This window comes from Pleurodeles waltl, chromosome 12 (assembly GCF_031143425.1).
Source record: "Pleurodeles waltl isolate 20211129_DDA chromosome 12, aPleWal1.hap1.20221129, whole genome shotgun sequence".
NCBI lineage: Eukaryota > Metazoa > Chordata > Amphibia > Caudata > Salamandridae > Pleurodeles > Pleurodeles waltl.
This window is the reverse complement of record NC_090451.1, coordinates 294667060-294955417: the sequence shown is the minus strand read 5'-3', so window position 1 is coordinate 294955417 and position 288358 is coordinate 294667060.

Here is a 288358-nt window from a genome sequence, read left to right as displayed (position 1 = left end):
GAATCCTTCCCCACACCCCCCTGCAACACCCCAAAGGTGGCACAACCCCCCTCCCCACCCCGACACCGAAGATGCACATATACACACCCCCAATATGCACATATACACACCCCTACACGCACACATACACCCCAACAACACATACCTGCACACATACAAACAGACATGCACACCATCTGACCTGCAAACATTTCTCATACACACAGCCCCCCGCACGCATACACTCACTCACTCACCCCCTCTACACTCTCACACGCACACCCCCATGCATGCACACAACACACAACACCCCCCACCCCCTTCCCTAACAGACGATCAACTTACCTTGTCCGTTGATCCTCCGGGAGGGGACGGGATCCATGGGGGCAGCTCCGCCACAGCACACCGTCACCAGAACACCGCCACACCGAATCATGGGACGTGATTCAGTGGGCGGTGTTCTGTTGATGTTGCGGTGGAGGTTGAGCAACCTCCACTTTCCCGCCGTACGCCATTATGGCTGCTGGCGGCTTTTCCGTACAAAAAAGGACGGCGGGCTACCAGCGGTCATAATTTGCGGCACAGAAGACCGCCACCACTGGCGGTCTTCAGCACGCCGGTACCTCGGCGGTCTTGCGAAAAGACCGGCGAGGTTGTAATGACCCCCTATATGATAATCCAACCAATGCTGCACTTGGCCTTCACCTGTGCATAGTAGAGGTTGGCTGCAGGGCCCAGTCTGTGGCCAATCCTTGTGGACAAGCCCCTATAACCACCAACCCCGAATCATGCATGCTGAAATTTTCAAAAGCCCAGGAACACTGCCAGCCTTCACCCCGGCACAAGAAGCTCCTGTGGAGTAGCGGACCTTGTCTCTTGCATACTTGCAGGCACCCAAGAAACACTGAAGACAACCCCGGACTGCCAAAACCAAACGCCGGAAAGCACCACTGCACCTGTGTCTCCTAGCCCGAGTTGAAGAGGGACAACATTGCCCATGTGGTTCCTGGCCTCTCCAGAGACAAAGACCATCATGGGTTTCCTTACTGTGACATTCACACTGACACCTGCAGCCTCTTTGTGCAGGCCCCCCAAATGCGACCACCCCTGGTGATGGCAATCCGATGATCCACCGCACCTCTACACCCAGAAGCCCTGGACAGAGGAGAAGAGGACCACTGTTGTCCCTATGCCCCAAAGGCTTGAGAGACCTAAGCCCACTTGTTGGTTCAACTGGACCGGTCCCCAGTCCACGCCTGCTGCCTGTTTCTGTGGGTCTCCCTCCACCACCACCAGTGATGGAAACCAGATGGCCCAATAACCCTCTTCACCTGGATGTCTCAGACTGAGGAGAAGGGGCCACTGGTGTCTCTACATCCCGAGTATCACAAGACCTGATCCCACTTCGTGGTTCACCGTGACGTGCCTCCCAGTCCCCACCTGCAGCATCTTTTTGCCCGGACTGATCCCCATTGACTTAAACAGGGCACCAAATGTTGAACTGCACCACTGCACCCGGCTGCCTCAGTGCCACCCATGGTGACTTGCTGGTATGGCCTAGGTTGCTGCCCGATACTCACCTTAAGTCCAGAAGATTGGCCCTGCAGGTTGCTGTTGGGTAACTGTTTGCTCTATGTGTTTTCTCTCAGATAGGGTAACATTGCTGCTTCAGAAAATTGCATTGTGTTGAATTTCCAAACATGTGATTATTTCTATTGCAAAATGAACTTTTTTGATCGAATTGGTTCTGGTGCCTAAACATACATAAAGATAATTGCTATTTTTGTGAATTGGTGTGGATCTCCTTCTTGAGTTGTGTATCTCATTTATTGACTGTGTGCCTATGGTAAATGTCTAACACTCTGCTCTGATAAGCCTAAGGCTGCTCGACCACATTATCCCCTAACAGAGCACCTTGGGATTGCTGGAGCAAGCCCTGACCACTAGTAAGGCAAACCCAGAACTTATTGCACAGCATACCTCATTTTGATATACAATATAAAGGGCCAGCTTACTACAATTCTCATTTGCAACATTTTGATCGCCTAGCTCTTGTAGGCTTCCCATAATTTCTTATGTTAGCTCCTCCTTAGATCATGGACCAAGTACATGTGCTCTTCCTCATCCCTGTTCTTCCTTGTCGTTTTGCAGTGCACTATGTCTTTAAAATTGTTAAGCATTTCAGTATTTTTCCTGGACGTGCAATGTGCTTTCCCACTTCTAACACAGACATTCATCTTCTTATTTATACTTCTTTCACCCTATTCATTTGTACTGATTCTTTATTTACTTATACCATACCACTGTAATCCATTCCACCCTACGCTACTCTACTGCTCTCCATATGATGCCTGTTGGAAAATGGGTTATTGATAGGGCAGGTAGGTACCTACACCTAGCAACAAGCCACAAACCTCCACAAAAGTACAGTTAGGTCTCAGTAAATTAATCCCAGCTCTACCCTTGGTAGCTTAGCATCGAGCGTCAAGGCTTAACTTAGGAGACAAAGTGTAAAGCATTCAAATATCACAAAACAGTAATTAAATAAAACACAGGAAACAGTTTAAAAATCCAAAACCAATTTATAAAAATAGCTTATATTTTTATCTTTAAAATGACACAAAAACGATTAAAATCGGTTCAGGGGAACCGGAGATATGAATTTTTAAAGTATTATTATTTTCTAGCGCATAGAAACAAAAAGCGCCAATCGGGTCATCTGGTTGCACCAGGACCGGGACAAAGTCAAACTTTCAGGCCGACCGCGATGGAGCCCTGCTCGGATACAGGTCGCGGGAAGCCTCGGTTAAAAAGTTACCTTCTGACTTAGTCTTTATTTTGAAGTTTTTCTTCACCGGGACGAACCTGCCAGTTGGATCCGACCTCCTGGAGCCCTTGTCCGGATACGCGAAGTCGGTTTCCTCGGTGGTGATTTCTACCTTCGGACTTAGTCGTTTTTTCGAGATGAAAATCCTTCGACCGGGGTAAACCTGGATCTTGATCCGACGTCCGTGGAGCCCTTCTCGGATACGATGGCTGGAAGGTCCCGGTCAACTTTTTACGTTCGGACTTAGTCTTTTTTTCGGATGTTTTTCTTGACCGGGACGAACCACGAAGTCAGGCCGGGTCGCGGTTGAGGCAAGCCGGCTAGAATTTCCGCGTCGAGTCGGTCACTTTATGGAGCTTTTTTCTAAAATTTCTCCAATCTTTTCCAAACTTCTGGGGCTTCACCCAGATGTTCTTTTAAGGTTCTTTTGGGGTCCACAGCTCACCCCAAGGGTCCAGAAGTTCTGTGATGGTCCTTGGGAAGTGCGGACTTCAACTCCCAGAGTGCACCTGGCGCAAACTCCTTTTTGGCCACTGGGCAGTGGTCAGCTGGTCACTTTTTCAGGAGTTGGTGCAGGGGACTCTGGTTAGCAATTTTTCACCTGTAGCAAACAGGGAGTCCCTCCTTGAACCAGTGGAAGCCAGGCAAAGTCCTTCTTGTGGTGAAGCCCAAGTGTGCAGCTGGTGCAGTCTTTCTGAGTGCAGGGTCCAGGTGCAGGCCAGGGGTCCAGCAGGGCAGTCCTTCTTCTCCTTGTAGTTCTTTCTTCTTGAAATTTGGTGGGGATCTCAGGCGTGGGTGCAGGTCTGCCAGTTTTATCCTTGCTCCTGGGTGAAAAGCAGGGGGGCCCTGGTCCTCCAATCAGGGACAGGGTCGTCCCCCTGTGATGACCACTTCCTGGGAAGTGTGGCAAAAATCCATCCCAGAAGGCAATAGTCTCTAAAAATCCAAAATGGATGAATCTGATTTTTGGAGGAGAGATCTGGCTGAGCCCACCCACTGGTGTGGCTAAAAATCATAAACACACCCCTCTCCTGCCCTCTCCTAATCTAATCAAGGGGGCACCTAGCTGTCTGGGGTTGCAGGATGTGGGGGTGTTGCTGGGTGCTCCAGATGTCCTTCTCTGCCTTTGAAGACCAGTTTGGCAGCCCTCCCCCTTCCTGCTTCCCCATCTGCTGAGGGGAGATTCTCTCCCCCAAGCACATTCCTTTGTGTAAAGCCAGGCCACTTCACACCTCATTAAAGTGGCCTGGCAGAAGCTGCTGCAGGCTGGCCAATCAGAGCACAGCAGCAAAAACAATGCAGAGCTGAAATTGGCAACTTTTTAGGTAAAGTCTAAACTTTTTACCTGCACTAGTTATATTAAATCCAACAACTGGAAGTTGTGGGATTTATTATAACAATCAATTTGATACCAAATTCTTGGTATGTAACATTTAAGGAGACTTTAAAATTTAAAATAAAGTCTGCCCATTCTAGCCTATGAAGGCCATTTACTTCAATGAGGGAAAAACGAATTTGGCTGTTTTTACCTCACCAGGGCTTATAAATCTATTTTTATAAAGTCCTGCTTATAGTTACATGGCACCCAGCCCTTGGGGCACATAGGGCACACCTTAGGGGTGAATTATATGTAAAAATAAGGTAGTTTAAAACTTTGGAAGTACCTTTAATTCCAAAGTCGAATTTGCATATAACTTTAATTTAAAAGCAGCCAGCAAGGCAGGCTTGCTTTTAAAATGACACTGGGCACCTCAGCAATGCACCTAGGTGTGCACCACCTATGCTGTGGTCCCTAAACCTACATGCCCTACCATATACTAGGGACTTATAGGTAGGTTAACTTAGCCAATTATAATTAGCCTAATTTGCATATCCATTTTACACAGAGCACTGGCCCTGGGACTGGTAAGCAGTACCCAGGGCACAGCCAAGAGTCAGTAACCACCAGTACCTATCCAGAAAGAGTGGGGGTGATCAGGCAAAAAAAAAGGACTTTCCTACACTGCCCCCCCCCAGATGAAAGGTGATGGGTACTAACCTACACCCTGGTAGTCCTCATCAGCTAAGTGGAAAAACCTGGAAAGGCCATCTGCATTGGCATGAGCAGTCCCAGGTCTGTGCTCCACTGTGAAGTCCATCCCCTGTAGGGAAATGGACCACCTTAACAGTTTTGGGTTCTCCCCCCTCATCTGCATCAACCATCTGAGAGGTCTGTGGTCAGTTTGTACACGGAAGTGAGTGCCAAACAAGTAAGGCCTCAACTTCTTCAGGGACCAAACCACAGCAAAGGCCTCCCTCTCAATGGCACTCCATTTTTTCTCTCTGGGGAGTAGTCGCCTGCTGATGAAGGCAACTGGGTGATCATGGCCCTCTTCATTAACTTGTGCTAACACTGCCCCAATCCCTTCCTCTGAAGCATCTGTTTGCACTACAAATTCCTTGCTATAGTCAGGGGCCAGTAACACTGGTGCTGAACACATAGCCTGTTTTAGGGTGTCAAAAGCTTTCTGACACTCTGGGGTCCAAATGACCTTCTTGGGTTGTTTCTTGGAGGTAAGCTCAGTCAGAGGGGCCACTATGGTCCCAAAATTCTGAACAAACCTCCTGTAATACCCAGTCAGGCCAAGAAAGGCCCTGACCTGAGTCTGGGTTTTTGGAGCCTCCCAATCCAGGATAGTCTGGATCTTGGGCTGGAGAGGTTGTACATGGCCTCCACCAACAAGGTGGCCCAGGTACACAACAGAACTTTGCCCTATCTGGCACTTGCTTGCCTTGATAGTCAGGCCTGCTTGAAGCAGGGCCTGAAGCACTTCCTTCAGGTGGACCAGGTGGTCCCTCCAGGTGGAACTAAATACAGCTATATCATCCAGATAAGCTGCACTAAAAGATTCCAACCCAGATAGGACTCTATTCACCAACCGTTGGAAGGTGGCAGGAGCATTTTTCATCCCAAAGGGCATCACCTTGAACTGAAAGTGGCCCTCTGGTGTGGAAAATGCTGACCTCTCCTTAGCTCTTGGACTTAAGGCAATCTGCCAATATCCTGAGGTCAGATCAAATGTGCTCAGGAATTTGGCAGCCCCCAACCTGTCAATGAGCTCATCAGCTCTAGGTATGGGATGAGCATCAGTCCTAGTGACTGCATTTAGACCTCTGTAGTCCACACAGAATCTTAATTCTTTCTTCCCACCTTGGGGATTAGCTTTGGGTACCAGTACCACTGGACTGGACCAAGGACTATCAGAGGGCTCAATTACCTTCAGGTCCAACATCTTAGCCACTTCAGCTTTGATGTTGGCCTTGACCTGGTCAGACAGCCTGTACAGCTTGTTCTTGACAGGCAAGCTGTCACCAGTGTCAACATCATGGACACACCAATTGGTGAGTCCAGGGGTCAGGGAGAACAGACTAGCAAACTGTCCCAAGACTTGCTTACAGTCTTGTTGTTGCTGATCTGTCAGTTTGGGAGAGAGTACCACTCCCTCCACTGACCCATCTTTTTCCTTTGAGGACAGGAGGTCTGGCAGAGGTTCACCCTCCTCCTCCTTCCCTTCATCAGTGACCATCAGCATGGTCATGTCTGCCCTGTCCTGGTGGGGTTTCATCCTATTAACATGCAGGATCCTGTGAGGATTCCTGGGGGTGCCAAGGTCCACCAAGTAGGTGACCTCACCTTTTTTCTCTAGGATTGGATAGGGCCCAGTCCATTTGGCCTGTAGTGCCCTAGGAGCCATGGGCTCCAAAACCCACACCAGCTGTCCTGGGTGATACTCAGGCATGGTAGCCTTTTGATCATGCCAGAGCTTCATGAGCTCCTGACTGGCCTCCAGGTTCCTGCTTGCCTTCTTCATATACTCAGCCATGCGAGACCGCAGGCCTAGTACATAATCCAGCACATTCTCCTTGGCTTCCTTGAGAGGCTTTTCCCAAGACTCTCTCACCAAGCACAATGGGCCTCTTACAGGGTGCCCAAACAGTAACTCAAAGGGGCTGAATCCAACCCCCTTCTGTGGCACCTCCCTGTAGGCAAACAGCAGGCATGGGAGGAGGACATCCCATCTCCTCCTGAGTTTGTCAGACAAACCCATGATCATGCCCTTCAGGGTCTTATTGAATCTTTCCACCAGACCATTGGTCTGTGGATGGTAGGGTGTGCTGAACTTATAAGTAACACCACACTCCTCCCACATGGCTTTCAGATAGGCTGACATAAAGTTTGTGCCCCTATCTGAGACCACCTCCTTTGGGAATCCCACTCTGGTGAACACACCAAGTAGGGCCCTAGCCACTGTGGGTGCAGTGATTGTCCGGAGGGGTATTGCCTCAGGGTACCTGGTGGCATGGTCCACTACCACCACAATGTACCTGTTACCTGAAGCAGTTGGTGGGTCTAGGGGACCAACAATGTCAATCCCCACCCTCTCAAAGGGAGTCCCAACCACTGGCAGTGGAATTAAGGGAGCCTTTGGCTTGCCCCCTGTCTTGCCACTGGCTTGACAGGTGACACAGGAGCTGCAAAACTCCCTGACTTTTTCTGACATTTCAGGCCAAAAAAAATGGTTGACCAGCCTGTTCCAGGTCTTGGTCTGTCCCAAATGACCAGCTAAGGGGATATCATGGCTTAAGGTAAGGAGGAATTCTCTATACTTTTGGGGGACCACTACTCTCCTAGTAGCCCCTTCTTTGAGGGTCCTAGCCTCAGTGTAGAGAACTCCATCCTCCCAGTAAACCTTGCGGGTACCACTGGTATCCCCTTGTTCTTGCCTGGCAGCAGTCTGTCTCAGGCCCTCAAGAGTGGGACACTCTCTTTGTCCCTGGCACAAATCTTCTCTGGTGGGCCCACCTGCCCCTTGCAGTTCTGCCAAGTCAGGCAGAGTTTGCAGGGAAGGTGTCCCTCCCTCAGAGTTCAGATCCTCCCCCTCAGGGTTGGATTCTTCCTGACCCTCTGTACTTGTTGGGGCTGGTAAGCCAGACCCAGTGCCCTTTCTCTTCTTCTTGGAGGCTTGGCCCATTGTTCCAGGGTCCAAGTGTCCAGCATTTCCCTGTTGTGCTGTCTGTGACCTGGTCACAGCACACACCCATTCAGGGAGATCCAGCATCTTTGCATGGACCCTTCTCTCCACTTCTGACCATTCAGATGCTTCAAGATCATTTCCCAGCAGACACTCTACTGGGAGGGCAGGAGCTACAGCTACTTTTTTAGGGCCAGTCACACCTCCCCATTCCAGACTCACCATAGCCATGGGATGGAGTTTGGTTCTGCTATCTGCATAAGTCACCTGGTGGAAGACACCAGGTAAGACCTGCTCTGGAGAAACCAGCTTTTCTGTGACCATTGTCACACTGGCTCCTGTATCTCTCAGAGCTTCCACTTCAGTCCCATTGACTTTAGGCCTCTGCCTATACCTCTGCATGATGGGAGGTAAGGTGGCCATAGTTGCAATGTCCACCCCACCCACGGATACTAAGGTGACTTCAGTGTACCCTGATTCCACCCCTGGGCCAACTTCCACCCCAACCCTACACTAGCAATCCCCTGGGATTGCCCACCAGTGGGGGGCTTCTTGGTGCAGATAGCATCTCCTCTTTTATGTCCTGGCTGATAACAGTCAAAACACTTGCCGGCCTTAGCAAGCTCCTGAAACTTTCCTGCTTTAGCAGGATCAAAATTCTTTCCCTGATACCCTTTCCCTTTAAAAGTGAATTGGCTCGGGGCTCCCCCTCCCTGAGAAGTTTTTGGGGACTCTTGTCAGGACTCTTTGGGTTTTTTGTCATCTTTCCCCTGGTTCTTCCCCTGAGAAGAACCATGTCCTCCCTTTTTCTGATCACCCCCTGGGGGTCTCTGGTTAACTCTAGTTCTTAACCAGTCATCTGCTGCCTCCCCCAGCTCTCTGGGGTTGGTCAACCTAGAGTCTACTAGATACTGGCGGAGCCTCTCTTGGACACAATTAGTTAGAAGGTGCTCCCTCATAATCAAATTGTACAGCCCCTCAAAGGTACTTACCCTGTTGCCCTGTATCCAGCCCTCCAGTGCTTTTACTGAAATGTCCACAAAGTCCACCCAGGACTGGGTGCTTGTCTTTTGGGTGTCCCTAAACTTAAGCCTATACTGCTCTGGGGTTAGACCAAACTTTTTAGTCAAGCAACTCTTCATACTGGGGTATGAGTCTGCATCCTCCCCACTCATGGTTAGGAGCCTATCCCTCCCAGAGTTGGGAACTAACTCCCAAAGGAGTGAACCCCAGTACTGAGGCTTGACTTTCCTCATCTGGAGGGCCCTCTCAAAGGCCCCCAGCCACTTATCGATGTCATCCCCCTCTACATAGGCAGGAACCACCCCTTTGGGTAATCTGGGGGCAAAACCCCCACCCAGGGACACCTCAGTTTCTTTCTCGCTGCTTCCATCTTTTTTTTCTTTGCTTGCCCACTTCTTTTTTTCTAGGGCAAGCTTCTCTGCCTCCAAAGCTATGTAGGCTAGCTGGGCTTCCAGCTCTCTCTCCCTGATGGATGGGTTCTCTCCTCCTGAAAGGACCCTCTTCCTATCACTAGCTTTGGGTCTGCCCCTAGTGACTGTGTCCAGTGAGAACCGTTCCTCCTCTTCCTCACTTGGGGTCTGATGCCTTTCCTCCCCTGAGTGGTTAGAGTTAGCATCATCCTCTTTTGGTTCCTCCTCTGGAGCTTCCTCTGTCTCTACCTCTTGGGCCTCAGCCCATGCTGTCAGGGATTTAATCAGGATTTCCTTCCTGAGATTAGTGGTTGCAGGCAACCCCCTCTCAATACACAACCCCCTAAGCTGGACTACTGTCAGTGTGGGTAGGCTAGCCAGATCAAGCTCCATGGTTCCCTAGTTTTGTGTCAACAAAAACTTTTTGCAAAAATTGGAAACAAGAATTTAGAAAAATTACAAAAATTCAATAATTGAAATTAATCCAAATTAATTTTTTATTAAAAAAAATTAAAATTAAAAATTAAAAACAATTTTTGCACTAGGACAATTTAAAGGATTTTTAATTTGTTTTATCTAAAACTGTAACGTGATATTGAACACAAGTACAGGATCCCGTCGCTGCTTCCAATTATGTTGGAAAATGGGTTATTGATAGGGCAGGTAGGTACCTACACCTAGCAACAAGCCACAAACCTCCACAAAAGTACAGTTAGGTCTCAGTAAATTAATCCCAGCTCTACCCTTGGTAGCTTAGCATCGAGCGTCAAGGCTTAACTTAGGAGACAAAGTGTAAAGCATTCAAATATCAAAAAACAGTAATTAAATAAAACACAGGAAACAGTTTAAAAATCCAAAACCAATTTATAAAAATAGCTTATATTTTTATCTTTAAAATGACACAAAAACGATTAAAATCGGTTCAGGGGAACCGGAGATATGAATTTTTAAAGTATTATTATTTTCTAGCGCATAGAAACAAAAAGCGCCAATCGGGTCATCTGGTTGCACCAGGACCGGGACAAAGTCAAACTTTCAGGCCGACCGCGATGGAGCCCTGCTCGGATACAGGTCGCGGGAAGCCTCGGTTAAAAAGTTACCTTCTGACTTAGTCTTTATTTTGAAGTTTTTCTTCACCGGGACGAACCTGCCAGTTGGATCCGACCTCCTGGAGCCCTTGTCCGGATACGCGAAGTCGGTTTCCTCGGTGGTGATTTCTACCTTCGGACTTAGTCGTTTTTTCGAGATGAAAATCCTTCGACCGGGGTAAACCTGGATCTTGATCCGACGTCCGTGGAGCCCTTCTCAGATACGATGGCTGGAAGGTCCCGGTCAACTTTTTACGTTCGGACTTAGTCTTTTTTTCGGATGTTTTTCTTGACCGGGACGAACCACGAAGTCAGGCCGGGTCGCGGTTGAGGCAAGCCGGCTAGAATTTCCGCGTCGAGTCGGTCACTTTATGGAGCTTTTTTCTAAAATTTCTCCAATCTTTTCCAAACTTCTGGGGCTTCACCCAGATGTTCTTTTAAGGTTCTTTTGGGGTCCACAGCTCACCCCAAGGGTCCAGAAGTTCTGTGATGGTCCTTGGGAAGTGCGGACTTCAACTCCCAGAGTGCACCTGGCGCAAACTCCTTTTTGGCCACTGGGCAGTGGTCAGCTGGTCACTTTTTCAGGAGTTGGTGCAGGGGACTCTGGTTAGCAATTTTTCACCTGTAGCAAACAGGGAGTCCCTCCTTGAACCAGTGGAAGCCAGGCAAAGTCCTTCTTGTGGTGAAGCCCAAGTGTGCAGCTGGTGCAGTCTTTCTGAGTGCAGGGTCCAGGTGCAGGCCAGGGGTCCAGCAGGGCAGTCCTTCTTCTCCTTGTAGTTCTTTCTTCTTGAAATTTGGTGGGGATCTCAGGCATGGGTGCAGGTCTGCCAGTTTTATCCTTGCTCCTCGGTGAAAAGCAGGGGGGCCCTGGTCCTCCAATCAGGGACAGGGTCGTCCCCCTGTGATGACCACTTCCTGGGAAGTGTGGCAAAAATCCATCCCAGAAGGCAATAGTCTCTAAAAATCCAAAATGGATGAATCTGATTTTTGGAGGAGAGATCTGGCTGAGCCCACCCACTGGTGTGGCTAAAAATCATAAACACACCCCTCTCCTGCCCTCTCCTAATCTAATCAAGGGGGCACCTAGCTGTCTGGGGTTGCAGGATGTGGGGGTGTTGCTGGGTGCTCCAGATGTCCTTCTCTGCCTTTGAAGACCAGTTTGGCAGCCCTCCCCCTTCCTGCTTCCCCATCTGCTGAGGGGAGATTCTCTCCCCCAAGCACATTCCTTTGTGTAAAGCCAGGCCACTTCACACCTCATTAAAGTGGCCTGGCAGAAGCTGCTGCAGGCTGGCCAATCAGAGCACAGCAGCAAAAACAATGCAGAGCTGAAATTGGCAACTTTTTAGGTAAAGTCTAAACTTTTTACCTGCACTAGTTATATTAAATCCAACAACTGGAAGTTGTGGGATTTATTATAACAATCAATTTGATACCAAATTCTTGGTATGTAACATTTAAGGAGACTTTAAAATGTAAAATAAAGTCTGCCCATTCTAGCCTATGAAGGCCATTTACTTCAATGAGGGAAAAACGAATTTGGCTGTTTTTACCTCACCAGGGCTTATAAATCTATTTTTATAAAGTCCCTGCTTATAGTTACATGGCACCCAGCCCTAGGGGCACATAGGGCACACCTTAGGGGTGACTTATATGTAAAAATAGGGTAGTTTAAAACTTTGGAAGTACCTTTAATTCCAAAGTCGAATTTGCATATAACTTTAATTTAAAAGCAGCCAGCAAGGCAGGCTTGCTTTTAAAATGACACTGGGCACCTCAGCAATGCACCTAGGTGTGCACCACCTATGCTGTGGTCCCTAAACCTACATGCCCTACCATATACTAGGGACTTATAGGTAGGTTAACTTAGCCAATTATAATTAGCCTAATTTGCATATCCATTTTACACAGAGCACTGGCCCTGGGACTGGTAAGCAGTACCCAGGGCACAGCCAAGAGTCAGTAACCACCAGTACCTATCCAGAAAGAGTGGGGGTGATCAGGCAAAAAAAAAGGACTTTCCTACAATGCCACACTGCGGTATTCTATGGCACACCACTGCACACAGCACCTCGCCACTCTAAGGGCCATATGTACGAACACATTTTCCCATAGACACAGAATGGGTAAAACCCTTTGCTGCATCTGGCCCTAAGTCACTTCATTCTACGCCACTCCACTCCACACAATGCCAAACTTCAGCACTCCTTGCCACTCCATGCCACTCTACTCTACACCACTCCACTCTGGTCTACTCTATACCACTCCACTCAATGCCTTCTAAGCCACTCCAGTCTACGCCACTCAACTCTACTGTATGCTACTTTACATCAGTTCAATCTAAGCTACTATCCTATATGCCACACACTAACATTCACTCAGGCTGACCAGCAGCCAAGCTGCTGTACAACATGGCTGAAAGACATTGGCAAAACCAATTGCTCTCACATAGGCAAGAGTGATTGGCTTTGCTAATTCTTCTAAATTTTGTGCACTACCACTATTATCCCCTCCTCACCCTTACCATGCCCTGAGAAAGCTGTTTGTTCTGGACTTAGCTGCCTAGCCCAATTATCACTCCAACTCCTGGAAAACCGTAGAATACCGTCTTCTCCAGACCTTGAACACAGCAACTGAAATCAATTTCCCCAGCTCTCTTCCATGTGGCCACTGAACCTCTCACTTACAATGATGCTACTGCTCTACAGTAGTCACAGCTAGGTCACAAAATGACAGGCTTGGTGGAATCTCATGTGGTCATGCCCTAGCAGCATTCCTCAAAATGTACAAAAATCATTGGAGAGACCTGCATTGTTGCCCAACTGAGCCTTACGTCTGTGACCTGCTGATGCATCTCTAGTACCATCCTCATTTTGGTCTTTCAATATTAACATATGTACCTTTTGTAAATAAATGGTGTCTTCCTGACGAGGTTTTAATGTTCCAGAATACAAAACAAACAATGGCAAAGCCATCAGTTCTGGCAATCATCACCAGCCTTTTTGCTTCACCAATGTTTTTATTTTGTCATGTATTTTTCAAAACTTTATTATTAGGGAACCTGTCATTCATTAATGAATGGAAAAAAAAAATTGGCTGAAAGTAAAACTATTTTTGGCCTCTAAAGCATGCATTGTCAGTAAAGAAGGCAGGCTGACAGAGGAAGCAAGCTGTTGTAACACCCTAATGAGTGTGACAATGCAACACTACAGACAATAGGAGGGCATTATGACAGAAGAGGCCAGGCATGGGTATTTTGAGTAAATGGTTCATGGAAGAGGATGAGGCTAGAGGATATTGGATTGAAGGACTCATGGCAGAATGTGGTAGTTTGATTGACAGAAGTGGATAGAGAAAGACCAACGCTGTATAGATGTGGAGGGAACTGTTAGTCGAATGCAACTGAGTGGGGTCACAGTAGAAGTAGATTGTAGATGAGGGAAGGAATAAGTTGACATAGCTAGTTGTGAGATTACATCAGTAAATAAGAGAGGGCTACGAATTCATAGCATCAGTGCAAGGGGCAGCCAGTGGATGGGCCACAGGTGGGAGCAGGCATTAGGTCCAAACGGTAGGTTCTAGCTGATGGTTGGTTGTGGGAGGTGAAAGGAGACATGCGACAGATGGGAGGTGTAGTGTACAGGTGACAGGGAAAGACATGAAATACATGATGACAATGGTTGAGAATAGGAGCAGGTGGAAGTAGTACATACAGGCAGGTGGAGGCAGAGGTGGGTGACATAGGAACGGGTGAAAAAAGGGATGGCTTACAGGAGAGGCCAAAGAACTTTGAAAGGGGAGTGTTCTTGGTTCCCAGAGAGGATCACAGAATGATGATGTGAATATGAAGTCATGCCAGGAAGTAGATGATGTTGGATGCCAGGAGAGGTACAGACTAGGGCAGGACTGGAGTGAGTGAGGTGAACTAGGTAGGATTAGTGGCAGCAAAGGGCAGTAAATGATGATGAGATAGCTAAAAGGGTGTGACAATCAGGCAGAAGGGATGGTTGGCAGAAGGATGAAAGGGGTTTGTGACAGGAAAAGATAATGTAATCAGTGAAGTCTTCACAAGTTTTAGATGGTTCTTATGGCCCTATGTAGAAAACAAAATCCAGCTGCTGTCTGTGATGAAAAAAATACCATCCACCTCCCTCACTTTTCCATTCAAAGGTGATGCAGTATTTCAAAATAGAGAGAAACCTTCTATTGCAAAATTTACAGATGGAGAGCTGAGGTGTGTGGTTGAAGAGTCCGATGTCTAGTGGATGTTGGAGAGCGCGAGTTACAAGGGGACTACAGGACATATTCTGTGCCTTGTCACTAACATATTACAGGGTAAGCACCACTTGTTTGGGCCTAGTCTTTGAACTAAAACTCTGGAGTATAACCAAACCTTGTTCTGTAGCCCTAAGATATGCATTTCTGTTGACTTTCTTTATGATAACTTCTGGATGTTTTTTTTCAATTTCACAGCAAGAAGCTCTGCTTCAGATTATTTATTACTTGGGGCCAATCACTGGTGTCTGGTCACAGGGCTCAGAAGAAGGTGGTGATAGACGCCAACTCTGCCCTGGCTGGGCATGCAGATTTTGTATCTGATTGGCTACTGAGAGAGTTGTCAGTCTCAAATAACCTTTATGATTGGGCTATACTAGTATACTATAGTAGTTTATCTGATTACTCTAGAGTCATCTTATTTCAATATTTCATCCTATGCACGTACTCCAGGATGGCCTGGGATGACTTCCCTTATGGGAATAGCCCAGCTGAAGTCAAAGGATGACTTCAAAATGACTCTAGGATGATCTTTTCTGACATAGGAAATTCAGGCACATGGAGAATTTGTAACAGCAGTTTGGTTATTTTTTTATATGAGATACATTCATCCTCTGCTTCTGAAGGAGGCTTTGCAAAAACAGGTTATCCCTTTTCACATCCTCATTGCATGCCTGCTTTGTACATTTTGTGATGCCCCACAAAAAACCTAAGTGTGTATTATGTACACCATTGGACTCAGTGCTAGTTTGATTTGTAAATTTGCCATTAACACATATGAGCAAATTGTGCCTGTCCCAGACCATCTCAGACTTGTGCTAATGCAAACGTTTAGCAACTGATGCGCTACACCACAAATACAATTGATGTATTCAGAACGTTTCTTGAAGCATTCGAGCTTCATAAACTGCACGGAACTCTTCTCATGCTATTTTTCTTTTAAAAAAACACACACGAGCCTAGTACAATATCTGATCGAAAATCCGTACAGTCTTCCCTATCTACACATCTTTTCGTTCTGAATTATAATGTACTCGCAGGATTTGAAGTTGGCCTATTTTCAGCACCGATTATGTTGGAAACACAATGTGCAAACTGACATCTCATCCAAGCTTCTCTCTCATCCTGAATCTCTCAGGGCCCAGCCATTTCACACAGGCTTGCTTTAGGCATTTATTAAAAATGCACCTTCCAGTAGGGTTTTAAAAACAACGACTAATCTCATCAGAGGCCAGAGACCTCCAGATATGTAAATGTACATCTGTTCCTCTTCAAAGGAAAGATTCTCCTGGCTTACTCTGGGAGCAACGCATCCCGCCGGATGTAGCCAATGAACCAGAGAAAGAACTCCCAGGGCAAATGTGGCACCTCCAACTCGCCAAGATCCAACGACAATGAAATTACACTTAATGTAATTCACTGTTAGCTTTAAGAAGCAATTAAGCAAAAGGCAGTACAAGGTTTGCCGTAGGCTGCCGACTCCTACCAGGGCCAGGCTAAAAAGGAACATCTTTTTAAATCTGGGAACATTAGTAATAACATGTGGGTGAACGGTAGGTGGCTGCATGATTTTAGTGAGCGCAGAACCGTTCACGTTGGTGAGGCAAGTATGGGAAAATGGTTGCAAGATATTTATTCAAATCGCCACAAGGAAGATGTTTTTATACACATTTGCTTTCTGTGTTTAAGGTGTTGCTTGACAGCGCAGCTCTCTGCATTACCTATTGTTCCCAGTTCATTAAAATGTATATAGAATGTGTTCTGACTCCAGCAAGAGGAGAATATTTCTTTCACCTCACACTGTTAGCTGTTTGATGTATCATTGCACCTCCTATGGAGTGCTTGCATTGCAATGAGCGAGGAACTATTTTGCATCTCAGAACTACACTGAATATAACACATTACATTATTTATCTCATATATGCTTTGTGCACAGACGCAATCCTATTTTCTTTTTATTTATTTTTTACTGCAGAAGGTTTTAAAAATATTTTAGTTATGACTCTAACTGCAACCCAGACCAGTTGGCTTTGCAATTTCTCCCCTTGTAAATCTGTTTGCAAAACCTCTCAACTGACATTCATGACATTCAATGTTTATGGATGTTGCAGCAATAGTCACCAAAGCCTATAGAATGCAAGGGCAGGATAGGTGTACACAGCCCTGTCCTTTTCGAGGTGTGTGATTCAGGAAAAGGCAGCTTACAGAGGACACCGCGTCAAGTCAAGGTGGAAAGCTATAATGCTCTTAAAGACTTGCCCTATTTTCACCGAGGGGGAAGAAAAATAAAAGTTTACCACAGAGGTCACACCCATGACGTCGAAAACTTTTAAAAAAGCTCTGCGGGGAACTGGCTTAACATATACATTCATAACACAAATTTGCAATCCAAACTGCATAATTTCTATTATTTTTATTTTTTGTGAGGAGCATACCAGGAAGTGCAGTTTGGTGACTGTAAATTACTAATTTCTTTTCATTTTATGAATATTTGCATTTTAATCCCTTTCGCCTGTGCACTGAATCCTGTACCACCCCATTCCCATCAGCGGATTGTTGTTTTTGTCACTCTGCCATAAACTTACCTAGGTTAATATTTTTCTGAACAGGTTACAAGAATCAACAGAAGTAATTCTCAAACCTCAGATTGGCTTAAAGAGAAAATGTGTCCAGGTCCTCTTGGCTTACTTGGTAGTAGCACATCTAAGCCAATAATTTTATAGATTCAACTAATGGGTCAAAGCTATTAGACATCAAAGAGAGCCTTTCCTTTAACTGACACAACTTAACTATAACTACAAACTACCTATCTTGACCATTTTAAATATGTCTGTATTACAACATTAGTAATAATTGCTCTGTAAATCATGTTTATGTTGCAATAGGCGGTTTGATTTAATAATACTCTTGGCACGATTCAACAAATCCACATGAAATGTAACAGTTACATACAGGGCCCAGCATAGTTTTAAAATGCCATCATTCTTGCAAGCAAATTGATCTAATGCAGAGTTACATGAGGCACTTTTCAACTAAGGGCCTCATTACGAGTTCGGTGGACAAGATAACCCGTCCGCAGAACTTCCGACTGGGAGGTTGCTGCCATGCTGGCTACCTCCCCACCAGGCCCATTATGACTTTCCCGCTGGACTGATGGGTGGAAACCAAGGTTTCTGCTTGTCAGCCCAGGGAGAAAGTGGTGGAAGCATTGTTGCTGGCTCGTAATCAAGCCATCTGCAATGCTGCTGCCGCAGGGTGCACCAGCACCCTTGCAATGCTCACTGCCTGCACAGCAGACAGTGAGTATTGTGAGGGTGCTGGGAAGGGGGACCCCTCTAATGCCCATGCCAAGTGCATGGGCAGTGCAGGGGCCCCCCTTTGGCAGTGATACCGCCATGAAAAGGCTGGCAGAGAAACAGGTCGTAATCGGCAGGGTAGTGCTGAACAATGTTGTGGATGCTAAAGATCCATATTTGATGATCCTGTACCAGATAAGAGAGCAAGGTAAGAATCCTTCAAAATGCAGTAAAAATGCAAGTGAATGCAAGAGGAGCAAAAACTGTGCTTACAAAATATGCAAACAATAACTTGAGGTGCAGGAGTAGCATATCCCGAAGGAGGACTGGCAGATACACAGAATTGCAATTTTGTGAGATTCCTGTTTCATGGGTGGTAATAGATCTTGTGCTGCAAACAAATAAATCAGGGTGGATTTGAAGGGGCTGATGATGAACCCACTGAGATCAGTGAAGATGTGGGAGGGTAAAGCAAGAGATGCTTGTGCCACTGATAGAAATTTCACATGAGATTTGTGGCTTCAGATGTGATTATACACATTCCACATTAATGTGCCAGTTCACTGTGAGTCAAAGAATTCTTTGTGATTGAAATTTTTTATTAATGGTGCTCGTGCAAAATCTACAGATTTAAAAAAAATAAGCATTTGCAAAGCCTATAGGTCTAACTTTGCAGACATATTTGGCTTTGCTCATTTTAATTGCCAGTGCTCAGTTGCCTTAGGTGCCAAATAGCAGCAGCGAATGGTGGATTTTGTTTTAAATATAGTGCAATGATGAATACATATGCATGAAAATTCTTGGTGTGACCAGTGGGCCAGTGACATCTGGAACTGGACTGGACCTTGCTGGTGGCCTCTGCTTAAGAGTGTCCTGGCTCCTAACTGCTTTTGCTGAAGTCCTTGCAGCCCTTGAAGTGGCTAAGAAGAACTGACCCAGAAAGCTAGAAATATTTTTGAACTTCCAAGACCTCCAGGCCTTCAGCTAGACCTTAAGGCAAAGGTGTCCAATTTCAGAAGGACTTCATCAATACAGCTTCTGTCTTGCCCAGCTAGAATATTTTGACCTCTAAAAAGTCTGAAGGTGAAGTGCTGACTGGGTGAAAATACAATAAGTATCCACCGATGAGAAAGTTTAATTTTCTCGCTCTGAGCTTTTCCTACCAAAACCAACAACTTCAGCAGGACCTAATCCAGCGACTACCAGGATGAGAAGGGACCTTGGATATAAATTTGCCCTGCTGGAGGACTATAAGCCTGGGTGCAATTTTATTTACGCTGAGTAATTGGAGTAATTTTGGAAATTTTGTATAACAAAAGTTACACTACATTACCAACAATATGCCATTACCCTATAATGTGTAATTTTAGGGAGACCTTTTTTTTACAAGATGTACCATTTGGGTGATTTTTTAAATGCAAATAGTATTTCAGGTATTTGTTTTTTTACTAATCAGAATATGGACAGTAGTGTTTTTATTGTAAGCAGGCAGTTCCTGTAACATGGATGGTCAACACTTTTTTCAGGTAATATGTTTTTTACCTGAGTAGATCATTCTGGTAGGTTTGAGCACAAAGCTATAATTGAGAACTCATGTAAAGAGAAATCAATTAAAAATTAAATTTTCAAGCTGAATGTTTACCTGAACAGACCATCAACATAATTTTCAGAGTGCAAGATGTATTTTGCATAATTAGGCATAATTTCACCAAACAAAATTACATGAGTTATGCCCATTCCTAATTTCCTTAAAAAATCTAAGTCAGGGGCTAAAAACTTTGACCAGCACGATGTGATTGATGACCTTCACTCTATCGCAGTTGACCTTGGCCCCAGCCCAACATGCATAGGTATTTATTGATGGTGCTTTACTTTCCCTTGGAACATTTCACCTGAAAGCTTTGCAAATTCATGTCTCTGGTACCCTATTTGGATTCTAGTCATTTTCCTTTTAAATGTTTTATTTATTTTCATAAATTAGTGGCAGGATTTTTATTGTTTTGTGTCTTTACCTTTCGACTATTTAGTAAGTTAATTCTTGTCTGCTCTGTGCCATAGCTACCAGGAGTTGAGCCCAGGATTAGATTACTAAAGCTAAATGTTAGACCTGAGAAGATATTGGAATCCATTACTAGGAAGGAGTCATTCCTTCTAAACTAAAAACCATTTTTTGACAATGATGGCATGTCAACCTCAAGTAAAGCACAGTACAAGATATATAATCACAAGACTATATAGTCATAGACTAATCATGGTACGTCTTGTACAAGGCATTGTCAAACAATACAAGTTAACCATGCTGCAAGTTTTACATTTCCATTAGTACTAGGATCTAGGGCAAAACAGTTGTTAGGAATTAAGAAACAAGACAGATGTGCTCCCAATAGCAGTTCTGTGTTACCCCACATGCTTGCATATATTTATACAAATAGAAGCTCAATCCGGTGATGGCAATGGAGTGACTTCAGGACCTTCAGCCCTCCCATCCCCAATCTAATGCAAAAAATTCAGGTGGAGTTGAAATGTCTGTGAATTCAAATAGATAGTTGACAATTTAGGTTCTCATGCAAATTCTGTGTAATCATGTAAGATCTAATGGCTGGCAGCTAAAATCTATGCTCCATCAAAGACCAGGGAGAGGGTCAGGCAGGCAAAACAGCTAAAATGAACATCAAGGAAATTATCACTAGTAAAATGTGCTACTAGTTTAGCATAGATGGAGCATCCAGCTGACCTTTGTTGGCCAGAAAATCCTTGACATTACCATAAAATGGAATAGTTTTAAGAGACACCAGCCACTTCACAAGCTAGAGCCCCCTACACCTCTGACACACACAACATGACAGGACCTGACAAGAATTATAGGGATTCAGAAGATGTTCATCTAATTAACTAGGTTTTGTTTGTTTGCAGATTTTGGTGGCATTTCCTGAAGAGGATGCTAATTAAACAAAAGTCAATGGTAAAGCTCAGCATTGTGGTTTGGAGCCTTAATTAACTAAAGGCACATTCATGCATACAGACTAATTAGCTGGAAGAAAGGTAATCGACCCAAAGTAGGCCTCTATTCAATTAAATCCATAATTCACAGGAATATGTAATATGTACAAAACATCTGATTCCCATTGATAACACATGGTAATCGGATCTTCACTGTGAAATAAGAGCTTTAAATTTACTGACATTTTATACAAAAACAACATGCAAATTTATACATATTCTCCATGGTTGGCTGTTTTTATTGCATGAAAAGCAATACTTTAAAGCCCATATTTCACAGAGATTATCACATGCCCCTGGATTATTTATTAAAACATCAAAGAATTACATAATCAATTAGATGCTTGGTTACAACACATATGAAATTGCCAAAATAATAATTTTAATTCAATTCAATTTTACAAAATCCTATGAAGTGCAGGGTAACAAGATCTTATTGTCTTGTGAGGTTCACAAAACAATGAAAACCATTCTGATATGAAAACAGTCATTGTAAAAGGCCTCAGATCCAACTTTTGTTTATACTTTGAGGAAGAACTAAAGCCAGATCCGGAGAGCATTGACAATAAAGCTATAACCTGCAAGCGCTTTTCAATGTATATGAATGACCTTCAGTCAATAATGATATATACTGAAATATTCACAAATCATAAAAGTAATTTGTGCTCAAAGATACAGGTGGCTTTACCAAAACTTGTAGGGAATGGAATAACATTAGAAAGATTTTGGAAATTGCTTGTGCCATTTATATATTTAAAGGTTTTCTTAGATTGTTAAATCCATGATATTAAGCAAAGGATTGAGAATCAACCTGACATATACGTATAATGATACTAAAGATATATATACAGATCTGTGTCTCAAAAATAGCTACAGTGTAAACAACAACATTTGGAGGATCACTGTCCCTTGTAAATTAACATGGCATCACTAGCAATTAATCAACATCAAATTAGATCATAGAGAGAGTAAGATATGCCTACAAATGTGTACAGACGTATCCTATTTATTAATGATGTAATATCCCTATCCTCTAAAATGATTAAAAAAAGATAATTATGCAACATAATAGTTCAGATGGGAACCAGTCAACACTAAGGGGGTCATTACAACCCTGGCGGAAGGCGGAGAACCGGCGGTAAGACCGCCAACATGCTGGCGGTCTTACCCCAGCGTATTATGACCATGGCGGTTACCGCCATGGTCATCCGCCGGTTCTCCGTTCCGCCCCCCAGGGCGGAGACGACCGCCGGGCTGGAGACCTGGGTCTCCAGCCCGGCGTCCGTCACTATACCGCCAGCGGTATTTTGACCTGGCTTACCGCCGCGGTTTTCCAGCGTTCTGAACCGCCATGAAAACCATGGCGGTAAGCACTATCAGTGCCAGGGAATTCCTTCCCTGGCACTGATAGGGGTTTCCCCCACCCCCACCCCGACTTCCTCCCCTACACCCCCCACCACCCCTGCCACCCCCCAAAGGTGGCAGGGCCCCCCTCCCCACCCCGACCCACAACATCACATCACTCACTCACACACAACACGCACGCAGGCACCACCCACATACTTACATGCACACACGCCGACATACATGCCTACATCCACACACACAGTCATACACGCACACCCACATTCAAACATACACGCACACATCCATACAGACATACCCACAGACATACACGCACTCACACACCCCCTCTACATACACACACGCACACCCCCATGCACGCACACAACACACAATGCCCCCCCACACACCTCCCCTCACGGACGATCGACTTACCTGGTCCGACGATCCTCCGGGAGGGGACAGGAGCCATGGGGGCAGCTCCGCCGACACCACACCGCCAACAGAACACCGCCACGGTGAAGCACAGGACGTGATTCGCTGGGCGGTGTTCTGTTGGCGTGGCGATGGAGGTGGAGCAACCTCCACTTCCCCGCCTCCCGCCAGTATGGCTGTTGGCGGCTCTCCATCGGAACAAGGACGGCGAGCTGCCAACGGTCATAATACGCCGAGCGGAAGACCGCCACCGCTGGCGGTCTTCAGCACGGCGGTACCTCGGCGGTCTTGCGAAAAGACCGCCGAGGTCGTAATGACCCCCTAAGTGTTTGGCAATCATAATCACAATAGAAACAGGAAGTCTTTTCAGAATGTCTAAGTCCAGGTTTAAGCCTCAGCTTGATTTAGATGTACTTAATTTGGAGGTAAACTAATGTAGTCAACCTAAACTTATGACTCAAATTGTTTTGAAATTACTTCAATTGTCCAACCTGTTATGCAAGCTGATTATGTTTCATCATTATTTCCCTATCTTATTTGTACAGCTCTTTAAACCACAGACATCTAAGGTTCATTCATATGGACGGAAAATAATATTATAAGGGCTAAAGTATCCTCTGCCATGCACTAGGATATTGCAAGTCACAGAGTGGTCCCAACACCATATTCAGGAACAAGACTGAAGGGTGATTTCCTTTATTAGACAACGAACCTCTGAGGTGACTTCCAATATCCTCATCATGTATGCCAGAGGGTACTTTACCCCATATAATACATGGCCACACCATCACCCTTCACATACACTACTTAAAACCTTGGGGCAAGCTTTTTCATATGAAAGATCAAGCATGTATACAAATAAGAACAATATAAAAAAAACCTCTAGTGCAAAATTAAAAACATTAAAAACCTGTTAGATATTTGATGCAAACAGTTATTAGAAACAGTTCAATCCAAGTCAGTTCTTTAAAAAAAAGCTGAAGTAGCTCAGAACATGTAGAAACATGCAGAAACATTCTAACTTTTCTCTATCTCAGTAGAGCAGAAAGTAGACATATTATCTGTGCTTTTCATTGTAAGCTGTAAAAATAGATAGAAGACAGAAAAACAATGTTTTGTCTGTTGCTTTAAACAACTGCTTTAACTATGCCCTGTGACTTGACCTGCATTTCACTTCGGCTGCTGGCTGTGGCAGCAGGCATTGTGACATCCGAATTTGACTGTAATAACCTTATGACAGTCACATTTTGATGTCTTTTCTTTATCATAGGTGATTTGATGTATTACAGGTCACTGATTATAAGACATTATAGAATCTCATGTATTAGAAAGAAATAGATTAGCTGTTAACATTTTTGAAAAGCTGGAATATTCGTTATCACCCATATGAGCTAACTTCCCAAGTTATTGCATGTGCTGCATGCAGCACATTAATTTGTAATGGGTCATTCAGCCAATGTTTATACAGGGCACCTGTTAACCACCCTTTTATCAATTATATACCATTCATGATATTATCAAGACAACAACCTACAGCTTATTATTTCACTACTCCCAAAAAAGCAAAACACCACTTATAGTGAACTTTTAAACAAAATAAAGCAGAAGACAAACAAATATTCATGTGACAAAATAGTAAACCTGATACTAACCCAACACATCAGCAGCATTCAACATTGTCTCCTATCCCATTCTGATCCAACAACTACATGAAGTAAGCATCTAGGGACACACCCTAGAGTGGATCTTCAGCTTCCTGACTGGAACACCCCAAATAGTAAACATGCCTCACTACTTCTCTGAAGCAAGGGAACTAATCTACAGAGTCATGTGGGCCTTTTCGTTCAACCCAAAGTTTTTCCAAATCTACATGAATCCAGTGGCAGACATCATTTGGACTCACAACATAACCATCTGCTGATGACTAGTGATTAATACTGTACCTCTCAGACAGAACATCAAACACCAGGAACAAGTTTACCACTTGCATGACCAAAGTGGCCACTTGGATGAAATCTAACTGCCTCACACTGAGCTCAGACATGACTGAAGTGATGTCCTTCAGGAAAGATGCTTCATTGTAAACTCCACGTGGTGGCCCATTGACCTTTGGCCCACCTCCATGCCTAGTTCACAAGAAAGAAACCATGGAATCATAATAGACAACAAACTGGACAAACCACCCACATCGATGTCGTTGCCGCATCCAACTTCAACACCGTAAGAATGCTGAAGAAAATCGTCAAGTGGCTACCAGACAACACCAGGAAAACAGTCCAATCACACAAGCCATCATCACCGGCATAATAGTCTATAGGAAATCCCTGTACGCAGGAATAACCAGCCATCTCACAAGAAGACTTCAGACCATCTAGAACACAGCAGCCAGACTAGCCCTCACTCTCCCACCCTGAGCCCACATCACATTACACCTTAGGGAACTCCAGTGACTCTTGATACACAAGCCACAACACTTCAAAGTCCTCACCCACATGGGCAAAGCACTCCAAAACACAGGCCCTGACTACCTAAATAGCCACATTAATTTCTACCAACTTTCCAGAAATATCTGCTCTGCCAGACTCTCACTAGCACACACACCACGCATACACAAAAGCACAGCAGGGGGGCACACCTTTTCATACATGGCTCCTAAAGCCTGGAACAACCTCCTACTACACATCAGAGCCTCCTCCTATCGGCTTGACTTCTGTAAAAAGCTGAAGACTTGTCCCTTTGAATAAGCCCTTCGTGGCTGGCCTCCCACATGACTATCACTACTTGCAGGTAATAAGTGCACTATAAGAACATTGCTAACATAACATACCATAAATTCACAGATTTTTAATTTGCAATGATACAAACAATAGCAAAAGTGTACCAAACACCCACAATGATGGATGCAACTTTCATTGCACCACACACATCTTGCACCATCTAATAAAATCCTATTTGATTACATCATACTTAATCAACAGCAACTTCCCAATCCAAGTTCTAAAGGTTTTTTGCCCTTACCTTCATCCCTCCATTTGAAGTAACTAGGATTCTATTATTTTATCAAGCCACTCAGGATCATGTAAGGTAGCCTTGCATGGCTTGATAAACTTAACTTAGTAGTTGTGTTGCCCGTGAGCTCCCGGGGATGGGGTTCCCAGGCCAAAATCGGCTGCGGGAGGGGGGCCGTGTTGCCCCCCGGCAATGGCCCTTTGAACCAACATGACAGCACTTACTAACTAGCCAGTACAGAGTGCTCCAGTTGAATAGACATTTTGTCCAAAACTGTGGGCTCTTTTTTGATAAATAAGCAGGGGACCTTATCTTCTGTACATGATGCTCATTTCGCAGAAATTAAACCTCAACAGGGCACACTTACAATTATAAATGTAGCAGGTGCCCCAGCTGAAGTTCTAATTCTGTAAAGGACAAAGGATCCTCACTCCTGGGCTTGGTGAAAACAAAGCAAGTGCGTTTACTCTGCAATTCCTTGTTGAAAAATGATTTGAAATGCTTTGTGGAGGTGAATGTATCTTTCAGCTGTTGAAGTGCAATCAAACACTCTCACACTCACATAGACCTTCTCACACCCACTCTCACACCCAGGCAGACACTCTCATACCACTCTCACACCCAGGGACACCTTCTTACACCTATTCTCACACCCAGAAAGACAGGTCCTGTGGCCAACTCCTGCTGTGCATGGCCAAAGACCATGCTCAGCATGGGGTTGGTTGATTATGGAGGTTGGCCACAGGACCTGGCCACTGGCCAGGCCTTGTGGCCAACCCCCACCTAACAAGGCCTTCGGCAGTAGTTGGATTAACATATAGCAATGAAAACTACTTCACGTTAAAAAAAAACCTATAGAAATTCACTGAAAAAAACAAAGGTTGCATGGTCGTTATGGTTAGGAAATAGAATTTAAAAAAACTTAGAAATTCACAAAAAAACAAAAGTTACAGAGGAGTTATAGTTAGGTTTTTGAATAATTAATTAATTAATTGTTCAATTAGCATTCTCTTTGGGAAATACTAAAATATATTAAAATGACTAACTCTAAATAGCAGTATGGAAATGTATGCACTTACTAATGTAAAACTTATAAATCTATCTCCAATTAAAATTAATTAGGAAAATGCATATAGCTTTTGAGGAGTGAGTCATATTTACTATTCTAACTACACTTCAGCTAACATTGGAGAAAGTGCATACATTCAGGTCAGAATTACAATTTTAAATCCAGTCCAGGTACTAAAGGAGAGCATGCAAATAGTGTGAATGGGCATGGCTGATTTACTATTGAAACTCCAAATGAACTTACATTTGAGAAAGTACACATATTTGGAATGTCAAATTTACTAATCTACGCCCAACCCGACTAATACTGGAGAAAGTCCCTGTAATTAGGGTAAGAACATTTACTATTCTAACTACAGCCCAACTGACATTGGAGAAAATGCATTTAGTTGAGATGGCAGAGTAACTATTCCACCTCCAATTGAACTAACATTGCAGTACATGCGAATAGTTGGGTATCTGATCTACATACACATATTTAGGGTGTTTGCACGGGGGGAATGAGGTTAAGCACAGTTGCCGGCTGGACTGGTGGAAGTTGAGGTAGTGTTGTTGTAGGCAGGTCTGACGCTGTGAAGAGCTTTGTAGGCCTGTGTGAGTGGTTTGAAATGGCAATGTTTCTGGACCCTGTTCAGCTCTCTGGTGGCGGCCTTCTGGGTGGTTTGGAGTCTTTGTGAATATTGATTGGTGATAGAAATTTTACCCCGACCTAGTCTTCGGTCCAATCCAAGCAACAATAAAGAAAGAACTCATATTTTTGGGGGGGAGGGGGGGCTAACTTATTATTTTAATTTAAGTAGTGTACTAAATATAGCTCATAATTGCAGTCCAACAAATATTCAACTAAAACATATATTTAAGGATATTATGAATACCAAAATTAAAACTCTAAAAACAAAGCATTAATTTCATTAAATATTCTATAGCTTTATAAATAAAATTCTAAAATTCAACCCTCTTTCCTTGACATTTTTTTAAATAATTAAAAATATATGCAAATGAATTATAATTAAATTAAAAGTAAAGATAGTAAGAAAAATATACATTCAAATGTTTGTTTTATTTTTCTAATTGTCGAATATTACTATATTTGACTAAATGTACATGACTGGTTTAAATATTATAGTTATATAAAATAGCAAACAAATTACTAAAACAGTTTATTAATAATTAAATTTAAATGACCTTTTCAGGAAAAAAGTAAATAAAACATTAAGAAGACATGTTATTTGAAAAAAAATATTTAATTAAACCAAACCATTTTTTGGCTGTTATGTTAAACCACTACTTGCCTTGTTCCCCACTAAAAATTGCCTCCTGGAAAAAAACAATGAAACAAAGAGTTAATTCACACAATAAATAAAATATGATGTAAAATATTATACTTTTAAATAATAACATATTACCACAACATAGCAAAAACATATACATTTTAAAAAAGCCACCCATCCAATACCCCTATAAACATCAAACAGAAAAAAAAACATTTGAAAGATGGCAGTTTAATTAGATATTTAGCATTACTACTAAAAATGTAAATGTAAATTTAAGAAAAAAGACAAGAGTACACAAAAAACAATAGTAGATGGCACAATATTTAACTAATCAATATTTAAAACTGTGGCACTAATGTAAAAAAATATACTTACCCTCGATATTTCCATCTTCAATATTCTGATAATCATGATGTTGTAACATTAATATTAGAAAACATCAATATATTGTATTCAATTTTCGGGATCTGCTCTATTTGAAAACTGTTTACAGATGCTAGGAGGCGAAAGATATTGGGTGGAAACATGTAATTCCCACTGTTATAAACAGCACACTGAATAGATAGATCCCATGTTTTATTTTAGATTCAACATGATTCTTTTGCATCACTGTGAAAAAATACACATGTTTTTACTTGTTTTCTCCTGTTTTTTATTTAGAAGTTTGGAATAATGGGTCCATTTTTCTATAAGAATTGAATGTCTCTGCAATCCTCATATAGATCATTCTATAGTAAACCTTTCTTTGGTCTGTCCATGCAGTAGGTTGACAATGAAATCTGCCACAAGAGTAGTATTTCATTGTAAGCCAGTTGTAAGGGCAGCCTCCTGTTGGATGATCAAGCCTCCAGTTGTAAAGACTATTGTGCAGGATGCATCATCCTCTCACATTCTGCTTTTTCAGTCAGCTTGTATGCTACACTGAAAATATGACATCTTCTGTAAGAGGCCCAATGTCTGTCTGATTTAAATGTTGCCTCACTGTTACTAGAGATTCAGGTTTGGTAAATGGCAAAATGATATGATAAATTTGTCGTGGGTCCATTTTTGTTTGCTTGGGCATAGGAGTTTAGCTTAGCTTCAGCTTGCAGTTCTGTTCCCTTTTACCTAGATGAACATGCTCTGTTTTATTATTATTTTTTTCCATTTTAGCTTTGCTTGCATTTCTTGTATTTTAGAAGAAATGTTTTTATCTCATAATCAGTTGCCATTCTGTGAAAGCATCATTATCAGTAATCTACATAGTGGACTGTCATAATGTCCTTTGCTTCATTTTGTACAAGAACAAAATGTGAACATGTCAGTCATTTTGTTATGATACTGCGGATACAAGTTTGTGCACACAATGCAACATTTAGGTAGATACCCACATCAGGATGTCTGCACGAACAAAAACATGTGACTTCTAAAAACACCTTGTGAGACCAAGGCCGTTAGAGCGGGTTCCACCCAGGATATTGCATCTCTACTGCATGTCACTTTGCAGCAGAACTCAGCTTTTGTGTCTCTGTGAAGCATGATTTAGAGACTGGAGTCAACCTTGTTCTAAGGTAACGGGGATTGGGGGGCTTCTCATGGACAAGGCATTTGCAGATTAGGTTTATCACACCTTGCTCTTTTTAGGCCAGAAAATACACTTTAGGGAGGAATTTGCATATTCATGTTGTTTGCAATGTGTTGTTCATATTTACATCCCTTATTTTCACTATCCTGATTTTGTCACTTATGATTATTCTAAACATTGCAGCCCATGCATTGTATCATATACTGCAGTATTTTCAAAAAATTTATTGAAAACTATCCTGCATCTTCTTTCTTGTCTAGGTCTGTGTAAGAAACTCATTGCTAATGAGAGAAAAGAGTAAGACCTGTTCCACCACTATTTCCCTGAGAGATTTTTAAAGTGCATTCACAAGGCTGATGGCAGCTTCACATTTACTATTTGGGTTTTGGTGAAGTGCTGCTAGAAAGCCGAAAGGATTGGGCTGACAACTGCCAACTGGTATAGGTGTGACTCAGTTGCCTACAAGCAGAGGTGCTGTCGCCCCTAATTCTGCAGTCTTGTAGTGATGCGAGAGTCCTTATGACACATTTGGCCGGATTCTCAGATCTGTATTTCTCTTTGAGCGACCAATTTAGATTAGTGGCTTTAGAGATATGACTAAGGTTGGGCGGAGCTGGCAGAGTTCTAATGCATGGAATTCCATGGAGATATCTAAAAACTCTAAGAAATTCCACTGAGTTCCGCATGCAGTGAAATGAAGCCCGGTCCAACTTTGACACACTTTCCTTCACAAAATTTCTATGGATGGCCAAGCACATCCCTGCCTTGCAAGAGCCTTGCACTTGCATCTACTGCACTTGCACACAGTCTCAGACCGCCCTTTCTTTAGGGCCCAGCACCATAGCAGTAAACCAGCTCTACACCAGCAGGCTGCCATTTTCACAAAGTGCCTAGCCTTGTTTCCCACTGAGCTGGGACTTCCATTAAGCAGCTGATGCCACCCGGTCTCCAGCTCTCCCTGCTGGCCTCAACACCGTACCCCATTGCACCACTTTCTTTCTCAGGAACTCTGGGAAGATAGGTTCTTTTCCGTGGATTTCTGGCTGCAAGTTTCCTTTTTTCCAAGCACACATCCCCCTTATATGCAAATAATGTCCAGGCCCAGTGCCCCTCATGTGCACATAGAAGAGACACCAAGACGAGTGTCTGAATGCCATATGGGGACCAGGGTCCCCATTACCAGCAACATGGCTTTCTGCTTTCCTCTGCCCCCTGCTCCCGGGCTGCTGAGGACAGTGAAAGGAGGGAGGCCTGGAAACAGAGCTGGCAGCTGTGCAGCCTCTCAGCAGCAGCAGCTGCCTGTAGCAGCAACCTGCAGCAGCTCATTGCCTACCTCTAGATATGATGCCCGAATTTAATCACAAATGTACACATTTTAATTCAACTTTTGTTTTCTGCTCTCCTTCTGGTTACAGAGCCTACAGGAAAATGAAGAGCAAGAACAAGATTAGTACGGTCCATAGAAATATGGGGATCAGCTCAATATATCTGCTTGCAACAAAGAATGGGCATCTGCTCTAGCCTTCAATATGCTTTCTTCCACTATCTATCCACAATCCCAGATCTACATTCTTCAAATTCTATGCTATTCACTGTCTAAGAAAGGAGAGAATCTATCATGGCTAGTCTGACCTTCATACTGTGGGTTCCTGCTTCCTGAAGTACCCATTGGTTTAGCAACAAAGATGAAAATGGTTTCTCTAATGTTTAAGGTATATACAGTGTTAGATCTGACAGCCTTGGGGTGGTCTTCCCCCAACATTTTGCCTACCTGCCTCCCTCCATTTTTCTTATCTCATTTTTGTTTGTTTTAGGACTCAGCACACTTTATCACTGCTGACCAATGCTAAAGTGCTTGTGCTCTCTCCCCTAAACATGGTAACATTGGCTCATACCCAATTGGCACTTATTCACTTATAAATCCCTAATAAAGTGCACTACATGTGCCCAGGGTCTGTAAATTAAATGCTACTGGTGGCAGCACTGATTATGTCACCCACATAAGTAGTCCCTTGATCACGTCTCAGGACTGCCATTGCAAGGCTATTGTGACCATTTAAAACTACTTGCTAAGCCTTAAACTCCCCTTTTATTACATATATGTCACCCCTAAGATAGACCCTGGGTGGTCCACCGGACAGCGTGCTCTGTAAGTAAAAGGCAAGCCATGTGCTTGTAGGTTTTGCATGTCCCAGTAGTGAAAAACCCCCAAAGTTGTTTTTCACTTTTGTAAATCCTGATCCTCTCATAGGCCAGCATTGTAAATTCCCTTACATACTTTTAAGTGGTAATTTCTGATCTGAAAGGAGTGGCATTGTCATGTTTGGTATGGTTGGAATGGTAGCGAGAAATCCTGCTTACTGGTGAAGTTGAATTTAACATTACTATTTTAGAAAATCCAGTTTCAGAAAGAAAGCATTTCTCTGCACTTATTGCTCTCTATGCCTTACAGCCTGTCTCTAATCCACGTCTGGTCTGTGCTGGTTGACAGCCCCACTTGTGCATTTGACTCAGACAGCCATGAACACTAGACACTCAGCTGCATCTGCATTTATCTGCATACTGATGGGTCATCCTGAGAAGGAAGGCTGGAGAGGCTCTCATACTTCGAAGGCCAATGGTCTGACCTCACACAAAGGACTAATAACCCCCACAGATCTCCTAGCAGGCACAACTGGGTTGAAAGGGGAACTTGTGCACTCAAGAAGTTTTCCCCACTTCAACAGCACATTGGTAATATATGCTGTGTCTGTGACACCCTCAAATCAGACACTTCTGGACCTACAACTGAACTCTGTCAGAGGGACTGCTGTGCTACCCAAAGGACTCATCTGGACTGCTTTTCTGAAAGAACTGTGGTTGCCCTTCTGTCTGCTGCTCCCTGACTTTGCCTTCTCCCACAAGTGATCTCTAAAGGCCTCAACCGAGGTTGTCTCCTGTTAAGAAGGCAAGGGGCCATCAAAGACGTCACCAGAGAGAGATAATCTACTGCGCCAGTAAACCGACGCAGTGCCTGCAAAAATCAATGCATTGCCTACAGAATTGATGCAGCGCCAGTCTCGCAGCTGAAAGATCACCGCAGTGCCTCCTAAATTGACACATCAACTGTTTCATCATCACAGCACGTTTTGGATATTCCACACATTGTCCCTGTATGTTCAAATATACCCACATCGCAGTAAGGAGCCTAGGCTGCTCACCCTGAAATCGACACATCACCTTGCCCACGAGAAAGGAATTGATGCATCACCTCTGCAGTGCCAGAAAATGTGACAAATTGCTTTACCTTTTGACACATCACCACCTCTGTGCCCCTTTGCGTCAGTATTTTTGATGCATCCCTTTTACTTTGTGATAAAAAAAAATACAACAAATTATTCCTATGGATTAAGACTTACCTAAACCTCTTTAAAGTGATATCTTGACTTTTGCATATTAGATTCTTGTAATTTTGGTCTTGTTTTATTCCAACAAATATTACCTATTTTCCTAAACTGGTGTCTAATATTTTTGTGGTGTTTTCACTCTGTTATACTATGAGTTAATGCACAAATACTTTACACATTGCCTTCTAAGTTGTGTGCCTGCTTGTGCCAAGCTACCAAAGGGTGAGCACAGGATAATTTATGTTGTTTTGTGACTTACCCTGACTAGGATTGTAACCCTACTTAAACAGGGTGCTTATCTCTGCCAACTAGATGCTCCATTTCTAACATACAGTATTTACAACTGGTCCTTCCAAACCTCTGGAATCTTTAATATATTTAAGAATTGAAGACTTTAGGGCAATTTCTCTTTAGATATTCACATGTTTTAAGCTGTTTAGTTCATCTGTTTGGATCCTGGAGTGAGTGTATTCTACTATTTCAAGCAAGATGGCTAATCTACTGAATGTGGCAAATACATTACTTGGCTCTCACAATGGCCAGGATTTTCAATTAAGTGAACTGTTCAGTGTACCTGTTGAGTATTTTTATTTGTGATGTTCTTTTACTGTTTTTGCTGCATGAAGGAAATAACGCACTCGGCTACTGTGTCCAAAAAGTAAGTATTTGAATATAATCCGAAACATTTTTATGAAGCATTTGAAAACATTCTGAATTTCTTTTCTTACATGCATTTAAAACTCATAACTTAAGCCAATATGTTTGTAACACAGTGTTAGAAAACACTAATGGCTAGTCTTTATTTGGAATTACTCACTACACTCACTTCTCTGATACACCTACAGAAATCCGAGAAGGGATAGCACTTTGGAATTTTTTCCATCTTTGGAATGCCTGATTTTCAGAAGGTGTAAGAGTTCTACAAGAGGTGACAACTTTAGGGTGGCAGAGAGAAAGGAGTCCATTTTAGAAGCTGCAATAGATCTTTTCACTCCTGGAACATTTGTGCCTCTCTGCACAGCACTGCACTACCCAATCTCTCCTGAGCTGGCATCCAACCCTAAGAGGTGACCTACATAAACAGCTGTATATTAATGATCACTGCTGGAGTGGGCTTCCATAGTCCAGGGCACTAGGGATGGACTTCAAATTATGGTGGCTTGTAGCATGAGGGGATGTTGACCCACAGGATGGGTCCAGCCATCTGCACTAACTCTCCCATCTCCCTACTGCAAAGAGGTGACTTATCTGCAGGGAGAAAGAGGGAGAAAGAGGAGCATAGGGGTACCAAACATCACAACTAGGAACTGCTGGCAGGTCCAGCTTCCTATCCAATACCTATTACCATTGACTGGAATTGAATTAGAGAAGAATACATAGAATTACTCTGAAAACACTGCAACCTGTTCCCTTTGTGTTTCTGATTTCTTCACAGTTATTAATGATAACCTTACAGCACACAGTCATAAACTCTTCATTTCAGATTGAATAATGGGAAGTACGTACCACCATCTACCTCAGTGGCAGAACATAGAGCAGTCTACAGCAATAAACCTCTGTGTTCTCCAACACTTACATAAGACAAACACCCATTAATGATTCTTTCTCACATTAGGACATCTCAATAAGATTATAAGAACAGCTCAACTATCTAACTACTCTTCTTCAGAATAAGCATAGACACAAGTTATCACACCTCCAACCTGGACACCCTGCCTGTTGTACAATACACTTCCAAGGGGATGGCAAATGGTGTCATTCTTGAGATCCCATGTATTACCAATTACATTAAGACACTTCTATATGAACATTCACAAAAGTAAGACACTGAAATAAGGCATACACATTCAAATCCCTAGTAGTGATACACTTGAAAGTAGTGTGTGTTTCAATGTGGCTGGTTTGTGTTTGGAGAAACCATTTCCTGTAGCCCTTCTACATTTAACTGCGGTTGCTTTCTCCAGCTGGTTGTTACACCAGCTACATGACGTCGGCCCTGATTTAGATTTTGACCGCTGGCTACTCAATCACAAATGTGATGAATATCCTGTTCTCCTTGTTACAAGTGTATTAGGATTTAATGCACTTGTAATAAGGTGACTGGGTTATTCGTCACATTTATGACAAGGTGCTCATCTGGTAAACTCTAAATCAGGTTCCTAGAGATACCACCATATGGGAGTTACCTGACAAATTATCTTCTATCACATTTGAAACTCTTTCATGGAAATAACTTTAAACAAAAGTTAATAAGTATGATCAAATCTTCTTGTTTTTATTATCACCACCAAAATACAGTGAATTGGTGCACTCAAGACACATTTTAATCATTTACAAATACACAATTTAGTTAGTGATAGTGAGAACAGTCACAAGTTTGCAGTCTGACTTATATTCACATACAAATTGAGGGATACATAAAACAACAGGGTAAGAGTGCATGTGGGCCACCTCAGGTGTAAAACACACAAGTGTGGAATGACCAATTGTGAATTGCATATACATCCCACTAATCCAGGATGGGATGACCAGATAACAGGAGTAAACAAATTAAGAGTTCCCTTGGACACTGATGCCAAAATCCAGCATTCTTTTAGTATGTTCTGCGAGGAATCACCTCCATTTTTTTTATAGAATACAAAGTCTTGTATAGTGTATGTCTTAACCAAAATCACCCTAATCACCCGCCTACGCTCCACCGGGATCCAAGGCCAGGCCCTGGACTGGATCGCCTCCTTCCTCGCTAACCGCTCCCAAAGAGTTTACCTCCCTCCGTTTCGCTCAGAACCCACCAAGATCATCTGCGGCGTACCTCAAGGCTCATCGCTCAGCCCGACACTCTTCAATGTCTACATGAGCCCCCTCGCCGACATCGTACGCAAGCACGACATCATCATCACCTCCTACGCCGACGACACCCAACTTGTACTCTCCCTCACCAAGGACCCCGCCAGCGCCAAGACCAACCTACAAGAGGGTATGAAGGACGTCGCAGATTGGATGAGGCTCAGCCGCCTAAAGCTGAACTCTGAAAAAACGGAAGTCCTCATCCTCGGCAACACCCCGTCCGCCTGGGACGACTCCTGGTGGCCCACGGCCCTCGGCACCGCACCGACCCCCGCAGACCACGCCCGCAACCTCGGCTTCATCTTGGACCCTCTTCTCACCATGACCAAGCAAGTCAACGCTGTGTCCTCCGCCTGCTTCCTCACTCTCCGCATGCTCCGCAAGATCTTCCGCTGGATCCCCGCCGACACCAGAAAAACCGTGACCCACGCCCTTGTCACGAGTCGCCTGGACTACGGCAACACCCTCTACGCCGGGACCACCGCCAAACTCCAAAACCGCCTGCAACGCATCCAAAACGCCTCGGCCCGCCTCATCCTCGACGTACCCCGCAACAGCCACATCTCCGCACACCTGAGACACCTGCATTGGCTCCCAGTCAGCAAAAGGATCACCTTCCGTCTTCTCACCCACGCACACAAAGCCCTCCACAGCAAGGGACCGGAATACCTCAACAGACGCCTCAGCTTCTACGTCCCCACCCGCCCCCTCCGCTCCGCTGGCCTCGCACTTGCTGCCGTCCCTCGCACCCGCCGCTCCTAAATGGAAATATGACTCTCCCTCTCAACTCACCAAGTTTTGGCTCTGCTACTTTCTCATAGATACAAAATGTTGCATAGAGGCAGAGACAGCAGAATGGCCAGAGAAGTAAAGCAGCAGCAATGCATTAAGGCTGTATGAAATGCAGCACCCCACAATTTGCATATTTAATTACTTACACTTTAACATGTAGACATCTGAAACTCACCACTCGCCAAAAATCATTTAATAATGAATTGACCAATTAATCCATCAACTCTCTGTTACCCTTAAATAAATTACACCTCTGGCAAATTCAACCTGTGTTGAATGATAAGAAAGCTGCAGAATCTACATGCTCTTCATTCTTGTGAAATAATCACTCATCAGAAATTAGCTTTTCTTCATTTGCTTACGGCAAATTGATAGAAATGGGGTCTCTAGTTGGCAGAAGTATACACCCTTGTCAACATAGGGATTACAATCCTGGTCAGAGTAAGTCACACACAATCCAAACTATTCTGTGCCCACCCTCTGGTAGCTTGGCACTGAGCAGTCAGGCTTAACTTACAAGGCAATCTGTAAAGTATTTGTGCAATATATCATGCAATAACACAGTGAGAACACCACAAAAAGACACCACATGGCTTTAGAAAAATATAGAATATGTATATGATTAAATTAAGGTCAAAATTATCAAGATTTGATCATCACAAGTTGAAATTCCACATTTGTAATGATAGAGTCTTTAGTGATTAAAAGCAACATTGTCTCTTGCAAGCACAAAGTACCTGGTTTGCATCAAAACCACACGCTCGAGGACCGCAGAGGAGGAGATGTGGGGCAAAAGGTAGGTGTGCTTCGGATTTCCAGGTGCACACAGACGATGCGTTGATACTTTTCCATGCAGCAAGGGCTTTGCGTCGAATTCCAGCATGCAGGCTTGAATCCTCTTTGCGATGCAGTGTTGAAGCCCAGGGACGATGCGTGGAAATCCTGGGTGTGCAGGATGAAGTCACAGGTGCTGTGTCGGTCCGGTGGGTGATGCGTTGGAGTTTCTGTCGCACAGCAGGTGCTGCAACGATTCCTCTCACAGGAAGTCGGCTTGCATCACTCCGGCTTGGCGTTGCGTTTATCCAAAGGGCTGTGCGCCAAAGTTCCAGTCTCAACGCTGGTGCTGCGTCGATCTCCACTTAGGGAGCCAGGCTGTGTCCTTCCGGTTCGGCAATGCAGTGATTTTCTAACCACTGGGCAGGCTGTGCATTGCTTCTGGCAGGCTGTGCGTCGATTTTAGCCGCACAAGGAGTTTATTTGCAGATATGAAGTCTTTTTGGCCCTGAGACTTCAGGAAACAGGAGCAAGCTCAATCCAAGCCCATTGTCCAGGAAGGCAACAGTCCTTTACAGCAAAGCAGTCCAGGTGAGTCCTATGGGCAGCCAGGCAGCTTCTCTTGGCAAGTTGCAGGTTCTGGTGCAGAGTGTTTGTCCCAAATTGGTAGGGTCAGGGGCCCAGTTTATATATCCAAAAGTGCTTTTAAAGTGGGGGAGACTTCAAAAAGTGGTTTTGAAGTGCAGAAGGTCCCCTTTCACTACAACCCTGTCTGCCAGGGAACCAGTAGGGGGTTTGGCAGTCCTTTGTGTGAGGGCAGGCCGCTGCCCTTTGAAATGTGTCAGGCCTTCCACCCTTCAAGCCCAGGAAGGACCATTCAGTAGGCAGATGTGTGCAGGTGTGACTGAGCATCCTGTGTTTGTAGTTGTCGGGGTGAAATGCACAAGGGAGCTATCAACCAGCCCAGCCCAGACGTGGATTGGAGACAGGCTGTAAGGCACAGTAGGATTTTCAGTGCAGAGAAATGCTCATTTTCAAAAAGTGGCATTTCTAAAATAGTAATATAAAATTCAACCTCACCAATCAGCAGGTGTATGTATTACCATTCTGGCCATACTAAATATGACCTGTCTCCTCCTTTCTGATCAGAATCTACCACTCAAACAGTATATGAGGGTTGCCCTAATGTTAGCCTATGAAAGTAGCAGGCCTCACAGTAGTGGAAAACAAACTTAGGAGTTTTCCACTACCAGGACATGTAACACTCACTGTATGTATGTCCTGCCTTTTACCTACTCAGCACCCTGCCCTTTGGGTTACCTAGGGCCTACCTTAGGGGTGACGTATATGTAGAAAAGGGGGAGTTTGAGGCTTGGCAAGTACTTTTAAATGCCAAGTGGAAGTGGAAGTGAAACTGCACAAACAGGCCTTGCAATGGCAGGCCTGAAACATGGTTAATGGGGTACTTATGTGGTGGCACAACCAGTGCTGCAGGCCCACTAGTAGCATTCAATATAATGGCCCTGCACCTGTAATGTACTTTACTAGGGACTTACAAGTAGATCAAATATGCCAATTGGGTAAGAACCCATGTTTTAAGGGAGAAAGCATATGCACACTAGCACTGGTTAGCAGTGACAAAGTGTGCAGAGTCCTACAACTAGCAAAAACAGTGTCAAAAAAGTGGAGGGAGGCTGGCAAAAAGTTGGGGGTGACCACCCTAAGTCTGTCAGGTCTAACGCAAACTCTTCAGGAGTAATAATGGGTAACCCACAAAAATTCACTGGCCTACATTACAAAGTTCACTTTGAAGTGTAATCCAAACTCATAGTAAGTTTCAATGGAACTGGAACTCAATGAAAATATCCCTAGATTAATTGAGCTCTGTCATCACCATGCTGACTCCTCTAACACAGGAACACCAGAATGCTTATTCCATGGTTGAACTATGCAACTCATCTTTCCTTAATTTTATGGACAATATAACTCAGGTTTCTGAGGAAAAAAAGAAAATAAGCCAGAATCAAAAATTTAAGAATTATGAGATAGATTGATAAATGTTGATTTGCAACCCACTGATAAAGCATATTTTCCTTAAGATTATGCTTTAAATAAGGTCAATACATATGTTCACCCAGCATGAAGGGTTGGAGAAAGAGTTCAATCAAGATCTTTTCAAAGAACACACTTTAAAATGACAGTATGAGCCAGGTGGACACACAAGGAAAACTCCTGTCTGAATGAAATCTTAGGGGTTTTATTGCAAGCTCTGATTCAAAGTTATGTAGACAATTTTCAAAACAATGTTATAAAGATACAGAATCACAGTTGGAGGACATGAGCAATGGAACAGATTCTAACAGACTAACATCAAAAGGACTAAATATTTGAAGATGAAAATACAAAACAGCAAGAAGATAATCTTATTGGTAGAAAACAAGCACTGCTGAGTTCTTTTAAGCATTAAGGCAAATTAAAAGTCATCTAAGATTAGTTAGCTAGGGCATGCGAAAACTCTACAGATTAGCAAGTCAGAAGTTAACATGTGATGGGCTAAAACGCATGTGGACTGCAACATCAGGAAAGATTCCCATTACCCACAAGTAAAAGGCATCCATCTTAGCTCATCCATGCTAGTTGAAACAAATGTAGACATTTTACTTCCACAGTTCCTGAATGTACTGGGCTCAAGGTTCATTTCTTAGGCTCACTATGTGTAAAACAATTGGACATCAATGGCCAACTAGCATTTCATGGGAACAAAGTCTGAAAAGAATGTCACATTAGCAAGAATGACTAAACGTTTTTCTATACAGACACAAAACAGGGCTTTGCAGGCCTCACTTAGTGAATTAAAATGGTACATTCAATTATACAAAATAAGTCACATATAACATGCAAAATATGAATTCAACACTAATAAGCTTTGTCAGTGTTCATGTTACAGTAGTTTTCAAACAGAATAACTGTAAATACTTTGCTTTAACTATAGTACAGAACTACAATGTTCAATTTTTGCATGCAACATTTAAAACGTTTCTCTTCAGAAATGTATTGTTGTTTTAGTGTAAACTGTTAACACAATAAAGAATCACAAAGATTTCAATTAATTGATTAAACATGACGTTTTTGGACTATAGCACCACACTTTAGTCTTCTCTTCTCCAGCGAATGCACATTATCATTGACTTTCAGTGCACCACTTTACAACAAGTCTATTAGTAATTCAATTAACAAATACATATAAATGATCACTGTGACAATAACATTTCTGCTACATCACTACTAAACCACTTAGAACTCAGAGGAACACAGAAGCAAATTTAAATGCTAAACATTAAGGTCACCTTCTTTAAAGACTGGCAATGAAATGACTCAAAGCTGTTCTATGCAACAAATGGTATCACAATGTAAAATGTCTGGGTATCACACTGGAAAGCAAACTCAACATAGGAAAACACATAAAGAACACGGTGAGAGGTGCTTACCGCAAACTAAAACTACTGACATCGATCCATTTTTATACATGCTGAAGATCTGAAATGTGTAGAATAAGTAGACTTAAGCACCCACACTCACAGTACAGTAAACAATTGAGGAAAGAGAAATTCGTACAGGCCAATGACAGCAAATGGGTCTTGAGGTTATCTTATCAGTTGCTTAGAAAATGGTGGATGCATGCAGGGTGTATGACCAGCAGAAGATAAATGTGATTGTTCTGCTGCTGTAAACCTCACCTGGAGGGCCTTGCATTTGTGGCCAGTTCTTGAGGTCATATTCCCAGGAGGATTAACAGAGGATGAAGAAAGTCCAGTTATACAATACTAAAACAGTCCCTAGTATGATAGCTCTTATACGTCCGTTGCAGAAATCTGTACCTAAACTGAAGATCTCAGGTCCTAAATCCCAGAGCTTTCACTTCTGAGGTCGATAAAGTTAGGACTCTTTATTTGGGTAATAATTAATACTTGCTATTAATGCCTAAAATATAAACAAATGGAGTGCGATATATAAGAATTGTAATTGGTAAAAGTGAAGAACATAAAATACTCAACATCAATACCTAAACATATATAAGAGAGAGAGGCCTAATGTTAACATTTCTTTCCCGAAAAATAGCAGTTCAACTCGCAATTTGTTAACTAAAACTACTTCTAGAATTACAAGGCATGCTTAAGTGACTAGAGTGGATGAATGGTGGTCCCTAAGTAAAGGACAGTTTTTTCATCAAAGCTTTTACTGCAAATATTACATTGATGTTATCAATGATGTTATCAAAGATGTCATGAGTGTCATAATTTGTGGGTAATTAGCAGTGCATGGCGAGGGCATGAGTTATAGCTACTTAACATAACTATAACTATAACTGACAAATTTCTAAGGTTTAGTACATTTAAAATGTGAGCCTAACTATGATGTCCATTTAATGTTTGTTTTTTTGTGAATTTCTATGTTGGCTGTGCACGGCGGGGGTCGGCCACAGGGCCTGGCCAGCAACCAGGCTCTGTGGCCAACCCACTAAAAGCACCCAACCTTACACTGTGCACAGCCTTCACCCATGTGCAGAGGAGGCTGCCTGGAAGACCTGGCCTGCAGCCAGTTCCTGCGGCCAACCTCTCTAACCACCAGCCCCATGCTGTACTTTTCCCTTTGGCCATGCAGTTGTCCGTGGCTTCTCTGGATGTAAGAATAGGTGTGAGAATCTGGGCGTGAGAGTTGCTGTCAGATTGACTGTCTGGGTGTGAGAATGCGTGCATCAATGTTTTAGTGTTTGTGTCAGTGTGTGCCTGGGTCTGTGAGTGGGTGCATGAGGGTGTCAGTGGGTCTGTGAGTGGGTGTGTGACAGTCTGAACGGGTGTGTGAGTGGGTGCGTAACTGTCTGAGTGTGTCTGTGAGTGTGTGTGTGAGGGTCTGACTGGGACTGTGAGTGAGTGCATGCATGAGGGTCTGAGTGGGTCTGTCAATTGGCCTGTTAGTGTCTGAGTGGGTCTTTGAGTGGGCGTGCTAGAGTCTGAGTGGTACTATGAGTGGGTGCATAAGAGTCTGAGTGGGTGTGTGAGTTGGAGAAATTGATTGACAGAGAGACAGAAAGAGAGAAAGATAGTGAGAGGGAGGGAGATATATTTGTTTTAGGTTTTGATGTCTGATATACTTAGAATGAGAAATTTGTGTCAAATTTAAAATAAAAAATTTATTATTTAAAAAAAATATAATCATTTGTTTTACTAAAAACAAAAAGAGGGAAAATAGTCCAGTTGGACTCAAACCCCAAAGCTCTGAGCTATGGGTTTTCTGTTTTTTTAGAAAAAAGTTCAGCCCTTTATGGGTTATCTGTGACCATGAGGGTACACTGAAGGGCTGCCCCGTGGTCACTACTAATTTACTTTTTTACATATTTACTTATTTTTAATAAAAAGCTCTTTATGGGCTATCTGGCACTGAAGGGGAAGCTTTTCCTCACAGTGCCATTGCTTCAGCAAGCAGAGAGCTGCTGCTTTAGCAGCAACTCTCTGCTTGCTAAAGCATTTCATCTCTGTCAAAAAACTCTGTTTTTTGACAGCAGGACCTGCTTTACAGGCCCTCCTGTCAAAAACTAGAGTGTTTGATGTGGCTTGGCTTCAGCTGCAAATCTGCAGCCCCAGAAAACAGTATTGCCCCGGGGCTGGGACACCTAGGACATAGCAGGAGCTGACCCTGGGTGGTGGACATCCCCAGGGCCATGTGTGGCTCCACAAGAGGGGCCAGGTGCCCCTCTCCCCAACATGCACACAGCTCTGGGGAGGTGGTAGTCCCTGGGGCTCCCAAATGGGCCCTCTTTCTTTTTTCAAATATTTGCCCCAGGGGTGGTGGTTCCCCGGGCAGTGGGGGACGCTCATCCCCCCACTCATTAATCTGTGTAGCCCTCAGAGGTGGTGGCTCCAGGGCCTTTCTTTTTTAAATATTTGACCCAGGAGTGCTGGTCCCCGGTGCAGTGGGGGACCATGCAGCCCCCTGCTCATAAATCAGTGTAACCCTGCGGAGGTGGTGTTCCCCGGGGCTGTGGGGGAGGCCATTTTGTCTCCCCCACTTAAAATAATTTTTGTCCTGGGGGTGGCAGTGCCAAAGGTGCGGGGGCCATGCGGCCCGCTCATATTTGAATACTCGCCCCGGGGAACAGCTGGTACCCGGAGCTGTCGGGGAGGCCATAGGGCCTTCCCACCTTAAAAAGCATTTTGCTCTGGGGTGGTGATGGTCCCTGGGGCTTTTGAAAGCCCCCAAGGAGAGGGGGGGCATGCGCCCCGTTCCTATGTTAACCCCAAGTGCCCCTGGGACCTGGCCCACCTGGGGGAAAATAAAAAATAATGAGTGGGAGACCGCTTTTTTAAAAAACAATCTCTAAAGTGGATGGATCCATGGATTCTTCAGATTTATTTTCTTTATATTGCTTTTTAGCCCTGGAGGGGCTCTACCCTGGCTCCTTTTCTTTTTTTTTTTCTTTTTTTGTGAGTCAGGTAAAGCCGAGTCCCAAGATGGCTTCCAACACTTCCTTGTTGAAGTGTTGGCAGCAAATCAAATATCAGCACGGAGACTGTTGGATAAATGGAGGATCTGCGTCTCTATATATATATCTATATGTTTTGCCTTAAATTACTTAAAAACTATTGGCTGGATTCCCACCAAACCACAAAAGGTATAATCCGTGGAACAGAATCTAGCTTTGTGTCAAATTTGGTGTAATTTCTTTCAGTTATTCGGGCTGCAGGCATGTCTAAAGTTCCTATGGAAAAATGAATGGGGAAAATGTGTTTTGGTACCCTCCCTTTATGGATATATATATATTTATATATATATATATTTATATATATATATATATATATTCACTGACAACACCAAAGTTTACAGGGGCGCTAAACTTAGGCTCACATTTTAAACGCACAAAACCATGGAGATTCACGTGTTATAGTTAGAGTTATCTCAAGTAACTATACTTGTGCCCTAATGTAACCATTTCTCACGCCCGCCATAGATTTTGACCTAGTTTCTGGGAAATTCTAAACATTGCTTCAATGTTACTTTTGAAGCAAATTGTCCTAACTGTTAAAAGGTGCTGAACGGAATCCCTTAATAATTAAAAATATGCACCTTCTCCAGTACCGTCCCCCCCTCCATAAAAGTTTTAGACTTCAAGTTATGGGGCCCACATGTAATAACAAAATATTTACTGTGATTTATTTTAAGGTCCATTATGGACATAATTTGAGAATACATCTAGTAGGATTTGCAGACCATTTGCCGTGCAAGCAACTAGCACGGTGTCATCCACATGTAGCAAAATTTGAATCTGGTGGGCTCCCATGCAGGGAAACTCTTTCCTGAGTTTGACCAGGTACCAGGTCATTATAAAACAGAAATTACAAAGGGGTGAGGATACATCCCTGCCTCACATCCCATGTTACCTTTGTAAAAGTGGTCATTTCAACCTGAGGCCAAAACACACTTTCAACAACAGATCCTAATATAGGTGCTTCAATAACGCTAAGAGGTCTGGCACTACTCCCATCCCTTCCAACAAGGCCCAGAGTTTTTGATGATTACCAGGAACAAACGCAGATGATAAGTTGATAAAGGCCATGTGGATTGACCCCTTTTTTTTGCTAAAACATACTTGCCCAATAGTAAGTACAAATTAAGGCACAGGTCAATTGTGCTGACCCCAGATCAAAAGCCAAATTGTACACTTGACAGTATTTTATTGTCTGAAGCCCAGTTTTCCAGGTGCTTCAGTAGCACTCTCCCCAGGATCTTCATGCTTGGGTCAATCAATGAGATAGGTCTATAACATGCTGGGGTGAGACCTATCACCTTGCACCTTTTTTTTATAAATAGGGACGAATATTGCATCTTTCTATGAAGAGGGAATATATCCCTCCATCACATTCCTGAAAACATTAATTAATAATGGGACCCACAGTTCTATATTTGACTTGTAGACATCCACTGGAACCCCATCCCGACCTGAGGGTTTCTCTGACGCACCTTTTTTAATTGCAGTCTCCACTTTCTTAACGTCAAAACGTAATGGTCCTACTTGAATTTCACATCTATTCTCTGTTGTTTCAATGCATGTAAAAGTAGGAATAGGGGAAGTGGCCTCAGGGTGAAAGATGGCTGAAGAATGCACCACTCCTTTCTCAGCAGGAATCAACTCTATTTTCGAGGCACTAGCATCAGAGAAGTAAGGCCTATTTATGGCCTGCGGGACCATCATCAAGGCACGGAAAATAACAGGTGCATGATTGACAACCAACTGTTTTAAAAATGATTCAGGATTTATCATGCCCCATTTGATTTTTTCAGCCCATTTACTTGCGACTATTTTACAACCTTGCTTGTCCATGTAAGTCGATTTTACCTCAAGACAGAGGGATAAAACTAAAGGGTTACATGCAGTGAGTTTGAACCCTGAAGCCCTGGAAGAGATGGACCAAATAGTGAAACATAAAAATAAAATCAATAGTCCTACTGTGGTTACAACCTGTGAATGTAGGAGGTAAGATTCCTTCCCACTCAGAGAATATCAGATCGCTTGCTGGGACTGGAGCAAGTCTTCAAACAAAACTATTTTGAGCATTCCCACACGGTGAATGTGAGAAATGAGTAAGGTTTTGATCTTTGATGTTCACTAGGCCACACACCCATTTAGCATCTAACTTGCACAATTTTAAATAAAAATTCCCAACCTAGAGCAAAGTTGTTTTGCGTTTCAACTTTCCTAAAAAGGACAACATAAAATTACCAAAATGGTCAATAGGCTCCACATCAGTGTCCTTAGAATTATTACTATAAAAGGTAATCACCAAGGTGTAAAAATCATCCCAACCAGACAGTAAAATCACTAAAAAAATAAGGAGATGACCAAACCCTAGATAATTTTGTATCAGGGATCAAAACTGAGACCAGGATTGCCAAGCCCCCCTTTGCTCTATCTGCTATGGAGGGACTGGCTGGCTCCCAGAAAGCATGAACCCCATTTGTATGAACGACATCTTGCATCCATGTTTCCTCCAAACACGTAATGTCTCTATCTTTTATATAATCATGCCACTCAGGATTATTTACATTAAATTAATGTGCAACTGGCTCCAGTTTCAATCTGTGATGTGGCACAATCATGTGTCTTCATGCTATGAGGAAGCGGGCGTTCCTCTGGGTGTGAGTCAATCAATTTGGTCCAAGTTAGCAATGGCATCAAATCTTTTTGAGACTGGCACTGCAAAAGAGGTGGCAGGTACTTGGGGGCCAAATGCTGGGTCATGTTGCTCAGTCTATAAAAACATCCTAAAAGCAAAGCTCCAATCTGTGTCAATAGATGACTGGGATGTTCTCAATTGAGTAAAATCTAACTTGTCGTCTCTATACCTCTAAAGTTGACCGCAACACAATAACGGGCATCTCCTTCTGGAATAGTCCCCACCCAATCCACCCTTCACACACGATTTATGAGATTGCGAGTTACTTTCGGGTTAGCCAAGTTTTTATTCAACCGATGAACCAGCTTATTTGTTAATTGATCATGGTTCACAATTTGTCCAGTATTTATGAGCAGGGTGCCTTTCAATATAACAACTTAAGGGGAGGCCCGAGGAGGTAGCTGCAGGTATTTAGCCTTGGCAGCGTTCTTCGCAAGGGTTCTGGAGGCTCTGATGTCCCTGCCTCTACAGGCCTTGCAGATTTCCTATGGGTCAGCTGATGTACTAAGATGTTCCATGCACCATCCTGGGGATTTGAGGGGTTTATAGCCTTCGTATTTCTCCCCCCGGCAGTTCATCATTTTCTTGTCTGCCAGTATGTCTGCTCCCATACATAGGGGCCAGAACATTTGTTCGCTCTGGGTTCCAGGCCAGATTACTTCCTGTTACTGATGATAGGTGACTACAAACACCAGAAACTGAATACGTCTTGTTTCAGTCTTTTTGCAAGGCAGAAATGTGCTCTTTGATCTTGGTCAGGCGTGATATGATTGGAGCTAAGGCCTCGTTTAAAATGATTGAAAGGGAAGAGCACATTGGCTCTGATCTCAGGATCTCAACAGTGACTTCTGGTTCCTTGTCTGCTACGTTTTGTGGCCTATCTTGACAGGGAGCCAGCAGTTAATTTTGGATTGCTGAGCAAGAACTCTTTCCTCGCAAGCCACCCTCCATCCATTTATTTACCGTATTTTGGTTTGATAGTTTCCGAGCAAACCATTCTAACTGCTGGGACAGATGCTTACTTGGTCTTCAAGCAATGTCTGGAAGGATGCAACGTCAAGCGTATGTATCAATGCTGGGGTTCCTCTACACTCCTTATTAAAACATTGTGGTCCCTCCACACGTGTCACTGTAGCGGCTAAGGGTAAGGACAGAGATAAGCTCTTTTCCATTAGTTCGCTTTTTTTATTTAATACCCTCACTGCCCACTGAAGGAATCCACCCAATGTAGAGCATGGATTGGAGCTAACAGGGCCCACGGGTGGCACTTGTGATGAAAATATTACTTTCCTTTTAACCATGTTTGACCTGAGTACTTTTAATCTCCCACCACAACCACCCAACAAGCTAGAATGAGTACTTGTGGGTAGGTGGAAAGGGGGTGACCCAACCTGGCCTCCTTCGGCCATTGACAGGCATAGACAGGCCCTGCCTTGGCTCAGTCTTAGCTGAGGCACATGCCCTGGCACATCCGCGCTGCAGGCCAAACTGTTTGCTTCTGTAGCACCTGGGTACATCCTTCTTCCTTCATTGCAAGGCCTACTGGGGGATGAAGTACCACTCCAGCAGGCAGAAGACACAATCAGAGTCATGTGCATTCTGCGCTGCGGACCAAACAGAGCACTATTGTATTGCCTGGGTCCTAAGACAACTATAAAGAATGCACTGCACATATACTGCTAATTACAACAGATATTACAGCACTCATGACATCTTTTATAACTTCATTGATAATATCACTGTAACATGTGTTGTAAAATTATTCATGAAAAGTTGTGCATGGCAGGGGTGTGCGTTATAGTTACCTTAGGGCACTAGTTATAGTTACTTGTAATAACTCTCAACAGCTGAATTTCTATGTTTTTGTACATATAAAATGTGAGCCTAACTATAAAGTCCCTGTAACCTTTTGTTTTTTAAGTAAATATATATAAGGAAAATGTAGGCCATTGGTGTACAGTGGTAACAACCATCTTGGTTCTGTATCCCCAGTGGTCAAGTAGTAAAACTAGCGGTTCATTGGCCTTATTGCAAGGAAGGAAAATATGTACCTCCCCCGCTGCTATCTAAATTGCTAAATACATAAATAATTAGGGTTCATTGGGCCCCTTTGCCATTACTCCTCATGTAGCAATGGAAACTACGTCCCTGTGTGTACCAGGAGCAGACGAGAAAAACTGGCATCTTGGATATGCAGCCCTGATGAGACGGAAATTTCCATGTGTTGAACTGCCATATTATGCTCATTGTGCTTCCCCATAAATTACACTGTAGTGTGAACGTGTGGCATTTATAATGGGATCTCGCAGTGCAGAACAGTCTCAAGTTAAGCAGAACTTGCATTGCTTTCATCGTGTGCTAAAGTTCTCATTAGCTATTTTCGAAACCCTCAAGAGCTGTAAAATCACTGAATTGATAAAAGATTGTGAATTATGGATTTTATTGAAGTTAAAAAATCTGATATAATGACCGACAGCCTCACATACAGTGTGCTAATTTTAGAGCAGTACATCACATGATTGTATTTCGGAAAGCACAGACTGTTTGATCTGCAGAACTAATAGTGCCGAGGTGAAGCGCGCATGCCTAATTGGAATCTGTATTGCGTAAGTAAATAGTAAAAAGATCTGAGCCGTTTGATAACGAACTTATCTGCTTGAGCACTCGCCATTGTAAGAGGCTGAAAAAGAAGAAAGAAAGGGCGCAAGGAAAGATCATGGAACAACTGACACAAATGCGGGCCTTAAGCTTTTAATTAACACATTCTGAAAAGCTTACTGTTTTTGCATCACTCCAATAAAAAAGGGGCTTTGCTAATCTTCACGTCTTGTTTGTACACCAGGACACTGGGAAAAGCGTAATCAAGGTTTCGGTAAATCCACTTTCTGCCCACCAGGCGCTAACATCTGATTAATGCGGTCTTAGTTGGTGGGACTGTTTCGCAGCGTTTGAAATGCAGCAAAGAAGCCCGTTTTTTTTTTTTATCCGACCCATCAAATGTAAAAGCTTACCAGGAAGATACCAGGGTCTTGTCTGTAGCTCTGAAGAAATCAGAAGTACCTCCACCTCCTCGTCCTTAGTCCCACCATGCCCGCCTCTTTGATTTTGTGAGCCAGGGAATGCGCGCCTGGCCAGTCCACCCGAAGAATTTAAGACAAGGTTGCTAAACGCCAGTGGTGACACAGTCCTGGTACAAAACCGACTGCTCATGCAGTGTATGTTTTTAAGAGTAATCTAGGCACGCGCTATTATGAGACATTTGCGGTGATATCGGTTTCCAAAATGCTGCCTGCTGGTATAAGTGCTGTGTTCCATAAAGAACATCTAAACGCCCCTTTGAAAACAAAATGCACTTTCGTGGAACACAAGATATTATGTGGAAAAACATGTACTGATCTAATCACCAGATGCTTTCACTTGAATGTTTATCATTCAATATAGTCTCAATATGGAGCAAAATAGTTCACAATGCATAAAAAAGATGCAACAGACAGACCACTGATCATTAAGGCTTGGAGCTTCACATAGAAGAGCAGACTGCTGATGTACAGGGTCGGACAGACCTATAGGGCAGTGTGGCAGAGCTAGAAAGGATCCACAATAACCTAGATTACAGGGGCATAGGATCAAATAGATAACATTTCTTGTTCTGCAATTTGCCATATGTGATAGATATATAGGGTGTCATTATGACCCCTGCGGTCAGCGGTAATATGGAGGAAAATACTGCCAACATGCTGGTGGTACTTTCTTCCAAATTATGACATTGGCGGTTTGGCTGAAGCCAAACCGCCAATGTACCACATCGACCGCCGGGCTGTAGACTTCTATCTCCACCAGCTGTCACTTGCCCGCCTGCAGGATTATGACCCCACCTACCGCCATGGTTTTTGTGGCATCCTTACCTCCACGAAAACAGTGGCGGTAGGGACTATCAGTGACAGGGAATACCTTCCCTGTCACTGATAGGGGTCTTCCCTGCTCTCTCCCCAGGTTCCCCACCACCCTCCCTTCTCCCCCAACCCCAGTCATACACGCCCCTCCCTTCACACATGCACACACTCATTCCAACATTCATCCACGCATGCATACATCCATTTACACACACATCCACACACACTTACATACATAGACGCAGACATGCATTCACACAACTCAACATACACGCATGCATGCACACCCCCAAACATGCACACACATACAACACGAAAAACACCCACATACATGCATGCACAGACATACACCCACACACCCACACACACACACACACAACACCCCTGGCCCCTTTCCCTGTCGGAGCACCCACTTACCTGGATCCAGGGGGGTCCTCCAGCAGGAGACGGGATGAGGCGTTGCTACCAGCAGCAGCGTTCACCAGAAGAACACCACCAGGCCATATTATTCTCATTATACGTCCGGCGGCGCCATATTACCACCTTCTGCCAGCATGGTCACAGCTGGATTTCCGCCATCCTTCTGGTGGAAATCCGGCTGTGGTCATGATACAGTGGATGGCTGGTAGCCGCGGCGACGGTCTTTTGGCTGCAGTCGCCGTGGCGGTAGGCGGTATATACCGCCAAGGTCCTGATGAAGGCCATAGTCTTCTTGGTCCACATGAGAGTATCAGACACAATGGCTCCTGTATGTGCTTGGCAATTCCCACATTTATGGTTCCCTTTAATAGCCTGTAGGCCATTGAAAGATATTTGAACCACTTCCTTTCCAGTGGTCATGGTTGTCTTAACGAACATGTTACGTACATTTTTATTCCTCTTGAAAGGCAAACATAGGTTTGCTTTAAAGGTCAGATTCACTATCGATGTTAAGGATATGTCATTGAGATTTGTCATTCAGATTAGAGAGGTGAATGACACATCCCAATCTCTCTTCTTCATTCCTTTTTTTGTTTTGAAACATCATGGAACGGTCATAGTATTTAGCCCTTTTCAATGAGTCTTTGATTAATCCCTGCGGATAACTTCTCTATATAAGTTTAGTCACCAAAATGTCAGCATGGTGTAAGAAATATTTCAAGTTCGTACATTTACGTGGAAGGTGTAAAAATGGCTAAAAATAATTAATTAATTGGCTTTAACACCTAGGGTGGTAGCTGTCAAAATGTAGTAAAGTATTCCTAGCTTTAGGTTTGGTGTACAATGAGACGTTTATGTGTCCATTTTGATGTTTGATCCAAATATCTAAAAATTCAACTTGTTGGAGATCACTTTTAACTGTAAATTATAAAGTAGGGTCACAATGGTTAAGCCATAAATTGAATTCTTCCAGTTGTTCTATCTCATCTATCCATATTAAAAATATATTGTCAAAATATCGTGACCATATTAGTACATTCTCAAAAAATGGTGCTACTTAGTTGTAGATAAATCTCTTTTCAAATTGACCAACGTAGAGATTTGCCACGCTAGGGGCAGAGGCCACTCCTATGCTGACGCCTTTGATCAGTTGATAAACATTTCCATTAAATTCAAATAAATTGTTGTTAAGAACTATAGGCATTTTGTAAAAAGCTCATATTGTGGATTTGAACCAGCGTCACTTAGAAGTTTGCTAATGGTTTCCAAAGCTTACTTCTGTGGGATGTATGTGTACAGGAGTTCTAAGTCCATAGTTACCAGAATTTCTTGTTCGGGATCAAACTACATTCCTTCTAAGAAGGCCATACAACTGTCACATATGACAAATTGAAGAACTAGAAATATTATCTATTTGATCCTATGCCCATGTAATCTAGGTTATGTAGGAGAAACATCTAGAGAATTCAGGTTGAGATATTATGAACACAGAACTGCCATTAGGATTAACAAACCTAATGCGCCGTTAGTATCACACTGGCTGTCCACAAACCATGGTGAGCATAAGATTAGATGGACCATACTTGAAAGAATTGTTTCAAAAAGTGAAGAAGATCCTGATGCAAACAGGAAAAAGAGGGACTTCTTTTGGATGTTTTATTTAGATACATACAATAATGGCCTCAACAAGGAAATGCCCTGGCAAAATGCTATCTGAATATTATTGTTCATCTGCATTTTATTGTTATATTAAGTGCCATGTTTATATGGAGAAAGGGATTCTAATTACCCTTTTCTGTAAAGGTCTTTCATTTAGACAGCTTGTTTTCATCTATTTCTTATCTACTTTTACATTCATAAGGCTGTGACTATATCTGTTTGTCTGGACCTCTATGCTTTTGTATTTCCAATGTACCCTTGGCCAGTGCTTACCAGACGTTTAAACGTATGTATAGTTTCACTCACAACATAATCTCAGCATTGCAACATTGCAATGTACTCGGATTGCATGTGCTCATATACACGCGTTTCTCTCTTTATGATCGTTTATATCATCACATCTTTAGGTATCTTTATCCAGCTTGTGTTAAGTGTTTAACATATGTAGATTTTTTACACACAATATTAGCCTGTCATTTTTACATTGTTGTGTATTTTAGACAGTACACACTTTTATATACAAGATTTACTATATTAATAATATAAATATTATTACATAGTCCCTCTGAGACTGTCATGAGAGATTGTTTTTGATAACTGATATCTATCGAGGTACACTCCAAGATGGCCGCTACCGAAATGTTCTTTGCAGATTACGGTATTAGTCCTTTTTTCATCTCCCTGTTTGTTTTTGCAATTATTATGTGTGCTAATTGTTTCAAAGGTGGAAGCGAGGGGAGTTTGGCTTTCTCTACGTGGTACTGAGGGAACAAACCAGAATTCTGTACACCATAGTAAGTAGATGCTTGAATATAGAGATGTTTGCACTAGAAACATGTGAGATTGGCTTAAAGCATTTTTCAGTTTGGGTTGATAGAAGGGTCTAATTTTCATCTAGACCGCTCAGGCGAGCAATGTTCTTTTATGCTGTTTCCACCCCATAGCGGTATCATGTGCATCCAGACCTTGAGAACTTTGAAAAAAGTATAGCATTTTGATTTGGTGCACATAGAAATATATTTCCAATATACGCGTAGCGACTGTGTTTTCATTCATACCATGATCAAGTCTTTGAGAGCTCCTCTTGCATATATATCTTTTTGCAAACTCTTGAGAACCTTTTTCGTTTCCACTTCATACCACGAGATGTTTCATTTACCTATCTTTTCTTTAACTTCCTTCAGCTATAGGGAATGTATTTAGCATATATTTCTAGTCAACAACTTTAACACTTCTATCATATGCTTTTAGTTATAAAGCTGGCTCTCTCTGTGACAAGTTTAGTACTACCTATTCAAATATTGTGGCTTTTTATTGCCTTTCAGATATTCTCATCCATGGAGAGGTTTTTCCTTCTATTTCTAGTTTTATATTCCTTTGAACAATCAGGTATGAAGAATCAGATTATATATTAAGATATACATGTGAAATATACGTGGTGGTGGTTTTCAAATATTTTATCTTTACTTTCTTTGGTATTTCACAATTTTTTAGGTGTTTTATTAGCATGCCTTCGATGGAGTTTGTTTGCTTTATACCACTTTTAGGTGTTTTTCATTAGTTGGCATAAAAATATTTTTTCGATCTACTTCAAGGTCTTTCAGCCATTTGGCTGTATTGTATTTATCTGTTGCTCTGGAAGCCATAAATTTGTTTCCATGTTCTTATTTAGGTATTCCTGGAAGTCCACTATTCTATTTCTCATGATTTGCTCTGACGAAGGTGGCTGTAGAATCAAAATTCTGTCCTCCGAAACGCGCCTCGGCATATGTCACCTGATTGTCCATTTGTCGTACAATAGGAGTTCATGGATTTGGCACTAAAAAGGTTTATGGACAGCTATGAACATTAATAGACAAAAAGACTCATAACGGAACAAGTGGATCACAAAAGAATAACATATTTACCTTTGGTTTGATTAAAGACAGAATAAGAGCTGTCCCAGGCCATATTGTTCGAGGCACACGTCACATGATAAGAGTTCATGGATTTGGCACTAAAGTGAATTATGGTTAACTATTAGCATTAATAGACGTAAAGACTCATGACGGATTAAGTGGATCACAAAAGAATAACATATTTACCTTTGGTTTGGTTAAAGACAGAATAACAAGCTGTCCTAGGACATATTGTTCGATTAAATTAACAAATGGTGAAGAAATGTAACCATTTACATATAGATGGCTGCTTTAAAAAAACTACAAGGATGAATTAATTGAAAATTATGAGTAAGGCTTCTTAACTCTATTATTTTTGTGTTAAAATTTGTCATGAATAATTGAGTTAGTGACTGTTATAATTTAATTTATTTTGTGTCTACTTTTTTCATTTTTTGATTGTCTCTATATTTTGTTCTTATGACTTTAGGTATTATTTTTATTGTTTAAAAAATATTTTTTCCACTTTAGAAGTTTTCAGGGAAGGATCTGTAGTTTGGATGTGGCCCTGTATGAGTGATGGAGCGGGTAATGTGCTTTTTTCATCTGCACATTCAGTAGTTTCTGTTAGAACAATATTATTCATTCTATTTTCATCTAACATTTGGTAAAAAGTAGATTTTTTTATATATATAATAAATGTACATGTTTTAACTTACATTTAAATGCCCTATGGTTCATTTATGGTTTCCAGAAGACTTATATAAACTTAGACATGAGGTACATGTACCCATATTAATTAATAATTAATTTAAATTTGGAGAGACTTTTTATTTACACTAGAGGGGCTACCAGTATGTGGGACATTGTTTTGGCTGTTTGTGGGTCTGCTTTTTGGTCTTGTGTCCGATTTTGGTATCATCACAAACATTGCCTGCAGCAAGCACTAACGCATGCAGTTGCCCATATCTTGCAAAACACTTATCAAGCTTGTCTTTACATGTTCAAAACTGCCTTTATTTGGGGCATTTTTCAGCTATCTAATTTGCTAATTGGGGGGTCCTCTTTTATTTTTGTTTGTGGACCTATTTTCTGTCCTTTTCGAGCCTGCTGCTGTTCCATGCATTGATGCGAATTTGATCTAGTTGCATTCCCATGTTTTACGCTGAAAACGTTTTTTACATTTTACCAATGACACTTAATGTGTCATGTGGCACCAATAAGCATGTCACTTGCTAAAAACACTAATAGTTTTATCCCCATTTCAAATATCTAAACAATTATGGGGTGTATTTCTATAGTACTCTATCCCTACTTGACTCATCCCCAAACCTCATTCTATTACTATGATCTCCCACATAACTCTTTCGGACTCTACCTTCCTCTATCCCTCCTTTACTCACCTTAAACCTCATTTTACTACTATGATCTCTAAAATAACACTTACTAGAATCTTCCATTCCGTATCCCTCCTTTGACTCATACCAAACCTCATTTTACTACTACTCTCTAATAACCCTTTCTAGAATCTTCCCTCATTGTGTTCCTCCTTTGACTCATCCTAAACCTAATTTAACTTATATGAACACCTAAAAAACTGCATCTAGACTCTTCCCTCATATATTGGCACTTTATCTTATTTAGTCAAACAGACAGACTCACATGCCCACCGCTCAAATTAACAATTTATATTTTCCTATACTAACCCAGCTCTAATCCTTTGCGTTCTGGAGTAGCGTGCTACTCACCTACAGGTGCTTCAATGCCTCCTCAGGCATAGCAAGCTCAATGTAAATACAATGATAATTACAATTACATTTTTAAGTATTCCTTCATGACTTTATGAATTGGACCCAAAATGTCTAAAATGTTCATAGAATGTCAGGGAATATTCATGTACAATGTAGAGTTTCCTAGTTTATGACGGAAAGTCTTAATTTTATTAAAGACACGGAGGCGAGTATTATGCGTTTCTTTTCTCACTTTAATCTATAGCAGCAGTCAAGAAGAAAACTACAAATCCCATTAGGCTAACAGAGACAGCGAATGCGATTAGAAACGTAGTACAAACATATTCAACAATGGTAATACTCTCATGCCATTGTGATGTCACTTGACTGCAAGCAGCCCTCTTTTCTTGCGAACAAAGTTAATCCTAAGTAAATAACGGGAATAATTAACACAGAATAAAAAATGCCATAAGAAATGCAAACACGTCAGAACAAAAGTTCAAAATTCCACAGAGGATGGTATGCTCCGATAAACCAGGAGGAGAAGATCCCGAACTTGAAGGAATCGGAGAATTCATCCGAAACGAGGTGTTGAAGCAGGATGGACATCCAAGTCGCCGGTTGATTGGAAGAAACTGGCGCTGAAAGAAAGGGAGGGAGAAACAGTATTTATACCAGAGGCGGGATAATACTCGCCTCCGTGTCTTTAATAAAATTAAGACTTTCCGTCATAAACTAGGAAAATCTACATTTTATGACAAGACCGGAGGCTCCCATTATGCAAGTTTAAAGCATATTAATTACATTAAATGAAACACTATCAACAGGTTTACAATAGAAAACTTTAAATATTTTGTCATTAGACCAATCTGCAGATTTCAGAATATCCTCCAGACGGGGGCCGGCCCAAAAGGCTTTGGAAGCCATAGCCGCTCTGGAAGAATGAGCTCTAAATCTGGAAATATCAATACCCGCTAAGGACATGATCCATCTAACCCAACGTGCTAAAGTAGCGTCCGAAACCGGATTATAGGGTTTCCTGAAAGAGATCAGGAGTTGGGAAGCAGAGGATGTTCTTAAATCTGCAGTCCTTTGTTCATAAACCTTTAAGCATTGACCCACACATAATTTCGTATGTTGCGGAAAATAAGGATAAAAAAATGACGATAAGTTAGTCTTAGTCCGTCGTACAACCGAGAACAACACCCCCGAAGGAGTGAATTGACGGTTGGAGACGTCCAAAGCTTTAACGTCCGATAAACGTTTAATGGAAACCAGACATAATAACATTGTTAATTTGGCAGATAACAGTTTTAATGATAAAAGTGAATTGTCTGGCAGAGACATTAAATATTTCAGAACAACATTAACGTCCCACAGTTGGTTGTACTTTGGTAGAGGAGGTTTGGAAAATGTTACTCCCTTCAATAATCGGCATACCAACGGATGTTCGCCTACCAGTTTCCCGTTGACATGGGCATGATTAGAGGAAATGGCTGATCTGTAAAGATTGATAGTGCGGAAAGCTTTACCTTTACTGGCCTCTGCCGCCAAAAAATTTACTACAAAAATTACATCTGCTGAAAAGGGATCAATATGTTTTCCCAAACACCAGCTATACCATAAAGACCAGGCCGATTTGTAGGCCTTCTTGGTGCCAGGGGCCCAGGAATTTGAGATGTATTGAGAAGCCTCTGTCGAAATGAGAGGGAAAGGTTGGGTATTCCTGAAATTTTCCAAGCGGATAGGGTGAGGATATAGTCCACAATGAGGGGGTGAGGACGTTGAAGAGGGTCCAACAGTAGGTCTGGGAAGGGGGTAGTAAGGGAGAATCAACCGAAAGTTCCAAAAGAGTGGGAAACCATACCTGGGACTGCCAAAATGGGACTATGAGAATTAAAGAGGCATGTTGAAGTCTGAGATGTGCTAAGACCCTGTTGATCATGATGAAAGGGGGAAAGGCATAGTTGAGGGAAAGTGACCAATCCTGTAAAAAAGCATCTGATGCCAAGGCTAAGGGATCTGGACGCCAGCTGTAAAACTGAGGAAGCTGAGTATTCAGGCGGGAAGCGAACAGGCCTATAGAAAGAGGACCCCATAATGATTGAATCTTGTGGACGATTGATGGATGTAGTGTCCAATCGCTGGAGTCTCGAAGATGACGAGAATGCCAATCTGCTACCGAATTGAGAATTCTTGGTAGGTATTCTGCATGAACCGAAAGATGGTTTGAAAGGCAAAATTCCCAGAAACTCTTGGCTAAATCCGCGAGAGGTTTGGATTTTGTGCCCCAAGGTGATTTATATATCTGACCGCCGAGATATTGTCCATCCTGAGAAGGATTGCACAATGAACTTCGTGTTTTGCCAGGCTTCTGATTGCAAAGGAGCCTGCAAGCATCTCTAAACAATTGATGTGCAATTTGGACTCCTCGGATGACCAAATACCTCCAGTCGAGATGGGAACACAGCGGGCCCCCCAACCCAGACGACTTGCATCTGATTCTAACACAAGATCTGGGGCTGATGGAAAAATACTTTTCCCGTTCCAAGCATCTTAATGGTCTATCCACCATTGAAGCTCGTTATGTGACTCGAGGTCTAGGGGAACGAGGTCCGAATACGATAGCCCTTTCCTCAAGTGTTGGATCTTCAGCCTTTGAAGAGACCGGTAATGAAGAGGACCGGGAAAGATTGCCTGGATGGAGGGGGAAAGAAGACATACTACTGGAGCTAATGCTCTCAGAGAAATGAGAGAGCTGTGAAGAATGTGTAGAATCTCTGACTTTATGGATTTTATTTTTACCGCAGGTAGAAGAAGAGTTGCTGAAAGAGAATTGATCTGAAATCCCAAGAATTCTATGACTTGAGTGGGAGTTAAGAGAGATTTTTCTTTGTTTATTATAAAGCCTACATTTTCTAAAAGAGAGCAAGAGTTGTGTAAATGGCGAGAAGAGTTTGAGAAGACTGACTTAAGATGAGGATATCGTCCAAGTAAATTAGAAGTCTTATCCCTTGAGCTCTCAAGAATGCAACCACGGGCTTCATGAGCTTGGTGAAGCACCAAGGGGCTGACGATAGACCGAAGGGCAAAGAGGTAAAGTGATAAATTTGATCCAGCCTTTGAAATTGAAGAAATTTTCTGAACTCTGGATGCACAGGAACCACTAAATAAGCATCCTGAAGATCCAGCCGGACCATCCAGTCGTTTTGGAGTAAGATATCTCTGAGGTGAAGAATGGTCTCCATTTTGAAGTGTCAATATACCACAAACTGATTGAAATGTTTTACATTGATAACTGGTCGCATCTTTTTGTTCCTCTTTTGAACTAAGAAAATTGGGCTGGTAAAACCCAACGGATGTGGACGGGTGACTGAGACTGCTTGTTTTTGTACCAGAGAGTCTACCTCGAGAGATATGAGAGGGACCATTTCTGAGGAAAAATGCGGAGGAGGAAGAGCATATACTTGTACAATGGTAGACTAAAGCTCTATTTTGTAACCCTGAACCGTGTCTAGAACCCACGCATCTGAGGTAATTGTTAACCAATTTGAAAGGAAATAGTAAATACGACCCCCTGTCGGAAAGAAACCAACATGAGGGCTTACCTGTTGGATTGGATGCTCTTGACTTCCTGAAGGACCTGGAACGGAAACCTCTGCCGCGTTGGGGATAGAACTGCGGTCTAAATTCTTGATAAGAGGCGTTGTAGTATCCTCTGGAGCCTTGATTAGCAAATCCGCGGCTGGTAAAGCGGCTCCTGCCTCTACCGGCCCTGGCAAAAACACGTTGGTTAAACATTTTTCTCATGGACTGTTGAGCTTTATCCAATGAGGTAAATGTAGCCACGTATTTACTGAGGTCCTTTATGAAAAATTCCCCAAAAAGTTGTCCTTCCGTTTGAACATGAGGTTGTATGGTTGCCAAGGTAATTAATTTGGGATCCAGTTTGATAAGGAGGCCCTTGCGTCGTTCATGAATAAGAGAGGAATTTGCATTCCCCAGTAGACAGAAGCAGCGCTGGACCCACAAAGATAACTCTTCCGGGTCTAAAAAAGTGCCTTCCAACCTGGCTGATTCGACCAGGTCAAAGATCCTATTAAGTGGACCAATAACGTTCAAAAGCTCGTCCTGACAGGACGACCACGCTTTGTCCACTCCTTTACGAGGGTCCTTACCCAGTTTAGTAAAAAAGGTCAACATCTGCTGATCAATAGCAGGAGTAATGGTAGCCTTATTCGGAAGAACAGGACGAGGACATTCAGACTTCAACTTGGCTCTAGTTTGTTTGTCTAAAGGTGAAAATAAGTTTTGAGCCACATAACGACCCACGTGGTCTGCTGGAAACCATTCCGTTGAATTAGGGTGATGAATATGTGTGGGATCAAACATAGGAAAACCTTCTGAATCAAAAAGAGGAGAAACAGCTGAGGAAACTTTTGGCTTCTTTGGAGGAGGTATGGATAATGAATCATTATCATCTTTGTCAGGCATGTCCTCACCCGTATCCGGGATGGAGGCAATAGGAACAGGAAGAATGACATTACGTTCATTAAATTTACGTTTCAAAGAAGGTTTGGAAGCCATATTGTTATACTCCTTGGCAGGAGCCGCGTCCTCTGACATGTGTGAGATAGACTCACTTTCCTTTTGCGCCAAAACAGATGACTTGGTTGATAGGCGCATTCCCCGCAGTTTGGGCCGAAGATTTGGACAACAGATTAGAAAAATCGCTTCTACATTTTTTGACAGTTTTTGTATAGAGGACGACACTGCCTGATGTACAGAACTCCTAATAAAATTACAGAGTTTGTGTCTGATGTCCTCCAAGTCACTAGTAACACCATGTTCCATTGGAAAAATGTCAGGCTCCATGTCCAAAAATGAGCGAACTAAAGAAAACCAAAGAAAACAAAAGAAAACAAAAGAAAAATAAAGCTATATAGCCTTTCTAAGATAACCTGCCAGGCAACCAGGGGTTAACCCTGAAGAAAAAACAAGTGACAGGGTGAAAACTCCTCCCCTGGGCGGGGTTTTTAAAGTTAAACGACTCGCTGGCACCAAAAGAATTATTGCCAGACGAGTCGATGAGGAAATTGCCGGTAGGAGCCAAACGATACCGGAATAATGCAGGTAAACACTGGGAAATGCGCGAGCGCTTCACAAGGAAACTCTTCATGTCAGGAGCAACCCGAATGACGGTTGCTGCCTGAGGCGCAAGAATGCCAAGAACGCCGCAGACGCGAAGTGCGTTAGAATGTAAGAATATTCGGCTCAGGAGCAGCGCGACCGCTGCTGCCTGAGGCGGAACATAAAACCAAATGCGAACGAAATGCTGAATAATGAAATGCGTCAACTTGCCGGCACCATGATAATTTATAAACACCACATTAATATCCAAAATGTCATGAAATACCGCTTAATAGAGAATAAAGAAAGACAAATGACACAAGAGAAATGAGCCAGTAAACGTATCTTGACTGCAGCAGCAAGAAAAGAGGGCTGCTTGCAGTCAAGTGACATCATAATGGCATGAGAGTATTACCATTGGTGGATATGTTTGTACTACGTTTCTAATCCCATTGGCTGTCTCTGTTAGCCTCATGGGATTTGTAGTTTTCTTCTTGACTTCTGCTATAGATTAAAGTGAGAAAAGAAACGCATAATAGGAGCCTCCGGTCTTGTCATAAAATTAAGACAACCAGAAAGAACTATGGACATGATTTTGAGTTTGTCAGGCAGTGGGTAGTCCATAGGGAATGACAGGAGACGTTGCTTCTTCCATCTTGAAGGCCTCAGTCCACAAATATAGAGTTGTCACCAGCCCTGGGGAGAACTCTTAAAATTGACATGAGCCGTTATAACTGTGGTTCCTTACATTGTAAAAGCTTGGCAGACTGTTCGGTCAAACACAATGGCGTCCTGTCAAACTGATCCAAAGTTTTACATTTTTCATAAACACGTTTCAAAGTCAGAGTTTGTTATTGAAAAATATGAAAGTAATGGCCTCCACATCAAGGGAGTTTTCTCCCATGGCATGCAAGTCATTTTTTTTATTTTTTAATGTCCGTCACCACCAGGTGACTGACAGCAACAACAAAAATATAACACTATCTACACTAAATAGGGTAGACGGTGTCATGTGTTAACCTCTGATGTCCCTTACTCTGTGGGGATGTTAACGGGGGAGTAGAAGTAGGCTCTGTCGACATACTTATTGTCCGAACAACAATAAATTGGGCAGGTGGACCCTAAATTTGGAGAAGAGGGTGGTCTGTCACACTTGCAACTGAGAGGCCTCTCCATTGAAGCCTAAATCAACCTTATGTCCTCATTGCACCTTTACTAAAACGATTCACACAATTATAAATTCTTTTGTCAGTAGGTACCTAGCTACTATGAAATTACAATCTTCTCCTTCGCTCTTAATAAAGTATAAGTGCCTTGCCCAATTTTGCCTAATTATGGTGGCAATTGTGCCTGGGCTGCAGTACGCCTTGTAAGCACAGTATGTTACTTGGTTGTATGAGTGTCTTTGTAATCTATGTCATGGTGTTTTTTTCTCTGTGACTGCCTTTGTAGTGCACCTGACTGCTTTTACAAAGCTTATGACTCCATTACCTCCTCTCATGATACCACATGTAACTTTCCAAACAGCTTTTGAAACCTGCAAACATGCTAATATTAAACTTTGTAGCTTTGTAGCTATGTTGCATGCCTTGGCAAACACAAAGACATCTTTGAAATGTGTGAAGCTGATTTGAACTTGATGGACTGCCTTTGCAGCTTTCCTTACAATGAGTGAATGAGGTTTACCCTCATGGTAATTTGACACAAGGGTTTGCTAATACTCCAGACATTGGTAATTCCAGGATGGGGAATTTCAAGTGCTTTAAATGGGTAGGTACCCTCCGGAACTGAGTACCTGCACTTTTTAATTTGAAAGGGAGAGTACTTGCACTTCTCAGCACTACTGCAGTACATTTAATGGAAGAATACCAGCACTGTTCAGGAACACGTTGGTACTCTGAATAGTGAGTACCTGCACTTATATATTTCCATTTAAAGCACTGACCTATACCAACAATAAAAGAGCCTAACGACCAGCACCCTCAATGTTGACGTTAACAGGGGACAATAGGTGATTGCCTGTGCATGATTAATTAATTTGTCATCTTTTATTTATATTGCAGCCGAACATCACCATCATCCCTGTTAGAAATTGGGTATCGAGTTATGAGAGGTATGCACCCTGTCCAAGTAGGGACCACAATCCTAATCAGGGCAAGTCAGTTACAATCCCTAAATTAACCTGTGCTCATCCTCTGGTATCATGGCATGCTTAACTTAAGAGAAGGAAATGTGTAAAGTATCTGTGCAACACTTAATTACAGTAACACACTGAAAGACACTACAAAAATACTCCACACCAGTTTAGAACAATAGAGAATATGTTTCTGAGTCAAACAATACCAAAACAAAAAAATCAATAGGTAGGAGGGGAGATATGAATTTGTAAATATTAAGGGGCATATTTATACTCCGTTTGCGCCGAATGTGCGTCGTTTTTTTCGACGCAAATTCGGCGCAAAACTAACGCCATATTTATACTTTGGCGTTAGACGCGTCTAGCGCCAAAGTATGGGCAAATAGCGTCATTTTTTTGTGTGGACGCCTTCCTTGCGTTAATGAGATGCAAGGAAGGCGTTCCCGTCTAAAAACAGACGCACATAGCGGTGCGTGGTATTTATGCTCCAGGGTAAAAATCACTCCCGCGCGGCAGGCGGCGCAAAAAAATGGCGCAAAGCACAAATAGCGTGAAATTTTAACGCCTGGGTCAGGGCAGGCGTTAAAATGGGGCAAACACACCTGTACTTAATCAGAACACAGAGAACAAACAACAGAGCAGCAGAGCAGCAGAGCAGCAACAGGGAGACATGGAGGTGCTTTTTCTTCAACGTGCACGTAGACGCAGAGCCCTGCAGCAACAACAGCAGCCACAACAACAACAGCAGGGACCCCAAAGACAGCGCAGAAGGCAGGCGAGGATATTCCGCCCACGAACAACCCTGCATGGCCTCAGGGAACGAGACATCATCCAGAGGTACCGGTTGAACTGGCAGGCCATTCAGCAGCTGCTGACAAATATTGAACAGCAATTGGCCCCCACTTTAGTGACTCCACGCACTATCCCAACCGAAACAAAGCTGCTTGCCGTACTTCACCTGCTGGCAAGTGGCTCGTTTCAGACAACTGGTGCCCTGGTTGGTGGAATCTCACAACCATCTTTCTCCGCATTCCTGCCTAAAGTACTGGATGCCATCATTGGACTGACACCCCGCCACATCTGCTTCCCTAACACAGTGCAGAAACAGCAGGAAACAAAACAGGGGTTCTACGCCATCAGTGGCTTTCCGCAAGTCCTTGGTGCAATCGACTGCACACACGTACGCCTTGTGCCACCTGCTGCGAGTGAACACCTCTACCGCAACAGGAAGCACACACATTCCATCAACGTGCAGGCCATAGTCGATCACCAAGGACTGATCAGCAACATTGTGGCTAAATATCCTGGGAGTGTACATGACGCATTCATCTTCCGTCACTGCACCATCAACCAACACTTCCAGGATGGACGGTATGGCAATGGACTACTTGTTGGTAAGGACAAAAATCTACTTATATACTCACTGCACAGAAACCCTCTAGGATAAACAACCCATACACCACAATAGCAACACCTAGACAGGAACACACTGAGGTACTCACATCACTAGCCATGTGTCACAAGTCACCATTGAACCTCTCACACATTTGAATTTACTCCACAGCTTAGTGTGAAGACATTGATGACTGTGGTTGCCGAAATGTCACCTTGCAAATTGGAAGTCTCACAATAACCTGTACACTAATACAATGCATAACTTTTAAGGGATGGGATGGCCTGGCTATGTTCATATGAACGTTTCTAATACCCTTTCATGTTTCAACTCTGCATGGAACTATCATCACACCCCCAGTGAGGACACACGGACACCTGTGTCACAAGTCACAATGCAAGGGAGGGCACACTGTACTTGAGAAACCAATACATCCTGCTGACAAACAGTTAGACAACAAACACTTGCTCAGCCAAGGAAAAAAAACAATGCCAAAGTTTCCACCAACAACCATAGGTTGTCACATTAGTACACAAAATAGTCACAGACAACACAACACAACTACTGCCATCAAAGATACGTACAACAGTGCCTCCTACATCTAATTGATACCATTCTGTGTTTCTCTTTCAGCTGATCAGGGGTATGGCATCCAGCCTTGGCTAATGACACCATATGGGAACCCAAATACTGCTGCTGAGCGGGCATACAATGACGCCCACAAGAGGACCCGCAGCATTGTGGAGAGGACCTTTGGGATCCTAAAGTCAAGGTTCCGCTGCCTTGACATCACTGGCGGAAGCCTACTATACTCCCCAGAGATGGTCTGCAAAATCATACTCACTTGTGCCATATTACACAATATTTGTGTACAAAGGAACATTCCCCTCCTTGAACCGGACCCAGACATTCCTGAGGATGATGATGAGGAGGATGCTGGCCTGCAACAGGAGGGGGAACAACCTAACACCGCAGCAGGAGTGCGTAGGCGCCAACAGCTTGTGAACAATTTTTTTACTTAAGTTATTATAATCACTTGTATTCCACACTTGTAAATAAACACAGATAACAAACACCACATCATGCTTTGGCCTATTCATTTCTGACCACCTTTAGTTTGAAATAGCTGAAGATGAATGTCGTCTCATTGATCAAGAATGCCATTAAAATTCATCACACCAAAAATAAACATCACAACTGTATGCACAGAGGGTAGGATGTGACATGTTACATTAACATACACAGAGCCCAACAAGAGTACAAATGTGACAATTACACATGCCGGATCCAAACAACTGAAACAGTCTCTCATCCAGCCCAAAATTGGAGATCATTTGAAAGTCACATCACACGTGTTCAGAGACAGGGTGGGACCATCCATGTGTACGTGAACATGTCATCAATGGCTTCTCTCAAGTGTATGATGTGAGCAATACACAATTGCAACAACATCAGCTGCCACTAACTCAGGAGGAGACCTTGAAGTTACAGTGACAACATACACACAGACAGGTCATACTGGATCCACATTCCCACACACATGTACACATATGTCATACAACCAACCTAATATTTGAAAGTAGACCATCACAGTTGTGTCCCAGTTTGAACCTAGCAGGAAGATTGTAACATGACACTAAACCAGTTTATGCAGAAAGGGACACAGACAAGCAAAACAATCTTCGCATTATCACATCGTGAACGCTGAGAGTCTTGCAAACTTAGGGGGTCATTCTGACCCTGGCGGTAATTACCGCCATGGCGGAGGTCGGCGGTAGCACCGCCAACAGGCTGGCGGTGCACCGATGGGCATTCTGACCGCGGCGGTTCAGCCGCGGCCAGAAACGGGAAGTCGGCGGTGCACCGCCGACTTCCCGCTGCCCTTGAGAATCCGCCATGGGGATTCTGACACCCCCTACCGCCATCCTGTTCCTGGCGGGTCTCCCGCCAGGAACAGGATGGCGGTAGGGGGTGCCGCGGGGCCCCTGGGGGCCCCTGCAGTGCCCATGCCAATGGCATGGGCACTGCAGGGGCCCCCGTAAGAGGGCCCCACAAAGAATTTCAGTGTCTGCTTTGCAGACACTGAAATTCGCGACAGGTGCAACTGCACCCGTCGCACCTTCCCACTCCGCCGGCTCCATTCTGAGCCGGCGTCCTCGTGGGAAGGGTGTTTCCCGCTGGGCTGGCGGGCGGACTTTTGGCGGTCACCCGCCAGCCCAGTGGGAAAGCCAGAATGACCGCCGCAGTCTTTCGGCGGGAACCGCTTGGCGGGCGGCGACCGCCGACCGCCGCGGTCAGAATGACCCCCTTAGTCATATGAAAATGGTATGCAACTTAGCTCCAAATCATCATTACTGCAAACGTCAAATGGGCTAATGAGATGAATGAATGGTCAACAGTCATTCATACCATATGGCCTTACATTCGCCCGCTGCTGCAGGTTTGCCAGGATATGATAAAAATACTCCATGGATACAGTTGCTATTCTGGATGGTCAAATCCTAGGGTGCTGGGGGCCTAACTCCACCTCTACCACCCCCAAAACATACAAGAATCATGTACTTGTGAACTAAACACATGCAGAAGGCACATGTGTGGCCTCCATGTCACAAGTCCTACACAAATATGAAACACAAAATCATAATGGGACATGGTCAGCCCCATAAAAACTGAAAGTGACTCTCCCACTCCCTGTTAGGACTACAGATAAAAGCATCCCCATCATAAAGGTGGGGACATTTTGGAGACGGAATACATAATGGTATCAAAAACATAATTTCAAAATAGCCATCAGCAATTACACCAAATATGTTGTCAAATATGGTCAATACATTAGTTAACGTATCCCAAACATCACAGTGTGAAGGCCGTCTATACATAAAAGTACGGACATTTGTCATATACAAACACAAATGTGTCTCACATCGCACGGTTTTACCATGACAAATCACCTTTCCAAAGCTAAACACATGAAGACATTTGGATAAATTTGCTCCATATTCTACGCATACAGCATGGCCGTCATAATTTGTTCACGTACATGAGTGCACACAATGCAGAGTCAGATACAAATGTATCCAAAAGTGTCTTGATATTTCACCTTCAAATTATTATTTACATCCATAATATTTTTGACTCTGCATCATGTGCACTACTGTACGTGTAAAAAAAACCACGCCCATGATGTATGCGTCGTGAAATTGACGCTACATGCACAATATGTTGGTCATTTCATGTACAGTATTAATTATTAATATTCATATCATATTTTTTCACTCCGCATCATGTGCACCACTGTACGTGTAAAAAAAATGACGCCCATGATGTATGCGTGGTAAAAATGACGCTACATGGACAATATGTTGGTCATCTCATGTACAATTTGAAATATTAATATTCATATCATTTTTTTTCACTCCGCATCATGTGCACTACTGTACGTGTAAAAAAAATGACGCCCATGATGTATGCGTGGTAAAAATGACGCTACATGGACAATATGTTTGTCATCTCATGTACAATTTGAAATATTAATATTCATATCATTTTTTTTCACTCCGCATCATGTGCACTACTGTACGTGTAAAAAAAATGACGCCCATGATGTATGCGTGGTAAAAATGACGCTACATGGACAATATGTTGGTCATCTCATGTACAATTTGAAATATTAATATTCATATCATATTTTTACACTCCGCATCATGTGCACTGTAATGCGTCAAAAAAATATGACGCACATCTGTCTATGCGTGAAAATATGACGCATTACGCGAAAATAAAAACGGCGGACATTTTACGCAGGAAGTGATGTAATAGGATATCCTGTTTACCAAATCTGTACTGGGAGTTGACTTTCACTTTCACTTTGCAGTCTCAGAGTTATCTAGACTGTGTGGTTGTGTGAAAGGTGTTGTCCTGTGTTTTACTGCTTTAGTGTCCTGTGTGCCTTGTATTTTGTCTTTGTGTCAATCTTTTATTGTTGTCTAACATTGTCTCAGTCTGTTTAGTGTTATTTTGTCTATACCTGTGATAGTTTGTATTGTCTGTGGGAGTCTGTTGTGGGTAGCATAGTTTGGGGGGTTAGTTGGGCTATTTTTCTCCTTCTTCTTTTTCTTTCACACCTCTACCTTTCCGCATTTCCCACTTTTTCTTTCATTTTTCTTTTGTACTTTTTTACACCTCTCATCATGTCAGGTAGGCCTCGCCTGTCCAGGATGGGTGAGGACGAATTGGGGGGCTTCATATGGCTCGTAAGCCATTTCCTCCCACTGATGCTGGAGGCTGGGGGCCGTGTGATACAGGGGTATCACACGGAGGCGAGGAAAATCCGTTGGGAGAAGGTGCGCCATCACCTGGTCCGGGTCTACGGGAGTCTGAGGAATATACATCAACTCAAGCACCGCTGGGCAGATCTGATCAGCAGGGAACAGGACCTGCTGGACCACCTGGGACTCCGGATTGGTGGCTATGTTGGTGAGTACTAATCAATTACATGGGAATAATAGGAATATGTGCGTGAACATGTGATGATTGGTAGCCAATCTGCAAAATAAGTAGCTGACTGCGTTTTATGCTAGGGAAACCTAGGCCCATGGGTATACACATAAATCCCCATTTTTGCTACACATGTACACCCAATAACAGCAGTAAAATGCAACATCTATTTGTATTTTGCTAAGTAGCCCCCTCTCTGCGTCACAAAATGATGCAAATGCTGCGCTACAAAGGTATACATATGTGTCCAAATGTGTATTTGTTGCAGGATGTGTATGAAGACCTATGCTACCAGGCCGATGCCTCATTTTTGCAACACATACCAGATGGCTGTAGCTGCATGGAATGTACTGTTGCATTTGTGTCTGAAAAGCAACACGTGAACTGCTCTATTTGTACTCTACTGGTCAAAATGGCCAGTGAGTACGTCATGTAGAAACAACATACCTACATATGTAGACGCCATAGCTAGACCGAAAATTGCAAACACATGATGATGCTACACATGTGTGTTGCCTTCACGTCACATGAAGTTAGTCATGTTGTCCACACATATGTCACATGTGTGTCTGGTTGCTGTGTGTTGAACCTGTCCACATAGCCTGTTTGATTGTGAGTGGTCATGCAGTCCTCATGGAACCAGTTGTGGAATGTTTCTCTCTGGGATGCACATGCTGAGATGTATGGATCACATGATTGTTGGGGCCTACTAATGGAGGATTAACTTGGACGACACATGACTGTCCTGGCCACTGCATGAGTGTAGTAGGGTGTGTCACTGGAGCAGGAGACTCATCCAATGATAATCTAGAATACAAAGTCAGCCAGGCAGGATGAGCATGTGTGAAAGTGTATCATTACCATGTAATATTCACACACTGTCATTGTAACATAAATTATTTGTCTGTTCACCCAGTCTGAGTATAATCTTCCTTTCATGCTTTACAGGTGGATCAGCCCCGTACACCGTTGGTGAGGTGGCCCATTTTGACGACCCCGATACCTACAGTGAGTGTTGCCTAAGTGCTATTTACATTGTTTGGAAATGAAGCATGATGGATTACTGTGTGTTCAGGATAATTCATGATTTGATGTGCTGGCCGTTCATTGGCTTTGTTGTTTTGGTGTGATATCAAATTGGAATAATGTTTCTGTAAAGCAATACCTAGTCATCTCTCAGATTGAGGGGCAGTAGGTCATTCAATTAGTGCGACAATTGGGAATGGCATGACTCATTTTGAATACACTGGTCAATGTTAGACTTGGTCAGGAACTTGCCATTAACTGAGTCAGCATATCAGACTGACAGTCTCCCAGATAGCTTAGGCACATGGCTTCGATGACAAGTGCTTCTTCCTAGTTGAGGATGGACTGTGTACACTGTAGGTCGGATCTTCCGGGGGCATGTACTTCCACAAGGTGACCTCGAAGTGTGTGTGACTTGAGTGCAACGGCCTAGGTGTTCTGTTGAATCATGTGAATGGGTGTTCTACCTCCTCTGTGTGTGTTGTAAAACATGCCTCACTAATAGTATGTTATGTTGGGCTAAGTCATATCATTTTGACATGTGTGGACCTGGGATGTGACAAGGTTGGGCTGACTCCAACGTGTTGCTAGCCCTTCATAGGTGTTGTGTGTGAAGGCACATGCTTGTTGAACTTTCTGTACACTCCTGGTTGTGCATTGATCATGGGATTGTTGTTTGTTCTTCCCACACCACCCACAAAGACTGGGATGTTACTGTGAAACAGGGTACCTAGGACTGTAGCAACCAGTATGTTACACGTACTTAACACCTTTTGTGACTTGAGTTTGTACCTAGGTCCAGATGTAGCAAAATGTCTCCACATTGCAAATAGCATAATTTGATGTTAGTGAGTTGCAAACGTCTGTTTCCTAATCCGAAATGTTTTTGGTGGTCATGTACATATTAGCAAAATGCTTTTCTAAATGAAAAAAATAAAGGAGTTTACCAGCCCTACTTGCAAATCACAGTGGTAGGCAATCCCATTTGCTAACGAGTACGTGGTTGCGAAGTGAGTAGCTGTTATCATCCACTTGAAGTGGATGCTAACCAACTTGCTGACTGGAAGGGGTCCTCATTGTGAACCTTCACCTTTGTGAGTGGACCAAAATACTCCTGCTCAAAACAGCCAGTGGTCTAGGGGAGCAATAATTATTGTGTAAATTACGAAAAATCAATTGTTGTGAATTTAAACAAATCGCAGCTCATTTTCCTTTCAGATAAAGGGCCTACACTTGGTGAAAAATAACTTGCTTCATTTAAAAGCAGTCACGTCTATGGAGTTCTGCTGTTCCCAGCAGGCCTCCATCCCCGTGAGTGCCCATAGTTGCTAAGGTGGTGCAAGTTGGAACCCACATCATTGATGTTCATGAGGTGGGATTTAGGGACCCCATAGTGACTCGCAGACGGTGTCAGAGACACCGTTCAGCTTTGCAATTTGCTAGTTGATTTCCCATCAATTCCTACATCTGGCCCATAGTGTCGACATATGATTCATGGCCAGGGGTTCAATCTTAGCACACAACTATTTCGAAATGCCATTGAGTGAGGAGTGTGATTCTTATCACATAGAATGACATATGTAGTGAAGTCAGTATGCGGACAAGCTGGTGCCATAATGTATAATGCCTTAGGTATGAATTGTATGAGTAGTTTAGGGTGATGTCATCCATCATGTAGAGACATGGATATGCTATATGTGATATGCCCTTCAGTATGCATGATTCACATGTACTTCCTCTGAGCCTTCCCGTGAACTATGTTGTAACAATTGCTGCAACCAATACATTGCTAGTAATGGACAAATTACCCATTGTGGTATTCAACCCACTGTAAATTCTATGCTCAATATTTGCCTTTTCTCTTCACAGCTGCAAACCTGAGTGCCGCAGCTCGCAACCAGTTTGAGCGCCGGGCAATGAGGTACAGCCACATCCTGCAGGTGCAGTGTGGGTATCGGAGGATGGCCCGCAGATACAATTCGGAACGGGCCTCCGGGGCGTGGTATGCCACACCACAGGCTCCCCCAACGGTGCCCCCAACAACTCCCGCCACTACATCCACCAGGTCTGGCCAAGTGGACCCAGCAACGGACCAGGCATCCTCATCCAGACCTGGACCCAGCCGTGTGGTGGGAGCAGGGCAGTCCCGTGCCCACACCACTCCACCAACACAATCCACCTCCACCGGCACCCAGACCTGCACTGACCCTCCGATCAACCCAGCGGACTTCCACGCATTGTCAAGGAAATTGGACAGGTTGATTGGAAAAGTTGACACCCTGACGGAGGACATGGCTGAGGTGAAGAAGAAGGTGCGCTCCATCCGGCGAACACTACGGAGGCCAAATCAGTAGACATTTTGCCCTCCAGAACTTTTACCCCTCCCCTCTCACCTCTTTCCTATTTCATACTGTTAGTTGGGTTTGGGGGGTTAGTTATAGGATAAGTGTAGGAAATTAGCTTAGTTCGTGTTAGGTAAGAGGGTGGGGGGTCCTTCTTCTTTATATCTTATCTTTTTGTGTGGGTGGGTGGGTGGGGGGCAATGTTGGGATTCCTGTTTAACATATATATGTTTGTTTAGGATAGTGTAGGATAGTGTAGTATGTGTGTAGCTTAGTAAGTGTTGTCCTGCATGTGTCTTGTCTCATAATGGTCGGTGGGGGGTTGATGTTTAGATCGTTTCGTTACATGTGTAGAGTAAGTTTAGCTTAGGTTAGTTAGGGACAGTTGTGGGTTAGTAGTGGGTTAGTAGTAGTCAGGTTAGATTAGTGTAGGTTTATCTTTCCCTTAGTTGCCTCTTTTATTACTTATTGGAAATAAAAAATTTGTTAACCCTTTACCTGATGCGTTAGGTGCTACCTTTTCATGGCCTTGACATCAGTGTAGCAGAAAGTTTTAGTATGACATTTGTGTCCTATGCTCGCTATCCCCAGGCTATTGAGGCTTAAGCTACCCGTGTGCTAACTTGGTAAGTATCCACCATGTGGGAGAGCCACCATTGGTAGTGTGCATAGATCATCAAGATTTTGGGTTGGTATGTATCCTACTTCACAAAGAGTGCTTCCAGAGTTGATTTTGTAGGTAAATAGATAGGTCGGACAGCATTGTGAAGTTCAGGGAGAGCTTTGTAGATGAGTATTTGTTCACACTCTTGTCTTGTTGCTGTCATTGCTGACCTACATCATGTGTGTACTGCTTGAGCATGACTTTCCTTCATGGTAGTATACGCTGTAAGGGTGATTGATGCAGTGTAATTTGGTTATCATTCCTTTCATTTTACAGCATAATTTCTTGTTTTAGTATTGCAAGGTGCCTACATTTCTCAGCCACCATTAGTTGTCTAGAATAGCTATGGATGGGGCCTCATTCTGTCCAACACAGCATGATTGTGTGTGCTTAGTCCCTACATCAGTTATTTTCCTCAGTCTAGTAAAGCTATGATGCAATCCTGGCCACTGCACAGATGTTTCAGTATACATGAAATCAGGACAGTAGTATAGAGAATCGACATGGTTGCCACACAGCCACTTTGGAGTTATGTACTGCACAGTTGAAGTGTGAAATGACACAGAGACACAATAGGTGTGCAAGTGATATTTATTTTTAGGTGGAGTAGTGCAAAAAGTCCATTAACAACGTTAGGTGAGTCCGTTCTGGTGCATTCTTAAATGGTGATCCTATTTACAGGGTGTGGATGATGCTCCTGACATGCTGGGGTGATGTCACAGACGGTGCAGAGGAACAGGAATTGCCAAATGGTAGGAGAGAAACATTTACAGCCAATGTGGACAAGTTAAACAGTGGATTGCCGAACAGTCATTGAGGGTAGTTGGAGTGAGGCTGGCATGTGTCAAAACGTAGGACCTTGGTCAGAGTAGGGCATGGTGCAGGGACTAGGGCTTCCGGGTACTCTTGCGACTGAATGTCATCTGTTCCATGTCTTCTTCTTCTGATGTGTGTGTTGCCTGGTGTGTCCTTGTTGTTGTTGGTTGTGAAGGGGCAACACACACCTCAGTGTCAGAAGACATGGAGGCAGACATCCCGGGGGCTGATCCCTGTCCAGTTATGAAGGGCAGTACTGCAGCAAGGAGGGCGTGCTGGTTTTTCAGAATGGCAGCCACATCCCGATGGTAGGCAGCCAGGTCGGCCCTGAGGGGTTCGATGTTGCATTCCTGCACACGCTGACTGGCTTGCTGTTGGAGTTGTTTGGTCAACTGGATGACAGCTGTGCAGATTGCCTTCTGTGTTACTAAAAGTTCCTCCAACAGCGATGTTCTGGCTTGCATTGCAGCTGCCTGATCAGCAGTTGACAGCATGCACGAACGCACCCCCTCAAGGCTGGCTGCCATAGTTTGCATCCCCACCCGCACCTCCTTGGCCAGCTCCCGCTGAACCCCAACGACTGTTCTTTCGAAGCTGGTGCCAGTGTCGTCAGAGTCCTCAGCTGTGTTGGAGCTGGCAGGTCTTACAATTGGGGTGGCGGGTGGTTCTACTGTGGTGGCTGCTTCTTCTTGGCTCCTTCTTGTTACTGAAGGGGGGGTTTGGAGGCTTTCGAGGACCATGTCAATGGTCTCTTGTGTGAGGTTGATGGTCTCGTCATCCATGTCATCAGGGAACTCATGGACAGGCATATCGGCAGGAGATCCGTGTTCCTCTGCAAAGAAACAGGGTACAATTAGTGTGTCTGTGTTGAGATCATTTTGCACTAAGATACAAGCCTTTGGATGCCTTAACTTTGTACTCTGATTTTGTCTTGGTATCTGCTGTCCGTCATAGGGCATTGTTGTAGGCCTATGGCCCACCTGTGTGTCACATGTATGATATGGAGCTATCAGATATGCCTGCCAGGTCATCTCTAGGTGTTGATTTGTAATTATTTCGGAATATGCATTTTTTTGTCCTACTCCTCCCTCGGTGTTTCACTATTGTTATGGAGGGACATTTGTTTGGGTGGGCTCTCATTATCCTACATGTGATTCTTGGCATTCTAGGCAGCAGGATAGCTAATGGTGTGGGGGACTAAGTTTGACCCCCTTGTAAATAACTCTGTCACCCAGATATTCTATTTAGCTCAGACAGACTAGCAGTGCCTCTGGTCTCCCACAACAGAGGAATGTTTAGAAGTCCAAGCCCATGACATCTTTGGGACTTCTCAGGGAAGTGGTGGTCACTCAGGTCCTACACATTTCTATCTTTTCCGGTATGTTCCCATACACAACTGACACAGACAGTATTTGTTTGATATGAAGTTTCATTGTACAACTGACTTGTAGGAATTTAGGTGTGAGCCCCAATAACCAAAACAATACACACAGTTAGAACTGAAATAGTCCGCAGGAGAGTAATACATTGGTATACAGCTATCATGGTGCCTAACAGTTTCTACTCTCCCTCTGCTTGTTCTATATATAGCACAGCATGTTAAGTTTGGAGCTTGGCTGTCTGAATCACAGGGGAGACATCATCCCTCATATCAGAGGAATGGGCTGGGATCTGGTTGTGCATCAGCAGCAAGGCAGGCAGCATCTAGATGTGATTTTCTGTTTGTAAACTCCCCCATGCGTGTCTTGGGACGAGGAAGTGAATTTAAAAGACATATGTCATTGTGATGACAAAGTTTCCCTACGCAGGAATGGCAAACCTTAACCCCTACCACATCTATCATCAACGAACCAGACGGTATCCTTGACTGGGGCACAGAGTGAATATGTTCTGGCAAACTCCAGTGCAGAAGTAGGCAAAACAGGGTGATTTGACTAATTGCCAACACCTTAGGACTGACTATTTGCTACATTAACTGATAGGAAGGGCAATGAGATTCATGTAGTGCAAAGTGCTCTGAGGCACTTAGATGTGAGCAAATGAGTATAAGTACATTCAGGGTAAGATGCACAAAGGCCTCCAGCCTGAGGCTATTGCGCAAAGTATACGTTTCACTTGCCACGCTACACTTTGACTGACTGTGGGTGTTGTGACTGCCCTGCCAGCACACTTGCCTCACAGGCCCTGCACCATACACTTTTTATTCACATTGCATGATCTGTACATGTTAGGTGGCATGACCTATGTATGTCAATGTTAGGATGTGGTATGGATGTAAACATTGTTGATGTTTGTATCTGATGGGGTCTCATGTGTGTCTTACTGGATTGGCCTGTTTATCGTATGAATGTCCTATTTTTTGGTTAGACTGTGCAGATGTGTTTCATTGACCAGTTGCCTGTGTCCCCTCGTCAATGTTGTTGTCTGAGCAGTATGACATTTGTGATGTAGCATTGTTAGGCAGGCACGTGAGGGACCCTGACGTATGCAGCATGTGTGTGTCGTTAGTGCTGTGTGGCTCCTATTGCTGTTTACTTAGGCTTATGTATGTGTCAGTTATGGACATTCGGCATTTAAGTGTACTGGTACCTTTGTCTTATTTCTAGGAGTAGTTGCAGATGTCATCCTCACCCCCTAATTTAGGTATGTATGTTCCAGGGTGGGGTTCCTGCCATTTGGTACTATAGCTGCCCAGAGATGAGAGGTGTTATTGTCAACTGTGGTGGCAGTTAAGTTGCAGTTGTTGTATTTGCTACTGCATTACAGGTAGGGACCTAGTTGATGGGGAATAGTTTGTGCAAAACAAGTGCCTGGATGTCGATTCAGGGTAGTGTCCTTCCCACCTGTCACTGGTTTCCCTTGGCTCTCTTGTTGTAATTACAGGATGTCCCCGTGGGACTGTAGTGGTGGCAGTATTTTGTCGTGCCCCGGCTATGGTCAGTACTGGGCATTCCCCCCTGCCGTGCCCCTTTCCCCATGCCACTTCATATATGTGCTAAGTTACATGCATTGTGTAGTAGGTATCGCCCCCCTGCTTACAGTCCCCATTATTGCATTGTAATTCCCCATGCGACTTACCCTGCATGTGCGTAGTGTCGTGGTAGTCTGCGCTGTCCAGTCCTTGTATCCCTGTGACGATCTCCTCCGGGATGACGGCTGCGACCATCTCCTCCATGTGGTCCAGGGCCTCCTGTTGTGCTGGACTCCCCCCTCCAGTCTGCATTGCTGCCTTCCTGTTCCTGGCCATTTTCTCTTTGGTCCTACGTTTACAGTCATGCCAGCGTTTCTTACACTCGGTGACTGTCCGGCGTTCTTCAGCCACACTGTTTATCTTGTCCACAATTTCTTTCCAGATGGCCTCTCTCCTACTGAGTGGCAATTTTGAGGATATGAAAAGTTGGTGCTGGTGTTCCGTCACCTCTTTCACCAGGATTTCCTGCTCCTCTACACTGAAGCAACACTTTCTTTTTTTCTTTAACATGTCCTGGTTCCTGTATGCTTCCTCCTGGCTGGTTCCTGGTCTGCTCTCATCCTCCTGGGGTCTGTTGGGGCATCTAGGATCCATTTTGGGTCTCCTCTCCTGTAAGTGCAGTTTTCGCGCAAAAATGTCACGCAATAGCGTGAAAAAAAACGGCGTTTTCACGATTGCGCTGTCGTAAATCGACCCACAGTGATTTGCGTCACTTTTACGTGGGTTTCCCTTACGACAGACCGACGCTGTGTGCGTCACGAAATAATGACTCCCACCTGTTGGTTGCGCCGCCGTACGTCAAAGTATAAATTTGACGCCCGAATGGCGCATCCAAATGGCGTTAGACGGCGCAAATTTTTTTGACGCAAAACTGCGATAGCGCAGTTTTGCGTCAAAAAGTATAAATATGGCCCTAAATGTGAAAACAGAGCTTAGAGGTTGCTAACTGTCAAAAGCTTACTTGAGAGTGCGAAGGACCGGTGCAAATCCAAAATCCAGGCTGACTGGGATGGTGGTAGGTCCAGCTAAAGGACCCAAACAAGTCCTGCTGAAACAGTACTTTCAATGGAGCTTTTCTCAACATCGAGAGTTCACTGCATCACCGTAGTGAATGGAAATGCATCGGGCCACTCCAAACGCTGTTGAGATGAGTAGATCATGAATCAGATGCCCATTGGTGTTATACTGGGCCATGTGTCATGGCGATGTTGTCAAGTGGCCACTGTGTCCACGTTGACGGGTGAGATGCGTCAGTTCTAATTGGCACAAAGTCCCCAGTGCATCAATGTTGGGATGAAATGGACCTCAGGCAAGGGTAGGACTCGCAGATGGCAGAGTCCAGCAGCACCAGGAGAGCTTCAGGGAGTCTCTGATATGCCTGAGACTGCAGGAGAACAGGGGGCAAGTCAACAAGCCCTTAGACAATCTTGGGATCAAGGATGTAGAGAACAAGTCCAGTCCTTATCACTGCAGGCAAGAAGCAGCAGGCAGCAGGCCAACACAGCAAAGCAGGTAGCAAAGTGGCAGGCTCTACTCCAGCACAGCATACAGCAATCAGTAGGCCAACCCAGCAATGCAGTTGAAGAGTGACAGTCCCTCCTGGCAGCTCAGCAGTCCTGACAGAATCTCCTTGATTCCAGTAGAGTTCTGATTTGGTGAAGTTTGGGGTCCAGTACTTATACCCAAATGTACCTTTGAAGTGGGGGAGACTTCAAAGAGCCCTTTGAAGATCACAAGGTCCCTGCCCTTCCTTCCCTGTCTCCAGACACTCTTCAGGGGAATAGGCAGCCCTTTGTGTGAGGAGAGGCACAGCCTTCTTCAGGGATAAGTGTCAGCTCCTCCCACCCATCTAGCCCCGGAAAACCCATAAGCTTGGTTATGGGCCATAAGGATGCAAATGCCACACCTAAGCTCTCTTTGTGTGTGACTTTCTAGAGGGAATGCGCAAAGCCCAGCTGTCATCCACCCAGACATGTATTCAGAGACAGACAGAGGCATAGAATGGTTAAAGTAAGAAAATTCCAACTTTATAAAAGTAGCATTTTCAGGCTTACAATTTAAAATCTGACTTCAGCATAGGTTGTGATTTTAAATTGTGAGTTTAGGGACACCAAGCTCCATATTTTTATCTTTTTCGAATAGGAGGTTACACTTAACGACTGCTTCAAAGATAACCACAATGTTAAACTATGGAAGAGATAGGCTTTGCAGTAGTGAAAAATGAAGTTAGACGTTTTTCACTACCTGGTCATGTTAAACTTAAAAGTACATGTCAATTTTTTTAAATTTACTACACCCTGCCCTTGGGGCTTACCAGGGCCTACCTTAGGTGTTACATATATAAAACAAAAAGGAAGGTTTGGGCCTAGCAAGTGTGTACACTTGCTAGGTTGAAAGGGCAGTTTGAAACCACACACACAGGCTCTGCAGTGGCAGGCCCGAGACATGCCTTTCAAGGCTATTGTCGTGGGTCACACAATCAATGCTGCAGGCCCACTAGTAGCATTTAAATGACAGGCTCTGGGCACATTTATTGCACTTTACTAGGGACTTACAAGTAAATCAAATATGCCAATTGAGGAGAATGTCACCATGTTTAGAGTAGAGAACACCTACACTTTAGCACTGGTCAGCAGTGGTAAAGTGCCCAGAATCCTAAAGCCAGCAAAAATGAAGTCAGAAAAACAGGAGGTCAGAAGCCAAAAAGTGAGGGGAAACCACTCCAAGGATGGCAGTTCTAACAAGCCCATATCAATTGAAGCCAATTATTAATGGACAATGGACTAATTGCTGGTTGGCAATCAACACATATAATTCAAGATCTGTGACTTAACATATATGATGTAAGGCATGTTGCAAACCTGGGAATATTTTGAGAGTATGATAAAAGGTATGTGAGGAGTATGCCTACTTCTCACTGTATATTTAGTCTGTCTGTTTTTCACTGTTTTTTCTGCATTTCAGTGGTGTTTTCTCAATTTCCAAAGCTATGGAAATCAGCGCTTTTTAGTGTTTTTTCAGTTGCCCAACTATCAAAATAGACACAAACTGTGTTTCCCGTGTTTACCAAACATGTTTATTTTACTTATTTATTTATTTGAGGAGTTTTTTATGGTGCGAACATGAACTGTCAAGATATCAGAGTGCTGTACAAATAGCAGACAGTTTAAATATACAGGAAGAAATGCAATAAGGAATAAGCAAGCAGCAATACAGATACAATAAAACAATCGGCCTGGCAGATTCAAGATCCAGAGAAGCCCACAGGAAAAAAGTCAAGCTGAGTGGCTTCAAGGCTACTATTGAAGGAATCTATTAAACAAAAGCATTTTTCCTTCTTATTTGAAGAAGGTAGTTGAGGGGTTTGACTGGATTTTGGAGGCAGTGAGTTCCATAATCCTGAGGTTAGACTGGGGAAGGAATGGTTGTAAGTTTGCTTTTATTGAATGCCTGTGGTTTCAACAGTAGGAAGTTATAATTTCTTAAGGAATGACTGCCACCAGACAGCTTGAGTTTATTGGCCAGGTAGATGAGAGTGTTATGGCGAAGGGCTTTGTGTGTCACGCAAGCTATATTCAGCTGGATCCTTTCTTAAAACAGAAGCCATTTTAAGCATTTACATCTGGTGTAATGTGGTTATATCTTGGGGATTCTGTGATTAACCTGGCAGCTGAGTTCAACTTGTCCCTTAGCGGCGCCAACGTTCCTTTGGGTAAGCCTGCAAGAGTAGCACTCTCGTAATCTAATCTGGAAATTTCAAGGGATTGGACTGCTTATTGAAAGTCATCAGAGGGCAGAAAGGGTTTGAGTTTCCTTAGTGTGTTCAGTTTGTTCCCCTCACAGTTGCACTGCTATGATCTTGCATATTCAGGTATTTGTGCATTATTTTACATACTGTTATAGTTGAGTCAATAACTTGGGGGGAGCAGTTGAGAGCTGTGAATTGTTTGAGCCATTCTTCTATGGGGCAGAGTAATTGTGAGGGGCAATCAAAAAGAATTCCATTATGAATGTCTTGAGCATATGGTGATTACGGGTTAACTATTGATTGATTTTCAGTAGGGTGCAGTTGAGGGTTTTGATATCTTCGAGGAGGGGATTTTCAAGTACAGTTGTGTATCATCCGTGTTCATATGGCAATGAATGTTTGAGTGTTTGAGTGATTCAGAATTGAATTTCAGTAAGAGGTTCCATATACAAGTTGAATAACATGGGTGAGAGTGTGGATCCTTGAGGCACTCCAATCAAGACCAATTTGATTGACTTTGATTCTTTCAGCTCTGTTGTGTAGGAATGAGGCAAACCAGTTTAAAATGGGACCGGATAGCCCCATCCACCTTTCCAGAAGGTCAATCATGCTGTCATGTTTGACTGTATTGAACGCAGAGGAAAGATCAAGAAGTATGAGGAAGCACAGTTCGTTCTGATCAAGCAGTCTGAGGGTGTCATCTGCGATGTGTGTTAGAGTAGTTTCAGTGCTATGTCTCATTCTGAAGCCAGAATGGCAGTGGTCAAGGAGTTGAAACTGGTCAATGTGGTTGCAGAGTGCAGGTGCACGCATTTCTCAAGTAACTTTGCAAAAGTTACTTTGTCTGAAAGGAAAGGCTTGATGGTGTTCAAAATGGGGTATTTTGTGCCATTCCAGTGATTATTAAAGTCCACAGGGAAGAGTTGGTTGATATGTTGGTCTGTGTTAGTGGAGATGGTCTCCATAATTTGTTTGATGAAAGGTAAGTAATTTCCTAGGGGCTGGTAAATCATATGGCGTTTACACACAATCTTGGCATAGTTCCATATTTTGATACCTAAGAATTCACACAAGGTCAGTGTTTGTGCATGTTTCAAGGTAAGTGTGGAGCTGTAAATGCACGCTATGTCACCCCCAACTCTTCCCGATCTATCCAATCTGATGATGTTATAGTTGCGTGGAACTAGAATGTCTAGAATGGGTGAGAAGCTATCATTGAGCCATGTTTCAGTTAAGATTTGGATGTTGAGAGCTTATGTGAGGATGAAATCGGCAATGTCAGCAGTGTGTCTTACCGCTGACCTGCAGTTAAGAAGCATAGGCTTGACATGACATGCCTTATGTATAAAGCCACTTTGCATTTCTTAACGGTCCGAATCGCTATTTCGGGCTGTTAAGAAATGCAAATTGAGCATTTTCTGATGTACAAAGCCCTTTATAGAATCACAAATAGGGATTACCCTATTTTTCTAATCCTATTTAGATACACAAGGCATTTCCTAAATGCGAACTGGGCATAGTGATTTCCAAATAGCGAATAACTAACGGCATGTATAAAGGATTTCCTAATTGCGAATAGTCACAAAATGGCCACTTAGGAAATGGGATTACTATCAATCTGGATCTGGTGGTAACCATGCACCCAAAAAGGCATCAGACCCATTCATAATGGCAGCCTTATATATTTTGGTAAGGTGGATGAGGATTTTGGTTGGCAGGCAGAGAAGGGGGAGGAGACAGGGGAGAATATTTAGGGTGAGGGTCACACTGTTTGAGCAGACAGAGGAAGAGATATTTGAAAGGTACAGACTCAGTAGTGAGATAATCCTGGAACTTATTGCTGAGTTACAATCTCAGCTACAGACCCCACCACTCTGGAGCAATGCAGTCCTACCACATGTGCAGGTATAGTGTTGCCTACACCTCCTAGAATCCGTCAGTTACCAGGGGGTCATAGTAGTGATGGGGGAGTGTCACAAAGTGTTTTTCCAGTTTCTTTCACAGGTTCCTGGAGATCATGGTTAGCAGGTCAAGCAATACATTTATTTTCCAAATGCCACCGATTACCTGCAATCCACCAAAGTAATGTTTTGCCGGGATGCACAGTTTACCAATGTCATTGGCTGTGTCAATGGGACACATATTGCTGAATGTGTCCCCTCAGCAAATGAATACGTACATAGGAACAGGAAAAGCTCCCACTCACTCAATGTGCAGGTGGTGTGTGATGCCACATGTAGCATAACAGAACTTGTGGCCAGATTCTCAGGAAGCACCCATGACTCCTTCATGTTCCGCCATAGTGGTATACAAAACCGACTCTCACAGTGTAAATTTGGTGATGCTTTCTGACTGGTGATGGCTGATAAGAGAATAGTTGGCTCCATGAATACAGGGGGAAGAACTGTGTGTGTAATGTGACCTAGCGGTAGTCCTTCTCATGCCCTTAAGCAGACAGTGCATATGCCTTGCGTCCCTGGATTCTCACACCATACCTGACTCCTGAAACAAGAAGTGAGAGGCAGTACAACAGGGCACACAAGACCATGCACTCCATAATCAAGAAGACATTTGAGATACTAAAGGCCAGGTTTCACAGCCTTCACAAGACTAGTGGAACACTGCTGTACAGACCTGAGACGAACTGTAAGATCATCACCACAAGTGCTAAACTACATACTGTAATATCACCATGAGGAAGAGTATGCACAATATCACCAGTGAGAAGGAATCTGACTTAGATAATGACTCACTACCACTACAGGTGCAGAAGGACGGGACACTTGCAGCAGAGGGTCAATCACGATGCAGAGAGATCACTAACAACTGTTTTTGAGGTAAGTGATTACAGCAGCTAAGAAATAAACATCACACAGGATAGTAATGCTTGGTACATAACTGAAAGATCACCTTTTATTCAGGTTGTTACTATAATGTCACTCTCCTAAAGTAACTGTATCCATTGCAGATGTAACATTGTGTCAACTAGGCAACAAAATATGCCATTAAAAACAAACAAACAAACAGTGGAATCCTGTTTCTGATTGTTCAGGGTAGTCACTTCTTCTGGCCTCTGGGTTTGGGTACCTTGTCAACAATGCTGGACTATGAGAGTGGGGACATGTCGGACCCAGAAGTGTTTTGGTGTGACTGCCTGGTACAGCATACCTCCTGCATAGGTCCTTATGCTAGAGCCATCTTCACTCCCAGTTGACAGCACTATGTTGAGGACAGAAAGGTTTTGGGTCTGTATATTCTCAAGGGCTGTGGTCACTTGAACTAGCCCACAAACAACATCCTGACAGCAGTGCCCCATGTCATTCTGTATGTTGACAGTTCTCCTGGCAAGAGTTGCCGTGGCTACTGCCAATCAATTGATGGAGTAGGTGAAGGCATCAAAGCGTGGCAAGTACTCCCTGTGCCTGAGTCTTTGCACCAGTTGCTCCTTCTCCATAGCAGCAATCCAATGGTCCTGCCCCTTCTGCACTTGCAGCATTGACCTTAAAATATGGAGCCTATTAACAGTCTCAGTTTGTTTGGTTTGCAGGTGCTGTATGGAGATGATGGACTTCTTCAGGCCCCCAAATACAGGAGACCTGTATGCCATGTTGTCTAACACATGCACATTGCAGCTGGCTGGCCCCTACAGTGTCTGTATGTCCTGTCCACAGATGTGTTGGTGTCCCTGTTTTGGATTTGTCCCTCGTCACCATCCGCAGAGACTGGAAGTAGTGGAACAGTTGCTCTCTTAGCAGATTCAGTGGGGCTGATGGGCATAGGGGTTGCTGAAGTGGTGGCCTCATTTTCGATGTGTGTGCCAGTAGCTTCTTCAGCCTCAAATATTTCTGTCACGTCCTGGGTGTGAACTGTAGAAATAGATGTATATAGTTTGTGTAAATAAATGGTTAATGTCTGTTCACAATATTGTTGTAGCAGTGCTTCAGTATGTGACATGATGGTGATGGACAGGTCTGTGTAGTGTAGTCTTCAGCCCACGGTACAGCATGTGACTATGGTATACTACAACTCCCATGATACATTGCCAAGGCAGTGCAAGCATCTCAATGGAGTTTGATTTGCTCTGATGTTTTATTTGAGGAATTACAAACATTATGTTATGTGGAGTAAGTAAAGGTGAGTTGACCTACCTGAAGTACTGGGTTTTTCAGAACCCAGTGGTGCCAGGGAACACACCCTAAAACTTCGAGTCCTTCCTGTTTCAGACTACAGAAACACAGAGTCTTCTTGGTGAAGTCAAAGATCTTGTTTATTGGCTGCAGCCAGTAACAGGTATCCTAGAAGTACAACACGGTGTATATTCTCAGGAGACTGCTCCTCTTGCAAAGCTAACCTTCTCTTTTATACAAAATATTATGCTTTGGGCAAACATTCCTTATTTTACAGTTGATCATTCACATATTTTCACTACAAAGAAATAGCAGGGTTATGATGACAAGCCCATATTTCAGTTTGTCCAGCCCTCAATCAATTACCCGGCAAGGCTCAGTACTTTCATCAGATATCAACGGACCCCCAATATAAACAGGCACCTCCTCCTTGTAAAGCAAGTCATAAAGAAAGAAACAGGGACAGGTGTGTGTAAGATTAGGCATGGTTTGTGTGTGATGAAAGGTTTTATGTTGTGTTGACCCTTGATACTAATCTCATTCGGCCACTGGGAAAGAAACTGGCCGAACAGGTTTGGCTTCAGGCAGTGGAGTCAGCTTGCCCAGGTCACAGAGGAGTCAGCAAAGATGTACGTGTCCTTCAGACTCGTTTTCAGCATTAGACATTGGCCTATGTGAGGGCAATCACAAAATGGCTGTCGTTTAAATGGATCACGAGGGTTCAGGACGGAAACTCTGATATTCGGGTGATTTTGTTACACGAATATGAATGCAATGCTTGTGCATACTATTCTAATCATTCTCGGTCTGCTGATACCAAAATCGTTGTGATACGACGATGTTTATTACACGGGTCCAGAATTTTCAGTACCACAGACCCTCCTTTTGCCCTTACATAGGCAATAACCTATACTCATGCTAATCTGAGTCCAGGTCTATATTCATAAAGTCGTTGAGATGTTGCTGTAGCATCATCCTATTACCTAGCTCGTCCCTTGATACAGGTTTCCTTACACACGATGTAGCACAGAGGCCACATATTGCAGGAGCACACTGTACACACAGACAGGACAGGAAAAAATGGCTAAGATCATCCCAATGACTACCAGAGTCTTCCATCCCAGGCGGATATCAGCTCCCAGAACCACCCCATCAATGACCAATCTCCTTTATCCACGTGAATAGACTCAGAGATCTTATGCAGTTTGGAAATGGCCTGGTAGATTGTCGGAGCGTTATCTGGGATGAAAACACAGCAACTTGATTGGATCACTTTACATACCCCACCTCGGTCTTCAAGTATGACGTCTAATGCGACCCTGTTGTGAAGAGTCATAAGGCGATCCGACTGGAGCTCAGCAGTCAAATTACCAAGGGCACCGGCGGTTTCAACTACCGTGGATTCAACCATCTTTGTCAATTGCCTTATGCTCCTGCTGTTAACCATAGGACCCCAAAACGGCAGAAAACCCTTTACGAAATCTCCAAATTCTTGTCCTGTAGTGTCTTCTTTACTTATGACACCTCTAACTATCCTTGTCTTATGGTAATATGCCGCGGCCGTGTAGGTGGGAGGTAACAGGAACGAAACAAAACATGTGCCTGAGAAGTCAGGGGGCAACCATGTATAGGCTCTATTATGGCAGATGAAATAGGTACCCTTAGCTGCTAAGAACGAAGGAGAAGTCTGAGACACAAAAACATATGTTTCAGTGCAGATACTTTTCCCTAACTGAGCTCTGGGATTCTTGCCATTACCTTGCAGACATAGGTGACCCTGATGGGGTACAATCCAAATCGGGGAGGATCTCTTTGCTCGCTGGTTCCCACTCAGAGTAACTCCATATCCTGTTATGTTCCATCCAATATATGCTAGTGTCTCATCTCTCGGGATAGTCTCATAGGAAATATCTTCCCTAATCATATCTACTATACCCTTAGCTAGAGCACTATTCTTAGGATTATCTTTCACAGAACGTAGGGGGTTGGCTTCATACGCGTATATGAACACCGTTCTATATGCCCACACAGAACCATTATGGCTGAAAGGCAGGACCAGATAAGGGATACCTTTGTCAGTAGTATGAGGCATAAGACCACACACCCAACAGTTAGTTGTGTTCACTACTAATTGGTGTTGGTGTAGAAGCTGAATGAATGAATTGTTGACAAATTCTAATCTTCTGGCAGACTCGTGTTCAGGCAGGGGGTGAAAAGAATGTGAGGAAACAGTAGAAGAAGGTATGGGCTGTGTAATGGGTGCAAATGTCACTTGAAAAGAGAATAAAACATATCCTATTAAAAACGTCATTACACTAAGCAACATGAAAATACATAATATCAAAAATTGTTTCTTTGTCATTATTATACACATTCTGGCTTTAAAGTCCATCTGTCTGGCAGGTCTCTCATTCTTGAAAAACTCCATCCTCTCTAATTGCTGCTCGTGGTGGTAGGGTGTTCTATGCTAGGGAATGCTTCTGTCAGTCCAGGGCAACTCCCTTAGACCGACCAGATCTGTTGACCTAACGTCTTCAGCTGCACTCCAAAGACTTGGGCAACCACGACCCTACAGCTGAACCCGGATGGCGGTTCAAAAAGAAAAAAAAACAAAAATAAGAAAGTTTCTCAGATGAGAGAGCTGCATTTTAAAAAAAAATAGCAAAGGAACGGGAAAAAAATTATTTGTCCTTAGTTCTTGGTCTCAAATTATAACGGCTTTTTCCAGGTACTGTCTGGTTCTGGAACAAGAGTTCAGGCTCTGTAGTGTTCAATCGAATTGACAGTGGCACAGCTTCTTGCAAATTATTGTCACTTTCTCGTTCAGAAATTGTTCCTTTTACACGTGCATCGCTAAATGTCAAAAAACGAGGCACAGTCTCAGACTCAGAGTCAGCGATCCCCTCCTGGACCTATCGGTCGTACGGTAGAGGAAAAGGGACCCTCTTGCAGTGTACGCCGTGGATCCAGTCTTTTTCCCTTCCACTCGAACAGCTGATCTTGTTGAGAGAAGGACGAGGTGGGGGCCGGTCCAACGGGGCTGGTCATTCTTTGTCCGCTGGAAGTTCTTGACCAGCACCCATGATCCAGGATCGATAAGATGTCCGGAGCTTCAGAGACCTGAGGCAGAGTATCGTGAACCTGTTGGTGTAGAACACGCAATTTAGCCGTCAATTCATACAAATAATTAAGCAGTACAGGGTGTTCGATCTCACTGAATTTTGTTGGTATTGGCACTCCCTATATGTTGGCCGGGCGGCCGAACACAATTTCATATGGACTAAGTCCCACTCGCGAATGCACAGTCATTCTTGTTGATAGGAGTGCTAAAGGCAGAGCGTCAGGCCATTTAAGACCAGAGCTCGCTTGTATCTTTGCCAACTTCAGTTTTAGCGTGCCATTATAGCACTCTACTAGTCCAGCTGATTGGGGGTGATTTGCAGCATGGAATTTTTGCTGGATACCTAGCCCCTCACATACTTTTTTCATCACTCGACCCACAAATTCATTCCCATTATCACTCCAGACCATTCTCGGCATTCCAAACCTAGGGAAGAATTCATTGGCAAGGGCTTTAGCTGTGGATAAGGCAGTGTTGTCTTTTAAGGGATATGCTTCTACCCATCTTGAAAAAGCACAAACAACAACGAGTACGTATTTCAGATTGTTGCACCTTTCCATGTGGATGAAATCTAGCTGCAAAACCTCGAACGGATACGTTGGAGGCGCAAAATGACCAGCTGGAGTTGGGGTTCCCCTACCAGGATTGTATTTCAGACACACCATGCAATTCTTGACCATATTCTCTGCACATTTAGTAATTCCAGCATTTTGCCATACTGGAGCCAACAACTTTCAAATCCCTTTCACACTGATATGGGCCATTCCATGAGCCATTGTCACCACTGCAAGCACATACGCATCGGGTAACAACCATCGCTGATGTTCTGACAAGTCAACCCAACAACCATTTTCATCTAATTAACCCGTACTTTCTTTCCACACACTCAACTCTTTCTCTGAAGCTTCAGCTTGAAGAGACTTCACACCCTCTATCGTATCTTCACACATTCCAACGTCACCAACCCATCTTGCGGGGCCTGCAACATACATTCGATTCATCACATCTTTTGCTGTTTCTTTTGCGATTTCGTCAGCAAATGCATTGCCACGACCGACATCATCAGTAACCTTCTTGTGTGCACTGCATTTCACAATCGCAACTTGTAATGGCAAGGTCAGTGACTCAAGAAGCTCATTCACCAACTGACCATGCTGAATTTTAGCTCCATGCAAAGTCAGGAACCCACGTTCTTTCCACAATCGTCCAAAACTCTGGGCCACACCAAACGCATACTGGCTGTCGGTATATATGGTCACTTTCATTCCTTTCGATAACACACATGCTCTCGTAAGTGCAATCAGCTCTGCTGCTTGAGCTGAATTATGTGGTATACGTGCAGCTTCAACAATCGTATGCAAAGTTGTGACAGCATATGCTGCAGTCGTATCACCATTTGGAAGCTTGAAGCATGAACCATCCACCCATAAGGTACCATCACACTTTACAAGAGGAGTATCTTTAAGATCTACTCTCCCTTTCGTTTCTTCTTCTGTCCTAAGAAAACAATCATGTTGTTCAGCATCATCTGTCTCTACTGAAATCGGCAATAACGTGGCTGGATTCAACGTATTGCACCTCTTTATGTGCACATGACTCGCTAACAGTGTCAACTCGTAACCTGACAATCGAGCACTAGTTAAATGCTGTGTCTTGGTCCTGTTTAACAACGTGTCCACTGCATGTGGAACCATCACAATCAACATATTATTCATCACTAACCCAACAGACTGTCGAATAGAAACAGCTGCGGCCGCTGTGGCTCTCAAGCAACTCGGCAATGCTTTAGCTACCGGATCCAAAGTCGACGAAACATATGCGCATGGGCGCTGCTTGTCTCCAAAAGACTGTGTCAGCACTGACAATGCACAACCCTCTTTCTCATGGACATACAGTGTAAAGGGCTTACTGTAGTCGGGGGTACCCAACACAGGAGCCGAACACAATGCATTACGCAATTCGGAAAAACTTTTCTGACAATCTTCAGACCACGGAACGGGGTTCGGTGTATCTTTATAGGTCAATGCTACCAAAGGTTTGGCCAGCAAAGAAAAATTCGTTATCCATTGTCTGCAGTATGATGTTATGCCCAAGAAAGCACGTACTTCTCTCTGTGTCCTTGGCACACTCAATTTTGCAATTGCCTGAATTCTTTCTGAGGTCAGTTTCCTTCCCTCCTTCGATAAGAGATGACCTAAGTAGGTCACTTCTTGTCGACAATATTGCAGTTTTGAAAGGGACACTTTGTGATGTAAATCAGATAAATGACGCAACAACGACAACGTGGCTTCTTTACAAATCTCTTCAGTATCTGTAGCGACTAGCAAATCATCGACGTACTAAATAAGGGTAGCGCCGTCAGGTAAAACGATTGCATCAAGCTGTGTTTTCAAAGCCTGACTATATATTGATGGACTTTCACAGTAGCCTTGAGGAGCGCGTTTGAAACGGAAACTTCGGCCTCCTAAACTGAAGCCAAAAATATCCCTGCTCTCCTTTGCAATCGGGATGCTGAAGAAAGGATTCTTTAAGTCAATCACCGAGAACCAGGTGGCGGAAGCTGGAATCATAGTCAATAGGGCAGTGATATTAGGAACAACTGGAAACTGTGGCACAACTATTTTATTTACCTCTCTAAGATCAATCACGAGCCTGTAAACAGGTGGCTTAGAGGTGTCAGTACGTTTCAAAACAGGCAGAACAGGACTATTACAAATGTTGCCTCTTGTCTCTTCAATTACATCTTTTTCAATTAAATCATAAATGATCGCTAGCAACGCCTTTTCACCTTCACTAGAGATCTTGTATTGTGGAATGCGTGGTAATTTAACATTGGCTTTCAATGTCACAACATAAGGCGGTATTTCCAAAAGACCCACATCATTAGGACCAGTAGCCCAAATGATATCAGGAAGAAACGACAATTCGGTCGGAAGTTTATCCTTCGACAAATACATTGGAGAGACCAATTTCCTACCCAGTGTAAGTTGTACTCCCGAAAGAGAACAATATAATGTCGCATACAATCTTTTCAACAAATCCAATCCTAACAAGTTTTCACCACAACCTGTCGTCAGAATAAGGGGTGCTTCCAATTCACAAGGTCCAACAGAAAGGGACATTGGACTAGAAATCGGGTTCCTAACCGGGGCGCCAGAAAAACCTACTGAAACATTCATCTCGCCAGACAAAGGTGCGCCAGGGAGTTTTGAGTGCATAATAGAACTCTTTGTAGCACCAGTATCCAACAGAAAAGGCTCCGACACACCTGATGTAATCACCTTAACATAAAGTCCATTCTGATCTACTGGAACTAAAAAAACTCCCTCTCTTCGTCTATGGCTGTCCTAGCAATTATTACCTTCCAGATTCTCATCTTCTGCATAGTAGTCGTCAGCATAGTACTGAGCCGTCCTACCAGACGCGTTATGTAGCTGGTCAAAACTATTCATTGAGTTTTGAGATGGAAAGGAACGCGTGTTAGGGGAAAACTTCCACGTCCTCTACCTCTAGGAGCTTGTTGAACACCTCGACCTCTTGCGCCAGAAGCACCATTCATATGCTGTAACAAAATAGGACAACTATACTTGAAATTACCCTCTTCTTTACAATATGAACACTGATTGGGACCTACAGGAACACGTGGTTGAGAAAACTCAAACCTTTGCGAGTTTCTCTGGAACTGTTGAGGTTGCTGATAGTTACTCTGACCACCACGTGGCGGATACGCCTGTTGTAAAAGAACCTTCGTCTTTAATTCTTTAGTTTTCTTGTCTGCTCTATCCTTCTCATCTTTATCCCTATTTTCGTAGTACTGTGCAGTAGCCAATATTTGTGCTGAAGAGGAAACGGCCCAAGAACTCTCTGAATCCTTCAATTTCTTACACAGCTCGGCAAGCAAATTGTGCACAAACTTGTCGACGAACAACCGTTGACCACCTTCTGTACTCATATCTTGACCACTGTGGTCGATAAACGTTTCCTCAAACCTGGTGAAGAAATCAGACACTGTTTCATCTTTCTTCTGCTTACACGCAGACAATTTATCCCAATTCACACGCATCGCAGGCATTAAAGTCTTCATGTAAGTAATGATCCTAGCAGGCAGTTCTGCTACCAAAGGCTCAGGCTTGGCACCACCAACTTGTCTATCATTTGCAGCACTAATATTAGCCCATGAGTCACCTAACTCTTGCGCATGATCTGTATGGCGAATCAATCCCCACAAAGGCTGTGGAACAACATTCCCAAATAACATGTCTATGTCGGCTAAATTCATAATGCATGAGTCTGCAGTCTGTGATAATTCCTTATAATACCCTGCAGGGTTTTTACGGGGATCAGGCAAAGTCTGCTTAACGGCTAAAACTTCAGCTCGCTTCCACGGAACATGCACCCAAACACGCTGAAAATGAGCTGGGACAGCATCAATTTGATTAGCAACATCAGCCGCAACGGCGTCCTTCCATACCGGAGGGACTTCTCTCATTGGGTACTGTTGCACCTTTTTTTTAACAGAGGAGTCATGTTGGAACAATGACTGAGAAGGATCCTTATTCCTAAAGGACAACAACGTCGCAACTGCTTTCTCAACATCGGGACCCACAATCGTGCCTTTTTCAAACTCAAACCGTACACGGCACAAATCAGGCGGATTTGTTTCCAAACCATTATCCTCCAATTCCTCACAAAGGAAAGCACACATTTTCTCAAAAACGTATCTTTGTTTCGGTGCTCCCCATTGATGGAAGACATCCATAACAGACTCTACATCGTATCTTAAAGGGTAAACAACCCATTTACGCGCCATACGGTCAAACATTTCTCTCTCTTGAGAATTAGGCAGTTGACTACGCGACTGTTTACGCTCCGAATCTGGGGTCACACCAGACGACCCAAAGAGAGGAAATATAAGGCTGGCAACAGTATCTGTCATTCTCTGTCGGACAGAAGGAGAAGTTGATGAAAGAACAGGAGGAAAAACAGAAGGAGGCAAGGCAGACGCAGAAGCAGACGCAGAGGCAGTATCAGGAAGAACACCAGAAGAGGCAGTCGATGTAGTACATAAAGTCGCAGGAGGTACAGATGAAGCAGGTAGCGAAGTCGGCGGCCCTTGAAGGGGCTGTGCCATAGTAGTAGGAGCCAACTGACGAGGAGCTGGCGGCTGTGGAAGAACCTGAGGCACAATAACCGGAGGTTGCACAGCTAAAGGTTGCGGAGGTGCTGTAGCATTCTGCGCATAAGGGGGTGGCGAACTCAACAAGTGTGACATTAAAGGATCTTTCTCAAGTTCTTTTGCTGCATCTTGCTGAAGAAGCGGAAAAACTGGATAACATTTATCGGTCACCAATTTACATTGCCTGTGCAACTGCTCATTCATCTGTTCTTCTTCATCATCTTTAAACTGCATGGCAGCTTGCATTATCGAGATACCCTCTTCCCTCTTATTTCTCTTTGCTAATTTAATTTCCTTCTGTTTGGCTTCCTTACGCCATAGGCGGAAAGAGTCAAACATCGCCGGCCGGGCTTTCTTCTTGAAAAGTTTAACCTCCAGATTATTCCGAATCTCTGTGTCAAAACTACCATATTGGGGCCATTTTAAAACACCATCTTTCCCGGTGTATCGGATCCATACTTCATTATATGTGAGGGGGCCTATGCCATGTTTCACATATAGTTCATAGGTTGGAGTTCCAATCGGAGGAACCGGACACGAGTCCTCCAATCGGGAATCCTTATTATAACCAAGACAAAACAAATTTCCATGTCTGCTTAGACCAGGCATCTTCGCTCTCCAGTCTAGCTTCAAACTTCAAAGGATTATCGAATACGATAGCCTCGTGAATACACGAATCCCTCGGCTTTGGTACTTTGCAAGTTCCAAATCAAAGATCCCAAGGGGATACCAAACTAAGAACCAAACTAAGGACTGGGAGACGCTCCACTTATACTTAACTGAGGTATCGATGACATCACCAGAAGACTCGTTTATCGTTTCGCTCTACCAAATCATCAAGGGTCCAAAACAGGGCGATAGTCAGGGCAGCAGTCCTTCGTAGCCGTCGGGAAGCGGGGAACCTCGCAGCAAAGACTTTCGGACCACGTCGACATACAGGGGTCGATGAAGTGGCGGCCTCCCTCCCGAATTTTCACACGAAGCTCCTCACGAACCTCTGGCTTGGACCGGTACCGCTGAAATCGCCCCACGTTGGGCGCCAACTGAAGTACTGGGTTTTTCAGAACCCAGTGGTGCCAGGGAACACACCCTAAGACTTCGAGTCCTTCCTGTTTCAGACTACAGAAACACAGAGTCTTCTTGGTGAAGTCAAAGATCTTGTTTATTGGCTGCAGCCAGTAACAGGTATCCTAGAAGTACAACACAGTGTATATTCTCAGGAGACTCCTCTTGCAAAGCTAACCTTCTCTTTTATACAAAATAGTATGCTTTGGGCAAACATTCCTTATTTTACAGTTGACCATTCACATATTTTCACTACAAAGAAATAGCAGGGTTATGATGACAAGCCCATATTTCAGTTTGTCCAGCCCTCAATCAATTACCCGGCAAGGCTCAGTACTTTCATCAGATATCAACGGACCCCCAATATAAACAGGCACCTCCTCCTTGTAAAGCAAGTCATAAAGAAAGAAACAGGGACAGGTGTGTGTAAGATTAGGCATGGTTTGTGTGTGATGAAAGGTTTTATGATGTGTTGACCCTTGATACTAATCTCATTCGGCCACTGGGAAAGAAACTGGCCGAACAGGTTTGGCTTCAGGCAGTGGAGTCAGCTTGCCCAGGTCACAGAGGAGTCAGCAAAGATGTACATGTCCTTCAGACTCGTTTTCAGCATTAGACATTGGCCTATGTGAGGGCAATCACAAAATGGCTGTCGTTTAAATGGATCACGAGGGTTCAGGACGGAAACTCTGATATTCGGGTGATTTTGTTACACGAATATGAATACAATGCTTGTGCATACTATTCTAATCATTCTCGGTCTGCTGATACCAAAATCGTTGTGATACGATGATGTTTATAACACGGGTCCAGAATTTTCAGCCCTGGCTGGTGCCTGCAGTTCTAGAGGTGTCAATGTCAGACACTCCCACCACATGGTCCGGTTCCAGTATCCCCTTTATGAGTATCTCCATGGGAGTGGGAGGGGTTGTTTTGAGGGTCCCACACCTGTTCCACTACTAGGGGTGGGTAGAGAATTCAGCTCCACTGGCAAAGTTCGCAAAGTTTTCCCCACTGCATGCTCTGCCTTCCAAGCGAAGTTCTGAAAAACTCCACCAAGGGATGTGGAGTGAAGATTTTTCTCTCACATGGCTCCACAACATTAGCTTGGTGAGCAAGAGCAAGAGAAATTGCTAAGTTGGTGAGCATGAGCCATATTTCGGAATTCGAGCTGTCACAGCAGTTTGTTACTGCTCTCATTGAGGAAGCTGCCGCTCGAGTAGAAAATCTACTCAAGTGGGAGAAAGAAGTCAGCACCCTCTGACACTCAGCAAGATGCCTTTCATGCTGATATTACATCCCAGGAGAAACCCCTGGTGCCGAAAATCACTTCACACCGGAATTTTTTCATCACTTCACAGAGTTCTGCATAGTAGAACTCTGTGAACTCCACCCAGGCCTAGCTATGACCCGAACTGACCCAATCTGAGCAAGGTGGAGGGCTACCTTATCCACTATCACTTAACCCCAGATCACAGACCGGTGAGGGAGGAGTGAGAAGAAAGTGGATTGGTATAAGCAGTGGAAGGGCCGTAATGCCACAGGGGCAGCCCGGGACATGAAGGGAGGTTTGCAGTGACACAGGACTGTAGGCACCTTGAGTAAGACAGTGGGCTCCTTCTCCAGAGAGATGGACTGTTGCAGATCTCAGCCGAGCAGCGAGGCAGAACATCAGATGGCAGCTTTGGTCTTGAAAGTAGAGTGGGAGAGTTAATTGAAGCCAAATTCAAGGGCTCATTGGCATGGGGGTAGTCCAGGACAGCAGGCACCTCATCAAGGTAGCAGCCTCATGAGAGAGTTGAAACTGCATGAGACGGTAGCATCGATTTTCAGCAGAGCAGCAGCCGGTAAATTAATTGCTACTGGTGGGCCTGCAGCACTCATTGTGCCACCCACTTAAGTAGCCTTTTAAAACATGGCCCAGGCCTACCACTGCAGCCTGTGGGCAGTTTTAAGCTGATAAATCAACTTGGCAAGATAAACCTTATGCCAAGAATGGACTTTTTTTTTTAATACATGTAAGTCCCCATTAGGGTAGGCCCTAAACAGCTCATAGGACAAGGTGCAGCGTGTTTAAAATGTTGGGCATGTACTTTTAAGTTTTACATGTCTTGGTAGTGAAACATTCTTACATTAATATTTACTACTGTAAGGCTCACCTTTCCCATATGATAGCATTGGATTACCTTATCACATCAAAGGCATTTTAATATTTGATTTGGAACATGTAGAAAAGTCATGTTGGACTCAAAAGAATTGTAATTTTAAATCTTCATGTAGTTGAAAAGTTGCATCCTAAGGCACTATTCTGAGAATTCTACTTAGATGAAGTTGTCATTTTCTTGTCCTAGCCATTAGGTCCCTGCAGCATGTATCAAAAATACCATGACTGTGATTACAGTGGCAGTTGGCTTTTGTGCATTCCTCCCAGCACAGTGAGACAAAGGGGGATTTGGCAGTATGGGCCATCCTGCCAGGATGGGACAGTCTGAGTTGTTCCCTTCCCATACTTACATTTCAAAGAGGCTTCCTCCAATAAATTCACAAAGAACTTATCACTTGTCCTTTGTCTCCCTAGACCTTGTAGCTCCTGAGCTGAGAAAGAAGGACATTTCTAGAACCAGATGTGGTACCCACCAGCATCCTACAGTGCAGGAGTGTGGGACCTCTTGGCGGTAGGCAATCCATGCAGATATCAGCTATCTTCTGTACTATTGGATATTCCTTCATGCTGAACGCAGACGTAGGGCTCGAACAGCACATGCATCACCAGGATTTCAGCTTTAATTGCCAGCCATATGTCCCTGAGCTCCGATATGAATGCTGGGACCCAGAGTGCAGTCAAAGCTTTATTTGAGTTGGTGAGTGACATGGAACAGCTGGAGGGGATCGGTGTGTTAGAGAGCTCTTTTTGGTAGGAATCTTTGACACCCAATCCAGCTAGGTTCTGTCTCTTTTTAAGAGCATAATCACATTTTGACAGGATACTGCTTCTGATTCTCTAAATCCTGACTTCTTTCTTCTCTGCAAGGGTACAGATTCTCAGAATCACCCTATTTGGACAGATTAAAGTCCCTACGCTCGCATTCAGGGCTTTGAAGTCTTGCTGCACTGGAGTGGCCATCTTCATCTGCCTCTAGCTCTGCCACTGACCCTTCAGTTTCTTAACCATTATGATAAATATCAAGTACACAACACAATTGTCTCAAACACCCCTATACCAAACACATTCACTAAACATAGCTGTGTTCAATAGAGGTCGTACTGAGGTTAATTTCACTGGTGATTATAGGCACCTGGCTGGGCCAGCCAAATACTCAATGTTGGCTGTGGAAAAGAGTGGTGGAGTTTCCATGATGACTTTATAAATGAAAACCAAAATTCTACTGTCTGTGCTAAATGCAGTGTGTTCTAATGAAAAAACCTTCACAGAGTATTTTGGTTACAAATTCTGCATTGTTGGGCCTTTTTGCTTATTTACAAAAAATATTACTGTGAAATGTAACCCTGTAAAAATCGAATAGTAGGTAGTTCAACAGGGAGTTTACTAAAGTGTTTTATGATGCTTAAGTTCAACAGATGTGTTGTGATTTGGGACAGGCCATTTAAGTGCTGTTCAGTGGTAGCAGGGGTTTTGCATAAAACCTCATGAAAGTAATATGGAGGTTCACCCCATTTTAAGTTTTTAGTAGGCATCACCCAGCAGTTTATTACTTGTTGGTTTTTTCTCTGCTTTTTGGTAAATGATTTGTGTTGAACGTCCGCTTTGAAATCCTTGGTTGTTCTATGACTGACCATTCAAGGTTATTCCTGACATTTCCAAGTCTAATCATTTTGGGGGTCAATTTCCCTTACATCACACCATTCTTATGTTCCATGATTCAGGATTTTTATATTTCGTGTTCTCAACCCCACATCATTTTTGCCTATTATGGGTTGTAAAACAGTCTTTTTAGTTAGTGAGTTTTGTTTGCTGGCATGATGTTTTTTCACCTAGATCCAAATACTTAGGGGCCAGTTTGCATGAAAGGAAGAAAATATGCATTGGTAGAAGTAGGTATATGTACAGGTGCAAATGTACTACTTTTTGCAAATAAACAGTTTTTAAAGTAGTACTGCTGGAAAGCTGTGTCAATAATGGGAATGTCATGTAACATCTCCTACATGGTCCTATCTCCCCTGTATGGATTTTCCGCCCTTACACATCATGCCCTGCAAACCTGGGGGTGATCCATTCCCTTTTCACCGTGTAAGAATGTCTGACCATATTTAAAATGAAAAATGGTTAGATTGTCATTTAGGAATACCCCAAAACATACATGTTGTAGGGTATTCCCAGACTTCCAACCCAAACCATACATTAGAATGCCTCTTTCCCACCCTTTCATTGGGATTTATGACTGTGGATTTGTTTAGTCATGTAAATCCATTTACACCTCTCAGTAATACTTTTGTGAATTTTTGGTCTGTTTACATTAATGTATTTTCAGCCATAAACATATGTTAACATCTGAAAATATATTGTGAAAAGGGCCCTTAGTGTATGTGGTGTTTCTTCATGCTTCACAGTTATTACAATGAAAGGGCTAAAACACTGGAAAGAATCCCTATTATATTTGGCCCTTTTTAGAAGCAAATAAGGGTGTTTTAAGCATATATTCACTCACATTGATACTTTACATTCTTTTCAAGTTTTGTCTTTTAATTTTAAGAAATAGTAGATCAACAGTAGTCACTAACATTAGCTTATCATTTCTTGGAGATATGTTCTAAAGGCTCTTGTTTATTTCTGTGATAGTTCTAGAAGCCCTCAGTGGTTGTTGTTCTGATCTTTCTTTTTATCCTAATTGATATATCTACGGGTTACTTTCAGGATGAGAGCTTATAATTCACTTTATTACTTAGAATTTCATGCCAACTAGTTAAGTGATTCAACAGCTGCAATAGAATTTACTAAACATTTTTATAACATTGTGTTACATTTATAAAGTTTTGGCTTAGAATGGCATCTATTTAGAAGTTGATATTTAAATCAGAACATACATGTCTATGTAGGATCTTGTAGTTAAGGGTGAGGAATGAAGTTTGCAAATGGACTCAATCTCATAATCTTGACAGTTGGAACAGTTGTTTTCACTTTCAGAGGATATGGCAGAATAAGAAATTTCCCTGTAGTGATCTTGGAAAAATAAATCTTTCAATTGTTGTCTGCATCCTTTCATTACATACCTCCTGATGGTGCAGTGTAGGCTTTTTATTTCATGCCAACTGGAAAGTCCATATGTGAATGTAAATGATTTACCCATTCTAAAGAAACTATAATTTAATCTTCTATGCCTTGTAACACAAACAACATTGTGTGCCCACCCTCTTCCAAATGACAATTTTGTTCCCAAATAAATTCTCAAGTTTAAATATGTACTTATATTTTGAAAAAGGTTAATGTATTAGCCAAAAACAGCCCTGATTACTTTATCTTGGTGGGGAAGATTAGATACAGTTAGTATGAGTTAGCCCCTACTATTAATTATCCTCTGTCTTTACTCTCAATTAGTATCCCAAGAACCATTTTCACCATATTGGACACAAATCTTTATAGATGTTTCTGGAATAATACAAATTAAAGAAATTCTTATGGGTGACCAAAATCCAATATATTTATTGATGGGAGTTAATTCTCCTTATTTCCATACCTATTAGTTTATGTTTTTCTTTCTGACAGGGTTAACATTGGTTGTATATGAGATTCATTTTCTGTTAAAGGCACAGACACAGAATGCTATGCTGTGTTCCATGAATGGCAACAAAAGCAAAGAAACACAAATGCTGGAAGGAATGCGGAACCAATCAAACATTCACCCCCAGTCACAGATCTGGGTTTAATACATCAATTCTTTTGCTCACCATGCCACCCCAGTTTGGACCCAGCCATATGCAAATCAGTCTTGACCCTGTTTCCCAACAGTCCAGCCAGAAACGGCCAGGCCAGGTCCCCCCTGGACCAGAAACAAGCATCCTGGGACCGGTTTCTGGGAATTACCCTTCATCAGCCAGGCTAGCTTGAATCCAGTGACCCAGTGAGCCCAGGACCCACAACTGGGCTGGCCCGGCACCCTTTTGGCAACAAAAGTAAAGAAACACAAATGATGTCCCATTAATAGGGCACCTGTTTGCTATTTCAAATTCAAAGTGATTTGTTCCATGGAAAAGCATTTATTTCATTATTTGAACATCTAAATCAGTTATCAAGTGATTAATGTGTCTAATTAGAGAGCAAATGGGCCTAGAATTGGAATTTCTAGGACGACAACCCTTCTATGGCTTAGTGGCATTAAGGAATGGCTAAGCCGCAAAACACATATGGGTTGATTTCCTGCCTGGGGTGCCAGCTTGCTCTGGGGAGGGAAGAAGGCCATGTGAAACCAAGGAAATGATTCTGGTTTAGAGGAATTCCAGTAATGAGGAATGTTTGCAGTGAACCTTAATTGCGACTGTCAGAAGCCTGACTGCAATATGAACTATGAGCTACTGTCCAGTAATCCTTTCCTGAAAAGATTGGAGCCTTTTGAAGCACATAGAAAGTTACACAACTTTTTGTTAAAATTGAAACGTATACATTTTTCATCTCTTGAAGACAGGGATTATGTGGCAAGTCTCTCTTAAAATGACATGACCTTCCTTGCTACATATGGGCAGCTCTCCCACTTGGAGTCTATAAACACTGTGGCCAATATTTTCAAAGGTGTTGTGGCAGATTTCGATTACTTTTATAATGCAAAAGTGACACAAAATCCTTTTTTGGTATTTATAAAGCAAGGCAAATAGAAATGTGTGTTGCTTTGCAAAAACAAAAAAGTAATACGAATCAGCGCCCTGCACTGTCTTGAACTACTTTACATAAGCGATGTGTCACATGGATAGTGTGTGGGCGCTCCTGTGCATCCACCTATGGATTTTGATGCAAATCTATATCTATGAAGACTTGTAGACATAGATTCAGGCAAATATCTTGCTCCTCCCTGAGGCTGGCATAGCAAGGAGAAATATATTTACTTCTCCTCATGATTTCCTCTTTACATGTGTACTGTATTCTGCAGCACACAAAAAAATAGGAAATAGCCTTAAAGAATAGCTTTTGTGCAGAAACGTACCCCTTCCTCCACAGAAAGTATCCTAACCACAACACAGACACCCTTGCACTATGGCACAAAGGTACCTGCATTGGTGCTAGGCAGCACTAAGCCCACCAGCCCATAAAGATCTGTGCTATATCTTTGCCTTGTCATTACAGTTTGTCAAGGAGGTCTGCAGGATGTTTTGAGCTATCTTTAAGACAAAAAGATATCTTATGTAACTTGCTATAAAGAGTGCTGAACATGACTGTAATTGTGATTGGATATAGGTCACAGTATATCACCATTTAACTAACTCTCTGTACTCATTATGAAATAATAGTTCCTGAAAACTAAGTGAACAAAAATAAAATAAGTATTTCAAATATACATACTTTCATACCCCTTTAGAGTGGCAGGGAGAAGGAAAAGTTAACGGGCCCAATTTCCACACAAAGGAAAATTACAAAATTCACAAACATTTACACAGTCCTCCCCTGAAAGTTCTGGGCTTTAAGGTTTTTTGGTAGTTCCCTTCCCCACCCACTCTTGTGCTAGCAATCATGGTTATTCCCAATTCACTATGAGTAACATCCATGGTATGCCCCACTGTGAGTCTGAGTCTCAAGACTCCACTATGACTTTAACTTAAAGACTATAGTGTTCCAGGGCTATCACGTTAATTTAGCAGCAAGCTCCCCTGGTGCCTAAAGACATGAAACCAGTCTTACCCACACCGGCAGGTGTGAAGCATTTGGAGTTCCTGAGTGAGGCCCATCTGCAGGCACTTGCAGCGGCTGTGGCTGAGTTATGTTGAGTCAGCTACACTCAGCCCAGGAATCTGCAGTCAGTAGAGACAGAGGCTCTCACTCGTGGTCATGCTCCTGAAGTGACCTGAGGCTCTCTACAGTTCGCCTGCAGGGTATGTGTTTGGGTCATCTCTTGGTGCAGTGTGGCTGAAATGCTCCTCTCTTTTGTCCCCCACCTAGATGATGATGTGCAGGGGCTTGCGCATTGTTGTCACTTCTATAGCTGTGGAATGGCAGCACAGGTGGCAGTCCTTGGAGCTCCCATTGACTACCTCTGACATATGACATCACTACAACTCACTGTCCATGGGCTCCTGTTGGATCAGCATGGTGAAATGAATCACAGTGATCCCACTTAGCATACAAGGTTGACAAAATGCTACGGCAATTACAGTATGGCAGTCTTTACCATAGTGGCACTCCTGGCATACATGGTTGTCTTCTACTAACGCACAAGGCTGTGGCTCTACTTCATGACAGTCTTCTTCACAACAGCTTCTCCTACCATATGGGATCACTGCTTCTGCACTTCGGACAGCTTTGGCATGATCGGTGCAGCACGACACATGGCTCAATTCACTGCTGCCATCTCCTGGCATATGGGGATATCCAACTCTGTCCTGCATACAGGCAATGACCCAATTGGTGCAGCAGCTGTTTTCTCACATCTTGCACAAGAAATCCACTCAAAAGGCCCCCCCACTGGGCCTCAGTCCTTCCAATACACTCCTATTCCAAACAGAGCACTCTGGTCTTGTCGAAGCAGGCAGGAACCGGTGCTCCAGGCTCCAAGGCAGGTGGTCTTGAATTCTCTGGGTGATGTTCCCTCACCGAACAGGGAGACAAACAGGCCTTTGACCCCCAATTCTAGTCACAGGCAGAGGTCTTGCAGAATTTCCCCTCCTCTCACGGCCCATCTGACTGCTTTGCAGATGGCAACTTTCTGTGTCTCAAACTCCCCTTCTTGTCGTCCATTTCTAGATACCAAATGTGAATTAGGGTCTGCGTTTTGAAGTTTTGAAATTGTATATTTGGGTTCTGCTTTTTTTAAGTGCCTAATCTTCTGCTTCCTCTTCCTCTTGATAGGCAGTCTGTCATAGCAGGAGTGTGAAAGTCCCTTAAGATAAGTCATGAGCGTGAGCTGAGCTCACACCTGGATGTGAACCATAGTGATATGTGCATCAAAAAGATAGCCCAGGGACCCCAACCCTACTCTTTAGGATTCTTTTATGAGCTTCATCTCTTTCCTGAGATGTGAGATGTGCCTATGCCCCTTTCCTGTGACCGCTCACTGAATCAACAAGCACTCTTTGAAGTTTACTGGGGAAGCTCTCCCCTTCTAAGTGTGTGCCCCACCCAGATTACAGGAACGCAGCAGACCACACATCTGCCTGGAGTATCCCTCTACCCTTCTCCATGTTTCACCACGGAGGTCTGGGTTTCTTAAAATGGAACCCAGGACCCTTCATGTATTGTACCATCCACAGGCACACATACATCCAGCGCACATATGCAGCAAGCACACACTGCACAGTACTGTATCCTCCCTGTGCTCTACCACTCATAGGCACACATACATTCAGCTTATGCATTTAACATGATTGGCTGCCCAGCACTGTATCCTTCGATACTGTACCACTCATAGGCACATATACATCCGGCAAAAAATTGGGTTACTGATTGAGCAGCAGCAACCACAATTCTTCTCAATCTGAAGTCACAAGCAAACCCTAAGCTCACCTGTGCTCAGTCCTCAGGGTGACTGGCACAGAGCAATCCTGCTTAACTCAGAGTCAATGTGTAAAGTATTTGTGCAACACCTTAATCAGTAACATAAGGAAAACACACTACAAAAGGATTACACACAAGTTTAGAAACAAAGAGTAATTTGTATTAAATAAAACAAAACCGAGAAGAAAAAAATCCAATCAGTAGAACTGGAGATATGAAGTTTAAAGATTTCAATGAAAAACCTGCCACAAAGCGAGAATGGTGGACCTCTCATCTTGCCAGAACGGGACAAAGTCACAAGTTCAGGCCAAATGTGATGAAGCACAGGGACCCAGTTAGGGTTGCTGAACAAAGTTCCTTAGATACTGGTTTGCAGAGTGTTATAAGGATATGTGCTGAAGATTCATCGCACATCAGAGAAATGCGTCGTTCCGAGATGCAGTGAGGCTGTGGTGCAAGGTCCTGCATCATCTCTGTGGATCCCCTCGATGTCAGCTTGTGATGTGAATTCCAGTGCTGAGGATGCATCGTGCAGCCGAAGTGATGAGTCAGTTCTGAGGAGATGCGAGGCTGCGATGTGGAATCCGGTGCCATCAATGAAGCTGCCATAGACAAGGGATGCGAGGGCCTGCACCCAGGATGCATCATGCAGTGGCAATTCCTATGGTGCAACAGGCTGTGAAGTTATGTGGGTCTTTGCGCTGGACCGATCCATGAAGAGTGAGGATGTGGCAGTTCTGCTTGGGGTGTGCTGCACAGCAGAGGCGATAAATCAGTTCTGATGGATCCACATAGGCTGACAGAGTACCTTAGGCCCACTTACAAGGGTCCAGGACTAGGGTGGTGCCACTTGCAGGGTAGACTCACAGATGGTAGAGTCCGGGTGCAGGATTCAAGGTTGTTGGAGCCTTCTATGCCTGAGGCTCAAGTCAGGAGGCTAGCAAACTAGCCCTTGGAATCACCATAGGTTCCTGGATTCAACAGATGCAGGTCCAGTTCTTCTCACCCAGGCAAGAGGGCAGCAAGTCATCACAGTGGGCCAGTAATCCTTCAGAGCAGCAGTCCTTTCAGCAGCACAGCAGTCTTTATACCTGGCATAGTATCCACATGTCCAGAAGTGTAATGTAGAGGGGGTGTCTTAGGTCCAATATTTATTCCTAGTGCCCTTACTCTGAAAGGTGGGAGAAGTTTTGTGAGTTCCATTTGAAGTCCCCAGGCAACCTGCCTTCCCCGTTGTGGCTCTACAGGGGGGATGGAGACAACTTGCTTCAATGCAATGCACTGCATCAAATCTAGAGGACTGGAATGCACCATATCTACTAAGGTGCTCTACTCATGGAAAGGCTGTCCAGGGCAAAGTAACACACGGCAGCAACTTGTGCTGCCTTGCGTTACTCCAGATTTGGTATGCCACGTAGAGACATGCAAGGTGGCTCTGCGTGGCATAGTAAATCTCCCTTAAGTGTTTTTGTTGTGATGCCAGGTCAATATTAAATCTGGTACAAATATATGACAAAGCACGGAAAATGTGCCAAGATGAGATTGCCTCTATATGCAAAAGATGCAGAACTGCTGTTTTTGTTGTATGTTTGATGCAAGAGATCTTTGAATTGCAACTGGTCCTTTGAATAAAAGATGGCCAACAGATTGACATTAATAAGGGTCCACTCCACAAATGTAAATGCACCCTCTTGTGGATCAGGTTAAGTCTGTTAAGAGATCTCCCTCTAGATGAGTGAGATCTGTACTGATCACATTGAGGCAAACCTCAAAGTAATCCTTTGTATAGTTGAGCTGTGCTTTTGTTTACATTACTATTGCTATTGGACTGAAGGAGTCCTTGAAGCTTTCTTCATTTTCAATGAGTGCCACTCACATGCACCCTGGCAACAATGAACAATTGAATCCTCATTCATTTGAATTGATGGAACAATTTTGAATTTTTTTTTGAAAGTGGGGAGTTTCATTAATTTTGTAAGTTTATCATTTTTTGTGTGACATATTATTGCTTAAGCTTGACCTGTTTGTTCAGAACAGAATAAAGTGTCCACCAGAAATGTTCCTGATTCAGTTAAAAACTGACACAGGTTTGAAGATGCCCCACTGTTGCTCAAGAGGTAAACTAAATGCTAAACATCTTTGAGGCATTAAAAAGAATAGAAAACTAGTTTAGGTGCACAAGACCATAATTCAGATCTAAATATTTGGTAGTTAAGTGCAAATTCACTAGCTGCCAAACAATGTACATGCAATTTCCACAGTGTATCTGCATGCAAGGCTCTCATAAATAGAAAAGGGAAGCGTGCACCATGTATAAGTGGACTACAGAAGGACACCATGATGTAAAGCCTCTGGGACTACCATTTTAAAGAGCCACAAAACCCTGAAGTGACTGCCCATCAACACCAGAATAATTCTGAGACCTTGTAGAGTTGAAAGTCCTTCTTACATGAGAAGCAGAATTGTGCCATCCTCCCATGTTCAACATTGGCTGGTCTGTTCTGAGTTGTCCCTTCTGAGTGTTTAATAGTCTGCCAGTCTACTGAGGCTGCTGCATGTTATTTTGTGATTTAACCAAAAGCAAACACGACTCTTTTAGCCAATAGTGCACACCAGACTATGAAGAGGATGACATATGGTGGAATCTGAACCAGTAGTAACTTTAAAGGCCGCAACTGCCCAACCACATCACACAACCAATAAAATCTTACATCAGTGTACTTTGGAAGGGCACCATCAACAACAAGGTCGTAATGGTCTTTCTTCTCCTTCAATAGCATGCTGCAGGCTGCCAATGGAGCTCTGAAAATGGATATGACTGGCTAGGCAGATGCACTTTAGGAGACTATTTTAAGTGGATGAACAGCGTTTGGGGGAGGTGCCTGGTGAAACTAAGATAGAGAAAGCACATTTTGAGAGGTTATTTTGTAACGGTTTCCAGAATGAAAATTGATTTTTTGCCAGATTCTTATTGTGTACGTGTTAGAAATTGGGTCTTTGGTTGGCAGTCAGGTTACCCCCTGTCCAAGCAAGGACCCTCATCCTAGTCAGGGTAAGTCACACACAGTCCAAATTATCCTGTGCCCACCCGCTGGTAGCTTGGCACTGAGCAGTCAGGCTTAACTTAGAAGGCAATGTGTAAAGTATTTGTGCATAAATCATGCAATAACACCACAAAAATACACAGGTTTAGAACAATATAGAATATTCATCTGAGTAGATTAAGGTAAAAACAATCAAGATTTTATAACTACAGGTTGAAATATCACTTTGGTAATAAATGAGTCTTTAGTTTTTAAAAAGCAATAAGTGTCTCTTGCAAGCACAAAGTACCTGGTTTGTGTCTAAATTACTTGCACGGAACCACAGAGTAGGAGATGCGTGGAAAACGGGGACGTGTGCTTCGGTTTCTCCGGGCACATACAGATGATGTGTCAGTGCTTTTCCAAGCAGCAAGGGCTTTGTGTTGATTTCCGACACGCAGGCTTGGATCCTCTTCGGCTTTCAGGGTATTTGGACGCCCCGGGGACGATGCAGAGAAATCCTGGGTGTGCAGGACGAAGTCACAGGAGCTGGGTCGATCCGGTAGGCGATGCAGGGAAAATTCTGTTGCACCGCAGGTGCTGCGTCGATTCCTCTCTCACAAAGTTTGGCTGTGCCATTCCGATTCGGCTGGCCGTGCATCGAAGTTTCGGTCATAACACTGGTGCTGCGTCGATCTCCACTTGGGGAGCCGAGCTGCGTCGTTCCAGTGCTGCGATGCGGCGATTTTCTCATCATGGTGCAGGCTGTGTGTCGTTTCCAGGAGGCTCTGCATCAAATTTCACCGCACAAGGAGTTCTTCGCAGAGATAAAGTCTTTTTGGCCCTGAGACTTCAGGAAACAGGAGGCAAGCTCAATCCAAGCCGTTGGAGAGCACTTCTCAGCAGAGCCAGAGAGCAGCAAGGCAGCAGGGCAACAGCAAGGCAGCAGTCCTTTACAGCAAAGCAGTCAGGTGAGCCCTTCGGGCAACCAGGCACCTTCTCTTAGCAGGTTGCAGGCTCTGGTTCAGAGTTTCTTTCCCAGATGGTATCTTGTCAAGAAGTGTCTGAATTGGTGGGGTCAGGGACCCAGTTTAAATTCCCAAATGTGCCTTTGAAGCGGGGAGACTTCAAAGAGTGGCTTAGAAATGCACAAGGTCCCCTTTCAGTTCCATCCTGTGTGCCAGGCTCCCAGTAGGGGGTTTGGCAGTCCATTGTGTGAGGGCAGGCCACTGTCCTTTGACATGTAAGTGTCAGGCCCTCCACCCTCCCAGCCAAGGAAGACCCATTGAAAATGCAGATGTGTGCAGGTGTGGAGGAGCATCCTGTGTTTGTGGTTGTCTGAGTGAAATTCACAAGGGAACTGCCATTTAACCCAGCCAGACATGAATTGCAAGGCACAGAAGGATTTAATTGCAGAGGAATGCTCACTTTCTAAAAGTGGCATTTCTCAAATAGTAATATTAAATCCAACTTCACCTGTCAGCATGATTTTGCATTACCATTCTGGTCATACTAAATATGACCCTGTTACTCCTTTCAGATCTACCACTCAAACAGTATATTAGGGTAGTCCTAATGTTAGCCTATGAAAGTAGCAGGCCTCACAGCAGCGCAAAACAAATTTAAGAGTTTTACAATACCAGGACATATAACTACACAGGTATATGTCCTGCCTTTTACCTACATAGCACCCTGTCCTATGGGTTACCTAGGGCCTACCTTAGGGGTGGCATATGTAGAAAAAGGAGAGTTTAAGGCTTGGCAAGTACTTTTAAATGCCAAGTCGATGAGGCAGTTAAACTGCACACACAGGCCTTGCAGTGGCAGGCCTGAGGCATGGTTAAGGAGCTACTTAGGTGGGTGGCACAATCAGTGCTACAGGCCAACTAGTAGCATTTAATCTACAGGCCCTGGGAAAATGTAGTGCCCTTTACTGGGGACTTATAAGTAGATTAAATGAGCCAATTGGGTATGAGCCAATGTCACCATGTTTTAAGGGAGAGAGCATATGCACTTCAGCACTGGCTAGCAGTGGTAAAGTGCGCAGAGTCCTAAAACCAGAAAAAACAGTGTCCAAAAAGTGGAGGGAGTCGGGCAAAAAGTTAGGGGTGACCACCCTAAGACTGTGAGGTCTAACAATACTAGATCCCAAAGGTCTGCCTCCATTTTTTTCAAAAGGCGTTATCATGGGGCTTGTAGAAGAGTTGTGGAGAGCAATCTTTAGTGTCAAAGTGTTGTGTACTGCTACTATTAGTGGATAAGTGTGCTCTTTCTTTCAGATTGCTCTATGTAAAATCTTTTGCCTGTCACTTATTACTTATGAATGTTTCAGAATATGAGTTTCAGATTTTAGGGTGTTTATTTTTGTAACGTTTCGATCTGTAGTCTGTCTCTAGACATATTTATGTTTTGTTCATCTTATTAGCAAAAACCCATATTTACATAGCATCGGTAAAAAGCGAATGTTTATTTGATAAAGGAAGCAAAATATTCACCAATAAATGTAGAAGAGATTTAGTCAACATCTCATATTAAGATTTAGGGCATCCTATGTCACAAATTGTTAAGAGTAAATATTTGTTTGTCCATAAATGAAGAAGCATAAACTATTCGAAAAGAGAAGGAAAAAGAAGTGGGGGAAATATTTACTCATTAGCCATCGAAATCTCATTGAATCTTCAAAAAGCACCAAAATTAACTGAAGTTATTGAAATGGTTATGGCGTATAGTCATAAATATGTGCCTTGTACCAGATTTAACCTCATTCACCAGACAGGCATTGTAGGTGGATCCTTGGACACCAGTGCAAACAGAAGCTGTCCCACCAAGGTCTCAAAAAAGCCCACCTTCAAAGAGTGTTTCAAAAGATGGCAAGGTGCAGAGTCATGTACCATGAGAAGGAATTGGATATACACTTGGGATTAAGCACTATCCTAAGTCTGGAATGTACCCCCACCAGAAGCCCCTTAAGACAGGGCAGAGCCATGGCATATGAAGGCAGGATCCCTCCAGAGGATGGCACCTTTTACAATTTCAGAACATCTTGCCAAAAACGTATTTAGCCTCATAGGAATATTCTACAGTGTATAAATAGTGAATACATTGTACCCTTGCTAAATTAGAGTTTAATGAGAGAGCATGCATTTCCACATTCACCCTCTACCAATCTTCATCCAAGAGGTGAAATCCAAATTCTCTGCTCAGCTATGCCATTGTTTTGCATTTGATGTTAAGATTAGAGAATTTAATTATGTGTAGATTTGAGACACTTGTCCCTTGCCATTATGCAATCTAAAGGCTACCTTAAATGTTTTTGTTTCTACTGACCTCCGAGCAACAGACACATAACCTCTAAGCTGTAGAAATGTAAAGCACCTTCCTTGCAAGTTAATTCTGAAATCCCATTGTAGAGTGGAAATAGTAATTACCCCCTTCACGATTCAGTATCTGATTGCCTTCTTCTGCTCCTTATTTGTCCTTCTTTTGCCCACTCTTTGTAACTTTTGGCAAGAGAGTCGGATTATTCGAATGTGGTCAGCAACATAGTTCGCCAGTGAAGCAACGTTTTTACACCACCCTCCAGACCTTTAAAACATTGCTGATAAATTCAGAACCAGACTTTATTAAAATATCTAGGATCGCTGAACTTGGAAGCAATCCGAAAAGGCCATACTCCTTTGACATCTGCACCTATATTGCAGAGAGAAATTATTCATTCCAGGTGTCACAATCTGCAATTCAAGAATGGAGCTAGAAAATAATTTTCAAAATCGGGTAAGTGGCACACACCATTATCTAGCTTAGATCAGAACTTAAACCGTTCTACATCTACTTGATAGATGAACAAAGTAACCAGATCGCTTTGTTTATCAAAGATTATTTGGTAAGGACACCGGAAAGTGCCTGAAATATATTGCACTGAGATGATCGTTTAATCAGTTAATCATTTTGGTTAAATATATTTGTCCAAGGAAAGAAAGAGAAGGAAAGCCCAAGATTTGATAATCTAACTGGATTTTTTCCTGCCATAGTTTATATGTTAGAGGTCTTAATTGTATTTCCTGTTACCTTTATCAGTAGGTTCCTTACCAGCCTAGGGTCTGGTGAATTTCTAAAGTTTTGTGCGAGTAAATTCAGAGCCTGCAACCATTGTTTTTTCCAGTGAATGTATATATCTATACACACACTAAAAAAACAAAGGCCCATATTTATACTTTTTTAGCGCTGCTTTTGCGTATTTTTTTTATGCAAAAGTGGCGCAAACTTACAAAATACAATTGTATTTTGTAAGTTTGCGCCGCTTTTGCATCAAAAAGCGGCACAAATGCGGCACTAAAAAAGTATAAATAAGGGCCAAACATTACAGGGACATTATTGTTAGGCTCACATTTTAAACATGAAAAACCATAGAAATCCACCTGCTAAAGTTAGACTTATCTCAAGTGATTATACCTCATGCCCTAAGGTAACTATAATTCGTGCTCTCACCATGCACTGCTAATTACACCACAAATTACGGCATTCATGACATCTTTGATAACATCATTAATAATATCAATGTAATATTTGCAGTATCATTTTTGATGAAAAAACTGTGACTGGGGGGGTGAGGCCAGGCCCTGTGACCAACCCCTATAACCACCAAAACCCGTGCTGCACACAGCCTTTGGCCGTGCACAGTGGGGATTAGCTGCAGAGCCTGGCCTGTAGCAACACACTGTGGCCATCACCCCTAACCACCCAACCCCATGCTGCACATGGTCTTTGGCTGTGTGTAGTGGGAATTGGCAGCAGCCTTTCTTTCTCGGTGTGAGAATAGGTGAGAGTGTCTGTGAAAGTATCTGTCTGGGTGTGAGAGAGGTTGCATCAGTGTTTTAATGGGTCTGTGAGTGTGCGTGTCAGTGTCTGTGTGGGTCTGTGAGTGGGTGTGTGAGGGTTTCATTAGGTCTGTGAGTGGGTGTGTGAGTCTGAGAGGGTCTGTAATTGGGCGTGTGTGAGTCTGAGGGTTTGTGAGTGGGTGCGTGAGGGTCTGAGTGGGTCTGTGAGTGGGCGAGTGAGTGTCTGAGTAATTGAGTGAGTGTGTAAGGGTCTAAGTGGGTGTATGAGTGGCAGAAAGAGATTGAAAGAAAGAGAAAGAGTCTGAGAGAGAGAGAGCTTGTTAGGCTTTGATGATTGATATTGTTAGGATGAGATATTTCTGGACAAATTGAAAAGAAAAATGTATTTGTCAATTACAAAAGTGAGATCACCTTTCACTAGGCACCTTAAACTTTTGAAGTTTATAAGAAATTAAATAAGAAAAATGACCACAGGAACACTTGGAATAGAATACTCAACTTTCAGTATGAGGGTCTGTGACGTTAATCTTTAGGCCATAGGTGACTCCTTACTGGGAGGTTTCCAGACATAACTGTGACTGTCAACCAACACATGTAAGTTGAAAGAAACATGAATGTTCCATCACTAGGAAGGCTTAACAGTCAAAACACCAGTAAATAAACACTCTGCCAAGTGATACTAGTATTTGAACCTTCAGCCTACTTGCTGACAGCACAAGACCTTGACCATTCGGCCAGAAGTGACTATGTTCTGCTCTGCATCTAAACGTAACTATAAGTTATAGTTACGTTTGGATGTAGAACAGAACATTCATACCAAACATTTTGCTAGTTTGACTCTGTGAAGTCATTGCATGGAGAGACCATTGCAATGACAATCTCTCTCTCTTTCATCCAATTATGGGATGGAAGAGAGAGAGACTGACAGGATCACGGGGAGCCTTTACGCCCCCACGGTCCTAGCCAGTTCCCCACGTCCTGTGGGGGCCATCATTGCTCCACCAAGCAGGCAGCTGCTTCAAATAGCAGCTCCCTGCTTGCGGGAGCAGTGTTTTCTTCCGTCTTCTCCTGCACACATATTTGCATGCAGGGAAGACAGATAAAAACTCTGCTTTCTGTTTGACAGCTCCCACCAAGCAAAAGCAAATAGCTATGCCCCAGGGGGTGGCACCCCAGGACATAGCAGGAGCTGGCCCTGGGGGGTGGTGGTCCCCAGTGCCATTACTGGCTCCACAAGCAGGCCCCCCTCCAATATAACAGCACTGGGGAGGTGGTGGTCTCCGGGACTCAGGGGTCCACAACAGATCTTCTTCACTGTTTTATTATAGCCCTGGGGAGGTGGTGGTCCCCTGGGGACGGGGCATAGCCCGGAGGTGGTGGACCCCAGGGCTGCAGGGGGGTCATGTGGCCCCCAGTGCTTATTAGGATGAGAGCCCCAGGGAGGTGGCATCCCTTGGGCTTTGAGGGGGCCGCATGGCTTCCCTGCTCAAATTTAAAGTTAAGCCCCAGGGAGGTGGCAGTCCAGGTGGCTATGAGGGGGGCTGTGTGGCCTTACCCGCACTTCATATGTTAAAAGCCCAAGGGATGTCAAGTCCCCTGGGCTGCAGGGGGGCGCATTAAATTTGCAATTACCCTGGGATTTGGCCTACCCGGGGGCTTCAGAATGAGGGAGTGCAGGAGCCTGCTCTTCATTTTTTTTTTTTTTTTGTGCAGGGAGAAAAAGTGGATTTTAGCCCGGGCGGGGGGGGGGTCCCCCTGGGACCCTAGCACCTCAGATGAGAGTTAAGGATGACTCTACTTTTTCCTTTTTTTGTGGGACTCGGCAGAAGCCAAGTCCCAAGATGGCTGCCAATCCTTCCTGGTTGGAGTGTTGACAGCCAATCAGAACAGTGCATTTCCTTGCACGAGCTCATCATTATTCGCAAATACATCGCGAACGATCCACGTCCCTAAAAGTACAAATGTATTTTCCCTTTAATATCTCAAAATCTGCTCAACAGATTTACACCAATTAAAAGAAAATGTAATCTGTGCACTGAAAGCTAGCTTTCTGCCAAATTTGGTGTGATTCAGTCCAGTGGTTCGGTTTGTAGTAGTTTCAGAGGGTGCTATGGGAATTAATATGGAAAATAGAACTTTTTTGTCCCTCCCCCTTTCTCTGACCCCACTTGAACGGATCACCCTGAATTTATATATATACTTTTTACTTACCTGTAAAACCTCTACATCAAATATGCCTTTACCATTCATTCCTTTATGATGAAATTCATCGTAATGGCATGTGTGGTAGTGTGGTAAAGGCATATTCGTTGAAAAGGCATGCGTGATAATGGCATGCGTGTTAATGTTGCATATGTGGTTAAGCCTGTGTGGTAATGACATGCAGGGTTCAACCTTCATTGTAAAGGCTGTTTTCCACACAGCACTAACCATAATTTCTATGACAAAATTAACCTTCATATTTTATTCCTTTCTAAATTAAATGTTTTAAGTTTTGCAAGTTCGACCCAATCGAGATGGCTTCAGGTGTGTGTAGGAGACTGGCTCTCTAAATAGTGTATGAAAATGACATGCACTGTGCAGAGAGTCCAAGCAACCCCACTTTGGCATCCAGAGGTAAAAATAGATCATGTAAATGCTCTATTTTTGTGGTAGTGTGGGCGAGCAGATAGGGTAATCCAGGAGACGTGGTAAACATTTGTTTTACTCACAGTATCAATAATGAAGACACACACACAGAATAATTTGAGACCAGTTTACAAAAATAATGTAGATTTTTATGAAATTTTTGAAGACCAAGATCTTTGTTATACAGTAAGTACTTTTTTAGTGATTAATTTTTTAAGTTGAGAAAATGCACTATTTTATGTGTAATTACACACCATAGGAATCAATAGAAGAAAATAGAAAAATGTATATAATCAGGCAATGCTCTCACAAGTGTCACATTCTATTTTTAGATCAAGGTCATGGACAGGTCCAGTGGTCCAGCTGGAGATATTCGGGCGGTTCCTGGGGTTTGAGTGGGAGCAGCGGCTGAAATTCCTGGAGCTGGAATGCAAGGGAGAAGGGGCCACTTGGAAACACACTGCACAGGGGAACTTAAAGGTAAGTCCAAAGGGTCTCCTTGGAGGGAGGAGGTCGCAAAGGCATGGGGACCATGGGAGCACAGCTGGTTGGTCAGTGCAGGGGCTAGGGAAGCTGTGCGCAGCGTGGAAAGGACAGCCAGGACTCATGCATTTTGGAATCCCTGTAATCAGGAGCAGGTAGATTTGAGGGTGGATTGAAGGTCAGCTGGGCCACTCAGGGGATATATCTTGGATATCCTTAAGTACCTCAATGGATGTTTTCTTCTGTGCTTTTGGGTGTCCAAAATGGACTCTGCTTCTGGGTGTCCACCAATAGGGGTCTGGTACCAGTACTGGTATGCCACAGCCTTGGAAGGTCCTACTGCCACCAAACTTGGCAGGAGGCAGGTCGGATCCTCTGGAGTTGTTGTACATTTTGTGGCTGGGCTACTGTATCAGAGTTGCAGCGATGATTGTCAAGCACTTGGAGCAGCAGGCAGGGTTTGACGCTTTTTTCTTTGTGGAGCAGGGCTTCAGTTCTTGGGCCTTGCGTATTCTTTGTCCTGGTCTTCTTGTGTCCATTGAATCTGAGGTCTTGGTCAGGGGATGCCACCTAAATATTGTATTTAGGGTCAGTACTTGACAATAGCCAAGGGACCACCTACCTTAGGGTGTCCACATCCACTAAGTGATCACTTCCTGTGGGAAAGGGATACAACCCTGAGCCTAATTGGCTATTTTTCCTACCATTCAAGATGGAGAAAAATCAAATGGAGTGGTCACCTCCCCTGCCACACCTGAAGGGTGGTGCAGGCTGAGGGTGGCCACTCCCCCTATTCTTTCCAGGTTTCTCACCAGTTTTCCAACCTAATGTGGGGGTAGAACTGGTAGGCTGCCTTCTGCTGGTAGCAGGAGAGGCTGGGGGTCAGATTTTGAAGGCAGCAAGGCATTTGAAGCTGACCTCTGGAGCAGGGTGTCTGCCTGGGGGAGGAGGTGTTCAACTCTGCCCAGAAAAGGCTTTGTCTTCTGGCTCCTAAGAGCAAAGGCTTACACCTTAGGAGTCCAGATTCATGCCTGTTAGTGTCAGGCTGGCTAAGACAAGTCAGCATCCAAGCCAGGACTGTTAGGTTTTGCAGGGGGACCTCTAAGTTGCCCCCTGGGTACATTGTATAATACATTCCACACTGTCATCAGTGTGGATATATTATTCTAAGTTATTTTATATCAAACAACCCAGGGTTTGGGGGGCATCATGTAGCTGGGAAATCCCAAAATGACCAGTGTTCAGCACATGCACCTACTATGGCTTCCATGTACACTTACTATGTCTAAAAATAAGCAAATACACTGTAGTGGCATATCTGTTCATGCACCTATGGCCTCCCATGCATTAAAGTGCACCCTGCCTAAGGGCCCTAAGTTGTGCTGGAGGGGTGGCTTATCTATATTCCATGTAGTGTTAATGGACATGGCCCACAGGGTGAGTGCCATGTTGAGTTTGCAATTTAGGGGACACTCTTAGGCAATTTGCAGTGGCAGTTTGCATGAGGCTGGTGTGGGGCCTCTCAGAGTGGCACCATTGCTGCTGCAGTTCTGATGCTGCTCTCTACAGTAAACATGACCTAGATATCAGGGGTACCCTTTACTAGGGACTTACAAGGGTGGCTGAAGTGCCAATCACAGGACAGTTTGGGGGAAAGAGATCTGGCCCTGGGAACCTGCTTAGCAGGGGTCCAAAGCAGTTATAGTTCGAAACCATATCATGTTCTAGGCTAAAAGTGGGAAATTGATCATGTTAAAAAAGTCACTTTTTCACAGTGTGCCACACTTTTGTCATAAATAAGACTGGTAGCGCTCTAGTTGTTCTCTAGTACATTCTGGGAGGTGGCAGTAGAACTCAACTGAATCAACTGGCAGCCTGCTCCTGTTGGAAGTACATGTTTTAGTGAGAATGCCGGACTTCAATCTCATATGACTGAGAAAGATAATGTGAGTTTACAGAAAATATGCTCTCATTTTAGCTTCTGGAGCACATTCCAACACCTCTATGGGAAAATCATGAGAAAACTGTTTTCTCGCAAACATTATTCATGAAATCCCAGCAGGGTGAAATCACCTTAAAACACACCAAAATTCCTACAAGTAGTATTGTACCATTAAAAAATGATTTATATTATAACTCAAATATGTTATTGTCCTTTATACATTCTCTTTTTTTTGTGACTCTCAAAACCTGCAATTCACCACAATGCATTTCAATGGGGTGCTATCATGTATATTGGTCCCAAGATGGCTGCCATCACTTTCTGGTTAAAGTGCTGACAGCCAATCAGACCTCACCATCAGATTTGTGCTTAGGTTCCACCCAGATATCCTTTTTTTTTACCCCCTCCCCCTTTTTCTGACCACCGCTTGCCAAATCACCCCTGAAACTTTCCATGTGCAACAAGAATCACTGGCAAACTTTTGTGGGAAAATGTGGGGAATATTCATCAAACCTGGCAAAGATATAGGCAAGTCCAAAAATGCCTTTCCTATTGAAACATGGTTCTAACTATACCTACCTTCTGGCGACCACCAGTAGGTTATTCCAATATATATTTATATATATATATTTGAATTATAATATATATTTGAATGTATATATATTACCTATTGGCGGTCCCCACTAGGTAGTTATAGTTAGGACCCAGTTTCTATAGAAAAAGGGATTTTTGTTTTGCCTCTAACTTTGGCGCCGCTTGAGGAATCTTTACAACATTTTCAAAACTCATATTTTGCTAAGTTCAGCTTCTGTCTTGAAAGTTTCATGGTGATCTGTCAAGTGTGGGCCAAGAAAAAAGGTGCTCCCAAAACGTGTTTTCCCCATTCATTTTTAATAGGACCTTTAGACATACCTAGAGCCCAAACAGAACTACACCAAATTTGGCATGAAGCTAGATTCTGTTCTGCAAATCACACATTTGTGATTTGGTGTAATCCCGTTCGATATTTTCGGAGTAAATTAAGGCCGAAAAATATAGACATAAAGGGACGTGGATCCTGGTCCGGATTCGCAAACCAGGGGAAAAGCAATGCCCTGATTGTCTGGTCGCAACCTGACAGAAAAGTTACAGACACCATTTTGTTTGTCACATCGGCTCGGGCGGTAAAAAGAGAGTGCAAAAAACCATAAGCAGTCAGGATACAGGTATCCTGATCCCCTAGGACCGATAGAGTGGTGAGCAAAAAATTGCTCAATTATAAAAAAAAATCTGATCCGTGGAACCGCTGTTCCAGAGAAACATTTAAAAAAAATCCCCACACACTGCATCCAACCTCATGCTGCACACGGCCAAAGGCCATGTTTGCCGCTTTGGTTTGGGTGCATGCAGGAGGGTTGTCCAGTGGGCCTGGCTATAGGCAGGGCCCTGCGGCCACCCCCTGCCATGCATGGCATAGCTTATATTTTTGTCTGTGCAGGCTAAAAAAAACAAAGAATTTCACTGAAAAAAACAAAGGTTACAGGGCCATTATAGTGAGGTTCTACATTTCCTCACACAAAATTCAGCAATTACTGTTATTGTTAACTCAAGTAACTATAACTTGTGCCCTAAGGTAACTATAACTTGCGTCTGCACCATACAAAGCTAATTACTCCATGTTACATCATTAATAACAACGTCAATAGCATAATTAATATCATTACTGCAACATTTTCAATAAAATTATTGATGAGAAACCTGTGCATGATGGAGATGCAAGTTATAGTTACAGCACCCACACACCCACTCACACATCCACTGACAGATACAAGACCTGCACTGCTCACGGACAAAGACCATGCATGGCACTGGATTGGCTGGTTATAAGGGCTTGGATGCAAGGCCAGGCCATGTGACCAACCAACGCGGAGTCGGAATAATGTATTGTAATTAAAATTGCTTTACGTTAAAAAAACGTAGGAAGCTGATTACTCCACATATTACGTTATTGATGAGATCTTGTATGGCATCTTTTATGTCACTGCGACGTTTGCAATAACATAAATAATAAAACTGTTCATGGCAAGGGCATGAGTCATAGTTACCTTAGGGCGTGAGTTATAGTTACTTGAAAGAACTCTAAAACTGCTGTATTTCTATGGTTTTGTACTAGTAAATTCAGAACCTAACTAAAACGATTCCTCTAACCTTTGTTTTTTCAGTGAATATATATATATATATATGTATATATATATATATACATATATATATATATACATATATATACACATATATACGTGTGTGTGTTTTTGTGTTCTTTCACTGAAAAAAAAGGTTACAGAGACGTTATAGTTAGGTTCTGAATTTATTCATATGAAACCATAGAAATTCAGCTACTATAGTTGGAGTTCTTTCATCTAACTATAACTCACGCCTAAATAGGAGCTGGGAAGTTATCTCCTTAAATAATTATATTGAGGTGGGCAGGATCCCTCGAGGTCTACGTATTTTGATAACCCCTACGTATGCGAATCCTCATCCAAGATTGCTGGAGGAATGGTCAGTTTTAATGGCATCTACTGGTAAGGGTATGCTGGAATTGCTATCTAAATATGCGGCAATGGAATTAAAGGAGATAAGTGAGGACATTTTGAAATTAAGAGCTAGTTTGGAATCTGTCCCGGAGAAAGAGGACATTAGTGCTTTTATGAAAGAAATGGAAGGGAGATTGACTAAATATGAGGATGAAATCAAAATGAGGAAAAAGCAAAATTTCTGAGGGATAAGATGGATTACGCTATGGGAAGGGTTCTCACTTTTGGAAGGAGATTTGACTTAGCAAGACAGGAATTTTGTCGTGATGAATCGTTACAACAACAGGAACTGATTTCGGGGGGATCAAGTTCGGATAATTTTTCAGATGTGGATGAACGATCAGGCCCTGGTGGCAGCCTAGGAGTACCATTAACAACAGCTGAGGAATATCGTTTTTTACAATTAAACCAACGACCTCGGAGAAAGCCTCCAGGAGGAAGAGGAAGCGAAAACGAAAAAGGAGGAGGAGAGGGAGGTCGTGTGGGAGGAGACTATGGTCAACAGGGAAGGTTTCTGCGACAAACTCGGAAGAAGAAGTAGTAAGTGTGAATAAGCTGACGGTGGTAAACATTTCTTCCCATGTTTTAACTGAGGATGAACTTTCTGTTTTGGAATTGGGTCTTTCATTTTGTCCTATGGGGGAATTTGATTATGTGAGAGCACGAATAGATGTCTTTCAGTTTATAAGGAAGTTAAAATTGTTAAAGTTATTTACGCAACAGAAAGAAAAATCAAAAGGGCGGAGATTTCAGAATGGAAATGGGGAAGAGGCATCAGCATCAGAAGAACTGTGTATAGGGGATCTGGAGGGTTTAGCTGCCCTAAGGGAATTAGAAATTGGAGAGAGAATGTGGGAGACTGAGAAGGATTTATTAGATGAATTAGGATTGGACTGTGACAATTTAAGTGGGAGTGGCTTTAAACCTAAGTCGAGATGTAATCCAACTACCCCACATGATAACATTGATGCCTTCCACGAAGCAGTAGGATTTGATCTACTGCAATTATGGAGAAACAGAGAGAAATGTTGGGCTAACAATCTGACAATGGGCCAGAAACAGGCACTTGAAAATTTGCGAAAGGCGACATTGTTTGTCATCAAACCCGCAGATAAGGGTGGCAATGTGGTACTGTGGGATGTGGGCAGATATGAACAGGAGGCAAGGAGACAGTTGGAACTTTCTGGATGCTATGAGGCATCAACGGTATTGGCATATAGGGCCTCTATTGAGACATATTACTCTATGCTTCTCGATTGGTATGATCGGGGTTTAGTAAACAAAGATGAATATGATTTTTTAATGGTGAAAAAACCAATAGCACCATGTTTCTATATGCTGCCCAAAATTCATAAAGACAGGGAAAACCCACCGGGAAGACCAATAGTATCGGCAAAGGTAAGTCTCCTGGAAAATACTTCTATTTATCTGGATCATTTTTTATGTCCTTATGTCTTGAATCTAGCTTCGTATTGCAGGGACAGTATGGACTTTATTACCAAGATTAAGGATATCCCTTGGAAACAGAGTTACATTATGGTGACTATTGATGTGGTATCTTTGTATAACAGTATTAATCATGATTTAGGTATTAAGGATTGTGAATATTTCTTTAGGGATAAACCCTTAAAATTATATGCACACACAAAGATGTTATCGGTAATGTTAAGATTCTGTCTGGAAAACAACTTCTTTTTGTATAATGACAAATGGTTCAGGCAGATTTCAGGAACTTCGATGGGAAGCGGTTTTGCTCCAAGTTTTGCATGTCTATTTATGGGCTGGTGGGAAACCCAATGTGTGATGACAGAAGAAAATGACAGGTGGACGAAATATTTAATCTTTTGGACAAGGTTCATAGATGATATTTTTATAATATGGGATGGCCCGGAGGATATTCTATTGGAGTTTGTGGAAGGTTTTCAAAGGAATGAGTTCAATTTGAGATTTACATATAAAATTGATAGGAGGATAATGGAGTTTTTGGATGTTTTAATCACAATAGAGGGTGATACAGTGCAGACAAGTCTATATAGAAAGAGTCCAGCTGGCAATAGCATTTTACATGCCAGGAGTGCCCATCCCGCGAGACTGAAATGGAGCATACCCTATGGGGAACTGCTAAGGGCGAGAAGGAATTGTAGTACTGATGTGGGCTTTGAAAAGGAAGAGAGGAACATGATTGCTAGATTTAGAGCCAGAGATTATCCTGAAAGCATAATTAGGGATGCTTGCAATAAAGTAGCAAAGGTTAATCGGGAGAATATTCTTTTTCCAAAAAAACGAGTCAGTGACGTAAGTGTGATAAGATGTATTACGACCTTTAATGCCGGGTCTAAGGCAATGGCGGATATTTTAAAACAATATTGGCACTTAATTAAGACGGATAGAATTATAGGTTCACTAGTCGGTCCCTATCCGAGAGTAACATATAGGAAGAGTAGATCTTTGCGGGATATTCTAGTGCATAGTTACATAAATAAAAACAGGAATGAACAGATGGCATTTATGAAGCAGGCAGGTTTTTACAAATGTATGAAATGTAAGGCTTGTAAGTTCAGTAAGAATTGTAAAACATACATGTTGCCCAGAGGGGAGGAAAGAAAAATCAATAAGTTCATTAATTGTAACTCTGATTTCACTGTATACGTTATTAAGTGTCCGTGTAACCTCTATTATGTGGGTAGTACAATTTTCCCGGTTAAGAAACGGATATTGGAACATTGGAGGGCAATTAAGAACAATGATGTTAATTATCCTATAGCTCGACATTGTAAAATAATTCATGAGGGGAGTATTGATGGCATGTTATTTTTTGGGATTGACAGGATTATATCATCCCCACGAGGAGGAGACAGAGAACGAGATTTGAGAAAAATGGAATCGGAGTACATTATTAGACTTAATAGCAGAGCCCCGTGGGGGCTGAACCAGGATGAAGAACTGTATGTACATGTGGGTTAATGGAATTGTGAGAACTTTTACATTCTCTTTTCGTTAGGCGCTTTTTCGATTTGACTAGCTAATACCTTCACCCCGGTTTATGAAATGAATTAGTAAAATCAATTATTTTGAGTGGATATGGATAGTTATGAAGATTTGGGGTAACATTAATAAATTTGGATAAGGAAAGATCTTTTAGAGGTGATAAGAATATAAAATTCTCGATTGGAGATACCATAATGATGATATATTTATTTAATTAATTGTGTGGTAGAAATATGAAGAATAATTGTTAGATTGATAATTATTTTCTTGTATTATGATATTTTCTTTGAAAAGTGATGTGGAAATGAATTAATGCTAAAGGGTATCCTTAAAGAAATGTGGTTTTATAAATAAGATTTTTTCTAAAATTAGGACTGTTAAACCAAAGTATCCATAGTATTTTTTCTTAGAGTATTTTTTCTTTGTTTATTAGCAAACAGGATATGAAATAGGGAAGGGGGAGGGGAAGTAGTTTGATTATTCACTTTTTGAATGAAGGTGGGCTATGAAGAAGACCGTAGAGGTTGAAACGCGTTGCCCGTTCTTTTGTTTATTACCTCGGTATCGTGTTTTTTGTCTGCAAATAAATTACGAGGGTGCAGCAGTACAGAGTGCCGGTGTTCTCCTTTGACTACGATTTGGGAGGAGTGTCTTTTGATATACACATATATATACACATATATACGTGTGTGTGTTTTTGTGTTCTTTCACTGAAAAAAAAGGTTACAGAGACGTTATAGTTAGGTTCTGAATTTACTCATATGAAACCATAGAAATTCAGCTACTATAGTTGGAGTTCTTTCATCTAACTATAACTCACGCCTTTGCCCTACACAGTTTTCTTCTCAGTTATGTTATTGCAAACATTGCAACATCAAAGCTGATGCGCCAATTTTTCTTAAATATGGGCCTTTTTTCTAGCTGCACAGACCACCAGTGTCGGAGCCAGTACAAGCCACGAGGCAGTAGGGAGTGTGACAGAGGACACCCAGGTGGTTGGAGGAGGAGGAGTCCCTGTTGTGGCAGGGACAAGAGGTAAGTCACATCTCTTGCTTATTGACAAATTAAGCACATTGTATATGTTAAGCGAGGCAGATATTTCACTCATCACCTCCCTCCCCATGACATTTTGTCACCTGTGACCTAAGTGCAGCATGATTCAATTTGACACTGCGATGTTGGCTGTGCAATGTGCATCTGCTACAGTGAATTATGCACTGTGAAGTTTGCAATGCATTACAAACTTAAAACAAGGTATGTTTCCCAGTGTCCACTCAGTCACCTCCTACTAGTACTTCATCCCATCAGACTTCTTCTGTCCAAGCATACCAAAACATAGAAAATTCCGTTCTTGGCATGTGCTACATTTTTCTGCCCAAGTGATTTATATTTCATGGCTTCCATGATGGATTTACACCTGTTCAAAATGTTGCCTTTTGTCATTCATCAACCACAGTGACTCTCATAGCAAAAGTGTAGTGCATGATGATCAGTGACACCACACTATTCTATAGCTAAACCTCTACCTAGCTTAATCCCTCTAACGTACCTTACAGCAGAGTACCTTTCTTTACTGGCAAGTGAAGGTATTTGTTGAAAATAATTTGAGGTGTTGGGTGAGGCCAGTGTGTAAAGTCCTGATTTAGAGTTTGACAAACATGCCAAATAAAATATATCACGTTCCCTTCCCTGTACTGCAGTGCATAATTGTTTCGATTGTATACTTACGGAAGACAGGCTATCCATTATATGTGATGTGTGTGAAGTATAATTGTTAATATTATTATTCATCTGCCTCTTCTAAGTTTAGACTCAATCGGAGTCAGTGTAGAATTGAAAAGGCAATCAAATAAGAGCAGGGCCATTAAAATTTAAGTAAGTTAATAAATTATCCATTATAGCTGCTTACAAAACATCCATGCTGCTGTCAGCAGAGAGGAGCAGAGTGGACCCCGAGCTATCATGCCTCCATTAATGTTGCACATCAAGAATACTACTATTAATTGGGCTGCATATATGCCTTATTCATGAATGAGAGGTAATTTTTACATACAATGTGTCTGTTTAATTTTACTGTAAAATCCTTTAAATGAAAAAAAAACACTTTTATTCTGGTGCTTTTCTGGCTTGATTACTTCCAGTCTGTGCTATTGTTATGTGATGTGATGCATGTTTAGGGAAAGCTTGGCCCTGTGACTAATCACATCAAAATTCCAATGGCTCTGGGGGACCAGCAATGTTCTGCTACCATGCACTAGAAACAAGTGTTTATACTGAACAATACAATTTGTTTTTTTCATTTTTTTCCTTTCTTGATATAGCTACTCCTGCTGCTGGAGCACCACCATCCCGTCAGGAGATAGCTGCATGGCTGCAGCACCACAGGATCAAGGCTATCGAGACAGAATATCACTGGTGGGTGCTTTGCGAAGAGGATGAGGACAAGACATGTGCCTCCAGGACCCACTTCCATCCCAGCCACACCATTGGCACCACCACCAGCAGTTGGAATCTACCACTGCTGTCACCCCTTCCCCATCAACAATAGACCGCCTCCTCCTCTGCATCCTATGTGAGCTGTTTCAGATTCGGATGAGCCAGCAGAGCCTTGCTCTAGAGTTGGCATCCCTTCATGCCTGCATAGATGCCCTTTGAAGCCCTATTAAAATATACTTTTTTTGGTGGGAGGGACGTTTCTTGTGGGTGGAGAGGGTTGGAATTGGAAAGGGCAGCTGTGGAAAGGACTATAGACATAATTTTGGACATTGATGCTTGGGGCATTGGGGTGATATTTATTTGTTTAGGAAGAGGGGTGGGCCTGTTGTGGGTGGAGAGGGTGGGGTTTTCTTTGTAAAGAAATAAATGGGTAGTTTGCTTGTTGCATATCGTCTTTTGTCTTTGCACTGCTTTAGCCCAGCTTTTTTGACAAAGCTGATGTCTGAACAGTCACATACTGTACATAGACGTTTCCCACTAGACTTTCCCTATCTGATTCTGAATTCCTATGCCATATATTTGTTTCCTAGGTTCCTACGTGCTAGGTTACGTACTTTATTATGTGCAAACAATACCCCACTACTAGAGCGGGAACAACACGGACCAGGTCTGTCTTATTGCTTGATGAGTTTAACTTTTGGCACTTTTTCAGCACACAACCACTTATCAAAGTGGTTATCAGTTATATACATCCTTGTCCTACTACCCTCTGTAACTTTATTGACCAACAAGGGAATATGCCTATGCCTATTGCCTACAACACACATACAAGAAATCTTAGGGCCTGTTGAGATCTTGGCAGACGAGTTACTCTGTCACAGTGGTGATGGATATCCCGTCTACCGAAACATAAATCCCATAGGATACCATGGGATTTATATTTCGGCGGATTGGATATCTGTCACCACTGTAACGGAGTAAGTCGTCTGCCAAGGCCTCATTCAGGCCCTCAATCGTTAGTAGAAGTTACTAACTAAAATTGTTCCCTTCACTTCTTTGTTCTCTTATTTGAATAGATGACAAGGTAGCTGCTACCTCTTTCAATCTTCCAAAACCTTATTGCAGGATTTCCCACAGAGCTTTCTTAAAGGTGGTGGTAGCAGTAGCGAGCTTGCGCACTAAGGAAAGACATCAAAAGTAAGGTCTAACTCCCACCTAGATGAACTCCAATTGTAGGATTATTCAGAAGGATTACCCACCACAGGGAACTAGATTGAAAGCAAACACAGAGTTAGTACGTTATTTATTATCACTACATATCAAATATTAAGACCAGGCCACCACCATGACTCAAAAGACCTGATATTATAAAAACTAGCAGTAGTGACTTCTGAGCAATGGGGAGCTAGCATTTTATTTATCAAAACAATTAAAACTAAACCTATGAAATCCTTGAGTCATTAGTGGCCTCAGGAGAAGGTAAATCATTTAAGCAACACAAGGCCAGAGTGATGATGAATAATGTTATATCTATCCCTGGGGTGGGTAAGTGGGGCTGGCATGGGGTATCACTCAGGTAAGAAGATCCCACAGTGAGTTGGTGTCATTTTCACCACTTCTGCCCCACCAAGTGTGTCATCTTTTTATGGCATAAGTTCATAAGTCATACCTCACTGGGGGTAGAGTTTTAGGGGTTTGATGAATGGATGGAAACGGGGAGTTGAGGGAAGGTGTGACAAAGGTGTGACAAAGACGAACACTATACAACAAAAATATTCATCTTGTCAATGAGTAGCACATCTTTATTAAATCTGTTGTCTGGTTGCTTAGTGGACTAATGCATCCACTTTAGGGGCCTCTGTTTGACCTCATGGTCACAGGTTCAAATCCCAGCGGGTCCACTCAGCCTTTCATCCTTCTGAGGTCAATAAAATGAGTACATATGGAGTTGGGTAACAATAAACATCTGTTATTCCGTGCCAAAATAACCATCTGGGTGAATGTGCGCTTTACAAATACACATGAGATGCTATGTTATGTTATGGAAGGAAATGAAGGAATGACACAGTTTAATTAAATGCATTGCAAACAGTCCTTCAACCCCAGAGGAGACTCAAGGTATTATAATACATATCCAAATAGTCTGTCATCTAGGTTTGAAAAATGCAAAATATAGTGGTGTGAAGTGAACCCACACAGATCTAAAAATTTTGATTGGCATAAGAAAAATTATATTGTATAAATGCCAAATTGGGTGGTGCATCTGCATTCTTCTAAGAATGTCTGTCTTCGGGACCTGACTGAACCAGTCTGCTAAGGTAAGCAGGAGTGTTATAGAGCTTTCACCTTTTTTGTGCAGAAGAAGAGAACACCCATGGATTGTAAACTAGTAAATGTTGCTATTATAGACTAAAGGAGAAGGTAAGCTTCATGAGAAATGGATAAAACCAATCCCAGACAAGTAGATGCATGTGCCTGGATGATCAATCTTATAGCTGTCATCAGCTGTCATGTGCCTAAATCATGTGACATATAATATTATAAACACTTCTCATATATTTCTAAAATGATCCTCAAGCACATTAATCCCTTAGCTGCTGGGCATTTTCCCCCCAGGGCGGAGCTCTTTTTTGGCTATTTGGGGAAGTTTGTGCTTAGGCCCTCATAACTTTTGGTCCTCATAAGCTATCCAAGCCAGTTTGTGTCCTTCTTTTCTAACATCCTGGGGATTATAAAGTTACCCTGAGTTTGTGGGTTTCCCTGGAGGAGACCGGGAAATTAGCCAAAATAAAGCTAACATTTGTTTTTGGTGGAAAAATAGGAAAAAGTGCTGCAGAAGAAAGCATCTGTTTTTTTCCCTGCAAAAAGGATCAATGAAAGGTTTGCTGTGCTAAAATCACCATCTTCCCAGCTTTCAGGAACAGGTGGACTTGAGTCAGGAAACCAAATTTTTCAACTTGGTTTTGGCATTTTACCTGGACATACCCCATATTTACTATATAACCAATTGTGGATCCTAGACAGCTAAACATTTCTGAAAAGGAGCCAACTTTGTCAATTCTGCAAGGGGTCATTTGTGTAAATCCTCTAAGGTTTTCTTACAGAAATTAACAGTTAAAATAAAGAAATATTGAAATTGAGTTGAAAAAACAGCCATTTCTGTTTACATTTTCTTCTGTAACATTTTCCAGCTATGGCAATTTTTTAAAAGCAATATACTGTTATGTCCACTAGATCCTTCTGGTTGTGGGAAATACAGGGCTTATAGGTTCATCAAGAATCCAAGGTACCCAGAGCCAATAAATAAGCTGCTCCTTGCTATGGGTTTTCATAGTATCCGTGTATGAAGCAATGCATTTGCTAAAATATAAAAAGTGAAAAACAGGTATCAAGAAAATATTTCTGAAATGGGCACAAGATATGGAATATAGAAGCAATGGTTATTTGCACACCTCTGAATTAAGGGGTACCCATACTAGCATGTGAATTACAGGGCTTTTCTCGAAATGACTTCTTTCTTACACACCACCTTCCAATTGGAAGGTACAAATGTAGAGAAAGACAACTGGCAATGCCACTTGTTCTTCAATTCTGTGTTCCTCCAAGTCTCCCGATAAAAATAGTAACTCACTTGTGTGCTTAGACCTAGTGCCCGTGATGGGAAATGCCCCAAAATGCAACCGAGACACATTACATTTTTCCACTGAAAAATGACTTAATTTTGGCAAAGTGTCTGGCTGTGAATTTTGGCCTCTCGCTCAGCCAGCACCAAGGTAAACCTAGAAAACTAGACAGCTAGCAAAATCCAGAATGGTGTGACTTATGGGGCTCTCACCAGGTTCTGTCACCCAGAAACCTTTGCAAACCTCAAAATGTGTCTAAAAAATCATATTTTCCTAACATTTCAGCGATGCAAAGTTCTGGAATCTGAGGGAAGCCACAAACTTCCTTCCACCCAGCATTCCCCCAAGTCTCTCAATAAAAGTGGTACCTCACTTGTGTGGGTAGGCCTGGTGCCCAAGATAGGAAACGCCCCAAAACACAACGTAGACAGATCAAATTTTTCCAGTGAAAACAGACACGTTTTTTGCAAAGTGCCTAGCTGTAGATTTTAGCCACTATCTCAGCTGGCACCTAGGGGAACCTAGCAAACCTATACATTTTTGAAAACCAGACACCAAGAGGAATTCCAGAATGGGGTGACTTGTGGGTCTCTCACTAGGGTCTGTTACCCAGAATATTTTGCAAACCTAAAGATATGGCTAAAAAACACATTTTCCTCACAGTTCAGCAATGCAAAGTTCTGGAATCTGAGGGGAGCTGCAAACTTCCTTCCACCCAGAATTTCCCCAAGTCTCCAGATAAAAATGTTACCTCACTGTGGGTAGGCCTAGTGCCCATGACAGGAAATGCTCTAAAATGCAATGTGGGCACATTACATTTTTCCACTGAAAATGGACTCGATTTTGGCAAGGTGCCTAGCTGTGAATTTTGGCCTCTTGGTCAGCCGCCACCTAGGGAAATCTAGCAAACCCATTCATTTTTACAAACTAGATACCTAGGGAATCCAGAATGGTGTGACTCGTGGAACTCTCACCAGGTTCTGTCACCCAGAAACCTTTGCACACCTCAAAATGTGTCCAAAAACACATTTCCTCACATTTCAGCAATAATAAGATCCGAAATCTGAGGGAAGCCACAAACGTCTTTCTACGCAACATTCCCAAAAGTCTCCTAATAAAAATTATACTTCATTTGTGTAAGTAGGCCTTGTGTCCGGGACAGGAATGGATCACAAAGTGGTCAATGGTAGTCCTTACATGAGGGCAGCTGTTGACCCTGGGGTGATCCATTCCTGATGCAGGCACTAGGCACAGGGATACAAGTGGGGTAGCATTTTTATCAGTGTAAGTGTAAGTGGGGTAGACATTTTGTGGAGCCCTGCATATTCCTGTAGTTTGTGTGACAAAAATGCAAGGAAAAATATAGTTTTGATTCAACGTTTCACTTTTGTAGGGTATTCTGCGTAAGAATAATTTGGGGAATCCATAGAAGCCACATCTCTGTGGACTCCCTTGTTGACTATTTTTCAGAAATGTCTGGGTGTGGTTAGTTTCCCTATATGGCCGCCGAGCACAGGACCAAAAACACAGGTGCCCACCTTGCAAAACCAGGTTGTTTGTGATAGATAATTTTGATGTCTCCACAATATGATTTGGGCCCTTCCCTGTTGCGGCCCTGTGCAAAGATGGGGTTACCAAACTGTGCGAGTCATCCACTAGGACTGCAAGGTGGGTTTCTTTACTATTCCCATTTTGAGCGGAAAGCTCAAAATATCTTCAATTCCACCAGGGATGTGGGAGTCCACTGGTGTGTCCTAGAACGGGAGCCTAGTGTGCCTCCATGTTCCCTCAGAAATTGTTCTGCACGCAAATTTGTTTGCTGCTCAATTTGCTGAAGGAAGTTAACATCCAAAAAGAGATGTCAACTGGCCGTATCAACTTTACATCCATTGTCACCAGTAAAAGGTTGAATTTGGGGCTCAATTACTTTGGGGAGCTGCCAAGAGAGCACTCTGTCTGTGCTTGCCACCACACAAACCTCCTCTATGGTTTGGGCTAACCCGCTGTAGTCTCGCTGCACCAACTGTGTTTGCGAAGGGACAGCATGATAGTCCTCATCGCCCCCCCTAGAGTCACTGGAAGAGGAGTTGTCGGATGTACTCCTCCAACTGAAAAACCACTCCCAAAGTCTGCCCCATTGTCCTCTCCCTCAGATGCTCTCTCTGTAGCTGCTGTCTCTGGCTCTGATCCTGTGTCAGAGCTGTCCTCCATAACTGAAGTGAGGCTTGAGCAGAGGTCATCCAAAGAGAAGCCATCTCTACTACTGGCTAAACTGTCCCTCTAAAACACTAGCCTACGTAGATGGTGCCAAATTGCTGGTGGGTGTGTGTGTGATGCGTGCAACAGTCAATGTCAGTCACCTTACCTTCGCTTCTTCCCTCAATCAGCAGGTTTTCTGAAGACACTGAAAAAAGCCAAACAGACACAATATTGCTTGACCTTGCCACATACCCATCATCACAGTCATTAGCACCTGTGGCCCCCAGTCCAACAATAATTTTTGGTTGGTGCTCCCACTCCCATGACCTCCTCCTCAGATCCTCTCAATACAACCCAGCAAAAGTGTCCTTAATCTCTCCATAGCCCCCCTTGCACATGCATTTAATTTGTTTTACAGCACGGGTAATGGCTGGCTTTACTCATCCACTCAGATATTCACATAAAATACAGATTTGTTCTTTGCAGAAGGCATATAAACCTTCTGCACTACTTAATGGCATCATACCTGCCACTAGACAAAAGTCAGATCTCTTTTTCTAGCAGGAACAGAATCACAAGAGTTATATTGACATTTTCTTGCTGCCTAAAAGCTAGGGTCAAAACGTGTCGGTTGTAGTATGTGCATTGCTTTGAAAACCTATACATATATATATAGGGATAGAGTGTTTCTCTCTCCTTATGTATATGTAGAGAGATCACTTTTATATGTGTGTGTGGTTTCCCTGGGGGCCTTTCGCAGCCCCCAAGGAAACCACACATGCATTGACAAAAGTGATCTTGATATATATATATATATATATATATATACACATACATATAAACATATTTTCATTACATATATACATATATATATGAGAGAGAGAGAGATTTATCTCACTCTATAGAGTTTATATATATATATATATATAGAGAGAGAGAGAGAGAGGGAGAGTGAGAGAGAGAGAGAGAGATTTTATTAGCTATGTGGTTTCCCTGCACTGAGGGGGTGATCATGGTTCCCAGAGAAAAAAAATTGCCCCCACTGAGGGTCAGCCCTGCTCATGAGCAACCCCCGTCAATTTATTTGTCAATTTTTTTTTTTTTCAATTTGGAACCCATGGTGATAGCACATCCCTGAGGGAGAACCATCCTCTTTCATTTAAAAAAAATGCCCACTTGGGGGGGGGGGGTCGGCCCATTTAGAAAAGGGCTCACTCCCCTCAGTTAATGTATATTTTTACATTAAGAAATATATATATAACCCCTAGGGGGCGATAACGGCCCCCAAGGGGTAAACCAACTTTATTTTGTTAATAAAATGCCCCTGGGGGGACGGCCCATTTTCAAAGGGGATGACTCCCCCCGATGATATCTCTGGTGTCTAGTGGTGTTTCCGGGCTAAGGATTGCATTCCTCAAAGGTGGGGAGGCCCTTTAGGCTCGTTTTACCCACTGGAGCAGAAAGTGGTTTTACCTGCTCCAGTGAGGAAAACAAACTGTGAAGTGACAGAGGGGTGGGAGTGGGGGGAGACACAGAAGCTATTCTGTGTCTCCAGAGAGGTTTTAAATAAAAATAAAAAACTCCCTGGTGTCGGCCTATGGTCGTGGCCCACACCAGGGAGGGTGTGTGTGTGTCGGCCATTGGCCGACACATGCACCAATAGGGTTAAACTGATATCTGTGGAAAAAGTTAAAAAATTAGCAAAATATCACATACTCCTCTTCTATCAAAGTCTATTCTCATGATGTTCACCCACAAGTTAGTCAGCTAACACACTTGAGTCTAACCAATTACCCTCTTCATCCTCCTGTGCTGTTTCAGGAACAGTGTAATGTTGATGCATGAAGTGTTGGTTGATTTAATCATGGTCAATCTCTCCATGTTTTGAGGCGAGAGAGTGGTCCTTCTAACTTTGACAGCTGCAATAGCTGCACTGAACTAACGCTCAGCAGACACACTGGCTACCCGACAAGCCAGATACTTTATTGTCGGCCTGCTGAGCTCCGGCCATTGGCACATTATCCTACACCAATAGACTAATGGATTTTGATCCACACAGACCTCTTATGGATCATCCAGATAGTCTTGGACCATCCTCTGAATGGCCATTGGTGCTGCCATGTGCTCGTCCTCTTTTGCCTGTCTCTGCACTTGACTTAAGCCCTGCCTCTTGAAACCAAACTATTGCAGATGTTATGTCTGTATCTTCTATTGCTGGTGTTGTTGCTGGTCTTGAGATTACAGGTGTTGGCTGCTTTGAGACAACAGCACTGTCTTCTCTGAAGGTTGAAGGCTGCACAGCAAAACTCCTGCATTTTATTTTCCAAATCCATTTCTGAAAAAAGAATGAAAGTGGCCAGTACCATGGATCAAGTATTGTGGTGCAGATCTACTACTACGAATTCACAATCTCTCTTTGTAGCCTTGGATGAACAGCCAAGTGAAGAATTAAGCTCTCAACCAACTCATATATTTCTCTGTTCACATCAGCAAACCTTTGCAACATCTTTTTTTAACTGATCCTATAGCAGATGCCTTAACAGGATAGCTTGGCTCAATGTATAATCCTCCTCATTGACTTCCCATGTGAAAACCTCAAAAGGAAGCAACATTTTTGTCCGGCATTTGACTAGGGTTCATTTGCCCACCCCCATGTCCATGCTTTTCCTAGTTGCAACCTCTCCTCTTTGAAGGAAATAATTGCTGATCCATCTGTATTGCTCAGACACTGGAACATTTAGTATGTCGAGTTCCAACATGTTGGTACCTCCTGTATGAGGGCTTTAACTGGTACTTGAGTTTTAAAAGAATGGCTGAAATGAGTTCAGATTCTTCTGCAGGTGGCCAATATGTTGCTGACTAAGGGGTTTATTCTAACTTTGGAGGAGTGTTAATCCGTCCCAAAAGTGACGGTAAAGTGACGGATATACCACCAGCCGTATTACGAGTTCCATAGGATATAATGGACTCGTAATACGGCTGGTGGTAAATCCGTCACTTTTCCGTCACTTTTGGGACGGATTAACACCTCCTCCAAAGTTAGAATAACCCCCTAAGTCTTATTTTTTGAGAAAATCCTGCACAATCAGGTTGATGCAATGCTCGAAACTCAGAACCCTGAATTACCCATCATCTGCCATGGACTTGACTAATTACTGTCATTGCAGTAAATGCAATTCTGAGACCTGTGGGTGGCATCTATTCGAACACCTTTTTGATAAAGTCTTCCAAGATGTTTGCAGGTGTATGGTATTTCTGTAAGGTAAACATCCCTACTGTTGCATGCCACTGAATGCCCTTAAAAGTTTCTTTAGCACAGAGACCTGCAGATAGCTGTTCCCTAACCCCTACAAAAGAGATCGAGTTTGAGATGCTTGAGAACTAGTCCACATGTCTGTCATCTGTGAACAGCACTCTACTGCATAGCTTGTCCATTCGATTGCCGAAAATCGTGATAGAGTGCTGGAATGGCAACTCTGGTTAGCAAATTTCCATTTCGGGCAAATGGCTGACGTAAATTCCCAAAATCCTAACCCTTACACAAAATAAAATGGGAAGAGGTTCAGCGCTAATATTTTAGCCAGCTTCTTGTTTTGCAAATATGCCGTTAGGTGGTTGCATTTGTAGAGCCCCTCTTGCTGCTTAAACATGCTCGTAATAGTAGCTTGTTTTTTTTTTCTTTTGTGGTGTCACTGATGCAGGTGACTTCCGGAGAGCACCAGGAAGTGGTGAACGCAATGTGCATCTTGGGGTCGTCACTGTATGCAGTGGTGTCTCCATGGGAATACTGTGCCATTTCAAGGTTTTGATGCGGGTGATGCTGGCACACTACTGAGGACAGGGCTGTTTGTGTAAAGCTGGTTCCCCTCTCTCATCACCAGCACCACCTGTAGCAATTTTTAAAGGTGCTCCTCCCACAGGATTTCATGATGTTTTTTCCTATTTTTTGTTTGGCCTCCAGTACCATGGTGTGAAGGAGGCTTACCTCGACAAACACTTGCATGGCAAATGGAGCATATAGCAATGTTGTCCTCCTGCTTGCTAATCGTGAAGAAGTCCAAAACTGGGAGGATGAACTTTTTTTAGTGTACCACTGGTGCCACTGGCAATGCCTGAGGAACAGGAGGTAGGCGGTTGTGTCGACAATTGCCTCTCTGCATTGCCTACTTCGACTGAGGTTGTGGTGGACGCAGGTCTCAGTGGGGGTCTTATAAATATGGAAGCTGGTGGTGATGGTGGTGCTCCATCCCTTTGAACAGGTTAAATAGGAAGGGTAATGTTGGAGTCCTCTGAGCCAGCTTCCATGACAATGACTTGCTCATCCTCCTCTAACACCCCTTCCATAATTCTAAGGCTTTCAAGAACTTTCCTTCTCCTTGTCTCTCATGGTGGGTCTCAGACTCAGCCGGGGTCCAATACATGTTCAGATCTCCATCAGGAAGCACATGGTTTAAGAATAGGCACATCTTGCTTAGCAGCAGCTCAGCCCTGTCATCCACTTTGCTCCATTTCCGGACAAATCCAGTTCAGAGTCACTGCTCATTACTATGATTGCAATGGCTGCCTCAATGAAAGACATGGACTTGGGCTTGGGATTAGGTTGGGGTGGTGCCATCTTTGATGAGGAGTGCTGATCCCAACTTGCTGCCTGGAGGACAGTGCAGCAGGCCCATCACATTTCCTGAAAAAGGTGGAGGGCTGCAGGCCAGAGGTGACAATCTGCTTCTTCTTCTTCTCCTCACTGGCCACTTTCTTGGCAGGAACACCTTTCTTTGGGGTCATCTTCAAGCTCTGTAAGTTGGCACTTAGCTGCACAAGTGTAAGCCGGCAGAGGAAGACTGAGGCGGTATGGTGTACTGTCACCTTGTGCTGGCTTTCTGTCTGGTACTACTGGGGGCGATATCTCTTGTGCTCCTAAAAGCAATGAAACAAGAAAAACATTTAGTGAAACATATCATTTTTTCAGTTTAAATTATTCATGGTACAGACAATATAATTTAGTGATGTTATCCCAAGTAATTAACAACAATATTGTATTGATTCCAATCCACGCCATAACATAATCTTTCAAACAGTATACCAACATACAAATGTAACTGTTTGCTTTATATAAATCTAAAGAGAAATATCTGTGGCAGGCAGGGGGTGCAAGGAAAATTGAATAATCCTTACAAAATTAATGCTGGTGTGCACATATGGCAGGCAGGGGTGCAGAGGAAAATTGAATAATCCTTAAAAAAATTAATGCTGGTGTGATCCTTTGGCAGGCAGGCAGTACAAGGGAATATTACATAATCCTTTCAAAATGAATGCCGCTGGGCGTCTATAGCAGGTTGGGAGGTGCTGGGGAAAATGACGTAATCCTTACAAAATGAATGCTGGTGTGCATCTATGGCCTAAGAGAAAAAGATCTATGGTAGGCAAGGTGATGGAGAAAAAATGTAAAACATAATAATTCCAGTGTATCATGAGGGCCTATGAGAAATCCATTTGGAGGCAATGAGGTGCAGGGAAAAATTGATAAAAATGCATATAATATTATCAATGTTGTTCATACATATGCTAAAATTGATTCTCAAGCACATTAAACTGATATCAGGGAAAAAAGTAAAAAAAAGAACAAAAAATGGCATAGACCAGTGGTTTCCAACCTTTTGACTTCTGTGGACCCCCACTTTATCATTACTGGAACCCGGGGACCCCACTGAATCATTGTTGCAGTCATTATTTAAAGTTGGGAACCTAATAAGTTAAGATTAGTTTAATTTTTTAAGCTTTTGCGGACCCCTTGAGAAGGCTTCGTGGACCCCCAGGGGTCTTCGGACCACAGGTTGGGAATCACTGGCATAAACCTCTTCTATTAATGTCCCCAGAAAATGGCTTTTAAATTGGAAAAAAAGATTACTATACTAGGGCCCTCATTAAGACTTCAGCGGTCTTTTTGCAAGACCGCCGAAGCCGCTGCCGCCAACAGACAGCCAGTGTTAGTGGCTTGAAGACTGCCATATTTGAAGTTGCTTTGGATTTCTGCCAGGCAGAAATCCAACCCCGTCGGCCTGGCTGACAGAGGAAGAGAGGCAATTCTGCCTCCAGGACCGCCACGCTAACAGGACTCTGCCCGCCACATTACAATACGTAATACAGCACGGCAGTGTCCTGTATGGCAGCGCATTGCTGGCTGTGGCAGACGCCAGGACCCATCCCCCCGGGATGACCACCTTGCCGAAACAGGCAAGTGGACCGTCCGAAAGGGGAAGGTGCTGGGTCCATGTGTGTGATATGTGTATGTATGTGTAGCGGAGTGGGTGTTTGGGGGAGTGCGTGTGTTTTTGCATGTGCATGAAATGTGTGTGTGTCTGCGTGTATGAGGAGGGGTGGGGTGTTGGGGTGCGAGTGAGTAGGTGTGTGTATTGGGATGCATGCGAGTGGGGGTGCATGTGTGCAAGTCTGCGAGCGAGTGGGGGTGTCTGTGTTTATGCGTGCAGTTAGGTGGGGGTGTTTGTATGGAAGTGTGCGGATATGGGAGTGTTTGTGTGGAAGTGTGTGGATGTGGGGGTGTTTGTATGGAAGTGTGCGGATGAGGGGGGTGTGAATGATTGCAGGGGTGCGTATGTGTGAGGAAGGGTGTGTGTATGTCAGTGTTGGAGCGGGTTGGGTGTTAGTATGGTAGTGTGAAGTTGGGTGGGGGGTGTTTGGAAGTGTGCGCATGGGTTAGGGGGTGTGTGCATGCGTGTGGACGTGTGAGTGTGCATGTGCAGTGACAGGAAGGGGGATTCCTGTCGCCGAGTGAGTCACCACCATGGTTTTCGTCGTGGGGCGACCGCCGCGAAAAACCTGGCAGTTTGCTGCCTCCAAATACATCCAGTACCCTTTGGCCTGCTGCCAGACTGGAAGAGCTCACTGCCTGCTGCGGCATTCTGACCGGACCGGCAGGACAGTCAGTGTAGTGGAGGTTTGGCTTCGGCCAGACTCCACAACTCGTAATGTGGCTGTCTTTACCACCGGGTCCGCAGCGGTTAGACTGCCGCCGTGAGTTTGAAGGACTCATGACCACCAGACTCATAATGAGGGCCTAGGTGGCTGGCTGAAAATGTTTGCCAGCCACATGATCAAACAACACCAACAAACAAGGAGGCATGGAGAACAAAGAACACCTGCAGGCCTATGGCAAAACCACACCTACTTTGCTCCCCATGCAACTGGAGTCAAGCTAGCCTGGCTGATGAAGGGTGATACCCTGAAGCCGGTCCCAGGATGCTTGTTTCCAGTCCAGGGAGGCCCTGGCTTGGCAGTTTGGGCTGGACTGTTCCCTTTGGGAGCAGGGTCAAGAGTGATTTGCATATGGCTGGGTTACAAATTGGAATGGCGCAGATAGCAAAAAACAATGGATTTAGGCCCAGATCTCTGTACTGGGGGTAATTGTTTGACATTGTTCAGCATTCCGTCCATCACTAGTTATTTTTGCAAAAGCACACTGACTTTAGGCACACATAATGGTCACCAGCGACATGGCCAAACAACAACAGCAAGCAAGGAGGCATGAAGTACAAAAAACACACACTGGCCTATGGTAAAAGCACACTGACTGCCTACACAAAATGGCCACTGGTCACATGATTAAAAAACAACTACAGCAAGCAAGGAGGCATGGGCAACAATGAGCACTTGCAGGTCTATGACAAAAGCTATGCACGCTGACTGACTGTGCAAAATGGCCACTAAGCACATGATCAAACAACAACAAAAAAAACAAGGAGGCATGGACAACAAGAAAATATGCGGCTCTTTGGATGGTCACTGACTACACAAAATGGCCACTGGCTATGTGACATAGAGAACAAAGACAAAATGCTGGCCTAAGGAAAACATGCAAATACACACACTAGCCAGCCAAATGAGGCATGGTAAACAATGAAGAAAACAATACCATTAACTAATCAATGCCAACAATGAAAAGCATGTCAGCTATGAACATTTTTACAACAACACACAGCCTCCCAAGGCATGACATTATCACCATCAAATTACACGTATTGCAGAAAACTATGTGAAATTTAAAAAAAAAGTTTAATCCAGTGCTATTTCTTGCCTAAATTATAGATGTTTAAACAATGTATATCACAGAAACAGTTGTATCTTATACCCAATGATTACAACTAACTGAACGGCCTGTGGGAAGACTAGGACACAGGTAAAATAAAAGAATAATGCAAATTTAACAAACATGGAAAAAATTACTTTACTGTGCAGCTTTTTCCCCTCATAACAGACAAAAAATTAAATGAAAAAAATACTACTCTCCTACTGCAACTCCAGGCCACTCACCACAACTGCAATCAAATTTAAGAATTGAATAAAATCACAATTAAAGTACTGATGCATGCCTTCTATCGAACAAAACACCCTTATCCAAAAGTTTTTGTGATATCACAAAAACAAAGGGGGTCATTGTAAGTCTGGCGGGCGGCGGAGGCCGCCCGCCAGACTTCCCCCTCCGAAATACCGCTCCGCGGTCGAAAGACCGCAGAGGGTATTCTAAGTTTTTCCCTGGGCTGGCGGGCGGTCGCCAAAAGACCGCCCGCCAGCCCAGGGAAAAACTCCCTTCCCACAAGGATGCCGGCTCGTAATCGAGCCGGCGGAGTGGGAAGGTGCGACGGGTGCTGTTGCACCCGTCGCGTATTTCACTGTCTGCCAAGCAGACAGTGAAATACTTGTAGGGGCCCTCTTACGGGGGCCCCTGCAGTGCCCATGCCAGTGGCATGGGCACTGCAGGGGCCCCCAGGGGCCCCGCGACCCCCCCTACCGCCATCTGGTTCCCGGCGGGCGGACCGCCGGGAACTGGATGGCGGTAGGGGGGGTCGGAATCCCCTCGGCGGCGCAGCTAGCTGCGCCGCCTTGGAGGATTCAATAGGGCAGCGGTACACTGGCGGGAGACCGCCAGTGTTGCCGGTCTGACCGCGGCTTTACCGCCGCGGTCAGAATGCCCTGCGGGGCACCGCCGGCCTGTCGGCGGTGCTCCCGCCGACCCTGGCCCCGGCGGTCTAAGACCTCCGGGGTCAGAATCACCCCCAAAGTCTTTAAAATCCAATAGTATATATGCAGCAGCAATTGCAGCAGGAATTATAAATAAAGAGAGTGATCCTTTCACCTTGAAATCCAAATGAAAAGTGACCAGGAGATTGACAAAGCACTCGGGGGTCTCCTGGATGAGAAAAATCTAAAATGAAAAAAAATCTTTTTATACTTAAAAAAACAACCTGAACCATTTGTTTGACTAAAATAACAACTCAAAACATTATTTTCAAGTTGATTTTGCTGCTTCTGAAGTAGAAAATCTACTTGAGAAGCGGCCGTAGCCACTCATGATCGCTGGAGTTCAAAATGGCACTAGAACGCTCTATATTGTCCTAGTCGTCATCAAATCTCGTTCGTGCTCATGAGAATGCATCATGTGACCAGTGGGAATGGGCAGCACACACTGCATGGCAGAATTTAGCTGGAACTCTGCATTAAATGCGTGATGCAGAATTGCCTGAATTCTGCGATCTCCACAAGCGGAATTATATTTCCTCTGGAGCCTACCTTATAAGAGCAATGGATGACATCCAAATGATCTTCAACAGGGGGTGAATCTCAGCCCTCATTCTTCTTTAATATCATCTCCCACTCAATCCTAATCCAAAGACTCCACAAAGTAGCATCTGTGGATTCGCCTTCAAATGCATCTTCTCCTTCCTCATCATAAGACCACAAACCATAGACGTGCCCCCTATGCCTCTGAGGCATAAGTCCCACAGGGCTCCTTGCTCAGTCCAGTGCTCTTCACCATCCACATGACCCTGCTGGATGATGTCATACTACCTCACAACATAAACATCCTCATTTGCCCTGACAACTGTAACTGATATTGTTCCACATGGACAAAACATCCAACACCAGGAATAGTTTTACTGCATACATGAACTGACCATCTGGATGAAATACAGTTGCCTCAAATTGAACTCAGACAAGATTGAGGTGATAGTCTTTGGGAGCAGGGCCTCAACATGGGACTCCACCTGGAAGCTCACTGACCTTAGGCCCACACCATGCTCACAAGGGAGAACCCTCAAGTCAATGCAGTGGTCTCGGCTGTTTCAACACACTAAGAATACTGAAGAAAATCTTCAAGTTGTGACTAGACAATACTAGCGAAAGATCACCCATGCCCTCATCACCAGTAGACTAAATTATGAAAACACCTTGTATGCAGGGATTACCAACCAGCTCACAAAGAAACTGCAGACCATGCAAAACACAGCAGCCAAAATTGTCCTCATCCTCCCATGCCAAGCCAACATTAGACCACACTTTAGGGAACTCCACTGGCTCCAGATACCCAAGTGTGCACCCATTAAACTCATCACTCAGACCTACAAGCTCAGGCCTCGCCTACCTGAACAGCGATATTCACTGCTAAGAACCTTACTAACACCTTCCCTCTGCCAGTGTCTCACAAGCCCTCCCTCCCACACCGAAGCAAAAGCAAAGCAGAGGTCTGCACCTTCCCATACCTGGCCCCTAGAGCCTGATAAGATCTCTCACAACACATCAGAGCCTCCTCCTCGCTACTTGACTTGCACCAGAAGCTGAAGACCTGACTTTTCGAATAAGCCTCCAGGGCTGGCCTAAAAAAACAACTAAAGAGTGCCTAGATAACCTCGTAGGTGATTAGTGTGTGTAAAAACACTGATATCATAACACACCATAACATAATATAACAATAACATATGACAATATAGCTATGAAAAATTTAATTATTAATTTGAAAGAAGGAATGCCCCATCAGTTCACATAAAAATCCTGTTCAACCCCTGATACATATATAATAAGCAGCAGGCTTTTTACATGAGAAAGGTAAGATAGATTCAAGTAGTACCAAAAAACATTGAAGAACAATGTATATTTCCAAACTATTTTGGAAAAAATATGAACAAAAAGACACATTAATTGTAAATATTGGATTAGGTAAAAAGATGTTCTAAAGATTGAAATTCAGAAAGTTCCAATGGGTACAATGGTGGTATACAATGCAATTTTAGAGTAGTTGCATTACCAAAAGCCATAACTTTATACAAAACGTTCTTAGCAAATAGTTCTGACTCATTGAGGCAGCCAGGGGAGGAGCAGCTGCAGTCACTTCTCAGGCTTGTACATGCAAATAGTCTCAGTCTTCCTGGAACTTTTCTGAGGAGATCAAGTCAGAGCTCTAATGTCTAGACAGACATCTGTACCACTATTTCCTGCTACAGCCAACAGTTCCTATTTCTTTAGGTTACTGGAATAGTGTCTCCTGGACTTTCTTAAATCTCCCAGGCTTCTAGGGAAGTTTCCTAAGGTCCAGGTCTGTCTGTAGCTCAGATGACAACAGCGTTCAATCTAGTACATTCAGATCTGGGCAGCTGGTCTGCAATAAGGATAGTCGATGAATTCAGCTCCGCCAGTCCAGTTTGTGTAGTTTTGCCTATTACCCAAACCGTACAGATTGCGGAGATCCTAAAAGAACTCAGGAGAGCAATCCTCTCTTGCAGCTCACCAATGTTAAATTGGCAAGCACAAGAGAGGAAAATCACATGCTAGATCACCTCCCTGTGAGATTTCTCAAAGCGGCTGCTCACGTTGAGAAAAATGCAGCTCCCGTTAAGGAAGCTGCTGCTCAAGTACAAAATCTACTTGAGTGGCAGAAAGAAGCAGTGCCCTCCTGTGCTGTGTGTTCTGCCATTCACACTGATTTTATGGCATGGGACAAACTCCTGGGATTAAAATTTGTGCAAACAGCACGATTTACTGCACTCTGCAGCTCCCAGAACTGCATGGATTGCAGCAGAGTTTTTTCAGCTCTTTGCAAAGTTCTGCGTAGCTGAACTCCACCCAGGCCTAGTCTGCAGCACAGACAGAGACCTTCTACAGCCTTTCATGTCACTGAGACAGTTTGGGGGTCCAGCAAAATTACCCTTCAAGAGCACTTCCAATTCTTAGGTTAAGGTGGAGAACAAGGTGCCCCTCATTCCTCTTTCCAGGTAGGTCCAGACTGAATCTTCGTTCTTCTGAATATTCATCAGGCACAACAAAAAATTGTGATGATCTAGATGGCAAAACCCTGGTTCTTGTGCTTTCTGTCTCATCCCAAGTCCTGTACTATGGAAATCAGGACCCTCCCCCTGTCTGTATTGGAACAGGTTTTCCCACCTAATGGGTGTAAAGACAAATTTCTAAGAAAGCTCCTTCCCAATGGCCCATTTAAAATAACTTTGGCAAAATCGAAGGCTCAGCTTAACCCTTTTGCCTGACCAGATGTTTCTGTCTCCTCCTACATGGATTATTGCTTTCCTAGACAAGTGACTGTTGACTTCCCCTACTTCTTGACTCAGAAGCACTCTTAATGTTTTACTGACAGCATAACTTGTCATGCCTTATCACACCTCGATAACTGTCAGGAGGAATGCCAAGCAGAATTGAATTAATTATTGCTAATGCATCTATGCATCATAAAGTAAAATTTTATTCTGTTACCCTTCTACAACATTAACAAAAATCTACATTCAGCATTCAGCTCGCACTTTCATAAATATTACAAATATAGGGTGACTACTGTATAAAATGAGAACAACCAGAAAAAAATCTACATACACCTACACAGTGAGAACATTATGCAGTCGGTCACTCAGTGGCTACACTGTTCATAATTGTAGTGCTCACTTTTATACATGAAACACCTACCCATGTAGGTTACAAGGCACACTTAGGTATGACTCAACTAATATATAAAAGAAGCTTTTCCAACAAGTCAAATTGTATTTTTTTCCCGAATGTTTTCTGCAGGGTTTAATCTGCAGCCTGTTGGCCCACAATTATGAGCTTGAAGCATGATTTTCCAGTCCATCAAATGGATAGTCTACATGCACGTGTGGCATTTAACCTCTATTCTTCCGGTGCACGGCCTGTTCCAAATTGTTGTGCCCTGCTTAAAAGTTCAATTATGCAGTTGAGCATGTGCAATCTTACCCCATAATATAGGGTGAGTACTCACATTGTAACACTGACAGGCACTGTCACAGTTCCCAGAGTCAAAATGCCAGCAAACCCAATCCACAGGAATGTGAAAAAACATGAGGGAAACCATGTCGGAGAGTGACATTCCAAAAGTAGCTTTTATATTTTCTGACTTTAAAAATGCACTTTTTTTCTGTTGTCTATCATGGATTTAAAATAATGTAGATGATGTAGATGAGAAGAATAAATATTGCTTGTACAGTTCTGGCAAGTGTAGGGTATAGAAACTAATAAACTAATAGGGCATTGTCAAATAACATTGAGATCATCCACATAAGCATATGAAATCTCAAGAACTCCCCACAGAGATAGTCCTGAGAACCAAGTCACAGGATAACACACAAATCACAAGATGGGGTATTACCACATAATAAGTTCGTAATTTTAAACTACCTCATCTACATGTGAAAGAGCTCCTTATTTTGTGGAAAAGTAGCCTTCATCCACATTTTATGGCATGCTTCATCATCAGGCTTTTCCCTCATTCACAACATGTCATGATGTAGTGAGCTCAACCATGTATTGGGAGCTGAAGACATTATAATTAGTAACCAGATATTTTTCAAGATCCACATATACAGGTGACAAAGGCCGAAGTCATACGTCAAACTAATGTGTTCAGTATTGGCTGCCCTAACATTCCCAAGGCATGATGGGCCAGGTACTGAACGAACTCAGAGAAATCAAGGAGCTGCAAAGGGAATTCCATTTTGAGATGTCGGAACAGTGGGAAGCCCACAGTTCCAGCATTGCCTCCCTCACAGGGCTGCTGAGGGACATGAATGGTACCATGAGCAGGGATAAGGAACATCACACCCCTTCCTTTGGTGCATCCACACCAGGCCCTCCGGTGGTGCCAGCCACTGGAAATGAGGCCGTGCCAGGGGAAGTACCTGCTTCAGACACTTTTGGCTCTGTAGGTACTGAGTCCCCAAGCATCCAGGAGGGCTGAGTGGCAAGACACCAACCACTGCCAGCAACTGACCACTTCCTGATGTCACTCCTTTGTGTTCCACAGACTCACTTTGTTGACTGTTCCTTAACCACTTTCTATATTCCATGCTAGACATTGGACTCTGAATCCCAAATGTTGTGGCCTCTACTCTATTGATTGCATACACCATGACTGATCTCTTCACCTTAAATATTGTTTTCTATCCAGTGTCACTATTTGTTTTTGTTGTAATGTAAGTAAACACTCCATCACTAAAACACTGCCTGCAACCTCTCTTTTTTATCTGTCTGGAATGTTGAATGATAATCACATGTAATGTACATTCTTAAGACATCAGAAGACAATGGATGGAGGGAGATATCTCAGGTAGCGTCATGCTAAGGATGACTAGCAACACAATGTCACAAGTGTGTGGTCACATCAAATATTTTATTGTACTGTATTGCACATAAGGCTTTAAGAATGTCGGCACAGTCGTAGCCAAGTCCGTTCCAGCCATATGGAATCAGGCCAGATATCATATTACTAACGTGCACCATACCGCACTGGAAAGGGCTTGTGACACCATGTCCAGTAGATTAGACAATGAGAGCATGGGATTTTGTCTCCAGTTTGACCCTTATCACAGACCAAAACCAGGCCTGCCAACTTAACATACGCCATGGCACAGACAGAGGGCAGTACAACAGAGCCTTAACGCAGGCCCTTCCTATGACAAAGAGCAAGCCCCTGATTGAATGCCACAAATCTGTTTCAGTGTTGTGGCACAGGCACAAAGGCCTGCAATGGGGAAACACATCAACAGCCACGAACAGGTCATACAGGACCAATGTTAACACAATGTGAAGGTAGAAGGAATGTATTTCACAGGATGGCATGTTACAAGGCCACATGATGACACACATGAGACCATTGGACCAACATACTACAGCAAACAGGTATATTGTGTAGCCTGCCCTCCCACTGTCCAGGCAGCCTGGGCATAGGACTCATACACCCCAAATCTGTGACAAACAGTACCTGGATCAATCCATGTCTTCATCACATGTCTGACTAGCAATACCCACATGCCAATGACACAACTCTGAAATGCCCACATGAAGATGGCATGGTGAAAAGACCTGAACGGAATAAGTGACATACAAGGAATTTAGGGCCAGATGTAGGTAGGTATCAGATTGCGAGTTGCAATTTGCGAGTCATAGCTACTCGCAAATTGCAACTCGCAATCCGAGATGCAGAAAGGTGTCTCAGACACCTTCTGCGACTCGCTATGGGGTCGCAAAGACCCACCTCATGAATATTCATGAGGTGGGTGGCAGTTTGCGACCCCATAGCGAGTCTAGGCACTCACGGGGATGGTGGCCTGCTGGAGACAGCAGACCACCATGTCTGTGACTGCTTTTTCAATAAAGGAGTTTTTTTTTCTCTTTGCAGCCCGTTTTCCTTAAAGGAAAACGAGCTGCAAAAAGAATAAATTCCGAAACCATTTGGTTTCGGTTTTTTCAGAGTAGGCAGTGGTCCATAGGACCACTGCCTGCTCTGCAAAAATATTTTTGTGGGCATTCACAAAGGGGAAGGGGTCCCATGGGGACCCCTTCCCTTTTTGCGAATGAGTTACCATCCACTTCAAGTGGATGGTAACTGCGAGTTGGTTTGCGACCGCTTTCGCGGTCACAAAGCAACTCTACATAGCGATGCGGTCGCAAATAGGAAGGGAACACCCCTTCCTATTTGCGAGTCGGAATCACATTTTGCGAGTCGGTACTGACTCGCAAAATGTGATTCTGCATCGCGGAAGGCTTTTTGCGCCTTGCAAACTGCGTTTTTCGCCATTTGCGAGGCGCAAAAGGCTTCCTACATCTGGCCCTTTGTCAGGTAAAGGCTTACATAATACACAAACCTCATTTCAAACTTCAGTTGTTTCACTGACAGTGCAAAGTGACTTCCACAAACAAAGGAGATCCTCAAGAGAGTCACATCTTCAAGCTTGATGTAGCCAGTGAAATAAGGACTGTAGGATCCATGGCATGAGATGCCATGACTCATGGTGACAGAGATACCCTCCTCAACAAATACTGACCCCTACAGTACCCCTTGCAGTCACACTAATCACAGAACATCACATACTTACTGATTGATGGGATCTGCCTGTATGTCTCCACCTTCAACCTCATCACTGTCATCCTCACTTGGCATTTCAGGAGGTTCACCTGGTGGCATTGCTTGCTCCCCCTCATCAGGGATGTATGGGATGTTTCTCCTCAGGGCAAGGTTGTGGAGCATGTAGCAGGCCATAATAATCTTACAAACGTGTTCAGGTGAGTAGAGGAGGGGTCCACCTGTCTTGTCAATGGCCTGGAATCTTACCTTCTGGAGCCCAAAAGCCTGCTCCATGTGCCTCGTTGAAGCAGACATCTCATGGCGTAGTTGGGTTCATCACCAGTGTCAACAACCAGGAACAGTTTGTGTATGCAGAATCCCCTGTAAGAGAATGCAACATGTCTGCAACCGTGAGTCCAAAGCATCGTCTCACTAGCAGCTGACATGGCATACAAACACACATGACATATATTACTTACCAATCAGCCAGACCCTCACTGGGTACATTTGTGTCATCAGCTGTGGAATAGCGCTGTTCCACATAATGAAGGCATCATGGACTGAACCCAGGTACCGGGCACAGACTTGGGAAATGTAGCAGTCCGCCAGACAAACTACTTGGACATTGATGAAATGGTAGTTCTTCCTGTTATGATAGACCTGTTGATTGCCATGCGGTGGATCCAAAGTTGCATCAATGGCTCCCATAACATGTGGGTGTGTGCCAAACCATAAAAGTATGCCTTTTCATGGGCAAAATCCTCACGTTGAGGAAAACGGATTTAGCAGTCCAGGTGTTTCAACATTGCTGAGAGAACATCCTTCAAGAACAGACTGAACATAGGCTGGGACATCTCAGCAGTTAGGACCACTATATTTTGGATGGACCCTATGGCCATGAAGTCCAACACTGACATCACATGTGCAAACTACCTGAGCTGCTGTGTATCACCTCTGGGAGCAATCATGCCTCATCCAACAGGTGATAGGGCCCCTGCCTTCTCACCAGACAAACTGGAGAAGCTTGTGGATGAGGTCCTACCGCTGTATGAACAGCTCTATGGTGCACCAGAGCAGTTAAGAGCCCCATATGCACAATCTTCTCTATATCTCTATTTATCTTAGTTTTAGTCAGCCTAGGCTTAGGCCCAGTTTGTCAGATTATGGTGGTCATTATGAACACAGCGGAAACAACCGCCGTGTTCATTCTGGCAGTCAAAACACTGACCGCCAGCGACCCCAGAGCCCCTGCGGCCAGATAATGAACTTTTCGGTGGGCCGGCAGGTGGAAACATAGGTTCCGCCCGCCGGCTCACAGAAAGGCTGGACCGGGACATTGACAGCGGCTCCACATGGAGCCGCCGTCAATGCCTCTGTGCGGCAGGTGCAGTTGCACCCATCGCGCAGATCACTGCCCGAAAATTGGGTAGTGACCTGCCCGACGGGGCTCTGCACCAGGGCCCCTGCACTGCCCATGCAAATTGCATGGGCAGTGCAGGGGCACCCCCTCCGCCAGCCTTTTCCTGGCAGGATATCCCGCCAGGAAAAGGCTGGTGGGAAATGAAACATTATCCGCAGGGTAGCGCTGCTACACTGGCGGATGGCGTTTCAACTAGCCGCCAGACTGCCTGATGGTTGGAACCTGGCGGTGGGTGAGGGCTGCCGCTGGTGGCCCTCACCTTGTTCATAATATGGAGGTTTGGCCCGCTATGCCGGCTGGCGGCTTCAGCTGCCACTGCCTGGATGGCGGGCCAATCCGCCAAGGTCGTAATGAGGGCCTATGTCCTCAAAGCACTGTAGGGGCTGACAGTGGGCAATAATGGTTGAGTAACTGGGCATGTATCCATGCCAAGTGACAGATTTGGGGTCCTGAGACAATGTGGTGAGCACATTGGGTGTTCCCTGACCCAAATTGTGTTGGATGCACTTGACAAGGTGAGGTGTAAAAACAGACACCCCCAGGCAAATTTGCAATGACATGTTTCTCATGTGTGGTCACATGTGATTGCATGACAGCAGGAGGTGTGAATGTATGTTTTATGTGTTGATTGATCGCTATTTGAGCTCTTTCTGTGTTTGCACAGTCATCTCTAGCCACATCTGGCCTTGTTGGACTGTTCTTCCACAGCCAGCTAATGACTCGCAATTCCCCTCAGCTCTGCACATAGACACCCAATGGCAATTTGCTGCAGGCTACATGATGTACTGTGATGCATATGACTCGTTGGATATGTTGTTTTGTTAAGGTCTGTCTACTCAGCCTGCAGAGACCGGGGCCTGTTTATCTTTACACACAGCAAAAGTTGAAATCTGGTCTGGTATTGATTCCCTTTTGCAAAGCAAATGTGGCACTGTGCCCACACCCTGTACCCCTGCACAGCATGTAATGTTGCCAAATCGTGCCTCACTGCCAATATGCAGCTTCCTGAGCCTCTGTCCACTGATTACTATGGGAATTGCATTGGGGACTGGCTGGTGATCTGTGACTGATGTGCTCTTATCAACTCTAACAATGTGTGTCACATAGCCTTGACAGGTTGCTTGATCCCACAGCCCTGTTGTCTCTTTCATCCAGCTCCTGTGTGTCATGTGCATGCTCCTTGCATTTTGGACATTGCACATCTGCAAACAGTGCGTTGTTAACTGATGTGACATGATATCGGACTCTGTGATTTGGGCCTAAAGTGGGACATGTACAATGCATGGCCTGGTTTCTCTTAAATCCTAAGGTACTCTAGGTTTAGTGAAAACACATGTGTGGAGCTATGTATTGTAATGTTGATGTGACACACAGGCTCCCACCCCCTGAAGTTGCAGGTGCCTGCATCTATATCTGTACATGTCCTCACATGGACAGACTTGACTCTTTGTGTGCTCAACATGTCACTCCCTTTATTGTGGTCCCAGCACAATGGGTCGTTCTGTAGACTGGCTGTGACCTTTGCGGAGTGTATGCAGCAGGTGACATTCATATGTAGTGGATGTTTGTGTATGTTCTTTGCTGGGTGGTTTACATTTCACATGCCACTTTGTGGGATGTGTTCCATTGTGTACCTGCTCATTGTCTAATGGCTAGCTCATGCCCCACAAAAGTCACAGTTGGCCTACCTGTTCACTGCAAATCCTGAGCTGGGGGCTGTGTAAGGCACTCTATTGGTGAGTGTTTGTAGTCATGTTCCTGTGTCCAATGACTGCTAAGTGCCACAGGTGGACACGATAGTCAAGACAGAATGTTATTAGCTTGGTGCACTGACATGTATGTGACTCAGCCATTTTGTCTGGGACTTGTGGACATAACATGCTGTCTTGACATTTTCATCCATGCAGGTCAACGCCCAACAGAAGAAGGGGATCTGGAGAGCCATCGCTAACAAGGTGAGGACCCTGGAGATCCATAGCTGGTGCAGTGCCCACTGTCAGAAGAGGTGGGAGGACCTGAGATGCAGAGCACGGAACACTGCAGAGGCCCAGCTGGGGCTGTCCTCCCAACAAGGATGGGGTGCTAGTCAGATCATGACCCCTTAATGGCCCGTATTTTAGCGGTGGCCAACCCAGAGTTGTATGGGCATTTGAGGGCATCGTAGCAGCCACAAGGGGGGAAGTACAAGGCAAATTCATGCCTGACCCTTTGCTAGGTGATTGAGTGAGGGACAGACTGCTTTCTCTGACAATGTGGGATGTGTCATGTGTCACAGATCAGCTGGGATCAAATTGGTGTAGATAGACCATGTGTTTCCAACTGGTGTGATCATCCTTTTCAAGCTGGAACATAGGACTAAACTGTTGGGAACCCTCAGTCCAATTGCACAACACAAAGCACATATGACTTTGTTTAGTGAATAAATATTCTGCTTTAACTACTCTAGTGGGAGTTAGTTTCCACAAACAGAACTCCTCCCAAATGTCACAGTCCAAAGGTAGGTAGGATGTGGCTTACTGTCCACTACCATGTGTCTGGGGACATGTGTAGGTTGACATCGGCAACCCATGTGCAAGTTTTCTTCATTGCATGTTGGGTGCTTGTGCCTTACAGCAGTCTGTGATGCATGGGTATCCATCATACATGTAACATGAATTCCAAGGCAAATCTTGGCAGTTGTAACATACTACTTTCCCTTAGTAAGTAAGGAATGGGCATTGTCATGGGTGATGTGTCATCAGTGCAGCCAACATTCCAGTTGCCTAGTTATTTGCATGTGCTCCATTCCCACTAGGATACATAACTCTGCCTTAGATGTAGACATGTGTTTGTGATGCAGATGGGATGATGTCTGGAATCTCTAACATATATGTCCATGGGGCCCTGTTGTTGTAAAGGTACATCTGAAATGGTTGTCCATTCACTGTGATGCCCCAGACAGGACTGTGCCACCATCATATGTTGGCAGACAGATATATTCATGCCTCAAAGTATGTCATTAGTCATGTGTAACTGCAGTAGCCACGATGGACATGACAGGTAGGGCCATGGTGTGGATCCACTTCATGATCTCTTGTACCCTTGATGTGGAATGTTGGTTGTAGGTGCACAGCACCTGTGTGTTGATTGGGAATTGTGCCCTGACTTTTGGAATGCATCATGGTTTAACTTGCAGTGATGTTTCCATCACATGTGTTTGGGATCAGGAATTCATCCAGAGACAGAGGTTATACTTGCCATGTCTGATATGGTGGTAGTAATGTAGCTTCTCATTGTACAACAATTTGGTGTCCATTCATTAGTGGTTGCAAGGTCTCTGTCCCTCCTTCCTGCACTGTACAGTTGCATGCATGTTTCCATGTCTCCTAATCCAGGTATGGCATTTTTGTACCAGTGTTGTCTGCATTTCCTTAGCAACATATGTTATTGTTGATACATTACATCATTGGAAGTTGGATGTGGGCATAGGCTTAAGTCTGTGTAATTTGTAGGGTACCTTACAATGGGATCCATTGTTGTCTACTGGTTCACTGGGGTGGGCTGTATATGGCACTGTTTTGGGGTGGAGTGGTCACCTAGTTGTGCTATGGTTAGTGTGGTAGCTAGACTTCATCCATGCTATTTTAGTTGTCTGAGACCAAGATTTTCTCTTGTGTTAGCTTTGTAATTCCAGATGGCATGCATGGCTTTGTAGTGGCACTTGATGGTGCCACTCTGCTGGCACTTCATGCGGGGACCACTTGATATGACTGTATGTTGTGTCTCTCAGAGATCTGATAGAAGTGTTTTCATGTCCAATTATGACCCTACTTCAGTTTCTTTTGGCATCCTCAGCTCTGGCAGGCGAAGAAGACAAAACTGAGTGGAGTGGGGAAGTATCTGGCCATGGGACCTCGGGTCAAGACACCACTGACACAGAGAGACCCAGTGGCATGGAGGATGAGCGGAGTGCCACAAGGGAGAATGGATCTGCATCTACACCCTTAGATTCCTCCTCCAGTGGTTGCTCCCTAGCGGTGGCAGACTTATCGGGGACCACCCCAGTACCATCTTTGTCCTCCACTCCCCATTTTATCACCGTCCTCCCTGTTGCTCCCCACCCAGTTGGCTGTGTTTGCTCACCCAAGAGGGTGGGGTGTCTCCTTAGCCACAAGCACTTCTGCCTCCAGCCCCTGTTACCCCTGCTGCTCTCAGTGAGGAGGCTATGGAGCTCCTGAGGTCGATCTCTGTGGGTCAGTCTGTAACAATGAATGCCATCCAGGGACAGGCAACCCAAGTCCAGAGGAGCAATGCATTCATGGAGGGCATTCACGGTGTAATGGCTGGCATAAAGAGATCTTTTCATGCTCTGGTCTCCATACTAACAGCAGCTAGTCACCCCTTGACTTCCGTCCCCCCTCCACCTTCCTCTTCCAAGTCCAAACCCCCCTTCCTCGACCCACCCAAAGCGCACAAACAGACTTGCATGCATCCTCCTCAACAGATAAGGGTAGTTCACAGAAACACAAGCACCACAAGACACACTGCCATGCACACAGACAACATCCACCCCCAGACACAGCAACAGTCATGAATTGCCCTGACACGCCCCCACCGCCAGCATCACACACACAAAATTTGGCACACCTACAGACTCCACACCAACAGTCACTGATACAGCCACCACACCCATCCTACCCACAGACACCACCCCAGCAGACCCTCAGAAATCCACCCCAGTCACCACACCTGCAGACACCACAACTACAGACACACCTACATGCAGCACATCCACCATACCTGCAGTCACCAACAGACACCCACCCACACACCATGGCATACCCTCACACCACCATCCTCCCATCCCAAACACACAGAAACGCTCTCACTCACCCACCCAACAGACAGCCATCACACACAAGCACACCTCCTACAAACACGCACCCAAGACATCCACCTACATGTCAGACAACCACTCCCTCAACCTCCAAATCCCACACCCCTTCTGATGACCGTCCCCGTGTGTCTAAGAAAGTTTTCATTTGTGAGCTTGACCGTACCCTTGTTCGTCCCCTGTACCACTCTCAAAAGGAACATTTCCCTCCCAAAGGCCAGCCCTTCCACCTTAAAGGCCTCCCCTGGCCCCCTGCAAGCACCCATGCCCCTCCCATGCCAAGACGAAGCCCACCCTTCCACAGAAGTCTCCCCTCTCCCAAAACCAAACCCAAATTTCACCATCCCAAGCCCAAAACCAACCCCTCCTCACCAACCCCTCCCAGATCAACCCTAAGGTGCCTGCCTGCCCCCTTGATGCCCTCCTGTGGAGGTAACATGGCAGTCAGGAGTTAAGTAGGGCCCCAACATTGAGCCTTTTGGCCCAAGATTTTTGCACTAGCCTTTGGCCATGGACTTTGGTTGAGAGACATTTTTTAAAATAAAGTCAACCAGTTGTTAGTTTGTTGGATACAACTTTTTCCTACATTTCCTTCCCTAGCTTTCTGTGTTTCCTGAGTGACATTGGTTGTGTGCCTTTAGGTGTGTGTGTTTGGGCTGCTTGCTGCTCCATGTGGTGTTTTATTCAGTGTGTGAGTTTGTGTGCAGTGCTGTTGTCTCCCAAGAAAATGGTGTGTGTTGTGTGATGGGTATGTGTATGTAGATTGAATGTTTGTGTCATGGCGTTGTGTTGTGTTTACTGTGGTATGTGTTCCTTTTTGTGTTGTGAGATGTGGGCATGTATGGTGTATGGATATTGTCTAATTGTGGTGTGTGTGTTCTTGAGTTTTGTCAGTGCAGACATGGAGTGTGTTGAGATGTGCTAGTTTGCTTTGCATTTGAGTGTGCATGTGTCCTTTTAGATGTGTGTCCCTCGCAGCTAGTTGGTTCATGGGTATGTCCAATGGAGTGTGAGTTGTGTGTGCTTTGTTGCCTTGCCATTCCCCATTGTGTGACTGTGCATGACAATTGGTATTGGTATTGCTTGTCCCTGAGATCCAATTGGGGCCAATTCCTGTGTGCATGTTGTTTGTGGCCCTGCTCAATGTGTTATGTGTCCCAGTACAGCCTCCTTCCAATTATGGCCCTGATTATCCCATCCCAGCTGTACAGGTGTTGTTGTGGTCGTGCGCTTTATGTCTTTTGTCTATTTGTCTCTGTGTATATTGTGCATGCCATTGTGCTTCCATCGTGCTATGTGGGTGTCGATTGCAGGGTTGTTTGATGGTGGTGTTGTGGCACATGGATGTATATGTGTGTTGTATGTGCGGCCAGTACCTTGCCAGTGTTGGGTGTGAGTGTGTGGAATGTATTTGTATATGTGCAGTAGTTGTGTTGTTGCTGTGTGTCTGAATGTTCTGTGGCCTTCTGTATCTCTGAGCCTGTGCTGTGTAAGTGGGTGTAAATGTGTAGTATTGCCGTGCAGTGTGTGTGTGTGCTGGCTGAAGTGTACATGTTGTGAATGTGTGGGTGTCTATGTTGCAGTAGTTGAGTGTGTGTGTTGAAGTGCAGTGGAGCTGCTGCCCGTGGTGCCTCCCCATGATATCAGCATTGGATCCGTTGTCTTTCAGTGAGCAGAAGCAGCAACATGTCATTTAGGAATGGCTCCATGGTGGCTCCAGTTGTGCATGGCTGTCTGTAGGTGAGTGACTCTGTTCATACTGTCCATTTCCGCCTTCTGTGGTGGTTAGATCTCTGCAGTCACATTGGCGGTGTGCAACCTCCTAATAGGTCCAGCACCTGCACATTGGTGCTCAAGGGGACTGCGGGGGTCTATGCTACCTGGTGGTGGTAGAGGACCACTGGCGGTCTTCTATTTGCTCGAACGCCGAACTCATAATATGATGGTCCGTTCCAACAGCCCTTTGGTGGTTGGACCGCTACCGCCAACATGGTGGTACTCGGACTGCCAAACTTGTAATTAGTAACTTAAGTCTCATGCACTTGGTTCTGATTGATTCTCCAATAGTTGTGGAATACAAAAGAGGTGAATATTGGTAATAACCTGTGCCTTGTGATAGTTTAGATAGTTCTTCAATGCCCTTACCAAAGGACATCCTGATTGCTGCTTTTCTATAATTGATTCATCCATCCATCAGCCCCATTATCTTAAATATTCTTTGCCAAATTTGAGATGCCATATATATGAATTTTTGGCTTTTCACATAGCTTGTTTCAGATCAAGATTTTCAAAGGCTCTACCGCTGAGTTTTTCATCTTAAACAGTATTTTGCAAACTGAAGATCAGCCACTGAGGCAAGATTTATTAGTTCGAATTCAAGTCTGAGTTGAGTGGTTGGCATGCTATTTGGAAGCTCAAACACAAGGCAGAGGGCAGCTGAAAGAATGTGTTTAATTTTTATGTGCAAACGTTCCTCCATATGTGAGTGAGCTGTAGGCAATAGCTGTGATAATTTTCCCCTAAATTGATCTAGGACAGAGGATCGCTCTGGGCTGTTTATATTAGAGTATAGCTTCCTTAGTTGAGGTTTCAGAAACCTGAGCCCGTCACAGATAGCTGAAAGTGACCAACTTTGACTGAATTTTCAGTCCTTCCATTTCCCTTGTATTAAATACGAATCTCTTAGTAAAATCCTTTCTCCTCTAATCCACCAAGACTGGGTGCAAGTGGTTTTACCAAAATGCACAATCTTTGCTGCATTCCGGATCAGTTTTAGTACATTTTCAATGTTATATCTGTGGAGAGTTGCAAGTTGCCCCCTGTAGTCTAAAGGGGGTTTGATCAAGTAATACGTAATTATCTGCATTTCTTGAGGGTAGGTATATGTACAGAACTTAATTCTGGAAAGCTCTTGTCTTCATCTAGGTGGATACTATCTCATCTGGCTAAAGGTTAAAGAGAAGTAGAACAAGCACAGTGCCCTTCTTGAGCCTTTGTGCATAGGTATTTTTCTGGCTACAGTGGTACCATTTCCAATTTCATTCTTATCGGAGTATCTGTGTAAAACAAGGGGATGGCTATAATAGGTTTGCTGGGATGCCCCATGCATATAATTTCCCCCAAAGAGGATTTTTATTTTATGTACTCTATCAAAGGTGACGCCGTACGTCAAAGTAGCTGGCTTACATTGAGAATCCGTGTGCCAAGGTTTTTAAACCATTAGGGTGGTAGCCATGATGTTTTCTATCAACTTAGAGCCCTTCATAAAGCTCGTTTGATGCAGCAGTAAGATTTTCTTGGCCACCCAATTTTCCAGTTCATTTTATAACATACAGGCAAAAACATTTGCATCACTGTCCAATATTGCAATAGTTCTGTAATTGTGCAGATTGCTTTGACTACACCTCATGTGTATGGGATGCCAGGGATCATTTCCACAGAGCAATTCACCCCTCTGCGTTTCAGAGTTGGTTTTCAAAACTGAAATGGCTACATAATTAGGAACTGAAGTACTCTTGCCTCTACTGGCGATAAGAGCCCTGATGATCATTTCTTCCATAATATCGAAGGTGGTCGTGGTATACTCCGTAAGAGGTCCCTGTTTTGCCTGTGTGTCATAATATAGCTCCAATAGATATGACCTCTATGTCTCTGCATCGTTTTTTTTATAAACTGGGTCGGTCTATTTTACTCCACGAATTGTTCCCCTTATTTTTGTATCAAGTGATACTGTCCATTTTTGATGTCTTAACAGCATTTTGCTTCAAATGCTACTTTTTATTTCCAGCATTCTGATTTTTGAACTGCTCTCGGAGCATATAGCTCTTGTTCGGAAGAAAGTGTTCTTTTTGGGCATGACACTTTGAAAGTTGGTGGTGCTGTCTTTTTATCGACCTCAGAGCAGGTGTATACCATGTATATTTAGTAACCCTTGTTTAGTGGCTCGGATTACTTTTAGTTTTATTTTTCGTGTTAAATGAAGGTCCACTAGTGATAAAAACACATTTACTCAATGAATTATGGTGCTACTGTCACACTTAAGATTGCATAGTTTCTTTAATGACTTGTGTCTATAAAACTGTCTCTAACATTGATACTTTATTACTACATTTCTTTAAATTGATATTGTCTTCTTCGGCAATGGTCTTCATCTCATCATTACACTTAAGACCCCACCTGACTTCTGGCACTTGAGGCCACTAATCACCGCTTTCCTTGGCACTGTGGAGAACAAAGGCAATTTGCTATAGTAAGGACGAAGTTATTGAAGTAGAATTTTACTTAAGTATAATTTAACAGGTTGGCTGTATTTCACCAAAAATGTAAAGGACTGGCTGATATATCCGGAGATATTCGTCCTTTTCGGTTGATAACCGGAATACTAAACTTCTGTGTCCAAAATTTCAAATCACATTTATCAAGAGTACGTTGTGCTATCACCATATTTGAAATTTTCCAAAGAGGTGGTTGTTTTTAAGGGGTTTAGGATTTTATTCAGTCGGGTTCAGAAGTTCCTTTTGGTCCCCAAACAACATTAGCATCACATGTATTTTTCCCATTTGCTGGCTGAGAGTATGCTCAAAAAGAGTGGTTCGTGTTAGCTGCTTACTCACTGCGTAATACGATACAGAGCGACCACTGGATAGTTGGCAACTCCACTGAATCTTCGCTCAGTGACCATTAGGTAATCAGAATCAACCAGAATTATGTTGGAATATTTCCAGCTCTGAAGTAATCAAGTTTGCCAACCCCAAGAAAAACTGGCTTTGTTTAAGTTTACAGCTAATTTGGTCTAAGTGGTGTAGCGTTGGAGAGCCATATCATCATTTGTCCAGGTTTCCTGTAGACAAATAATATTGTTTGAGCTCCCAAATTGCAGAGGCTATGAGTTAGTTCTTAGTTTTTATTTCCCAGCAAAATTCCAAGACAAGTTTATCAATATGTGTTCTTTAATAGTCATTTTCACTTGCCTACATTTCCAACTTAGCTATTGTATCATGGTGTTTGAGGAAAGTAGCCCTGGGAGGCGGGTCCAATCTTCTATAATGCCCTCTACCACATCTGTTGCTTTATTTTTTTAATTTGCATATTCTCACTCCCATTCAATGATGTATGATGGAGATGTCCCTTATAGCCATCATATGGATTTTTTACGTTGGGTTCTTGGGCGTTTTAAGAATCGTGTGTTTTGAAGTTTCTCTCTGCTTCTTGTTGCCATAGCATTATCATTGTAGGGTGATGGGCAATTGCACTCTATCTTGTGCAAGAGTTCCATATCACAACCTAGGGAAAAGATTTTCTGGGCCATAACTAAAAACACCATAACAGGTGATAAGCAATTAATTCATATCACGTATTTAGGTGCTTTCGCAGCTGATTTCGGGCTGTGAACGAATTTAACTGCTTCTATGTCACTTGATTTAATTCCTGACAAAAAAGATACAGAGCCAAAATGCTGGAGGAGTGTGCTATAGACAAGGATATCATGATGTTTCTCACTATCACTATCAATATGATAGGACAATTTTCATTGATTTATGTTTTAAATCACTTTTCATTTATAAATGTCTGCTTAATGGAAACAGTTTTTAATAATTTTATTATAGCTTATTTTCCAAGTTCCTCTCTTTTGAGCTTAACAGTCATGAGTTTTCATTATTCTGATGGTTGACAGTAAAAAAAGTTACTCTGGCTCTTTGGATCTCGTAACGATAAAGAACTTTGAGCTTTATGCTTTTGGGCTACATTTCCCAAGTTCAATAAGGTATTCAGTTGCATTTCAGGATTTTCATTTTTTGTTCCATCTATTATTTAATGGTCTTGGCTTGTTCGTTGCATTTTGTAAAGATTTAAGTTCAGATTGCTCACTCTCTATGACCCATCCTACTTGGTAATTGTGTTGGTATTCAAAAAGATGCCCACTGATTTGAAAAGTTTTTGAAGGCAACAGGATACTGTAGGAAAGTCTTCCTTTTTGCCCTCGTCACCCCCAAACATTTTGGACAGATACTAGTGGTAACTAAATCTTGGCAAATTATAATTGGCTTTAACAACCTACCTATAAGTCCCTAGTATATGGTACGGCATGTATGTTTAGGGACACCACTGTAGGTAGGGAAGCCATAGGTAAACTGCTGAGGGGCCCATTGTCATTTAAAGACAGGCCTGCCTTGCAAGCTGCTTTTAAAATAAAGTTAAAATTACTTCTAAAGTCATAAACTACCATATCTGTGCATATAAGTAACCCCTAAAGAGTGCCCTAGGTGCCCCCAGGTTTGGTTGCAGTGCAACTATAAGTAGGGACTTTATAAAAGATGTTTTATAAGCCCAGGTGAAGGAAAAATAGTTAAATTTGTTTTCCCTCATTGCAGTGAATGGGCTCTATAGGCTAACATGGGGAGACTTTATTTTTTATTAATACAATCTAAAAAAGAGCTAGTGTGACTGGCCGACGTTACCTCGGTCGGACCCGTCATGCCCCAGGGGCATCAAAATAAGGGAAACACCCGACCTGGAAGTCCTCCGGGCGGAAACCAATCAAGTTTTGCTTCCGGGTGACCGCAGGCAGAAACTGCCGCTCTGCGCTGTCACGAGGATAAAAAGGGAGGAGAAGGACGAATTGACTGAGAGCAACGTGGGAACCAATGGAAAATACCTCAGTGGAATGGAAGAAAGAAAAGGGAGCGAGAGATACGACCGAAGCAGTCCTGACGGCGGCCGTGTGGAGACCAGCAGGGAAGCCCTCGGGATCAGCACCAGTACGTCAGGACATCGCAGAGGCCCAGGAGGCATTATAACCTGAACTCCAGCCACAATCAGGGAAGAGTGTGGCCATTGCAGGTGCGTGTGCAAAACATACCAGAAATAGGGAGGTGGACGGGTCGAAGGAAGAAGAAGGGTGGAAATAAGGACAGTACTATTGGAGGTTCAGCCACTTTTTTTTTTTTTCTGTGTGCTTGCTTTTTCCTTTTTGTTACACTAATGTCCCAGGAGTGGTGTTTTTATGTTCAGTCTGTTGAGTTGTTAATTAGGAATCCTGTGACATAAGACCCCAGAGAAGGTGGATTAGAGGCTGTTCAGGAACGTACACAAAGAGAGTGCGACATTCAGGAAGTCACAAGGGAAGAACAGAGGTTAAGGAATAGACTTGTCCTACGGCCGGTATAGAGGAAGAAAGAGGCAAGATCAAGAGAGAAAGGTCAAGAGAAAGAAGGAGACTCAGAAAGTAGACAGAAGAACAAAAAAAGAAATACCCATACAGAGAAGGCCGCAATGCGTTCATGGATATTGTTTACAAGGACGGCTGTTGTTGCCCGGATGGACTTTTGATTTCAAGATTAAACTGAACCTTTGTCTACCAATCCCGGTCCGACTTATATTTGATGATTTTGAACTAAATATCAAGTTCTGGGAGGAAGAAAAACATACATTGAGGACTGAGTTTTGATTCATGAGTGCCCTGACAACTGTTTGTCAGAGACGGCCACAATACCCACGGAAGAAAGCCGGAAAAGTGAGAGAGTGAGTAGAGAGAGAGAGGAATCAAGAAACTAAAGGGAAAACAGAAGGGGAAAGGAAAGAAAAGAGGAAGACAGGACTCAAACCAAACAGAGGGCATACAGTAGAAAGAGAGAAAGAAAGGAAACAGAGCTAATAATAGTAAGACAAAAGACAAATAAATATTAGACCACTTACTACTGTCTGTCTCCGTTCTCTTCCCACATGCACCTCCTGTGAGCCCACCTGTAAAGAGAAGACGGCGAGAAGAGAATCAGAAGAGCAGCAGCCGAAAACCCTCATAAATCCAGAATCACTGTGAAAACTCTTAACAAAAATAAAAACTACGTATCATCCGACCACGGGCTTCATTGTGCCACCCTATCTCAGCTAGATATTTCAAGTTTGGCATCAAACTTATTGTTATGATAAATACAACAACTTGCCATTGTTGAACTTAATATAACTAACTCAGGGAAAGAGTTTTAGAACTCTACCTAAAAGTTGCCAGCTTCAGCTCTGTAGTGTCTTTCCCTGATTGGCCAGCCTCTGGCAGCCTGTTGCGACTGCCTTGATGAGGTGTGAAGTGGACTGGGCAGATCACAAAGGAAGTGCCTGGGGGAGGAGAACTGCCTCAGCAGATGTTGAAACGTGGTGGGGAAGAGCAGCCAGACTGTACTTCAAAGGAGGGAAAGACATTTGAGCCAGCAAGTGGACCTCCCCGGCTTCCTGCAAAACCAGACAGTCAGGTGTCCCCTGATAATATTTGAAGAGGGCTGGAAAGAGGTGTGTTAAGGGAAACCTAGTCACACCAGCAGGTGGGCTCAGCCAGACCTAACCTCTGAGATTAAATTTCTCTCATTTTGGATTTTTGAGGAATGTTGCTCCCTGTGATAGATTTTTGCCACACTTCCCAGGAAGTGGTCATCAAAGAAGGTGGTGGCCTCCCCGTGATTGGACAGTTACCCCTCCTGCTTTTGACCCAGGAGCATGGATAAATATGGCAGAGCTGCACCCACACTTCAAATCCCTTCAAGGAACAGAAGAAGAAGGACTGCCCTGCTGGACTTCTGACATGCACCTGGACACTGCACTCTGAAGAACTGCATCAGCTGCACACTTGGGCTTCACCACTAAATTACTTTGCCTATCTTTTACTGTGTCAAGAAAGGACTCCCTGTTTGTTACAGATAGAAAACAGCTGACCAGAGTCCCCTGCATTAAACTCTGAAGAAAGTGACCAGCTGATCAGTGCCCATTTTTAGATTTGAGCCAGGTGCATTCTTAAGGATGGAGTCCTAACACTCCAGGAGCAACTCAGAGCTTCTAGAACCTTGAAGTTAGTTGTGGACTCCAAAAGGACCTTTGAAGACCTTCTGGAAGAAGATACAGATGTTTGGAGAAGTTTGGAGCAACTTTGGAAAAAATCTCCATCAGTGGACCGACCCGACATCTCAGTGAGTGTATCAATCCCTCTATGGGTGTGCCACCAGATGTTGAAGTAAATATGCTGATATGTGACTGACTTTTTTAGTGACTCTAAGGGTCTCTAAATGAGTATGTAAGTGGCTGTATGAATTGCTTAGTGGCCATGTTAGTGAGTATTGTGGTATGTAACTATGTGTGCAGTTGTCTCTTATACTACTAGATATATATCTGCTATGTGGGTGTTTGAGTTAATTTATAAGTGCCTCTTTTGCTGTCTCACTGGATGTGGGAGTAGTTATTATGATTTTGTAAACAGGTATGTGAATCACAGTATTGATGAAAGACTGGGTTTATAACTGGGTGTATGGGTCTGTAAGTGCATGTGTAACTGAGTCAAACTTCAAGGTACATGTCTTACATTTTAGACACATAGACCCAGATTTACGCCCCTCAGAATACTCCAACATCACCATGTGTGTGCTGTATTTAAAATACAGCACGCCATAGAGGTAGTCAGGGGGACTAGCGTCATCATTTTTTACTCTAGTCCGCCGCTTTGCAGGACTAACGTCAACATTTTTTGCGCTAATCCTGCAAAGCACCAAGAGGAATATTCAACAAAATGGGAGCCTCTTTTTAATGCCTGCACTTAGCAGGTGTTAAAAAATGCTAATACAAATGGAGAAAAGGAATCTCATAGATTTCTTTGAGCTATTTTTATAGCCCCCTAATGCCAGACCGCCCCCCGTGCATACATTATGCCTAGCGCAGACATAATGTAGTGCAAGGGGTTACAAAGTGGCGCAAAGCAAGCATTGCACCACTTTGTAAATATGTTGCTGCGCTTTTGCCCTTCCAATGGCACATTACTGTAAAAAAAATGACACTATTGTGGCATTGGAATGGTGCTAGGCCACCAAAAATCTGGGCCATAGTATGCTACCCAATGGCCTACTTATGGCCTCCCTTATGTATGACATATGTAGTTGAAGGGGACTGTAAGGCTTAATAAGCAGTTTTAAATCTGAACTCAACCTGGCAGTAAAACTGCACACACAGGCTCTGCAGTAGCAGGTCCAATGCATGTTTAGAGGGCACTTGTCTAGCTGGGTGAGTAGGAGTATTTGTACTTGAGTACATATGTAAATAAGTGTATCAGCCCCTTTTTGGATGTATCACTCCATGTGTGAGTAACTATGATGCTATCTGATTATGTGTATGGAACTGGCTGTGCATAGTACTTACTAGCTCTATTTCTGAGTGTTGAGGTGTATAAGTGTGTGTGCATCTGACTATTACTATTGAATACATGAGTGCTGTATGAACATGTAGCTGAATTTGTAAGTGTCTCTGACTGTCTGCATATTTTTGAAAACACTTATATGACTTGCAGTGTGGGTGGCACACTAGATGTTTAACTTGGCATATGAGTCTACAAGTGTGCATGCAACTCACTAAAACTTAAAGATACATGGGTTACAGTGTTAGCATATACCACTCTGCCCTATCACCTAAGTTCGCACTACCTTAGCAGCGACTTATATTTTGTAGACGGGAAGTGTAAGGCTTGGCAAGCAGTTTTAAATAGCAACTCGAGCTGACAGTAAAACTACACACACAGACTCTGCAGTAGCAGGCCCAACACATGTTTAAAGGATTACTTGCCTGCATAGATAACTAGAAGTGTTAGTATTTGGCTACATATGTAAATATGTGCATCAATACCTTTCTGGGTGTGTCAATGGATGAGTAAACGACTATCTCGCTATACGACATGCCATGTTAGTTTCTGTATAGGTCTTTCTCTCTCTCTCTCTCCTTATATATATATATATATTCACAGACACAAGTTTTAGTACTGCTAGAAGAGAGGAGCTGATTTCACATAGTGCTTGGATTTTTTTTTACTGGTGCCTCAGCATTTTGTGTTGTTTAAGGTTCAACTGGATGCTTTGTCTTAGAGCTGACGGTCGGTGGCCCCCTTACGAAGCCTGCTTGTGTTTGTGAATTAAGTTATGGTGGCATGACCAGCTTGCTTCCTTACTGCATGGCATTTAACCAAGACATTGAAATGTGGAGGTGAGCAAGCGATGGAGGTGATGTATTTTACCTCTCTTCTAGCAGTTCTAAAACTTCTTGGCAGTTGTGAATGATTACAAAAAGGATAACAGCTCTACAAAATAGTGCACTATTATGAATGTTGACTGTAACTGTGGTATCTTTTACTCTATTCCAGCATAATTAAGATTAAGTACTGCAGTGAAAAGGGTGTAACAACTTGGTGTACTATGGGAAATGTAGTTGGATGTTTTTTAAACTGGTGCCTCAGCATTTTGTGCTGTTTAATATATAAATATATATATATATATATATATATATATATATATATATATATATATATATATATCACCTGTATATATTTCTCAGTGGCTCTATCACTGAGTGTTGGGGTATATAAGTGTGTTTGCAACTAGCTCTGTTACTGCTGCATACATAAGTGCTGTATGAACATCTGACTGAATATGTAAGTGCCTCTGTCTGATTGGCTGTTGCATGTCTCTATGATTATGTAAATCTGTATGTTGCTTGCAGAATGGGTGGCAGACTGGCTGTTTTGTTTTCACTAATGACTGAGCTGACAAAAATCTCTGGAATGCACTTCTCATTTCAAAGAAAACATTTATATTTATTTCACCATGAGGATCCTAAAAAGGAGGTTAGAAGCCCACATCTAAAAATAGTCACAGCCATCAAAGGAAAATATATAAAAATGATTCTCAACTGCAATGTACACAGCAAATATATGTAATTACATTATATTATGCAAAGCAAATATGAAGTAAAAATTAATCACCGTAGGGCCTGCCAAGCTCTTCATCTTTCTCATGCCAGCAAGACGATGATTCCTTTCGACTGCAAAAGAGAAAAAGATAACCACCCTCACAGCACAGATATCAGGCATCTGACGTTAAGAATCCTGATTGAGGTCACTCTACTCTCTCACTGTCGCACTGGGTCTTTTATACCTTAAAAATTAGAAGTAGCTTTCTGGAAAAAAAACCTTATTTAGCAATTCAAACATGCTATCTAAATTAGGTCAGAGTTGAAAGAAACAGGTTGGAACTGGCCATTTTCCCAAGTTGTCTCTCCAAAGCCTAAGCCGTTCCCTGCTGTCCTTATCATGCTGACTGACTAACTCTCCCATAATATGACATAGCTCTTCGGTGAGGAAGAGCACGAAAACAAGCACAGTTTACAATGTGGAAAAGTACGAACATGTTTAACATGGCAGTGTCTAATGCTATGATAAAGTCAATAGGCAGCTGAACTGAATACAAAATGTAGTCTGCAATTTGTGAGCACTCGACAGCTAATCCAGGTGCAAAGTGGTGCAACACAAAGTCAGTGGTCAAAAACACCACTACATTCCACTCGTTGATCAATGATTTTCACCACCAGGAACAGGATGGCGGTAACGGGTGTCGTGGGGCCCCTGGCATGGGCACTGCAGGGGCCCCCTAACAGGGCCCCACATAGATTTTCAGTGTCTGCGTGGCAGACACTGAAAATCGCGACGGGTGCAACTGCACCCGTCGCACCCCTTCCACTCCGCCGGCTCCATTCGGAGCCGGCCTCCTTGTGGAAGGGGGTTTCCCGCTGGGCTGGCGGGTGGCCTTCTGGCGGTCGCCCGCCAGCCCAGCGGGAAACTCAGAATGACCGCCGCGGTCATTTGACCGCGGTGCGGTCATTCGGCGGCTCCCGCCGGGTGTGCAGTTACCGCCGCCGGCGGGAGTCAGAATGACCCCCTGTGTTACTTACTGTCTGGCTGTTGCAGTATGGTGATCAACCCCACCTCTTCAAAACTGGAACTTGCAGAATAAATATCTATTTGATTTCCTTAGTCGGTACAAACCATGTACTACTCACATATTTACTGATATATTCCATGTACATGTACTTCCTTAATAAATAAATGTAACAATTTTTGCATATTCGTTTGAAATATTTCTTCTTTCTTTGCTGGTCACTGTACTGTTCCTTACTATTAGTATGTGCTCTCCCCTTCCCCTTCCTTTTCACTCTTCTGCACATACTTTTAACTATATTATACAAACACGTTTTTTCAAATACAATTTTACTTTAAACTACAGCCTAATTCACATACCTGTGAAATATGTTTGTTGTTCTGTATTTTTGTCTCTCAGATTCAGGTAGAACATGCAAAGAATTGAGCAGAAGAATGGCATACCACTCTCATACAAGGCAACCAGTAATGGCAAACATTTCAACTTTGCTTTCAAGGTTACTCAGGCAGGAAACAAATCATAAGCTTCCTTCCATATTCGACCCGTCTCACACTACTTCTGAAGGGGCAATATTGTTAACCCTTTCTAACAGCCCTCTGAAGAATGCCATTTTATAGTGGGTTTTGAAACAATTTGCTAATCTCCCACGGTGCTCAGTGGAGCGCCCTGTGTAAAATCACAGTGGATGCACAAATCCACCTGGAAGCCAGAAACCCATTTTTTTTATAAACTGTTGCTAATCATTCACCATTTGTTGCTCCATTTGCTGTACAAAAGTACATTTCCTCTTAAACACTCCATAATCACAATTACTTATATTAGCATGCTTTTTTCACAAGCTGTCTATTCTTTTTACTTCTCTTCCCTATCCTCCTGTAGCTCTGTTACCATGGTAACCAAAGTTGAAGCATACTCTGCTAACAGCAGGTCATAAGTTCACAACACTTTTTAGGAGCTGCATGCTAACTTCTAAACCAACTGTAGCAGGTGTGTTTGAGTGTTTAAAATTATACATAACAATGGATCCGATGGATTACTGAACATCGAGTCGGTTCTATCACTCCAGAGGGCTGGAAGGCTTTTTTGGGGAGAAGGAGACACAACTAACCCCCCAGAAGGTACACTAAGAAGACACACCACTCCCGAATTCATGCACTATCAGTACACAAGTATCCCTACACCTTAAGGCTGGTCACAATGTTGACCACTTTACAGGATCAGCCACAGTTGTTCCTTCATCACAAGAATAAAAAATTTTCTTGTTTAGTGACCCTCATCTACTCTTGGAGTGGCATGCTTTATTATTGGGTCCAATCTAACTCCTAAAGGCCAGGGTGGGCTCAACCGACTTTTGGGAGCACTTATGAAGATCCTATTGGTGTCAAAAGATACAACTACCTTACTGTTCACCAAGGTATCCCTTTGTTCAAAGTGACAGTAGGTATGATTAAAACTAAGAGCAATAGGGGGTACACTCGTTTTTTTGGTCCTGTGACTCTATTGTTTATGTGTCAACATGTTTCAGCCCCTCCAAAGGCTGTAAACGTCCTGGGCTTTTATCAGAATATATAATATTCTAATCGGCCCAGTTGGAAGTCAGACCATTAGATTTGTGATGACACAGCATGCACAATACATTGAAAGACCACCACCTTCCCAGGGCTTTACTGAACTATGATGTGGGGGACTGCGTGCCCCCCGCAGCCCTGGGGACCACCACCTCCCTGGGGTATTAAAGACAAACAATGTGGGGGCCTCACAGCCTCTTAGCAGCCCTGGGGACCACCACCTCCCTGGGGCTACAATAAAAAAATGAAGGGAGTCTATTTCAGACCCCTAAGCCCTGGGGACCACCACTTCCCCGGGGCTGTGTAACATTGGAGGGAGGCCGCGCGGCTCCATTGAGGAGCCACTGATGACCCTGGGGACCCCCATGCCCCAGGGCTGGCTCCTGCTGTGTCTCAGGGTGCCCACACAGAGCTGTTTGCTTTTGCTTGATGGGAGCTGGCAGCCCCCACCAAGCAAAAACAAAGTCCACTTTCTGACAGTGAAAGCCGTCAAACAGCTCTGACTGTCAGAAAGTGTGATTTTCATCTGTCTTCCCTCACCATGCACTGCTAATTACCCCACAAATGGCGGCACTCATGACATCTATGATAACATCATTGATAATATCAATGTAATATTTGCAGTAAATCTTTTGATGAAAATACTATGCATGGCGGGGGTGTGAGTTATATATACCTTTGGGGCACAAGTTATAGTTACTAGAGATAACTATAACTATAACAGGCGAATTTCTATGGTTTTGTACGTTTAAAATGTAAGCCTAACAAAAACATCCCTGTAACCTTTGTTTTTTCAGTGAAAATGCTTGTGAACAAGGTCAGTGAGACTGAAACGCGTAAAGCATTTTACTACCAGAGCGAGCATTTCTTTAATAAATATATGCCAGCACAGTGACCTTTGAGTGTGCTTCATCTTTTTTTCCACATAGAATGAAGAGAGGAGAAGAATCTTTTGGGGATTTAATTCGGCATTCCCTGCTGAGGAACCAGCACTGTCAACTGTCAAAAATGGAGAAAAGGGATCTGTAAAATGCCGGGATAATAGAAACTTCATTCGATATATATATATATATATATATATATATATATATATATATATATATATATATATATATATATACATATATAAACATATATATGTATATATATATATATATATATATACATACATACATACATATAAATATATAAATATACATATATATAAAAATGTGGTCCAGTGATTCTTGTTGTGCACTGAAAGTTTCGGAGTGATCCGTCAAGTGGGGGCCAAGAAAATGGGGGGGGGCAAAAAATTATGTTTTCCATGTTAATTCTCATAGGACCTTTAGACACGAATATAGCCTGAACCGCTGGACGGAATTACACAAAATCTGACAGATAGCTAGCTTTTGATACATAGATTATGCTTTTTCCAACCAGGAAGTGTTGGCAGCCATCTTGGGACTTGGCTTCAGCAGAGTCCCATTAAAAAAAGGGTAAATAAAGAAAAGGGGACAGGGTAGAGACACCCTGACCCCTTAGCTCTGCTGCTGAGGTCCCAAAGGGACCCATCCAGAGCAGAAAATCATTTTTCTTGAATTTGTGGGAAAGAAAATAAGTGTGGGCTCCTGCACTTTTTTTTAAATGATCCCCTGGGTGGGCCTAGTCCCAGGGGCAATGATTTATTTGGGGGTGCTCCAGCTCTCCCTTACTGCAAGCACAGGTTTTCTATGTTTCCCTTCAATCTCCCCCCCACAGTCCCCAACATTGTGACTTGGTACCCTGGGGGCACCCAGGTCTCTTGGACTGGCCCTAGAGGATGAGGCTGAGATCAGCAGCCGTGGATGGTCCCCCCTCCCCAAAATAAAACAAATAATGATTAGGCTAGAACTTGGGGATGGGGTCCCTAGGGTGGAGATAGGCCTGGGGAGGAGGGCCACAGTCTGGGGTTGGGTGGTTATAGGGGTTGGCCACAGGCCATCTTTGATAACATCATTGATATCAATGTAATGGTTGCAGTAAACGTGTGGATGAAAAACTATGCGTGGCACAGTTTTCTTGTAAGTAATGTTATTGCAAACATTGCAGTGATATCAAAGATGCCATGCAAGATCTCATCAAGGACATAATTTATGGAGTAATTAGCTGTGCATAGCAAAGGAGTGAGTTAAGGTTATCTTAGGGTACGAGTTATAGTTACTTGAAAGATCTCTAACTATAACTACTGAATTTCTATGGTTTTGTATGAGTAAATTCAAAATCTAACTATAACGTTCCTGTAACCTTTGTTTTTTGTAGTGAATTTCTATGTTTTTTTAATGTAAAGTCATTTTAATTACTATACTGTAAGCCATGTCCGGCGGGGGTGGTCACAAGGCCTAGCCTTGCAGCAAGTCCTTGCAGCCAAGCCCTTATCACCACTCAACCCCGCGTCACGTACGGCCTTTGCTGTGCACAGTGCAGGTCGGCTACAGGGCCTGTATGTGTCGGTAGATGTGTGAATGGGTGTGTGAGTAACTGAGAGAGTCTGAAAGTGTGTGTGTGAGTTTATGAGTGGGTCTGAATGGGTGCATGAGTGCCTTAGTGGGTGTGTGAGTAGGTGCCTAAACCTCTGAGTGCTTGTATAAGTGAATGAATTAGTTTATAAATGAGTGTGTGGTTTTTCTTTCAAATTTTTCCATAATCTTTGAAATTTATGAAAATTCACAACCTTTCCCGTATATCATGCACTGTGATGGAATATGAAACCTATAATCTGCCTCTAAAATACACCTATATCACAACCCTGGGGTCAGGGTACCTTTGTCCTGGCCCCTTGTGCCACTTTCAAATTTAATTTTCACCCCCGGGACCACGTCCCTTGAAATAGAATGGCCGTCACACCTTTCTAGTCTGGTTGAGGTCAGCCAATTGTACGAGCATTTGTGAAAATTTGTTAATTTTGCAAATTATTCACAGCCAGAGATATACAAATTTATTTGCCCTTAAATATCTCCTAAACTACTGAATGGATTTACACCAAATAACAAAAAGCACAATCTGCATACCGACAGCTAGCTTTCTGCCAACATTGGTATAACTCCGTCCAGTGGCTCAGACTCTAGACATGTTAACAGGTCCTAGGGACATTAACCTGGGAAACACAATGTATTTGAGCCCCCTTTTTCTTGGCCCCCGCTTGATGGGTCACCCTGAAACCTCCCATGTGCAACAAGAATCACAGGGCCACTTTTTGGGAAAATTTAGTGAAGATTCGTCAAACGGCACCAAAGATATAGGCAAGTCAAAAAACGCTTTTTCTATGGAAACATGGCACAAACTATCACTATCTACTGGCAACTGCCAATATATATATCTATATACGTATATCTATATCTCTATCCTTATCCATATCTATCTATCTATCTATTGATGGTAAAATCTGCAGATGGATATGTGGATTTATCTAAGATTTTGAAAAAAAGGTACAGATTCCCATGCTTCTCCCTTTCTGTGTCCCCAGGTGGGCAACATCCCATGGGCAGTGGAGGGTGAAAAAAGGAGGTGGGCACACGTGGATCCCCACCTAGGGCTTATAGTAGCCCCGGGAATGGCCACCACCCTGGGGCACACCATGGTCAAGATATGGAAGAGATATGTAAGAGAGATCGTGCACCCCCTTGCTGCCCCCTGGAGCCCGCCACCTCCGAGGGGCTGAAATAAAATAATGTAGTGTGTCTGTTGCTGACCCCCGGCCCTGGGACCACCTCCTCCCTGGGGCTTAATTAAACATTTAAGGCAGGGTGCACTGGCCCCCCATTGTGGAGCCCTATATGGCCCTGGGGACCGCCACACCCTAAGGCCAGCTCCTGCTATATCCTAGGGTGCCCACTCACGGGATATAGCTGTTTGCTTTTGCTTGGTGGGAGCTGACAGCTCACACCAATTAAAAGCAAACTCTCCGGTTCCAGCAGGTGAGAGCTGTCAAACTGCTCCCATCCACTGGAAACTGAGGTTTCATCTTTTTCCCTGCCCGCAAAGATGCTGGCAGGGAAAGAGGAGAAACGATTGCTCTTTCATACCGGGAGCTGCATGTTTAGCAGCTCCCTGTGTGCAATAGTAATGCCGGCACTTGCAGGAGGCCAGAAGCCGGCTGGGACTACGGGGGCCTTGAGGCTCCCCCATCAGTCCCATTACACACTGGGTGCCCTGGGGGGCACTCAGCAGACATGGCTGGGCCCTGGGGGCTGGGGTCCCTTGGGCTGGTATCAGCCTGGGGAGGCGGCAGCACAGCACCCTCTTTCCCCAATTAAAATAATATATGTTAAGACCGGGCCCCAGAGAATGGGGCACCGGGGCTGAAATCAGCTTGTGGATGGGGCTACACATCCCCCTCCCCTATTGAATGAAGGTGGACGCCCCAGGAATGGGGTCCCCAGTGCCAAGATCGGCCCAGGGAGGTGTGCCACGCAGCCCCCTCTTCTATTAGGTGTTGACTGTGACAAGTGGGTTCTTTCTTGTTCTCTCCTGGTGAGAGCAGAGTCAATGGTTCTTCCTTTAAATTGCTACAAGTTTGCAAATGTGAAAATAACTTGGAAGCTTGGCCTGCTTGGCCCTGCACCATCCACCTTAGTAGTATGCAAAGGTCTTCCAGCCTTTTGCCAGGATGATGGACAGCTTGTCAACGGGGCCCCCCAGTGTGTTTCCCGCTGATTTGGTGGCATGTACTTATATCAGAGGAATATGAGGACATCCCCACAAAACAAAGAAGTACTTATGTCATATAGATAACAGGAAAACCCCTGGTCTGGTTGAGATTCACGTCTTTGAAGTCTCATTGGCCTCTCTATAGAAGACTTCATGTTATCACAACATTCTAGAGAAATATGCACCAGGAACAATCATGTTGCCAAAACACACACAAGGTCACTGGCAACATTTCCTTGTGCTGCATTATGCAGCTGTAGGGCAGGGCAAAATACATACTGGGAATGTACCCAAAGAGGCAGAAAGATCTCCACTTGATTAAATGTTTTGTGCAAAACTGTGGACTCTTGTTGGATAAAGGGACAGGTGAGGTTCCTTTGTGGCTAAGTCACATACACAGCTACTGACACACCCACACAGACACTCACACATCCACTCACAGACGCACTCCGACACACACTCAGACACTCATGCTCCCACTCAAAACCCACTCAGAGACTCATGAACTCAGTCACAGACCCACTTAGACACTCACACACTCACTCACAGACCCACCTAGACACCCATGCACCCACTCACAGACCCAGTCAGAGATTCAGGCACTCACACACAGACCCTCTCAGACATTCATGCACCCACTAACATACCCACTCAGGCTCACACACCCACTCACAGACCCACTCACAGACATATGTGCTCACTCACAGACCCATTCAGAAACTCATGCACTCACTCACCAATGCACTCGGAGACTCCTGTACCCACTCACACACCCACTCAGACATTCACACACCCACTCATAGAGACCCACTCAGATCCTCACACACTTATTCACAGACCCACTCAGACATGCATGCAACCACTCACAGACTCACTCAGATACTCATGCACGCAATCACAGACTTATTCAGAGAAACACATACCTACTCACAGACCCACTCAGACAGTCATGATTCCACTCTCAGATCTACTCAAAGAGTCATGCATCCACTCCCACATCTACTCAGAGGCTCATATATCCACTCAGACAACCACTCAGAGACCCATGCACCCACTGACAGACCCAGTGAGGTACGCATGCACAGACTCACAGCCCCACTCACCTTAGGGCACAAGTTATAGTTACTTAAGCTAACTATAACTGCTGAAGTTCTATGGTTTTGTGCGAATAAATTGAGATCCTAACTATAACATACCCGCACCTGTAATCTTTAGTTTTATTAAGTGAATTTCTATGTTTTTTATTCTATTTCCTAACTATAACATCCATGTAACCTTTGTTTTTTAGTGAACACACACACACACATATATATATATATATTTAAAAACTTTGTTGCGCTCCCGCCGTCGTGGGACGCGCATTGCTGGTGCCGGGGGCGGAGCCATTTCCTACAGGGCAGGAGCCCTTTAAAAACTTCGTTGCGATCCCGCCGACGCGGGACGTGCATTGCTGTTGCCGGGGGCGGAGCCATTTCCTACAGGGCAGGAGCCCTTTAACAACTTCGTTGCGCTCCCGCCGTCACGGGACGCGCGCGGGCGGCGCCCGGGCAAAGCCCAGGCCAAGGGTGGGCTCGTCCTTCGCCCGTCAGCGCCCGGAGGAGGCTGGGCTGGGCCATACCCTTTAATCTCTCGGTTTTTGTGCTGCGTCGACCAGCGGTGACCTGTGGTGCCGAGTAAGTTTCCTTCCTTTTTCTCTTCCCCATTCTCTATTCAGCATGGAAAAGCGCAAGGTTCGTTCTAGTCCTGACCTGGCTATAGCCAAATCCAAAAGCTCTAAATCCAACAGAGCAATGCAATTCCACTCCAATTGCGTTTCTAGAGAAATCGATAACTTAATTGAGGAAGTGGAATCCATCCTCAAGGAAAAAGAGGGCAATGCCTGTAAGAAACTGAAATCAGGATCTTTACTTCCATTTCTAACGACTAGCTCCACTAAACCTACTGACATTCAGCCTCAGAAAACTTTAGCCCAGGTTGCTGTCACTACCAGCTCGATTGGTCTGGCTAATTCCGTGCTTTCGCCTGGCACTAGTTCTAATTTGGATGTAATCCGTTCTGTTTCCATTGTCAATGGGATTCCATGTACAAATCGGTTTTCTGCCTTGGACCAACCAGAATTAGCAGGTGCCATACAGCCTTCGCTCCCTGTGCCTTTGCCTTTTCAACCCATTTTTGATCCTCCTAGTGATGATGTCTCAGCTCTGGTATCTAGTCTAAAGCGTGAAGTCGGGGAATTGAAAAGTCTTTTATTTGAGGTCCTTAAATTACTCAAAAAACCTGACCTAACTCCTCAGCTCATCCCGAACTCAGCCACTGCACAAGCTTCTCGGCCATTGGCTCCTGTTGCTCTGCCAGTAGATTCCCCACTGCCATGGGAAATGGTCAAGGGTTCTAGTTATAGTCATCATCATGGAAATCACTCGACTTCTGCTCAAGCGAATTCGCCACTCTTTCCTCTTAATCCAGGCCAATCTGTGGCCCATTCTACTCATGTGCCCAACCGAAACTGCATCGACATGTGTAACGTCCCTCGACTTCCATCTCACATGAGGGAAGACACTTCCTCTCTTATTAACAAGGTGTCGTGTTGGATTCGCCACACTAGGGGTTGTGGCTATATCATCCACGCGGATATTGCCTTTGCTTCTCGTGTGCGAGGCCCTGGTGGGTGGGATACTATCAAACTTCATCTTGTCAGCCCCGCTTTAGTTAAAGGGATCTTGCAGATGGAAGCTCGTAATTTATCAAGATCTGACTCTGACATTTTTTTTAGAGAAAGTTTGCCTGCTGTGGGTCACAAGATCACGTCCTTGCGTCCACCCAGAGCCAACCCAATTCCTCGAAATGTCTCTGTTTCAACTGTCCCCCCTGGCTTGTTGCCTTGTCCAGGCGACGGGGACGCTTTGGTTTGCAACAATAAAGGTACCTTCATACAAGACCCCGTCACCTCAGGGGATACATCTGATGTGGATTGACTATCCCATTCTAATTCTTGCAAACATAATGTTCCACATGTCTGGGCAACGACACTTACAAGATCCTCACTTGGTTCGGGTGCCAATACTATAAGGGCTTTACCCTGCACCACTAATGGGACTTCCAATTCTGCTCCCGATGCCGACTCTTGTATGTCAGCTTGTAGCATTACAAAAAGGAAAATATTGTCTTGGAATGTGGCTGGCATCAAGAGCAAATTATCTGATCCGGTCTGGGGGGCTTATGTTGAATCTTTTTCCATATGTATGTTTCAGGAAACTTGGGCTACGGATTGTGCGTATAGGCAAGGCTATTGTTGTTTCACTAAAAAGGCGACTCCGTCCACCAGGGGAAGGGCGATTGGGGGTCTATGCACTTGGGTTAAGTTGACTGAAGTGGGCAGAGTAAAGGAAATCACTGTTGACTCTTGTGATATCCTTGCAATGGCAATATGGCCTATCACAGGCACTCCAGTGCTATGTATTAATATTTATAATAGGCCAGGTCCATCTAACCGCCAGTCTGGTACTATTCATCTGTTGCACACATTTTTATCCGATCTTTATTCTAAATATTGTGTCATTATTGCAGGTGACCTCAATGCCCAAATTGAATTCAATTCAGCTTTTGTTGTGTCTATCCAGGCCGAAGATGAAGTATGGAATCTTCGCCCGCTTTCAATCCAACCAGTGCCATGGACTCCTCCCCTTAGGGTCATGCAGATAATAGACCTTGTAGTAACTTATGGCCTGCGTTTTGGAAATGGCCGTTTTTTAAATGACAACTCTAGACCCACCTTCTACAGAGGCCACTATAGCAGCACCCTGGATTACGTTATTTTTGATCTGCGAGTCTGGCATTTTATAATCAATGTTGAGGTTGGTCCTCTGTACACTAGCGACCATGCCCCCTTACAAATTGAATATAATGCAACTCTTTTTTCAGGGCTCACTCCACCTTATGTTCTGGATGCTCCCAATGATTGGTTGGAATTATCCAGCAATAGGCGTGTGGTGAGATGGTCTTCGTTTTTGAAATCTAACCTGCTTAATGATAAGCTTCATGACCTAGTCTCTTGCCACCAGCTTTTTGATGACTCTTTTGTCTTATCTCCCTCAGAAGTTATGTCCTCTCATGCGACCCTTTTTATGGATCTCAAGGAGCTTTTTACTAAACCCCCCTCAACCCAAAACAATTCCTCCTTGTCCAATTGTAAGTGTTTGATAAGGAGTGTCGGGAGGCTAAGAGCCTTTTGTCCAAAGCTCTAAAGCTAAAGAGCCAGGATGCTATCATACATGCAAGAAGGAACTATGCTTCTACTTGTAAGTCATCTAAACTTAAACACGAAGAAAAATTGTGGGAGCGTCTGCTGGAGGCAGCTAGTGCCTGTGACCTTAAACTTTTTTGGACCCTAGTCTCACGCAGAAACCCCGCCCTTTCATCTACTCCTGAATGTCACAATGATGCAGAATCCTGGCTCTCATTTTCGGGAACTTTATGGGTCTTGCCCCAATCCGAACAACTCTCCTATTGATTCTTCACTGTGCTTTTCCCCTGTGCCACCCTTTACCCTAAAAGAAACTGAGCTGGCAATCCGTGCTCAAAGAACAGGGAAGGCTCCTGGCTTAGACAGTGTCCCATCGGACCCGGTACATTAATAGGCTATCGAATACTGTTCTGATAACTTGTTCTTACCCAGATACGTGGAAGGTGGCTATTATTGTCCCTATACATAAAAAAGGAGATAAGAGCTCCCCTGGGAACTACAGACCGATTAGTCTATTAGATAACCTGCAAAAAATATTCTCTTTCCAGTTGCTATCCAGATTAAAACACTGGATAACAAAAAATCAGGTTTTAAGCCATCTCCAGGCTGGGTTCTGGGACAAGGTCAGTACCATCAATCAGGTCTTCCGATTTACTACCATCAAGTGGAAGACCGTAGACGCAGACAAAGGCCATTTATTTGTGGCCTTTGTTGATTTGAAATCTGCGTTTGACCTTGTCCCGCGTGCTAAGGTCTGGGAGGTCTTGAGCAATATTGGAGTTCCGGGTTCTTTGATCAATGTTATCCAAGATCTTTACTCTGACAATTACGCCAGAGTGCGCTGGGGTTCGGCTGGTGACTTGACCCCAGCTTTTTCTACAACGCGAGGTGTGAGGCAAGGGTGCGTCCTTGCGCCCACCCTATTCCTATTGTTTATTAATGCTTGAATTCCATACCTCTTAGATTGCTATGGTGATGTCCCGAATTTGGGTGGCCAGAAGTTCCCCTGTCTACTGTTCGCAGACGACACCCTGTTACTCTCGCGAACTGCCATGGGCCTTTCCAGATTGCTATCACGATTTTTGGAGTTTTGCAAAGACCATGGGTTGGAAATCAACTCAGCAAAAACAAAGTATATGGTCTTTGGGGACAGTAGGTGGAAAATGAAGAGACCAGTATACCTAGATGGTGCTCCCTTGGAAAGAGTGGGCACTTTTGACTACTTAGGCATCAAACTGGAAGACTCACACCTTTGGCATGCACACCGCCAGAAATCCTTATTGTGCCTGAAGCAAAGGGCGGGTGGCATTGTAAGACTTGCTTCTAGATCTCCCAAGTTTGCAATGTCTCCCGCCCTTGAAATATATAAATTCCAAGCCCGGGGGGGGGCTTATATGGTGCTGAACTTTGGGGCCATTGTAACCTGGCGGATTTGAAAAGGGCGGAAAATCAATTTTTGAAATCATTGTTAAAAGTTCTTTCTAGCACTCCATCTCTGCCCATCCGTATGGATTTAAATCTTTTTTCTATTTCGCAGATTGCTGCTTTAAGGCCCTTGCTATATTGGATCCAGCTCTGGATAACAGATGCCCTTTCTCCATTTCGTTGTGGGCTTCTCAAATTGGTGGGCAGTAACAATATCAGTAAAACAAAATGGTGTACCTATGTCAAAGAATCCTTATTCCATCTAGGTTTTGGGTCCTATTGGTTGGACCCTTCTTCCATTCCTAAAAATGCTGTGCAGCTACTGAAGGATGCTTTTTGGCACAACGCTCAGATTGTGCAATTTACTAAGATTGTTCCGCTGTCAATGTCTGATAATTATCTATTACTCAAACTCCACTATGAATTTGAGCCTTATATGGATATAGCATTATCTCCATTTGCGCGAGCTCTTTTTGTTAAATTCAGAATAGGGTCCCTCCCTTTGTGTTCCCTAACGTACAATTGGCATTGTTCTACTAATAGTTCCAAGCTCTGCCCGATGGGCTGCCAACGTGAAGAGTCTATTTCATATGTTCTCTTTTTTTGTCATGCATATCACAAACAAAGAGTTTGTTGGATTATCCTGCTTTGCAAATCTATAGGCGCCAGGTCTCATTTGTATGCTGAGAGAATTTTTAAATCTGATCCATCTGCCGAGGTAGTTTTACCAGTGGCAAAATTCCTCGAATCAATCTGGCACCTCAGACTAGCAATTTTAAAGACTAAGGGGGTCATTCCGAGTTTCCCGCTGGGCCGGCGGGCGACCGCCAAAAGAGCGCCCGCCGGCCCAGCGGGAAAGGCCCTGCAACATTGAAGCCGGCTCCGAATGGAGCCGGCGGTGTTGCAGGGGTGCGACAGGTGCAGTTGCACCCGTCGCGATTTTCACTGTCTGCAAAGCAGACAGGGAAAATCCTGCTGGGGCTCTGCTGGGGGGCCCCTGCACTGCCCATGCCAGTGGCATGGGCAGTGCAGGGGCCCCCAGGGGCCCCATGACACCCGTTCCCGCCATCCTGTTCCTGGCGGTAAAAACCGCCAGAAACAGGCTGGCGGGAAGGGGGTCGGAATCCCCATGGCGGCGCTACAAGCAGCGCCGCCATGGAGGATTCTCCCAGCTGGGGGAAATCCGGCGGGAAACCGCCGGACCCGGCTGGGCGACGAACAGCAAAGGAAGCACCGCCAGCCTGTTGCCGGTGCTTCCGTGGTCGTCGACCGCCAGGGTCAGAATGACCCCCTAAGACTGGGTAGCTATTTTTTAGATCTATATATGCATTTTAATTGACTTCTTGATGTCTGATTTTAGTATTTAACTTTCAATATTAAGACACTGTTTTATTGTATTATTAAACACCTATGGGCATAGGGAATAGGGTCCTTGTTGTGTGGTACACTCTAAATTTAGGAGATATATATTGTGATCATTCTGTTTGAATTTTAACTCCTTATTATCTCTTTTATATTTTTACTGTGCTTATATTTTTTTAGTGTTCTACCAATTTCAAAAATTAACAATTTATGATGCTTGTATTGTACTTTTATGGTATGTTTTTACTTACCGAAATAAAGTTAAATGATGATGATGATGTGTGTGTATGTATATATAAATATATATACTGTGATGATAGTCACTCTATATCAGAGTTTCTATTAGTGAAGCATTTATTGTTTTGCCCATTGGTATATTTCCATGAAACATTTAAAAAAAAAGTCCATATACCACACCTACTTTCTGGAAGGTTTCAGGGTGATCCACAGCGCATGGTCCAAAAACATATTTCTCCATGCAAATTGCCAGCTTTAGTCCTGAGGAGCTGAGCAATCTGTTTGGATGGCCTCAACATCAACAGAATTGTTGTGGACACTATTACAGGACATGTGGACTTGGTCCCGTGTTGTGCAGTTAAGAGTATCCACTGGCCATAACGGGGTAGCCCCAGAAGAAAAGGGTCAAATAAAAAAAATATTTTTTTTGTGCCATGGGTCCGCTGTAGTCTCTCTGCATCCATCCATCAAGGACCCATGAGGTTCTGCTAGGCTTTTGTGGAACCCATCATGGTTTTGTAATCCCACTAGAGTAATGCAGTACCATGAAATAATGGCACATTTGCAGCCTACAGTGTATTGGACCTTGCAGCCAACCCATGTTTCGCATTGCTGAAGGCCGTGCATGGTGTGGAGATAGGGCATAGGGACATGCCAGGTCCTTTATTCAGCCCTCTACTAAACACAGTCAAAAGGTATGCACTGTGAGGGAGTTGGATGAATATGATCGAAACTCCCACAAATTCACAGAATAAAACGCCGAAGGTTACCGTGACGTTATATTTGTGTATAGTAATAATTTCTAACTTTGGGTTAAGAAACCCTAGAAATTTACTAAACAAAACAAACTTTACAGCAACAGGAATGGAAACAACAGAGGTCAATAGGAGTTGTCACACAAGTGCTCCCATTCACCTATGTGTCTGGTTTCAAATTACAGGTTGGCTAGGTTTCCCTAGGCGCCGGCTGAGCTAGAGTTAGAGTCCAAAATCTAGAGCTGCCCACATCAGAAAAAGAGGTTCAGTTTTCAGGGATAAAATGTGCTGATACATGTAGTGTTTTGGTCCACTTCCAGTGTGGCCACTAGGTCTACCCATACAAGTGGGGTAACATTTTTATCTGGAGACTTATGGGAACCCTGGGTGGAAGAAAGTCTTTGGCTACCCACAGTTTACAGAACTTTCTATCAGAGAACTATGAGGAAAATATGTTTGCAAATTTTGATGTTTGCAAAGGATTCTGGGTTACAGAACCTGATGAGATCCTGTATTTCTCTAGGTGTCTAGTTTTCGAAAATGTACAAGTTTGCTAGTCTTCCCTAGGTGCCAGCTGAGTTAGAGCCCAAAATCCACAGCTAGGCACATTGCATGAAAAGGGTCGGTTTTTGTTGGAAAAATGTCCTGTGTCCACTTTGCGTTTTGGGCTGTTTCCTGTTGGGGCGCTAGGCTTACCTATACAAGTGAGGTATCATTTTTATCATGAGACTTAGGGAAACCTAGAATAGTAGAACAAGTGTTGTTATCAATTGTCTTTTTCTGTATTTGCACCTTCCAAATTTAATACAGTGTGCAAGAAAGAAGTCATTTTGAGAAATGCCCTCTAATTCACATGCTAGTACGGGTATACACAAATTCAGAGATGTGCAAAGAACCACTGCTTCTAAACTCCATATCTTGTGCCCATTTTGGAAATATATAGATTTCCTTGATATCTAATTTTCGCTGCTTAGATTTTATTAAATGAATTTCTGTAAGCACGGTACACAATGAAAAAGAATTGCAAGGTGCCGCTCAGTTATTGGCTCTGTGTACCTAGGGTTATTGGTGAACCTATAAGCCCTATATATCCCCACAACCATAGGGGTCCAGAGGACATAACAATATATTGCTTTTGAAAATATACCTTAGTTAGAAGATGTTACAGATGAAAATGTAGACACAAACGGCTGTTTTTGTAACTCAATTTGAAACATTTTTAAATTCAACTGTTACTTTCTGTAGAAAAACCTTGAAGGATATACACAAATTACCCCTTGCTTAATTCAGATGTTTGTCTACTTTCCAGAAATGTATAGCGCATCAGGATCCACCATTGGTTTCATACCCATTTCTACCACTAACTGGAAGGAGGATGAAAGCACAAAAAATAGGAAAAATGGGCTATGTCCCAGTAAAATCCCAAAACTGTGTTGAACAAATTGGTTTTCTGATTAAAGTCTGTCTGTTCCTGAAAGCTGGGCAGATGGTGATTTTAGCAGTGCAAACCCTTCATTGAAGCTATTTGCAGGGGAAAAACACACACTTTCTTCTGAGGCACTTTTTTCTATTTGTCCTGAAAAAAACAAAATGTAGCTGTATTTTGACTAATTACTCAGTCCCTCTCAGGGTAATCTACAAAGACTGGGTGCTTTTAGAATCCCCAGGTGTTGGAAAGAAAGGACAGAAATTTTGCATTGATAGCTTATGTGGACAAAAAGTTATGGTGGCCTAAGAGAGAACTACCGCAACTAGCCAAAAAAGTGCTCATCTCTGGGTTTTGGGGGGTGGTGTCAGAGCGTCCAATTCCTTGGAAGTCTACGTGTTGCTGAACAAGAGGCCCACCTCCCGGCAACACCAACTCAGAGTGCCTTTATAGTGCTGAGTGTTGGAGGTGCCCGAAGAGGGGAAGGAAAGTAGGAAGGGAAGAGCTAGGAAGGAGATCTGAAAAACAAAAGGTTTTCAACACAATGCAGCACAATGAAAAACTGTAATTACAATTGTCACTTTTTAAGCATGTAACATCTTGTGTTGATATTAAAATAGTAATCTTTGAATATCCAAGGAAAGTCTAAATAAGACTTGGTCCAACCATCAGATGCTAAAAACAACACTAAAAGGAAACCACAAGGCCCAGATGTACCAAAGGATTTTACCTATTCTGTGTCTATGGGAAAAAGCTTTCGTACATATGGCCCTACGTTTTTCTAGAGATTATCATTAAACAAAAATGCAGTGGCCTCTTTTAGAACAAAGATTATTTAAGAAGAACTCTCATCAAAGAATGTCTCACTGCAACCATGGACCGTGATTCTTAAATGTAAACAATGAATATCATTTCTTTTTTTTAAAAACATGAAACACGGTTAATCCAATGTTCTTCAGGCCTCTAGATTTTCACGTAATTCTCTTAAGAGGAACAATGCCAGCGATACTTCCTGAACTCTATTTGAACTCGAAAACAGGGCAACAAAGAATCTAAAGTGCAAGCGTATTTAGGGAACGCTCAAGAAGGAAAAAAAAAAAACGTTAGAAACAAAGTTACCGTTGCGAGTACGGCCTACTCGTCACTCTCTTTTCAACTCTTTACCTTAGAATGAACCCGATGCAGGAATTCCAAACTCTCCGTCTCTCGCTCGATTCCGGGCCCAGAATAGAGAGCGTCTTTGCCAGGGTGTGGCTGGTATTTATAGCCCGACCACACCCCAAGATGGCCGCCAACAATCTATAGTGGGAGTTGTGGTTCTATATTGGTTACAAAAGCACCACTCCTGGGACAGATAATAGAGCAATGGTTGCAGCGCAACCACCAACGCCCGAACCCCGCAGACAGGTGAGCTTTTGCACATGGGAACGATGGACAATGCGATTTGGCACAGGATGGAACAAACAAGGCACTGCAAACACGCGCAGCAATGGGCAAAGCTCTGGATGGAGCAGGACTGAGACAGCGCAGTGCCATATACTTCACAGGTGGGGGAGAAGGCCTAGCAGTGAAAGGGTTAACAAAATAAACGTTATTGTTTTTTAACAAAAAGCACTGAAACTCCCCAATTAGAGTTTCGGAGCTAACTATATTGTGCGCCACCTTCATATATGGCATACGACCTCACATATTACATCATTCAAGTTTGGATGACATAGTTGATGACAATGTGGGAGTAGAACCTTGAACCACAAAATCTTAGATACACAAAACATTACCTTCAGATTTTCTGCTCCAACATCACTGATCTAGAGTTGAAGAACATCCACCTCAATATTAGGCCAAACATTGATTTAGCAGAGTAATAAAATATTAACTGGAACCACTCAAGAATGGAGTTCTAGAACATGTGAAAGGTAAAGGGATTCGTTACAAAATCACATTAAGCCTTACAGAGAAATGTAGAATATGCCATAAAGCCTCAGAATTAGAGTACATAGTTAGAAATCTGAGTTATTCTATGTTCCAATGAACAGTAAAATCATAAGAGGAACAAACAACATCCCCAGAGGAAAATAAAAAATCCCGCTCACACCCAGAATCAAGGATTTTTTATTCACATTTTAGAAATAGGTAATAAGCAAAAACTGCAAATTCAATGTAGCATAACTAGCGATAAGACATTTAGAACAAATCAGAAACAAGGTTGTCACAATATTGCAAATAGTACCAATCTATTTCTAAGTAAGACTCCAGCAGCTTCTGAAATGCTGCTGTTTGGAGATGGAAACACATTATGATTTTTTTTCAAGCAATGACCAATACAATATTGTTTTCTATCTGCTCTCATCAGAACTACTTTGGCAATTTCCTTGGACTTTAGACACTTTTAGAATACAAAGAGAGCTTAATTCACAATACATTAAATCCGTGGAAAATAAATAGTTACATCATAGTGTCCTGTGTTCTGCAAAGACTATGGGGAGAAAAGACCCACTAGGTGACATTAATTGGGAGGCGTAATGAAAAGGAGCAAGATGAACAGAACAGCCCCCATATTAATTAAAATGGTGTAACCATGGGTGTCAATTCACCATAATGTCAGGGGTAGCGGAAGTGACATCATACACCAGAAAGTGATGTCACATGGCCTTAACCTTCATGACACCACAATCATTGCACTCACTCTTACCCTCAATCACTCATTCTCACTCTTTCTCATTCTTAGTCTGAGACACCTATACATTATCACTCACTTTCACACACATGCATTATCCCACATACTAACATACATGGTCACACATACACACACTCTTACCCGAACTCTCTCTTACCCACATGCTCGCATATATAATATAATGAAAAGTATTTTAATTCATATACCTGAGATGCCAAGTGAGATTTCATTCCAGATCCTGCTGTTCCACTTTTTTATCAAATTAATAGTGAATGATAGATTATTAACCCCTATTAATGTAATAACAATGAATAGAAAGGAGACTGAAGCCTGACACCGGTAATGTGAGCTACCCCTGTGTAATGTGAGCTACCCCTTTTGCCACCTCTGAGGCCTGGTGTAGCAAAGGCAGTGTCAGGGGTCACAAAGGCAGTGTCAGGGGTTGTAAAGGGCAAGCCAGGGGTCAGAGCTCTGACCCCTGGCAGCCCCTAAATGCCATTCATGTGCATAACATGGAACAACTAAACTACATTAATAAACACACTTCTAAATGTCTGATCAAACTCTTTTTTCATTTTCAACATTATTAATTCACTGGTTATTACTAAATTCATCATAAAAACCATTAGTGTTCGAAAATATTTTGATCATGCATGTTGGAAAATGGGTTATTGGAAAGGGCAGGTAAGTACCTACACTTAGCAATAGGCCACTAACCTCCACTTAGGTCCAGTCAGGTCTCAGTAAATGAAACCTAGCTCAACCCTTGGTAGCTTGGCAACAATGCAACAAGGTTTAATTTAGGAGACTAAGGTGGTCATTACAACCCTGGCGGTCGGTGTTAAAACGGCAGTAAAACCGCCAACAGGCCGGCGGCTTTTTTTTTTTAATCACGACCGTGGCGGAAACCGCCAACATAGACAGCCACTTTAACACTCCGACCGCCACAGCGGTACAAACAAACACCGCGGCGGTCACCGCCAACAGACAGGCGGAGGACAATCTACCGCCCACGCTATTACAACCCACCAATCCACCACCTTTTCCGGGGCGGATTCACCGCGAACAAAAACACGGCGGAAACAGGACTTCGAAGGGAAAACGCTCACCTCTGCACACCCCACGAGGAATCAGGACGCCATGGAACCCGAGTTTCAGATTCTGTCAGCCTTTATCTTCCTGCTCCTTTACCAGGAGCATGAACGCTGGCGGCGAAGACCACGGTGAGTGCTGCACCTACGACACAGGGGAGGGAAAAAACAGTGACACACACACGCAACATGCAACACCCCCACCCCCACCCTCACCCACTACAACACATACGCTAATACATATTGATACATAACAGTTACACACCCCAACCCCCCCGCCTGGAAGAATGCAAGGACCAAAGGAAATGAGTCGAATCATTGTGATATATTCAATTACATACATCAAAAATATTTACAAATATATACATTTATACCACGTCCAATTATATACACCAAGAACACAAGTCCAAGGGATTCCACCATCATAGTCTGTGGATCACTGGGCCCAAAAGGCATGGGCGAGGCCCACACTCAATACCAGACTCCAAACAGAGAGAACACTGCAGGGGCATCAGTTAGAAATAAAATAGGCACCTCAGGGGGAAGGGAAAGGGGGGCACCTCAGCCGGTTGAGTTCACGACACCAGATCCACGAGGGGGCTCCATGCCCACAGTTCAATCCTGGGGAGTGCAAAGCCACAGTCTCACAAGTCGCTACAATGGGTGGTTTGCCCACTGTTCAATCCTGGGGAGTGCAAAGCCACAGTCCCACAAGTCTCTACAGTGGGTGGTTTGCCCACTGTTCAATCCTGGAGAGTGCAAAGCCACAGGCGGTCATTCCAACCGCGGCGGGCGGCGGAAGCAGCCCGCCATGCGGTTACCGCCGAATGACCGCACCACGGTCAAAAGACCGCGGCGGCCATTCTGGCTTTCCCGCTGGGCCGGCGGGCGACCGCCAAAAGGCCGCCCGCCGGCCCAGCGGGAAAGCCCCAGCAACGATGAAGCCGGCTCCGAATGGAGCCGGCGGAGGTGCTGGTGTGCGACGGGTGCAGTGGCACCCGTCGCGATTTTCAGTGTCTGCTTTGCAGACACTGAAAATCATTATGGGGCCCCCAGGGGCCCCACGACACCCGTTCCCACCATACTGTTCCTGGCGGTATTTACCGCCAGGACCAGGATGGCGGGAAGGGGGTCGGAATCCACATGGCGGATTCCTTGGGCCAGGGGTAAACCGTCGGGAAACCGTTGGTTGCCCTTTTCTGACCGCGGCTTTACCGCAGCGGTCAGAATGGCCCTAGAAGCACCGCCAGCCTGTTGGCGGTGCTTCCGCGGTCCCCGGCCCTGGCGGTCATGGACCGCCAGGGTCGGAATGACCCCCACAGTCTCACAAGTCTCTACAGTGGGTGGTTTGCCCACTGCTTTTTCCTGGGGAGTGCAAAGCCACAGTCTCTCAAGTCTCTCCAGTGGGTGGTTTGCCCACTACTTTATCCTGGGGAGTGCAAAGCCACAGTCTCTCAAGTGGATGCCTTTCTCCACTGGTTCTGGAGGGGGCTTTGTGCCCAGAGTGCTTCATCCTGCCAAGGACATAGGTAGTGGATGTGATACTCCACTGGTTCTGGAGGAGGCTTTGTGCCCAGAGTGCTTCATCCTGCCAAGGACTGAGGTAGTGGATGCCTTTCTCCACTGGTTCTGGAGGGGGCTTTGTGCCCAGAGTGCTTCATCCTGCCTGTGGCGGACTCAGTAGTGTCGGAATCATTGGCGCTCACTGGCCTGCGGTGCTGCTGGCGGCGGTGTCCTGGGTGGCGGTTCAGCTGGCGGCGGTGCCCTGGGCAGCGGTTCAGCTGGCTGCGGTGTCCTGGGCAGCGGTTCAGCTGGTGGCGGTCCTGTCTTGGGCAGCGGTTCAGCTGCTGGCGGTCCTGTCTTTGGCAGCGGGGCTGCTGGTGGTCATCTCCTGGCGGTCCTGTCTTTGGCAGCGGGGCGGCTGGCGGTCATCCCCTGGGCAGCGGGGCTGCTACTGGCGGTCCTGTCTTTGGCAGCTGGGCTGCTGTCGGTCGAATCCTGGTCAGCGGGGCTGCTGCTGGCGGTCCTGTCTTTGGCAGCTGGGCTGCTGGCGGTCGTCTCCTGGGCAGCGGGCAGATCATCCAAGACTTGCCGGTTTTACTGTGCCCCTTCCCCACCTTCGATGTTGTCGCAGCTGTCTCCACACTCCCAACTGTACCCCTGGGAGCGGCTTTGGTGGCTGATTTCTTTCCCCTCTCCCACCGGGCACTGTCCAACTTTTTATGCTTGACAGGTGGGGGACTGTCCGTGCTGTGGCTCCTTGCCACACTGGCTGCCCTTCTGCCTGGTGCACTCCATAATCCGGTGACTACTGGCACCACTGGTCCTGCCGATGTTGTGGCTGAGGTGCTAGGTTGGGGCCTGGAGAGTCGGGCCCTAGGAGACTGAAGGGGTGGGGGAGGTGAGGGAAAGAGGTCAAAGTTGGACAGGAAAAGTTTCTTAGGAACACTGGGACGGGTAGCTGGAGGGGGTTTGGGAGTGGAGGAAGAGGTTGTGGTTGTAGGAGGTGTACGTTTGCTGACTTTGGGTGAAGGTGCATGGGCTGGAGGCTGTCATGAGGTGGATGGCTGTTGGGTGGGTATGTGGCTGCGTTTGTGTACCTTGGGAGGTGACCTCGCAGACATACTGGGAGAGGACACAGGGGATGCGTGAATGGTAGTGGGGGTGGTGACTGCACGTGAGCGGGGTGTGGTGGTGGGTGTGCTGGTGATGGACGTAGTGGCTGAGGATGTAGTGCATGCAGGTGTGAGTGGAGACGAGACTGGGAGGGAGGTGGGAGACGAGGAGGAGGGGGACACAGTGGAGGCTGTGGATGTTGTTGTGTCTGCATGTGTGTGATGCTTGCGTGAGTGCCTGTGGGATGTGTGGTGCTTATGTTTGCCAGTGCTTCCCTTGTGTGTTGAGGTGTGCGCATGCTGGTCTGATGGTGTGCTTGGGATAGGCTGAGGTACAGAGGTGTGGGTCTGGGTGGAGGAAGTTGGAGGGGTGAGGATAGAGACAGGGACAATGGCTGCCATCAGTGCTGGGGCCAGAGTCTGAAAAGCTCGCTGATGGGCTGCCTGACCAGACTGAATGCCCTCCTAGTATGCATTGGTTTGTTGCAACTGCCTCTCTACACCCTGGATGGCATTCAAAATGGTAGACTGCCCAACAGTGAGGGACCTGAGGAGGTCAATGGCCGACTCACTGAGGGCAGCAGGGGTGACTGGGGCAGGGGCTGAGGTGCCTGGGGCGAAGGTGATGCCCACCCTCCTGGGTGAGCGGGCACGGGGCAAACACTGAGGGGCTGCTTGGAGGGCAGTGCTGGTAGGGGGGTGGCGGCTGTACCTGTAGATGCGGGCGGCACAGATGGGGCCGCCACCGCAAGGGAGCTCCCATCAGAGGAGGAGTCCGTATCGCTGGTGTCAGCTCCTGTCACCACCATGGAGCTCCCCTCGCCCTCCGTCCCACTGGTGTATTCAGACTCCGTAGTGCCGCCCTCCAGGTCCATGTGGGATGCAGCTCCCTCCTGCTCCGGTGCCACTGCTCCTCCGCCTGATGATGCTAATGCACACAAGAACAGGGAGACCACAAAAGGGGGGGGGCAGAAGAATGACATGTTCAGTGCATGCAATACCGCTACCGTTGGCGGACATGACAGACACAGAAGCCCCCTGCACTATGCCGCGCACTTGGGGTCGACTATTCAATCCCTGGGACATGGCTTACAAGGATATGGCCGATTTATGCACACATGGATGTCACAGGAGTAGTTGGCACTGTACACAGATGGAGTGGGGTGCCACAGGGCCTGCCTGAAGAAGGGAACTTAACTACCAAACTCACCCTGGCCTAGGGGAACCCACAGCCCACCTCCCCCACCCAGACACCTACAATGCGTGCTGAATCATCAGAAGGAGAGTGTACTCACCCCCTTGTTGCTGCTGTGATGCCCTCAATCGCCCATCCAACTCCGGGTACGCCACCGCCAGGATCCTGACCATCAGGGTGGTCATGGTGTGACGGGCACCCCTCCCATGTTGGGAGGCCATGCCCAGCTGGGCCTCCGCCGTCTTCTTGCTCCAGCGGCGAATGTCCTACCATCTTTTCCGGCAGTGGGTGCTCTGTCTGTGGTAGACCCCAAGGGTCCGGACTTCCTTGGCAATGGCACGCCAGATGTCCTTCTTCTGGTGGGCGCTGACCTACAGGAATTGTACAGGGGAAAAAGAGAAGTAATTACCAACTGCACCGTCACAGTCCTTGGCCCGCATCCCTACCCTTGCCATGACGCACATGTACTCACCGTTGTTTCATGCACGCCTCATTCTCACCCCCCTATCTTTCATCCACCCCACTCCACACAGGCATTGCCCATACAGCATGCTCACAGTGTACTTACCTGTTTGTCTGGAGGACCATAGAGTAGCGTGTACTGGGGGAGGAAGCCATCCACAAGTTTCTCCAACTCCTCCATGCTGAAGGCAGGGGCCCTTTCCCCAGACACACGAGCCATTGTCTCTTCCAGACTGAGGTCATAGCAGCACTTGCAGTGTAGGTCCTCTCCTGTCGAAGATCAGGTATTGAGTGATTGAACAGAGAGAAAATGGCGGTCACGTCCGCGGCGGTGCATACCGTCACCGCCGGCGTACATTGTCATTGGCTCCTGGGACCCATAGGGCCCAATGCTAACCACTGCAGAATTGCGCCGCGGTCTTCGACCACCTACCGCGACGGTGTACAACGCCAGCGCAGTTACCTCATATCCCCTTGTCCCACCTTACAGGTCAGGCAGCCGCCATTTCAGGGGCCCACATGGCATTATTTTTGACTGTGTCACACATACCCAGGCCTTGCCTAAACACTCATACAGGCAAATTTTGATTTATAAATATTTTCAGAGTAAGCTGTGTTTACGTACCTCAGACTTGGTTGACTCTGTGCTCGCTGTTCACCTCCATAGGCACTGTCCGCTGGGGCATGTGAGGAGATGGTGGCATCCTCCGGTATACAGACCGCTGGTGGACCTGTCGACAATGGAGGAAAGACATGTGATCATCACCTACAGGCTTGATCGTGCCACAATCCAGGAACTGTGTGCCCAGTTGGAGCCAGACCTGATGTCAGCTATCCGCCATCCCACAGGAATCCCCCCTCAAGTACAAGTGCTGTCAGTACTCCATTTCCTAGCAAGTGGGTCTTTTCAAACAACAGTGGCCATAGCATCAGGGATGTCCAGCCTATGTTTTCCAACGTGTTGTCCAGAGTGTTGTCTGCCCTGCTGAAACACATGTGCAGCTACATCGTTTTCCCTCAGGTAGAGGATTTGCCTACAGTGAAAGGTGACTTCTATGCCCTGGGACATATCCCCAACATCATAGGTGCCATTGATGGGACACATATGGCCTTGGTACCCCCTGCAGGAGTGAACAGGTGTACAGAAACCAGAAGAGTTACCATTCGATGAATGTGCAGATGGTGTGTTTGGCAGAACAGTGCATCTCCCATGTTAATGCAAAATTCCCTGGCTCAGTGCATGACGCTTACATCCTGGGAATAGCAGCATCCCTTATGTGATGGGGCAACTACAGAGGCACCGGGTGTGGCTATTAGGTGAGGATATGGACCCAATACAGTGTGACTAGGTGCCTGGGTCTGGGGATGTCCCTAGGAGTTAGTGTGTGTCTAACAGTTGTCCCTCGCCATTTGCAGGTGACTCTGGTTACCCCAACCTGTCATGGCTACTGACCCCAGGGAGGAATCCCAGGACAAGGGCAGAGGAACGCTACAATGAGTCCCATGGGCGAACTAGGAGGATTATAGAGCGGACCTGCGGCCTCCTGAAGGCCAGGTTCCGGTGCCTCCATATGACACGTCATTCCCTATTCTACTCACCAACGAAGGTATGCCAGATCATCGTGGCCTGCTGTATGCTTCACAACTTGGCTTTGCGACAACAGGTGACTTTTCTGCAGGAGGATGGTCCAGATGGAGGTGTTGTGGCAGCTGTGGAGCCTGTGGACAGTGAAGACGAGGAAGCAGAAGAAGAGGACATCGACAACAGGAACACGGTGATCCTGCAATACTTTCAGTGAGACACAGGTAAGAAGACAACACTGCCTGCTACATCTAATTTAAATCTAATACCTCTCTACTGTCTGTCTTTTTCACCCAGTGTATGGTCTCTGAGTTGTCACTTTCCGTTACGATTTCACAGATGTGGGTCCCACTGTGTGACATCTGCTTTGTTTCCTCATGGACTATAGCTGTGTGACATAGGTATGTTGACATTACATTTGAAAGAGCATTTTGGCACTGAAATCAAAGACAGACTCCAGATTGTTTTGTGCTTTAAGGGAGTTTATTTAAGTGCTCAATATTGGAGGGGGTTGTAAAATGGTGAGGGGTGATGGTGGAGGAATGTCCATGGCAGAGTCCAGTCTATTAGTCTCACAGGTGCATTGTCCAAAGGGGCATAGGAAGTGGAGCTGGGGCTGTTTAAGGATGGACAGGGTGACAAGGTGGGACAAATGGATGACAATCAGGGTGGTCTCATTTCTTGGCGGGGGTCTTGGCATTGTTCTCTGTCTTTGTCCTGGATCTCAGGGACCGTTTGTGGCGTGGTTCTCCCTCTGCAGGGGGCGGGGTGCTGGTGTGGTGGTCCTGTGGCGGTGCCTGCTGTCCACTAGCGCCGGCAAAGGTGGTGGGCAGTTCATCGTCCAGGCTAGTGTCAGAGACCCCTTGTTGTGCCACAGTGTCCCTCCTGGTGTTGACAAGTTCCTTCAGCACCCCTACAATGGTGCCCAGGGTGGAATTGATGGATTTGTGTTCCTCCCTGAACCCCAAATACTGTTCCTCCTGCAGCCGCTGGGTCTCCTGAAACTTGGCCAGTACCGTTGCCATCGTCTCCTGGGAATGGTGGTAGGCTCCCATGATGTTGGAGAGGGCCTCGTGGAGAGTGGGTTCCCTGGTCCTGCCCTCCCCCTGTCGCACAGCAGCCCTCCCAGTTCCCCTGTGTTCCTGGGCCTCTGTCCCCTGAACCATGTGCCCACTGCCCCCAGGTCCCTGTTGTAGTTGGGGTGGTTGGTTAGCCTGGGTTCCCTGTAGTGGTGGACATACTGCTGATTGGCGTGTCCTGGGGACAGAGGTATGGGCCCGCTGGGTGGGTGCTGTGCTGGTGTTTCCAGAGGGGGGAAGCTCTGTAGTGGCTTGTGCCAGTGTGAGGGGAACCGACTGTCCCGAGGTCCCAGATTGGCCGGGCTGGTCATCTAGATCCAGTTGGACAGATCTGCTGTCATCACTGTGGGCCTCTTCTGTGGGTGGAGTGGACATGTCCGGACCCTCCTGTCCGGTGACGTTGGTTAGGGGTCCTGCAGGGGTGTAAAAGCATGATTATTGCATATGTGTTTGCCATGGTGTGCAATGGGTGGGTGACCTTGTACCCCAGTGCTTGCATTCCTGTGTAAGACCTTGTGTGATGATGGTTTAGGGGGGTGTATGGGTATGTGCAGTGGCCATGCTTTGGTGATGGGTGTCCATGCTTTGGTGTTGCATGCAGGGCTTGGTGTTGGGATGGGTGGTTTGTGATAATGGGACATGTGTGAGGAGTAGGAGTGATGGGGGTGAGGGTGAGGGTGGGGGTATGTGATAGCATACAGGTAGCGTGGGGGATGAAGTAGTGAAAGATTTGACTTACCAGAGTCCATTCCTCCAGCTACTCCTGCGAGGCCCTCAGGATGCAGAATAGCCAAGACTTGCTCCTCCCATGTTGTTAGTTGTGGGGGAGAAGGGGGGTCCGCCGCCAGTCCTCTGTACCGCAATGTGGTGTCTGGAGACCACAGAACGTCCTTCCCCCGTAGGTTATTCCACCTCTTCCTGATGTCATCCCTAGTTCTTGGGTGCTGTCCCACTGCGTTGACCCTCTACATGATTCTTCGCCATAACTCCATCTTCCTGGCTATGGAGGTGTGCTGCACCTGTGATCCGAAAAGCTGTGGCTCTACCCGGATGATTTCCTCCACCATGACCCTGAGCTCCTCCTCAGAGAACCTGGGGTGTCTTTGCGGTGCCATGGGGTGGTGTGGGTGATGTGTGGGGTGGTGTGTGTTGTGGGGTAATATTTAGTGGTGTGTTGTGTGAGGTGCGTAGATGTTATGTGGGTGATGGTGTTGAGTGCCTGTGGATGCTCGTTTGTAGATGATGGTGTCTCTCTCTGGCCTTCAGTCGCAATTGTTGTCGTAGGGGTTTGTGGGTGATGTGGGTGTGTGTTTTATATTGTATTGGGTGTGTGGGAGTGGTGTATGTATGTGCATCAGGTGTGTGTATTTCGAATTGTCCAATGTGGTAGTGTTTTGTAAATGTGTGTGTATTTTGAGTGCAGCGGTGTGTACCGCCAATGAAATACCGCGGTTGAAAGACCGCCGCGTGGATTCATGGGTCGTGATAGTGTGGGCGTATTCCTGTTGGCGTGACGGTGGAGGATTTCTTAACGCCAGTTTAACAATGACCTTTGGTGTGGCGGACTTGTGTGGGTGTCTAGATTTTTGCGGATTCCAGGCTTTGGGTCATAATGACCGTGGCGGAATTCCGCGGTCGCGGCGGTGTGTTGGCGGTCTTCTGCATGGTGGTAAGCGGCTTTTACCTCCAATGTTGTAATGACCCCTTAAGTGTAAAGCATTTAAATATCACAAAACAGTAATTAAATAAAACACAGGAAACAGTTTAAAAAACCAAAATCAATTTTAAAAAATAGGAAATATTTTAAGCTTTAAAATGACACAAAAACGAATAAAATCAGATGAGGGGAACATTAAAGAATTATTGTTTTCTAGCGCATAGAAACACAAAGTGCCAATCTGGTCACCTGGTCGCACCTCGACCGGGGCAAAGTCAAAGTTTAAGGCAGACCGCGATGGAGCCCGTCTCGGCTACAGCCCGCGGGAGGCCTCGGTCAAAAGTTTACTTTAGCACTTAGTTGTTTTTCTGGAGATTTTCTTCAGCGGGACGAACCTGCCAGTCCAATCCGACCTCCTGGAACTCCTCTTCGGATACGTGTTGCGGGCGCACTCAGTGGAGATTTTAACCTTCGGACTTAGTCGTTTTTTCGAGGTGAAAATCCTTCGACCGGGGCAAACCTGAAGCTTGATCTGACGTCCGTGGAGACCTCTTCGGATACGCTGGCTGGGAGGTCCCGGTCAACTTCCTATGTTCGGACTTAGGGCCAGATGTACCAAAGGGTTTTTCCCATTCCGTGTCAATGGGAAAATGTGCTCGTACATATGGCCCTTAGTCTCTTTTTTGGAGATTTTCTTCACCGGGATGAACCTGCAAGCCAAGCCAGGTCGCGGTTGAGGCAAGCTGGCTAGAGTTGCTGCAGCGGGTCGGTTCTTTTATGGAGCTTTTTTCCAAAAGTTCTCAAAGCTTCTGGATCTTCTTTCAGATGTTCTTTTAATGTTCTTTTGAGGTCCACAACTCACCCCAAGGTTCCAGAAGCTCTGAGATGCTCCTTGAGGGTGTGGACTACAACTCCCAGAATGCACCAGACACAAACTCCTTTTTGGCCACTAGGCAGTGGTCAGCTGGTTGGTTTCTTCAGGAGTTGATGCAGGGGACTCTAGTTAGTAATTTTTCACCTGTAGCAAACAGGGAGGTGCTCTTTGAACCAGTTGAAGCCAGGCAAAGTCCTTCTTGTTGTGAAGCCCAAGTGTGCAGCTACTGCAGTCCTCCAGAATGCACGTCCAGGTGCAGGCCAGGGGTCCAGCAGGGCAGTCCTTCTTCTCCTGTAGTTCTTCCTTGTTGGAATCCGATGGGGATCTGGTAGGGAACTGAGGTGTGGGTGCAGGTCTGCCAGTTTCATCCTTGCTCCTGGGTGAAAAACAGAGGGGTCCTGGTTCTCCAATCAGGGGCAGGGTCCTTCCCCCTGTGATGACCACTTCCTAGGAAGTGTAACAAAAATCAATCCCAGGGAGCAACATTTCTCAAAATTCCATCATGGCTGAAAGTGATTTTTAGAGGTTACATCTGGCTGAGCCCAACCACTGGTGTGGCTTAAAATCCTAAACTCACCCCTCTCCTGCCCTCTCCGAATCTAATCAAGGGGGCACCTAATTGTCTGGGTTTGCAGGATGTGAGGGTGTTGCTCCAAATATCCTTCTATGCCTTTGAAGACTAGTTTGGCAGCCCTCCCCCTTCCTGCTTCACCATCTGCTGAGGGGAGATCTCCTCCCCCAGGCACATCTCTTTGTGCTGGGCCAGGCCACTTCACACCTCATCAAGGCAGCCTGGCTAGGCTGCCAGAGGCTGTCCAATCAGAGCACAGCAGCAAAAACACTGCAGGACTGAAGTTGGCAACTTTTCAGGTAAAGTTTTAAACTCTTTACCTGAACAAGTTATATTAAATCCCACAAATGGAAGTTGTGGGATTTATTATAACAATTAATTTGATACCAAACTTCTGGTATCTGTTACTTAAGCAGTTTTTTTTTATGAAAATAAATTCTCCCCATTCTAGCCTATGGAGGCGATTCACTACAATGAGGGAAAAACGAATTTGGCTGTTTTACCTCACCAGGGCTTATAAAACTATTTTTATAAGGTCCCTGCTTATAGTTACATGGCATCCAGCCCTAGGGGCACATAGGGCACATCTTAGGGGTGACTTATATGTAAAAATAAGGTAGTTTAAGACTTTGGAACTACTTTTAATTCCAAAGTCGAATTTGCATGTAACTTTAATTTAAATGCAGCCAGCAAGGCAGGCCTGCCTTTCAAAATGACACTGGGCACCTCAGCAGTGCACCTATGGGTGCACTACCTATGCTGGGGTCCCTAAACCTACACGTCCTACCATATACTAGGAACTTGTAGGTAGGTTGATTTAGCCAATTATAATTAGCCTAATTTGCACACTGATTTTACACAGTGCACAGGCCCTGGGACTGGTTAGCAGTACCCAAGGCACCATCAGAGTCAGGAAAACACCAGCAAAAAGTGGAAATTGTGGGCAAAAAGTTAGGGGGCCTCTGCAATCAGCCCTGTTTTCTCACAATGCAAAATTGTGGATTAGAATGAACTTTAACAACCTCCATCATCTGATTATTTTTATATCATAAAAAACAAAGTAATGCAACTTCATTGTTAGGTGATGCTTGAGCCAAACCACCAATGTCATATTGTGGGGAACGTACCGCCAGCCTGTTGGCAGTACTTTTCTCCATAATAGCGCCGTCCACCAGAGTGGTAATGAGGGCCATAATTTCTACATTTACTTGTTTAAATGACCTTGCTGTATGTACTGCAAGTCTATCTACAATCATAGACAAATATCCAGTGCCACGCCTATGAAAGGAATTATAGCACCTAATATATCTTAACCTACTTGTCCAAAACTGTGTCTCACTCTTCTCAAACTGTGTTCACTTTCTAATTCCTTCAATAGATAAACTCTAATCAATAATAAGGCTAAATAGCATGAACCAATCCAATTTCTCTGCAAATTAAAATAAGCAGGTTTCCTACTGGCATAATAAATTTCCCTCAAAATAGGTTCTCCACCTCACAAATAGTTTCCAATAACTTCATAGGTTGTGTCACACACGTTGTCCTACAAATTCTACCTATTCTGCCTTTGATGATTTACATCATACCATATACAACTAACCTCTTCTCACTTGTTCTGGTCTCAATCTAAAATGTAAACTCAAAAACCTGAATTCCTTTTCCTCCCTTAATTGTTCGTCAGTTATTCCCAGTTTCTCCCAATCTACTCCTCTCTGTTGGAAAGTAGGTGCCTAAACTTAGCAATAGGTCACAATACCCCACTAGGCCCAGTCAAGGTTTCAATACATGTATCCTTGCTCAACCCTTGGTAGCTTGGCCCAAGAGCAGTTAGGCCTAACTTGGAGACAGGTTTGTAAAGCATTTAATATTAACAAAGTAGTAAATAAGTAAAACAGAACACACAATAGAAACCCATCACCAATTTCTAAAAAAGTGGAAATATTGTCATCTTTGAAATTACACCAAATTGAGAAAAAGACAGTGCAGGGGACCACAGCTATGATTTTTTAAAGATTAAAAGTAAAACTGGTGCTTAGAAGCAAATAACGCTCAAAGGGTTAAAAAAAGGTCACACTGTACAGGGACAAAGTTGAGAGTTCCGGCAACCCACCATGTAACAGTGTGACACTTACTTTCAGAAGTGTTTCTTGGTTCAGGAAAGTGGTCCACAGCACCAGCTAAGTGTTCAGAGGCTCTGGTTAGCCTCTTCGAGTCTGGACTACAACTCCCACAATGCACCTCTTCAACTTATGGAGCTTTTTACAACAGTTGCTGCAAACTTCAGAAATTTCTTCCAAAGGTCCTTTTTGGGTCCTTGAAGTGTTCACAAACTTGGTTCAAATTTCCAGAAGCTCTGAGTTGCTCCTTGGGAGTCGGGACTACAATACATCTGGTCACAATCCTCAAATGGCCACTGGACGCTGGTCAGCTGGGCTCTTCTTGCAGGACTTGATGCAGGGGACTCTGGTCAGCTCCTTTGTACTTGTAGCTTACAGGACGTTCATTCCTGGAGTTGCAGAACCAAGGCAAAATCCTTTTCTTGGTGAAGCCTAAAGTGTGCAGCTGGTCCAGTTCTTGTGAGTGCAGTTCTTCAGGTGCAGACCAAGGGTTCAGTAGGGCAGTCTTTCTTCTCTAGTATCTTCTTCCAGCATGGATCAGAATTGCTGGGCAGCTCTGCCATATTTAGCCTTGCATCTGGGTTGGTAAGGAGGGGGATGTCACTGACCAATGGGGTGCAGGGTACCACCCTCTGGAGTGACCACTTCCTGTGAAATGGGGCAAATATCAATCCCAGAAAATAGCATTCTTTACAAATCCAGCCTAGAGGAAATCTCTTTTTTAAGTTTACATCTGGCTAAGCGTACCCACTGGTGTGGGCAAGTTTCCCTAACACATCCCTTCCATCCCCTCTCTTAATCCAATTAGTGGGGCGCCCATGTGCCTGGGAACAGAAAATGGGGAACGTCCAGCTTCTGTCCCAGGGTGCTTTTCCTCCTTTGAACACCAGTTTAGCCACTCTCCCCCATCCTGCTCTGCCATCTGCTGCAGAAGTTCTCCTCCCACCAGATGCTTCCTTTGTTTCAGCCCAGGACACTTTACACATCATTAAGGCAGCTTGGCTCAGGCTGCTAGAGACTGACAAATCAGGAGCGGACACTACAGAGCTGATTTTGGTAACTGTTGGAAATAGTTCTAAAACTCTTTGTCTGTACTAGTTATAATAAATCCAACCTTGGCAAGTTTTTGGATTTCTCCCAACGTTTAATTTGATACCAAAATTGACAGATCTAGCTCTTTTCTAGTGGAAATGAGACTTTATTATTTGTAAATAAAGTCTCCCAATTTTAGCTAATGGAGCTGATGCACTACTTTGGCTGTTATTTCCTCACCAGGGCTTATAAAACATCTTTTATAAAGACCCTGCTTATATTTACACTGAACCTAACCCTTTGCACACTTAGGGCAGACCTTCGGGTGACGTATATGTAAAAATAAGATAACCTATGACTTTGGAAGTGGTTTTAATTCCAAAGTTGCATTTGGGGTTAACTTTAACTGAAAAACAGCCAGCAAGGCAGCCCTGCCTTTAAAATGACACTGGACATCCCAGCAGTGCACCTATGGGTGTACTAACTATACTGGAGTCCCCAATCCTACATGCCCTACCATATACTAGGGACTTATAGGTAGGCTGACAGAGCCAGTTATAATTAGGGCTAATTTGCATATACCATTTTAAACAGAGCACTGACCTTGGGTTAGCGGTGCCCCGGGCACAGTAAGAAAACACCAGCATCCGCTAAAAATGGCCGCAAAAAGTGAGGGGGCATCTGCAATCAGCCCAGTTCTCTCACACTCTCTCATTGCGTTCTCTAATTAAATGATGTTCCTCACTATTCAAAATACACATATAATGTTGATTAGTATTAGTATCATATTTGTTTTGCATTATGTTTAATTTCTCTATTGTCTTCTCTAATGGACAAATTCTCTACAGACATATTGAAATCATTTAAATAAGGTGAAATAAATTTGTTATGATTGAAAATTGCTATGTATACATTGCAAGTAAGTGAATAGAGAGAGGAAGCGGTACATACGTAGAACCTTCCCTCGCTGATGTGGGAAGGTAGACACACATACAACATCTACTAACATTCATTATATCTACATATTTTCTGATTATTTTTGTGTAAACATTATCCTTAAATCCACTAGCCAAATTTTCTTTTTGCACTAGTACAGCATGTTTTAATTATTTTCTTTTAGTAGTAAACTCAACATTAGCATCATTAGCAGAATTGGAAAATAATCTGAATAGTGAAGAGTGAGGAACCCCAACAACAGTTCCATTAAAACTAGTATTATTATTATTAACACTACCCCTATCATTTTACTGCATTTGCTTTACTCCATCTTCTAACTGAGACAAAAAACCCTTATTGTGGTAAAAACCCAAAGAGCATCATACATTTTCTTTAAGACAATAATTTTTTCAATCATCAAAAAAAATCCAAAATAATCTCAGTTTTTTTCAAAAGTTCATTTTAGTTCATTTTTCAAATCTCTTTGATCAACAGCAGTCTACAAAATATCTCAAGCAGAAATTTCTTTATTCAATTCAAGGTGGTTCTTTTTCTGTCTGAACCCCAGTCTCTGATTCACTCACAAACTTGTACTGGCATTGATTCACCAATGTATAGTTATTCATCTGTTCATTGTCTCTTTTCTTCTTCTGAAACTGTAGCTAAATACACTCACTCAGGGAAGACTTTTTTTTTAACTAGGAATTCTCTTTCTCGTTTAGCTCTTGCCCACTGGTCTTCATTTCTTCTAGTTTCAGAATCTATTTGTTTCTGAGGCTTTTCTTATGGTTCACAGTGTTTTCTTTTGCACCTTCTGTCCTTGGAATACCTTCCTGAACCTTTCGTTATTCAGCAAAAGTCGTTGTTAGAGTTTCTTCACTCTCCTTTGACTCGAACTTGAGATTGAACTTTGACTATGATCAATGTTGTCTTTATCTGCTCTGTTCACTGTGAACGTCTTCTTTCCTTTGGGGGTCTTTGTAACTTCCATTTTTATCTGAAAATGCACATTGTTTGGATCAGAGACTACTTCTTTTTGCTACCACTCATGCCTTTGTCTTTAGCACTACAACAGCTCTTCACTCTGATCTCTGGCTTGAAACTGAACTTCAGGTTGTTCAGAAGAGTGTTTGCTAATCTGAATCTTCACACTAATCTTGCTTTTGCTTGCTGCCTAGACCAGTTTCACATTTTCCACCCCACCTCTGGATTCACACTGAGAAATTGAGCTTGGCTTTGAGCCTGACTCTCTCTCTCTCTCTTTCTTTATGTCAGCAGCAAGCATCCACTTTGGCACACCAATTTATCTAGAAAGGACCCCTCCATCATTCCTTCAAACAATTCTTCCTGGCATGTTTTTAGATCACAATCCAGGCACTTGGGTTGAGGTCATGGCAAGCAATATCTCTTGCTTCTTCTGTTGCAACATTCACCTGATGAGATACAGAGTTCACCGATTCAGACAAACCTTTACAATGGTCTAGGACAAAGTCACCAATCATCAACAGTAGGCCAACTGAAGGAACATATGCAAGCCTCATTGCTCTTCCCGTCATAATCTCAGGGGGCAGTAAACCAGTCTTTTTGTCAGGAGTACTTCTCATGCTCATCTAACAAGAGAAGGGGCATCAGGCCACTGTATAGAAGTTGAAAAGCATACCTTTGCCAGATTATTCTTAAGAGTCACATTTGCTCTTCCCACAATTCCTGAAGATAGTGGTCTATAACTACAATGAAACTTTCGGTTTATTTCAAATGCTCTACATATTATTTGGAAAACCCCCTTTTAAAAATGAATTCACCCAGTCTATCCTAATAAAAGTAGGAAGACCAAAACACAGTACAACTTTGTGAACAAAGATTTGGCAACTGTAAGGCTATCTGATGTACTGGTGTGATAGACCTCAACCAATTAAGGGAACAAACATATAGGGGGTCATTCTGACCCTGGCGGCCGGTGACCGCCAGGGTCACCGACCACGGGAGCACCGTCAACAGGCTGGCGGTGCTCCCTCGAGCATTCTGACCGCGGCGGTTCAGCCGCGGTCAGAAGCGGAAAGTCGGCGGTCTCCCGCCGACTTCCGCTGCTCGGGGGAATCCTCCATGGCGGCGGAGCGCGCTCCGCCGCCATGGGGATTCTGACACCCCCTACCGCCATCCTGTTCCTGGCGGGTCTCCCGCCAGGAACAGGATGGCGGTAGGGGGTGCCGCGGGGCCAATGGCATGGGCACTGCAGGGGCCCCCGTAAGAGGGCCCCGCATAGTATTTCAGTGTCTGCAAAGTAGACACTGAAATACGCGACGGGTGCAGCTGCACCCGTCGCACCCCTGCAACTCCGCCGGCTCCATTCGAAGCCGGCATCCTCGTTGCAGGGGCATTTCCGCTGGGCCGGCGGAAATGTGAGAATGGCCGCCGCAGTCTTTTGACCGCGGTGCGGTCATTTGTCAGCGGGACTGTGGCGGGCGGCCTCCGCCGCCCGCCACAGTCAGAATCAGCCCCATAGTTACCAAGATGCATTTTAAACCATTACAATCCAGCATCTCAATATAATTTGCTTGTAGTCTTGTAAATTATACTTTTCATTTGCCAATATCGTTCATAACAGTAATTGTTATTTTGCCTTGAATATTCACATGACATAGTAGACATGGGCTGAATACATCCTCAGCAACATTTTAAAATCATGTATTTTCCAGTACTTGTTGAATATTCTAATTAAACTATCCCTACTTGCATTTGATCTATAGCAGTGGATCCCAAGGCTTTGACTTTTGAGGAACCCCACTGAATCACTACTGGAAGCCAGGAATCCCCAAGCAACTTGTATGATTTAAATTTCAAACATTAAAACAGTAATTCACAAAAATACAGAAACAAGTACACATCAAACAAATACTCAAATTACTAAAAATATAACTTTTTTATATTGAAAGGTTGGCGCTGCATCTCAGCAACTAACTTTTCAATGTTTGGTTTTATTTAGGAAAGCTGAATCCTCAGGTCCCAAGTGATTTATATTATGTTTTTATGTTTTTCAGGTACATAAGATCTGAGAAAGTTTTTTTTCAAATACATATGTGGTGGGGAAAGGAAGTAAATGCATAAGGGCCTCTCATCTCTCCATAGCCTTGCTGTCATGTGATTCATTTGTTTTATATCGCCTCTCATACTATGCATGGTATAGAGAAGCACAAACTCAGGATTCAGAACATAACACAGTGGTTAGCGTTGACTTTAATATTAAAATCTATTTCTACACAAGCTAAACTTTTATTAGCAGCATAAGGAGAATGAGAGACTGGGAAGAAACATAACTTTCTAATTTGTGCCATGCAGTTTTCGTGCAGCACTTTGATGGCAGTTCATAGCTCACTGTGGTAGATTACGATTTTAACTTATGAACTGCACTATCACAAAAGAAGTTCTGTGACAAAAGCAGTAACCCTCTATGCTATGCACTTTAAATACAGCTTTTTGCAGAATGCACGCTCTTTGCAGCATATTAACCATCTGCGCGACCTTAAATAAGTCAAAATTGCCACTAGACCAAACTCCCATCTCTCTCCAGCATGTCCCTTAATCATCAGAGTTATCTCGACACTTTTATTTTTTCCCTGAAAACTGCTGGATGTACATGGAACTTTCCTGTGTTTTTTAAACTCCTGTACAAATGAAGTAATAAATATAAAAACACGCAGGGAGAGGCAACAGCTGGAGAAGTGCTTTCTTACCGGCCCAGGCCTGCGGGCTCCCTGGGAATGTGTCATGGACCCCTGTGGGTCCACGAACCACAGGTTGGGAAATGCTGAGCTATTGTGTAACTACTTTCACTTAGGATAAAACATTAATTCTGGCAGGTCATTTTTGTGCTTAGCATTCATATACAAATGCTGACAATTTCTCATGTCTGAGCCTAATTATCAATGTCAATCTGTGAATCCAAACAATGCAAGCACATAGCATAAATTCTACACATTACATATAGATTAGGAAACAATAATTACAACAATATTAACAGCATAATAAAAGTAATGACTGTAGTTTACTGACCACTTCATGCCACCCCTCTGTTGTTTCCGAGCTCTGTAAATAACAGGTATTGCTCAATATAGGACTTCTACCCATGGGACACCACAAAGTGGCAGTAAAATATCTGTGTATGAAAATGGAAGATTCTGAAGTTCCGGTGCTCTATTACCCACTCTAACAATGTATTAAAAAGAAGAGTTAAAAAAAACCTTGAACATTAATTGAGAGTGCTCATGAGTAGGTATGCTAACATAACACAGACTTCACAGATTGGTGAATTTGCCGCAGTGGTTGTTGGGGGGGTACTACTGGCAGTTTTCTCAGGGGACCAGAAATTAGTTGACATCTCCTGAACTACTTAACAGGGAAAACAGCAGAATAGCCTTTCTTTTATTTCCACCGGTCATGAAAATAGCAGGGCAGCCAATACACTGATTGTTCACCACTACAGTGAATTGGCATACATACTTCCATTTCCATGAACCACAATGGAAAACAAAAGTAAGACTAACTCTCACTCTCTCTGCAAAGCTATTTGGAGCCTCTGGGCAGTAGTGGCGCTGCAGGAGGGGGCTGCCTCCTGCTGGCTCGTAAGGCCTCCAGCAGAATGTTTTAGGGATGAGCACTTATATATTTTATACATTAAACACAGATCACCTTACGTGTTTGTTAGTCGTAGGAAATCACTTTTTTATTAATACCCTTAAAATTGTGTTAAGCAGTGCTTTTAATAGAAACAGAAGAGCAGGTACTTTCTCTTCAGAGTAATTGTTTGATCCTGAGAAGTGCTGGTACACCCCTATTAAATGTATTACAGCAGTGATGAGGCGTCCAGGTACTCTCTCTTTCAAATTAGGGAAGCGTAGGTACTAAGTACCAGAAAGTATCTGCCCATTTAAAGCACTGGTGGTGTGTAAAGACGACAATTCTCTTCATTTAGTGTAAAATATTTTTTCTTGAGGAATCGCCATGGATGCACCTTATCTTCATTTCCCCTGTTTGGTGATGTCAGTGAAATGCTCTTGTACACAAGGCTGTTCAGGTAAAAAAGATGTGCACATTTTCCACTACTGCTGAACAAAATCTACTATCACATGTGATGTAAATAAGTATTTTGGAATTATTCTCATCAAAGAATGTTCCCACCCTCGCGGGTATCCAGCAGAAACAACATAAAGATTGATTCAGAAGAAAACATGATTTCAGCTTAAGCAGCAACCATGGAATGTGTTGCCAAATTCTGACAGCTGTAGAATTGCTCACGAGTAATCCTTTGTTTTGTAATATACATAATGATAAAATAGACAGTACAATTCAGCACTATTTCGAGTAATTAGAAAAACATAAATCATAGTTTGCATAACGTATATGGCGCTGCTGTCATTCGGTTAACATTGTCAACAGGAAAGAGATGCCAGCTGCTCTTAAGTGTTCGTTCAAACACTGGAGAAATTATAAAACACTTCATTGCCGTTGGTGGGAAATATGCACACAATCCAGTGGCACGTCCTTACTGATAATGACATTAACTGTTCTGCATTCCACACTCAAGAATGTTGATGTTAATTTATACACACATAAAATGAATTTCCTCTTCGAGGTAAATGAGTATGGAAAGACTGTGGGAGCCATGATGTTGTTGAAAACACATCATCCTAAACTGCATTCAAAAATATTCTACCCAGAGTACACATTGACGTCCATTGGTGTAATGCTCCGATTTTTCCTCTCGAAGGTGGTGCAATCTGTTGATTTTTCTCAGCGGTCTCTGAGAACCTGTCCCTCCAGAACACACTTGGCTTGATTACGAGCACATCTGGGAAAATCGCCAAATCATTTAGTTCTTCTTGTCCAAAAGCCTGTCTCATGTCTTCATTATCGGATCTATGTCAGTTTTGAGGAGCACATCTGCAGCGTGATGCTGTACTAGTTTCACTCCATTGCCATCGAAATTTATCTTGGAACCTTAAGCCGGCTCGTGAGATCTCTTTTCCTCGTCCAGCTGCAAAGACACTGCAGTATGAGCTTAACCTGGGGATTTTGGGGCAGAGGTAGTACATGACTGGTGGCAAGGAGCAGCTCAAATTGTGCAGTGTCTTTTTATAACTGTTAGCGCATCAGACCTTATTAAGTAAATTTACAAGGGAGATGCGTATAGGCAGATGGACCTTTTGACTGCGCTTTGAGTTCTTCCCACCATGCAACCCCATACCATTACAAATCAATAGCTAATAACGATCAGTGGCATCAATGATCAATAGGAGTCAGTAATTTGCACGCACCACAACCTTGCAGTCATGAATAACCACACCTTTATGTAAAAGTGATTGTCACGTAACTTAATCTCAATATTAAATTATAAACATACAAAAATAATACTGGCTGACCAAAGTGGCAAAAGAATCGCAATCTAATCAAAGCTTGAGCTACCACACATTCTAAGGTTACAGTACAAATTAATAACAAGAATAACTGTGCGAATGAAATACCATGCATTTAGATTCAGAAAAGACATCAACTATTATTGAATGTAGCTAACTTCATCAGTCAGAACCCTAACTAGCATCAGATTAGAATAGCATGTTTGCACTTCATGCAAATACAATTTAGTGAAAATGAATTTAGAAAAACATCTAACTATGGATCTATCAAAACAGCGGTTGGCACCTAGAAACAAAAACAAATAGACATGATAATCAGTAAAGTCATTTTATACCTGTCCTCAATATAGTTCAGCAAGCGGTGACAGTCTTCGTCAACAGGACATCCGTTCGGTCAGCAAGACATCAGGATGCAGCATCAAAGTTCAGAGAAAGCAAAGTCTCTTTAAGCATTAAAATTAAACATGTCTCTTCGCAAGACAGTCAAGAAAATAATAGCTAAAGTGTCTCTCTAGGCAGTTTGAAATAATAGAGCTAATGGCACATCTTTTCCCGGTGCAGTCTGGCTAAGTTACATTTCCCAAAACTACTTCCCACATCCTCATTGGTCAAGGAGTAGCATGTTTGCATTTAGTCCAATGAAAATAAGAGCCCTTATCTAAAGTATTACTACTACATGGTTCACATGTCGATGATTGGCTCCTCTTCTCTTGTTCCCATCGTTCAGCTCGTCAGTTATCAATATTGTTGCAACATTTACTCCAGTCAGTGCATCCATTGTCTTCTCCTGGGAAGGTCAGTCTTACACACACTACAATATTCATTGTTTCTCTAGCCTGCATAGCATCTTCTAGCAAGTAGTTTCTCATAAGAACGAACTTCAGCTACAAGCACATGGTCAGTACAGTGGAAAATCACAATTTAATTCTCTAAGCAACCATTTCATAAAATGCCTAAGAAAGATAGCTTGACATGAGGCAGTGCAACTAGGCTGAGACCTCACTAAGTTAAGGCCTACGATTAATAAGGCTACTACATAATGCACTACCCTTAATATGACATATTACTACATTAATCAAACATAAGCTCAACATTTCATATTAATAAGCTATGAATGAGTACACTTCGGGAACACTGGCGGCCACTCAAGTTGGCAAGACGTCAAATGTGTGCATTATTTTTCTCTAAGCAAATACATTTTCCATGCAAATCCTACACTGAAACTTCATGAATATTCATTGATAAACTCAGCTTTAACACAACCAGTCCTTACATTTTCTATGGGAGCTATGTGCTGATAGGTTACTTTGCAAAATATCCAGTTTCAGGGAGTTACAGAAGAACCTGGCTAATGAATATTTGGCAAATCACTGTTAGCGAATCACTGTGATTGGCTATAAACAAAGGGATCCTAAACAGCAAGGGACACCAGACCACCATTTGCATTCCCAAACAGTATCTTTCCTATTTTTTTAAAGCAGTTTCAATGCCTCAAAGGAAACCGTGTTGCTATTAAGAAAACATGTTTTCTGTTTGGGTAAATATTGAGGGGAGCAGCCAGTAGTCAGCTTGACCTCTGTCTGCTCCCCCACACAAATGCCAATCCTTTGTGGGTCAATTACCTCCTCCTTTTAAGTGTTGGTAAATAATCCATAGTTGTGACCAAATACAGTCACAAACCTTTGATACATGCCATAGGGAATCAAAATAAGAAGCGGAGAGACTTTCCTAATTGATATTCAGTAGAGGTCGCTAAACCCATTTAGCAAGTTGGAATGTAATTTCTGACTTCCAAAATGGGTTTCTTCTATTCCAAATATAATTTTGTGGTCGTAATCCATGGGTTTTTGCAAAAATAAGGGTTTGTGATTACAAAATGGCTTAGTACATCTGTCCCTTTATCTTTATGAAGGCTTAAGTGTGAATAATACAGTAATGTGCAAGTTTAAGGCTCTCATTATTTGAGCCTCAGAGCTTCAAATATGTAAATAGTACATCCTGAGGTCCTAATGGCCCATGATGCAGTATTATGACAGAAGTTCACACCTGGGGATGTGGATTGGTGTTGGGGCACCACATTCTGTATGCTTTCCTCCCATTCTTGGCTACTTTCTCCACCAAATTTTCTCCAAGGTTTCCCTTGTGGATAGGGAGTGTTTGTGCTGCTAGAATAGCCCTAATTCGGTAGGGTATGCCCAGACATGGGTCCGGTGCTCACTGTGCCACTGGATTCAAGCTAGCCTGGCTGATGAAGGGTGATATCCTGAACCGGTCCGAGGATGCTTGTTTCCGGTCCAGGAAAGACCTGGCCTGGCAGTTCGGGCTGCACTGTGTGAGATCATCTTACCTTATCTGTTTAGTTATGTTAATTAGTAAGGGGATGCGTCCTTAGGCCGATGGACTTTTGACACATTTAAGATGATCACACCATTAACTCTGTCCATCACATGAATTCCACCAAATAAATAATTCAATTCTTAGAGTCAGTAACCCATTTGGTCACGAATAACCACACCTTTTATTATTAGTTAAAATATTTATTTCCCTAGAATAACAACTCTAAGATCACACAAATTAGTCTAAAACCACATAATAAAGATACAGAAACAACACTGGTTGACCGAAACTGCTGAAGAATCTCAACTTTATCAAATCATTAATGACAAGACTCTTAATAGCGACAGTACAAATCAACAGCAAGAATAGTTACGCAATGGTAATAACACACATTTGATCAGCAATTGAATGTCGTCAGTTCGTTGTCAAAACAGATTAAATAGCGAAAACTCCTCACAAACTCCAGATTAGCATTAGCATGTTGGGCTTCACGCTCCAGGCTCTAAGCATCAAACGCTAAAGTAAGCACCGGCATCATTGCATGGAGCATAAGAAATAAACTCAAAATAGCAAAGTACCAGAATGTCAGTAGACAGAAAGGCAAGTGTCAAAGTGTCTCGTAAAGAGTGTCAAAAGAATGAGCATGGGAACTCCAAGAACAGTGCCATTAAGTTAAAGTTGTCCAATGCTGTCAGTGGTCAGAAGCATACTGCGAGAAACTGTTGTCCAATAATACTTTTATTCCAAATCAGAGATATACTAGACAGTCTTTCACACGTCGATGACTGGTTCTTCTCCGTTTGAGTACATCAGTCTATACAATAAGAATCAATTTGTAGATCCTTCCGTCCTCTATCAGTAGGCCCACTGTTCGTGACAACAGTTATAATGATGTAGAAACATTCAGGTTTACACACATTTCCTTGGAAGAAATACATTTTGTTAATACAGGTTTTGGACAAGTTTAAGACTCAAACAAAGGATTTGTTATACAGCAGACATGAGATCATTTTACTAACGTTGCATTTTTTAGTATTTGGCAGACATTCAGTTTTAGCTAGGGCCTCGCTAACTTGAGGCCTTTTAGTTAGCACAAGTAAAATTCATAACGTTTAGCTGTAGGTATGACAGATTACTGCAATTTCAAATATATATAAACTCTTAGTACATGTTAATACACTATTAATGAATAACTTTGTATATGATGGTGGCCAATCAAGTAGGCACATTTCGAGTCACACCTTATTTTCTATGTTAATACATGTTCTATGTTAAATCAAATATAGAAATACATGAAATAATTATTAATGTTAATTTCATAGCTCACAATCCCCCCCCTGATGAATAAATAAGTCATCACACTTTCATTTCAAATACATTTATTTATTTTGTTATACAATTTTCTTTCAAAATTTATCCTTTTTCCCTTTGAATTTTCCCTAAACAATGTTTCAATTCTAATTTCTTCCCTCCTCTTATTCTTTTTCAATCTTTTCGTTTTAATCACATTCTACAAATTATGTATTCCCCATACTCAAATTAAACAAATTATAAAAATCTAAATCCCTTGTATTATCTCCATTAAGATTCCTTTTCCCAGGATGCCAAGTCAATTTCCCACCAAAGCAGTTCCTTTGCCTATATTTTCCCATACAGTAGGTTCAGTTAGTTCTTTCAAATCAGCTTTATCTTTGGTTAGATTGTTAATAAGGCCTCTAATTGCTCTGCTGTTATCTGGTATACAGGAACAGCAATATTGCGGACTAAGTAACTTACAAACTCCGCCCTCCTTTGCTAAAATGAAGTCTAACGCAAGGTGGTTCTGAAGAGTCATAGCTCTTACTACTGCCATCTCTGTATACATTGGCATAATGGCGCCTGAATAATCTGCCAGCATGTTATCCATGGTAGAAGACAACTTCAGAATTTTAATAGAATTCAGAACAACTCCCACTGAGGGAATTAATGCTCAAAATATATCTCCAATTTTGCTAGAAAATGATTCTCGCTTTCCTACATGTAGTGCATCTAAAGCTAATTTCCCCTGCTTGGTTATGTCAGTAAATGCATAGTCATTTCCAGGTTTTCATGGAACTAATCACTTCTCTATTTTTGCCTTTATTGCCCTTCTTCTTTCGTCTGTGTGATCTGAAAATCTCTTTGCTACGGGTGTGAGTAAGCTTGTCAGGTTGTTCTTATGCGCAAATGCAGTTCCAAATGTTAATATAGGCTCAAAGAAATCTCTCCCTATTACTATGTTATTATCCTTAGCTATTTTGCCCGGCAGTGACGCCGGAAGCCAGAGTTACACTCGCCAAGGCTGATATTACCTCTGTTGAGGCCGCGTAGGACTACAACACGCCTGAGGCGTGTCATACTCAAAGCCCGCATAACTTATCAATCTACGCCCCCCAATACCTGTACGGTCCCTGAATGGAACAGATTCGTATTGATGCTCACTTAGGCACCGGTTGTACTGAATGGTTACAAGTTGGGCTACTCCCAGTAAGTTCTTTTCTGTGTTATAGATGTTATATTTCTTTCACCCCTCTCACAAGAAGTGTATTCTTTGTTCTTCCCTTTTCTTTATTATTCCTTACTGCTCTCCGGGGGAATGTGGGGAGGCGCGTGGAGGCCTGCAGGGGCGGGGGTCCTGTCCGAGGGTGCTGGGGGGTGCGGACTCCCTGCTCTTATGGCTGATTGGTGCATGAAAGGTGAAACGTTGGACCATGCCACACACAAAGACCACTTATAACATACTAACTTGGAATGTGAAGGGCATGGCGGGAATGGTTAAACGAGGTAGGATACACGCATATCTGAAACACCATCACATGCACATAGCCATATTGCAGGAGACGCATCTCACTGCAGTGGATCTTAAAACAATCGAAAAGAGACGGGCAGGTCTAGTGCATGGCACCGGGACATCAACCTATGCTAGGGGAGTCATGATCTGGATTGCCCCGGGGATGCCTTACACAGTGATGCGCAGCACAATTGACGAGGCGGGAAGATTTGTTCAGTTAGAGGGCTCGCTGGACGGGGAACCGCTGGTGATAGTAGGGCTATATGCCCCAAATGTCAAGCAGGGGGATTTCCTGCAAACCACTATCCCACGCCTGACGAAGGACCCAACTCTGCCTAGTATATGGGGGGGAGACCTGAACTGCGTTCCACAAGTGGACATGGACAGATCGCACCCCCCGTTAATAACTGCTCCCGTCAGGAAAAAATTTCAGATATTACAATCCTGGATAACAGAACGTCGACTAAAGGACGTGTGGAGGCACTTACACCCATTAGATAGGGAGTATTCCTATTATTCCCCGGTACACTGCCTTTATACCCATATAGATTTATTACTTAGCTCCCAAGGTTTGACACATAGGTTTACTGGTGCTGCATACATGGCAAGGTTCATATCGGATCATTGTCCATTGATAGCAAATATTCGATGGGGTAGACCGCGCACGCGCATCCCAACCTGGTGCCTCCAACCAAGTTTGCTGCTAGATCCTCCGATCAGAAAGAATTAGCTACTCATATCACATCTTATTACTCACTTAACGGCAGGACAACAAATTTTCGCGCTACCGAGTGGGATGCACACAAGGTAGTAATAAGAGGCTCGTGTATCTCAGTGACAGGGGGTGTACGGCAAACACTGACACAAGATCTCCAAAAACATGAGCGTGACTGGCGCGCGGCAGGGTGCAAGCTCACTGAAGGTACAGTAACAGGAGTTGAGCTTGTGCAGCTGCGAGCACAGTGGAATGAGGCAGACCACCGCCTGAGGCAATATGACTACTGTCACTATCTGGCCCGCATGCATGCAGAGGGGGATCAGCCGGGGAGATTGCTGGCATGGCTATTAAAGGACGAACGGCGGAATACTCCCATAGGCGCCATCCGCCTAGACACGGGGGTCATTGTTAATACTCAGGCGGAAATAAATGACGCCTTCGGAGACTATTATAGCACACTATACAGGGCCCAGCCCCCCCCACCAGAACAGTTAAGGGATTTCTTCAAGGAGCTCCAACTGACGTACCTCACTGACACACAGGCGCAAGCTCTGGAGAATCCGATCGATCTGGAGGAGATACAACAGGCCTTACGGCAACTAGCCCACAGTAAAGCGCCCGGCAATGACGGCCTGCCAACGGAGTATTACAGCACTTTCTCTACGCAAATCCTAGTGCCATATTCAGATATGTTGGAGGAGGCCCTCATGACAGGCCAACTACCAGAATCCCAACGGGAGGCGATAATTGCGGTGCTGCCCAAACCGGGCCGCGATCCACTTGATGTTCGATCATATCAACCACTATCATTATTGAACTCGGACTACAAACTGCTGGGTAAAGTGCTGGCGAATTACCTTCTCCCTTTGTTGCCGGGTCTGGTGCACCCAGACCAGTCGGGTTTTATACCTGGCCGCAACACTTTAATTAATGTACGTAGCCTTCTGCGGCTGATGGCAGATACCCCAGAAGGAGAATACAGGCAGGTAGCAGTGTCGCTAGATATTGAAAAAGCATTTGACAATCTAGGTTGGCCCTTCTTGATGGAGACACTGAACCGAATGGGGTTCGGAAAGACATACATCAGATGGGTCAAGGTCCTATATTCTGAGCCGCCAGCGAGAGTCAAGACAGGTGAAACCATCTCTGAGAGGTTCGATATAGAAAGAGGTACGAGACAGGGCTGCCCACTGTCACCACTACTGTTCGCTTTGGCAATTGAACCATTAGCTGCACGGTTATGAAACTTAGCGGCAGATTGGGGCATACCGGACAGGAGAAAACACTGCATTGTGTCACTATACGCGGACGACGCACTAATATTCCTACGCAACCACACTGAGTCCCTTCCTGTCCTCTTCGGACTGTTAGATCAGTACGGAGATCAATCCGGATTAAAGGTGAACTGGTCGAAGTCCTGCCTATTCCCGCTGCGAGCGGTGCCGGAGATCCTCCGTCTTGACCCCTCGTCCTGCGACCTGAAATGGTGCTACACCACTTTTAAATATTTAGGGGTAAATGTTTACCATGACCCCTCGGACCTCAGGGAGGGCAACTTAGGACAGGTCCGTCAGGGGATCCTTGCCCTTCTGGTGCTCACTCCTGCTTTTGCCAATGGGCAGAGTGGCCATAGCGAAGATGATAGTATTACTGCGGCTATTATGTTATTTTATGGCACTCCCGCTAATACTCCCTAGCTCTTTCTTTAAGATACGGACCAGCCTACTGATCGACCTGGTGTGGGGCAATGGTCGCAGACGGGTTGCTCTAGCGAAAATACATCAGCCACTCAAGCTGGGAGGGCTGGGGGTGTCGCGATTCGAGCTATATTATGCCGCCGCACAACTACAATGGGTGATCAAATGGCTACGGAGCCCTACTAGTGCGGAAACACAGATGGTGCATATCGACTTATGCCACACTGATATATTGCGTTGGCTGCTGGCTCGCGATGGCCCACAGCACACGAACAACATCTTATTAAATGTAGCCGATTAGGTTTGGCACTGGTTTGTATTAGCCAGCAAAAAGAATCTGCAGTACTCCCCTAGGATCCCACTGATGGCTATCCCAAAAATTTAAAAGGTAGCAGTGAAACTTAGCCTGACAACATGGGCGGACAAAGGTAGGGGACATATATGGGGATGGACGCCTCTTACCTTACGCGGCACTGGCTAGCACCTATGACCTGGGACAGGGTTGCTTTATAGCGCACGGCGCATTGCAACAACTAGTACGATCCGCATGGAATTGCTGGGATGCCGAACACAAGACGGCCCCTATCTTGCATGATTTAATAGATAACCTAGACACCACAATCAATATATCTGGGAAATATGGGACTCTGACCGCTCACTCAGAACATGAGCAAGAACAAGCAAGAAACAGATGGGACGAGGTCCTAGCAACACCACTTTCACAACATGCTTGGCGCAAGGCAATGACAATGACACATGCAGTATCCCGCAATCCCTGACTCAGATATACACAGTTCAACTGCCTACACCAAACATATTTATCATCATACCGACTTGCATGAATGTTCCCTCAGGCATCGCAGGAATGCCCAAGATGCGGTGTCGCCGAGGCCACCTTTTTCCACATGACCTGGGAATGCCCCCCCAGTTATGAATACATGGCGCAACATAACATCACTGGTTGCTGACTGGCTAGAAGTACTCTTGTCCCCCACACCATAGTCCTGCCTGCTGGGGATCAGGGGGAGACCCAGGGGACGGAAACAGGTTCACAGATGCATTGATTTAGCGTTCGTACTAAACAAACGCCTCCTAGCAATGCGCTGGAAGGCACCTAGCGCACCGAATAAACATCAGTGGAAGAGGGATCTGTTACGCTGGGCACAAGCCGAGGCACACACGCTGCAATCACTCCAAGACAGAGGGGTCCAGAACAAGGGTATAGATATACTTACAGAACAAAGATGACACACGACCTCCCTGAGCGACCAGCAGGCATGACCAAACAATGCGACAGGGCTGTCAGGAAGCACACATAAGCGGAAGCACCATTCACAGATCTCAGGAAGCGCAGAGTGGGGTGAACACCCAAACTAAACAAGACAAGCAAGGGTGGCATGAGGTTAGGGGGATTTATCAGTAAGTCAGGTGCAGATATACCTAGCCCAAAACGGTAATAATACCAAGAATGATTGTTTGGGGGGCCCCCCTCCCCTTGTGCCCCCCCTCTCCCGCAACTCTACACCTCCTGCGCTCGGGTTTCTGTGAGGCAAACACAGCACGCCCCCCCCTACCAGGAGAGGGGCTTCTATGCTTGAGAGCGCGTGCACCTCGAGCAGTTCCCCCACCCCCCTTATTTTTTCCCTCACTTTATTGTTTCTAAGTAATATTTCAGTTGTTTGTATATGTAGCAATTTATATTGCTGTAAGTGTAAAAAGATATGTAAATGTATATTGATTCGGAACACACAATAAGCATGTAACTAATCATATTTGGATGCACAATTGTATTTTCTCGGTGATTGAAAATAATAAGCAGATTTAAAAAAAAAAATGTCCTTAGCTATTTTATTAACATATCTAATTACAGGAACAAATGAAAACACCACATCAAAGTTGGAATAGAAATATTGAATATACTGTTGGTTATAAAATCTTGTTAGTAAAAGACTACAACTTATGCCGTAAGTTAGGGGTAGGCTAGGATAGGTTACTCCTTCCTTGATAGAGGCCGGAATGTGTGTACAAACATAACACTCTTCCCCATCCATTTTGTCAACATACTCATGCAATAAGCAATAGAAAATATTAGAAGAATGTTCTCTCTGTGTGTTATCTATGTGTAGATATTTCTCATCTAACTTAAACCTATCTACTTCTGTGAGTGCAGTAGTTGTCTCTATAGCTTTGGTATGGTTTACCTCATTCTTGTCAATAACAGTTACACCTACAATCAATATCAAGCACGCTATCACACAAATAATCGCCAAACCAATACCCATGTATTTATACCATCTATTTCTATTGCACTGCTGGCTATTATTACCCATGGTCTGCAAAGAATCAGAAAGTAGAAACAATAAAGACTTTATAGCTATGCAACAAAAATCAAAAACCATCTTCAATATTCTTCAGGAATTATTTATAGCTTTCAGTCTTACTTTCACGATCCTTTTGTCAAAATCTGTAAGGTTGTCAAAAATCAGTTTAGCAGCTTGTCAAAAATCAGGTAGCAGCTTGTCAAATCAGGTTTTCAAAGTCTTTTCCGGTTCATTTCAAAAGTAACTTTTCTTTGTACTTTCTCAGTTTACAGTTTTCAATAGTACAGTTCATTGATTTTTTTCAAGTGCCAAGATATTGACCTGGAATGTCTCGATCAAAACAAAAATTCTTCTTGCCGTTCGTTGGTAGTTACATGTGCCCAATCAGGACCTGAGTATCTTCGATTTGCAATTCTTTTTCTTTTCAGCTTTCGATCTCGACTTAATTCACCTTCACTCAGATCTTCTTTTCTGGTGGTGTCAATTTCTTCCTGGATTGGTGTTACTGAGATTACCTTCTTTGCCTTTGGCTGTGATTCTGGCCACTTGTCAGCATTCAATTTTTTTCTTGTCAGTGCTCTTTTCAGTACTGGACACGAGTTATCTTCTGTTGACGTTCCTGCAACTGGTCCAGGAGGAGTCAAATCTTTTTGGCTTTGATCTGCCTCATCTCCTTTCCCTCTGGGGTCAGTCGTTTGTTCTGTCTGTCTTTCAAGACCATCTGCTTCTAGGAAAACCCTCCTCTGGTCAGGTCCTCCTATTGTTCCACTCGAGGTTGTTTCCTGTGATCTCTGATGTGCACTGCATTTCACCACAGCAATCTTTTCAGGCAACTGAATTGCTTGCAACAGTTAATGTATTCTCTCACCATTTCTTACTGGTGAGCCAGAAGAGGTTAGGAAACACAAGTGGCCAAAACATGCACTATGCCGAATCCATATTGACTGTCTGTGTTAATAGTCAGTCTTAGTTGGGTTGAAATATGGCACGCTCTAGTAAAAGCCACCAATTCTGCCAATTGTGCAGAAAACACTCCTTAAACCCTTGAAACGTCCAGTATGCCAGCGATAGTACATACAACCTATCCTGCTCTCAATGTGCCCATATTATCTCTCAGGCAAGAACCATCAACAAAGATAATTTAATTTGGTTGTTCTCTTCCAGACAACAATCTCTAATATTGAGTCCAGGTTTTGAACACAATTAAGTTATTTCTAGACAGTCATGTTCAGTATCATCCATTTTATCAATGTCAATGTTTCATGTGGAAGTAAAGTTGCAGGGTTAAGCTCTGTACATCTCTTAATTGTCACGTTAGGAGATCCTAGGATAGCGATCTCATACCTGGTTAGCCTTACGCTGGTCAGGTTCTGAGTTTTAGATCTCGTGAGCAAGACTTCAATAGAATGGGGGACCATTATAGTAAAGGCATGTTCCATCACAATGCTCTCACTCTGAGCGAGGCTCTGTTCAGCTGCTGCAAATAACCAGAAACAGCCTGGTAAAGCTGCAAAACTGGATCCAGAGTGGCTGAAAAGCATGCTACTGGGCGATTCACACCGCCATGTGTTTGAGTCAAAACAGAAAGGGTTTTATGTAATCAGGCATACCCAAAGCTGGGGCTTGGCCCAAGCTGCCTTTCAAATCTGAAAACGCTTTCACACAGGCTTGATCTAACACTAGAGAATCTGAAACCTTCTGGTGAGTCAGTTTCTGCGAGGGCTTTGAAATTACCAAAAAATTCAAGATCCACTGGTGGCAGTAGCTCACCATTCCCAAAAAATTCCTTACATCTTACTGGGTAGTTATGGCAGGCATCTGTAATATGGTTGCAACCCTCCCTCTGGAGTTTTCTGATTCCCTTTTCAATCAAGTGACCCAAATATTTTACTTCTTTCTGACAGTATTTCAATTTGGGTGGAGACACCTTATGACCATTGTCTCCCATGTGGTTCAATAGCACAATGTGTCATATTTGCACCCTTCTCTAGTTTCGGATGCGATAAGTACATTGTCAATGTACTACACCAATGTTGACTGATAAGGCATTGTCAATGGCTCTAAATTCTTTTTCATGATCTGGTTGAAAATGGATGGTGACTCTGAAACCCCTTGTGGGATCCTACACCAACAACAATAGAGTCTATTTAAGAATTTGAAACAGAAGAGAAATCTGCTATCCTCATGAAGTGGCACTGAAAAGAACGCTTGTGACAGGTCCACTACAATGAACCATTCAGCATTGCATGGGATTTGAAACATAATCACTGCTGGATTTAGCACCACTGGACAGCATTTAACCATAATGTAATTTATTTTTCTCAGATCCTACACAATTCGAACTTTCCCACCTGGCTTACACAGTCCCATTATTGGTGAATTAAATGGGCTGCTCAGCACTTCTTTCAAAACTCATTTGTCTAAGAACTCTGCAATTATCAGTGTCACACTTTCGATTGCCTCTTTTGTCATGTGGTAAGGCAGAATTTGGGGAAAGACTGCATTAGGTTTAGCTGCAACTCTAACTGGCTCAACCCCTTTTATCAAACCAATGTCTGTTGAAAAATCCCATACCTTCAACTCAACAGATTTTTGTAAATCGGAAGGAAGATCTCTCACCATGAAATCTGGAAAGAAACTGATTAGAGGAAATTCCTCATTCATGTTGTCATTGTTTACATCAAGTATCGGGCCACCTTCTTTGTCACTGTTTGCCTGAATCTCAATACCATCATTTGAACATGTAATTGAGCATGTTGTTTTGCACAATAAATCCCTTCCCAGTAGTGACACAGGACTTGAATCACAGACTTCGAATTTGTGCAAGCCTCCAAAATTTCCAATTTTGACAGGGAATGGTTCTGTGATTGAGTTCGTCAAATATTGATTTGCAACTCCTACAATCTGAACTGTTCTCCCTGAAAGAGGCAGTTCTGGAACTTCTGCAGTTCTCACTGTAGAGCATGTAGCTCCAGTGTCGACCAAAAATGAGACTTTGGCCCTCATATGACTTTTGCGGCCTCTGAGCGAGACCACCAAAGCCACAAGCGCCAAAAGACCGCCATGTAATGGGTACTGCCAGATTTCCGCCACACTGTGGGTGGATATCCGGCAGTAGCCATGCTGGCGGGTGCTGGCATTCTGACATTGCTATCACTTCCACCATCCCGCCAGTAGGATGCCGCCAGCTATACTAAGACCATTAATACGGCCTGGCAGTGTCCTGCTGGCAGGGCGCTGTCAGTGGTGTCAGCCCCCCTTCCCTGCCGGCTGACCTCCTCGCCAGACAAGGTAAGTGAGGTGTCCGACAGGGGAGTGGGGTGGAAGGATGGGGGATGTTGTGTGTGAGTGAGTGTGTGGTGTTTGAGTGTGTGTATGAATGCATGTGTGCGTTCGTGAATGCGACTGTGAGTGTTGTGGTGTATGCGTGTGAGTGAATGCGTGTATAAATGTTGAAGTGAGTGCGTGTCTGCATGTCAGTGAGTATGTGTGTGATGATGCATGTTTGGTTGTTTGTATGTATGTATGCCTGAATGCGTGTGAGTATGTGTGTGTCAATGCGTGCCTGAATGCATGTGAGTATGTGTGAGTGAATGCATGCCTGAATGCATGTGAGTATGGGTGAGTGAATGCGAGTATGGATGCATGTGAGTGAATGCATGTATGGATGTGTCTGAGTATGTGTGAGTGAATGCGTGTATGGATGTGGGGAGGGGGTTGGGGGTTGGGGGCATCATGTAAGTAGGGGGAATGGGGTGCTATGTGAGTAGGGAGATGGGGCGTCATGTAAGTAGGGGGTGGGGAGCACTATGTGAATAGGGAGGGTGAGGGCACTGTGATTGTAGGGGGGTTGGGGGTCAGGTGCTTGCTGGGGGGGTGGGGAAGACTTCTACTGGTGACAGGGAAGGTATTCCCTGTCACCGGTAGCCCTACCACCATGGTTTTCGTGGCGGTGCTACTGCCGCAGAAACCCTGGTGGTAGGCTGGGTCATAATACCACTGGCGGTCCTCTGTGGACATCCGGGTCAGAGATGAGCATCTCAGGCCTGGCTTTTCATACCGCCATGGCAGTATGAGTAGAGATGTAGTGGGTTGGCAATGGCCAACCCGCCACACTCCTAATATGGCGGTTTTCAACACGAGCCTGTTGGCAGTGATGCCGCCACATTAAACCTATCAGTCAGAAGACTGCCAGGGTCATAATGACCACCTTTGTGACCATTCACCTTTTCTTTAACGTAGGGACCTTTCTGATCTACCTTTAGTGATGCAGCCAACATGCATTCTTCCTCATCTGAACTCTCACTTGTCCAATCATCGTTTATTCCATTCTCACTGTGTAGGGGGAGTTGGTGTACAGTATTATTACTCTGGTTAAGTCTTTGACCTGTGACCGTCTGAGAAAGCATCACCTGCTGCTGGTCCATAGGGGCTTGAGGTATTTGAATTTGTTGTCTAGGCACTATTTGCACCTGGGGTTGTATCTGCTGAATCTGGGGTATTTGTACCTGTAGACAAAAAAACAACAAGGTAGTAAATGGGCAAAAATCGCACATCCGAATAGTGTCTGCAGTGGTAAAATGTAGTGTGAATAGGTGCACGCGGCCAAGTGCCCTACTATCTGAATGCACAGTAGAGTGTCTAAAAATACGCAGCATATAATGAACAAGAAGTGACCACAGCACTCAACAACATACAACTTTGAAAAGTATGAGTAAAAGCTTGTGTGTACCAGTTTTGTTAGTAAATCATTCAGTATTCCTCTTGTTGTTCCAGTAGGTCTTTTATTCGGATTAATATTCGTAAACCCCAGAATACAATCAAACAGGCACAGCCAACACGTGTTTCATCACAACTGTGACTTCATCAAGGCTGTAGGAAATATACAGTACCAAGTTTTAGATATGTGTATGTAGACTGGAACAATAGGTAAAACAATTCTGAGAGACCAAATGTATGCATATAGACACGGCAAACATAACCAGTGATAAAACTTTCTCTGTTTCAATTCAATCTCATCACTACAGTATTTTGCATACTGCAACACCTCATAAATAGGCTTTGCTTGCCGGAAAATCAAATGACTCTTAAACATCTGGCTAATTTCAGGTCTCAATCCTTCAACAAATCTGAACAAAAAATGATTCATGTCTTTCAGCTCATTTGACTCTGTACCACTGTAATGCTTAAAAGCCTGCAACAATCTCTTGTAGTATTCGTGAATTGACTCTTTCGCTTCCTGAGCTGTCCTGCATATGCGCTGCCAATCAATGTTCTTGAGCAAAATTTGCATTATAAAAATTTCATTTACCTTATAGTAATGTTTTATTACTTCAGGGGATGGGGCACCTGTTGCTGGATCTCTCTGTTGCTCTCTTGTTGGCCAATCTGCGCTCCTTTTGTATTCAGTCCTTAAGTCTGCTGGAACTACTATCTCTAAAAGAGTGTTCAGATCCTTCAATAGGCATTTTGCCTGTCTGTCTGCTGATACCATTCTACAGGTTTCTCCCTCAGCCTGAGATAATCTTTTGTGAACGACAAAAGGTCACTTCTGCTCCAGGGGACATATACAAAATTCCCTCCTGGAATCTCCCTCATTGGTAAAAAAATGTTGCAGGGGGAATGTCAGAATCTGTCTTCTTTTTATCTATTTTTTTCATCCATCTGCCTTCCTATTTGTCTGATGCTCTCCATGCCTGAATGCTTTGGAGCAATTCTTTAAGATGTGTTTTCATTCCTGCAGTTCTCATGTGTTCCAAATGTTTTGAGTCAAATTCTAACCTGTAACTTCTCCACAAATATTTCGTTTTCTCGATATCAATGTTATATTTCTCTGCTAAGTCTGCTAACCTTTGATGAACCTCACCTGCTTCCTTCGTAATGTTTGGGCACAAGTATCACAATTCTACTTCTGTATGAGGTTTATACCCATGGTTCCCTCAATGAGTTCATCTGCTTCCATCCTGAACCATCCTGAACCTAGTATAGTTTTGATAATTCCCTACACTAGAAGCATCTTGAGAGCCATTCAACTTCTCTAATGGTTGAGCTGCCAAACCTTGCAGAGAGATGGTGTTGGGCTGAGTGCTTGGTAGCTGTTGTACAGTTAAGTTTGGAGGTTAGGGTGTCATTAACTTCAGGTTGGGACCGATGTATGACCCTGCTTCAGTATTCGGAGGAGCTCTGTAAGGACTCAAGTCTAACAATGACCCTGTTCCATCACAAGTCTGTCACACAGGAGAGACTATTTTGGCATTCTCATTGAGACCTCCTCCCACTAAACTCTGACTCAGGATTCCCTGTGCATTTGTGCCATTGTTTTCTGTGGCAAACAATGGTATGACTGGACAAATGGTGACGGGTTACACTTGGTCTAACATTTGCGTTCTGAGACTGCATCACTCCCGTGTTCTGGCTCATCAATACAGACATTTCTGTCTGTGTTCCTGTTATAGGAGTGAATTTTAGTATTGTTCGAGGCTGCATTTGATGCAGTAAAGAGGAGTTGGCTCTGGCTGAACCAGCATCAGTTTCTGGTAAACCTATTCTGTTGGCACTATTAAATTGGTTGTAGCGTCTATAATAGGCACATCTGGGTGAATCCTAGGAATACTCATCTGTGGCATCTGATTTTGTACTGCAGATGTAGTAGGCAGGTCAGGACTACTCTGCATTGGTATCTACGCTAAATGAGGACTAGACAGTACTGAGGTCCGTGTCATGTTAGGATTAACCTGTGCAGAACTCATGGTCATGTTATGGTTGCTCTGCACTGGACTCTGTGGCATGTTAACCGGTATTGTTGCAGAGGGGTTTACACTAGTGCTCGGACCGCTCTCTTGTGTTACATATGGTGGGGGACAATTTCGCAATAACTGTAAAATGAATTTGTCATTTTCTCATTCTTCACCAGGTGTCAAAAACTTCTTAGTCTCTTTTGATTTCTGCTCTCTATCCTCAGAAGGGTTCTTGTTTGGTTTTCTAGTAGCTTTCCTTGCATCTTTCTCACTTTCCTGTGAAATTGTAGAAAACATTCTAATTCTCTGTAAGGTGTCTAACCTCCAGTACTTTTGTTCATTGTCCCACCTAGCCTACGCTAGTGTCTTTTCTTCCCTTTTCATCTTTCTTTCAAATTTCAACTGCTGTTGTTATCTAGCTACTAGCTCCCAGATTGCTAATGCTTCAAACTGAGCTAGTCTCGGTCGAGGTTTTAAATTATACAGCACTCAAATTCTCTAAATGTTTTAAATTAAAGGTTCCATTTATAGGAAACGCTAAGCTCCGTTCCTTTTCTCTGATTTTGCACCAATGTTTTAACCAAAGACATGCTCCGGTACCTCTCTCCTCAATTATGATGTATGCTTGAGTACCTTCTGGCTGACAAATTTCTCCTACTCTAGCTGAACTATACTCATCTACCCTAAGTGAACTCTTTAATGCTTTGAAAAACTTAATTTGTATTAAAATTCGATAATCAGGAAGTGACTTTTAATTCCAAAATCCCTTTTGTCTACCTTCTCAACCAATTGCGCCTCACGGTTGTCCACCAGCGGCTGACAAAGTCTTGCGGCTTGTCCTCCTACTCTCAGAACCACTCAAAACTAATGCAAAATTATTGTGAGCACCTCAACAAAAAATAAAAACCAATCTGCTCATTTACTACAGGCAGGGTAACACAATTGCTTCAGGAACCTCACAGATTTTCAGTGATGGCTTTTGCTCTAGTAGCTATTCTTTCTTTCCCAGTTCCCCAGATTCGAAAGCAAAATTCGACCAGCACATTTTACTCCCAACTGATCAATGGATCTGTCCTAGTGCACATAGGACTCGCCAAATCTCAGTCGAAAAAGACCTTTCACTCAACTGAGCGCACAACCTCGATTTGCCAACCATGCCCGATTGGCCTACTAAACAGACAAATTACAACAGAAACCAAGTGTCTCAATGCACTTTTCAATATACTCTGGAGTCTTAGACCTCACAAGGCCCATATATCAACAACCATCTGGACAATTTTTGAGCCCAGAGCACCACACACATGTGAAGCTCGCCAACTTCCCTACTCTCACGCTTTGGAGTACGCACACTCCTTCTACAACATAATTTGGAGTACGCACACGCCCTAAACCCTTGAAAACAACTCAATTCACCTGCGATTTGCAAAAGCTGTGCAATCACATAATCTACTCCATTCATCCTTTCAATAGAACGCCAAGAACATCTTCAAACAAACATAGCAAACTCCAAGGACCTGGGAAAGTCACTTTGGGTGTTTAGGTGCACATCATGTCTCTATTTTGCATCCTTGGATCCAAAAATCTTAACCAAATCAACCTATGTCTCTCTATCTTAACTACAGGACTCTCTAGTGATTTCTCCAAGGGACAGAACTTCAAACTGTATGTAATGATGTGCTCTTAAAGAGAAAAAACATCCTCTGCTACCAATTCTTGTGAGTGCGTCTTACCTTATCTGTTAAATTATGTTAATTAGTAAGGGGACGCATCCTTAGGCCAATGGACCTTTAGACTCGTTTAAGATGATCACACCATTAACTTTGTACATCTCATGAATATCATCAAATAAACAATTCAATTCTTAGAGTCAGTAACTGTATGCACCATGACTCATTTGGTCACGAATAAACACTTCTTTTAGTATTAGTTAGGATATTTATTTCCCTAGATTAACAATGCTAAGATCAAGTAAAATAGTCTCAAAACCACATGATAAAGATACAGAAACGACACTGGTTGACAGAAACGTCTGAAGAATCTCAACTTTATCAAAGCATTAACGACAATACTCTCAATAGCGACAGTACAAATCAACAGCAAGAGTAATTGTGCAATGGAAAAAACATGCGTTTGATCAGCAATTCAATGTTGTCAGTTTGTTGTCAAAACAGATGAATAGAGAAAACTCCTCACTAACTTCAGATTAGCATTAGCATTTTGGGCTTCATGCAAAGGTTATAATAACACAAATTTGGAAAACATCTAATGGCCCCATCAAAAGGCAGCAGTTGGTACCTAGAAAACAAAAGACAAATCAGCAATACATATCTCAGCATAAACCTATTCTTAAGGATCAGCAAGCGGCGTTGTCTTCCTCAGGGGGACAGCAGCATCAAGACAGAAATGATTGGGAAAGGGGGGACGGTTCAGAATCCGGGCTCTAAGTTCTCTGAACCATCAAGTTAATATCTAAGACAGGCAGCAAAGTGCTACGTGCTCTAAGCATGGAGCGCTGAAGTAAGCACCAGCATCATTGCATGGAGCATAAGAAATAAACTCAAAATAGTACCAGAATGTCAGTAGACAGGCTGGCAAGTGTCAAAGTGACAGAGTTTCTCATATAGAGTGTCAAAAGAATGAGCATGGGAACTCAAAGAATAGTGCTGTTAAGTTAAAGTTGTCCCAGGTAGTCATTGGTCAGAAGCATCTTGTGAGAAACGGTTGTCCAATAATAAGTTGTTTCCAAATCAGATATACACGAGACAGTCTTTCACATGTCGATGATTGGTTCTTCTCTGTTTGTAGACATCAGTTGATACAATAAGAATCAATTCGTAGATCCTTCTGTCCTCTACCAGTAGGCACTTTGTTAGTTCATGAAAGCTTTGCTTTCCCATACGTTTCGTGCAACAGTTACAATGATGTAGAAACATTCAGGTTTACACACATTTCATCAGAAGAAACACATTTTGTTAATACAGGTTTTGGACAAGATTAAGACTCAAACAAAGGATTTGTTATACAGCGGACATGAGGTCATTTTACTAACATTGCATTTTTCAGTATTTAGCAGACATTCAGTTTTAGCTAGGGCCTCGCTAACTTGAGGCCTTTTAGTTAGCACAAGTAAAATTCACAACGTTTAGCTGTAAGTATGACAGATTACTGCAATTTCAAATATATATAAACTCTTAGTACATGTTAATACACTAGTAATAAATAACTTTGTACATGATGGTGGCCAATCAAGTAGGCACATTTTGAGTCACACATTATTTTCTATGTTAATATATTTTCTATGTTAAATTAGATATAAGAATAGATGAACTAATTATTAATGTTAATCTCAGTGCTCACTGTTTCCATGACGGACAGGGTCAAGACTGATAGGCATATGGCTGGGTCCAAACTGGGGTGGCATAGTGAGCAAAAGAATGATGGATTAAACCCAGATCTGTTACTTGGGGTGAGAGTTGCATTGTTCAGCACTCTGTCCATCATCCTTTTTTGTTGCTAAAGTTGCCCTAAGTGGGAAGTGTATGTCCAGACGTGGGTCCTGTGCTCACTATGCCACTGGATTCAAGCTAGCCTGGGCGATGAAGGGTGATACCCTGAGACCGGTCCCAGGATGCTTGTTTCCAGTCTAGGGAGGACCTGGACTGGCAGTTCGGGCTGGACTGTTCCCATGAGGAAAAGGGTCAAGACTCATTTGCATATAGCTGGGTCCAAACTGGGGTGGCTTGGTGAGAAAAAAAGCAATGTATTAAACCCAGATCTGTGACTAAGGGTGAATGTTTGCATTGTTCAGCACTCCGTCAATCATCCTTTTGTGTTGCTGATGGGGAGGAACCCAACACTGCGTTTTTCTTACTACAATTGTAGTTCTGAAACAGGCAGAAACCGGCATTTCCACCTGCATCACAATTAGAATACAAGTGACTCCAAATTGAATGAATCAAAGACCACGGTTGCTGACAATCTCCTGTGGGGAAGACATTTGTACTTATCAATATATGATAATATTACAATTTACTACTTTAAGTTAAATTTAATGTGGCAGCTCTCACATGAAACTTGTGCAGATTTTGCTCGCTGCAGATTCAAGTAAAAAAATCAGTCACTTTTCCATCCTTACAGTGGAATAAATGATTACCTATGTATTATTGTGATAGAATAATGTTTATTCATTAGCTGAAAAAGCTCTCAACAAAAAAATAAGTTTGAGTATTTTGTGATTGTTTCAGTTTGCTGGATCACACACTCTATGTGGACAGCAATACTAACTGAGCTGGTTAGTAGATTAAACCCATTCCTTTATTGCTGCACAATAATCATATTAATTCCATTACACTCCTGCTATTTTTCTATTGTGAGCGAGGGAGTATTGTTAGTTGTGATAACTAATTTATGTTCAGATATGGTTCCGAACTCTGTTGATACTAGTCGCAGACGACTCTCTTCTCCTCGTTCAATCATTTCCCAATCTCCATATGACCATCAAGGACAGTTTCACAAGCTTATGGTCAACCAATTTCTGTGCTCAATGGTGTGGAGAACTTCAGGTCTTCCTGGATAACCTGCAGAGTTCATGTAGCAACCATGGACAGCAGAATCGTTCTCAAACAAAGAAAGAAAAGCATAATACTTGCTTCTGTACCTTTAATAAAACCAAGGCTTTCCTTCGTGGGAACCAAGGAAAATCTGCATAAATAAGACAAAACAATATAACAAAAAGCAGGAATGTCATAAACATAATATGATTACTGTGCAACAATAAAGGAATAGGTTTCAGCTACTGATTAGGAGGACATATATCAAGAAAGGAGGATTACTTTATACTACATAATCTTGTTCTAGGTATAAAGTAGCTGATATAACTCAAAGTAAACATTGCACAAACCTGGAGAGTGAAAGTACCAAATGTGTATGCTGAAGTGCTAATCAATTGGAAACAATGAAACAATCTCAACCTAAATTATTTATTTTGGAACACATAATAAGTGTTCTTGCAGATCAATTTAAGTGCTATAAAATATGATTTCATTTATATTGTGGATTTACAATGCTGTAATACCTTCTGTTTTCAAAGTGTACATTTTACTCTTCCTACTTGTGTTTTTTTCTTTTTTAAACAATGACACGGCTCCTCTGCTGTGGCGGAGGAGCACCCTCCCCCCCCCCCCCGAAGCAGCAGCAGCAAAAATCTTTATTACAAAATGATAATAAACTAAGTTTATTATTGTTTTGGGATAAAAGGGGCGGGGCATTAGGGATGACGAGAATTGAGGGGGAGTGCACAGCACTCCACCTCAGCACGCATGTTTGTTTAGCCAGCCGTCTCAGGCCGGCCAAACATACATGTGCAGTAGGCTCTCTCCAGCTGGAGAGAGCTGGCACAGGCTCCCAGTCTGCCTTGGAGCGCCCTGGCTGGGAAGTACCAGCCAATCCGAATGCTGCTTTGTGCAGCATCAGCACTGGCTGCAGGGCAGGCTGGGAGCCTGTGCCTGCAGTGCAGAAGAGGACTGGTGCAGCAGCAGTGGTGGAGAAGCAGGTAAGTGATTTTTTTTTTTAATCCCTCTCCCACACCCTTTCTCCCACACCCGCCCCCAAGCCGCCCTGCCCCAGCAAAGCCCTGCGGGCCACTCATGGTCAAGTAACTCATAAATTCCTTTCAGTTCAAACAGTCTCCTGCAGCATTCTGCCATGTGAATATTGTGGTGCACACACCAGGTACTTGCAACATCTCTCTGCAGCTTCTCTCTGACAAGGCTTGTTCTTGAAATCCCGATCTGTATGAGCTCTGAGGTGAGAAATTCTGTTCAGGTTTTTGCAGGCGTCTAATTTTCACCAGCAACAGTGACATAAGATGGGCCAATATTGGAGGTCATGGAGTTCTGCTTAGCTGTCACTATAACAATCATGTTCTTAAGGGACACTTTTGAAAGACATATCTTTATTGAGATAATCTTTTGCCCATCCACAATTGTTAGTGATGTCATACTTCCTGTATATATACATTACAGGCATATTAGAACCCTAGAAGATAGTATGATCCATCACTTTGACAGAGCCATACATTTTTCTTCGACAATTATCAAAGTACACAGGATATATCATCACTTAGTTCTAAACTTTAGCTACTATATAAATATGTATTTTTAGGCCTTTTTTTTATCCATAAGTTAAAAAATGAAAAACCATCACATTGCAGGTCATATGAGTACCCAGTGCACTTCTTATAGTAAGCACATCGCCAAATATAACTGCTGAGCCATTCTGCACATCTGCCTGTATTGTTGTGCTCCTCGTTTTAAAGGAACATATAATAAGCTATGTTCAGATCTAATCTTCACATCCAATCATCTGACATAATGAAATATACACTTGAAATATACCAGCATCCATTTCCTGAGCTATGTGACGTACGGAAGGTGCAGCCCAAACAGTTTTTCTATTGTGTAGAAAGAGAGAGATCCTTCATCAAATCGTGTTGCTCTATTCTGGACTCTGTTTTACTTGATATTTCTTCTCTATTGCGAATTAGAAGGCATTTAGTAAACAATGTAATATCCTACTAGTAATTTCAAGCATGCACATATTCTTCTTATTATAGAGCGTAATTTGAACATTGTGTCAGAGAGTTCCTGTATTGGATACCGGTGTAACTTCTGTGTTATGAACTGGCAGTGATCCAGACAGGGTAAATTGGTTGTACCAATGTGGAGACCACAAATGTTGCTTCCTTATGTGGATGCGGACCCTGGGTTTCAGACTCAAAGGATATGTCTGGTTTGAGAAGCGTTCGACTAGGAGTTACTTTATATAAATAGCTAGATAAGGATCAGCAATTAATCACTTTTCATCCATCATTAATGAATGTTGCCATTTATTAAAACTGTTTGTAATACAGAAGTGGTCTGCTTTGTTTACTGTTAGGTGGGCTTCCCACCAACAACCATGGGATTTGAATAGTGATAGTGGGTTTAGTAGCTTTTGAGGTGAAGGGAATAGTTGACTTTTGATCTACTTTTTATTTTTCAACAGGTCAGGGAGCTATAGTTTAAACAATGGAATTTTCAAATTATGTGAAAGAGAAAACAGTCTGTAGAGCGGGGTGTATTAAGTTTACTGTAGGTAACTGAAGTAGCTCTGGTAGTGCATGTATTTTATAAATGTTTATGTTCCATGTTGCATATGAGATTCAATTGAGCACATGTACTGAATACATTTACTTTGAGAATGAAATCTGGTCCTGATGAAGGGGACTTCCAGTGCTATAAAGTACTGAAATGTTGTCACAGAAGACTAGAAGGGTCTACGATTTTGACAAAATTAACTATGGATAGAGTATGTTGGGCCTATATTGTTTGAGGTTTGTATACTGAGTTAAAATTATACAGACTATAAACCTAAGGCTCTTAATGGCGCCAGACAATTCTAGTTTTTGATGGCCAATGGAAAATGTCCTATATGCATGAAATTCTGTTACATTTCTGTGACTACTTTCCATGGTCCTTTTATTGGTGATATTATTGAAATTAATAAATTAGTAATATTAGTGAATCTCCCTTGTGTAATTGGGATCCTTTTTGAGATATCCTCCAATTTCTGGCAAACTTTTGTAGGGATATTGTTAGCCTCTGAACTAAAAATACATTTGGGTTACTCTGCATAATTACTGTTACAAAAGTTGCATCTTTAGTACCAAATTGGTTTCAAAACGTTCTCAACATTCTAATAGTCTAATCATGTTTATTTTCCCATTAGTAGATCCTTTTGAAGCAATTGTATTTTTGTCCATAATCACCCCAAAGCAAAAATGCTGAAAGTGGATCAGAATGCCACAAACAGGGACACGAAAGTCACATGTCCCTGGGAGGAGGGCCACCAAACACAGATCTCCTCACAAGAGAATGAGGATCAAGTTACAGAGGCACCAATGCACGAGGATGATTTTCCAGATGGAACAGCATCACCTGTGCTGCATAGATCTGAGCACAGTGTGTCCTCTAGCAGTGTGACCCTATCAGAACTGAAGGGATGTAAGCTGGAGATAGCTGAGAGGAACTTGAAATTGCAAGTGGCCACCATTGTCCTGGAGAAGAAAATTGTTGCCCTGACCTCTGAGGAGAAAACAAAACTGTCCAGGCCGTTGAGGAGATAAAAGCACTTGCTGCTTTTTCTGCAGAGGAGGAAATGTCTGCTTCAGCCGTTGAATTAGAGAAGCTAAATAGTCCTTGGGGTAGTATAGGACATGCTTGGCCATGATTGGAGCTAGTGCATAATAGACTTGAGGTCCAGTAACAATGGTGGCAGAGATACTGAGATGCATTGGAGGGGTAATAACAAAGTTAACATTTTTAAGACCGTCTCCCTTGCAACAGGGTTTAGGATAACACAGACATAGATTGGTTTGCTGCTTAGGGGATTTTTGTTGGGAAGCCTGTGGAAGCCTGTGCACATCCATGGAGGAGGTAGGTACAGTACTTAAACTTGAAGGCCACCCTCATTTGCAAGTTTGGTCCCTCGCGTGAAAACTATTGTCCGAAGTTCAGAGACACCCCAAATTAGCCACAACAGTCTTGGGAAGATTTTGCTGACATGTCTGTTCAAACATAGGAGGGTTGTGTGAATGGCAGCAAAGTAAATGACTACAATAAGCTGTATAATTTGATTAGGTAAAAGCATATTTTGAGTATTTGTTTAAAGAGCTACGCTTGAACCTGAGTGACTCCAAATTCACTGATCGTAGGGAACTTGGAAAAGTGGCTGACCTCTAGTTCAGCATGAGTATTCATGATAATAAAGGGTGACCATAAAAAGGATACAAAAGGCCTTTAGAAGGTTAAAAATGAAAACCTTTAAGGTCCCCAAGCTTCAGACAACTGTAAAGATTTCCAACCCACTTCAGGGAAGCAGGAAGGTGAGAATTCATGGGGGAAGAAGCAATTTGAGAGGGGCAGATGCTTTTATTGGCATCATTCAGGGCACAAGGAGAGACTCAACATGCCCCAGGAAGGCACTCACAAGTGGGCAGTCTGTGGGGGTGCCTAGTATAGCACTGAGGGGAGATGATTCCAGAAGGAGAGGCAGGAGCGTTCCCTAGTATTTTCCTTCACAGCAAATTGCCCCATTCCACATGACATGGCATGTTATAGTAACTGACAACTTTTCAGCTGTGGCCAATGGGTGATTTCCAGAGGATCCACTTTGTCCTGAGTATCCACTTCGACATGAGTAAAATAAGAATTAAAAAATCAAACATCTGCAGAAGAGGCTTGAACCCTAATCAGGGCATTATATTTTCCATGGCATTTATCACAATCTTAGCTATTTTATTGTGCTTTGCAAATTCCTACATGTGTCTTTCATAACTAGTGTAGGAAAGTACCATCTTGCCTGGCATGTTACCCCCATTTTTCACTGTATATATGTTGTTTTAGTTGTATGTGTCACTGGGACCCTGGTAACCCAGGGCCCCAGTGCTCATAAGTGTGCCTGAATGTGTTACCTGTGTAGTGACTAACTGTCTCACTGAGGCTCTGCTAACCAGAACCTCAGTGGTTATGCTCTCTCATTTCTTTCCAAATTGTCACTGACAGGCTAGTGACCATTTTTACCAATTTACATTGGCTTACTGGAACACCCTTATAATTCCCTAGTATATGGTACTGAGGTACCCAGGGTATTGGGGTTCCAGGAGATCCCTATGGGCTGCAGCATTTCTTTTGCCACCCATAGGGAGCTCTGACAATTCTTACACAGGCCTGCCACTGCAGCCTGAGTGAAATAACGTCCACGTTATTTCACAGCCATTTTACACTGCACTTAAGTAACTTATAAGTCACCTATATGTCTAACCTTTACCTGGTAAAGGTTAGGTGCAAAGTTACTTGGTGTGAGGGCACCCTGGCACTAGCCAAGGTGCCCCCACATTGTTCAGAGCCAATTCCCTGAACTTTGTGAGTGCGGGGACACCATTACACGCGTGCACTACATATAGGTCACTACCTATATGTAGCTTCACAATGGTAACTCCGAATATGGCCATGTAACATGTCTATGATCATGGAATTGCCCCCTCTATGCCATCCTGGCATAGTTGGCACAATCCCATGATCCCAGTGGTCTGTAGCACAGACCCTGGTACTGCCAAACTGCCCTTCCTGGGGTTTCACTGCAGCTGCTGCTGCTGCCAACCCCTCAGACAGGCAGCTGCCCTCCTGGGGTCCAGCCAGGCCTGGCCCAGGATGGCAGAACAAAGAACTTCCTCTGAGAGAGGGTGTGACACCCTCTCCCTTTGGAAAATGGTGTGAAGGCAGGGGAGGAGTAGCCTCCCCCAGCCTCTGGAAATGCTTTGTTGGGCACAGAGGTGCCCAATTCTGCATAAGCCAGTCTACACCGGTTCAGGGGACCCCTTAGCCCTGCTCTGGCGCGAAACTGGACAAAGGAAAGGGGAGTGACCACTTCCCTGACCTGCACCTCCCCTGGGAGGTGTCCAGAGCTCCTCCAGTGTGCTCCAGACCTCTGCCATCTTGGAAACAGAGGTGCTGCTGGCTCACTGGACTGCTCTGAGTGGCCAGTGCCACCAGGTGACGTCAGAGACTCCTTGTGATAGGCTCCTTCAGGTGTTGCTAGCCTATCCTCTCTCCTAGGTAGCCAAACCCTCTTTTCTGGCTATTTAGGGTCTCTGTCTCTGGGGAAACTTCAGATAACGAATGCAAGAGCTCATCCGAGTTCCTCTGCATCTCTCTCTTCACCTTCTGCCAAGGAATCGACTGCTGACCGCGCTGGAAGCCTGCAAACCTGCAACATAGTAGCAAAGACGACTACTGCAACTCTGTAACGCTGATCCTGCCACCTTCTCGACTGTTTTCCTGCTTGTGCATGCTGTGGGGGTAGTCTGCCTCCTCTCTGCACCAGAAGCTCCGAAGAAATCTCCCGTGGGTCGACGGAATCTTCCCCCTGCAACCGCAGGCACCAAAAAGCTGCATTACCGGTCCCTTGGGTCTCCTCTCAGCACGACGAGCGAGGTCCCTCGAATCCAGCGACTCTGTCCAAGTGACCCCCACAGTCCAGTGACTCTTCAGTCCAAGTTTGGTGGAGGTAAGTCCTTGCCTCACCTCGCTGGGCTGCATTGCTGGGAACCGCGACTTTTGCAGCTACTCCGGCCCCTGTGCACTTCCGGCAGAAATCCTTTGTGCACAGCCAAGCCTGGGACCACGGCACTCTAACCTGCATTGCACGACTTTCTAAGTTGGTCTCCGGCGACGTGGGACTCCTTTGTGCAACTTCGGCGAGCACCGTTTCACGCATCCTCATAGTGCCTGTTTCTGGCACTTCTCCGGGTGCTACTGGCTTCAGAGAGGGCTCCTTGTCTTTCTCGACGTCCCCTCTCTCTGCTGGTCCAATTTGCGACCTTCTGGTCCCTCCTGGGCCTCAGCAGCGTCCAAAACTGCTAACCGCACGATTTGCAGCTAGCAAGGCTTGTTGGCATTCTTTCAGCGGGAAAGCACTTCTGCACGACTCTCCACGGCGAGAGGGATCTGTCCACCAAGGGGGAATTCTCTAGCCCTTTTCGTTCCTGCAGAAACCGCAGCTTCTTCTGTCCAGTAGAAGCTTCTTTGCACCCGCAGCTGGCATTTCCTGGGCATCTGCCCATCTCCGACTTGCTTGTGACTTTTGGACTTGGTCCCCTTGTTCCACAGGTACCCTAGATTGGAAATCCACAGTTGTTGCTTTGTTGGTTTGTGTCTTTCTTGCATTATTCCTCTAACACAACTTCTTTGTCCTTAGGGGAACTTTAGTGCACTTTGCACTCACTTTTCAGGGTCTTGGGGAGGGTTATTTTTCTAACTCTCACTATTTTCTAATAGTCCCAGCGACCCTCTACAAGGTCACATAGGTTTGGGGTCCATTCGTGGTTCGCATTCCACTTTTGGAGTATATGGTTTGTGTTGCCCCTATCCCTATGTTTCCCCTTTGCATCCTATTGTAACTATACATTGTTTGCACTGTTTTCTAAGACTATACTGCATATTTTTGCTATTGTGTATATATATCTTGTGTATATTTCCTATCCTCTCACTGAGGGTACACTCTAAGATACTTTGGCATATTGTCATAAAAATAAAGTACCTTTATTTTTAGTATAACTGTGTATTGTGTTTTCTTATGATATTGTGCATATGACACTAAGTGGTACTGTAGTAGCTTCACACGTCTCCTAGTTCAGCCTAAGCTGCTCTGCTAAGCTACCATTATCTATCAGCCTAAGCTGCTAGACACCCTATACACTAATAATGGATAACTGGGCCTGGTGCAAGGTGCAAGTACCCCTTGGTACTCACTACAAGCCAGTCCAGCCTCCTACATTGGTTGTGCAGTGGTGGGATAAGTGCTTTGAGACTGCTTACCACTCTTGTCATTGTACTTTTCATAAGAGAAAAATATACAAAACAAGGTCAGTGTATATACACATAGCCAAAAAGTTTTGCATTTCCTCTTTTCACTCTTTTCTAAGTGCTGAAAAGTACCTCTAACTTTCTAAAAAGTTCTAAAAAGTTGAAAAAGTTTTTTTTCTCTGTCTTTCTAAAAGCTCTGACAAACTTTTTATCTTTTACTATCACTTTAACTCTCTCTAAAAATGTCTGGCACAGGCCAAAATGTTGATCTGTCCAAACTTGCAGATGACAACCTTAGCTGGAAAAGAGCAAGGAGTCTCTGTATAGAGAGAGGTTTGAGTGTAGGGAAGAATCCTTCCTTGGAACTGTTACTTAACATGCTTAGAGAACAGGATAAGGCCATAGGTGCCTCATCTGTTGAAAAAGTACCTAATAGTTCCCAATCTGATTCAGGGACTCCCCCAGGAAAAGATTCAGGAAAGAAACTTCCTAGCCTGCCCATTACTAGACAGTCTAGCATAGTTGGTAATGATGATGAGCCACACCATACAAATAGTGTTGTCTCACATCATAGCAAAAGCATTTATTCTCACCATACTGGTAGTAATGTTTCTGTTAGCCAAGCTGTTAGGGTGGCTTCTGTAAGGGACAGGTCTCCTTCTGTTCATTCCCATCATACCTCTGTATCTAGGAATGTCCCTCCCACCAACCCTGATGACAGAATGTTAGAGAGGGAACTCAATAAGTTGAGGGTGGAACAAACCAGACTGAAGCTTAAAAAGCAACAGCTGGATTTGGATAGACAGTCTTTTGAATTAGAGAAGGAAAGACAGAAGTTGGGTTTAGAAACCCATGGTGGCAGCAGCAGTATTCCCCATAGTCATCCTGCAAAAGAGCATGATTCCAGGAATCTGCACAAGATAGTTCCCCCTTATAAGGAGGGGGATGACATTAACAAGTGGTTTGCTGCACTTGAGAGGGCCTGTGTTGTACAGGATGTCCCTCAAAGGCAGTGGGCTGCTATCCTATGGCTATCATTTAGTGGAAAAGGTAGGGATAGGCTCCTTACTGTGAAAGAAAATGATGCTAATAATTTCCAAGTTCTTAAGAATGCACTCCTGGATGGTTATGGCTTAACCACTGAACAGTACAGGATAAAGTTCAGAGAGACCAAAAAGGAGTCTTCACAAGACTGGGTTGATTTCATTGACCATTCAGTGAAGGCCTTGGAGGGGTGGTTACATGGCAGTAAAGTTACTGATTATGACAGCCTGTATAACTTAATCCTGAGAGAGCATATTCTTAATAATTGTGTGTCTGATTTGTTGCACCAGTACTTGGTGGACTCTGATCTGACCTCTCCCCAAGAATTGGGAAAGAAGGCAGACAAATGGGTCAGAACAAGAGTGAACAGAAAAGTTCATACAGGGGGTGACAAAGATGGCAACAAAAAGAAGGATGGTAAGTCTTCAGGCAAGGGTGGGGACAAATCTAAAAATGAGTCTTCATCAGGCCCACAAAAACACTCTGGTGGGGGTGGTGGGTCCAAATCCTCTTTTAATCAGAACAAGGAAAAGAAACCATGGTGCTATTTATGTAAAATAAAAGGCCATTGGACAACAGATCCCAGTTGTCCAAAGAAAGGCACCAATGCTCCTACCACTACAACCCCTACTGCTACCCCTAGTGTCCCTACTAATAGCAGTGGTGGTGGGAGCAAAGCTACTAATAGCCAATCCAAGGGAGTAGCTGGGCTCACTTTTGGTAATTTAGTTGGGGTTGGCCTTGTTAGGGAGGCCACAGAGGCTGTGTTAGTCTCTGAGGGGGCTATTGATTTAGCCACCTTAGTTGCTTGTCCCCTTAATATGGATAAGTACAAGCAGCTACCCCTAATAAATGGTGTTGAGGTTCAGGCCTACAGGGACACTGGTGCCAGTGTGACTATGGTCATAGAGAAACTGGTCCACCCTGAACAACACCTACTTGGTCACCAGTACCAAGTAACCGATGCTCACAACAACACACTTAGCCACCCCATGGCTGTTGTAAATCTCAACTGGGGGGGGGTTACTGGTCCAAAGAAAGTTGTGGTAGCTTCAGATTTACCTGTAGACTGTCTATTAGGGAATGATTTGGAGACATCAGCTTGGTCAGATGTGGAGTTGGAGGCCCATGCAGCAATGCTGGGCATCCCAGGGCATATTTTTGCTTTGACAAGGGCTCAGGCCAAAAAGCAAAAAGGACAGGGAAGCTTGGATCCTGGAACAATGGACCAAGTGCTCCCTAAAGCTAGGGCTGGTAGAAGCAAACCACTTCCTACTATCCCTCCCTCTACAGTGGATTCAACTTCTGAGGAAGAAGAATTCCCTCCCTGTGCAGAACCTACACCAGAGGAGCTGGAAGCAGACACTGCTGAGCTTTTGGGTGAAGGGGGGGCTGCCAGAGAGGAGCTGAGTGTGGCACAGCAAACCTGTCCCACATTAGAGGGTCTCAGACAGCAAGCTGTCAAACAGGCTAATGGGGATGTCAGTGACTCTCACAGAGTTTACTGGGAGGACAACCTCTTGTACACTGAGCATAGGGATCCTAAACCTGGAGCTGCCAGGAGATTAGTGATTCCTCAGGAGTACAGAAAGTTCCTCCTAACACTGGCACATGACATTCCCTTAGCTGGGCATCTAGGACAAATGAAAACTTGGGACAGGCTTGTTCCCCTGTTTCATTGGCCTAGGATGTCTGAGGACACAAAGGAATTTTGTAAGTCCTGTGAAACCCGTCAAGCCAGTGGCAAGACAGGTGGCACCCCAAAGGCACCCCTTATCCCACTGCCTGTGGTTGGGGTTCCCTTTGAAAGGGTAGGGGTTGACATAGTTGGCCCCCTTGACCCTCCTACTGCTTCAGGCAATAGGTTTATCTTAGTGGTAGTGGACCATGCCACAAGATATCCTGAAGCTATTCCTTTAAGGACCACTACAGCACCTGCAGTGGCGAAGGCCCTCCTGGGAATATTTTCCAGGGTGGGCTTCCCAAAGGAAGTAGTATCAGACAGGGGAAGCAATTTCATGTCTGCATACTTAAAGGCCATGTGGAAGGAGTGTGGTGTAACGTACAAGTTCACAACACCCTATAATCCACAAACAAATGGACTGGTGGAGAGATTTAATAAAACTCTCAAAGGCATGATTATGGGTCTCCCTGAAAAACTCCGCAGGAGATGGGATATCCTTCTACCATGCCTCCTTTTTGCCTACAGGGAGGTACCCCAGAAAGGAGTGGGCTTCAGCCCCTTTGAACTTCTTTTTGGACACCCTGTTAGGGGTCCACTCACACTTGTAAAGGAGGGTTGGGAACAACCTTTAAAAGCTCCTAAGCAGGATATTGTGGATTATGTACTTGGCCTCAGATCAAGGATGGCTGAGTACATGAAAAAGGCCAGTAAAAACCTTCAGGCCAGCCAAGAGCTCCAGAAGCAATGGCATGATCAGAAGGCTGTTTTGGTTCAGTACCAACCAGGGCAGAAAGTGTGGGTCTTGGAGCCTGTGGCCCCAAGAGCACTCCAAGATAAATGGAGTGGTCCCCACACAATTGTTGAAAAGAAGGGAGAAGTCACCTATTTAGTTGACTTAGGCACTGCCAGGAGTCCCCTTAGGGTGCTCCATGTCAACCGCCTGAAACCCTACTATGACAGGGCTGATCTCACCCTGCTCATGGCAACTGATGAGGGACAGGAAGAAGACAGTGATCCTCTACCTGATCTCTTCTCTTCCACAGATCAAGATGCTCTTGTGGAAGGTGTAGTTTTGGCTGATTGTCTTACTGCTGAGCAGAAAGATAATTGCATAAATCTCCTAGATCAATTCTCTGAACTCTTCTCTACTGTGCCAGGTACCACTTCTTGGTGTGAGCACACTATAGATACTGGAGACAGTTTACCTGTCAAAAGTAAGATCTATAGGCAGCCTGACCATGTCAGGGACTGCATAAAGCAAGAGGTCCAGAAAATGTTAGAACTAGGAGTGGTTGAGCACTCTGACAGTCCATGGGCTTCTCCTGTGGTACTGGTACCAAAACCCCATTCCAAAGATGGAAAGAAGGAAATGCAGTTTTGTGTAGACTATAGAGGTCTCAACTTGGTAACCAAAACTGATGCTCACCCTATACCCAGGGCAGATGAGCTCATAGATACACTGGCATCTGCCAAGTATCTAAGCACTTTTGATTTGACTGCAGGGTATTGGCAGATCAAATTGTCAGAAGATGCTAAACCTAAGACTGCATTTTCTACCATTGGAGGACATTACCAGTTTACTGTAATGCCTTTTGGTTTGAAAAATGCACCTGCCACTTTTCAGAGGTTGGTGAACACAGTCCTGCAAGGGCTGGAAGCTTTCAGTGCAGCATATTTGGACAATATAGCTGTCTTTAGCTCCAGCTGGGATGATCACCTGGTCCACCTATGGAAAGTTTTGGAGGCCCTGCAAAAGGCAGGCCTCACTATCAAGGCTTCAAAGTGCCAGATAGGGCAGGGTAAGGTGGTTTATCTGGGACACCTTGTTGGTGGGGAACAGATTGCACCACTTCAGGGGAAAATCCAAACTATTATTGATTGGGTTCCCCCTACCACTCAGACTCAGGTGAGAGCCTTCCTAGGCCTCACTGGGTATTACAGGAGGTTCATTAAGAACTATGGCTCCATTGCAGCCCCTCTTAATGACCTCACATCCAAGAAAATGCCTAAAAAGGTATTATGGACAGCAAACTGTCAGAAAGCTTTTGAGGAGCTGAAGCAGGCCATGTGCTCTGCACCTGTCCTGAAAAGCCCTTGTTACTCTAAAAAATTATGTGTCCAAACTGATGCATCTGAATTAGGAGTAGGGGCAGTCCTATCACAACTTAATTCTGAGGGCCAGGATCAACCTGTTGCTTTTATTAGTAGAAGGTTGACCCCTAGAGAAAAGCGTTGGTCTGCCATTGAGAGGGAGACCTTTGCTGTGGTCTGGGCTCTGAAGAAGTTGAGGCCATACCTGTTTGGCACTCACTTCATTGTTCAGACAGACCACAAACCTCTACTTTGGCTAAAACAAATGAAAGGTGAAAATCCTAAATTGTTGAGGTGGTCCATATCCCTACAGGGAATGGACTATACAGTGGAACATAGACCTGGGAGTAGCCACTCCAATGCAGATGGACTCTCCAGATATTTCCACTTAGACAATGAAGCCTCATCAGGTCATGGCTAGTCTTATTGTCCTTCGTTTGGGGGGGGGTTGTGTAGGAAAGTACCATCTTGCCTGGCATGTTACCCCCATTTTTCACTGTATATATGTTGTTTTAGTTGTATGTGTCACTGGGACCCTGGTAACCCAGGGCCCCAGTGCTCATAAGTGTGCCTGAATGTGTTACCTGTGTAGTGACTAACTGTCTCACTGAGGCTCTGCTAACCAGAACCTCAGTGGTTATGCTCTCTCATTTCTTTCCAAATTGTCACTGACAGGCTAGTGACCATTTTTACCAATTTACATTGGCTTACTGGAACACCCTTATAATTCCCTAGTATATGGTACTGAGGTACCCAGGGTATTGGGGTTCCAGGAGATCCCTATGGGCTGCAGCATTTCTTTTGCCACCCATAGGGAGCTCTGACAATTCTTACACAGGCCTGCCACTGCAGCCTGAGTGAAATAACGTCCACGTTATTTCACAGCCATTTTACACTGCACTTAGGTAACTTATAAGTCACCTATATGTCTAACCTTTACCTGGTAAAGGTTAGGTGCAAAGTTACTTAGTGTGAGGGCACCCTGGCACTAGCCAAGGTGCCCCCACATTGTTCAGAGCCAATTCCCTGAACTTTGTGAGTGCGGGGACACCATTACACGCGTGCACTACATATAGGTCACTACCTATATGTAGCTTCACAATGGTAACTCCGAATATGGCCATGTAACATGTCTATGATCATGGAATTGCCCCCTCTATGCCATCCTGGCTTAGTTGGCACAATCCCATGATCCCAGTGGTCTGTAGCACAGACCCTGGTACTGCCAAACTGTCCTTCCTGGGGTTTCACTGCAGCTGCTGCTGCTGCCAACCCCTCAGACAGGCAGCTGCCCTCCTGGGGTCCAGCCAGGCCTGGCCCAGGATGGCAGAACAAAGAACTTCCTCTGAGAGAGGGTGTGACACCCTCTCCCTTTGGAAAATGGTGTGAAGGCAGGGGAGGAGTAGCCTCCCCCAGCCTCTGGAAATGCTTTGTTGGGCACAGAGGTGCCCAATTCTGCATAAGCCAGTCTACACCGGTTCAGGGGACCTCTTAGCCCTGCTCTGGCGTGAAACTGGACAAAGGAAAGGGGAGTGACCACTCCCCTGACCTGCACCTCCCCTGGGAGGTGTCCAGAGCTCCTCCAGTGTGCTCCAGTCCTCTGCCATCTTGGAAACAGAGGTGCTGCTGGCACACTGGACTGCTCTGAGTGGCCAGTGCCACCAGGTGACGTCAGAGACTCCTTGTGATAGGCTCCTTCAGGTGTTGCTAGCCTGTCCTCTCTCCTAGGTAGCCAAACCCTCTTTTCTGGCTATTTAGGGTCTCTGTCTCTGGGGAAACTTCAGATAACGAATGCAAGAGCTCATCCGAGTTCCTCTGCATCTCTCTCTTCACCTTCTGCCAAGGAATCGACTGCTGACCGCGCTGGAAGCCTGCAAACCTGCAACATAGTAGCAAAGACGACTACTGCAACTCTGTAATGCTGATCCTGCCGCCTTCTCGACTGTTTTCCTGCTTGTGCATGCTGTGGGGGTAGTCTGCCTCCTCTCTGCACCAGAAGCTCCGAAGAAATCTCCCGTGGGTCGACGGAATCTTCCCCCTGCAACCGCAGGCACCAAAAAGCTGCATTACCGGTCCCTTGGGTCTCCTCTCAGCACGACGAGCGAGGTCCCTCGAATCCAGCGACTCTGTCCAAGTGACCCCCACAGTCCAGTGACTCTTCAGTCCAAGTTTGGTGGAGGTAAGTCCTTGCCTCACCTCGCTGGGCTGCATTGCTGGGAACCGCGATTTTTGCAGCTACTCCGGCCCCTGTGCACTTCCGGCAGAAATCCTTTGTGCACAGCCAAGCCTGGGTCCACGGCACTCTAACCTGCATTGCACGACTTTCTAAGTTGGTCTCCGGCGACGTGGGACTCCTTTGTGCAACTTCGGCGAGCACCGTTTCATGCATCCTCATAGTGCCTGTTTCTGGCACTTCTCCGGGAGCTACTGGCTTCAGAGAGGGCTCCTTGTCTTTCTCGACGTCCCCTCTCTCTGCTGGTCCAATTTGCGACCTCCTGGTCCCTCCTGGGCCTCAGCAGCATCCAAAACCGCTAACCGCACAATTTGCAGCTAGCAAGGCTTGTTGGCGTTCTTTCGGCGGGAAAACACTTCTGCACGACTCTCCACGGCGAGTGGGATCCGTCCACCAAAGGGGAAGTCTCTAGCCCTTTTCGTTCCTGCAGAAACCGCAGCTTCTTCTGTCCAGTAGAAGCTTCTTTGCACCCGCAGCTGGCATTTCCTGGGCATCTGCCCATCTCCGACTTGCTTGTGACTTTTGGACTTGGTCCCCTTGTTCCACAGGTACCCTAGATTGGAAATCCACAGTTGTTGCATTGTTGGTTTGTGTCTTTCCTGCATTATTCCTCTAACACGACTTATTTGTCCTTAGGGGAACTTTAGTGCACTTTGCACTCACTTTTCAGGGTCTTGGGGAGGGTTATTTTTCTAACTCTCACTATTTTCTAATAGTCCCAGCGACCCTCTACAAGGTCACATAGGTTTGGGGTCCATTCGTGGTTCGTATTCCACTTTTGGAGTATATGGTTTGTGTTGCCCCTATCCCTATGTTTCCCTATTGCATCCTATTGTAACTATACATTGTTTGCACTGTTTTCTAAGACTATACTGCATATTTTTGCTATTGTGTATATATATCTTGTGTATATTTCCTATCCTCTCACTGAGGGTACACTCTAAGATACTTTGGCATATTGTCATAAAAATAAAGTACCTTTATTTTTAGTATAACTGTGTATTGTGTTTTCTTATGATATTGTGCATATGACACTAAGTGGTACTGTAGTAGCTTCACACGTCTCCTAGTTCAGCCTAAGCTGCTCTGCTTAGCTACCATTATCTATCAGCCTAAGCTGCTAGACACCCTATACACTAATAAGGGATAACTGGGCCTGGTGCAAGGTGCAAGTATCCCTTGGTACTCACTACAAGCCAGTCCAGCCTCCTACATTGGTTGTGCAGTGGTGGGATAAGTGCTTTGAGACTGCTTACCACTCTTGTCATTGTACTTTTCATAAGAGAAAAATATACAAAACAAGGTCAGTGTATATACACATAGCCAAAAAATTTTGCATTTCCTCTTTTCACTCTTTTCTAAGTGCTGAAAAGTACCTCTAACTTTCTAAAAAGTTCTAAAAAGTTGAAAAAGTTTTTTTTCTCTGTCTTTCTAAAAGCTCTGACAAACTTTTTATCTTTTACTATCACTTTAACTCTCTCTAAAAATGTCTGGCACAGGCCAAAATGTTGATCTGTCCAAACTTGCATATGACAACCTTAGCTGGAAAAGAGCAAGGAGTCTCTGTATAGAGAGAGGTTTGAGTGTAGGGAAGAATCCTTCCTTGGAACTGTTACTTAACATGCTTAGAGAACAGGATAAGGCCATAGGTGCCTCATCTGTTGAAAAAGTACCTAATAGTTCCCAATCTGATTCAGGGACTCCCCCAGGAAAAGATTCCGGAAAGAAACTTCCTAGCCTGCCCATTACTAGACAGTCTAGCATAGTTGGTAATGATGATGAGCCACACCATACAAATAGTGTTGTCTCACATCATAGCAAAAGCATTTATTCTCACCATACTGGTAGTAATGTTTCTGTTAGCCAAGCTGTTAGGGTGGCTTCTGTAAGGGACAGGTCTCCTTCTGTTCATTCCCATCATACCTCTGTATCTAGGAATGTCCCTCCCACCAACCCTGATGACAGAATGTTAGAGAGGGAACTCAATAAGTTGAGGGTGGAACAAACCAGACTGAAGCTTAAAAAGCAACAGCTGGATTTGGATAGACAGTCTTTTGAATTAGAGAAGGAAAGACAGAAGTTGGGTTTAGAAACCCATGGTGGCAGCAGCAGTATTCCCCATAGTCATCCTGCAAAAGAGCATGATTCCAGGAATCTGCACAAGATAGTTCCCCCTTATAAGGAGGGGGATGACATTAACAAGTGGTTTGCTGCACTTGAGAGGGCCTGTGTTGTACAGGATGTCCCTCAAAGGCAGTGGGCTGCTATCCTATGGCTATCATTTAGTGGAAAAGGTAGGGATAGGCTCCTTACTGTGAAAGAAAATGATGCTAATAATTTCCAAGTTCTTAAGAATGCACTCCTGAATGGTTATGGCTTAACCACTGAACAGTACAGGATAAAGTTCAGAGAGACCAAAAAGGAGTCTTCACAAGACTGGGTTGATTTCATTGACCATTCAGTGAAGGCCTTGGAGGGGTGGTTACATGGCAGTAAAGTTACTGATTATGACAGCCTGTATAACTTAATCCTGAGAGAGCATATTCTTAATAATTGTGTGTCTGATTTGTTGCACCAGTACTTGGTGGACTCTGATCTGACCTCTCCCCAAGAATTGGGAAAGAAGGCAGACAAATGGGTCAGAACAAGAGTGAACAGAAAAGTTCATACAGGGGGTGACAAAGATGGCAACAAAAAGAAGGATGGTAAGTCTTCAGACAAGGGTGGGGACAAATCTAAAAATGAGTCTTCATCAGGCCCACAAAAACACTCTGGTGGGGTGGTGGGTCCAAATCCTCTTTTAATCAGAACAAGGAAAAGAAACCATGGTGCTATTTATGTAAAATAAAAGGCCATTGGACAACAGATCCCAGTTGTCCAAAGAAAGGCACCAATGCTCCTACCACTACAACCCCTACTGCTACCCCTAGTGTCCCTACTAATAGCAGTGGTGGTGGGAGCAAAGCTACTAATAGCCAATCCAAGGGAGTAGCTTGGCTCACTTTTGGTAATTTAGTTGGGGTTGGCCTTGTTAGGGAGGCCACAGAGGCTGTGTTAGTCTCTGAGGGGGCTATTGATTTAGCCACCTTAGTTGCTTGTCCCCTTAATATGGATAAGTACAAGCAGCTACCCCTAATAAATGGTGTTGAGGTTCAGGCCTACAGGGACACTGGTGCCAGTGTGACTATGGTCATAGAGAAACTGGTCCACCCTGAACAACACCTACTTGGTCACCAGTACCAAGTAACCGATGCTCACAACAACACACTTAGCCACCCCATGGCTGTTGTAAATCTCAACTGGGGGGGGGGGTTACTGGTCCAAAGAAAGTTGTGGTAGCTTCAGATTTACCTGTAGACTGTCTATTAGGGAATGATTTGGAGACATCAGCTTGGTCAGATGTGGAGTTGGAGGCCCATGCAGCAATGCTGGGCATCCCAGGGCATATTTTTGCTTTGACAAGGGCTCAGGCCAAAAAGCAAAAAGGACAGGGAAGCTTGGATCCTGGAACAATGGACCAAGTGCTCCCTAAAGCTAGGGCTGGTAGAAGCAAACCACTTCCTACTATCCCTCCCTCTACAGTGGATTCAACTTCTGAGGAAGAAGAATTCCCTCCCTGTGCAGAACCTACACCAGAGGAGCTGGAAGCAGACACTGCTGAGCTTTTGGGTGAAGGGGGGGCTGCCAGAGAGGAGCTGAGTGTGGCACAGAAAACCTGTCCCACATTAGAGGGTCTCAGACAGCAAGCTGTCAAACAGGCTAATGGGGATGTCAGTGACTCTCACAGAGTTTACTGGGAGGACAACCTATTGTACACTGAGCATAGGGATCCTAAACCTGGAGCTGCCAGGAGATTAGTGATTCCTCAGGAGTACAGAAAGTTCCTCCTAACACTGGCACATGACATTCCCTTAGCTGGGCATCTAGGACAAATGAAAACTTGGGACAGGCTTGTTCCCCTGTTTCATTGGCCTAGGATGTCTGAGGACACAAAGGAATTTTGTAAGTCCTGTGAAACCTGTCAAGCCAGTGGCAAGACAGGTGGCACCCCAAAGGCACCCCTTATCCCACTGCCTGTGGTTGGGGTTCCCTTTGAAAGGGTAGGGGTTGACATAGTTGGCCCCCTTGACCCTCCTACTGCTTCAGGCAATAGGTTTATCTTAGTGGTAGTGGACCATGCCACAAGATATCCTGAAGCTATTCCTTTAAGGACCACTACAGCACCTGCAGTGGCGAAGGCCCTCCTGGGAATATTTTCCAGGGTGGGCTTCCCAAAGGAAGTAGTATCAGACAGGGGAAGCAATTTCATGTCTGCATACTTAAAGGCCATGTGGAAGGAGTGTGGTGTAACGTACAAGTTCACAACACCCTATCATCCACAAACAAATGGACTGGTGGAGAGATTTAATAAAACTCTCAAAGGCATGATTATGGGTCTCCCTGAAAAACTCCGCAGGAGATGGGATATCCTTCTACCATGCCTCCTTTTTGCCTACAGGGAGGTACCCCAGAAAGGAGTGGGCTTCAGCCCCTTTGAACTTCTTTTTGGACACCCTGTTAGGGGTCCACTCACACTTGTAAAGGAGGGTTGGGAACATCCTTTAAAAGCTCCTAAGCAGGATATTGTGGATTATGTACTTGGCCTCAGATCAAGGATGGCTGAGTACATGAAAAAGGCCAGTAAAAACCTTCAGGCCAGCCAAGAGCTCCAGAAGCAATGGCATGATCAGAAGGCTGTTTTGGTTCAGTACCAACCAGGGCAGAAAGTGTGGGTCTTGGAGCCTGTGGCCCCAAGAACACTCCAAGATAAATGGAGTGGTCCCCACACAATTGTTGAAAAGAAGGGAGAAGTCACCTATTTAGTTGACTTAGGCACTGCCAGGAGTCCCCTTAGGGTGCTCCATGTCAACCGCCTGAAACCCTACTATGACAGGGCTGATCTCACCCTGCTCATGGCAACTGATGAGGGACAGGAAGAAGACAGTGATCCTCTACCTGATCTCTTCTCTTCCACAGATCAAGATGCTCTTGTGGAAGGTGTAGTTTTGGCTGATTGTCTTACTGCTGAGCAGAAAGATAATTGCATAAATCTCCTAGATCAATTCTCTGAACTCTTCTCTACTGTGCCAGGTCCCACTTCTTGGTGTGAGCACACTATAGATACTGGAGACAGTTTACCTGTCAAAAGTAAGATCTATAGGCAGCCTGACCATGTCAGGGACTGCATAAAGCAAGAGGTCCAGAAAATGTTAGAACTAGGAGTGGTTGAGCACTCTGACAGTCCATGGGCTTCTCCTGTGGTACTGGTACCAAAACCCCATTCCAAAGATGGAAAGAAGGAAATGCGGTTTTGTGTAGACTATAGAGGTCTCAACTTGGTAACCAAAACTGATGCTCACCCTATACCCAGGGCAGATGAGCTCATAGATACACTGGCATCTGCCAAGTATCTAAGCACTTTTGATTTGACTGCAGGGTATTGGCAGATCAAATTGTCAGAAGATGCTAAACCTAAGACTGCATTTTCTACCATTGGAGGACATTACCAGTTTACTGTAATGCCTTTTGGTTTGAAAAATGCACCTGCCACTTTTCAGAGGTTGGTGAACACAGTCCTGCAAGGGCTGGAAGCTTTCAGTGCAGCATATTTGGACGATATAGCTGTCTTTAGCTCCATCTGGGATGATCACCTGGTCCACCTATGGAAAGTTTTGGAGGCCCTTCAAAAGGCAGGCCTCACTATCAAGGCTTCAAAGTGCCAGATAGGGCAGGGTAAGGTGGTTTATCTGGGACACCTTGTTGGTGGGGAACAGATTGCACCACTTCAGGGGAAAATCCAAACTATTATTGATTGTGTTCCCCCTACCACTCAGACTCAGGTGAGAGTCTTCCTAGGCCTCACTGGGTATTACAGGAGGTTCATTAAGAACTATGGCTCCATTGCAGCCCCTCTTAATGACCTCACATCCAAGAAAATGCCTAAAAAGGTATTATGAACAGCAAATTGTCAGAAAGCTTTTGAGGAGCTGAAGCAGGCCATGTGCTCTGCACCTGTCCTGAAAAGCCCTTGTTACTCTAAAAAATTCTATGTCCAAACTGATGCATCTGAATTAGGAGTAGGGGCAGTCCTATCACAACTTAATTCTGAGGGCCAGGATCAACCTGTTGCTTTTATTAGTAGAAGGTTGACCCCTAGAGAAAAGCGTTGGTCTGCCATTGAGAGGGAGGCCTTTGCTGTGGTCTGGGCTCTGAAGAAGTTGAGGCCATACCTGTTTGGCACTCACTTCATTGTTCAGACAGACCACAAACCTCTACTTTGGCTAAAACAAATGAAAGGTGAAAATCCTAAATTGTTGAGGTGGTCCATATCCCTACAGGGAATGGACTATACAGTGGAACATAGACCTGGGAGTAGCCACTCCAATGCAGATGGACTCTCCAGATATTTCCACTTAGACAATGAAGCCTCATCAGGTCATGGCTAGTCTTATTGTCCTTCGTTTGGGGGGGGGGTTGTGTAGGAAAGTACCATCTTGCCTGGCATGTTACCCCCATTTTTCACTGTATATATGTTGTTTTAGTTGTATGTGTCACTGGGACCCTGGTAACCCAGGGCCCCAGTGCTCATAAGTGTGCCTGAATGTGTTACCTGTGTAGTGACTAACTGTCTCACTGAGGCTCTGCTAACCAGAACCTCAGTGGTTATGCTCTCTCATTTCTTTCCAAATTGTCACTGACAGGCTAGTGACCATTTTTACCAATTTACATTGGCTTACTGGAACACCCTTATAATTCCCTAGTATATGGTACTGAGGTACCCAGGGTATTGGGGTTCCAGGAGATCCCTATGGGCTGCAGCATTTCTTTTGCCACCCATAGGGAGCTCTGACAATTCTTACACAGGCCTGCCACTGCAGCCTGAGTGAAATAACGTCCACGTTATTTCACAGCCATTTTACACTGCACTTAAGTAACTTATAAGTCACCTATATGTCTAACCTTTACCTGGTAAAGGTTAGGTGCAAAGTTACTTAGTGTGAGGGCACCCTGGCACTAGCCAAGGTGCCCCCACATTGTTCAGAGCCAATTCCCTGAACTTTGTGAGTGCGGGGACACCATTACACGCGTGCACTACATATAGGTCACTACCTATATGTAGCTTCACAATGGTAACTCCGAATATGGCCATGTAACATGTCTATGATCATGGAATTGCCCCCTCTATGCCATCCTGGCATAGTTGGCACAATCCCATGACCCCAGTGGTCTGTAGCACAGACCCTGGTACTGCCAAACTGCCCTTCCTGGGGTTTCACTGCAGCTGCTGCTGCTGCCAACCCCTCAGACAGGCAGCTGCCCTCCTGGGGTCCAGCCAGGCCTGGCCCAGGATGGCAGAACAAAGAACTTCCTCTGAGAGAGGGTGTGACACCCTCTCCCTTTGGAAAATGGTGTGAAGGCAGGGGAGGAGTAGCCTCCCCCAGCCTCTGGAAATGCTTTGTTGGGCACAGAGGTGCCCAATTCTGCATAAGCCAGTCTACACCGGTTCAGGGGATCCCTTAGCCCTGCTCTGGCGCGAAACTGGACAAAGGAAAGGGGAGTGACCACTCCCCTGACCTGCACCTCCCCTGGGAGGTGTCCAGAGCTCCTCCAGTGTGCTCCAGACCTCTGCCATCTTGGAAACAGAGGTGCTGCTGGCACACTGGACTGCTCTGAGTGGCCAGTGCCACCAGGTGACGTGAGAGACTCCTTGTGATAGGCTTCTTCAGGTGTTGCTAGCCTATCCTCTCTCCTAGGTAGCCAAACCCTCTTTTCTGGCTATTTAGGGTCTCTGTCTCTGGGGAAACTTCAGATAACGAATGCAAGAGCTCATCCGAGTTCCTCTGCATCTCTCTCTTCACCTTCTGCCAAGGAATCGACTGCTGACCGCGCTGGAAGCCTGCAAACCTGCAACATAGTAGCAAAGACGACTACTGCAACTCTGTAACGCTGATCCTGCCGCCTTCTCGACAGTTTTCCTGCTTGTGCATGCTGTGGGGGTAGTCTGCCTCCTCTCTGCACCAGAAGCTCCGAAGAAATCTCCCGTGGGTCGACGGAATCTTCCCCCTGCAACCGCAGGCACCAAAAAGCTGCATTACTTGTCCCTTGGGTCTCCTCTCAGCACGACGAGCGAGGTCCCTTGAATCCAGCGACTCTCTCCACGTGACCCCCACAGTCCAGTGACTCTTCAGTCCAAGTTTGGTGGAGGTAAGTCCTTGCCTCACCTCGCTGGGCTGCATTGCTGGGAACCGCGACTTTTGCAGCTACTCCGGCCCCTGTGCACTTCCGGCGGAAATCCTTTGTGTACAGCCAAGCCTGGGTCCACGGCACTCTAACCTGCATTGCACGACTTTCTAAGTTGGTCTCCGGCGACGTGGGACTCCTTTGTGCAACTTAGGCAAGCACCATTTCATGCATCCTCATAGTGCCTGTTTCTGGCACTTCCCAGGGTGCTACTGGCTTTAGAGAGGGCTCCATGTCTTTCCCGACGTCCCCTCTCTCTGCTGGTCCAATTTGCGACCTCCTGGTCCCTCCTGGGCCTCAGCAGCGTCCAAAACCGCTAACAGCACGATTTGCAGCTAGCAAGGCTTGTTGGCGTTCTTTCGGCGGGAAAACACTTCTGCACGACTCTCCACGGCGAGAGGGATCCGTCCACCAAAGGGGAAGTCTCTAGCCCTTTTCGTTCCTGCAGAAACTGCAGCTTCTTCTGTCCAGTAGAAGGTTCTTTGCACCCGCAGCTGGCATTTCCTGGGCATCTGCCCATCTCCGACTTGCTTGTGACTTTTGGACTTGGTCCCCTTGTTCCACAGGTACCCTAGATTGGAAATCCACAGTTGTTGCATTGTTGGTTTGTGTCTTTCCTGCATTATTCCTCTAACATGACTTCTTTGTCCTTAGGGGAACTTTAGTGCACTTTGCACTCACTTTTCAGGGTCTTGGGGAGGGTTATTTTTCTAACTCTCACTATTTTCTAATAGTCCCAGCAACCCTCTACAAGGTCACATAGGTTTGGGGTCCATTCGTGGTTCGCATTCCACTTTTGGAGTATATGGTTTGTGTTGCCCCTATCCCTATGTTTCCCCATTGCATCCTATTGTAACTATACATTGTTTGCACTGTTTTCTAAGACTATACTGCATATTTTTGCTATTGTGTATATATATCTTGTGTATATTTCCTATCCTCTCACTGAGGGTACACTCTAAGATACTTTGGCATATTGTCATAAAAATAAAGAACCTTTATTTTTAGTATAACTGTGTATTGTGTTTTCTTATGATATTGTGCATATGACACTAAGTGGTACTGTAGTAGCTTCACACGTCTCCTAGTTCAGCCTAAGCTGCTCTGCTAAGCTACCATTATCTATCAGCCTAAGCTGCTAGACACCCTATACACTAATAAGGGATAACTGGGCCTGGTGCAAGGTGCAAGTACCCCTTGGTACTCACTACAAGCCAGTCCAGCCTCCTACATTGGTTGTGCAGTGGTGGGATAAGTGCTTTGAGACTGCTTACCACTCTTGTCATTGTACTTTTCATAAGAGAAAAATATACAAAACAAGGTCAGTGTATATACACATAGCCAAAAAGTTTTGCATTTCCTCTTTTCACTCTTTTCTAAGTGCTGAAAAGTACCTCTAACTTTCTAAAAAGTTCTAAAAAGTTGAAAAAGTTTTTTTTCTCTGTCTTTCTAAAAGCTCTGACAAACTTTGTATCTTTTACAATCACTTTAACTCTATCTAAAAATGTCTGGCACAGGCCAAAATGTTGATCTGTCCAAACTTGCATATGACAACCTTAGCTGGAAAAGAGCAAGGAGTCTCTGTATAGAGAGAGGTTTGAGTGTAGGGAAGAATCCTTCCTTGGAACTGTTACTTAACATGCTTAGAGAACAGGATAAGGCCATAGGTGCCTCATCTGTTGAAAAAGTACCTAATAGTTCCCAATCTGATTCAGGGACTCCCCCAGGAAAAGATTCAGGAAAGAAACTTCCTAGCCTGCCCATTACTAGACAGTCTAGCATAGTTGGTAATGATGATGAGCCACACCATACAAATAGTGTTGTCTCACATCATAGCAAAAGCATTTATTCTCACCATACTGGTAGTAATGTTTCTGTTAGCCAAGCTGTTAGGGTGGCTTCTGTAAGGGACAGGTCTCCTTCTGTTCATTCCCATCATACCTCTGTATCTAGGAATGTCCCTCCCACCAACCCTGATGACAGAATGTTAGAGAGGGAACTCAATAAGTTGAGGGTGGAACAAACCAGACTGAAGCTTAAAAAGCAACAGCTGGATTTGGATAGACAGTCTTTTGAATTAGAGAAGGAAAGACAGAAGTTGGGTTTAGAAACCCATGGTGGCAGCAGCAGTATTCCCCATAGTCATCCTGCAAAAGAGCATGATTCCAGGAATCTGCACAAGATAGTTCCCCCTTATAAGGAGGGGGATGACATTAACAAGTGGTTTGCTGCACTTGAGAGGGCCTGTGTTGTACAGGATGTCCCTCAAAGGCAGTGGGCTGCTATCCTATGGCTATCATTTAGTGGAAAAGGTAGGGATAGGCTCCTTACTGTGAAAGAAAATGATGCTAATAATTTCCAAGTTCTTAAGAATGCACTCCTGGATGGTTATGGCTTAACCACTGAACAGTACAGGATAAAGTTCAGAGAGACCAAAAAGGAGTCTTCACAAGACTGGGTTGATTTCATTGACCATTCAGTGAAGGCCTTGGAGGGGTGGTTACATGGCAGTAAAGTTACTGATTATGACAGCCTGTATAACTTAATCCTGAGAGAGCATATTCTTAATAATTGTGTGTCTGATTTGTTGCACCAGTACTTGGTGGACTCTGATCTGACCTCTCCCCAAGAATTGGGAAAGAAGGCAGACAAATGGGTCAGAACAAGAGTGAACAGAAAAGTTCATACAGGGGGTGACAAAGATGGCAACAAAAAGAAGGATGGTAAGTCTTCAGACAAGGGTGGGGACAAATCTAAAAATTAGTCTTCATCAGGCCCACAAAAACACTCTGGTGGGGTGGTGGGTCCAAATCCTCTTTTAATCAGAACAAGGAAAAGAAACCATGGTGCTATTTATGTAAAATAAAAGGCCATTGGACAACAGATCCCAGTTGTCCAAAGAAAGGCACCAATGCTCCTACCACTACAACCCCTACTGCTACCCCTAGTGTCCCTACTAATAGCAGTGGTGGTGGGAGCAAAGCTACTAATAGCCAATCCAAGGGAGTAGCTGGGCTCACTTTTGGTAATTTAGTTGGGGTTGGCCTTGTTAGGGAGGCCACAGAGGCTGTGTTAGTCTCTGAGGGGGCTATTGATTTAGCCACCTTAGTTGCTTGTCCCCTTAATATGGATAAGTACAAGCAGCTACCCCTAATAAATGGTGTTGAGGTTCAGGCCTACGGGGACACTGGTGCCAGTGTGACTATGGTCATAGAGAAACTGGTCCACCCTGAACAACACCTACTTGGTCACCAGTACCAAGTAACCGATGCTCACAACAACACACTTAGCCACCCCATGGCTGTTGTAAATCTCAACTGGGGGAGGGTTACTGGTCCAAAGAAAGTTGTGGTAGCTTCAGATTTACCTGTAGACTGTCTATTAGGGAATGATTTGGAGACATCAGCTTGGTCAGATGTGGAGTTGGAGGCCCATGCAGCAATGCTGGGCATCCCAGGGCATATTTTTGCTTTGACAAGGGCTCAGGCCAAAAAGCAAAAAGGACAGGGAAGCTTGGATCCTGGAACAATGGACCAAGTGCTCCCTAAAGCTAGGGCTGGTAGAAGCAAACCACTTCCTACTATCCCTCCCTCTACAGTGGATTCAACTTCTGAGGAAGAAGAATTCCCTCCCTGTGCAGAACCTACACCAGAGGAGCTGGAAGCAGACACTGCTGAGCTTTTGGGTGAAGGTGGGCCTGCCAGAGAGGAGCTGAGTGTGGCACAGCAAACCTGTCCCACATTAGAGAGTCTCAGACAGCAAGCTGTCAAACAGGCTAATGGGGATGTCAGTGACTCACAGAGTTTACTGGGAGGACAACCTCTTGTACACTGAGCATAGGGATCCTAAACCTGGAGCTGCCAGGAGATTAGTGATCCTCAGGAGTACAGAAAGTTCCTCCTAACACTGGCACATGACATTCCCTTAGCTGGGCATCTAGGACAAATGAAAACTTGGGACAGGCTTGTTCCCCTGTTTCATTGGCCTAGGATGTCTGAGGACACAAAGGAATTTTGTAAGTCCTGTGAAACCTGTCAAGCCAGTGGCAAGACAGGTGGCACCCCAAAGGCACCCCTTATCCCACTGCCTGTGGTTGGGGTTCCCTTTGAAAGGGTAGGGGTTGACATAGTTGGCCCCCTTGACCCTCCTACTGCTTCAGGCAATAGGTTTATCTTAGTGGTAATGGACCATGCCACAAGATATCCTGAAGCTATTCCTTTAAGGACCACTACAGCACCTGCAGTGGCGAAGGCCCTCCTGGGAATATTTTCCAGGGTGGGCTTCCCAAAGGAAGTAGTATCAGACAGGGGAAGCAATTTCATGTCTGCATACTTAAAGGCCATGTGGAAGGAGTGTGGTGTAACGTACAAGTTCACAACACCCTATCATCCACAAACAAATGGACTGGTGGAGAGATTTAATAAAACTCTCAAAGGCATGATTATGGGTCTCCCTGAAAAACTCCGCAGGAGATGGGATATCCTTCTACCATGCCTCCTTTTTGCCTACAGGGAGGTACCCCAGAAAGGAGTGGGCTTCAGCCCCTTTGAACTTCTTTTTGGACACCCTGTTAGGGGTCCACTCACACTTGTAAAGGAGGGTTGGGAACAACCTTTAAAAGCTCCTAAGCAGGATATTGTGGATTATGTACTTGGCCTCAGATCAAGGATGGCTGAGTACATGAAAAAGGCCAGTAAAAACCTTCAGGCCAGCCAAGAGCTCCAGAAGCAATGGCATGATCAGAAGGCTGTTTTGGTTCAGTACCAACCAGGGCAGAATGTGTGGGTCTTGGAGCCTGTGTGCCCCAAGAGCACTCCAAGATAAATGGAGTGGTCCCCACACAATTGTTGAAAAGAAGGGAGAAGTCACCTATTTAGTTGACTTAGGCACTGCCAGGAGTCCCCTTAGGGTGCTCCATGTCAACCGCCTGAAACCCTACTATGACAGGGCTGATCTCACCCTGCTCATGGCAACTGATGAGGGACAGGAAGAAGACAGTGATCCTCTACCTGATCTCTTCTCTTCCACAGATCAAGATGCTCTTGTGGAAGGTGTAGTTTTGGCTGATTGTCTTACTGCTGAGCAGAAAGATAATTGCATAAATCTCCTAGATCAATTCTCTGAACTCTTCTCTACTGTGCCAGGTACCACTTCTTGGTGTGAGCACACTATAGATACTGGAGACAGTTTACCTGTCAAAAGTAAGATCTATAGGCAGCCTGACCATGTCAGGGACTGCATAAAGCAAGAGGTCCAGAAAATGTTAGAACTAGGAGTGGTTGAGCACTCTGACAGTCCATGGGCTTCTCCTGTGGTACTGGTACCAAAACCCCATTCCAAAGATGGAAAGAAGGAAATGCGGTTTTGTGTAGACTATAGAGGTCTCAACTTGGTAACCAAAACTGATGCTCACCCTATACCCAGGGCAGATGAGCTCATAGATACACTGGCATCTGCCAAGTATCTAAGCACTTTTGATTTGACTGCAGGGTATTGGCAGATCAAATTGTCAGAAGATGCTAAACCTAAGACTGCATTTTCTACCATTGGAGGACATTACCAGTTTACTGTAATACCTTTTGGTTTGAAAAATGCACCTGCCACTTTTCAGAGGTTGGTGAACACAGTCCTGCAAGGGCTGGAAGCTTTCAGTGCAGCATATTTGGACGATATAGCTGTCTTTAGCTCCAGCTGGGATGATCACCTGGTCCAGCTATGGAAAGTTTTGGAGGCCCTGCAAAAGGCAGGCCTCACTATCAAGGCTTCAAAGTGCCAGATAGGGCAGGGTAAGGTGGTTTATCTGGGACACCTTGTTGGTGGGGAACAGATTGCACCACTTCAGGGGAAAATCCAAACTATTATTGATTGTGTTCCCCCTACCACTCAGACTCAGGTGAGAGTCTTCCTAGGCCTCACTGGGTATTACAGGAGGTTCATTAAGAACTATGGCTCCATTGCAGCCCCTCTTAATGACCTCACATCCAAGAAAATGTCTAAAAAGGTATTATGGACAGCAAACTGTCAGAAAGCTTTTGAGGAGCTGAAGCAGGCCATGTGCTCTGCACCTGTCCTGAAAAGCCCTTGTTACTCTAAAAAATTCTATGTCCAAACTGATGCATCTGAATTAGGAGTAGGGGCAGTCCTATCACAACTTAATTCTGAGGGCCAGGATCAACCTGTTGCTTTTATTAGTAGAAGGTTGACCCCTAGAGAAAAGCGTTGGTCTGCCATTGAGAGGGAGGCCTTTGCTGTGGTCTGGGCTCTGAAGAAGTTGAGGCCATACCTGTTTGCCACTCACTTCATTGTTCAGACAGACCACAAACCTCTACTTTGGCTAAAACAAATGAAAGGTGAAAATCCTAAATTGTTGAGGTGGTCCATATCCCTACAGGGAATGGACTATACAGTGGAACATAGACCTGGGAGTAGCCACTCCAATGCAGATGGACTCTCCAGATATTTCCACTTAGACAATGAAGACTCATCAGGTCATGGCTAGTCTTATTGTCCTTCGTTTGGGGGGGGGGTTGTGTAGGAAAGTACCATCTTGCCTGGCATGTTACCCCCATTTTTCACTGTATATATGTTGTTTTAGTTGTATGTGTCACTGGGACCCTGGTAACCCAGGGCCCCAGTGCTCATAAGTGTGCCTGAATGTGTTACCTGTGTAGTGACTAACTGTCTCACTGAGGCTCTGCTAACCAGAACCTCAGTGGTTATGCTCTCTCATTTCTTTCCAAATTGTCACTGACAGGCTAGTGACCATTTTTACCAATTTACATTGGCTTACTGGAACACCCTTATAATTCCCTAGTATATGGTACTGAGGTACCCAGGGTATTGGGGTTCCAGGAGATCCCTATGGGCTGCAGCATTTCTTTTGCCACCCATAGGGAGCTCTGACAATTCTTACACAGGCCTGCCACTGCAGCCTGAGTGAAATAACGTCCACGTTATTTCACAGCCATTTTACACTGCACTTAAGTAACTTATAAGTCACCTATATGTCTAACCTTTACCTGGTAAAGGTTAGGTGCAAAGTTACTTAGTGTGAGGGCACCCTGGCACTAGCCAAGGTGCCCCCACATTGTTCAGAGCCAATTCCCTGAACTTTGTGAGTGCGGGGACACCATTACACGCGTGCACTACATATAGGTCACTACCTATATGTAGCTTCACAATGGTAACTCCGAATATGGCCATGTAACATGTCTATGATCATGGAATTGCCCCCTCTATGCCATCCTGGCATAGTTGGCACAATCCCATGATCCCAGTGGTCTGTAGCACAGACCCTGGTACTGCCAAACTGCCCTTCCTGGGGTTTCACTGCAGCTGCTGCTGCTGCCAACCCCTCAGACAGGCAGCTGCCCTCCTGGGGTCCAGCCAGGCCTGGCCCAGGATGGCAGAACAAAGAACTTCCTCTGAGAGAGGGTGTGACACCCTCTCCCTTTGGAAAATGGTGTGAAGGCAGGGGAGGAGTAGCCTCCCCCAGCCTCTGGAAATGCTTTGTTGGGCACAGAGGTGCCCAATTCTGCATAAGCCAGTCTACACCGGTTCAGGGGACCCCTTAGCCCTGCTCTGGCGTGAAACTGGACAAAGGAAAGGGGAGTGACCACTCCCCTGACCTGCACCTCCCCTGGGAGGTGTCCAGAGCTCCTCCAGTGTGCTCCAGACCTCTGCCATCTTGGAAACAGAGGTGCTGCTGGCACACTGGACTGCTCTGAGTGGCCAGTGCCACCAGGTGACGTCAGAGACTCCTTGTGATAGGCTCCTTCAGGTGTTGCTAGCCTATCCTCTCTCCTAGGTAGCCAAACCCTCTTTTCTGGCTATTTAGGGTCTCTGTCTCTGGGGAAACTTCAGATAACGAATGCAAGAGCTCATCTGAGTTCCTCTGCATCTCTCTCTTCACCTTCTGCCAAGGAATCGACTGCTGACCGCGCTGGAAGCCTGCAAACCTGCAACATAGTAGCAAAGACGACTACTGCAACTCTGTAACGCTGATCCTGCCGCCTTCTCGACTGTTTTCCTGCTTGTGCATGCTGTGGGGGTAGTCTGCCTCCTCTCTGCACCAGAAGCTCCGAAGAAATCTCCCGTGGGTCGACGGAATCTTCCCCCTGCAACCGCAGGCACCAAAAAGCTGCATTACCGGTCCCTTGGGTCTCCTCTCAGCACGACGAGCGAGGTCCCTCGAATCCAGCGACTCTGTCCAAGTGACCCCCACAGTCCAGTGACTCTTCAGTCCAAGTTTGGTGGAGGTAAGTCCTTGCCTCACCTCGCTGGGCTGCATTGCTGGGAACCGCGACTTTTGCAGCTACTCCGGCCCCTGTGCACTTCCGGCAGAAATCCTTTGTGCACAGCCAAGACTGGGTCTACGGCACTCTAACCTGCATTGCACGACTTTCTAAGTTGGTCTCCGGCGACGTGGGACTCCTTTGTGCAACTTCGGCGAGCACCATTTCATGCATCCTCATAGTGCCTGTTTCTGGCACTTCTCCGGGTGCTACTGGCTTCAGAGAGGGCTCCTTGTCTTTCTCGACGTCCCTTCTCTCTGCTGGTCCAATTTGCGACCTCCTGGTCCCTCCTGGGCCTCAGCAGCGTCCAAAACCGCTAACCGCACAATTTGCAGCTAGCAAGGCTTGTTGGCGTTCTTTCGGCGGGAAAGCACTTCTGCACGACTCTCCACGGCGAGACGGATCCGTCCACCAAAGGGGAAGTCTCTAGCCCTTTTCGTTCCTGCAGAAACCGCAGCTTCTTCTGTCCAGTAGAAGGTTCTTTGCACCCGCAGCTGGCATTTCCTGGGCATCTGCCCATTTCCGACTTGCTTGTGACTTTTGGACTTGGTCCCCTTGTTCCACAGGTACCCTAGATTGGAAATCCACAGTTGTTGCATTGTTGGTTTGTGTCTTTCCTGCATTATTCCTCTAACACGACTTCTTTGTCCTTAGGGGAACTTTAGTGCACTTTGCACTCACTTTTCAGGGTCTTGGGGAGGGTTATTTTTCTAACTCTCACTATTTTCTAATAGTCCCAGCGACCCTCTACAAGGTCACATAGGTTTGGGGTCCATTCGTGGTTCGCATTCCACTTTTGGAGTATATGGTTTGTGTTGCCCCTATCCCTATGTTTCCCCATTGCATCCTATTGTAACTATACATTGTTTGCACTGTTTTCTAAGACTATACTGCATATTTTTGCTATTGTGTATATATATCTTGTGTATATTTCCTATCCTCTCACTGAGGGTACACTCTAAGATACTTTGGCATATTGTCATAAAAATAAAGAACCTTTATTTTTAGTATAACTGTGTATTGTGTTTTCTTATGATATTGTGCATATGACACTAAGTGGTACTGTAGTAGCTTCACACGTCTCCTAGTTCAGCCTAAGCTGCTCTGCTAAGCTACCATTATCTATCAGCCTAAGCTGCCAGACACCCTATACACTAATAAGGGATAACTGGGCCTGGTGCAAGGTGCAAGTACCCCTTGGTACTCACTACAAGCCAGTCCAGCCTCCTACATTGGTTGTGCAGTGGTGGGATAAGTGCTTTGAGACTGCTTACCACTCTTGTCATTGTACTTTTCATAAGAGAAAAATATACAAAACAAGGTTAGTGTATATACACATAGCCAAAAAGTTTTGCATTTCCTCTTTTCACTCTTTTCTAAGTGCTGAAAAGTACCTCTAACTTTCTAAAAAGTTCTAAAAAGTTGAAAAAGGTTTTTTTCTCTGTCTTTCTAAAAGCTCTGACAAACTTTGTATCTTTTACTATCACTTTAACTCTCTCTAAAAATGTCTGGCACAGGCCAAAATGTTGATCTGTCCAAACTTGCATATGACAACCTTAGCTGGAAAAGAGCAAGGAGTCTCTGTATAGAGAGAGGTTTGAGTGTAGGGAAGAATCCTTCCTTGGAACTGTTACTTAACATGCTTAGAGAACAGGATAAGGCCATAGGTGCCTCATCTGTTGAAAAAGTACCTAATAGTTCCCAATCTGATTCAGGGACTCCCCCAGGAAAAGATTCAGGAAAGAAACTTCCTAGCCTGCCCATTACTAGACAGTCTAGCATAGTTGGTAATGATGATGAGCCACACCATACAAATAGTGTTGTCTCACATCATAGCAAAAGCATTTATTCTCACCATACTGGTAGTAATGTTTCTGTTAGCCAAGCTGTTAGGGTGGCTTCTGTAAGGGACAGGTCTCCTTCTGTTCATTCCCATCATACCTCTGTATCTAGGAATGTCCCTCCCACCAACCCTGATGACAGAATGTTAGAGAGGGAACTCAATAAGTTGAGGGTGGAACAAACCAGACTGAAGCTTAAAAAGCAACAGCTGGATTTGGATAGACAGTCTTTTGAATTAGAGAAGGAAAGACAGAAGTTGGGTTTAGAAACCCATGGTGGCAGCAGCAGTATTCCCCATAGTCATCCTGCAAAAGAGCATGATTCCAGGAATCTGCACAAGATAGTTCCCCCTTATAAGGAGGGGGATGACATTAACAAGTGGTTTGCTGCACTTGAGAGGGCCTGTGTTGTACAGGATGTCCCTCAAAGGCAGTGGGCTGCTATCCTATGGCTATCATTTAGTGGAAAAGGTAGGGATAGGCTCCTTACTGTGAAAGAAAATGATGCTAATAATTTCCAAGTTCTTAAGAATGCACTCCTGGATGGTTATGGCTTAACCACTGAACAGTACAGGATAAAGTTCAGAGAGACCAAAAAGGAGTCTTCACAAGACTGGGTTGATTTCATTGACCATTCAGTGAAGGCCTTGGAGGGGTGGTTACATGGCAGTAAAGTTACTGATTATGACAGCCTGTATAACTTAATCCTGAGAGAGCATATTCTTAATAATTGTGTGTCTGATTTGTTGCACCAGTACTTGGTGGACTCTGATCTGACCTCTCCCCAAGAATTGGGAAAGAAGGCAGACAAATGGGTCAGAACAAGAGTGAACAGAAAAGTTCATACAGGGGGTGACAAAGATGGCAACAAAAAGAAGGATGGTAAGTCTTCAGACAAGGGTGGGGACAAATCTAAAAATGAGTCTTCATCAGGCCCACAAAAACACTCTGGTGGGGGTGGTGGGTCCAAATCCTCTTTTAATCAGAACAAGGAAAAGAAACCATGGTGCTATTTATGTAAAATAAAAGGCCATTGGACAACAGATCCCAGTTGTCCAAAGAAAGGCACCAATGCTCCTACCACTACAACCCCTACTGCTACCCCTAGTGTCCCTACTAATAGCAGTGGTGGTGGGAGCAAAGCTACTAATAGCCAATCCAAGGGAGTAGCTGGGCTCACTTTTGGTAATTTAGTTGGGGTTGGCCTTGTTAGGGAGGCCACAGAGGCTGTGTTAGTCTCTGAGGGGGCTATTGATTTAGCCACCTTAGTTGCTTGTCCCCTTAATATGGATAAGTACAAGCAGCTACCCCTAATAAATGGTGTTGAGGTTCAGGCCTACGGGGACACTGGTGCCAGTGTGACTATGGTCATAGAGAAACTGGTCCACCCTGAACAACACCTACTTGGTCACCAGTACCAAGTAACCGATGCTCACAACAACACACTTAGCCACCCCATGGCTGTTGTAAATCTCAACTGGGGGGGGGGGTTACTGGTCCAAAGAAAGTTGTGGTAGCTTCAGATTTACCTGTAGACTGTCTATTAGGGAATGATTTGGAGACATCAGCTTGGTCAGATGTGGAGTTGGAGGCCCATGCAGCAATGCTGGGCATCCCAGGGCATATTTTTGCTTTGACAAGGGCTCAGGCCAAAAAGCAAAAAGGACAGGGAAGCTTGGATCCTGGAACAATGGACCAAGTGCTCCCTAAAGCTAGGGCTGGTAGAAGCAAATCACTTCCTACTATCCCTCCCTCTACAGTGGATTCAACTTCTGAGGAAGAAGAATTCCCTCCCTGTGCAGAACCTACACCAGAGGAGCTGGAAGCAGACACTGCTGAGCTTTTGGGTGAAGGGGGGCCTGCCAGAGAGGAGCTGAGTGTGGCACAGCAAACCTGTCCCACATTAGAGAGTCTCAGACAGCAAGCTGTCAAACAGGCTAATGGGGATGTCAGTGACTCTCACAGAGTTTACTGGGAGGACAACCTCTTGTACACTGAGCATAGGGATCCTAAACCTGGAGCTGCCAGGAGATTAGTGATTCCTCAGGAGTACAGAAAGTTCCTCCTAACACTGGCACATGACATTCCCTTAGCTGGGCATCTAGGACAAATGAAAACTTGGGACAGGCTTGTTCCCCTGTTTCATTGGCCTAGGATGTCTGAGGACACAAAGGAATTTTGTAAGTCCTGTGAAACCTGTCAAGCCAGTGGCAAGACAGGTGGCACCCCAAAGGCACCCCTTATCCCACTGCCTGTGGTTGGGGTTCCCTTTGAAAGGGTAGGGGTTGACATAGTTGGCCCCCTTGACCCTCCTACTGCTTCAGGCAATAGGTTTATCTTAGTGGTAGTGGACCATGCCACAAGATATCCTGAAGCTATTCCATTAAGGACCACTACAGCACCTGCAGTGGCGAAGGCCCTCCTGGGAATATTTTCCAGGGTGGGCTTCCCAAAGGAAGTAGTATCAGACAGAGGAAGCAATTTCATGTCTGCATACTTAAAGGCCATGTGGAAGGAGTGTGGTGTAACGTACAAGTTCACAACACCCTATCATCCACAAACAAATGGACTGGTGGAGAGATTTAATAAAACTCTCAAAGGCATGATTATGGGTCTCCCTGAAAAACTCTGCAGGAGATGGGATATCCTTCTACCATGCCTCCTTTTTGCCTACAGGGAGGTACCCCAGAAAGGAGTGGGCTTCAGCCCCTTTGAACTTCTTTTTGGGCACCCTGTTAAGGGTCCACTCACACTTGTAAAGGAGGGTTGGGAACAACCTTTAAAAGCTCCTAAGCAGGATATTGTGGATTATGTACTTGGCCTCAGATCAAGGATGGCTGAGTACATGAAAAAGGCCAGTAAAAACCTTCAGGCCAGCCAAGAGCTCCAGAAGCAATGGCATGATCAGAAGGCTGTTTTGGTTCAGTACCAACCAGGGCAGAATGTGTGGGTCTTGGAGCCTGTGGCCCCAAGAGCACTCCAAGATAAATGGAGTGGTCCCCACACAATTGTTGAAAAGAAGGGAGAAGTCACCTATTTAGTTGACTTAGGCACTGCCAGGAGTCCCCTTAGGGTGCTCCATGTCAACCGCCTGAAACCCTACTATGACAGGGCTGATCTCACCCTGCTCATGGCAACTGATGAGGGACAGGAAGAAGACAGTGATCCTCTACCTGATCTCTTCTCTTCCACAGATCAAGATGCTCTTGTGGAAGGTGTAGTTTTGGCTGATTGTCTTACTGCTGAGCAGAAAGATAATTGCATAAATCTCCTAGATCAATTCTCTGAACTCTTCTCTACTGTGCCAGGTACCACTTCTTGGTGTGAGCACACTATAGATACTGGAGACAGTTTACCTGTCAAAAGTAAGATCTATAGGCAGCCTGACCATGTCAGGGACTGCATAAAGCAAGAGGTCCAGAAAATGTTAGAACTAGGAGTGGTTGAGCACTCTGACAGTCCATGGGCTTCTCCTGTGGTACTGGTACCAAAACCCCATTCCAAAGATGGAAAGAAGGAAATGCGGTTTTGTGTAGACTATAGAGGTCTCAACTTGGTAACCAAAACTGATGCTCACCCTATACCCAGGGCAGATGAGCTCATAGATACACTGGCATCTGCCAAGTATCTAAGCACTTTTGATTTGACTGCAGGGTATTGGCAGATCAAATTGTCAGAAGATGCTAAACCTAAGACTGCATTTTCTACCATTGGAGGACATTACCAGTTTACTGTAATGCCTTTTGGTTTGAAAAATGCACCTACCACTTTTCAGAGGTTGGTGAACACAGTCCTGCAAGGGCTGGAAGCTTTCAGTGCAGCATATTTGGACGATATAGCTGTCTTTAGCTCCAGCTGGGATGATCACCTGGTCCACCTATGGAAAGTTTTGGAGTCCCTGCAAAAGGCAGGCCTCACTATCAAGGCTTCAAAGTGCCAGATAGGGCAGGGTAAGGTGGTTTATCTGGGACACCTTGTTGGTGGGGAACAGATTGCACTACTTCAGAGGAAAATCCAAACTATTATTGATTGGGTTCCCCCTACCACTCAGACTCAGGTGAGAGTCTTCCTAGGCCTCACTGGGTATTACAGGAGGTTCATTAAGAACTATGGCTCCATTGCAGCCCCTCTTAATGACCTCACATCCAAGAAAATGTCTAAAAAGGTATTATGGACAGCAAACTGTCAGAAAGCTTTTGAGGAGCTGAAGCAGGCCATGTGCTCTGCACCTGTCCTGAAAAGCCCTTGTTACTCTAAAAAATTCTATGTCCAAACTGATGCATCTGAATTAGGAGTAGGGGCAGTCCTATCACAACTTAATTCTGAGGGCCAGGATCAACCTGTTGCTTTTATTAGTAGAAGGTTGACCCCTAGAGAAAAGCGTTGGTCTGCCATTGAGAGGGAGGCCTTTGCTGTGGTCTGGGCTCTGAAGAAGTTGAGGCCATACCTGTTTGGCACTCACTTCATTGTTCAGACAGACCACAAACCTCTACTTTGGCTAAAACAAATGAAAGGTGAAAATCCTAAATTGTTGAGGTGGTCCATATCCCTACAGGGAATGGACTATACAGTGGAACATAGACCTGGGAGTAGCCACTCCAATGCAGATGGACTCTCCAGATATTTCCACTTAGACAATGAAGACTCATCAGGTCATGGCTAGTCTTATTGTCCTTCGTTTGGGGGGGGGTTGTGTAGGAAAGTACCATCTTGCCTGGCATGTTACCCCCATTTTTCACTGTATATATGTTGTTTTAGTTGTATGTGTCACTGGGACCCTGGTAACCCAGGGCCCCAGTGCTCATAAGTGTGCCTGAATGTGTTACCTGTGTAGTGACTAACTGTCTCACTGAGGCTCTGCTAACCAGAACCTCAGTGGTTATGCTCTCTCATTTCTTTCCAAATTGTCACTGACAGGCTAGTGACCATTTTTACCAATTTACATTGGCTTACTGGAACACCCTTATAATTCCCTAGTATATGGTACTGAGGTACCCAGGGTATTGGGGTTCCAGGAGATCCCTATGGGCTGCAGCATTTCTTTTGCCACCCATAGGGAGCTCTGACAATTCTTACACAGGCCTGCCACTGCAGCCTGAGTGAAATAACGTCCACGTTATTTCACAGCCATTTTACACTGCACTTAAGTAACTTATAAGTCACCTATATGTCTAACCTTTACCTGGTAAAGGTTAGGTGCAAAGTCACTTAGTGTGAGGGCACCCTGGCACTAGCCAAGGTGCCCCCACATTGTTCAGAGCCAATACCCTGAACTTTGTGAGTGCGGGGACACCATTACACGCGTGCACTACATATAGGTCACTACCTATATGTAGCTTCACAATGGTAACTCCGAATATGGCCATGTAACATGTCTATGATCATGGAATTGCCCCCTCTATGCCATCCTGGCATAGTTGGCACAATCCCATGATCCCAGTGGTCTGTAGCACAGACCCTGGTACTGCCAAACTGCCCTTCCTGGGGTTTCACTGCAGCTGCTGCTGCTGCCAACCCCTCAGACAGGCAGCTGCCCTCCTGGGGTCCAGCCAGGCCTGGCCCAGGATGGCAGAACAAAGAACTTCCTCTGAGAGAGGGTGTGACACCCTCTCCCTTTGGAAAATGGTGTGAAGGCAGGGGAGGAGTAGCCTCCCCCAGCCTCTGGAAATGCTTTGTTGGGCACAGAGGTGCCCAATTCTGCATAAGCCAGTCTACACCGGTTCAGGGGACCCCTTAGCCCTGCTCTGGCGTGAAACTGGACAAAGGAAAGGGGAGTGACCACTCCCCTGACCTGCACCTCCCCTGGGAGGTGTCCAGAGCTCCTCCAGTGTGCTCCAGACCTCTGCCATCTTGGAAACAGAGGTGCTGCTGGCACACTGGACTGCTCTGAGTGGCCAGTGCCACCAGGTGACGTCAGAGACTCCTTGTGATAGGCTCCTTCAGGTGTTGCTAGCCTATCCTCTCTCCTAGGTAGCCAAACCCTCTTTTCTGGCTATTTAGGGTCTCTGTCTCTGGGGAAACTTCAGATAACGAATGCAAGAGCTCATCCGAGTTCCTCTGCATCTCTCTCTTCACCTTCTGCCAAGGAATCGACTGCTGACTGCGCTGGAAGCCTGCAAACCTGCAACATAGTAGCAAAGACGACTACTGCAACTCTGTAACGCTGATCCTGCCGCCTTCTCGACTGTTTTCCTGCTTGTGCATGCTGTGGGGGTAGTCTGCCTCCTCTCTGCACCAGAAGCTCCGAAGAAATCTCCCGTGGGTCGACGGAATCTTCCCCCTGCAACCGCAGGCACCAAAAAGCTGCATTACCGGTCCCTTGGGTCTCCTCTCAGCACGACGAGCGAGGTCCCTCGAATCCAGCGACTCTGTCCAAGTGACCCCCACAGTCCAGTGACTCTTCAGTCCAAGTTTGGTGGAGGTAAGTCCTTGCCTCACCTTGCTGGGCTGCATTGCTGGGAACCGCAACTTTTGCAGCTACTCCGGCCCCTGTGCACTTCCGGCGGAAATCCTTTGTGCACAGCCAAGCCTGAGTCCACGGCACTCTAACCTGCATTGCACGACTTTCTAAGTTGGTCTCCGGCGACGTGGGACTCCTTTGTGCAACTTCAGCGAGCACCGTTTCATGCATCCTCATAGTGCCTGTTTCTGGCACTTCTCCGGGTGCTACTGGCTTCAGAGACGGCTCCTTGTCTTTCTCGACGTCCCCTCTCTCTGCTGCTCCAATTTGCGACCTCCTGGTCCCTCCTGGGCCTCAGCAGCGTCCAAAACCGCTAAACGCAGAATTTGCAGCTAGCAAGGCTTGTTGGCGTTTTTTCGGCGGGAAAACACTTCTGCACGACTCTCCACGGCAAGAGGGATCCTTCCACCAAAGGGGAAGTCTCTAGCCTTTTTCGTTCCTGCAGAAACCGCAGCTTCTTCTGTCCAGTAGAAGCTACTTTGCACCCGCAGCTGGCATTTCCTGGGCATCTGCCCATCTCCGACTTGCTTGTGACTTTTGGACTTGGTCCCCTTGTTCCACAGGTACCCTAGATTGGAAATCCACAGTTGTTGCATTGTTGGTTTGTGTCTTTCCTGCATTATTCCTCTAACACGACTTCTTTGTCCTTAGGGGAACTTTAGTGTACTTTGCACTCACTTTTCAGGGTCTTGGGGAGGGTTATTTTTCTAACTCTCACTATTTTCTAATAGTCCCAGCGACCCTCTACAAGGTCACATAGGTTTGGGGTCCATTCGTGGTTCGCATTCCACTTTTGGAGTATATGGTTTTTGTTGCCCCTATCCCTATGTTTCCCCATTGCATCCTATTGTAACTATACATTGTTTGCACTGTTTTCTAAGACTATACTGCATATTTTTGCTATTGTGTATATATATCTTGTGTATATTTCCTATCCTCTCACTGAGGGTACACTCTAAGATACTTTGGCATATTGTCATAAAAATAAAGTACCTTTATTTTTAGTATAACTGTGTATTGTGTTTTCTTATGATATTGTGCATATGACACTAAGTGGTACTGTAGTAGCTTCACACGTCTCCTAGTTCAGCCTAAGCTGCTCTGCTAAGCTACCATTATCTATCAGCCTAAGCTGCTAGACACCCTATACACTAATAAGGGATAACTGGGCCTGGTGCAAGGTGCAAGTACCCCTTGGTACTCACTACAAGCCAGTCCAGCCTCCTACATTGGTTGTGCAGTGGTGGGATAAGTGCTTTGAGACTGCTTACCACTCTTGTCATTGTACTTTTCATAAGAGAAAAATATACAAAACAAGGTCAGTGTATATACACATAGCCAAAAAGTTTTGCATTTCCTCTTTTCACTCTTTTCTAAGTGCTGAAAAGTACCTCTAACTTTCTAAAAAGTTCTAAAAAGTTGAAAAAGTTTTTTTTCTCTGTCTTTCTAAAAGCTCTGACAAACTTTTTATCTTTTACTATCACTTTAACTCTCTCTAAAAATGTCTGGCACAGGCCAAAATGTTGATCTGTCCAAACTTGCATATGACAACCTTAGCTGGAAAAGAGCAAGGAGTCTCTGTATAGAGAGAGGTTTGAGTGTAGGGAAGAATCCTTCCTTGGAACTGTTACTTAACATGCTTAGAGAACAGGATAAGGCCATAGGTGCCTCATCTGTTGTAAAAGTACCTAATAGTTCCCAATCTGATTCAGGGACTCCCCCAGGAAAAGATTCAGGAAAGAAACTTCCTAGCCTGCCCATTACTAGACAGTCTAGCATAGTTGGTAATGATGATGAGCCACACCATACAAATAGTGTTGTCTCACATCATAGCAAAAGCATTTATTCTCACCATACTGGTAGTAATGTTTCTGTTAGCCAAGCTGTTAGGGTGGCTTCTGTAAGGGACAGGTCTCCTTCTGTTCATTCCCATCATACCTCTGTATCTAGGAATGTCCCTCCCACCAACCCTGATGACAGAATGTTAGAGAGGGAACTCAATAAGTTGAGGGTGGAACAAACCAGACTGAAGCTTAAAAAGCAACAGCTGGATTTGGATAGACAGTCTTTTGAATTAGAGAAGGAAAGACAGAAGTTGGGTTTAGAAACCCATGGTGGCAGCAGCAGTATTCCCCATAGTCATCCTGCAAAAGAGCATGATTCCAGGAATCTGCACAAGATAGTTCCCCCTTATAAGGAGGGGGATGACATTAACAAGTGGTTTGCTGCACTTGAGAGGGCCTGTGTTGTACAGGATGTCCCTCAAAGGCAGTGGGCTGCTATCCTATGGCTATCATTTAGTGGAAAAGGTAGGGATAGGCTCCTTACTGTGAAAGAAAATGATGCTAATAATTTCCAAGTTCTTAAGAATGCACTCCTGGATGGTTATGGCTTAACCACTGAACAGTACAGGATAAAGTTCAGAGAGACCAAAAAGGAGTCTTCACAAGACTGGGTTGATTTCATTGACCATTCAGTGAAGGCCTTGGAGGGGTGGTTACATGGCAGTAAAGTTACTGATTATGACAGCCTGTATAACTTAATCCTGAGAGAGCATATTCTTAATAATTGTGTGTCTGATTTGTTGCACCAGTACTTGGTGGACTCTGATCTGACCTCTCCCCAAGAATTGGGAAAGAAGGCAGACAAATGGGTCAGAACAAGAGTGAACAGAAAAGTTCATACAGGGGGTGACAAAGATGGCAACAAAAAGAAGGATGGTAAGTCTTCAGACAAGGGTGGGGACAAATCTAAAAATGAGTCTTCATCAGGCCCACAAAAACACTCTGGTGGGGGTGGTGGGTCCAAATCCTCTTTTAATCAGAACAAGGAAAATAAACCATGGTGCTATTTATGTAAAATAAAAGGCCATTGGACAACAGATCCCAGTTGTCCAAAGAAAGGCACCAATGCTCCTACCACTACAACCCCTACTGCTACCCCTAGTGTCCCTACTAATAGCAGTGGTGGTGGGAGCAAAGCTACTAATAGCCAATCCAAGGGAGTAGCTGGGCTCACTTTTGGTAATTTAGTTGGGGTTGGCCTTGTTAGGGAGGCCACAGAGGCTGTGTTAGTCTCTGAGGGGGCTATTGATTTAGCCACCTTAGTTGCTTGTCCCCTTAATATGGATAAGTACAAGCAGCTACCCCTAATAAATGGTGTTGAGGTTCAGGCCTACGGGGACACTGGTGCCAGTGTGACTATGGTCATAGAGAAACTGGTCCACCCTGAACAACACCTACTTGGTCACCAGTATCAAGTAACCGATGCTCACAACAACACACTTAGCCACCCCATGGCTGTTGTAAATCTCAACTGGGGGGGGGTTACTGGTCCAAAGAAAGTTGTGGTAGCTTCAGATTTACCTGTAGACTGTCTATTAGGGAATGATTTGGAGACATCAGCTTGGTCAGATGTGGAGTTGGAGGCCCATGCAGCAATGCTGGGCATCCCAGGGCATATTTTTGCTTTGACAAGGGCTCAGGCCAAAAAGCAAAAAAGACAGGGAAGCTTGGATCCTGGAACAATGGACCAAGTGCTCCCTAAAGCTAGGGCTGGTAGAAGCAAACCACTTCCTACTATCCCTCCCTCTACAGTGGATTCAACTTCTGAGGAAGAAGAATTCCCTCCCTGTGCAGAACCTACACCAGAGGAGATGGAAGCAGACACTGCTGAGCTTTTGGGTGAAGGGGGGCCTGCCAGAGAGGAGCTGAGTGTGGCACAGCAAACCTGTCCCACATTAGAGAGTCTCAGACAGCAAGCTGTCAAACAGGCTAATGGGGATGTCAGTGACTCTCACAGAGTTTACTGGGAGGACAACCTCTTGTACACTGAACATAGGGATCCTAAACCTGGAGCTGCCAGGAGATTAGTGATTCCTCAGGAGTACAGAAAGTTCCTCCTAACACTGGCACATGACATTCCCTTAGCTGGGCATCTAGGACAAATGAAAACTTGGGACAGGCTTGTTCCCCTGTTTCATTGGCCTAGGATGTCTGAGGACACAAAGGAATTTTGTAAGTCCTGTGAAACCTGTCAAGCCAGTGGCAAGACAGGTGGCACCCCAAAGGCACCTCTTATCCCACTGCCTGTGGTTGGGGTTCCCTTTGAAAGGGTAGGGGTTGACATAGTTGGCCCCCTTGACCCTCCTACTGCTTCAGGCAATAGGTTTATCTTAGTGGTAGTGGACCATGCCACAAGATATCCTGAAGCTATTCCTTTAAGGACCACTACAGCACCTGCAGTGGCGAAGGCCCTCCTGGGAATATTTTCCAGGGTGGGCTTCCCAAAGGAAGTAGTATCAGACAGGGGAAGCAATTTCATGTCTTCATACTTAAAGGCCATGTGGAAGGAGTGTGGTGTAACGTACAAGTTCACAACATCCTATCATCCACAAACAAATGGACTGGTGGAGAGATTTAATAAAACTCTCAAAGGCATGATTATGGGTCTCCCTGAAAAACTCCGCAGGAGATGGGATATCCTTCTACCATGCCTCCTTTTTGCCTACAGGGAGGTACCCCAGAAAGGAGTGGGCTTCAGCCCCTTTGAACTTCTTTTTGGACACCCTGTTAGGGGTCCACTCACACTTGTAAAGGAGGGTTGGGAACAACCTTTAAAAGCTCCTAAGCAGGATATTGTGGATTATGTACTTGGCCTCAGATCAAGGATGGCTGAGTACATGAAAAAGGCCAGTAAAAACCTTCAGGCCAGCCAAGAGCTCCAGAAGCAATGGCATGATCAGAAGGCTGTTTTGGTTCAGTACCAACCAGGGCAGAAAGTGTGGGTCTTGGAGCCTGTGGCCCCAAGAGCACTCCAAGATAAATGGAGTGGTCCCCACACAATTGTTGAAAAGAAGGGAGAAGTCACCTATTTAGTTGACTTAGGCACTGCCAGGAGTCCCCTTAGGGTGCTCCATGTCAACCGCCTGAAACCCTACTATGACAGGGCTGATCTCACCCTGCTCATGGCAACTGATGAGGGACAGGAAGAAGACAGTGATCCTCTACCTGATCTCTTCTCTTCCACAGATCAAGATGCTCTTGTGGAAGGTGTAGTTTTGGCTGATTGTCTTACTGCTGAGCAGAAAGATAATTGCATAAATCTCCTAGATCAATTCTCTGAACTCTTCTCTACTGTGCCAGGTACCACTTCTTGGTGTGAGCACACTATAGATACTGGAGACAGTTTACCTGTCAAAAGTAAGATCTATAGGCAGCCTGACCATGTCAGGGACTGCATAAAGCAAGAGGTCCAGAAAATGTTAGAACTAGGAGTGGTTGAGCACTCTGACAGTCCATGGGCTTCTCCTGTGGTACTGGTACCAAAACCCCATTCCAAAGATGGAAAGAAGGAAATGCGGTTTTGTGTAGACTATAGAGGTCTCAACTTGGTAACCAAAACTGATGCTCACCCTATACCCAGGGCAGATGAGCTCATAGATACACTGGCATCTGCCAAGTATCTAAGCACTTTTGATTTGACTGCAGGGTATTGGCAGATCAAATTGTCAGAAGATGCTAAACCTAAGACTGCATTTTCTACCATTGGAGGACATTACCAGTTTACTGTAATGCCTTTTGGTTTGAAAAATGCACCTGCCACTTTTCAGAGGTTGGTGAACACAGTCCTGCAAGGGCTGGAAGCTTTCAGTGCAGCATATTTGGACGATATAGCTGTCTTTAGCTCCAGCTGGGATGATCACCTGGTCCACCTATGGAAAGTTTTGGAGGCCCTGCAAAAGGCAGGCCTCACTATCAAGGCTTCAAAGTGCCAGATAGGGCAGGGTAAGGTGGTTTATCTGGGACACCTTGTTGGTGGGGAACAGATTGCACCACTTCAGGGGAAAATCCAAACTATTATTGATTGGGTTCCCCCTACCACTCAGACTCAGGTGAGAGTCTTCCTAGGCCTCACTGGGTATTACAGGAGGTTCATTAAGAACTATGGCTCCATTGCAGCCCCTCTTAATGACCTCATATCCAAGAAAATGCCTAAAAAGGTATTATGGACAGCAAACTGTCAGAAAGCTTTTGAGGAGCTGAAGCAGGCCATGTGCTCTGCACCTGTCCTGAAAAGCCCTTGTTACTCTAAAAAATTCTATGTCCAAACTGATGCATCTGAATTAGGAGTAGGGGCAGTCCTATCACAACTTAATTCTGAGGGCCAGGATCAACCTGTTGCTTTTATTAGTAGAAGGTTGACCCCTAGAGAAAAGCGTTGGTCTGCCATTGAGAGGGAGGCCTTTGCTGTGGTCTGGGCTCTGAAGAAGTTGAGGCCATACCTGTTTGGCACTCACTTCATTGTTCAGACAGACCACAAACCTCTACTTTGGCTAAAACAAATGAAAGGTGAAAATCCTAAATTGTTGAGGTGGTCCATATCCCTACAGGGAATGGACTATACAGTGGAACATAGACCTGGGAGTAGCCACTCCAATGCAGATGGACTCTCCAGATATTTCCACTTAGACAATGAAGACTCATCAGGTCATGGCTAGTCTTATTGTCCTTCGTTTGGGGGGGGGGTTGTGTAGGAAAGTACCATCTTGCCTGGCATGTTACCCCCATTTTTCACTGTATATATGTTGTTTTAGTTGTATGTGTCACTGGGACCCTGGTAACCCAGGGCCCCAGTGCTCATAAGTGTGCCTGAATGTGTTACCTGTGTAGTGACTAACTGTCTCACTGAGGCTCTGCTAACCAGAACCTCAGTGGTTATGCTCTCTCATTTCTTTCCAAATTGTCACTGACAGGCTAGTGACCATTTTTACCAATTTACATTGGCTTACTGGAACACCCTTATAATTCCCTAGTATATGGTACTGAGGTACCCAGGGTATTGGGGTTCCAGGAGATCCCTATGGGCTGCAGCATTTCTTTTGCCACCCATAGGGAGCTCTGACAATTCTTACACAGGCCTGCCACTGCAGCCTGAGTGAAATAACGTCCACGTTATTTCACAGCCATTTTACACTGCACTTAAGTAACTTATAAGTCACCTATATGTCTAACCTTTACCTGGTAAAGGTTAGGTGCAAAGTTACTTAGTGTGAGGGCACCCTGGCACTAGCCAAGGTGCCCCCACATTGTTCAGAGCCAATTCCCTGAACTTTGTGAGTGCGGGGACACCATTACACGCGTGCACTACATATAGGTCACTACCTATATGTAGCTTCACAATGGTAACTCCGAATATGGCCATGTAACATGTCTATGATCATGGAATTGCCCCCTCTATGCCATCCTGGCATAGTTGGCACAATCCCATGATCCCAGTGGTCTGTAGCACAGACCCTGGTACTGCCAAACTGCCCTTCCTGGGGTTTCACTGCAGCTGCTGCTGCTGCCAACCCCTCAGACAGGCAGCTGCCCTCCTGGGGTCCAGCCAGGCCTGGCCCAGGATGGCAGAACAAAGAACTTCCTCTGAGAGAGGGTGTGACACCCTCTCCCTTTGGAAAATGGTGTGAAGGCAGGGGAGGAGTAGCCTCCCCCAGCCTCTGGAAATGCTTTGTTGGGCACAGAGGTGCCCAATTCTGCATAAGCCAGTCTACACCGGTTCAGGGGACCCCTTAGCCCTGCTCTGTCGTGAAACTGGACAAAGGAAAGGGGAGTGACCACTCCCCTGACCTGCACCTCCCCTGGGAGGTGTCCAGAGCTCCTCCAGTGTGCTCCAGACCTCTGCCATCTTGGAAACAGAGGTGCTGCTGGCACACTGGACTGCTCTGAGTGGCCAGTGCCACCAGGTGACGTCAGAGACTCCTTGTGATAGGCTCCTTCAGGTGTTGCTAGCCTATCCTCTCTCCTAGGTAGCCAAACCCTCTTTTCTGGCTATTTAGGGTCTCTGTCTCTGGGGAAACTTCAGATAACGAATGCAAGAGCTCATCTGAGTTCCTCTGCATCTCTCTCTTCACCTTCTGCCAAGGAATCGACTGCTGACCGCGCTGGAAGCCTGCAAACCTGCAACATAGTAGCAAAGACGACTACTGCAACTCTGTAACGCTGATCCTGCCGCCTTCTCGACTGTTTTCCTGCTTGTGCATGCTGTGGGGGTAGTCTGCCTCCTCTCTGCACCAGAAGCTCCGAAGAAATCTCCCGTGGGTCGACGGAATCTTCCCCCTGCAACCGCAGGCACCAAAAAGCTGCATTACCAGTCCCTTGGGTCTCCTCTCAGCACGACGAGCGAGGTCCCTCGAATCCAGTGACTCTGTCCAAGTGACCCCCACAGTCCAGTGACTCTTCAGTCCAAGTTTGGTGGAGGTAAGTCCTTGCCTCACCTCGCTGGGCTGCATTGCTGGGAACCGCGACTTTTGCAGCTACTCCGGCCCCTGTGCACTTCCGGCAGAAATCCTTTGTGCACAGCCAAGCCTGGGTACACGGCACTCTAACCTGCATTGCACGACTTTCTAAGTTGGTCTCCGGCGACGTGGGACTCCTTTGTGCAACTTCGGCGAGCACCGTTTCATGCATCCTCATAGTGCCTGTTTCTGGCACTTCTCCGGGTGCTACTGGCTTCAGAGAGGGCTCCTTGTCTTTCTCGACGTCCCCTCTATCTGCTGGTCCAATTTGCGACCTCCTGGTCCCTCCTGGGCCTCAGCAGTGTCCAAAATTGCTAACCGCACAATTTGCAGCTAGCAAGGCTTGTTGGCATTCTTTCGGCGGGAAAATACTTCTGCACGACTCTCCATGGCGAGAGGGGTCCGTCCACCAAAGGGGAAGTCTCTAGCCCTTTTCGTTCCTGCAGAAACCGCAGCTTCTTCTGTCCAGTAGAAGCTTCTTTGCACCCGCAGCTGGCATTTCCTGGGCATCTGCCCATCTCCGACTTGCTTGTGACTTTTGGACTTGGTCCCCTTGTTCCACAGGTACCCTAGATTGGAAATCCACAGTTGTTGCATTGTTGGTTTGTGTCTTTCCTGCATTATTCCTCTAACACGACTTCTTTGTCCTTAGGGGAACTTTAGTGCACTTTGCACTCACTTTTCAGGGTCTTGGGGAGGGTTATTTTTCTAACTCTCACTATTTTCTAATAGTCCCAGCGACCCTCTACAAGGTCACATAGGTTTGGGGTCCATTCGTGGTTCGCATTCCACTTTTGGAGTATATGGTTTGTGTTGCCCCTATCCCTATGTTTCCCCATTGCATCCTATTGTAACTATACATTGTTTGCACTGTTTTCTAAGACTATACTGCATATTTTTGCTATTGTGTATATATATCTTGTGTATATTTCCTATCCTCTCACTGAGGGTACACTCTAAGATACTTTGGCATATTGTCATAAAAATAAAGTACCTTTATTTTTAGTATAACTGTGTATTGTGTTTTCTTATGATATTGTGCATATGACACTAAGTGGTACTGTAGTAGCTTCACACGTCTCCTAGTTCAGCCTAAGCTGCTCTGCTAAGCTACCATTATCTATCAGCCTAAGCTGCTAGACACCCTATACACTAATAAGGGATAACTGGGCCTGGTGCAAGGTGCAAGTACCCCTTGGTACTCACTACAAGCCAGTCCAGCCTCCTACATTGGTTGTGCAGTGGTGGGATAAGTGCTTTGAGACTGCTTACCACTCTTGTCATTGTACTTTTCATAAGAGAAAAATATACAAAACAAGGTCAGTGTATATACACATAGCCAAAAAGTTTTGCATTTCCTCTTTTCACTCTTTTCTAAGTGCTGAAAAGTACCTCTAACTTTCTAAAAAGTTCTAAAAAGTTGAAAAAGTTTTTTTTCTCTGTCTTTCTAAAAGCTCTGACAAACTTTTTATCTTTTACTATCACTTTAACTCTCTCTAAAAATGTCTGGCACAGGCCAAAATGTTGATCTGTCCAAACTTGCATATGACAACCTTAGCTGGAAAAGAGCAAGGAGTCTCTGTATAGAGAGAGGTTTGAGTGTAGGGAAGAATCCTTCCTTGGAACTGTTACTTAACATGCTTAGAGAACAGGATAAGGCCATAGGTGCCTCATCTGTTGAAAAAGTACCTAATAGTTCCCAATCTGATTCAGGGACTCCCCCAGGAAAAGATTCAGGAAAGAAACTTCCTAGCCTGCCCATTACTAGACAGTCTAGCATAGTTGGTAATGATGATGAGCCACACCATACAAATAGTGTTGTATCACATCATAGCAAAAGCATTTATTCTCACCATACTGGTAGTAATGTTTCTGTTAGCCAAGCTGTTAGGGTGGCTTCTGTAAGGGACAGGTCTCCTTCTGTTCATTCCCATCATACCTCTGTATCTAGGAATGTCCCTCCCACCAACCCTGATGACAGAATGTTAGAGAGGGAACTCAATAAGTTGAGGGTGGAACAAACCAGACTGAAGCTTAAAAAGCAACAGCTGGATTTGGATAGACAGTCTTTTGAATTAGAGAAGGAAAGACAGAAGTTGGGTTTAGAAACCCATGGTGGCAGCAGCAGTATTCCCCATAGTCATCCTGCAAAAGAGCATGATTCCAGGAATCTGCACAAGATAGTTCCCCCTTATAAGGAGGGGGATGACATTAACAAGTGGTTTGCTGCACTTGAGAGGGCCTGTGTTGTACAGGATGTCCCTCAAAGGCAGTGGGCTGCTATCCTATGGCTATCATTTAGTGGAAAAGGTAGGGATAGGCTCCTTACTGTGAAAGAAAATGATGCTAATAATTTCCAAGTTCTTAAGAATGCACTCCTGGATGGTTATGGCTTAACCACTGAACAGTACAGGATAAAGTTCAGAGAGACCAAAAAGGAGTCTTCACAAGACTGGGTTGATTTCATTGACCATTCAGTGAAGGCCTTGGAGGGGTGGTTACATGGCAGTAAAGTTACTGATTATGACAGCCTGTATAACTTAATCCTGAGAGAGCATATTCTTAATAATTGTGTGTCTGATTTGTTGCACCAGTACTTGGTGGACTCTGATCTGACCTCTCCCCAAGAATTGGGAAAGAAGGCAGACAAATGGGTCAGAACAAGAGTGAACAGAAAAGTTCATACAGGGGGTGACAAAGATGGCAACAAAAAGAAGGATGGTAAGTCTTCAGACAAGGGTGGGGACAAATCTAAAAATGAGTCTTCATCAGGCCCACAAAAACACTCTGGTGGGGGTGGTGGGTCCAAATCCTCTTTTAATCAGAACAAGGAAAAGAAACCATGGTGCTATTTATGTAAAATAAAAGGCCATTGGACAACAGATCCCAGTTGTCCAAAGAAAGGCACCAATGCTCCTACCACTACAACCCCTACTGCTACCCCTAGTGTCCCTACTAATAGCAGTGGTGGTGGGAGCAAAGCTACTAATAGCCAATCCAAGGGAGTAGCTGGGCTCACTTTTGGTAATTTAGTTGGGGTTGGCCTTGTTAGGGAGGCCACAGAGGCTGTGTTAGTCTCTGAGGGGGCTATTGATTTAGCCACCTTAGTTGCTTGTCCCCTTAATATGGATAAGTACAAGCAGCTACCCCTAATAAATGGTGTTGAGGTTCAGGCCTACGGGGACACTGGTGCCAGTGTGACTATGGTCATAGAGAAACTGGTCCACCCTGAACAACACCTACTTGGTCACCAGTATCAAGTAACCGATGCTCACAACAACACACTTAGCCACCCCATGGCTGTTGTAAATCTCAACTGGGGGGGGGTTACTGGTCCAAAGAAAGTTGTGGTAGCTTCAGATTTACCTGTAGACTGTCTATTAGGGAATGATTTGGAGACATCAGCTTGGTCAGATGTGGAGTTGGAGGCCCATGCAGCAATGCTGGGCATCCCAGGGCATATTTTTGCTTTGACAAGGGCTCAGGCCAAAAAGCAAAAAAGACAGGGAAGCTTGGATCCTGGAACAATGGACCAAGTGCTCCCTAAAGCTAGGGCTGGTAGAAGCAAACCACTTCCTACTATCCCTCCCTCTACAGTGGATTCAACTTCTGAGGAAGAAGAATTCCCTCCCTGTGCAGAACCTACACCAGAGGAGATGGAAGCAGACACTGCTGAGCTTTTGGGTGAAGGGGGGCCTGCCAGAGAGGAGCTGAGTGTGGCACAGCAAACCTGTCCCACATTAGAGAGTCTCAGACAGCAAGCTGTCAAACAGGCTAATGGGGATGTCAGTGACTCTCACAGAGTTTACTGGGAGGACAACCTCTTGTACACTGAGCATAGGGATCCTAAACCTGGAGCTGCCAGGAGATTAGTGATTCCTCAGGAGTACAGAAAGTTCCTCCTAACACTGGCACATGACATTCCCTTAGCTGGGCATCTAGGACAAATGAAAACTTGGGACAGGCTTGTTCCCCTGTTTCATTGGCCTAGGATGTCTGAGGACACAAAGGAATTTTGTAAGTCCTGTGAAACCTGTCAAGCCAGTGGCAAGACAGGTGGCACCCCAAAGGCACCCCTTATCCCACTGCCTGTGGTTGGGGTTCCCTTTGAAAGGGTAGGGGTTGACATAGTTGGCCCCCTTGACCCTCCTACTGCTTCAGGCAATAGGTTTATCTTAGTGGTAGTGGACCATGCCACAAGATATCCTGAAGCTATTCCTTTAAGGACCACTACAGCACCTGCAGTGGCGAAGGCCCTCCTGGGAATATTTTCCAGGGTGGGCTTCCCAAAGGAAGTAGTATCAGACAGGGGAAGCAATTTCATGTCTGCATACTTAAAGGCCATGTGGAAGGAGTGTGGTGTAACGTACAAGTTCACAACATCCTATCATCCACAAACAAATGGACTGGTGGAGAGATTTAATAAAACTCTCAAAGGCATGATTATGGGTCTCCCTGAAAAACTCCGCAGGAGATGGGATATCCTTCTACCATGCCTCCTTTTTGCCTACAGGGAGGTACCCCAGAAAGGAGTGGGCTTCAGCCCCTTTGAACTTCTTTTTGGACACCCTGTTAGGGGTCCACTCACACTTGTAAAGGAGGGTTGGGAACAACCTTTAAAAGCTCCTAAGCAGGATATTGTGGATTATGTACTTGGCCTCAGATCAAGGATGGCTGAGTACATGAAAAAGGCCAGTAAAAACCTTCAGGCCAGCCAAGAGCTCCAGAAGCAATGGCATGATCAGAAGGCTGTTTTGGTTCAGTACCAACCAGGGCAGAAAGTGTGGGTCTTGGAGCCTGTGGCCCCAAGAGCACTCCAAGATAAATGGAGTGGTCCCCACACAATTGTTGAAAAGAAGGGAGAAGTCACCTATTTAGTTGACTTAGGCACTGCCAGGAGTCCCCTTAGGGTGCTCCATGTCAACCGCCTGAAACCCTACTATGACAGGGCTGATCTCACCCTGCTCATGGCAACTGATGAGGGACAGGAAGAAGACAGTGATCCTCTACCTGATCTCTTCTCTTCCACAGATCAAGATGCTCTTGTGGAAGGTGTAGTTTTGGCTGATTGTCTTACTGCTGAGCAGAAAGATAATTGCATAAATCTCCTAGATCAATTCTCTGAACTCTTCTCTACTGTGCCAGGTACCACTTCTTGGTGTGAGCACACTATAGATACTGGAGACAGTTTACCTGTCAAAAGTAAGATCTATAGGCAGCCTGACCATGTCAGGGACTGCATAAAGCAAGAGGTCCAGAAAATGTTAGAACTAGGAGTGGTTGAGCACTCTGACAGTCCATGGGCTTCTCCTGTGGTACTGGTACCAAAACCCCATTCCAAAGATGGAAAGAAGGAAATGCGGTTTTGTGTAGACTATAGAGGTCTCAACTTGGTAACCAAAACTGATGCTCACCCTATACCCAGGGCAGATGAGCTCATAGATACACTGGCATCTGCCAAGTATCTAAGCACTTTTGATTTGACTGCAGGGTATTGGCAGATCAAATTGTCAGACGATGCTAAACCTAAGACTGCATTTTCTACCATTGGAGGACATTACCAGTTTACTGTAATGCCTTTTGGTTTGAAAAATGCACCTGCCACTTTTCAGAGGTTGGTGAACACAGTCCTGCAAGTGCTGGAAGCTTTCAGTGCAGCATATTTGGACGATATAGCTGTCTTTAGCTCCAGCTGGGATGATCACCTGGTCCACCTATGGAAAGTTTTGGAGGCCCTGCAAAAGGCAGGCCTCACTATCAAGGCTTCAAAGTGCCAGATAGGGCAGGGTAAGGTGGTTTATCTGGGACACCTTGTTGGTGGGGAACAGATTGCACCACTTCAGGGGAAAATCCAAACTATTATTGATTGGGTTCCCCCTACCACTCAGACTCAGGTGAGAGTCTTCCTAGGCCTCACTGGGTATTACAGGAGGTTCATTAAGAACTATGGCTCCATTGCAGCCCCTCTTAATGACCTCATATCCAAGAAAATGCCTAAAAAGGTATTATGGACAGCAAACTGTCAGAAAGCTTTTGAGGAGCTGAAGCAGGCCATGTGCTCTGCACCTGTCCTGAAAAGCCCTTGTTACTCTAAAAAATTCTATGTCCAAACTGATGCATCTGAATTAGGAGTAGGGGCAGTCCTATCACAACTTAATTCTGAGGGCCAGGATCAACCTGTTGCTTTTATTAGTAGAAGGTTGACCCCTAGAGAAAAGCGTTGGTCTGCCATTGAGAGGGAGGCCTTTGCTGTGGTCTGGGCTCTGAAGAAGTTGAGGCCATACCTGTTTGGCACTCACTTCATTGTTCAGACAGACCACAAACCTCTACTTTGGCTAAAACAAATGAAAGGTGAAAATCCTAAATTGTTGAGGTGGTCCATATCCCTACAGGGAATGGACTATACAGTGGAACATAGACCTGGGAGTAGCCACTCCAATGCAGATGGACTCTCCAGATATTTCCACTTAGACAATGAAGACTCATCAGGTCATGGCTAGTCTTATTGTCCTTCGTTTGGGGGGGGGGTTGTGTAGGAAAGTACCATCTTGCCTGGCATGTTACCCCCATTTTTCACTGTATATATGTTGTTTTAGTTGTATGTGTCACTGGGACCCTGGTAACCCAGGGCCCCAGTGCTCATAAGTGTGCCTGAATGTGTTACCTGTGTAGTGACTAACTGTCTCACTGAGGCTCTGCTAACCAGAACCTCAGTGGTTATGCTCTCTCATTTCTTTCCAAATTGTCACTGACAGGCTAGTGACCATTTTTACCAATTTACATTGGCTTACTGGAACACCCTTATAATTCCCTAGTATATGGTACTGAGGTACCCAGGGTATTGGGGTTCCAGGAGATCCCTATGGGCTGCAGCATTTCTTTTGCCACCCATAGGGAGCTCTGACAATTCTTACACAGGCCTGCCACTGCAGCCTGAGTGAAATAACGTCCACGTTATTTCACAGCCATTTTACACTGCACTTAAGTAACTTATAAGTCACCTATATGTCTAACCTTTACCTGGTAAAGGTTAGGTGCAAAGTTACTTAGTGTGAGGGCACCCTGGCACTAGCCAAGGTGCCCCCACATTGTTCAGAGCCAATTCCCTGAACTTTGTGAGTGCGGGGACACCATTACACGCGTGCACTACATATAGGTCACTACCTATATGTAGCTTCACAATGGTAACTCCGAATATGGCCATGTAACATGTCTATGATCATGGAATTGCCCCCTCTATGCCATCCTGGCATAGTTGGCACAATCCCATGATCCCAGTGGTCTGTAGCACAGACCCTGGTACTGCCAAACTGCCCTTCCTGGGGTTTCACTGCAGCTGCTGCTGCTGCCAACCCCTCAGACAGGCAGCTGCCCTCCTGGGGTCCAGCCAGGCCTGGCCCAGGATGGCAGAACAAAGAACTTCCTCTGAGAGAGGGTGTGACACCCTCTCCCTTTGGAAAATGGTGTGAAGGCAGGGGAGGAGTAGCCTCCCCCAGCCTCTGGAAATGCTTTGTTGGGCACAGAGGTGCCCAATTCTGCATAAGCCAGTCTACACCGGTTCAGGGGACCCCTTAGCCCTGCTCTGTCGTGAAACTGGACAAAGGAAAGGGGAGTGACCACTCCCCTGACCTGCACCTCCCCTGGGAGGTGTCCAGAGCTCCTCCAGTGTGCTCCAGACCTCTGCCATCTTGGAAACAGAGGTGCTGCTGGCACACTGGACTGCTCTGAGTGGCCAGTGCCACCAGGTGACGTCAGAGACTCCTTGTGATAGGCTCCTTCAGGTGTTGCTAGCCTATCCTCTCTCCTAGGTAGCCAAACCCTCTTTTCTGGCTATTTAGGGTCTCTGTCTCTGGGGAAACTTCAGATAACGAATGCAAGAGCTCATCTGAGTTCCTCTGCATCTCTCTCTTCACCTTCTGCCAAGGAATCGACTGCTGACCGCGCTGGAAGCCTGCAAACCTGCAACATAGTAGCAAAGACGACTACTGCAACTCTGTAACGCTGATCCTGCCGCCTTCTCGACTGTTTTCCTGCTTGTGCATGCTGTGGGGGTAGTCTGCCTCCTCTCTGCACCAGAAGCTCCGAAGAAATCTCCCGTGGGTCGACGGAATCTTCCCCCTGCAACCGCAGGCACCAAAAAGCTGCATTACCAGTCCCTTGGGTCTCCTCTCAGCACGACGAGCGAGGTCCCTCGAATCCAGCGACTCTGTCCAAGTGACCCCCACAGTCCAGTGACTCTTCAGTCCAAGTTTGGTGGAGGTAAGTCCTTGCCTCACCTCGCTGGGCTGCATTGCTGGGAACCGCGACTTTTGCAGCTACTCCGGCTCCTGTGCACTTCCGGCAGAAATCCTTTGTGCACAGCCAAGCCTGGGTACACGGCACTCTAACCTGCATTGCACGACTTTCTAAGTTGGTCTCCGGCGACTCCTTTGTGCAACTTCGGCGAGCACCTTTTCATGCATCCTCATAGTGCCTGTTTCTGGCACTTCTCCGGGTGCTACTGGCTTCAGAGAGGGCTCCTTGTCTTTCTCGACTTCCCCTCTATCTGCTGGTCCAATTTGCGACCTCCTGGTCCCTCCCGCGCCTCAGCAGTGTCCAAAATTGCTAACCGCACAATTTGCAGCTAGCAAGGCTTGTTGGCATTCTTTCGGCGGGAAAACACTTCTGCACGACTCTCCATGGCGAGAGGGGTCCGTCCACCAAAGGGGAAGTCTCTAGCCCTTTTCGTTCCTGCAGAAACCGCAGCTTCTTCTGTCCAGTAGAAGCTTCTTTGCACCCGCAGCTGGCATTTCCTGGGCATCTGCCCATCTCCGACTTGCTTGTGACTTTTGGACTTGGTCCCCTTGTTCCACAGGTACCCTAGATTGGAAATCCACAGTTGTTGCATTGTTGGTTTGTGTCTTTCCTGCATTATTCCTCTAACACGACTTCTTTGTCCTTAGGGGAACTTTAGTGCACTTTGCACTCACTTTTCAGGGTCTTGGGGAGGGTTATTTTTCTAACTCTCACTATTTTCTAATAGTCCCAGCGACCCTCTACAAGGTCACATAGGTTTGGGGTCCATTCGTGGTTCGCATTCCACTTTTGGAGTATATGGTTTGTGTTGCCCCTATCCCTATGTTTCCCCATTGCATCCTATTGTAACTATACATTGTTTGCACTGTTTTCTAAGACTATACTGCATATTTTTGCTATTGTGTATATATATCTTGTGTATATTTCCTATCCTCTCACTGAGGGTACACTCTAAGATACTTTGGCATATTGTCATAAAAATAAAGTACCTTTATTTTTAGTATAACTGTGTATTGTGTTTTCTTATGATATTGTGCATATGACACTAAGTGGTACTGTAGTAGCTTCACACGTCTCCTAGTTCAGCCTAAGCTGCTCTGCTAAGCTACCATTATCTATCAGCCTAAGCTGCTAGACACCCTATACACTAATAAGGGATAACTGGGCCTGGTGCAAGGTGCAAGTACCCCTTGGTACTCACTACAAGCCAGTCCAGCCTCCTACATTGGTTGTGCAGTGGTGGGATAAGTGCTTTGAGACTGCTTACCACTCTTGTCATTGTACTTTTCATAAGAGAAAAATATACAAAACAAGGTCAGTGTATATACACATAGCCAAAAGGTTTTGCATTTCCTCTTTTCACTCTTTTCTAAGTGCTGAAAAGTACCTCTAACTTTCTAAAAAGTTCTAAAAAGTTGAAAAAGTTTTTTTTCTCTGTCTTTCTAAAAGCTCTGACAAACTTTTTATCTTTTACTATCACTTTAACTCTCTCTAAAAATGTCTGGCACAGGCCAAAATGTTGATCTGTCCAAACTTGCATATGACAACCTTAGCTGGAAAAGAGCAAGGAGTCTCTGTATAGAGAGAGGTTTGAGTGTAGGGAAGAATCCTTCCTTGGAACTGTTACTTAACATGCTTAGAGAACAGGATAAGGCCATAGGTGCCTCATCTGTTGAAAAAGTACCTAATAGTTCCCAATCTGATTCAGGGACTCCCCCAGGAAAAGATTCAGGAAAGAAACTTCCTAGCCTGCCCATTACTAGACAGTCTAGCATAGTTGGTAATGATGATGAGCCACACCATACAAATAGTGTTGTCTCACATCATAGCAAAAGCATTTATTCTCACCATACTGGTAGTAATGTTTCTGTTAGCCAAGCTGTTAGGGTGGCTTCTGTAAGGGACAGGTCTCCTTCTGTTCATTCCCATCATACCTCTGTATCTAGGAATGTCCCTCCCACCAACCCTGATGACAGAATGTTAGAGAGGGAACTCAATAAGTTGAGGGTGGAACAAACCAGACTGAAGCTTAAAAAGCAACAGCTGGATTTGGATAGACAGTCTTTTCAATTAGAGAAGGAAAGACAGAAGTTGGGTTTAGAAACCCATGGTGGCAGCAGCAGTATTCCCCATAGTCATCCTGCAAAAGAGCATGATTCCAGGAATCTGCACAAGATAGTTCCCCCTTATAAGGAGGGGGATGACATTAACAAGTGGTTTGCTGCACTTGAGAGGGCCTGTGTTGTACAGGATGTCCCTCAAAGGCAGTGGGCTGCTATCCTATGGCTATCATTTAGTGGAAAAGGTAGGGATAGGCTCCTTACTGTGAAAGAAAATGATGCTAATAATTTCCAAGTTCTTAAGAATGCACTCCTGGATGGTTATGGCTTAACCACTGAACAGTACAGGATAAAGTTCAGAGAGACCAAAAATGAGTCTTCACAAGACTGGGTTGATTTCATTGACCATTCAGTGAAGGCCTTGGAGGGGTGGTTACATGGCAGTAAAGTTACTGATTACGACAGCCTGTATAACTTAATCCTGAGAGAGCATATTCTTAATAATTGTGTGTCTGATTTGTTGCACCAGTACTTGGTGGACTCTGATCTGACCTCTCCCCAAGAATTGGGAAAGAAGGCAGACAAATGGGTCAGAACAAGAGTGAACAGAAAAGTTCATACAGGGGGTGACAAAGATGGCAACAAAAAGAAGGATGGTAAGTCTTCAGACAAGGGTGGGGACAAATCTAAAAATGAGTCTTCATCAGGCCCACAAAAACACTCTGGTGGGGGTGGTGGGTCCAAATCCTCTTTTAATCAGAACAAGGAAAAGAAACCATGGTGCTATTTATGTAAAATAAAAGGCCATTGGACAACAGATCCCAGTTGTCCAAAAAAAGGCACCAATGCTCCTACCACTACAACCCCTACTGCTACCCCTAGTGTCCCTACTAATAGCAGTGGTGGTGGGAGCAAAGCTACTAATAGCCAATCCAAGGGAGTAGCTGGGCTCACTTTTGGTAATTTAGTTGGGGTTGGCCTTGTTAGGGAGGCCACAGAGGCTGTGTTAGTCTCTGAGGGGGCTATTGATTTAGCCACCTTAGTTGCTTGTCCCCTTAATATGGATAAGTACAAGCAGCTACCCCTAATAAATGGTGTTGAGGTTCAGGCCTACGGGGACACTGGTGCCAGTGTGACTATGGTCATAGAGAAACTGGTCCACCCTGAACAACACCTACTTGGTCACCAGTACCAAGTATCCGATGCTCACAACAACACACTTAGCCACCCCATGGCTGTTGTAAATCTCAACTGGGGGGGGGGGTTACTGGTCCAAAGAAAGTTGTGGTAGCTTCAGATTTACCTGTAGACTGTCTATTAGGGAATGATTTGGAGACATCAGCTTGGTCAGATGTGGAGTTGGAGGCCCATGCAGCAATGCTGGGCATCCCAGGGCATATTTTTGCTTTGACAAGGGCTCAGGCCAAAAAGCAAAAAGGACAGGGAAGCTTGGATCCTGGAACAATGGACCAAGTGCTCCCTAAAGCTAGGGCTGGTAGAAGCAAACCACTTCCTACTATCCCTCCCTCTACAGTGGATTCAACTTCTGAGGAAGAAGAATTCCCTCCCTGTGCAGAACCTACACCAGAGGAGCTGGAAGCAGACACTGCTGAGCTTTTGGGTGAAGGGGGGCCTGCCAGAGCGGAGCTGAGTGTGGCACAGCAAACCTGTCCCACATTAGAGAGTCTCAGACAGCAAGCTGTCAAACAGGCTAATGGGGATGTCAGTGACTCTCACAGAGTTTACTGGGAGGACAACCTCTTGTACACTGAGCATAGGGATCCTAAACCTGGAGCTGCCAGGAGATTAGTGATTCCTCAGGAGTACAGAAAGTTCCTCCTAACACTGGCACATGACATTCCCTTAGCTGGGCATCTAGGACAAATGAAAACTTGGGACAGGCTTGTTCCCCTGTTTCATTGGCCTAGGATGTCTGAGGACACAAAGGAATTTTGTAAGTCCTGTGAAACCTGTCAAGCCAGTGGCAAGACAGGTGGCACCCCAAAGGCACCCCTTATCCCACTGCCTGTGGTTGGGGTTCCCTTTGAAAGGGTAGGGGTTGACATAGTTGGCCCCCTTGACCCTCCTACTGCTTCAGGCAATAGGTTTATCTTAGTGGTAGTGGACCATGCCACAAGATATTCTGAAGCTATTCCTTTAAGGACCACTACAGCACCTGCAGTGGCGAAGGCCCTCCTGGGAATATTTTCCAGGGTGGGCTTCCCAAAGGAAGTAGTATCAGACAGGGGAAGCAATTTCATGTCTGCATACTTAAAGGCCATGTGGAAGGAGTGTGGTGTAACGTACAAGTTCACAACATCCTATCATCCACAAACAAATGGACTGGTGGAGAGATTTAATAAAACTCTCAAAGGCATGATTATGGGTCTCCCTGAAAAACTCCGCAGGAGATGGGATATCCTTCTACCATGCCTCCTTTTTGCCTACAGGGAGGTACCCCAGAAAGGAGTGGGCTTCAGCCCCTTTGAACTTCTTTTTGGACACCCTGTTAGGGGTCCACTCACACTTGTAAAGGAGGGTTGGGAACAACCTTTAAAAGCTCCTAAGCAGGATATTGTGGATTATGTACTTGGCCTCAGATCAAGGATGGCTGAGTACATGAAAAAGGCCAGTAAAAACCTTCAGGCCAGCCAAGAGCTCCAGAAGCAATGGCATGATCAGAAGGCTGTTTTGGTTCAGTACCAACCAGGGCAGAAAGTGTGGGTCTTGGAGCCTGTGGCCCCAAGAGCACTCCAAGATAAATGGAGTGGTCCCCACACAATTGTTGAAAAGA